This window comes from Mixophyes fleayi, chromosome 1 (genome assembly GCF_038048845.1).
Source record: "Mixophyes fleayi isolate aMixFle1 chromosome 1, aMixFle1.hap1, whole genome shotgun sequence".
NCBI classification, from domain to species: Eukaryota; Metazoa; Chordata; class Amphibia; order Anura; family Limnodynastidae; genus Mixophyes; species Mixophyes fleayi.
In genome coordinates, this window is record NC_134402.1 from 67,157,175 (window position 1) to 67,445,532 (window position 288,358).

General features: G+C 41.1%; 6 protein-coding genes across 14 annotated transcripts; 3 read left to right on the forward strand and 3 right to left on the reverse strand.

Moving 5' to 3' along the window:
- The first annotated feature begins 28,933 nt into the window (after positions 1–28,933).
- Positions 28,934–115,772, forward strand: CRACD (capping protein inhibiting regulator of actin dynamics). Of its 2 annotated transcripts, XR_012688123.1 has the most exons (11): positions 28,934–29,139; positions 59,172–59,349; positions 86,559–86,694; positions 86,898–87,059; positions 91,717–91,785; positions 94,500–94,673; positions 94,869–97,827; positions 112,827–113,017; positions 113,613–113,766; positions 114,719–115,717; positions 115,749–115,772. XR_012688123.1 is itself a non-coding variant. In XM_075196002.1 (10 exons), the coding sequence occupies exons 1-10, from the start codon at positions 29,037–29,039 to the stop codon at positions 114,874–114,876; spliced, it is 4,284 nt and encodes a 1,427-aa protein (XP_075052103.1). In that variant the 5' UTR covers positions 28,934–29,036; the 3' UTR covers positions 114,877–115,734. The 2 variants fall into 2 exon arrangements, 1 of the variants encoding a protein (XP_075052103.1); XM_075196002.1 differs by lacking the exon at positions 115,749–115,772 and having other exon boundaries at positions 114,719–115,734.
- Positions 115,773–121,462: 5,690 nt separating this feature from the next.
- Positions 121,463–144,002, reverse strand: AASDH (aminoadipate-semialdehyde dehydrogenase). 2 transcript variants are annotated; one of them, XM_075196020.1, is made up of 15 exons: positions 143,897–144,002; positions 142,186–142,431; positions 140,190–140,310; positions 139,080–139,414; positions 137,533–137,725; positions 136,079–136,320; positions 134,349–134,452; positions 133,777–133,949; positions 132,045–132,237; positions 130,994–131,112; positions 130,156–130,906; positions 128,203–128,366; positions 126,312–126,440; positions 125,380–125,511; positions 121,463–124,805 (listed from the first exon to the last, which is right to left on the reverse strand). In XM_075196020.1, coding segments are annotated over exons 1-15 (3,327 nt in total). In that variant the 5' UTR covers positions 143,899–144,002; the 3' UTR covers positions 121,463–124,382. The 2 variants fall into 2 exon arrangements, with proteins under 2 accessions (XP_075052121.1, XP_075052130.1); XM_075196029.1 differs by having other exon boundaries at positions 143,804–143,982.
- Positions 144,003–144,064: 62 nt separating this feature from the next.
- On the forward strand, positions 144,065–169,091 carry LOC142138923 (multifunctional protein ADE2-like). 5 transcript variants are annotated; one of them, XM_075196065.1, is made up of 19 exons: positions 144,066–144,189; positions 147,616–147,691; positions 148,213–148,284; positions 149,810–149,959; positions 150,210–150,284; positions 151,550–151,722; positions 151,822–151,858; positions 151,943–152,139; positions 155,998–156,135; positions 156,828–156,906; positions 157,431–157,558; positions 158,072–158,108; positions 158,661–158,846; positions 159,934–160,112; positions 162,972–163,151; positions 165,373–165,486; positions 165,964–166,144; positions 166,339–166,497; positions 168,194–169,091. In XM_075196065.1, exons 2-19 carry the CDS (start codon positions 147,658–147,660, stop codon positions 168,358–168,360), a joined length of 2,286 nt encoding a protein of 761 aa, XP_075052166.1. In that variant the 5' UTR covers positions 144,066–144,189; positions 147,616–147,657; the 3' UTR covers positions 168,361–169,091. The 5 variants fall into 5 exon arrangements, with proteins under 5 accessions (XP_075052149.1, XP_075052166.1, XP_075052140.1 ...); XM_075196048.1 differs by having other exon boundaries at positions 144,065–144,189; positions 148,219–148,284; positions 151,822–152,139; XM_075196039.1 differs by having other exon boundaries at positions 151,822–152,139.
- A 1,871-nt stretch (positions 169,092–170,962) lies between these two features.
- LOC142138941 (multifunctional protein ADE2-like) lies at positions 170,963–201,400 on the forward strand. Of its 3 annotated transcripts, XM_075196088.1 has the most exons (21): positions 170,963–171,425; positions 174,499–174,945; positions 178,178–178,249; positions 179,298–179,363; positions 179,473–179,874; positions 180,925–180,990; positions 183,268–183,333; positions 184,921–185,010; positions 188,240–188,305; positions 188,402–188,854; positions 189,510–189,584; positions 192,366–192,562; positions 194,242–194,278; positions 194,894–195,091; positions 196,206–196,384; positions 197,872–198,051; positions 198,133–198,246; positions 198,719–198,802; positions 199,582–199,762; positions 200,893–201,051; positions 201,176–201,400. In XM_075196088.1, the coding sequence occupies exons 1-21, from the start codon at positions 171,041–171,043 to the stop codon at positions 201,340–201,342; spliced, it is 3,684 nt and encodes a 1,227-aa protein (XP_075052189.1). In that variant the 5' UTR covers positions 170,963–171,040; the 3' UTR covers positions 201,343–201,400. The 3 variants fall into 3 exon arrangements, with proteins under 3 accessions (XP_075052189.1, XP_075052199.1, XP_075052209.1); XM_075196098.1 differs by lacking the exons at positions 170,963–171,425; positions 174,499–174,945; positions 178,178–178,249; ... (7 more) ...; positions 189,510–189,584; positions 192,366–192,562 and adding exons at positions 194,040–194,126; positions 194,704–194,757; XM_075196108.1 differs by lacking the exons at positions 170,963–171,425; positions 174,499–174,945; positions 178,178–178,249; ... (7 more) ...; positions 189,510–189,584; positions 192,366–192,562 and adding an exon at positions 194,040–194,126.
- Positions 201,401–221,760: 20,360 nt separating this feature from the next.
- Positions 221,761–238,819, reverse strand: PPAT (phosphoribosyl pyrophosphate amidotransferase). Its single transcript, XM_075196122.1, has 11 exons — positions 238,464–238,819; positions 234,701–234,767; positions 233,056–233,262; positions 230,955–231,067; positions 227,611–227,753; positions 225,302–225,374; positions 224,889–225,043; positions 224,062–224,189; positions 223,752–223,973; positions 222,948–223,068; positions 221,761–222,800 (listed from the first exon to the last, which is right to left on the reverse strand). The coding sequence occupies exons 1-11, from the start codon at positions 238,589–238,591 to the stop codon at positions 222,625–222,627; spliced, it is 1,533 nt and encodes a 510-aa protein (XP_075052223.1). The 5' UTR covers positions 238,592–238,819; the 3' UTR covers positions 221,761–222,624.
- Positions 238,820–264,272: 25,453 nt separating this feature from the next.
- On the reverse strand, positions 264,273–278,196 carry LONRF1 (LON peptidase N-terminal domain and ring finger 1). The gene is made up of 12 exons (XM_075196136.1): positions 277,683–278,196; positions 273,803–273,921; positions 272,016–272,138; positions 271,398–271,553; positions 270,652–270,895; positions 269,236–269,323; positions 268,837–268,951; positions 268,448–268,569; positions 267,347–267,505; positions 266,768–266,930; positions 266,395–266,544; positions 264,273–265,398 (listed from the first exon to the last, which is right to left on the reverse strand). Exons 1-12 carry the CDS (start codon positions 278,119–278,121, stop codon positions 265,240–265,242), a joined length of 2,037 nt encoding a protein of 678 aa, XP_075052237.1. The 5' UTR covers positions 278,122–278,196; the 3' UTR covers positions 264,273–265,239.
- Between the last annotated feature and the right edge of the window lie 10,162 nt (positions 278,197–288,358).

Below are 288,358 nucleotides of genomic sequence, written 5' to 3' on the forward strand. Positions count from 1 at the left end.
CGGCTGGATACGCCCTTCCACGCCGTAGCGTGCTCTACGCATATTTTCAGACAAAGACAACCAAGTTTGCTCGATATTAATTGAAATGACTTTATCCAATTTGCTGACTTTGACACATTCTACAGAGTTATAGCTCACACATAAACAGGAGAGGTGGCAGTTTTCAGTGCTGAAGCATAAATTCAAATAATAGGGCTGGCAGTATTATTAAAAGTGTCCAGTGACATTCTACTGTGCCATAGCTCACCCACAAACAGAAGAGGTGGCAGTGTTCAGTGCTGAAACAGAAATTCAAATAATAGGGCTGACAGTGTTTTTAAAAGTCTACCGTGACATTTTACTGTGCCATAGCTCACACATAAACAGGAGAGGTGGCAGTTTTCAGTGCTGAAGCATAAATTCAAATAATAGGGCTGACAGTGTTCTTCAATTTCTCCAGTGACATTCTACTGTGCCATAGCTCACCCAGAAACAGGAGAGTTGGCAGGGTTCACTGCTGAAACAGAAATTCTAATAGGGCTGGCAGTGTTCCTAAAAGTCTTCAGTGACATTCTACTGTGCCATAGCTCATAAAAAACAGGAGGGGTGACAGTGTCCGTGTCACTCTCCAGTCTCCAGTCACATTGTTCTTGTCACTCTCCAGTCTTCAGTAACATTGTACTTGTCACTCTCCAGTCTCAGTGCCATTGGTCACACAGAAACAGGGGTAGCAGTGTTCTTGTCACTCTCCAGTCTCAGTCATGATGATACTAATCCCTTTGTTTCATGTGCGAAAGCCTGTGTTCAGGTGCATAGTAGTTTTAAGACAGGGAAACAAAAATGTAAAAAAAAGAGTGTGTACCTTTTTAAAGAAAAAAACACCTCTCTAGTAAAGGTGAAAGTTTACTGCAAAAAAACAAAATTGCCAACATGCCATTCTACCCAAAATATTAACAAGCATATCAGCATCAGCTAGCTCCCTTCTCTCAGCTAGATCCCAGCACCTGCAATCTATAGTGTCATCACCCTCACCCTCATCAGTGTGTACATCATCCTCACACAATACTAATTCATCCCCGCTGGAATCCACCATTACAGATGTCTCTGTACTTTGATGTAATTGCCTCTAAGGCCTTCCCCATGGAATCAGTAGTTCATTTTACGTCAGAGCTATCATGATTTTTGGCCAATTCTTTTACACCAGACCAAATTTCAAAATCTTGTGCTGACTCATCTGCATGACCACTGGGTGTCTTGGGAAAGCTAAGTTTTTTTCCTAGCAGCAGTTGCCAGAGAAACTGAAGGAGGATGAGTCGTCATGTCATGTACCACTTGAGCTGTCAGCTTGCTGACCAGGAGCTCATTGCATCTCTTGAGATTTGGGTTAGTTGAAAAGAAAGAGAAGACGTAGCTCTTAAACCTAGGATCATGCACAGTTGCCAAATGTAGTGATCCGATTTCAAGATGTTCATAACTCTCGGATCCTGGCGAAGCGAATAAAGTAAAAACTTGATCTACAAGTCCTACATAGTTAGCAGAGTTGCTTAGTTTCATCTCCTCCTTCAATTTCTCTAGCTGCTTTTCCAAAACTCTCATTAGAGGAATTACTTGACTCAAGCTAACAGTGTCTGAACTCACTTCATAGGTGACTGCTTAGATTGGTTTCTGACCTTGCACAACACAGAAAGTATTCTCCACTGCACTGGACAAAAGTACATTCCCCCTCAAATTCGATTTTCCTTGCAGCAGCTGCAATCTCCTACATGCTGTTGCAGAATGCCGAAAATGACCCAAATTATTTCAGGACATAGACAGCACATCCTGCATGTCACTGTCATTTTTTAAAAAGCTCAGTCCCACCGAGTTGATTGTGTGAGCAAAACAGGGAATGTGATGGAATTCTCCCCGCTGTAATACTCTCACAATAATGGTGGCGTTATCACAAATTATATATTCTCAGGAGAGTCCAAGTGGGATAAGCCATACTGCAATGACATCCCTTAGTTTTTCAAACAGGTTGTCAGCGATATGCCTCTTAGTGTAGCCGGTGATACACAAATGTAGGATACCACTTTGTGTTTGCAACAGGATGAGGTGGATATTTGTGTAGCTGACAATGGCGCTAATGTGGTTGTAGATAAGGATGATGATGAGGATGATGTTTGTGTAAGTCCTGCACCAATGGAAGTAGTTCTTGCCAGTGATAAGAAGAAGGGTAATTGTCATGCCTGGGCATAAGAGCAAAAAATACACCTCTTATGTGTGGAATTATTTTTACCCAATCCTGACAACAGTTGTCTACTCATTTGTAGCGTTTGTAAAGCCACACTGACAACACCTTCATCATCAATATCCTCAGTAGTGATCGGAGTTAGTCCTGCATCCAAGTTGCTAAGGCTAGATGACTTCTCCCCTATCCAGGACTCCTCTAAAGAATTGTTGAGCGTTAGTTCCGCTGCTTTGCTGTGGGTGATTCTTTAACCCAGAAGTAGACCAAGAAGAAGACTACTAGTAGTTTACAACAATTGACAATTAAGCAATCCTTTGCAAGAAAAACAGCTGTCACCCAGTTGCAAAGCGGATCACAGAGGCCAAGGCGACTATGCTAACATTAGATCTGCGTCCAATATCCACAATTAATGCAACTGGTTTTATACAGTTAATTGAGGTCCTGTGTACCGGTTACCAAATTCCATCACAACACCATTTTACTAGAAAAGCAATTCCTCACCTCTAACAGAAGATTCCATAAAATGTAATTATTGGGATACAAAATGCCATTCTACCCACTGTACACTTAACCACAGATATGTGGACAAGTGCAACTGACAGCCCACTGGGTTGGTGAATTGCCTTCAGCAGCAGGAACAGCAGCAGCATGTACCTGACAACGCCAGATTTTTCAGAGGCAGACAACCCTGTGTATCAGCGGCTTCACTAACAGGCATACCGCTGACAACCTGTTTGAAAAACTAAGAGGTGTCAATGCAGCAAAAAAATACAGATCCAAAACCAAAACTCGAACCTAATCCAGATCCGTAACCTTAACCAAAACCAAAACATGGGGGTCAGTGAACATTTCTAGTTTTCAATACAGTGAAGTCCAAAAAGTCTGCTAACTCAGGGCTACTCTGAGAGTGTTTTTTAATTTTATTTACATTGATTTACCAGAAGTTACTTATAAAGATTGAATTCGGCAAAATAAAGTTGGTAGTTTTTAGTTGTCTAAACCGCATGTAAGATTGAAAATACAAATCAAACTCTTTTGATCCCTCATGATGACTTCACATCTCCAATAACGTACACATAGTATTAGCGCACTTGCCGGGGCACACCGCACAGTACACTCGGCTTCCAGCCATCCCGGCCGTCTCCATGACGACCGGGACATTTGTAGTGAGGGGAAGTGAGTCGCGGCGGTGCCCGTGGCCGCCGCGGCTCCTGACAAGAAGTAGAAGAGGACATGCACAAGATGTGGGCTTTCACTTTCATTTGTTTAAAAACATCCTGAGATGCCATTAACAGAACTGGTATCACTGTAAGTAGGCTTCCCCATGGTAAGGTCGGCTGGGTTGTCGCTGGTGATAACAATGTTATTGCCATCTGTTACCCCTTTTCATGTACAAGGCGATGCAATAGTGATAACAAGCTCTTTGTCCTTTCATAAATAGACCCCTAAATGTATAAGTGGACGTGCTGGTATTAGAAGACCTTTGAGGATCAGTCATCTGTACCTATCACTTTTAGGTTACAATCTATTTTGATCTCCATACAAGTGATTATTTAAGGAACATAATAATTAAGTAACTGCAGCATTAACATAACATTGCTATATATAACAATGAATGCAGCGGGGTACAAAGCATGCTCAATGATCACATATTGAATATTTCTCTAGAACTGCAGCATGTGACCTGCAGTCAATTATTTCCCTTGTTAGGTGGAACTATACATAGTCCAGCTATTCTTTAATTTGATGGATAGCTTGTTCTCTTGACATAAAAGACAGAACTATTTCAGGATGTAGAAATCCATAACTCCTACAATAATGATAATAATAGAACTATAATTTCAGCTTCTACCCACAGCTGGGAGAAAAGTCTGATTCTGCATCTCCAGAATTATTGCTTTTACATTTCTGTATTTCAAAATGTCACCAGTTGGACGTCTTCTGGGACTTATTATTTGATTTCTATAAAGAGTATTTCACAGTTATTTACTGTAGTGAAAATGATTGTAGCAGTAATCCACTACAGAAGGTATCTGTCATTAATTTTAGGTTATTTAAAAGCCTATTTGTTTAATTGGGTTACATTAAGACATTAAGTGATCTGTGCATGGCAATCTGCTAGTTTTTATGTCACATATCTTTGAATATGTTTTTGTCTAGAAGTTGTACTGAAATGCCAAATGGTTGACATTCTCCCTCTTCACAGTCACCCTCTTCCCCTTAGAATAAACATGACTACTTAAATACCTGAAATAAAAAACGGACACAGATTTAAATTTTGGCGCACTAAGGTCACAGATTTAATTGTATAAATGATGATGGAAAAGAAAGCAATACAAGTTCACCTAACCTGCTAATATTATGCAACCAAACATAGGGATGGCCAACCAGCCCAGAATCCCAGGCGCTAACTTACCAGCGTCAGAGACACTTCACCTCTTTTGACCTCAATGCATTCACTGAAACAATACCCAGAGCATTTGCAGAAATTACCCCTAAAATGACATAGGTGGAAGGGGTATGAACCTTACGGCCAAACATAAACTCTTGTGTCATGTATTAGCCTCTGACTGCACTGTTTTCCTGCCAATAGCTGTGTTCCTTTAACGGATACATAGCCCGTCACCAACTGACCCTAGAGACTCTGCCAAAGAGCAAAGATTTGGGCTATAAAAATACCTAAACCTTCATCTATAAAGATGAGGGCGATCGAATTTCATCAAAGGGTGTTGAATAACTTTTCCCCTGAGCTCCTCACAAAATTGGAAACTGGTTATCTTGTTGTCTAGCTTTGTCGAAGACTAATCCTCCATGGGCGCCCCTCCACGTTAGTCTAGGAATAACATTGGACCAGCAGGTATTGAATGGCTCAGTTAATGGAACAGGACAACTGAGCTAAATAGAAAATCAAATAATATATCTGCTATTAAAGCTGATGTGAAATAGATAATATAATTTGAAATACTTTAGATATATAAAAGGTCTTGCTGAGCTTCAGTAAAACATTTACAGGATTTAGTTTTTGAAAGACCCACCAGCATATCATGGAAATGTTCCAAAGAGTGGGTACTTATTCCTGTTACCTGCAGAAAACAAAGCCAAACAGGCCCAATCAATAATTCAAGTATGATATTTATGATCTGTTAGAAAAATATATAAGCATCATATATCAGCCATGAGTCTATATAGTAGGTTCTGTAATGGAAAGGGTTCCTTTCTCCTTATAGTTACAACACAAGCAAAGGTGGCAGCTTACATTATATTTGAAAAGTGAGAGGGGTTGTCATGGTTATTACCAGAATAAAAGCCAAAATACTCAACATGGAAAGTAATAGTGCAGAGAGCAGAGCGGACCTAGACCCGCAGTCACCAAAGCATCCTCAGATCCGTTCTCTGAACCAGGCCCTGAATGTTGACACTCACTAAGTGATTAAAGAGGTGTCATGGTGTATTTTGGTTGCATACAGGACTGCAAAAAGTAATTGCACACTGAAACTTAAGGCCTAAGAACAATGGCACACTGACACTCACGGGCCCCAGAACAATGGCATAATGACACACGGGGTCCCAGAACAATGGCACACTGACACTTAAAACCCCAGAACAGTGGCACACTGACACTCGGTGCCCAGAACAATGGCACACTGACACTCGAGGTCCTAGAACAATGGCACACTGACACTCGAGGTCCTAGAACAATGGCACACTGACACTGGAGTCTCAGAACAATGGCACACTGACATTCGGGATCCCAGAACATTGGCACACTGACACTTAAGGCCCCAGAACAATGGCACACTGACAATTAAGGCCCCGGGAACAATGGCGGACTTATACTCGGTGCCCAGAACAAGGGCATACTGACACTCGAGGTCCTAGAACAATGGCACACTGACACTCGAGGTCCTAGAACAATGGCACACTGACACTGGGGTCTCAGAACAATGGCACACTGACACTTGGGATCTCAGAACAATGGCACACTGACACTCAGTGCCCCAGAACAATTTCACACTGACTGTCACTCACCAGATCGTTAGTGCCTCTGGTTTGGGACATGGGTCTCTCTCTCTCTTGCCGGTGCCTGTTCGGCGCCGCGGCCGTCCGCCATCTTGACCAAGGATTGCGCATGTGCAGAAACCACGAACTGTTAAAACCTTGCTCATTGGTCAATCAATCACCTCTTACTACTTAAGGCACCTGTTACTCTATTACCGTTGCCTGTTCTTTGGTTCTCATTCCCTTGTGACTCTGAGGTGTTTCCGGTTTCTACTCGTGCTCTCTGTTTGCTGTGGAACATACCTGGACAAGCCTCTCCATATCGTGGTACAACTTGCCAGCCGCAGACCACTCCACGCTACCTTGTTACATACCTGCACCTGGACAAGCCTTCTCTCCATATCGTGGTACAACTTGCCAGCCGCAGACCATTCCACGCTACCTTGTTACATATCTGCACCTGGACAAGCCTTCTCTCCATATCAGTGGTACAACTTGCTGCTCGCAGACCACTCTACGCTATCTGGTAACATACCTGGACAAGTCGTCTCTCCATATCAGTGGTACAACTTGCTACTCGCAGACCACTCTACGCTACCTAGTATTATACCAGCATCTGCACAAGTCTTTACATCTACCAACGGGAACATATGTCAGGAGCAGCTTACCCTACCTACTATGTCGCATGGTACCTGTTATTAGGACTAAAGCCTATAGTGCCTCTGAAGTATAGCTGTGAGTCGCTGACTCTCCTGCTGCATTATTAATTGGTCCTTCCATAGACTTTATCCAGTTGTCTTATGTTGGTCTGCTGTATGCTACCTGTGTGCTAATGCACTTTGGAACTTTCTCCTCCTTTTGTTACTGCTCATCAGTCTACAGTGTTACTATTGTTTCCATTGTTCAAGACTCTGCATTTATATCATTGACATTCCCTTTTCTACTCAATTGTACAGTTCCGTATATTCACCACACTTCCCAGAGGGCCGCGACTTGCACAGTGGCAGCCGCTAAAACCATACTCCCTTGCCGGAGTTCCTGGAGAAGACCAGCCACTGTGTTAGACTCCGCGCCTCTGGTAAAGTGAAATTCCACCTGGTGAATTCTGGGTAAAACTCCTAGTGCCCGTGACAATGACACTCGAGGTCCCATAATAATGACACACTGACACTCGGAGTCCCTGAATAATGAAACACTGACACTCGGGGTCCCAGAACAATGGCATACGGACAATCGTTGGTACCAGAACAATGGCACACTGACACTCGGGGTCGCAGAACAATGGCACACTGACACTCGGGGTCTCTGAATAATGACACACTGACACTTGTAGTCCCAGAACAATGGCACACTGACACTCGGGGTCCCAAAACAATGGCACACTGACACTTGGGGTCCCAGAACAATGGCACACTAACACTCTGGGTCCTAGAACAATGGCATACTGACACTTGTAGTCCCAGAACAATGGCACACTGACACTCGGGGTCCCAGAACAATGGCACACTAAGATTTGGGTATACATTTGAAATAAAATGAGCCCACTGATTTAGTTAACACAATAAACTTCACTTTTATAGAATATGTGTAATTTAGTGGCTTTCATATGTGTTGTTCCAACTGAATCACAAATACAAATGACCAAAAGTAATATGGTTGGCAGCAGGCGGCCCACCGAGCCTTCACCTGTGGTACCCCAAGCCGACTGCTCCCAATCTTATTCACTACTTTGTTAAAAGCATGGTGATATCTCACATTAAAGAATCACTTGGCTGGGGTAGCTATTAGAGATACACCCAAGGCCTGATTAAGAGACTGGAGGCCCCTGGGCTAAAGGTACTGTGAGGTTCCCCCGCCCCACTCCGTGAGGCCCCCCCCAGCGCTTACCTCCTTCACTGTAGTGCTTCCACGGCGCGCAGTAAGCTCCTTGCTGAGAAGGTCTCGTGAGAGTGAGACTATGACAACATACACAACATACAGTGTATGGGTCTGATTCATTAGGGCACGTATCTGCTAATTTTGAGCGTATGGTGCGCAAAATTACTCTGTGCATGCTCAGAATCGGCAGATACTGCCAGTAAATCAGCCCTTTTCCGTGCGACACTTTATAGACCGGCCGGCTATCTTAGATTAGTCCCATAGCTGGAGCAAGAGATACAGCAGAAATGGCCATAGAGCTTACTACGACCATGGCTGCGTACACTCGAGTGTGGCACTCCCCCACTGTAAATTGACTACCCGAGAACACCCCTTCTCTGCCCAGAACACCCCCCTAAATCGTAAGCTGTAGTATGTACCCTTTCCGTGTGAATTTGTTTTTTTTTTGAACAGTTACAGGACCTGTGGAATGTTATGGGTTTTTTTATGGTTGGTTTAAGCACAATGGATTAAAAGCTTACAAGATTGAATCATTTACAGATGAAGACATCAGATGGTAAGAATATGGGGTTTTATTAATTTTAATAAATATATGTGGTTTAAAAGAGGTGACTGGTTTATTTTAGGGGTTTTATTATTTTTATTAAAGTAATGTGGTTTTAATGAGGGTTGTGTGTGATATTTAAATTTTACTTTATGAGACTACATGGCTCAGCAAGCCCTGGGTGTCAGGGCATGCTGGCATTTGTGGCTTTGCAAGTGCCAGAATGCCCTGGCTGCCATGGGTATGCTAGTGCTTGTAGTTCTACAAGCACCAGTATGCCTAGACTGTTACTGGTAGTCCAGGCTTGTTATGACTTGTAGTTCTACAAGCACCAGTATGCCTAGACTGTTACTGGTAGTCCAGGCTTGTTATGACTTGTAGTTCTACAAGCACCAGTATGCCTAGACTGTTACTGGTAGTCCAGGCTTGTTATGACTTGTAGTTCTACAAGCACCAGTATGCCTAGACTGTTACTGGTAGTCCAGGCTTGTTATGACTTGTAGTTCTACAAGCACCAGTATGCCTAGACTGTTACTGGTAGTCCAGGCTTGTTATGACTTGTAGTTCTACAAGCACCAGTATGCCTAGACTGTTACTGGTAGTCCAGGCTTGTTATGACTTGTAGTTCCACAAAGTAAAATGGTGCTTTTCACTTTCTCTTTACTTTTTAACTTATTACCCTACACCCACCACCCTAGGGAGAGCCCTAGTGCTTTCAGCATGTGGCTGGGTCTTCCTAGAGAGGGGGGAGGCACAAATTTTTTTTGCAGACCCCACTCCCTAGGGAAATTAGCCCTGTGCTGAACAGCCTTGGGTTGGCCTGTCATTATGGCAAGGGGACCTCCTGCTGCGAGTCCCTCTGCTATAGTACCACCAACCCCAGCTGGCAGGACTAGGACAGGAATCGGGGGGATAAAATGCGTAGGGTCCCACCGATTTCACGAAAACAAGGATTAGGCTGGCAGGACCAAGGTTAATAGCATTAGTAGGGGGGACCCAACGCATTTGTTTTAATTCTATTTTTATACTGTATTAGAGCTTGCGGGGTAATGCCTCCCGATTCACCGGCTCAGCAGGCGCTGACAGGTACATACGTATATAAAACAAAAAGACAGTTGTCAGCGCTTATCCTTAACACTGCATATCTTTCTAGCAAAATGAAAGCATGACGTATTGGTTCATATTTTGATCAAAACATTTAAGCCTGCACCCAGCGTCATAGGCACCTCATTGTATGCAGGTCTGACACTGACCTATATGCTTTACACCATGAAAATACAGCTAAAATCAGATGCACTCACCTCCCAGGTATAGGGGCTTACATCTAGCAGGGCCTTGGTAGTGAGCCTTACCCATACATACTGCAGTGCCCTGTGTAGTAGAGAACAGTACCCTGCTTCCAAATTCAACAGGGTATAGATCTTGAGATCTGTGATTTGATGAATTCGGGTGCACACAAAGCCTAAATACGGGAGTGAAATTCTGAGCGTGGGTTGCTCTCAGAATGCGTGCCCGAATGAATCTGGCCCTATGTGTTGGCAATCCTTCCTTATTAACTGCAGTAGACATGCATTTAGTCTCCATCTGGCGCCTCTCTTGTCTTCACCTCAGGCATTCAAATTAGACGCTCATAGGCCCCTCACTTAACACGCTGCACTTGTCATATGAAGTACAATGTGTTCATTTCATAGTCAGTCAGAAGTATTCATTGTAACTTGTCACTTTATATTACTTGACTCTTTGTGCCAGACAAAGAGAAACAGTGGACACAAGATGTTTTATAGCATGAAATGTTCATCAGCATTTACAGATATAAACTGTATTGTGTTAATAAATATTGTTTAAGGGGAGTCTCACATTCTTGCTCTTTCAGTAACTACACATGAAGCTGATAGGCAAGCCAGCAGCAATTTGATAACAGATTGCCGTGATGAGATTTGCTCTGATATTATATTTGCCAACTTTTAAAACCTGTCCTCTGGGAGATCCCCGGAAGGACAGGTCATTTGACACGTGTAGGGGGGCATGATGACGCCATTGTGTCACAAGAGCCACGCCCCCTACTATTTAAAAACCTGAATTTTCTGAAATTAAATAGCGGTCGGCGGGGCTTAATGACGCGATCACATCATTAACCTCCGACTCCACAAGTATCCAGGAGGTTGCCTACTCTTCTGGGAGTCTGGGAGGACTGACAGAAATTCAGGAGCCTCGCGGAAATTCCGGGAGAGTAGCGAAGTATGTTTAATATTAGCCACAAGGTTAGCAACACACAATACAATTTTGTCAGCAATGTCTTAAAATTGCCCAAATGTCACTACATGTGGCCCCAAAACAAGACGGATACCCGAGAATGATCTGAATAGGCAGTTGGTGGATGACCACCTGTGTGTGTGTGTGTGTGTGTGTGTGTGTGTGTGTGTGTGTGTGTGTGTGTGTGTGTGTGTGTGTGTGGAGACCACCTGTGTGTGTGTGTGGACCACCTGTGTGTGTGTGGACCACCTGTGTGTATGTGTGGACCACCTGTGTGTGTGTGAACCACCTGTGTGTGTGTGGTTATGTGCCAACATCTGTTGACTACACAAACATGTCTTCATGAGAACCAACTTCTTGACTGTGTGTCCCTCAATACACTACTCGTATGTGCTTAACTGAATGACCATTGCAGGTTCAATAGTATAGTGGCAATAGGGGCTCTCCAGAAAGTGACAAAGTGACATCATTTAATTTATAGCCAGCTCTGATCATGTGAACAGCTTTCCAGTAGTTGGTGTGGGCAAGCTCTGATGTCTGCAGCGAGTACATCTTCATTAAAGAGGTGGATATGAAAATATATATTAAAATATTCAGACAGTAAATGTATGTATATATATATATATATATATGCACCCCGATCACATGACCGTGACATCACGCTTCCTACAACGCGCTCCATTCTAACATTTACCAGTGCGCTTACTTCCTGGTTTACACGTGTTATCTGGACAGTGACCTATTTCCTTTATATGAGCGTTCACTTTATTATTTCTCGGATAAGTTTGGTGTCACGGTTGTTTTAGAACATACATTTTATCCGTCGTTAAGGAGAATTGGTTGCAGATCATACTCCGGGATTTCTAAGGAGCTACTATACAGATAAGCGGTTTGATTTTATATATCTGGTACGCACACCACTTCTATTATTCTGCACGATCAACTATAGAGTATCTTTATCCTGTACTACAGTGTTTTTGAGTCACCTGCGGTGCATTTATTCAGACACCGTCCTGTTTTAACTCCTCTGGACTACTTTGTGTACATCTGTGCTTATATGTTTATATACATTGTATACACCTGAAGGCGCCGCCCTTTACCATTTATATCTTACTATATATATATATATATATATATATATATATATATATATATATATATATATATATATATTTGTGTTGGTAATAGGTGTACATTGTTAAGTGTTATCGAAATTGTGTTTCTGTCTTTTTTTGGAGATTCTGATTACACTAATTTGGATTTTTTTCAATTGATTACAAGAAATGACTAATGCTGCTCGTCTTTTTTAATATTTTTACTGTACTGTACGAATCATACAGGAACAGGATTGGTGACTAATCAGCCTGTATATTTATCTAGCTCCTTTATTAAGGGGTGTGATGTGGATTTCTGGATGCTACCATCAGCCAGTATGTGCCCCGCAGTGTAACAGCACCCTGGCCAGTGGTGAGATTTCTCAGACCCAGCAAGTGGCTGATTGCAGACAAGATACCAAGACCTTCATTTTGTGGTGAGTAAATAATGAATCTGATACCACAACTAGCAGGGTGTAGAATGGTGAATCAGATATTGTGATTATTTTCTCTTGTCCATGGTACTGAAACTCACTTTCTCTTGTTCATGGTTTGGTAAACCCCCCATTCTTGGTCCATGGTACTAAATTTGTTTTCTCTTGTCCGTGGTTCTGAAATATCCTGTCTCTTATCATGGTTTTGAAATGACTCCTCCATAGCCCATGGTCAGCACACTATAAATCTATGTTTAAGGACATTGGGTATATGCTTCATTAATCAATCTGTTTCACTCAATGTACGTATGGGTTTAATATAAAGATCCTCAGTGTTTAACGGTTACAAACAGAAACTCAAACCTTTAATATCTTATGTGTGCAGTTGGACAGGAGTATTCTGTTTTTGTTTTCTTCGAATTGCTATTAACACTTTTAATAAACAAAACAAACTGACTCATAGAAGAGCATACAGGGCTTGCAGCTGAACGTATGAAGCAATAATAGAAAACTGAATAAATAATCAGCGCTGAGATACATTAAATTATCCAAACAAAGAGTAATCTTTTCATGGTGTTGTGAGAGATTAATAGCATTAAGGTATATGCACCAAAGCTGACCTAGAAAATCTTCTAGCTGCCAACTCTGACCAAGCCACATGATATTGATCAGTATTACTTAATAAAGTAGTCGACATTATCTCTAAAACTGTATATTTGTTGATCTTACAAAACCAACAGAAATGCTGACTGTTCATTTTGCTTAATGAGGTTGCCGCAGGTCTCTTCTGTGATGTGCCTCAGGGAGTAATGTGTCGGAGTAGGGTACGCTGGGTACTGTTAGTTTCACAGAAGCATGAAGTGATTCTTACACCACATAATATATTCTGTCATTGTAATGGCTTTGGGAAACCAAGACAAGTAATGTGCTTGTCTTCAGCTTTATGTGTCATACTGCCCTTGGTATCTTTCTTCCCCATCCTATGCACCCTCCATTGTTGTAGCTTTCCATGTCCCACAAAATCCCAAATCTAAAAAAGAAAGTAACTGGAAATAGTTCAGAACTTACTCTGCTGAATCGAAATGACAATAGGCAAACAGTAGATGTTTAATGTACAAAATAAAAATGTACAAATAATGACAAGATAAGTAAACAGAGTGTCGACCTTGCGCCGTGCTGGTCGGGCCTATATGACCTTTCCACAAATCGAAGCCTGCTTGTGTTACTAAATGTGACATAGCACTGACCTACAGAGCAAATGCATTGTTACAGGACACATGCCAACAATAAGTTATTGTGGACTCTATTAAGAGAAATATTTTCATGGGGTTTTTTTGTTTTGTTTTTTTTTTTTAAATTAAAACAAGAACAAATTAATTCAAATTATAATGCAACATAGAACTCAGTGTAATGTCATTGGGGCGTTGGGTGTGTAAAATAATAGGGATGGGGCAGGGGTTCTTCACTACTATGTTGTGGTGCTCAAGGTGTGAGGTGTGGAAGGAAATACAGCAAGTTCAGTTGGTAACTAGAGAAGCCACATTAGTGTTATTACTGAACAAAATGCTCTTGTTCAATAAATCAAATATTTGCTCGTCACATGTCCTAGTTTGTGGCAGAACAATGTCATTTTATTGCTGATTGTTTTGTCTTACATCATTGATCTACCCATATAAGATATATTGCTTACATGCTGAGGACTCACATAATGAAATAATCTATAAACATATATGAATACCATTCACAGCTGGTGTTCTCCAGAATGAGAAGCTGTGTGTTTAAGTTTCTGTGTACAGCTGGTCTGGTTGGACATGAAGATTGTGGTTCTTGTAATTCCCATAATATCTATATTTCTAACCTAGCCTCATTTGCTTATATTTATCACCCAGTGTTTTTGTATAGCTGGGACTACATCAAGCATTGTCTGATTACAACAAAAATAGTGGTTGGATGATAATTTTATTTTGATGTGGAACTCAACTAAAAGAGTCTTTTATCTGTTTATACATTTGTAATAAGTTAGTGTTTTACCCCAATTCGCATCAGTTTTGTGATCTCAGCCTCACCTGACCGTGAACTCTTACCAATCATTTTTCAGAAAGTGGGTGGTGCTTCTCGTTATATACTCACAGCAGATACAATTGTATATTGATGGAAATGCATTGCCATGGCTGTCTATGTTTCTGCAGCATATATTATTGACAACAATGCCCAGATAATTCCTTAACAATGTTTGATTAGCACCTATTTTGTGTAGGTACTAAGCAATGATACAGCGGGGTGGGGGGACTGCAGTAGACAGAGGACTCACTATGACAAGTTCTCATGGTAGAGCTGCCAACTATTGGGCAGGTGGCAAACATGAGCAAGTGGCCCAGGCTCTGCTTCCAGGGTGCCGCTACTGAAAAATGGATGCATCAAAACTGTGTTGTGTGGTTTATCTAATGTGGGTGTGGTTTTATACAGCTACTGAAATATAAAAATGATTATATTAATTTATCAACAACAAATAAACCCATCCTAAGTTGCAAAAGATTGTGTAGGATGCAAAAATGTGGAGTAAAAAATAAACCTGAACTGCAGTGATACTACCTAGGTCAGTGGTTCCCAAACTGTGTGCCTAGGCTCCCTGGGGTGCCTTGGGGATCTCACAGGGGTGCTTCAGCCAGGGCCAGTGGTAAGCAAGGCAGGGGACCACTTGGTAATTATTTTGGCTTAGGGGTGCCTTGAAAATTTTCTGGAGACCCTAAGGGTGCCTTGAACTGTAAAAGTTTGGAATCCACTGACCTAGGTGTAAAGAATATGTAGACAGTAACAGTCTTGCATGGCTATCCTTCATGGCCAATGATTTTCAACCAATGAAGCATTATTGGCTTTCAATTGGTTGAGACCCCAGATTTATAGTGGCTTTATAATGCAGACCTCCCCACTCCCCTCAGTAATATGGTGAAAAAATGGTCCTGAGTTTTAAACAGGTAACTGCTATATAAAGTTTATTGGAGAGCTTATAAAAAAAATGTTTGCATATAGGTAAACCTTACGTATAGGTAGATACACAGGGGTCTGTTTTAAAAATGTATGATTTAGGATATGAAACACAATAAAAGTCTAGTTTTCCTTTAATTCATATCTAGGTTTGGACATTAAACTGTTTTTAATGGTTATTTAAAAGGCAAGAAAAAAGATATATATATATATATATATATATATATATATATATATATATATATATATATATATAAAAGACATTGTAGCTAATTGCTTCCATTAACAACAGGTAATTTCCAATGATTGGAGTTTTGTAGATAAAATCACAGTGACAGGCATTCTCTATATCGCTGACCTGAATAATATACCTGATACAATTGAAGTCTTGATAGTTAGCTTAATATGTCCACATTGGAAGCAAATTTCTGCTATTTGTACCGTGATATAAAATAAGTGTTAGTTATTGTCTTTTAATATTTATATTGAGTAATGGGATGCTATAAAACATTAATCTAACTATATAAATGAGAAGGTCCCTGAAGACACCATTGTAACTTCATACATGATTGTAGCGAGAAGCTGCCTGTTAATGCTGAGTTTTTACATACGGTATTCAGTGATGGAATGTACACTGAAACATGGTTTCTACAAGTATCATCTAAAGGCTTGGTAAATGACTCTAGTAACATGAGAACGGCATGCTTTGAATATAATAAAATAGCTGTATGATTGAAAACCTCTCTCCATAGAAAGCTTTCGGTATTCACTTTCCATTTGATGGTCGAGTGAGATGTCTTAAAAGACAGCTCTGAATAAGAGTAATCTGAGTATTTGTATGTGGGAAGCAGATGGCTTTTCTGTCAGTGTTTAACCAGGTGGAAGCAGAATATTCTACAAAGGTGCATTAGAATACATCCACTAATTTGTGCTACAAATAGCAAATATACATTTAATAACAAGAATACAGCAAACTTCTATAGCAAAAAGGTCCAGTTAATGTTTAAAGAGTTCAAGAATATGTTCTAATAAAATATAGTGGAAACTGGATGCTGTGTAATTTGTTTATAAATGATAGCGATGGTGTTAAAAGTACTCTCTGGGGGTTGAAGTGCGCCTGCACATCAACGTAAAACATCACTGATTTTTGGCTCACACCTCAATGACATATGAGCAAAAATTGTCAATGTTTGACTGACCCAACATCCTGCAAAGTCTCATCATGCCAGGCTCTGACTGGACTTCCCTGGTGATTGAATTCACCCCTATGTGCTTCAGATGACACAAATAACTTAAAATGATGTCGTGTAATAGAGTCCATACAAGTTGTCTTATCCTTGTAAAGGGATCTGGATACATTTGGAGGTTGGGCAGCAATATAGCAGATGAGGTTCAAGTGGTAAAAGTGTGAGGCTGTCTGTGCATTTGGGGACAAAAATATGCATGCAGCGTACACACTATTTGGTGAATCTATAATGGGAAGGAATATAGATATACTTATACATCATAGACTATATAACAATACTCTGCTGCATCCAGAGAAAACAGGATGTTATCATGTATTTAAAAGGGGCATTGACTTATAACTTAAAACATATTTGCCGACTTTTCAAAACTCTCGTCCGGGATCACCGTCATTTGACAGGGAGTAGGAGGGGGCGTGGTGACGCTATTACGTGGCCCCGCCTCCTGCTAAGAAATGCCTAATTCAGCATTTCATAGCAAGGGGTGGGGCTTAATGATGCAAAATTGCGGAATATGATCATGTTACTCATGTTATACAAATATATTAACAACCCATAATAAAACCTATGGTAACCTGTTCAGTTTAAGGTCCTCGTGGACACTTGGGCACTACTTGGTAATAAAGGGGGGGGGGGAAACATTCTCCAGCTGTGAAAAAAAGGGTTCTTTACTGTTAGAGCTGAGAAACAATGCAATACACTCCCTGTAGATAAATTCAAGAAAGGATTGGACATCTTCCTAAAAAAAACAGAACATACAAGGCTACTGTCATTATCACACATCATAGTATGTTAGTTCAGGGAATTGTCCAATTGCCAGTATGGTGACATGAATAGGGTTTCCCCCTTTGGACTATTATAGGGTTTTGTCATCATCTGGATCAACTGGGTGTTTTTAAAGAGAAAAGGTTGAACTCGTGGGACATATTTTTTTTTCCAGTCTAATCAACTATGTAAATATATAAATAACACTTCAAAAATATTCATGTCAGTATAAAATATCCCCAGCAAAAAAACAATACCAGAACTTTTAGATTGGATTTGCTGTTTTATTATATAAACTATTTACCGTAGCTGAAAACTCCATCTAGTGCAGTACCAGCGAGGGAGACACAGGTATGGGACCCGCAAAATATTATAAGGCAGGAGGAGGGAAACCGGCACAAGCCAACGAACCATGCCAGTGCCGGCCATAGCAGTGTTATTGCCAGCAGTAACCAAAAGAAAGCCCTGTTGTGGGTGAAAACTAGGGATGAGCGCACTCGGATTTATGAAATCCGAGCCCACCCGAACGTTGCCGATCCGAGTCGGATCCGAGACAGATCCGGGTATTGGCGCCAAATTCAAATCTGAAACTGAGGTTCTGACTCATAATCCCGTTGTCGGATCTCGCGATACTCGGATCCTATAAATTCCCCGCTAGTCGCCGCCATCTTCACTCGGGCATTGATCAGGGTAGAGGGAGGGTGTGTTAGGTGGTCCTCTGTCCTGGTAGATCTCGTGCTGTGCTGTTTAGTTCTGTGCTGTGCTGTTTAGTTCTGTGCTGTGCTGTGCTGTGCTGTGCTGTGCTGTGTGCTGTGCTGTTTAGTTCTGTGCTGTGCTGTTTAGTTCTGTGCTGTGCTGTGCTGTGCTGTGCTGTGCTGTGTGCTGTGCTCTGCCCTTCTGAGGTCAGTGGTGCTGCTGGGTCCTGTGCTGTCCTGTTCAGTCCAGTGGTGCTGTGTCCTGTGCTCTGTGCTTTTAAGGGCATAGTTATTTCCCCAATATTCCCCTGTGTTTAAAAAAATAAAAAAAAGTTATTTAAAAAAATACCAAAAACTAATTTAATTTTTTTTAATTACCACAAAATTTGCACAACCAATCCTGCAGTATAAGCCCATTGGTACTGCAATATTACCAAGTTCACACATTCAGCAGTAAAAGTCCAGTGGTACTGCAATATTACAAAGTTTACACATTCTGCAGTATCAGTCCAGTGGTGCTGTGTCCTGTGCTCTGTCCTGCTGAGTTCCGTAGTGCTGCTGGGTCCTGTGCCGTGTCCTGTTCAGTCCAGTGGTGCTGTGTCCTGTGCTCTGTGCTTCTAAGGGCATAGTTATTTCCCCATTATTCCCAAGTTTTTAAAAAATAAAAAAAAAGTAAAAAAAAAATTACAATTAAAAATTAAAAAAAATATATATAATTATAACCAAATTTGCAAAACCAATCCAGCAGTATAAGTCCATTGGTACTGCAATATTACAAAGTTCACACATTCTGCAGTATCAGTCCAGTGGTGCTGTGTCCTGTGCTCTGTCCTGCTGAGTTCCGTAGTGCTGCTGGGTCCTGTGCCGTGTCCTGTTCAGTCCAGTGGTGCTGTGTCCTGTGCTCTGTGCTTCTAAGGGCATAGTTATTTCCCCATTATTCCCAAGTTTTTAAAAAATAAAAAAAAAGTAAAAAAAAAATTACAATTAAAAATTAAAAAAAATATATATAATTATAACCAAATTTGCAAAACCAATCCAGCAGTATAAGTCAATTGGTACTGCAATATTACAAAGTTCACACATTCTGCAGTATCAGTCCAGTGGTGCTGTGTCCTGTGCTCTGTCCTGCTGAGTTCCGTAGTGCTGCTGGGTCCTGTGCCGTGTCCTGTTCAGTCCAGTGGTGCTGTGTCCTGTGCTCTGTGCTTCTAAGGGCATAGTTATTTCCCCATTATTCCCAAGTTTTTAAAAAATAAAAAAAAAGTAAAAAAAAAAAAAAAATTAAAAAAAAAAAAAAAAATATATAATAATTATAACCAAATTTGCAAAACCAATCCAGCAGTATAAGTCCATTGGTACTGCAATATTACCAAGTTCACACATTCTGCAGTATCTTGTGCTACATATAATGGAGACCAAAAATTTGGAGGATAAAGTAGGGAAAGATCAAGACCCACTTCCTCCTAATGCTGAAGCTGCTGCCACTAGTCATGACATAGACGATGAAATGCCATCAACGTCGTCTTCCAAGCCCGATGCCCAATCTCGTAGTACCGGGCATGTAAAATCCAAAAAGCCCAAGTTAAGAAAAAGTAGCAAAAAGAGAAACTTAAAATCATCTGAGGAGAAACGTAAAGTTGCCAATATGCCATTTACGACACGGAGTGGCAAGGAACGGCTTAGGCCCTGGCCCGTGTTCATGACTAGTGGTTCAGCTTCACCCACGGATCTTAGCCCTCCTCCTCCTTCCCCCCACCCTACAAAAAATTGAAGAGAGTTATGCTGTCAGCAACAAAACAGCAAACAACTCTGCCTTCTAAAGAGAAATTATCACAAATCCACAAGGCGAGTCCAAGGATGTTGGTGGTTGTCAAGCCTGACCTTCCCATCACTACGGAAAGAGGTGGCTCGGGAGGAGGCTATTGATGATGTAGCTGGCGCTGTGGAGGAACTTGATGATGAGGATGGTGATGTGGTTATTGTAAATGAGGCACCAGGGGGGGAAACAGCTGATGTCCATGGGATGAAAAAGCCCATCGTCATGCCTGGTCAGAAGACCAAAAAATGCACCTCTTCGGTCTGGAGTTATTTTTATCCAAATCCAGACAACCAATGTATGGCCATATGTAGCTTATGTAAAGCTCAAATAAGCAGGGGTAAGGATCTTGCCCACCTAGGAACATCCTCCCTTATACGTCACCTGAATAACCTTCATAGTTCAGTGGTTAGTTCAGGAACTGGGGCTAGGACCCTCATCGGTACAGGGACACCTAAATCCCGTGGTCCAGTTGGATACACACCAGCAACACCCTCCTCCTCAACTTCCTCCACAATCTCCATCAGATTCAGTCCTGCAGCCCAAGTCAGCAGCCAGACTGAGTCCTCCTCAATACGGGATTCATCCGAGGAATCCTGCAGCGGTACGCCTACTACTGCCACTGCTGCTGTTGCTGCTGTTAGTCGGTCATCTTCCCAGAGGGGAAGTCGTAAGACCGCTAAGTCTTTCACAAAACAATTGACCGTCCAACAGTCGTTTGCCATGACCACAAAATACGATAGTAGTCACCCTATTGCAAAGCGTATAACTGCGGCTGTAACTGCAATGTTGGTGTTAGACGTGCGCCCGGTGTCCGCCATCAGTGGAGTGGGATTTAGAGGGTTGATGGAGGTATTGTGTCCCCGGTACCAAATCCCGTCGAGATTCCACTTCACTAGGCAGGCGATACCAAAAATGTACAGAGAAGTACTATCAAGTGTCCTCAGTGCTCTAAAAAATGCGGTTGTACCCACTGTCCACTTAACCACGGACATGTGGACAAGTGGTTCTGGGCAAACGAAGGACTATATGACTGTGACAGCCCACTGGGTAGATGCATCCCCTTCCGCAGCAACAGCAACAGCTGCATCAGTAGCAGCAACTACAAAATGGCGGCTCGTGCAAAGGCAGGCAACATTGTGTATTACAGGCTTTAATAAGAGGCACAACGCTGACAACATATTAGAGAAAATGAGGGAAATTATCTCCCAGTGGCTTACCCCACTTAGACTCTCATGGGGATTTGTGGTGTCAGACAATGCCAGTAACATTGTGCGGGCATTAAATATGGGCAATTTCCAGCACGTCCCATGTTTTGCCCACACCATTAATTTGGTGGTGCAGCATTACCTCAAGAGTGACAGGGGTGTGCAGGAGATGCTTGCGGTGGCGCGCAAAATTGCTGGACACTTTCGGCATTCAGCCAGTGCCTACCGCAGACTAGAGGCACATCAAAAAAGCATGAACCTGCCCTGCCATCACCTCAAACAAGAGGTTGTGACGCGCTGGAACTCCACCCTCTATATGCTGCAGAGGATGGAGGAGCAGCAAAAGGCCATTCAGGCCTACACAGCCACCTACGACATAGGCAAAGGAGTGGGGATGCGCCTCAGTCAAGCGCAGTGGAGACTGATTTCCGTGTTGTGCAAGGTTCTGCAGCCATTTGAACTTGCCACACGAGAAGTCAGTTCCGACACTGCCAGCTTGAGTCAGGTCATTCCCCTGATCAGGCTGTTGCAGAAGCAGCTGGAGAAAGTGAGGGAGGAGCTGGTAAGCCATTGCGATTACACCAAGCATGTAGCTCTTGTGGATGTAGCCCTTCGTACGCTTTGCCAGGATCCGAGGGTGGTCACTCTTTTAAAGTCAGAGGAATACATTCTGGCCACCGTGCTCGATCCTCGGTTTAAAGCGTATGTTGTGTCTCTGTTTCCGGCGGACACAAGTCTACAGCGGTGCAAAGACCTGCTGGTCAGGAGATTGTCCTCTGAAGAGGACCGTGACATGCCAACAGCTCCACCCTCATTTTCTTCCACATCTATGGCTGCGAGGAAAAAGCTCAGTTTTCCCAAAAGAGGCACTGGCGGGGATGCTGATAACATCTGGTCCGGACTGAAGGACCTGCCAACCATTGCAGACATGTCTACTCTCGCTGCATTGGATGCTGTCACAATAGAAAAAATTGTGGATGATTACTTTGCTGACACCATCCAAGTAGACATGTCAGACAGTCCATATTGTTACTGGCAGGAAAAAAAGGCAGTTTGGAAGCCCCTGTACAAACTGGCTCTATTTTACCTGAGTTGTCCCCCCTCCAGTGTGTACTCGGAAAGAGTTTTTAGTGCAGCGGGGAACCTGGTCAGTGAGCGGCGAAGGAGGTTGCTTCCTCAGAACGTTGAAAAAATGATGTTTATAAAAATGAATAATCAATTCCTCAATGAAGTACAGCACTGCCCTCCAGATACTACAGAGGGACCTGTGGTTGTGGAGTCCAGCGGGGACGAATTGATAATGTGTGATGAGGAGGAAGTACACACTGTAGGGGGAGAGGAATCAGAGGTTGAGGATGAGGACGACATCTTGCCTCAGTAGAGCCTGTTTAGTCTGTACAGGGAGAGATGAATAGCTTTTTTGGTGTGGGGGCCCAAACAAACCAATCATTTCAGCCAAAGTTGTTTGGTAGGCCCTGTCGCTGAAATGATTGGTTTGTTAAAGTGTGCATGTCCTATTTCAACAACATAAGGGTGGATGTGAGGGCCCAAGGACAATTCCATCTTGGACCTTTTTTTTTTGCATTATATGACCAATCAACAGTCGTTTGCCATGTTCAAAAAGTAAAACCAAATTTAAAAAAATTCAAGAAATTAAACCAAAAGTAAAATGCCCTGTCATAATTTAAAACAAGAGGTATTGACGTGCTCTAAAACTACTGTATTGTTGTTTATATTTTATAAACACTACACTTGAAAGCTTGAGTCTTTCAATAAAAAAGTAACTGTCCATTGCACGAATATTTGCAACAGGGACAATTTTAGGGTTAAGAAAGTCAACTAATAACACTTCGACGCTGTCTGTCTTTATAAACACTACACTTGGAAGTTGGAGGAGGTATTGTGGCCCCGGCACCAAATTTACTACCGGGACCACTCCACTGTGCAGTCCATATTTAGGTGTATCAGATATTAAACAACGGTGACAGTTGATGCCCAATTTTTTAATTATATTGTGGCCTCGGTACCAAATTGTGTACCGGGGCCACCACACTACGCAGTCCATACCCTTTTTTGGTGGAATTCTGACACGTGGAGGGTTTTTTAATTATATTGTGGCCTCGGTACCAAATTGTGTACCGGGGCCACCACACTACGCAGTCAAGATAGATAGATGCGTATCATAGATAAAGTACATTCAGTGGTGTGGGGCAAATTGAAAAATATTCAAAATGCACTGACATTATCAAAAACAAGAGGTTGTCACACGCTAAAACTCCAACATGTATATGATGGAGAGGATGGAGGAGCAGCCGTATGTGTAGTGTAATGCAGACCTGTTGAAGGTTTTTTATATATTTTATTGTGGTGCCCAGTGCCCACTCCTCTACGCAGTCCAGATACATTTATTGGTGCGAATCATAAAAGTTCAGGGTTTTTAATATATATTGTGGTGACCCACTCCTCTACGCAGTCCAGGTACATTTATTGGTGCGAATCATAAAAGTTCAGGGTTTTTAATATATATTGTGGTGACCCACTCCTCTACGCAGTCCAGATACATTTATTGGTGCGAATCATAAAAGTTCAGGGTTTTTAATATATATTGTGGTGACCCACTCCTCTACGCAGTCCAGGTACATTTATTGGTGCGAATCATAAAAGTTCAGGGTTTTTAATATATATTGTGGTGACCCACTCCTCTACGCAGTCCAGGTACATTTATTGGTGCGAATCATAAAAGTTCAGGGTTTTTAATATATATTGTGGTGACCCACTCCTCTACGCAGTCCAGGTACATTTATTGGTGCGAATCATAAAAGTTCAGGGTTTTTAATATATATTGTGGTGACCCACTCCTCTACGCAGTCCAGGTACATTTATTGGTGCGAATCATAAAAGTTCAGGGTTTTTAATATATATTGTGGTGACCCACTCCTCTACGCAGTCCAGGTACATTTATTGGTGCGATTCATAAAAGTTCAGGGTTTTTAATATATATTGTGGTGACCCACTCCTCTACGCAGTCCAGGTACATTTATTGGTGCGATTCATAAAAGTTCAGGGTTTTTAATATATTGTGGTGACCCACTCCTCTACGCAGTCCAGGTACATTTATTGGTGCGATTCATAAAAGTTCAGGGATTTTAATATATTGTGGTGACCCACTCCTCTACGCAGTCCAGGTACATTTATTGGTGCGATTCATAAAAGTTCAGGGTTTTTAATATATTGTGGTGACCCACTCCTCTACGCAGTCCAGGTACATTTATTGGTGCGATTCATAAAAGTTCAGGGTTTTTAATATATTGTGGTGACCCACTCCTCTACGCAGTCCAGGTACATTTATTGGTGCGATTCATAAAAGTTCAGGGTTTTTAATATATATTGTGGTGACCCACTCCTCTACGCAGTCCAGGTACATTTATTGGTGCGAATCATAAAAGTTCAGGGTTTTTAATATATATTGTGGTGACCCACTCCTCTACGCAGTCCAGAAAGATACCTTGTTGCAACGTTTTGGACTAATAACTATATTGTGAGGTGTTCAGAATACACTGTAAATTAGTGGAAATGCTTGTTATTGAATGTTATTGAGGTTAATAATAGCGTAGGAGTGAAAATAAGCCCAAAAACTTGATTTTTAAACTTTTTATGTTTTTTTCAAAAAAAATCCGAATCCAAAACCTTAAATCCGAACCGAGACCTTTCGTCAAGTGTTTTGCGAGACAAATCCGAACCCCAAAAATAACGAAAATCCGGATCCAAAACACAAAACACGAGACCTCAAAAGTCGCCGGTGCACATCCCTAGTGAAAACCCCAATTTTCCCCAACAATACAGCTTTCCGTCCATTGATAAAACAGTCCCATAGTCACCAAACACACATTATGTATATTGCTAGCCAGGGTAATACCCACAGTAAATTACTTATAATTATCAAAACACATACATGAGTAACAAGAGTTGAATCATATATGATCAATGAATTTGATTTAAATTAACAAATTATTATATAACAATTGTTAATGTTAGTATTGTTACTTATTACCACTAATCGTCTATAAGTCTTGCTGTATTTGTTATAAAATTATAACTTGTTTCATGTTAAAAAAAAAAATAATAAAAGGTTGAAATTAATTTATATATTCAGTTTTCTAAATTTCACAGAGAGCCCTCTACTGGCCATGTTCACAACTACAGGGGTCTTTTCATATGTCATTATCTTAGGTTTGGGCCAAAATATGTAAATATGATCATAAGTATATGAATTCATATGCAAACTTTCAAATTATTTATCTGATAATCCAAGATGCAATTATAATGTTCTTTGGTGAGCTCAGAACCTTGGTGATGCTTGATAATGCTGATTATCATGGTTAGAAAATTGTAAGTCAATACCATAAACTCCAAAATAATGTAAAAATGAACAACTGGAGATCTGTGCACTAGGTGCAGGTTACAGTATGTCATAATTGTTCATAAGAGGATTTGGCCTGCAAGCATCACAGGACCAGCATCATCCACCTACTTCCATGCTTTGGTTTTTAAACTCTTTATTTTGAAAGGACATGTGTGTTAAATACAAACAATACATGAAATCCAAAAAGTAACATACACGAAGTGCAAATTTTGTTACTAATATATAAAACAGTTTGAAATAACCAATAACATTGCACAAATGGTGTATAGGGGGAGGGAAGGAAGGCGGGGAAAGAGGAGAATGAGGGGTAAAGCATGGGAGAATCACGGAATAGGCATAAAGTATAGTTTTAGGTGCCGATAGACAGGGGAGGGCTGGCAGATTTTAGCCCAGGGGGCAAAACTCGACTTAGTCGCTTTCCTGACTACCACCAAACCGACATTAGTTTCCCCTACAGCGTCATGACAAAACTATCATTCCCAACATCTTCAACAGGCAGACTGTTGGAAAAGCTGACTTGCAAGAAAATAGAGAGATGGCGTGTCCGGCGGCCAGGAATGACGTCACTGGTAAAAGCGACAGTATTGTTAGTGCTGTTAAAGGGACAATGCCCTTTAACAGCACTAACGTTCTGAAGAGCAGGTGCAACAATATGTGGTGATGATGATGATGATGAAGTAGTTATAGCTGCCTCTGATTCACTGATTGACCCCTCCAGACGATAGTACTTATATCATTAGTGTGGCTGCTATATTATATGAAGTTGCAGCCATCTATTTGTATTATTTAAGTATTATTTCCATTTGGACTACAGCAGGAAAAAAAATTCTCGTTTGATTTTGAATGGGGGGGATTTTTGTGTATAATTTAATTTAGTTTGTATTTTGTTTTTTTGTGTTTATATTTAATTATATTTCAAATGAAATATGCGACTTTCACATTTATTAGTCGCAGTATCAATACACTATTCTCTGTTGTGCACAGCATATTACATTCATTACATTATTATATTGTGTGCAACATGACTTTACTATTCACTGCCAACACTATCAAACGTCTTCTCTATGGTATTGTGGGATGTAAGTATACAAACTGATCATGACATACAACTGGGGAAAATGCCAGAGACATGCACCTCACTAAACATATGCACATTGATGAGATTTTTCATGAGTGCTTATTTACCTGCTTATGTTCGGGTGCTAAGTGTACATGAACCGCTTAGAGGGTAAATCTATTGGTTGTTAATAACCTTGTACCTGCTATACTTGATGATATGATCAATCCACATATCTTTATAAACAGGCACAGCTACAATTATATAAGCATAATAAACACATAATCAGCCCGAGTATGTAGCAACAGCAAATCACAGTACTTGGGGAATATTGTATCAACTGTGTAAAAACTCTGGACACCCAGAAACTGCCCAGTTTGAAAGTTATACTGTGGAAAATGAAATGTAAAGGTAAAAGTTTCTGTTGCAACATACTCTGTCTGATTATATGTTTATTATGCTTATATAATTATAGCTGTGCCTGTTTATCAGGTAGAGCAGGTGCAAGGTAGTCAACATCCAATAGACTTATTTGAATATTTGTGGCCATGCATACTAATCATCTCACAGAGCTTCTTGTGTGTAATCTCCAGACCGTGATATATATATAAATATATATATATAAATATATATATATATATATATATAAATATATATATATATATATATATATATATATATATATATATATAGATGCTAGATATAGATATATATATATATATATATATATATATATATATATATATATATATATATATATATATATAGAGAGAGAGAGAGAGAGAGATAGATATATATATATATATATAGAGAGAGAGAGAGAGAGAGAGATAGATATATATATATATATAGACATAGATATAGAAATAAATATATATATATATATATATATATATATATATATATATATATATATATATATATAATCTTTATTTATTACTATTCTTTGAAAGGACCATTAGTGCTGTTTTTAAAAAAAATATATATATTGGTTTTTAAAAGGTAATGCACCAGGTTTGGTCTTTCTTTCTGTATAGTGAGGATTGACAGACATCTTAAATGAATTAAGCCGGTGACATGAAACTAATAATTAATAGCGCTTCTTTATTTAATAGGAGCCAAAATCACTCAAATTTAGTAAGTGAAAGTACAGTTGGTGGCAACTATGACTATGAATTGAGATTTTCTCTCATGAGTGTTAGGAATAGAAGACTATACTAACACTATCACTTCATTTAATGGTAAGAACACTAGAATATGGAATGTGCAATCACAAGAGGGTGTCTGATATAGTCATGGTATAATATATGGTGGATTTGTGTGATAACAAGACTAGTGATCACTGGTTGGCATTGTTAGGATCTCTATGATTATTTCACATTGGTGATGATATAAATAGTAATACATGTTGAACGTATTATACTCTTTTTTTATTTTTTATTGCTATTTGTTTGGTTGAATCTTACGCCTATGAAGAATAGGTTGGATACCAAATATGAATGAATAAAGAGACGTTCTATAAACCAAAGAAAGGAGTGTGTGTAAAATTGAGATATACATCAATTTTGGTGATGTGGCTTTTTAGTTATTTTGTATGGTACCACACTACGTATTGAAAGGTTTTTGAATTTTAGAGATATTTATGTTTTCGGTTTTATCATCAGGCGTGTCATTACATGTATCTGTATTTATTCAGTTTATGCAAGTTGGAGGGGCCTGATAGCAAATTTAGCAAAGAGGATCTGAAAGACGTAGTGACAATAAGGTTTGATAATTACAGACATCACTATTGAGGGGCTGAGTGGTGGACAATTGTATGAGATACCTCTAGGGCCTGGCACCCACCTGGAATAACTGGATAACTGAAAGGAATGTATGGAAAACTGTTATATGGTTCTTCCTCAGTAGTTGTGGAGTCATTGGGGGGAGCGGAATCAATTGCCTATAGAGGTACGAGGAAAAGAGAACAGAGATTTCTGACAAAATCTCCGCCGCAAAGTGTTTTGGAACGTCCATGAGACAATTGAATTTGCCCCCATTGAGTCATTATTTCCTCCTCACAAGTAAAGCCAATGACTGGTAGTATTACAGAACTAAGAAGGGAAAACTGTTTACCTCAGACATCAGCCCTCAGCTCCCAATATTAAAAATAAAATATGCTTCCCTTCATTTAGCTGCATCTTCCGTCCTGCACATGACTGATGACAGACATGTTACCCCACTGTTCCCTGTCCCTTCAGTGGAAGATGCCAGTTCCTAGACCTGCCATAAATATGACAGATACACTGTGTTATTCTTAACATCATTTTTCTTTGTGGCCAGTGCGTAAAGATGTAGAGCAGGTTTTCTTTATAAATGCCAATTGATGAGTTAATTGTGATGTTTACTGTGTGTATTTGGGTCAAGTCTTGTCGTTCATTATTCATAATATATGCATGTGTAACATTTATATTTCAGTAATCCGTAGGAACAGTATGGCAGATGAAAGAGAAGCAAGGCAGGCTGCTCAGGAGGAATTGCTGAGTGCTAAGGTTTCAGGTAAACACAAACCAGGCCTTTGGATTGCATATTAGAGACAGAATCCATGTTAATTAGACTGTGTGCCGTTTTATTGTTCATGCTTTGTACCTTTGCCCAAGGTCCTACAGTGAGCTTCTTTCATATATACCTCAAGCTTTATTGCTCTGACATACTTAAATAGGAAAGAACTCAATAACACTATCCACTATATAACTGCTTGCCAATATTATAGTATAGCTTGTAAAGGTGGCCGGCTGTTTAGTTTTATAGCAATAATACTGATGACCAAACAGTTTGACGTTTGCATTTGCAGCTCAGTTAAAAAATGCTAAAATAAACTATAAAATGTTACCTTTTGAGCTGAAATGGCTACATTTTATATTATTTATTTTACTGTGTTTGAGTTTATGTTTGTCTCTTACATTGCAAAATGTTAAACATACTATACAATTTAAACCGGCTGAAACATGGGCAGTCTTGTTCACTTACTCAATTTATCTTGCATTTTTTAGTTTGTCTAACTAAAGTTTGAGGATTTATAACAAATGTTTAACTTTAGAACCAGTTTGAGAGACACTTTAAACCATTTGTATTAGTAATAAAAGACCTGTGCACATGAAATCACTATCAAACTTCACTAATAAACTAAGCTTTATAGAAGAAGTAAAGATTGTATAAGGGGTTCATGGGGGCATATTCAATTGTTGGCGTTACAGCCAAATTTAACGCGCCCCGCGCTCTATGACCGTCATTACGTCATAGTGCGCGTAAATACCGGTATTATGGTACTTTTCTCGCTGGATTGCAGCTCGCGGCTCAGGGACCCGCGAGCTGAAATCCATCTTACTATTACCGTAATACCGGTAATAGTTTTTCCGCGGCGGAAACCGCAGAGAATTGAATATGTCTGCATAATTGAACTTGCGGGAAGATCATTAACGGTTCTGTTCATGAAAGATCCACAACAGGACCATGGCAGAAATATATAAATAGCAGTGTTTCTGTAGATTTTATATCAGGACCATGATTGTGACCTTTTATATGGAGTTTATTTTCTAATAACTCTTTTCCCATTATACAGTGATAGCCATGAAACACTCAATTATAATTGCCAATTTTTCCCAGAGCTCACCTGCAGATGCTTATGAAAAGTAACCTGTGCCATTTTGCCATACTCTCACATAGTTAGTGTAAGAATTAAGTCTCATAACAAGTACAGAAGATAAGCAAGCTATAGAATATCACTTAGTATGAGCCATGCACTCCCCTAGTGATTGTTCTATGTAGAGATGTGTGAAGTTGCAATTGTTGGAATTTCACACTAATTGAATATCGTGGTGGTCTGAGCCTTTTCACAGCGGTGCAAATTTTCAGTCATTCAATCTATGGGGGAGAATTCAATTAGCGATGTTCCTGAGAACATTGTGGCTACGCATTTTTACAGTCAGTGCGGTAAAAATATACGCTCATTTTTGCTGTCACCTCTATGGGGTGCAAATGTCTCCGTGGGCGTTCCGGTGATACATTGCTTGTACTTTTTGCTAATTAAATCTCCCTCTACGAGTTCAACTTTTGCTTCACCATTCTGGAGACTGGTCATTCCATACTGTATTTGTAAATTTCTCATTCTGCAGAAATTCAGGTTTCACTGAAATTGGCTCCAATATAATGTATTTTAATTGGAGAGTGTTTTTATTGAGCACTTTGGACACTTGTCCAAAACGCTGCTGTTAGCATTTTCACTAATAGAATTTGTTAGCTCAATTTGGAGAAATTGGACACTGTTCTTTGATCATGGAGTGAAAAGTATAACATATTACTCTCACCTCTATACTTTACTTGCTGAACAGTGGACCCCCAAAGACTTGCCTTCACTTTGGTCATTCATGCATCAATTTGATTGGAGCATTTGCAGACAGTGGACCTCATTTAGAGTCGGACGCAAAATCAATTTTAGGCGCATCCAACAAAAAAACACTATCACGCATGTGCAGAAAGCACCATATCTGCCTGCATCTTGGACGCAATTAACACTTGCGACAGCTTGCGGCTTACTACAAGAGAATGGGCGGAACACGTAATTGTGAAGGCGTCACCTAGTCCCAGTGAGGCGAAGGCGCAACACACGTCAAAAAAGGGCTAAAGCTGTGCGGCAGGAATTAGGTGGCGCAAGTGGTTAGCTAGCTGCAGGAAATGCTCGCAGCTCGGTAGGGTGTTACGAGTGGGACGCAACTGGGGTTGCATGCCACTCGTAATACCCTACCAAGCTGCGGCACACTCCCACTCCTACACTTCTAAAACGGACTTTGCGTCCGACTCTAACTTGACCTAATTTTTTTGTTAAGGGTTCTGTATTAAAATCAAAAAAATGATATCACAGTGTTTCTCTTACACTAAGCAGAATGTAGCTTCATCTTCAGTATGGAGGGTTATGGTGTATTAAATAAGGATCAACAATTGTTTTAGCAACCCTGTGTTAATTAAATTAAAAGAGCAGAAAATGAACACTGTTTCCTGGCTAAAATAGGTCATGATATAACACATTCATTATTTGTTATATAAGTATTACATGAATAATGGGATCTGCTATGCGGTACAGAATAGACCTGCCATTTAAAAACCTGAAACCAAGGATCCTCTTAGCCGTATCAAACAACATTCCTGAATGCAAAATAAGAGCAGATTAGGCCACGCCCTTGGTCCAACAATACCCATGACACATTCATTTGGTGTGAGCCAATAGGCCACATCTCTTTTGACGTCTATAAGTCAGGACTTTCTTCTGAAAATCTGGACTGTTGAAAATTGAAGCAGGTATGAGGCACAAATTCTTATGAATATTGGTTTAGTTCACATGGCTGCCTCCTGTGTGTGTGTGGTGGGGGGGGGGGCAGATAACAATGGTTTTATGTATGCAAAGACCTCTCTCTTATTGAAACCACAAGTACAGGACATTACCTATCATTTCCATTTAATATTGTTATCTGATTAAAATGGATTCTGTCTCTTGCCTGAGATTTGTGTGCTGTGATTCATGTAACGGTTAATAGACATGAATTATTCAAATGAGCTGAATAATTTCATGGTATTTTGAGGTGTGCTGTGACCTTATTCCTACTGAGGGCCCTGGTATTATTCCACAATATTGCACTGGGTTTCTCAATTAATACTGAGGTTTCAAGCATGGGGTGGTGTTTCCTGAATTCCTAATAAGCAATGCACCCTAGGTTAATGAAACAATTTTCCCTGCATGCTGTGACACATAATGTGGGTTTAATACATCATTTTGCCTTGGTAGAAGATGACATTTGCACTTTGCTTTGTACTGAATCATAGGGATAACTGTGGGGGAGGTGTTACAGCGGAACTGGAGGAATTACACTGCATTGTCTGAGAAAATAGAGCGAAATGATTGTCACCTGTTAATTCTCTAGTCTTGTGTCTTATTTCAGCACCCTGCTCCTCTAGTCTCTATAGCAGTGTCAACAGACATTCCCAAATTTGAAAATTTTATCTTTTTGTTCCTTTCAATCTTGTTCCTGGATATTGACCAACACGTGTTCATTGCTAACACGCGTTTTAGTTGCAGGATGCAGTTCTCACTAACTATTCACATACAGTATACATTAAAATGCCTTGCACTTTTGGGCAACCATTTCTCTTTATGTTCACCTCCCTCCCCAGTGTAGCAAATAGGGACTGATATCTGTACAAAAAGAGCAAGTGACACCACTATTTGACATTAGTAAGTTTTACGGTGCTGAATAATGTACACAAATTAACTTAGGTGCTTATACTTAACTGAATATGATTTTTAATACTCCTCCCGTCCCCGAAAGCCCAGAGATGTTCCTTTTTTCCTGTGTGGTTCATCCAGGGGCAGATTGGTAATAGGCCTTACTGGGAATTTTCTCGGTAGGCCGGTGCCTAATGTGGCCATCTGATGTTTAAAAAACAAAAAGTGATTTTTGCCTCCAGTGGTGCAGGCAGGGTGTCTGGCATGGAGACAGGATGGTGTCTGGCCCCTCCTCTGGGATCAGCTTCCTAACCTGATTTGCCCGCAGTTCTCTCTCCTTCCTCCTGTTTGGCCTCCTCCAATCTCTGTACATCCACACATCACATGGGATGCGCACTACATGACAGGTGCCGTCCCCATACGTGAGAGGTGCGACACAGAGAGGAGTCTCCAATACCGCTGGAACAAGGTAAGTATGAGGGGATCTGCTATATTCCTATACTATGTGATGGAATGGGGGGCTGCTATATTCCTATACTATGTGATGAAATGGGGGGCTGCTATATTCCTATACTATGTGAGGGAATGGGAGGGCTGCTATATTCCTATACTATGTGAGGTACTGGGGGGCTGCTATATTTCTATACTATTTGAGGGAATGGGCAGCGCTATATTCCTATACTATGTAAGGGAATGTGGGAGCTTCTATATTCTTATACTATGGGGCATATTCAATTCTTTTTATTCCGCGCCGCGGAAAAACTAACGTTAATACGGTAATAGCTGGATTTCAGCTCGCGGCTCAGGGAGCTGCGAGCTGAAATCCAGCGAGTAAATTACCGTATTAACTGTTTTTCCGCGCACGATTACCGTAATAATGGTAATCGTGCGCGGACCGCGAGATTTTCGGCGTTTCCGCCGAGAATTGAATATGCCCCTATGTGAGGGAATGGGAAATTCTATATTCCTATACTAGAACACCCTGTTTTTTGGCCTCTTACTGAAGCTGTCAGTAGTACTGCCCTTCACACAATTGCAATCAGATTGAGACACTTGGGATTTTTAAAGAAATACATTTATTTGTTTTTTGGGGTACACTGCTCCAAGTTAAAGAACACCCGGGGCCTGATTCATTAAGTAAAGTAAGGCAAAAAAATAAGCAAAACCATCTTACAATGCAAGGGGTGCGAATTAGTTTATTATTTTGTACATAAGTTAAATACTCTCTGTTTTTTCATGTAGCACACAAATACTTGATAGCTTTATTTGTACACAGAAATTTAAAGGTGATCTAGGACATTCCCTACCCGAACTATAAATCTGGCATCACATTTTAAATTTACATCCTCCTCCAATGCAACATGGTTTTATAGATGCAAAATTACAAAAAAAAAAATATTTGCTCTCCTTAATGAATCAGGCCCCCTGTGTTTTCACCACTTACTAAAGATGTCACTGATACCGCCCCTCATATAATTGCATTCAGATTGAAACACTTTTGATATTAAAGGAAAGACATATACGTTTTATTTTGGTGGTAGTGCTGCTCCGAGTCAAAGAACACCTTGTTTTTCGGACGCTTACTAAAGATGTCACTGATACTGCCCTTCACACAATTGCAATCAATTAGAAACACATGAGATTTTTTAAAGAGATAAATATATTTATTTTTTTGGGGTGTGCTGCTCTGAGTTAAAGAACAATCTTTTTTTCTCTTTCATCCAATCTGGGGGACACTGCTACCATGGGGTTGTATGAGGGCACATGGAGTTGGCACTTAAATAGTTAAACTGTCAATGTTACTGTTGACAGAAGCTCCTCCCCTCTGCAACCCCTGAAGCTCCTCAGTGTTATTTAAGTGCCCAAGGAGTTGGGCTGATCTCAGTACTGCTTTTCAGTACTTGCTGTTAGTTAAAATAGATTTTTTCTTATTTATTCTTATTATTGTTTATTTTTACTTAGGACGGGGTAAGTGCTGTAAGCAGCACTTACACCCACAGGACTAAATGGAGCACCGTTCCATTCATTTCAGTTACGCTGGAAGATTTCTTTGTTTAGAGGCAGTGACAGCCGCGCGTTGACGAGGCTGACACTGATTTCTCCTGACAGGTCCGCGCTGCCTCAGGCATAGAGCGCTGTGCCCTGATCAGTGAGCGGCCATTACAGGGAGATACCAAGTCCCCCACTGAAGTGGAGGGGGGAACTTGGATCTCACTGGCCAGAAAAATGAGAGAGCAAACAATGGGGGGAGTGAGAGCAGAGAGGCTCCCCCCACAACACCTAAATGAGAGGTGCCCAGTTTACTGCTCCCCTCACAGAAGACGGGGATGTCAGCTATTAAATTACAGCGGCTAGCTCCTTCCCTCTTCATCCTCATACAGACCTTGGGTCCTCAGCAGCTAAGTACCCACTGGGAAATAACTAACTAACGAGGTTCCTTGTTGTATTAGAGAGAAAACTATATAACATATATATATATATATATATATATATATATATATATATATATATATAAAACTACAGTTTAGAGTTTTATTATAGAAGGCTCTAGAGTTATTGCAGACAGTATGTTACATGAGTGTTCAGTTAAATTTTTCTGAGACGTTCAATTTATTATCCAGATATTAATTTCCATACTGTTTTGAGGCATTAGCCAGGGTCAGAACAAAAGTGGTTCTACTATCTATTATCTCTGTGATGTGATTGTTTATGGCCTGTCTGTTTTCCTTTTCAATAATAACAGATACATTTTACTTGACAGATACAAGTATTATTACACACATGTAGTGGTTAAACCTGAGGAGGAGTGAGTCATGTTCATATAGGACTGCTCCCCCCTACACAGATTGGTATGTTCCATTGGAGCCAGTGCAGGAGAAGTGACAGTTGGAGACAGTTGAAGAACCTCCTGAGCAGTTTTACCTCAGACACTGCCCTAGACCTGGTTCTGGAGGGATGAGGACCTTACATCAGTTATATCTTACACACATCTGTACAAATAGATATCTGTAGAATATTTACATACTTTTACTAATTCCTTCACATAGAGGGGCATATTCAATTAGGGTTCCGGTTCGCGGGATCGCGCCGGAACGGGCCGCGAACTTAATCCACGTTACTGCAATAATACGCGTTACCGCGAACCGGAACCCTAATTGAAAATACCCCAGATAGTCTTACTGTTGAGATTCTCTCTATTGTGAAGATTTTTCCATTATGTTTATTAACACAAATTGTGTTGGGGAGTACAGCTCTGGGTTTATCCCTGTATGATTAGGAGATATGTATGTGTGTGTATATAAACACATAAATATATATATATATATATATATATATATATATATATATATATATATATAGTTCAAAATAAATAAATAAATGTAGTGTAACTGGGACTATTGATATAGAGTTGCAGGTTACTTATTTCTGTTGCATCATAAATATTGCGAAACATGTCTGACAAAAGTAAAACAAACAAGGTGGAATATTTTACCACTGCAAAATGTAAAACCAAACTAACCCAGTGGATGGTAGGATCTTGAGTCCGTTTGTGTGGACTGTGATGCAGATGGCTAGGGCAGGTGCGCACAAGGGCATCCCTCAGATGGGGATCCAGCATAGGCGACTACATTGGGACAGTCAGTGGCGACACTATTTCAGTTGCGCGCCCATCCTGCAGAGATACTCCCAGTGGATGCGATTATCACTCTGGTTCAAAATGTATCAGTGCAACCTTCTAAGACAGCTGCCCTTACGACATCTTCAAAGGTTGCAGAGGAAGTCTGTCCTATCAACTGTCCTTGATTCCCAGGGTCAAATCCAGGTGGAAGTTTCTTGGTCTACTTCATTAGTACAGAAACTTGAAAAATTAAATACATTTCTTGAGTCCACGAGAACTCAGACTTCCTGTAAAAGGCATAAGTCTGCTCATCCTCTCATCCTCTCTTAGTGGTCTCTGATTCAGACCAAAGTGGGAAAGAGGCTGAAGAGGTGTGTAGTCTGCCTTCCTCCTTCTGAAGAGCTGACGAATCTCATTGAGTCAGCATGGAAACAGCTAGACAGAAAATTGATTGTAAGGCATAGGTTACCTAGCCTCTTTTCATTTCGGCCAAGTGAGATGATCCAATGGGAACAGATACCATAAGGTGGATACACCTTTAGCGCTTGGCATGCCTTACCAATCTTTCTGTACCTGGCTCGGCTACTTGTAAAAATAGCACTCACCGTAAAATAGAAAGTTCTTTTGAAGACCATGCTTTCTTCCACACAAGTGGCTAGAGAGATAGAGACCTGTGCAGATCAGATTGTTGATGGTCTACAGAATTCTGATTTGCTCCCTCTGCATTACATCTGAACGAAGCCTTAGGATATATGAGGCAGCTCGGAATTCATCCGTAGTATCTTCTTCCATCTCCGCATCACTAGTTACAGATCGAAAAATTTTGTGGTTGTGTTCATGGAACGCAGGTAAAAAAATCTAAAAAGTCCTTGGAATCTCTTCCTTATGTCAACTCTGTTCTTTTAGGTGCAGAGCTATACAACATCATCAGTCAGGCTACAGGAGAAAAAAGTTTCTTCCTCCCTATTAATGTCTAGAAGCCACGAGGACCCTATTTTGATTCCTTTCGTCTACCCTGTCAGGACTGGCTTTTTAAACTGTGTGGGCAGTCTTACAGAGGTAGGCCAATCAAGTCCAGGGATCAGTCACAGAAGGGCAGACTGTCCTATTCCAACAAGTGTCCAGGGCCTAAGAACCCTGAAAAGCCTGCAACCTTGCGGCTGTTGTGGGTGGATGGCTCTTTTTGTTCCTGAACCAATGGACGGTTTCCACTCAGGATCGGTGGATTACGGAATTCATGCAATGTGGCTTCATGATAGTTCTCCATAATCAGCCACCTCATCGTTTCTTTTCCACCACTCCACGAGACAAAGTAAAGAGATAGTTACTGACATCTCTTATTAATGTGGGAGTTATCTGCCAGGTCCCAGAGGGACAAAGGGGCAGAAGTTTCTATTCAAACCTCTTCCTGGTTCACAAGCCAGATGGCTCCTTTTGTCCCATCGCAGATTGCAGTGGGGGACTCCCACTTTCAATTCTGTTAGGCCTTCCCAAGGCTCCTTAAGTGCCTTGTAGAGACCATAAATCTTTACAAAGTATTTACAAATATCATGGCAGTCATGGCAGCACGGTTGTGTCCCCTAGACTTTGCATCAACCTGTACTTGGATAATTTGCTAGTAAAGGCTAACTCGGATCAGACCCTCCAGCTCCATCTTTCGATGTTCAAACAAGTGCTGGAACCAAAATTTACAAAATTTACAGTTGGTCCCCTGTCAGAGGATGTTTTTCATTGGCTTTATACTGGACACCAGACTGTAGAGGGTGTTTTTACCAATCAACAAGGTGCATTTTCTTCAGATCTACATCCTGCTATGTATGAAACTAATAGGTGAGATGGTCTCCACCTTCGAAATGTTTCCGTACGGTTCCACTCTCGTATAGTTCAGTGGGACCTCTTGTTCAACTAGTTAGGATCCCATCTTCGGCTGCCCTCTCCAGGGCCGCCATCAGGGAGGTACGGGGGTACTGTTGTACCGGGCCCGGGCTCACCAGGGGGCCCGGTACAACAGCTCAGCAAAGACTTACCTGGGGCCCGCCGCTGGTCTCCGCTATTCTGTCTTCAGCCTGGCTGTCACCGTGACAGCCAGGCACCAGGATCCGATCGCAGGGGGAATGATTCCTCCACCCCTGCGTTTGGATCCTGGTGCCTGGCTGTCACGGTGACAGAATAGACAGAATAGCGGAGACCAGCGGCGGGCCCCAGGTAAGTATGTGTTGCTCATGGGGGGGGCGCTCATGGGGGGGGGGCACTCATGGGGGGGGGGGGGCCCGGGTGGCACGGGGGCAAGTATGGGCCCAATTTTTTCTAAAGGCGGTCCTGGGCCTCTCGGACGCTCCAGTTGTCTCCCAGAATGCGCCTTTCCCTTGGTTGGAGGCAGGTCACCTGACAGTGGGCAGGTCCTTTGTCCCTTTGTCCTGGATAATAGTCACAGGAATGTTGGAGCCGGATCAAGGAGACTCTCCAGATATTATTCTGGGTGGAAATGAATTCTGCAATATATATTTATCCTGGGTGTAGATAATTGGGAGGCCGATTACCCAAGCAGATGCACCGTGTTGCTAGGGGAGTGGTCTCTACTCACAGAGGTGTTTCAATGGTTGGTCCAGAAGTGGGAACCTTCGGATGTGGCCCTCATGGCATCTCCACGAAATCGCTAGGTGCCCAGGTTCTGCTCAGGACCAGAGACCCCTTGGCGTGCACGGTGGATTTCATGAACATGACATGACATAAGACACTGCGCAATTTCAGTGATCCTGATTGCACCCGATTGGCCATGTCGAGCCTGTTATGCGGACTTACTGCGCATGACAGTTGGTAAATGGTGACGACTTCTACACCGCCTCTGCAGTGAGAGTTTCTGGACTTTGGGCTCCATACTGACGGCTGTATTTTGCAAGATACCTTCCTTCCAACCAAAAGTGGTTGGAAGGCACTTTCCTGCATTTAATACTGACTTCCATGGGTTATTACAGGCAAAGTAACGTGCTGGGTCCAGGGTGAGCAGTTCTTATGGGCTCATGATCCAGGGGGCACAAGCCCCTTGACACATGAGCCCACCCTGCGCCCATGGGTAATGATGGGGGGGTTCGCTCTTAAAGGAATGTCAGTGGAAGTGTGTGGGCTATTAATTTAATGCTGAGAGTGGGGATAAATCAGTTGATACACATTAGCTGATCTATTGTTTAAATTACACACCATCAGCCTGTAAAAAGGAAAGTTATATCCTGCAGATTACAAATCTGTACCATGACTTTATAATCTACTACAACATAGCATGGTTAAATACTCACCCGCCCATGGTAATCTGGATTTCCATCTCGCTCGGGAGCTGTACCTCTATGTCCACAACAGGATCATTGTTGTTGCTGGATTTCTGGAGGTATCGTATCACCAAGAGACTAAATCCAATTATACAAGATACAGCTCCTATTATATCCAGGGCCAGGCAGCTATTAGGTTTTTTCTCTGAGTCACTGATTTCTTGACTGGTGGTTCTGCATCCAGCTCCCCAGAATCGAAATAAGCAAAGGATAACTCCTAAAATCAGAATCAGCATCCCCAAACCAAAAAAATGTAGACATTGACGCTTTTGTCCACATATTAGGTAGTCTTCTGGGTTGTTTTCTTCACGTTGAGCCTCCAGCTTAGCTCTACATTGTGCAATAAAGATTACACCAATGCCAATCGCGGCCAGAGCAGGGCCTAACACTTCCTCCGTTCTACTGCAGTCGTTGTTATTGTTACTGCAGGACTTGAAGGTGTAGATGGCGAGCAGTGTCCCCAGGCATAATAGTATCTCTCGGAATAGATAAAGTCCACATGTAAGTCCACTTCTTGTCTGAGGAGTCCAGCGCACAGATGGGAAGCAGAAAGATGGCATTCTCTCAGACAACTGCTTCACCTTTAATTCACTGACTTCACCTATACTGAGCAGGTGATGCTGTGACAGTTACATTTATACTTACCAGGGTTCTGTGAGGTACCATTGGTATTGTGACATCACGTGAGGTAATCTCTAGGTCATGTGACAAACCTAGTACTGAGCTGAAAAAATTAAGTTGACAGCTATTAAGTGTAAAATATAGACAAATTCATAATACCTTGGTACAGTTTTGATAAAGACGCCTTGTCTGTAGGAGCAAAATAATTATTATATAATATATAAGAATATATCATGTAGGGATATATGTAAAAATAAACACATGAAACGCTTACTAAATTGACATATGGAAGGAAATGTCTGCAGAATTATTAGAGTACAAATAACAATTGTTGTTACTAAAAATGTCAAACACAGATATTAGTCATAGTCAGTTAGAAAAGAGAAGTAAGGTACCAAATTCACAATCAATGTGATGTGTCAGTCCAATGTCCAAGGCCCCCTGTGTTTTCACCACTTACTAAAGATGTCACTGATACCGCCCCTCATATAATTGCATTCAGATTGAAAAACTTTTGATAGTAAAGGCAAGAAATATACGTTTTATTTTGGTGGTAGTGCTGCACCGAGTCAAAGAACACCTTGTTTTTTGGCCACTTACTGTAGATGTCACGGATACTGCCCTTCACACAATTGCAGTCAATTGGAAACACATGAGATTTTTAAAGAGATAAATATATTTATTTTTTTTGGGTGTGCTCCTCCGAGTTAGAGAACATTGGTTTTTTTCCTCACCGGCAAAAAAACAGTAAAAAAGACAAATGAGTGTATTACTCTTGGTATTCGCATTAAGAAAGCTGTAAAAATCATTGATACTTTCAATAATACTTTTTCAATATTCAAAATTAAGAAATAAAAATAAAAACGACTTACCTGCATTTTATACTGACTTCCATGGGTTTTTACAGGCAAAGTAACATGCTGGGTCCAGGGTGAGCAGTTCTAATGGGCTCATGATCCAGGGGGCACAAGACCCTTGACACATGAGCCCACCCTGCACCCATGGGTAATGATGGGGGGGTTCGCTCTTAAAGGAATGTCAGTGGAAGTGTGTGGGCTATTAATTTAATGCTGAGAGTGGGGATAAATCAGTTGATATACATTAGCTGATCTATTGTTTAAATTACACACCATCAGCCTGTAAAAAGGAAAGTTATATCCTGCAGATTACAAATCTGTACCACTTTATAATCTATTACAACATAGCATGGTTAAATACTCACCCGCCCATGGTAATCTGGATTTCCATCTCGCTCGGGAGCTGTACCTCTATGTCCACAACAGGATCATTGTTGTTGCTGGTTTTCTGGAGGTATCGTATCACCAAGAGACTAAATCCAATTATACAAGATACAGCTCCTATTATATCCAGGGCCAGGCAGCTATTAGGTTTTTTCTCTGAGCCACTGATTTCTTGACTGGTGGTTCTGCATCCAGCTCCCCAGAATCGAAATAAGCAAAGGATAACTCCAAAAATCAGAATCAGCATCCCCAAACCAAAAAAATTTATACATTGACGCTTCTGTCCACATATTAGGTAGTCTTCTGGGTTGTTTTCTTCACGTTGAGCCTCCAGCTTAGCGCTACATTGTGCAATAAAGATTACACCAATGCCAATCGTGGCCAGAGCAGGGCCTAATACCTCCTCCGTTCTACTGCAGTTGTTGTTATTGTTACTGCAGGACTTGAAGGTGTAGATGGCGAGCAGTGTCCCCAGGCATAATAACATCTCTCCGAATAGATAAAGTCCACATATAAGTCTACTTCTTGTCTGAGGAGTCCAGCGCACAGATGGGAAGCAGAAAGATGCCATTCTCTCAGACAACTGCTTCACCTATACTTCACTGATTACTGCTTCACCTATACTGAGCAGGTGATGCTGTGACAGTTACGTTTATACTTACCAGGGTTCTGTGAGGTACCATTGGTATTGTGACATCACGTGAGGTAATCTGTAGGTCATGTGACAAACCTAGTACTGAGCTGAAACATTAAGTTGACAGCTATTAAGTGTAAAATATAGACAAATTCAAAATATCTTGGTACAGTTTTGAAAAAGACGCCTTGTCTGTAGGAGCAAAATAATTATTATATAATATATAAGAATATATCATGTAGGGATATATGTAAAAATAAACACATGAAACGCTTACTAAATTGACATATGGAAGGAAATGTCTGCAGAATTATTAGAGTACAAATAACAATTGTTACTAAAAATGTCGAACACAGATATTAGTCATAGTCAGTTACAAAAGAGAAGTAAGGTACCAAATTCACAATCAATGTGATGTGTCAGTCCAATGTAAAGGTCAATAATAGGATGAATAAGTACAAATTCATGATCCAACAGACTAATTAAAGTTCAAGCCAAGGTTCACGACAGGCAGTAAACATTCAGAGTCAGAACCAGGCAAGGCCAAATTATAGAAATCCAAAAGTTTCATGGGAATTTTTTTCCGGTGGAGTGGGCAGGAGTTCCCCCTTCCTCCTGTTTGGTCTCCTCCAATCCCTGTAAAGCAACACGGCACATGGGACTTGCACCACATGACAGGTGCCACCCCCATGTGTGAGAGGTGCGACACAGAGAAGAGTCTCCAATACCGGTGAAACAAGGTAAGTATGAGGGGGGCTGCTATATTCCTATACTATGTGATGTAATAGGGGCACTGCTATATTCCTATACTATGTGATGAAATGGGGAGCTGCTATATTCCAGTACTATGTGAGGGAATGGGGAGGCTGCTATATTCCTATACTATGTGATGTAATAGGGGCACTGCTATATTCCTGTACTATGTGATGTAATAGGGGCATTGCTATATTCCTATACTATGTGATGTAATAGGGGCACTGCTATATTCCTGTACTATGTGATATAATAGGGGCACTGCTATATTCCTATACTATGTGATATAATAGGGGCACTGCTATATTCCTATACTATGTGATGAAATGGGGAGCTGCTATATTCCAGTACTATGTGAGGGAATGGGGAGGCTGCTATATTCCTATACTATGTGATGTAATAGGGGCACTGCTATATTCCTGTACTATGTGATGTAATAGGGGCACTGCTATATTCCTATACTATGTGATGTAATAGGGGCACTGCTATATTCCTGTACTATGTGATATAATAGGGGCACTGCTATATTCCTATACTATGTGATATAATAGGGGCACTGCTATATTCCTATACTATGTGATGAAATGGGGAGCTGCTATATTCCAGTACTATGTGAGGGAATGGGGAGGCTGCTATATTCCTATACTATGTATGGGAATGGGGGGGGGGGCTTCTATATTCCTGTAATATGTGAGGGAATGGGGGGGGGCAGATATATTCCTATACTATGTGATGGAATGATGAGGGCTTCTATATTCCTATACTATATGATGGAATGGGGGCGCTTCTATATTCCAATACTATGTGAGGGAATGGGAGAAGCTGCTATATTCCTATACTATGTGAGGGAATGGGGGGAGGCTACTATATTCCTATACTATGTGAAAGAATGGGAGAGGCTGCTATATTCCTATACTATGTGATGGAATGGGAGAGGCTGCTATATTCCTATACTATGTGATGGAATGGGAGAGGCTGCTATATTCCTATACTATGTGAAAGAATGGGGGGAGGCTGCTATATTCCTATACTATGTGAAAGAATGGGGGGAGGCTGCTATATTCCTATACTATGTGAAAGAATGGGGGGAGGCTGCTATATTCCTATACTATGTGAGGGAATGGGGGGAGGCTGCTATATTCCTATACTATGTGAAAGAATGGGGGGAGGCTGCTATATTCCTATACTATGTGAAAGAATGTGAGAGGCTGCTATATTCCTATACTATGTGATGGAATGGGAGAGGCTGCTATATTCCTATACTATGTGATGGAATGGGAGAGGCTGCTATATTCCTATACTATGTGAAAGAATGGGGGGAGGCTGCTATATTCCTATACTATGTGAAAGAATGGGGGGAGGCTGCTATATTCCTATACTATGTGAAAGAATGGGGGGAGGCTGCTATATTCCTATACTATGTGAGGGAATGGGGGGAGGCTGCTATATTCCTATACTATGTGAAAGAATGGGGGGAGGCTGCTATATTCCTATACTATGTGAAAGAATGGGAGAGGCTGCTATATTCCTATACTATGTGATGGAATAGGAGAGGCTGCTATATTCCTATACTATGTGAGGGAATGGGGGGCTGCTATATTCCTATACTATGTGAAGGAATGGGCTGCTATTTTCCTATATTATGTGAGAGAATGGGGGGCTGTTATATTCATATACTATTTGAGGGATTTCGGGGCTGCTATATAACTATGCTATGTGAGGGAATGTGGGGGTGGCTATATTTCTATACTCTCTGAAGGAATGGGGCGACTGCTATATTACTACAATGTGCGAGGGAATGGAGGGCTATGTTACTAAAATGTGTAAGGGAAAGGAGGGAGGTTTTAATATAATATCTACACTGACAATATCACCAATCCTTTGCACTTACTGTATCACCAGCAATCCCTTGGAATAGCTCTCCCCTTCACTTATGCCATTCTCAGCCCCCATTGTACTGATCTCATTGACAACCCTCCCTGCACTGTTATTAATTCAAACCATCCAAAATCACTGGGCAACCTTAGAGTTCATAGACAGTTGTTTCAAAAGAAGTGTTTTGTTGCAGATACTTAAAGCATTTCACCTTGATCGAACCTGGAAAGACATTTATTATAAGAATTACTTTAAATGCATTTTTTTGAAACACACGGTACACACACACACACACGGTACACACACACACACACACACACACACACACACACACACACATATATAAAATATTATAGAGAGAGAGATTTGACTGGTGGTTTGCATCTCATAATGTCAGGGAAAGATGCAACAGTGCGGTAAGCTGTTCATATGCTGCTCTGGTAGACTGATCAAATACAATTGAGGCAACATGTTTCATAATAGTTAAACTTATTACACAAAATCAGATATGTTTCTATCAAGGGAATTTTGGAAGGATGTGTTAGTAGGCAACTAAACAAGTTGGAGCACAGAGGCATTAGCCAGTTGCAGACAATGCAAAAGCATTCATGTATTTATATATCACAGGACCGGTAGCCTTCCCCTGCATTACTTTAGAAATGAACCACTGTGTCTTAAGTCATCACATCTAGGTTTTCCTAAATGTTACTACAATCAAATTCCAATAGTTCTAAATACAGTTGATTTGGTCTCGCCCATATTAAGCCACTTTAATATTTTTTTCCAGGGCCACTTTAAGTTCCCAATCCACCCCTGGGTTCATCTCGTAGTCCTGGCTGAAAACCAGAGCTGCATGGCACAGGTTGCGGTTTCTGAAGGGTTTGTAATTTCCCCTGCAAACTTTTTTAAAGAGGTGAAAGTAATGTTCTGCCACTTAAATGGTAATGATGCGTCACATGGTTACTAAAAACAGCAAAAAAAAAACAGTATTTTATCTACATCAAAGGCTGTATATGACTAAGCTGAATAATTTACCTGAAATAACTGATGTTTGTCCTTAGCTAAATATGTCCATCATGCTCTCTTTCTGCCCTCTGCTACAATTGCAATGTTAACAGCATGTTTCCTTCTCTAAGACATAGGGGTGTATTTATTAAACTGCGGGTTTGAAAAAGTGGAGATGTTGTCTATAGCAACCAATCAGATTCTAGATGTCATTTTGTAGAATGTACTAAATAAATAACTAGAATCTGATTGGTTGCTATAGGCAGCATCTCCACATTTTGAAACTCGCAGCTTGATATATTTATCCCGACTGGACAGGTTTGGAATAACTAGAACAGGCTTGGTAGCAGGTCCATTTTAAGTACTACAATTCTGCTCCAGCAGGACATGATCAGTTTCTGCCACCTGAACAGATCCACTTTTATGGACTTCTCAATTAACACATGTTCATAGAGAAGTACTATTATACACTATGGGCTATGGTATTTAGTAAACTGCGGGTTTGAAAAAGTAGAGATATTGCCTATAGCAACCAATCAGATTCTAGCTGTCATTTTGTAGAATGTACTAAATAAATGATAGCTAGAATCTGATTGGTTGCTACAGGCAACATCTCCACTTTTTCAAACCTGCAGTTTAGTAAATATACCCCAAAGAGTGATTGACAATGTGGAAGACCTGATTATCAGAAATGCACTGTTTAAATTGGTTGAATTCAAATACCAGTGATGTCACAGTAGCACACATGACTGCAGTCTCCGCTTTGACTTGTATCAAGTTCCACTGTCCTAAAAAGGTGGGAGGACCATCTGTTGTCTGTTATGAAATTGGGAGATAATATTATTTAAATATTTTTAACAGAGCAGCAGTGGAATTTCAGGTTAATAACAATTGTTATTAACAATGTTTATGAAAACTAGTTCACAGGCAAACTGTGGTGTTGTTCATTGCAACCAATCAGACTCTAGCTTTTATTTTTGTAGTGCAGTTTCGAAAATGAAACCAAGTATCTAATTGGTTGCTATGGACAACTTCACAGTATTTCTGTGCAGTAGTTTTCATAAATGTCTCCAATGTATTTTATCTTCATGATTCATATATAATAGATTGCAAGCTTGTGAACAGGCCCTCTTACCGCTCTGTATGTATTACCAAGTATTGTTTTATTACTGTTTCTTCCCAATTGTAAAGTGCTACGGAATCTGCTGACGCTATATAAATAAATATTGATGATAATTTATACACATTCTCTGCCAGAAGAAGTCTGAAATTCAGGGAACTGAATGTTTGCAGTTGACTGTGCAGCTTCTATGATCCGTCTATTCAGTTTTATTGACAATCTTTCCATACCCTACGTTTACTTTGAAAGTACGTTATGATCATTGGGAGAAGAGAAGTTTATTGGTGAGAAATAAAACCATTTTGAGTGGAGTTCTCTTCTAATCATGCTTGGGATAATAGGGAAATAAATATAGGACTCAAATAAATGGATGTGAAGAGTTTCTTCTCTATTTGGAAAGGAAAGGACAAAAGCCCAAGTACTTGTATTTCGGACCCTCTGCCAGATGACCAGGGTAACAGCCAATGGCTGTCAAAGCCCCATGGGTGCATGTGAGTTTTTAACATTTGGACATGTGGGCCTTTAAAAAATTTGTTATGGGTCTCACAATTGACGCCCCATGTTCCAGTGTAATAGGTTTTGTTTTTTTCACTGGAGTTGGCTAAATATAATCTCTATTATGCAAAAATAATGGTGATAGTTTGACTTTAAAATTCCAGGATAATGGTCAACCTGACACAGATATCAGCACTGCATGAAAAACACAGTAAAATAATATATCTTTAGTACTGAGCTAAAGTTTACTAGAAAATGATTGAGACCTTATGCAATAGTCTTATCATAAGAGAAATTCATCTGTAGTGTCATTCTCTGGCACATAAAATACGTGCAGCATGGCTAACTGTAACACCGCTGATATATTCATTGCTCCCTGTAAAATATATGCTGTGTAACTGATCCAGCCGAATAGCTCTGAGACACATCCTAAGTGATTTATAAATTAGGTGGCTGTTCTGTGAGTCTGCACAATATTTTGCCACATTTGAAAAACGAGCCTTGGACAGGAGAGTTCACAGAATTGGTATAATAGTTTATAATTAGTGCATTAATATGTAAGCAATTTCTAGCATGGCTGTATTTTATATTATAATTCTTTGTTTTTATATTGTTTTATAAAAGGGCTTTATTGATCTATGAGTCGGCAAGACATTTACAGGGGTTCCCCAAGATCTGGGGGTATATTTACTAAACTGCGGGTTTGAAGTGGAGATGTTGCCTATAGCAACCAATCAGATTCTAGCTGTCATTTATTTAGTGCAGGGGTGTCCAACCTTTTAGCTTCCCTGGGCCACATTGGAAGACGACGAGTTGGTTTGGGACGGACATAAGATACACTAACAATAACAATAGCTGATCATCCAAAAAACCATAGAAAACATAGTTAACATATATATATATATATATATATATATATATATATATATATATATATAAATATATATATGAGAAAAAAAGTGATATATATATATATATATATATAAATATAATATCACTTTTTTTTCAAATCCCCCTATACTTACCTTTCACTTGCCTTTCACTTGCCCTGTTCAAAAAATCCTCTCTAGTTATTATACTATAATCACTTTTTGTATTGTTTCGATGCAATATCAATAAAGTGCATTTAAGCCAGGCATTGTATATCAGGGTGCCCTGACCAGGCCTGCGGTACCTGACATATACATCACTATGACCCCAAATTGTGACCTGTTTTGCTAATTACACCTCTATGTTAGTTAAGGGATAACAACTTATAATGGACCAAAGAGAATAATATATAATGCCCCATTAGTATTACAAGTAGAAGTATGTAGCAGGGAGATAAGGTCCATGATGCTCCAGGACCAGGTGACTTTTATTCACTGGTCAGCATCCCTTGAAATAATAAAAAAAAATCCCCCTTAACTTACCTTTTAATCGGCTTGTTCTCCTGTCCTCTTCTCTTCTTTTCTCCAATTCTGTGGTGCTGATTGTTCTTCTCGGGCGGGTGTCTCCTCTGTGCTGCGCTCCGCAATGGATGTTGGGCGTGATGACATCACGCCCGACATTCACTGCGAGCACCGCACGGAGGAGGAGACAAGGGAGGGAGCCGGAGTACCAGCTGACGTGACCGCAAGGTAAGTATTTTCTTTTCTTTTTTTTGCATGATTTGTTTTTCCATTAACAGTGCTGCCCCCTTGCCACAACCAAAACTCCTTCTGGGCCACATTTACAGGCGTGCTGGGCCGCGGGTTGGACAACCCTGATTTAGTGCATTCTACAAAATGACAGCTAGAATCTGATTGGTTGCTATAGGCAACATCTCCAATTTTTCAAACCCGCAGTTTAATAAATATAAACCCTGATCTTCTAAAATCACAAGTGAAAGTTTAGTAGATTTTTACGGCTGCATTAAATGTGTGAAATTTTGGGAAGAATTATGAAAACATGTGACTTCTTCTAATTTTGCACATTTTCTGTAAATAATTTGCATTAAATAAAAATATATTTATCCAATTAACTAACACAGAAAAGCCCAGCATCTGTCAATTAAAAAATAAAAAAGGTATTCTGGGCTGAACTGACACATCACAACATGATAGATTAGATTGTCCTGAAGCTGTAAAATACCCCCCCTCCCCCGCATATGAAGGTGTTAATGTAAATATGTGGAGAGGCTGCATTATTGATTCTTCTCTCTACATTGAGTGCGTGTACATTAAGTACAATGTATTGCAGAACCCATGTAACGGTCTAGTTGATATTACCCAATCAGAGAGGCTTATCCACACTGTGCCCAATCAGAACAAAGTCACTCTGCATTGGTTATATAGTGACAATCCTCCCAGCCTGTCATGTACAACAGGGCTCCGTATACGGCATCTAGATGTTTTTTTATTTTTATTTGCTTATGAGTTAAAAACAGGAAGAAAGAGGCTCCTCACTGTGGATTTAGGTGATTAATATATTGGTAAAAGAGATTTAGGGGGAGTCTTTATTTAAATAAGATATTTTCTCATGCTCTGGCAGCCATGCACCCGCATACCCTAGCAATTTAGGACTACCATGGCTTGCTGAGGTCAGTTGTGCCACATACAAAAATGATTGTCATACATATAACTGTTTATTACCCCAATGCCCATTTGGCACTGGTGTTGGACAGAGACTTGCTGCTTTCAGCACTGGACAGTTTCGCTCCAGGGATGAGGGGGGATGGGACCTTTTTTCCTTCCCTGATTTCCCTAGGATATTCAGCCTCATGCTGAGCAGGCTGGGGCTGTGTCACATTATAATGTCATGCTCTGGGTTTCCTTGTTATAGTGTCACCAGCCCAATCGCGACCTACCATAGCCTGGTGCTGGTTGCAGCTTTTGCAGGGTGACCCTTGCTGTTTGTTCCCCTGATATTGCTGCAGCCAGCCCAGAGTATGTGCTCTGGTGCTTGGATTGCTTTTTTAATGTATTTATTTTTATTTACTGCATTGGTCCTTGCTGATGATTTTTGCTCCAGGAGTAGACAACAGACATACCTCCTGACAGGCCTATCTACGTCTGTCTACATCTCTAACTATAGAGGTGCATCTCCGGCATACGGAGAAAATGTAAAATCGATGAGGGGATTCAAATTTGTGTGCACATCCACAGTACAAATACACATATTTTACTTTTAAAACTGGGCTTGTAGACAACTCTTAATGACCCCCCATAATAACTAATTATTAGTAACTCTTTCTAAAAACCAGTCTATCTCTTCCCAAGGAAGCCACAAGGTTGTCACAGGTCATCTGACATTGTAACTTACTGATAAATACTCCATTTAGTATTTGTGGCATGGCCGCAGTACAAATACCAACACACAGCTGCTTTAGAAAGTGAGTTGCACCACAGAATAGTCAGTAGCATGTTGTTAGGTGTGAGTATAGTACTTCAGGTTACTTCCTTGAAGCACAGTTCATCAGTGAGGAGATAAGACCAGGATAAACACTTCATTTACATTGTTATCATTCTCTGGCTTCTTATTAACAGTGTTATTGGCTCAGTGCCCATTGAATGGACAGCAGCTAAAGCTAAGGGTGCACCTTTTCGCACCCAGATCAATACTCAGACCCAATCCTTACTTTGACATCATAAGTCACGGGTTGGGCAGAGGAGAAAAGGTCATCAAACTAAGATTCTTGCACTCAACACTCCTGCAAGTCCATATGTACCCAGTTTTCAAGTGGCTGAGAATAGAACATCCTGTAGCCAATCAGGTAATTGAAATGCTCGTGGCTTAGTGGCTAGCATTTCTGCCTCACAGCACTGGGGTCATGAGTTTGATTCCCAACCATGGACTTAACTGTGTGGAGTTTGTATGTTCTCCCCGTGTTTGTGTGGCTTTCCTCCGAGTACTCTGGTTTCCTCCCACATTCCAAACAAACATACTACTAGGTTAAGTGGCTGCTATAAAATTGACCCTAGTCTGAGTGTGTGTGTGTGTGTGTGTGTGTGGGTGTGTGTGTGTGTGTGTGTGTGTGTGTGTTGGGGAATTTATTGCGGAATTAGTAGCGCTATATAAATAGCTGCTGCTGATGATGATGAAATGCTCACATCAGCACAAAGTATTTCAGGAGGTGTGACGTGTGTGATGGAGTAAGAAAGAGCAGCACTACATGTAACAGTTGTGGAGCTACAGGGGAAGCGGCTGCTACGGGCCCCAGAAGTGAGGTATGCCCAAACATGCTGGATTACCCCCTCAGACTGGAGGCCTCTGTTCCCAGTCTGATGCATGTGCCGGACCGTGCATGCTCAGACGAGATCCACACTCTGCTCTTTTTTGACAGCAGAGTGGGTGCCAGAGGCTGGAGTGGCATCGTTAGGTCCCTGTACAAATTTTGCGGGGGGGCCCAGCAATGTACTGTTCCGCCCTGATGACATGGCCAATATCATAATGTAAGGATGGGAATGGAGGCTAGCAAGAATCCACAGACTAATAGTAAACTGACAGCACTTAATGATGTGAGGCTCTTGACAATTTAATGTGCGAAGAATGTGACTTTAAACATGCACCAAGTTAAGTTCTCCTTGTATTATGAGAATTGTACATTTGCTATTCAGTAACACGGTATGAATTTTAAATGGACAATTATCTTAGAATTATATGACATTTTGCAATCTGTAATTATTTTTGATCCTTACGAATAGATAATTATTTCATTTCTCTCTTTGCTTTTATGTCTCAGATTGGCATATTACAAAACAGATTAAAAACAAATATAATTGAGAACATTAATCACTGTGCTCACAACAGGAGATACAATGATGCTCTGATTAGATTTTTTTTTTTCTCTTATTCACTTGCATATGAATGTTGCCAATATGTTGAATTTTATATGAGAGAAAAATACACATTGCAGTTGCTTTGGCCCAAATATTTGCTGTGTAGATTTTCCAAAATGTCATTTTTTGTCACCTGAGGTTAATGCTCCTATTTCTACAGAACCCACACGAATATGCAGAGATCAATTCTGCTCAGGGCAATGGGACCATTGTAGGTGTTATAATGTGTCTTACTGGACCTCATTTAGAGTTGAGAGCAAAGAAAAAAGGGAGCAACTTTGCTCCCGGACAAACCATGTTGCAATGCAAGGGGTGAAAATGTATTTATGTTTTTAGCATACAGGAAAATCACTGACTGCTTTTGCATGTTGCACACAAATACTGGACGGCTTTATTTTTGCACTGCAATTTAGAGTTCAACCAGGTCCATCTCTGAACTCTAAATATGTCTGCACATTTTAAACTCTAAATGAAGCCCACTCTGTACAAAATCTGTAAGAATGTAACTTTAATTCCCGAAATAAGATTTTAGACGAGCCAGATGGACTACAGGTTGCACATATATGAAATCATGCCAGATTTTACCTGGTGCCACAGGACTTTTAAGCCACACAAAATTACTTTGATTTACACCACCTCGGAGCAATCCTTTTCATGAATTTTTACCTAAGATCCTTGTGCTGTAAATAATATGCAGTCAATAATATAATTAATATGTGCCACTTGAAGTAAAGTCAAACACAAATATCCCACGCTTAGGAGTTATCTTGTGATCCCCACAATTTCTTTGGTCAGATGTTGGTCTGTGGAACACTCTGGCTCAATCTTTAGAGAGGAAATGCCATGGACACCAATTCAGAGAGAGGCAAGACCGATACAAGACCCTAAATAAACTAGAATTTTAAAAGGGGTGATTTTTATTATGGGGAAGAAGAACATTGATAGGGACAGTTTGGGGGGAAGGGCACAAAGGCTTCTTGGGTTGCAGAAGGGCGAATTAAAAAAAATAAGGTCTTAGCCATTACCACTATACAATAAGTTAAAATCTTAATTTATTATTAATTAATTCATTCAATAATAAAATTGATCCTTACCTTCCCCAGTTAATCATTTTTGGATAATCTCTCTGTCATGTTACTTGACTAGCTCTCCTTAAATGTCAGTACCTTTCTGTGCGTCACCTGGGAAGGACCTAGGTGAGTGCACATTTTCCTCTCCACCATTGTAGGAGCCAGCTTCTTCACCATTAGTTGTATCTCTGACTAAAGGCAGCTAGGGACAAACCTGAGGTCTAAATCCCTCCAAAATCATTGTGTTTTGGAACAGCACTAAACAGGGTGAAATACTAAATGACAAACTCTTTCACCAAACACGTTTAGCACTTTCATGGGAGGCTATGATTAATTATATGAAGCCTAAATGGAGTAAAATAAATTCTAAGAAGTTATTTCCACTGGGTATATAGGCTACAATAGACTCTTTTCCTACTTTTCCACAGACACGCCTGGCATATCTGCCTCCCACCTGCGTTGACAGGGTAAAGGATGTTCTACTAATTAATTTATGAGTAATTGATGTAAATGGGTAAGGTTTTCTGTTTAGAGATTTTCTAGTCATGACTGTTAACCAAATTGAGCAATTTCAGCATATTGTATTTGATTTTTACAGGTATTCCAAATTGGAATTTTGAGTCTAGAAAGGAAGCCACCATTGAATCATTATAAGTTTGATTCCCTGGAGCAGGGGAGGGCTGGCAGATTTTAGCCCAGGGGGCAAGACTTGACTCAGTAGCCTATTTTAATGGGAAAAAATGCAGGGGGCCCACTGACCCAGCCCAAGGTAACCCACTATGGGACCGGCCTGGGAGGCAGATGCCCCCCAGCCCAGCCTGCCCCTGCCCTGGAGCTTCATTATTAAACTTGAATTGAAGATAAATGTGGAAGTGCTGGTTAATCCTTAGGGTAGGTGCAGGGACCAAATATCATAGTTTGGCAACAATTTGGCCCAAGCCTTAATTGTTGTACGCATAGGGATTGTGATGCTGCTTATATATGTCAGATTGCTGAGCTCTTTGGGCTCAGTGGCAGAACTACCATTGGTGCACCAGGTACAGTGCACCAGGGCCCATGGACATAATGGGGTCCGCTGCATGGCAGCTGCAGAGGGTCGGGGGCTAGGTTCCCTCCTCCCCACTTCCCTGCACCGGGGTCCACAGCTCGCTAGTTCTGCCCCTGGTTGGGCTTCTATAAAATATCTCTGCGCATTTGGTATGGCCAGGACTATGGACAATCTAGGATGCTGGAGATTTGGCAGCCTGAATCTAGAAGTGCTTATGTCCCACAAAAAATGTACTAATATTCTTTATTTTTGAATAGTCTCAGTATAAAAATATAATGTTAAATAAATGAAACAACGTTTTAATGTGTATTGTTTGAGGAGACTTATTAAAGTAATTACATTTTCCTTCAAAAACGCATAAAAATGGGTTCTTATTTGTATGCCCACACAGAGATAATCTGAAATGGGCTGCTCCAAGCAGTCCTCTGGGATAGTCTAGTAAGAGTGGCCAAGGGTTTTATTGCAACTGAAGAGAGAAGTGGAGAAGGGGGACAAGCTTGCCGCATAGAGGGATAGAGACTGCATCCAATGTATAGATTTCTCTCCCAGGCTTTATTTACTAATCCCACAGTACGGGCAACTCCAACAACTCAAATACATTCTCATTATTTAAGGAAACTTAATAAAATCCTCTGTCATTAATCTGGAAGTACTCCAATGCAAAATACCTCATTATACAGGGTGGGCAGTTTGAAAGTGAAGAATTTTGGGAAAGACATGTACCACTCAATTACCAATCCATCTAAACCTTACATCTGTCCATTTGTTAAAGTAGAGATAGCTACCTTAATTTCCACATGGCAAAAGGGGACACAGAACCAGGCCACTTCCACCTCAGACATAGTTTAAAATGTTTCATAGGCTCTGCCTAACACTGTCAGGGCCTGCTTATTAGATGCAATGTAATCTTCCTGAACAAATAAATATGTATATAAGCATATTCTAACTTTTGCTGCCTTGATTTGTTTTTTACCAACATTTCCACTTTAAGAAATGTCCTTTAAAATGGCATCATCCTCTACCCATAGTTGTGCAGTGGGAGTCCCTTGCTTGGTACAGCTTCTTTCACACAGGGGGACCCCGGAATAAACTGGGTCTCCACAAAATGTTTGAAATGCAGAAGAGAACACAGTGGACTGAGGTCACTTTGTCAGCTGACACTCTATTTCAGCTTCATAAGGAGAACAGAGAGTCCTGGAGGCAATAGTTGCCATAATGACTTGGGAAATTGAGCACCACATCTGCTGCGCTTTGTGGATGACCAATATTTTCATGTCCTTCCAGGGTTTGCCAGGGGGCAGCCACTATTACACATATACGAGAAGCATTTTCAAAACGACATTTCTTAAAGTGGAAGTGCCCTGTCATATTTTCACTTACTGATTCCCACAAACCAAACAAAGCACATGAAATAATTAAGAGCAAATATCTAATACTATAAAAGTTGTTTCAGTGAGTACAGAGATGTAGGAACAAGATATTTGGCACGCAAACATTTATTCAATAAACTGTACAAAATGATCCATAAAAACGATCCTTATTACATTAGCTGACTTATTCATGTGTATGATTGTAAAGTGCACTTTGTGTTTGGTTTGGCAGAGTATGATCTGTAAATGGGAGGTTTAACCCACAGTGTTAAATATTACATTATATGAGCCTAACAGGATTCTTCCGTCATGAACAAATATTTGGAAATATTAATGAGTAAAATTATTTTTTTTAATTTTTTCCTAATTAACTGTTTTTTAAACATCAATATTCACTAATAATATAAATGTCATTCATCCGAAAAATATAAGGTGCACCCTGGAAGTTACAGTGGAGTAGTATAGAAATGACATAATTAGCAATGATAATTACTTTTCAGGTGCAATCCCAGGTTTTCAAGACTCACCGGGTCAGAATTGCCCCGGTTTTCCCATTTTGGGCACCTATGCTGTACTATTCCTCTTCGGCATGTTAGATGCAATTCTTACCATCTAATCTTATTCTCTACAGTTTGTAGGTTAATATTTGTACCTGTGTTTACATGTTTTACCCTGGGTGCTTTTTCCTAGACATATTGCTTACATAGTTTTCAACATATTTTCCATGAATACTTGGGGGGGCATTCAGTTCTTTGTCATTATCCGTCGGACATCACATGTCCAGTTCCATTCATTTTCAGGTACTACGATACCTAAGCATCACTCTTTTTTCATGCGGACATCACTGCGATGTCCAGCTGTGCACATTGCCAGTCATTAAGGTAGGAATCTTCACTCATTTTTCTGCGCACCTCCATTGGATGCGAGGAGACATGAGCTGAGATTCCTGCCATAACATCGGAGTGATGTGTCTCTGTGGACGTTCCGGAGATACATTGCGCTGCACTGAATCTCCCCCATGACGTTACATAGCCGTGGGTTGTCTTCACCACCATTCTAGAGGCACTCCATGGCACATCATGGGGTTGGGGTCTGAACATCCACGCAGGCTATGCACAGTACTGTCACGGCAGACGTTAGTCATGTTATATTTACTGATTTTGTTAATATTTTGCATTTAAAATACTCCTTTGCTATAAATATTAACTTCTAAAGCCTAGAAAAGAAGAATAGATTTGGAAAATTGCAGAATGCAATTGATCAGATACTTAAAAATGGGGAGATTTCCAGGGACCATCATTTCCAGATACAAATCTTTACCACCTTGCATGTTATGTAGGCCATATAATAGGTTTATAGGATAAAATAGTCCCTAGTGTGAGACCATTACTTCTTGCGGGATACAAAGGCTATAAATGTGGTATGGTCAAAGTGTCTCTTGAGAGAGAAATGCAGTAAAAAGTTACACATTGATCAACAGATCACTCTTTGGAAAAAAAATTGCACTTATTGGGTCTGGTTCATTAAGGAAAGTAAGGCAAAAAAAGTTTTCTCCTGGACAAAACCATGTTACAATGCAAGGGGTGAAAATTAGTTTATTATCTTGCACATAAGTTAAATACTGGCTATTGTTTCATGTAGCACACAAATACTTGATAGCTTGTTTGTACACTGAAATTTAAAATTGATCTAGGACATATCCTTCCCCAACTATAAATCTGCAATCACATTTTAAATTTACCTCCCCCCAATGCAACATGGTATAGCCAAGGTGCAAAGTTACTTTCCTTAATGAATCAGGCTCTTTGAGTCTTGACAGTGTGGGGCAAGGACCAAGAGAACAGCATTGGATTGCCTGCCACTGACTTGAGTGAAAATTCAAATTTGCTCAAATAACTTAGATATACATTCACAGAGAGTCCTCTATCCACCTGCTGCAAAAACCTCATGCAGCCCACAGACCAGAGGTTCTTTGAGGATAAGAAAAATACACTGCAAATTGGTTATTAGCGGTATTAGCGACCGACAATTTTCATTTATAATCCAGTAAATGGGATGGAAAAACACTACAATGCACAATATATAAATTAAAACTTTTGTAAAGAACTGGCACTGTGCCAAGATAGTTCATATATCATTTACATGTGATTTTCTGTATTAACCTGTATTATATTCCACTGAAAGACCAATAAACCATTCTCTGAACAATTGTAGCTATAATTGCATCTTGTTCACATTCTGCTTGTTTCCTAGATTGTGTTAGATATTGGATTATGTTCTCATATTATTGGCATCTGTGTAGGCAAATCTAAGGATAAATGTGTACAGTAAATACTGAGCAGTTTGATGGCTGTAACTGGAATACAAATAAAATTACTGTATAAGAGTGGAAATATTTTTTTTAGCTAAAAGGAAAATAATGACCAATAACCAGATAAACAAACTGGGTATAAAACTGTCTGCCCTGCGTGCTGCCATGCAGATAATTGTTGCATTGAGAACTGAGGATGTTTAACAAGAGCAGAGAATCTCAGCGATAACACAGGCTGGATTATAACATTATTGCTTTGATGAAGGTAAATTGCAATCTACAAACAGACAACAGAGGTTCTTTATTAAGTCTAAAGAGCAAACCATGAACAGCAGCCAGCACAAAAGATTTAGGATGGCCAGTTGTTCAGATCTGTGCATTTAGGAAAACTAATGAAAACATTGGTCGCTTCGAATTCACAATTTGTTTACAACATTTGAAGGGCTAGATTTACTAAGCTACGGGTTTGAAAAAGTGGGGATGTTGCCTATAGCAACCAATCAGATTCTAGCTGTCATTTTGTAGAAAGCACTAAATAAATGAAAGCTAGAATCTGATTGGTTGCTATAGGCAACATCCCCACTTTTTCAAACCCGCAGCTTATTAAATCTAGCCTGAAATGTTTGCCTTCTGTTGCTCCAGTTTTGCTTTAGACTTTATATCAGGTTGCAACAAGAAGCCCTAGCAATTTTATTCACATATTTATCATCATTGAAATTCAATTTCAGAAAGAAACGTCCATTATTACTATAATACAACAACTCACAAATTACAATGGTGTAAATGCATTCGGGACTGACAGTGATGTGATATGTAAATCTGCGTGTTTCAATGCATGACTTATTAATCTAGGTCCAGCTTCAGTGGGAAAATCTAGGCATTCATATTATTCATACCGAACACTTGTTTGCTTATATGCCTACTAATTGTACTTTGACTTTGTGCTATCTTAGGCTTGGTGAGTTTGTGATCATAACTTAGTGCAGGTAATCCTGATAAGAGTGTGTATGTTCTCACTTGTGTTCTGCAGAAAAGAAAAGAACAGGGAAGTTTCAGCCACTAAGGAAGTTTTTTGGCAAGAAGAAAAAGAAAAGTTCCTCGCTTGGCTTTCAGGAGGGCAAACTAAAACCTAGTGGGTCTATCGGAAGTGTCTGCAGTAACCCAGCGTCAGCGCTTTCCTCCGACGAAGAGGCATGCGATGATTTAAGGTTAGCAACAGATCTTTTACGATATTTACATTGCATTCAATCAGGACATGTGTGCTGGAGTGATTTTGAGGCGTGGAATGCAGGCTGGGTGGCAGGGATTGCTGAAACAAGGACCTGTGAAATATATTTCACTGGAATGGATAAAACTTTTTACAGTCTAATAATTAAAGGTGTAATTTGCATCACTACAATTTCTATTGGGAATAGGGTTAACCCTACTGTAACATAGACATCAGTGATGTGCTTTGTGGCCATATAAAGGCACAAGGCTGTAGAACTTCCAGGTAGCTTCTAATATGTTTTATAGTTTACAGTACTTGGTGCATTACTTATAATACATTGATTTCTGTTTGGGACAAAACAAGTTATTTATGTGAGGTGATGGTCACAGGTAGGCGTGTTTTACTCTGGTTGTTAGTGACAGACATAACATAATGGAAGTAACGTGACATCATGAATCACGCTGAAAGTGAGTAATGTGACAAGTGAGGGAAGTTTTACTGGAATTCCTACATGTAAACTTGTGAGCTCATCACAGTGATATTAAGAACTTCTCAGAAGTATTATTTACCAGTACAGTAATGGCTATCAACAAGGTACAGTATGATCATTTGACTGAAACCCACTTTATCTTCTAATCATTTCCCACTTCTTCTGCAAACTCACAGATAAGTTAAGTTAAAGATGCACAAAGTGAGGTTCTCATCCATCTGGTACAGGAATAGCTTGTGGCTTTTCTAATCCCATAAATTAAATGAGAGGTAGGCAACCCTCTGCTTCTGGCTCAGATCATTTACCTAAATGTTCCTGCTTGCCTATGAGGCATTGTATTTTGAGCATGTATTTGATAAGCCAATGAAAAAGTTCCTGTGAGGTGACAGGTAGATTCTGTGATAAATGTTTGAAAACATCTTGATGTAGATACTTGCTGGCGAGAGCCTAAGGGAGTCTGTCAGAGAATGCGCGAGTTCACAAAGAGAATAGGGATGTTCTCGAACCATTGTGCTACTTCAGTTGCGTTAAAAGTTTTAGTGAAGTGAGACGTCTTTATGGTTCCATTAATAATTGGATGTTAAAGAGAATCTTGTGACCAGATTCAGAGACTACCGTCAACTTCACTGATATAGATTTGGGCGTGAAGAAAAGCCAGGATAATATCATCTTATATTTGGCTACAGCTTGAGCATAGATATTTTTTCTATTAATCAAGCAATTAATTGAGTTAATGACTGCTTTAATCCGCATTGTAAAGGAGTGGGTTAAAAAGCTGTTCTGAAATGCAGTGTTGAATGGTGGAGATAAATGTATTGAACAGCACTTAACTTATATTTGTGTCTTAAAATGCACCATAATTTGCATGTAAACATGAGAAGTGAATTGTTTTATATGCTGGGAGATTTCCTGGGCATGTCGATGTACAGATAATACTAGGCTGGCATCTGTAAGAAAATTATTTTCAAGAGATGTATCAGCATGTCTTGGCAATGTAACCCACATCTTAGGTATTAGGGCAGCTTGATTATAATAAGCTTTATTGAGGAATTTGACTCTAGCTTTATATGTAATTTAAGTCAACTTATCCTGGATTTCTGGTGCTACCAAAATCAAATTGTGAAATACCCCCATGTGATGAGAAGTGGTTGGACTAGAATCAGGTACATTAGAACTAAGTCATGTGATTGAAGTGGCTCTGCATACGTATGTTGGGGATGGCTCCAGCTTTTCAGTTCTTATGCGTTTATTACCAGAGTGATGATGAGATTGTAAAAGGTGGCTTGTTTCCCCCCCCCCCAAATAAGTAATAGCATTTTGACCTATTAATTGTGAATCTCCCTGACCCCATGAGGGCATGTGGCTTTCTATATATATAAAGGTGGCTGTTGTTTTATCCCGATTGATTGAGAAACCTGAGAATTTCTCAAATTCTTTGATTATGGCAACTAATAGTAGTAATTATAATTTCGGATTGTAAGTTTATAGGAAGTATTGTCCAAAAAAGCAGATTTTTATGGATATATCTTATTTATATGCCTTCCAGAGTAGACTAATTCTGAAGGATGTATAGGATAGGATGTAATGAGAGGTTGGAGTGATGGTGACATGGGATAGACCTGGAGTCTGCCCCTGGTCGTTCTTTCAATTTATCAGGAAAGAAGTAGTGAGGTTATTGTAAAAGTATCTCATGAGATGGATAAAGTCCGGACCAAAGGTTTAGTTGGCATCTATGTTGGGCAGGATATTTGGGGAGAGGTGTTGTAGTAAAGAGGGGACAATTGCTGCCATAGCTTTGTGGATACATTTTATAGAGTGTTAACCCCCAATAAATCTAGTTGATGGTCAGTGAGTAAGATAGGGAGAATAGGCTGAAGACCATTTCAGCGAGAATTTGGAAGTTTAAGTTTGAGTGTTATTGAGTGGTGGGAAGGAACTAGTTGGATGTCTTAGTTGGGTTTGGGAAGAAACCTTTTGTGGACCTTTTTGCAGTGTAGTTAAACATTACGTTGAAATTGCATCACTTGCAAGTCATTGAAAAGTATTTTTTATTGCAAAATATTATGTGCTAAATGATCAATTTTTATAAAATCTGTATATTATAATAGTACAAATTTGCAACATATTTGAGCAGCATTTGTTATGTTGCAAAATCATTTCAGTATGGTGAAATCGCAAGATCCTTAATATCAGCATCGTTGGAGCCCCAAGAGTAACTATTTTTCATAGTTCAGCAACATTGTTTCAACAAAGTGAACAAAATATGATAGTTGTGACCACCTGCCAAGAAAATGGAAGGAACAGCATAGACTTCTATCTTCTCTAATTCACTTTATACGGCAGCTGAAAACTCTAGATCACAAATAAATAGGCTTGCAGCACATTTTATATAAATATATAATTTCAATTATGATTTTTTTTAAATTCATGTGGACCCTTTGTTTAGGTAGATAAGAAGTTATTCAATGATGCATGTGTTAAAGGACTGTAAGCCTGTAGTTGGACATTACTATGTGCTATGGTAGTTGTAGTTTGCAAGTTGCCTAGAACAACCTATAATACAAGGACTAAATTCATATGTTTTGAAGCACATAACTTACATTGCCATGTATTCATCAGTCATACTTGTGTTTTGTGTACAATTCTTTCGGTCCACTGACTGTAAATACTTTTTCCTTGTAAAATTTGCAACACAAATTATATTGAAAATAGCTCTAGCAATCACTCATTGGATTCAACAGAACCTCTGGGATACTCAAATTTATGTTTAGCTAAAATGTGCTTAAATCTATGAATTGTCACGCAAATGTATTCACCTGTTCTTGAGTGCTGAGATAGCAGTGGAGATAAGTATAAAATAAACCTTCTTTTTCTCTTAGGTGCCCTATAATTAGACAGATGGGCCTCAGTCATTAAGAAGAGCAAAGCATTAAAAAGGAGTAACTTTGCACCTGGGCAAAACCATGTAGCATTGTAGGGGGAGGTAAATGTAAAATGTGAGGGCAGATTTATAGTTGGGGTAGGGCATGTCCTAGATCAACTTTAGTTTTCAGTGTAAAATTAAAGCTGTCAAGTATTTGTGTGCTACATGAAAAAACAGACAGTATTTAACTTACGTGCAAAATAATAAATTAATTTGCACCCCTTGCATTGTAACATGGTTTGTCCTGGAGAAAACTTACTCCTTTGTTTGCTTTGCTCTCCTTAATGACTCAGGCCCAATATGTCAGCACAGTTTCTAAATGTTCCTAATTTTCTGTTACAGATTTGCTTTTTTAAATGTTTTGTTTTAGTTGACTGAGAATTAAGTATGATGTATTTATATTCTGATTGCTATGGATTTAGACATGTAAAATGTATTTATTGTGTTTATATATGCAGTGCTTATTGGAATATTGTTGGCTGTTTCTGTGACTGTTTTATGTAGGTAGCACAGTAGCTGATGGTTAGCATTGCTGTCTCACAGAAATGGGGTCAGTTGTTGTAGCCAGGGCACTATCTGTGTGGAGTTTGTATGTTCTGCCCATGTTTGCTCTGGTTTCCTCCCACAGTCCAATAACATACTGGTAGGTTAATTTGCTTCTGACAAAATTAACCCTAATGTGCATGTGTGTGTGTGGTAGAGAATTGCTTGTAAGTGCCACTGGGACAATGAATGATTACATAGTCTTTGTAAGGAGTTGTATAATATGTAGGTGCTATATAAATAGACAAATAACTTGCATCCTGATTAAGGGTCAGGCAGGTCTAGGCTAATAAGTTCATAGCGGCGCGCTTGCTTTTCACACCAGGCTAATAATCAGTAGGTAGAAACCAACTTGTCATTAATTTAAATCCAGCCCACCCCCCAGCCATCACCAATGTTCTTGATTTTGATTTTTCAAAACACAGGTCCACTTGGCTTTTTAAACGGGTCACGGTAATCTTTGTGCCACGCCTGCACCAGTCGCCATCCGTGTCTCTCCTACTCGCTTATCCTCAAGGCTGAGTCATTGTCTTCAGCGTTTACCACGGGAATACATTATTTACATTTTACATTTACATTATTCTATTATGTTTTCTTTTTACTTTGGAAAACAACTGCTCTTCATATTTTAAAATTAATTTCAGTTTATACCTATCCTTTCCACAATTTATCAAACCCAAAATTCTTGTGCCCACAAAAATCCTGCTCCCTAGGCTGCAGCCTAGTCAATCTAATGGATAATAGGACCATGCCTATTATCCACTTAGCCACTGGGCAGCACGGTGGCTAAGTGGTTAGCACTTCTGCCTCGCAGCACTGACGTCATGAGTTCAATTCCCGACCATGCACTTATCTGTAAGGAGTTTGTATGTTCTCCTCGTGTTTGTGTGGGTTTCCTCCGGGTGCTCCGGTTTCCTCCCACACTCCAAAAGCATACTAGTAGGCTAATTGGCTACTAACAAATTGACCATAGTCTGTGTGTGTGTTTGGGAATTTAGACTGTAAGCTCCAATCGGGCAGGGACTGATGTGAGTAAGTTCTCTGTACAGCGCTGCGGAATTAGTGGCGCTATATAAATAAATGATGATGATGATGATGATGCCTACATTAGTTTGTGTTTTACAAATAGAGTTTGCATTGTTTGTCGCAATATCTTATTAGGTTATTATAGCTGCAAATGTACAAAATCAACAGCTACTTTTGACAAGAATATTTAAGAAATTCATGATCCTGTATTAGAAACCACCTTTGGTGCATATTGCTAATTAAAGCAATTACATGCATTGTCATAGAAACAGGACTGCAGTAAACATAATTATGTATGCATGATTTTCAGAACAAGTCAATCTGCTATCATTAGTTGATTACTCACCCTGTATTAGTTTAGCTGTTTAGAAAGAGATTGCATGGCAAGCAACCAAGAGTGGAAGTAGATAATTAATTACTGCCGCTCTTTTCCTGGGCAATGTATTTACCTGTTTGATTACTTTTCAGCATTTTACGCCAACTGACGGCATCTGCAGCTTACAAATATACTTTGTATATGTGTGGGTGCACCCCCCTCCCATTATCAATCATGAGGAACTCAATAAATTGATTGTGAAAGAGATAATGGATGAAGGTTTTTTTTACCTTACTCGGTACGGTATATAATCCTTGGCATCTGCAGCTTACCTGTGAAACCTCTCTTGTGGTATTATATATGAGGCACTTGATATTTATTTCACAGATCTTAGAATTTGGTGTATTCTGTGCACTGATAGAGAAACCAGCGAGAAATATCATAGTGAGGGGAAACAACACATTTAGCACATCAATGAAATTACTCTGTCTCACTGTTACCCTACTGTAATAGGAATGTACATGCTTGCAAAGAACTAAAATCTGGGAAATGTTAAGTAAATAGATATCCATTTTGATCATATACAGGCCTATCTTTATTGTTTTTGTCCTCCTTTAGACACCCATCACCTTCCATTGCCCAATCTCAACAATGTCCTATTTGTAAAAAAAATAAATGACATGATGCTACCAGAACAGACATCACAGCATAACTTATTATTATTTATTTATAGGGCATCACAGATTCTGTAGCACCGGAGGAGCACAAATGAGTTAAACACTGTAGGGACTCGCACAAAGCGGGAGATTCAACACAGCGCAAGGTGTCTCCGGAATGTCCACCGAGACATATCGAGCCAATGTTATGGCAGGAATTAGCTCTCATTTTTTCTTGCACCACATAGAGCTGCACAGAACAATGAGAGGAGATTCCTACCGTAATAGATGGCAATGTGTGCGCAGCCAGACTCCAGCAATTGAATCTGAATTGAATTGACAACCTATATGCAGCCTGTGTGGTAGTACTTACTTCACTCGTCTCTTGTGGTCTGGTGAGTCTTCCCGGATGGGAGTTCATGTGACAGGAGTATTAGGGGGTGTGGTGACACCATTGCATCACTGTGGTCTCGCCCCTGCAAAGAAATGCCAAAATTAACGTCTTTACATAGCGGGGGCAGGGCTAAATGATGCAAAATTGCAACGTTAAGCTCCGCCTCCATCCGGTCCGAGAGGATATCTACTCTGCCGGGAGGACTCCCCAAAATTAAATTCGGGAGCCTCCCGGAAATTCATGGAGAGTAGGCAAGTATGTGTATTACAGTCCTTTTATAACTTGGTACTGATATCTCACCTTTTCTGAAAGCAGCTTGGACTGTATTATTGAAGCCACATTCAGAGAGGACATTACATCAGCTCAGTAAATGTTGCATGTAGCTTCTGGAGACTGTAATACAATATGACATGAGAGGAGCACTCACCCTTCATTTCAACATGTCACCATGTCAGTCATCGCTCTTATGAACGCTGTGTGTTTTCTAACAGGAAAAGTGCTGTATTCAAGTGGTCCTGTGTGACACCATCAACCACATCATCATCAACAGTGCTCTATAAAATTCTCTGAAAGATGTTACCTTGACCCATGTTAGTCTAGTTATAACTGGGAATGTAACACAGCTCTGTGGCATCAGAGGGAATGATCTGGGATATACTGATATGTCACATAGGAATAACTCATATCATAGCTGTTTCTAGGCAAATAGTGTGAGTATTGTTTCATGTCAGTGCTGCTTTGATGAGAGTAGCAGAATAGCTGTGTTCTTTTGTCTATAAATACATAAATTCATGGCTAAGTCTTCTAGTTGTACTTTTGGCTTGTTCTGCCAATGCAATATTTATTAGCCTATTCCCTTTACTACTCTAGAACTGTATAACATTGTGATGCCATTAAAACTTTCTGCTTCATGACACTGACATATTAAAGACCACAGTGTGTGTCTATGTGACTGTTTGACAGTATGCTCTACCTATACTTACCAAAGATGCTTATAGTTTAATGTTAGAGTTTAATGTTTAACGTAGACATGGCAGCACCGACCTAATAGTGACCAATGATAGTGATTAGTGTGTCAGTGTCCACCAACAAGATACGGCAACACCGACCTGATAGTGACCAATGATAGTGATTAGTGTGTCAGTGTCCACCACCAGGACACCGCACCGCTGACCTGATAGTGACCAATGATAGTGATAAGTGTGTCAGTGTCCACCACCAGGACACCGCACCGCTGACCTGATAGTGACCAATGATAGTGATTAGTGTGTCAGTGTCCACCACCAGGACACCGCACCGCTGACCTGATAGTGACCAATGATAGTGATTAGTGTGTCAGTATCCACCAACAAGATACGGCAGTGCAGACCTGATAGTGACCAATGATAGTGACCAATTATAGTGATTAGTGTATCAGTGACCAATGATAATGATTAGTGTATCAGTGACCAATGATAATGATTAGTGTATCAGTGTCCACCACCAGGACACAGCAGCGCTGACCTGATAGTGATTAGTGTGTCAGTGTCCACCAACAAGATACGGCAGCGCAGACCTGATAGTGATTAATGATAGTGATTAGTGTGTCAGTGTCCACCACCAGGACACGGCAGCGCTGACCTCATAGTGTCCAATGAGAGTGATTAGAGCGGCGGTTCCCAAACTGTGCGCCGTGCCACCCCTGGAATGACATCAGTGACAGCTGTGGGAGAGAGGAGGCTGCTGGGTCCGGGCAACCGGCGGATTGGTAAGTTCCTGTGTTCTTTCTTTTTTCTATGACAGATGGCAGAGGAGGAGGACAGATGGCAGAGGAGGAGGACAGATGGCAGAGGAGGGGGACAGATGGCAGAGGAGGGGGACAGATGGCAGAGGAGGAGGACAGATGGCAGAGGAGGAGGACAGAGAGCAGAGGAGGGGGACAGAGAGCAGAGGAGGGGGACAGAGAGCAGAGGAGGGGGACAGAGGGCAGAGGAGGGGGACAGAGGGCAGAGGAGGAGGACAGAGAGCAGAGGAGGGGGACAGATGGCAGAGGAGGAGGACAGAGAGCAGAGGAGGGGGGCAGAGGAGGAGGACAGATGGCAGAGGAGGAGGACAGATGGCAGAGGAGGAGGACAGAGGGCAGAGGAGGGGGACAGAGGGCAGAGGAGGAGGACAGAGGGCAGAGGAGGGGGACAGAGAGCAGAGGAGGGGGAAAGAGAGCAGAGGAGGGGGACAGAGAGCAGAGGAGGGGGACAGAGGGCAGAGGAGGAGGACAGATGGCAGAGGAGGAGGGCAGAGGAGGGGGACAGAGGGCAGAGGAGGGGGACAGAGGGCAGAGGAGGGGGACAGATGGCAGAGGAGGGGGACAGATGGCAGAGGAGGGTGACAGAGAACAGAGGAGGGTGACAGAGGGCAGAGGAGGGTGACAGAAGGCAGAGGAGGGGGACAGAGGGCAGAGGATGGAGACAGCGTGAGAGAGGGCAGAGGAGGGGGACAGCGTGAGAGAGGGCAGAGGAGGGGGGCAGCGTGAGAGAGGGCAGAGGAGGGGGGCAGCGTGAGAGAGGGCAGAGGAGGGGGACAGCGTGAGAGAGGGCAGAGGAGGGGGGCAGTGTGAGAGAGGGCAGAGGAGGGGGCAGCGTGAGAGAGGGCAGAGGAGGGGGGCAGCGTGAGAGAAGGCAGAGGAGGGGACATCGTGACAGAGGGCAGAGGAGGGGGCCAGCGTGACAGAGGGCAGAGGAGGGGACAGCGTAACAGAGGGCAGAGGAGGGGACAGCGTAACAGAGGGCAGAGGAGGGGGCCAGCGTGACACAGGGCAGAGCAGGGGACAGCGTGACAGAGGGCAGTGTGCCTGGATGCAGAGGGGGCAGAGTGTCTGGATGCAGAGGGGCATTTTTGCACACAACTAAATAAGTATTTCTGTCGTGACCTAAATAACTATTACAATTTTTTGACCCAACTACTTCTAAAACAGGACTGCTCAGTAATTATTTTGGAGGGGTGCCTTGAAAAAATTTGGAGACTCTAAGGGTGCCGCGAACTGAAAAAGTTTGGGAACCACTGGATTAGTGTGTCAGTGAATGTCAGTCTTCCTGCATCACTGTCATCGTGTAAATGCTGATGTCAGTCTATCTATGTCAATATTAGTGTGACAGTCTGAATGTCAGAAGGCCTCATTTACTAAATTTGCATTTAGGAGCAACATTTGCATTAAACCATAGAAACCAATAAGACACTCGCTCTCATGATCTAACGTCCTCTAGACAAATAAAGACTAATTTGCAGTTGATTTTTGTGGTTCAGCACAAGTTTTTCACCTAAATGCATGTAAGTAAATAAGCTCAATGTTTCAATATCAGTCTGTTTGTGTCAATCCTACTAGGTCATTGTTAATGTCTATTTGAACTTAATGTCAGTGAGTCACTGTCAAGTCTATGTCAGTCCATCAGTGTGAATTACAATGTTATTATGTCTGTCAGTCTGTATTAATGTCACTCTATGTTAGTATCATTTTGTATCAATGCGTGTGTGTTGCCACCCCCAGAAAAGGAAATGAGTGTATTATAAGGGATAATACATCCACTACTGTGAAGTATACAGACATGGGAAGTCACCTTGTTGTTCCGCGACATGTATAAAAGTAAGAAGTGCATTATCCCATAGAGAAAGAATTATATACAGTATACTGTATTAGAAATGATGGGGTCTGTTTAACAAGGTTGGGTGATATGGAAGATGTTCTTAGCACTTCATCAGTCAGTACAGGGTTCTTCTGTACATGCACAGTGTAGCTGGAAGCCACATGGGCTTTCACCAAAATTAAAGTAATAAGGGGGAATTCAAGTCATTTCCTCAGAACATTTCGGCCGCATGATTATTACAGAAATCTCCGCTGAGCGGGGATTTTACTGTAGTAACGATAAAAATGCGTAGCTGCAATGTTCTGAGGAACATCACGGCTAACTGAATCCCCCCCCCCCATAAAGTTGAAGGAAAAGAAAAAAATAGAAAAATAAATAAGGATTAGTTTTACTAAATAAAAACTGCTTTATTTAAATATTAGGCAACACCTTTTCTTTTTCAGAAAGTGTGATAAAGCTTTCCCTTAAGGAGGTAAAGTTTGCAAGAGGAGGATGTGTGGCAGGACAAATAAAATGATAAGGGTCTCAGTTATATTTAAGGGGGGCATGTTTAAATTGCAATATGTTCTTTAAAACAACTTACAGTGGTTCAGACATTTTTCTTAAGTGTAATTATACGTGGGCATGTAGCCACTTTATAGGTTACATGTGATCTTGGGTGAATATTGCGTGGGATTACCTGCACGTATCATGCTGTCCTGTGACTGATGGAAGGAATAATTTTGATCCACATTTCAGTGTGACTGGTGTTGGATCTACACTGACCCGAGCAAATTTGTGTGCACTTTTCACTTCAGTTTCATTTCCCAGTTTCATACTCATTTGCTAAAATAGCATTTCCAGCTTTTTTATTATATAACGTTTAAGCCATAGAAATTGTATTTGACTTTTTCTTCTTCTAAGGGAAGTAATTTAACGTAATACCCCTTTTTATAGTCCTATCTTTTTACACAAGACTGCATCACCATTATCTTAAATAACAATTGTTCGGCTATTGTAATTCCTTTTTAAGTCTGCAGATTTACTGAAAAAATAATGCGCAGTACATTTATAGTTACAGGAAAGACTGTAATCAAGAGCTTTTGTCAGAATACTTTAATAAATACCTGCTGAATGTTAATTACTTCTCATTATGAAAATGCTTTACAGCAAATGTTGCAGTATCTCTGTTGTATTATCAAAGTATTTTTATACAGTGGCATCTCTTGGCTTGGATCTTGACAGGCTGACAGTACCTCACTTGCCTACACAGTTTATGTAGCCGTTATAGAGCCGATCAATTGCACGATTTTAAAGATATGCCAGAATTACTGGAAGATCTTATAACATTGACATAATAGAACATTGGAAAAAAAACATTGCAATGACCTGTACAGAAAGATGGAATAGTGATTGTTTAGTCCGCCAGAAAGGAACAGATCAGCAGAAAGACGCAGGAAATCAATAGTCCGACAACAATTCTGACACTGAGAAAGACAGTAAGGCTCTTTTCCTAACTGCAGAATATGTGGATGCACAAAGGCAGGAGAGGGCTGGCAAATTTTAGCCAGGGGGGCAAGACTTGATCCAGCAGCCTATTAGGAACATTTTAAAGGAAAAAAAATGAAGATGGCCCAGTGACTCAGTCCAAGATAGTCCACTATCTGCCCCTGTACAGAGGCTTTACTTCATACTTGCGGGGCTGAAATGACGAGATGCGCAGTGAATTGTGTCATTTTGGCCCCACCGCCCTCGACAAAACGGCATATTTGTTTTGAGGCGTGGCCAAAATTACGCGATTGGCCGCTCCCCGCCCCCTCCCGTCCTCTAGACACGCCCCTCTCCCAGATACAACTTTCCAAAAGTAGGCAAGTATGATTTACTTATATGCAAGTTGAAGATTTGTCTAGCACATAGGTGCTCATCCACTTCCCCATCAGGGCCCTCTTAACAACATTTGGGGCCCCCGGGCAAAGCAGTGCACCGGGGCCCCTATATATATATATATAAAAAAAAAAAAAAAGAATATATTTTGGGCCCTGCAGCCCAGGGGGCCCGTCAGAGGCAGCGAGAGAAAAAAGTTCCTGAAAAGAAGAAGAAGAAAATACTTACCTTGCTCTCAGCTTCCGATCCGGCTCCCTCCCTGGTCTCCTCCTCCGTGCTGCACTCCGCAATGGATGTCGGGCGGGCGTGATGACGTCACGCCCGACATGCACTGCGAGCTTAGCATGGAGGAGGAGACCAGGGAGGGAGCCGGATCGCCAGCTGAGAGCAAGGTAAGTATTTTCTTCTTCTTCTTTTCAGGAACTTTTTTTTAGCTGACTCTGACGGGCCCCTTGGGCTGCAGGGCCCCCGGGCACCTGCCCACTGTGCCCTATGGAAGAGACGGCCCTGTTCCCCATTTAGGAAGATTCCCAGTGGACACACTTTGCACAGCTACTTGAGGGATTGTGGACCTAGATGAAAATGTGTGTGGTAGAAAAACAAAAATTGACACTTTTGTACAACCCCCATTGTTAATTTTAACATTTCCATTTTTCCTTCCGTTTTTTTTTTTTTCATTGTATTTATGCATCTAATGAATGATAAAGCACTCTTGGCTAGTTGATAATGTGATCCGGGGTAGTATAGGCCAATTCCCAGACATTTGAATTAGGAGAATTCATTAAAATAAAGTTGTTTTGTTGGGGGAAAAGGATCTGCAGCCAGCTGATAACATCAGGACATTACCCAACAAGGGGGATGTTCTGGGATTAGCCTGCATTTAAAAGGAACATTTGGTTCTCATCAGAAAGAGTAAAATTTTGCAGCACCGCAGTCAACATCTATCATGAGCTACAAAACTATGTGGAAATCTGTAATAATGCACTTATTTACATATAACTAGACGTGAGATACCACAAAGACACATTCTCATAGCTTCATAAATCAGCCTCAGTGTGCACTACAGGCTTTACAGGAAATTAAATATGGTGGGCCCATAGGGCTATACCCCAACAAACTAGATTAACGCAATAAACTTCAAATCAACCAGGATAGTAATAAATAAGGTGTACAAGCTCCATCTTTGGACAGCAACAATCTAATTTATGGGTCTATTTATCAAAGGGCAAAATCCCTATGGCTGGCAAAAATGGGTGTTACGCTGCAGGTAAGCCTATTTATTTAACAAGGATTGGGGTGGTAGAAGTACTGCCATAATCCTTGTTGTGTTATCAGCAGAATGGCGGCAACAGAAAAAAAAGAAAAAATGCTTCGTGGTTTGAATAAAGCATTTTTTTCAGTTGTCAATAGTTTTAAATTATTTAGAAAAATAAGTATTTTTTTTTTGTTATTTTATTTTTATTATAATAGTAAAACTGAAAGCCCAAGTCTGGACTTTCAGTTCTGCTGCGCACATGCAAATCGGCTAGCGATGTCATGTATGCCTATATACCCTTAGACTGACCAGGCAAAGAGGTAACTTTACCCTCCCTTAGGATGTAAGCTCGTATGAGCAGGGCCCCCTCCCCTCCTGTCTCCATACCTGTTCTTCCGCTCCGTCTTTACTGCATATGACTAGCCGGAGTTTCTGAAGTATTGGTACTTTTTGTTCATTGTTCTGTATGGTTTCACCCTGTATAGTCTACTGTTAGTACTGTGTGCGGCGCTGCGGATACCTTGTGGCGCCTAACAAATAAATGATAATAATAATAACTTAAGCCTTAGTGCTCTGGGCCAGTATCAATGAGTATCGCTCAGGTACTCATGCAATATTGTGTTGGTAAATCGCGTAGATTACAGATTTTATATCGACACATGTATTCAGGCATCCCCTAAACCATGGCGCCCGCCCCATCTGTAGCACCGGCCCTGATCTGACTGTCATACAGTGTTTAGGAAGCATTGTGTCTTGACTGTGCTCTCCAAGACATGTAATCATGCGTACCAATCATTCTAGGGATCAGGGGTAATAGGCTCTCCCACCCATTAACTGTTGTGCATGTTCTTTAATTAAAATATATGTATATGTATGTATGTATGTATATATCTAATATATAAATGCTTAGTGGCGTCTGTATGTGTGTGGAAAAAAAAAACAAGTTGCAGCACCACCTGCTGGGCAGAGTTATACACTGACCTACTAAATTCTTAATGTGTGTGGGAAAAAAAATTCAAAAAGGGCTGAAATTTGGTAGGGCTCAAACTCATTTTGGTGAGGTAATTTTACCTCATGAACACACATGTGTAGAGGCGTGTGTTAGTGTGTGTGTGTGTGTGTGTGTGGTAAAAACTATTTTCTCAGAAAGGGCTCATCCAATTGACCTGAAATTTGGTATACTGACATTATTTGACAAAAAAATTAGAATAGTCAAGTCAGTTAACTTCCATCATCCCCCCTTCCCCCTGTGGGAGGGGTAGTAAAGGCTAAATTTACGAGTTGAGGGGTCAAACTCATTTTCGTGAGGTAATTTTACCTCATGAACACACATTAAAAAGGCCGCTTGCGTCGGGAAGTAACGCTCTTCCCCTGAGGAGGCCTGGGCTAGGTCCAAATGCATGACAAGAACCTTTTTAAGACCTTAAGTAGCTTGATTTGACTAGAATGCATGAGTATCATGCACGGGTTAACTTGTATATATATATATATATATATAATCAAAGAACATGCACAATGTAAGAAATATTACCTGTGTCTGTCCTTCACAAATCTATATCTTAGTAGTTTAATGATTTTCTTCAAATGCAATAACTTGAATGCATTGATATTGTGTAGATAGCATTATAAAAAATGTCATTTATAATGTGTATATAATAAAACTAAGATTATCTAACAGCAATTGTGGGCAGTGGTTTAAAGTGTAATATATGAATATATATATGAATTATGATGAATTATATGTCATTACAAATTTGTCATTTACATCTCAGTAAAGTAGATTTTTAATAAAACATGACTAATTTAGATGTTATGCCCAATGCTATGTATGACAGTTATATGTTCACATACTACTAGTTGAAAGGCGATGACTTTTCAGTATTACACCTAAACACACTATAGTACTAAATCGGCCCTACCACACACTTCAAATGATTAATTATCAACTTATATATGCCTACATTTATTGAAATTGCCTTTGGATTTTGCACAGTCCACAACTGGCATACACCAGAGCATAGATGGAAGTACATACAAGAAATAACAGCAGTTTCCTTCCTCCTGGGAACGATAACTAGTTACTCTATTTTTACTTATTAATAATTGATTTGGTTGTTAATATGGACATGTGATGCTGGTCTGAAAATGTAACACTAATAATAAAGCCTAATTAAAGCCTAGCTGCTGTGTAGTTATAACCACATATTTTTAGAGTAAACAAGCAGCACAGTCTTAGCAATTAGGCATCGAGCGGCAGCAAGAATATGTGAGGCCAATTTGCAGAATACTTATGAGCATCTGGAAGTGGATAGCAGAGGAGAATGATCCAGGGATCCTTGCAAACAGGAGACAGGATGAGCAAGGAGAGAAGGGACCTGACCCCATCCCAGAAGGAGGAGATTTCCTGGCATGACCACCAGATGTGTATGGACAAAACGAATTGTCCACAACCACGCCAGCAAGTTAAAGAGCTAGAAGGATACAATTTGGCAAGTTTAACAGGGGTGAAAAACCACCTATAATACATTTTACTAGCGTTCTCCTTAATCAGTGTAGAGTTGAAGCCGGTGGCAGCCTGTTCTCTTATAATATCCCAACAATCCTCCCACTGGGAGAAGGACCCAGGTCTCTCTGACACTCATACCTGTTTGCAGGAGACTAAATAGCATAAAAAATTGTACCTTATAGAGAGGAGATCAAAAAGGGGTGAGGAGATAGAACTCCTACAAAGATGACATAGGTGGGAAGGGGAGGGGGGCACCCGCAGTGACCCTTCAAAATGTCTAAGCTGAAAATACTAAAAAAACTAAGGACAGAGGAATTTGGCTTGTAGTTCATCCAGAGTTAGAAAAGCTCCTTGGTGGAGATCACCCGAGAACCAAATGCTAGAAGCAAGCCATCTAGGGAGGTAGAGAGGGCCGGGGTAAGTCAGGGTTTACCCAGAGAGGTAAGACGTGAAGGGAGAATGGCTGGATGCTCTTGTGGGGTGTGCTGGTGTCCCAGATCTTGGTTGAAAAACTCAGGGTAGGGGATGACTTGAAGAGAGTGGATCTAGTTTGTTTATGCAGGCCCCCATGTGCAGGAGAACACTCGCAGAGAGGCAGGAGAACACCCGCAGAGCGGCAGGAGAACACCCACAGAGAGACAGAAGAACACCCACAGAGAGAGGCAGAGAAGCAGGAGAACACCCAGAGAGAGGCAGGAGAACACCCGGAGAGAGGCAGGAGAACACCCACAGAGAGGTAGGAGAGCACCCACAGAGAGGCAGGAGAGCACCCGCAGAGAGACAGGAGAACACCCGCAGAGAGAGGCAGGAGAGCACCCACAGAGAGGCAGGAGAGCACCCACAGAGAGGCAGGAGAACACCCACAGAGAGGCAGGAGAACACCCACAGAGAGACAGGAGAACACCCACAGAGAGGCAGGAGAACACCCACAGAGAGAGGCAGAGAAGCAGGAGAACAGCCGGAGAGAGGCAGGAGAACAGCCGGAGAGAGGCAGGAGAACACCCGCAGAGAGGCAGGAGAACACCCACAGAGAGGTAGGAGAGCACCCGCAGAGAGAGATATGAGAACACCCGCTGAGAGGCAGGAGAACACCCGCAGAGAGGCAGGAGAACACCCACAGAGAGGCAGGAGAACACCCGCAGAGAGAGGCAGAGAGACAGGAGAACACCCACAGAGAGGCAGGAGAACACCTGCAGAGAGGCAGGGGAACACCCGCAGAGGGAGGCAGAGAGGCAGGAGAACACCCGCAGAGAGTGGCAGTAGAACACCCACAGAGAGAGGCAGAGAGGCAGGAGAACACCCACAGAGAGGCAGGAGAACACCCACAGAGAGGTAGAAGTACACCCACAGAGAGGCAGGAGAACACCCGTAGCGAGGCAGGAGAACACCCGCAGAGAGGCAGGAGAACACCCGCAGAGAGGCAGGAGAACACCCGCAGAAAGGCAGGAGAACACCCGCAGAGAGAGGCAGTAGAACACTCGCAGAGAGAGGCAGAGAGGCAGGAGAACACCCACAGAGAGGCAGGAGAACACCCACAGAGAGGCAGAAGTACACCCACAGAGAGGCAGGAGAACACCCATAGAGAGGCAGGAGAACACCCGCAGAGAGAGGCAGAGAGGCAGGAGAACACCCACAGAGAGGCAGGAGAACACCCGCAGAGAGGCAGGAGAACACCCACAGAGAGGTAGGAGAGCACCCGCAGAGAGAGATATGAGAACACCCGCTGAGAGGCAGGAGAACACCCGCAGAGAGGCAGGAGAACACCCACAGATAGGCAGGAGAACACCCGCAGAGAGAGGCAGAGAGACAGGAGAACACCCACAGCGAGGCAGGAGAACACCTGCAGAGAGTGGCAGTAGAACACCCACAGAGAGAGGCAGAGAGGCAGGAGAACACCCACAGAGAGGCAGGAGAACACCCACAGAGAGGCAGAAGTACACCCACAGAGAGGCAGGAGAACACCCATAGAGAGGCAGGAGAACACCCGCAGAGAGAGGCAGAGAGGCAGGAGAACACCCACAGAGAGGCAGGAGAACACCCGCAGAGAGGCAAGAGAACACCCGCAGAGAGAGGCAGGAGAACACCCGCAGAGAGGCAGGAGAACACCCGCAGAGAGGCAGGAGAACACCCACAGAGAGGCAGGAGAACACCCGCAGAGAGAGGCAGGAGAACACCCGCTGAGAGGCAGGAGAACACCCGCAGAGAGGCAGGAGAACACCCGCAGAGAGGCAGGAGAACACCCGCAGAGAGAGGCAGAGAGGCAGGAGAACACCTGCAGAGAGGCAGGAGAACACCCGCAGAGAGGCAGGAGAACAGCCGCCAAGAGGCAGGAGAACAGCCGCCGAGAGGCAGGAGAACAACCGCAGAGAGAGGCAGGAGAACACCCGCAGAGAGGCAAGAGAACACCCGCAGAGAGAGGCAGAGAGACAGGAGAACACCCACAGAGAGGCAGGAGAACACCCGCAGTGAGGCAAGAGAACACCCGCAGAGAGAGGCAAGAGAACACCCGCAGAGAGAGGCAGGAGAACACCCGCAGAGAGGCAGGAGAACACCCGCAGAGAGGCAGGAGAACACCCACAGAGAGAGGCAGGAGAACACCCGCAGAGAGGCAGGAGATCACCTGCAGAGAGAGGCAGAGAGGCAGGAGAACACCCGCAGAGAGAGGCAGGAGAACACCTGCAGAGAGGCAGGAGAACACCCGCAGAGAGGCAGGAGAACACCCGCAGAGAGGCAGGAGAACACCCGCAGAGAGAGGCAGAGAGGCAGGAGAACACCCGCAGAGAGGCAGGAGAACACCCGCAGAGAGGCAGGAGAACACCCGCAGAGAGGCAAGAGAACACCAGCAGAGAGGCAGGAGAACACCCGCAGAGAGAGGCAGGAGAACACCCTCAGAGAGAGGCAGGAGAACACCCACAGAGAGAGGCAGGAGAACACCCGCAGAGAGAGGCAGGAGAACACCCGCAGAGAGAGGCAGGAGAACACCCGCAGAGAGGCAGGAGAACACTCGCAGAGAGGCAGGAGAACACTCGCAGAGAGAGGCAGAGGGGCAGGAGAACATCCACAGAGAGGCAGGAGAACACCCAATGAGAGGCAGGAGTACACCCACAGAGAGGCAAGAGAACACTCACAGAGAGGCAGGAGAACACTCGCAGAGAGGTAGAAGAGAACCCGCAAAGAGAGGCAGGAGAACACTCGCAGAGAGGCAGGAGAACACCCGCAGAGAGAGGCAGGAGAACACCCGCAGAAAGGCAGGAGAACACCCGCAGAGAGAGGCAGGTGAACACCCGTAGAGAGGCAGGAGAACACTCGCAGAGAGGTAGGAGAGCACCCACAGAGAGAGGCAGGAGAACACTCGCAGAAAGGCAGAACACCCGCAGAGAGGCAGGAGAACACCCACAGAGAGAGGCAGGAGAACACCCGTAGAGAGGCAGGAGAACACCCGTAGAGAGGCAGGGGTACACCCGCAGAGAGAGGCAGGAGAACACCCGTAGAGAGGCAGGAGAACACTCGCAGAGAGGCAGGAGAACACCCGCAGAGAGAGGCAGGAGAACACCCGCAGAGAGAGGCAGGAGAACACCCGCAGAGAGAGGCAGGAGAACACTCGCAGAGAGGCAGGAAAACACTCGCAGAGAGAGGCAGAGAGGCAGGAGAACACTCGCAGAGAGAGGCAGGAGAACACCCACAGAGCTGCCATAGGAAATTGCAGAAGAAAATATATTTATAATATAGAAGTTTGAACATCTCAGCAGGACCAGTATTATTAATACTTAAAAAAAAAAACACATTCAATAATGCAAGGTGGTATTTGATCACAACACTCACAGTATCTTCAACCACTTAGTTGGAATAAAACAACCTCTGAGGAATAATAACCTATTGATCAGTAATAATGTATCAATACTCCTTGCACACCCATATATATAATACATATTAATCTGTACAGATAAGATATGCAATATTTAAAAAGTTATGTCATAGTTAGAAAAAAATACATAACAGCTTTTTGCTACTAAGGAGTCTATTAATTAAAAAAAACCCTGGCAAAGTGGTAGCCCCAGCTGGCAGTAAGGTTTGCTGGGTGTCTCACTGGCGATAGCTATCCCATGCACAGAACGGGGAAGCCTTTGTAACAAGGTTCATGGTGGCAAAAGTACACCTGAAATCCTTGTTCTGACAGAAGAAAATGTATGAAAAAATTGCTTTATTTATAAAAAAAAAAAGTCTTAATTCGGAAATAATTTGAAATATATATTTATTTGTTTAAATATTTTTTACCATTTTTTCATTTATTAAAATTTACTAAGACTTAAAAGCCAAAAGTCTACGTGGACTCAGCAGCGAATCCAGGGGGGAGGGGTGTGCTGGTGAGTGCTCCGCCCTCTTTTTTGTGGCAGCCGCACAATACATTCATGTGCCTGTCAGCAAAGACCAGGCAGAGATCCTGCCCAGCATTCTGATTGTGTTTTAAACACGATCAGAGCGGCCGGACAGCATACTCTGCCTGGTCTCTGCCAACAGGCACATGAATGTATTGTGCGGCTGTAAAAAAAAAGAAAAGAAAAAAGGGTAAAACAATCTAGATCCGCCCCTGCGTGGACTTACAAGCTGAGCGCAGACCCCCCTGTAAGTTAACACTTACCCCTCAGCTGAGTATTAATGAGCTGCCCCAGTAAGATATTCATGATAGATTGAGGCGAAAGGTTATTTTCTATTGCCGCACTAGGCGGTGATAGCAGATCAACCTTATCATTTTAATAAACACCCCCCCCCTCCCCCCCCAAGTCTCTGAAATAAAAAAAGTACTTGGCCAGGCTCACTTGTTAAATGATTGGCTAGCAAGTTGGTACTCATATGATTGTCTCAATTAAATTATTATTTAGTAGCTCTCCTTGGGAGAAGTTATGGTGAAATCACAGATCATTACTCACTTTATTACTCACTTTCAATTAGGGATGAGCGCGCTCGGATTTCTGAAATCCGAGCCCACCCGAACGTTGCGGATCCGAGTCGGATCCGAGACAGATCCGGGTATTGGCGCCAAATTCAAAAGTGAAACTGAGGCTCTGACTCATAATCCCGTTGTCGGATCTCGCGATACTCGGATCCTATAAATTCCCCGCTAGTCGCCGCCATCTTCACTCGGGCATTGATCAGGGTAGAGGGAGGGTGTGTTAGGTGGTCCTCTGTGCTGTTTAGTTCTGTGCTGTTTAGTTCTGTGCTGTTTAGTTCTGTGCTGTTTAGTTCTGTGCTGTTTAGTTCTGTGCTGTTTAGTTCTGTGCTGTTTAGTGCTGTGCTGTGCTGTGCTGTGCTGTGCTGTGCTGTGTTCTGCAGTATCAGTCCAGTGGTGCTGTGTGCTGTGCTCTGTCCTTCTGAGGTCAGTGGTGCTGCTGGGTCCTGTGCTGTGTCCTGTTCAGTCCAGTGGTGCTGTGTCCTGTGCTCTGTGCTTCTAAGGGCATAGTTATTTCCCCAATATTCCCCTGTGTTTAAAAAAATAAAAAAAATTTTTTTTTATAAAATACCAAAAACTACTTTAATATTTTTTAATTACCACAAAATTTTCACAACCAATCCTGCAGTATAAGCCCATTGGTACTGCAATATTACCAAGTTCACACATTCAGCAGTAAAAGTCCAGTGGTACTGCAATATTACAAAGTTTACACATTCTGCAGTATCAGTCCAGTGGTGCTGTGTCCTGTGCTCTGTCCTGCTGAGTTCCGTAGTGCTGCTGGGTCCTGTGCCGTGTCCTGTTCAGTCCAGTGGTGCTGTGTCCTGTGCTCTGTGCTTCTAAGGGCATAGTTATTTCCCCATTATTCCCAAGTTTGTAAAAAATAAAAAAAAAGTAAAAAAAAATAAAAAATTAAAAAAAAAAAAAAAAATATAATAATTATAACCAAATTTGCAAAACCAATCCAGCATTATAAGTCCATTGGTACTGCAATATTACCAAGTTCACACATTCAGCAGTAAAAGTCCAGTGGTACTGCAATATTACAAAGTTTACACATTCTGCAGTATCAGTCCAGTGGTGCTGTGTCCTGTGCTCTGTCCTGCTGAGTTCCGTAGTGCTGCTGGGTCCTGTGCCGTGTCCTGTTCAGTCCAGTGGTGCTGTGTCCTGTGCTCTGTGCTTCTAAGGGCATAGTTATTTCCCCATTATTCCCAAGTTTGTAAAAAATAAAAAAAAAGTAAAAAAAAATAAAAAATTAAAAAAAAAAAAAAATATATAATAATTATAACCAAATTTGCAAAACCAATCCAGCATTATAAGTCCATTGGTACTGCAATATTACCAAGTTCACACATTCTGCAGTATCTTGTGCTACATATAATGGAGAGCAAAAATTTGGAGGATAAAGTAGGGAAAGATCAAGACCCACTTCCTCCTAATGCTGAAGCTGCTGCCACTAGTCATGACATAGACGATGAAATGCCATCAACGTCGTCTGGCAAGCACGATGCCCAATCTCCTAGTACAGGGCATGTAAAATCCAAAAAGCCCAAGTTCTCAAAAAACAGCAAAAAAAGAAACTTAAAATCATCTGAGGAGAAACGTAAAGTTGGCAATATGCCAATTACGACAAGTAGTGGCAAGGAACGGCTTAGGCCCTGTCCCGTGTTCATGACTAGTGGTCCAACTTCACCCAAGGATCAAAGCCCTCCTCCCCCCCCCTACAAAAAATTTAAGAGAGTTATGCTGTCAGCAACAACAACAAAACAGCAAAGAACTCTGCCTTCTAAACAGATGACATCACAAATCCCCAAGGCGAGTCCAAGGGTGTTGTTGGTTGTGAACCCTGACCTTCCCATCACTGTACGGGAAGAGGTGACTCCATCCAGCATTTGCAGCACGCCCTCTGCATATGCTGGAAGGATCACCCACAGTCCAGTTACAGATTTGGCTAATGAAGGTGTGAATGTTGTGCACTGGGAGGAGGATATTGATGTAGCTGGCGCTGAGGAGGATGTTGATGATTATGATGCAGACAGATACCAAATTGCATTTCTCAATTTCTATTTATATTCTAGATTATATAACGGCTGAAAAGTTTTCTGTTTTACTCCTAGTGGAGAGGGGATCTGATGCAGACAGATACCAAACTGCCTTTGTCCATTTCTTTGTATATTTGAATTGCTAGTTCTACAGTCTATGCAGGCTGCTTTATTTATATTCAACTACAAGTGTAGGGCGGGGGGGGGGCATAGATAGCCACCAAAGTAACGTGGTCCATTTAATTTCACTTTCTAGCTCCACAGTCTGTGCAGCCTGCTTTTTTTTATCTTCAAAGTATTTATATTTACAAGCCTTGCAATCTAAATTAACTAGAGGTAGTGACGTGGTAAAACTCCAAAAGGCAGTTTGGAAGCCCCTGTACAAACTGGCTCTATTTTTTAACTGAGTTGTCCCCCCTCCAGTGTGTACTCGGAAAGAGTTTTTAGTGCAGCGGGGAACCTGGTCAGTGAGCGGCGAAGGAGGTTGCTTCCTCACAACGTTGAAAAAATGATGTTTATAAAAATGAATAATCAATTCCTCAATGAAGTACAGCACTGCCCTCCAGACAGTACAGAGGGACTGTGGTTGTGGAGTCCAGCGGGGACGAATTGATAATGTGTGAGGAGGAGGAAGTACACACTGTAGGGGGAGAGGAATCAGAGGTTGAGGATAAGGACGACATCTTTCCTCAGTAGAGCCTGTTTAGTTTGTACAGGGAGAGATGAATTGTTTTATTGGTGTGGGGGCCCAAACAAACCAATCATTTCAGCCACAGTTGTTTGGTAGGCCCTGTCGCTGAAATGATTGGTTTGTTAAAGTGTGCATGTCCTATTTCAACAACATAAGGGTGGGTGGGAGGGCCCAAGGACAATTCCATCTTGCACCTTTTTTTTTGGCATTATGTGACCATTCAACAGTCGTTTGCCATGTTCAAAAAGTAAAAGAAAATGCCAACAAATTCAATAAATTAAATCAAAAGTTAAATGCCCTGTCATTATTTAAAACAAGAGGTTTTGACGTGCTAGAATTAGTGTAGTGTTAAGATGTTATAAACACTACACTTGGAAATTGGAGGAGGTAATGTGGCCCCGGTATCAAATTGGGTACCGGGGCCACCCCACTATGCAGTCCAGATACTTGTTTGGTGGAATTCCGACACGTGGAGGGTTTTTTAATTATATTGTGGCCTCGGTACCAAATTGTGTACCGGGGCCACCACACTACGCAGTCAAGATACTTGTTTGGTGGAATTCAGACCAGTTGAGGGTTTTATTATTATATTGTGTGGACCACTCTATCTATACCACACTACAACTCTATACCACTCTATTTCCTACTTTAATTCTATTTAATTCTATTTCCTACTTTAATTCTATTACTAATTAATTAACATAAAGAGGAACCAAAAAAACCAATTTTACCAAAAGTATAATATGACTTAGACTTACAAACACTACACTTGAAAGATCGTGCCTTTAAATGAAAAAGTAAGTCTTCATTGCACGACTATGTGCAACAGGGACAGTTTTTTTCTTTACAAAGTCAACTAATAACACTTGGACCCTGTCTGTCTTTAACATACTTAATGGGATCTCAATGACGAATTGTCTGTAGCATGTTTGGAGGAGGTATTGTGGCCCCGGTATCAAGTTGGGTACCGGGGCCACCCCACTACGCAGTCCAGATACTTGTTTGGTGGAATTCTGACACGTGGAGGGTGTATTTATTTTATTGTGGCCCCGGTATCAAGTTGGGTACCGGGGCCACCCCACTACGCAGTCCAGATACTTGTTTGGTGGAATTCTGACACGTGGAGGGTGTATTTATTTTATTGTGGCCCCGGTATCAAGTTGGGTACCGGGGCCACCCCACTACGCAGTCCAGATACTTGTTTGGTGGAATTCTGACACGTGGAGGGTGTATTTATTTTATTGTGGCCCCGGTATCAAGTTGGGTACCGGGGCCACCCCACTACGCAGTCCAGATACTTGTTTGGTGGAATTCTGACACGTGGAGGGTGTATTTATTTTATTGTGGCCCCGGTATCAAGTTGGGTACCGGGGCCACCCCACTACGCAGTCCAGATACTTGTTTGGTGGAATTCTGACACGTGGAGGGTGTATTTATTTTATTGTGGCCCCGGTATCAAGTTGGGTACCGGGGCCACCCCACTACGCAGTCCAGATACTTGTTTGGTGGAATTCTGACACGTGGAGGGTGTATTTATTTTATTGTGGCCCCGGTACCAAATTGTGTACCGGGGCCACCACACTACGCAGTCAAGATAGATAGATGCGTATCATAGATAAAGTACATTCAGTGGTGTGGGGCAAATTGAAAAATATTCAAAATGCACTGACATTATCAAAAACAAGAGGTTGTCACACGCTAAAACTCCAACATGTATATGATGGAGAGGATGGAGGAGCAGCCGTATGTGTAGTGTAATGCAGACCTGTTGAAGGTTTTTTATATATTTTATTGTGGTGCCCAGTGCCCACTCCTCTACGCAGTCCAGGTACATTTATTGGTGCGAATCAAACAAGTTGATGGTTTTCTTATTATATATATTGTGGTGACCCACTCCTCTACGCAGTCCAGGTACATTTATTGGTGCGAATCAAACAAGTTGATGGTTTTCTTATTATATATATTGTGGTGACCCACTCCTCTACGCAGTCCAGGTACATTTATTGGTGCGATTCATAAAAGTTCAGGGTTTTTAAGATATTGTGGTGACCCACTCCTCTACGCAGTCCAGGTACATTTATTGGTGCGATTCATAAAAGTTCAGGGTTTTTAATATATTGTGGTGACCCACTCCTCTACGCAGTCCAGGTACATTTATTGGTGCGAATCAAACAAGTTGATGGTTTTCTTATTATATATATTGTGGTGACCCACTCCTCTACGCAGTCCAGGTACATTTATTGGTGCGATTCATAAAAGTTCAGGGTTTTTAAGATATTGTGGTGACCCACTCCTCTACGCAGTCCAGGTACATTTATTGGTGCGATTCATAAAAGTTCAGGGTTTTTAATATATTGTGGTGACCCACTCCTCTACGCAGTCCAGGTACATTTATTGGTGCGAATCAAACAAGTTGATGGTTTTCTTATTATATATATTGTGGTGACCCACTCCTCTACGCAGTCCAGGTACATTTATTGGTGCGATTCATAAAAGTTCAGGGTTTTTAAGATATTGTGGTGACCCACTCCTCTACGCAGTCCAGGTACATTTATTGGTGCGAATCAAACAAGTTGATGGTTTTCTTATTATATATATTGTGGTGACCCACTCCTCTACGCAGTCCAGGTACATTTATTGGTGCGATTCATAAAAGTTCAGGGTTTTTAAGATATTGTGGTGACCCACTCCTCTACGCAGTCCAGGTACATTTATTGGTGCGAATCAAACAAGTTGATGGTTTTCTTATTATATATATTGTGGTGACCCACTCCTCTACGCAGTCCAGGTACATTTATTGGTGCGATTCATAAAAGTTCAGGGTTTTTAAGATATTGTGGTGACCCACTCCTCTACGCAGTCCAGGTACATTTATTGGTGCGAATCAAACCAGTTGATGGTTTTCTTATTATATATATTGTGGTGACCCACTCCTCTACGCAGTCCAGGTACATTTATTGGTGCGATTCATAAAAGTTCAGGGTTTTTAAGATATTGTGGTGACCCACTCCTCTACGCAGTCCAGGTACATTTATTGGTGCGATTCATAAAAGTTCAGGGTTTTTAATATATTGTGGTGACCCACTCCTCTACGCAGTCCAGGTACAATTATTGGTGCGAATCATAAAAGTTCAGGGTTTTTAATATATATTGTGGTGACCCACTCCTCTACGCAGTCCAGAAAGATACCTTGTTGCAACGTTTTGGACTAATAACTATATTGTGAGGTGTTCAGAATACACTGTAAATTAGTGGAAATGCTTGTTATTGAATGTTATTGAGGTTAATAATAGCCTAGGAGTGAAAATAAGCCCAAAAACTTGATTTTTAAACTTTTTATGTTTTTTTCAAAAAAAATCCGAATCCAATACCTTAAATCCGAACCGAGACCTTTCGTCAAGTGTTTTGCGAGACAAATCCGAACCTCAAAAATAACGAAAATCCGGATCCAAAACACAAAACACGAGACCTCAAAAGTCGCCGGTGCACATCCCTACTTTCAATCTAGAAAAGGATTTAGGATGAATGGCGTTTGCTACAATTAATGCCATCGTCACCTTTTCTATGTTGAATATTTACCCCAAGTCCTAACAATGTTGCTACTGAATCATACCGTTTATCCTATCGATGCATCAAAATTTCAAACCGGTTTGATGACGGCGAACATATTGCGGAACAATTACAAATTGACCTCTAATGTGAAATTTTGGGCTAGTGCTTGCAGTCCATGTTCGAGGTTCTCTCTTTGCATTTGAGGTTTGTTGTTTGCCATGCCGTGTTCCACCATTAAAACAGTTCAATTGCATTAATTTAAGCTCGGTCATGTTTGAGTCTGTTCACACTGGTCTTTCAAGCTGTCAAATAATAATTCAACTTGGATTACATTTATTTTGTATGTGTTTGTACCTTATGTCAATGACGTATATATTTGTTGTAGATTCCTCACCAATAGCATGGGAACAAGGGCCTTCTCCCATGACAGCATTTTCATACCCGATGGTCAAGCTGAAGATGAGCAGGGAATTCAGACAATATCACAAGAGTACATTGTAGGAAAAGTGAAATCTCTACAGGTACGGACAGAAATCTAAAATAATGTGATGGGTGTCAACTAGTTTTATTTCCAGGGGGTGTACTGCAACCATTTATAGTGTTTTTATTATTGTTTTATCATTTTTCAGTCTGTTTGGCAACTTCTGCAGAAATATGTACACACACTTGTACTTAAAACTGCATATACTGTGTGCATTCATATATTTTGTTTTGTGTATTTTAGCAACAATTAGGCAAAAATATTAGGTTTGGACAACCACCACCAGCCAATGTTCCCGTAAAGAGGGTGCAAGATATGGATGTGAGCACCGAGGAAATGGAGAGAACACACAACAGTCCCATGGAGATTTTAGGGGAACTTGACATGGGAAGTGATGGCAATAGGGTAAGACTGTGGTTAAACTATAAAACTAAGACAAGTGAAAAGATAAGTTTCACAATGAGATGTGCTACGTTACAACTAAGAGATAGACGTCTATGACATCTAAGATTAAGGTGTGGAGATTGTTGTATGTTAAGAGTGAGATGTGGGTCATCTAAAACAGTGATTCCCAACCTTTTTTACACTGGGAACCCCCTACAGATTTTTTTTCCCCCTGGGAAACCCCAAATGTTTCGCAGCGCTTCACCACAAACAACAGGAACAACCAATGTTGATTTAATCATCATATTTTCTTTTCTTGCATTATGAGAGATTATCTTTTTGTTGTTCATAGAGCTGTTTTGGAGGGAGAGGTGGCCATTCAGCACATGGCTGATCAGATTCAGAAGTTGATTCTACTGTATTCTGTGTGTGTGCTTCAAGGCCAACATTTTTGCCTCCTTTGTTTAACCTAGTATTCATTGTCGATTGGGTGGTATATAGCTTAGTGGTTAGCACTTCTGCCTCACAGCACTGGGGTTAAGAGTTCAATTCCTGACCATGGCCTTATCTGTGTGGAGTTTCTATGTTCTCCCCGTGCTTGCGTGGGTTTCCTCCCACATTCCAAAAACATACTAGTAGATTAATTGGCTGCTATCAGATTGACCCTAGTTTGTGTGTTTTAGGGAATTTAGACTGTAAGCTCCAATGGGGCAGAGACTGATGTGAGTGAGTTCTCTGTACAGTGCTGCGGAATTTGTGGTGCTATATAAATGATGATGATGATTCTAGTCAGAAAGAAGTGATTAGCTCTCTTTATTTATATTTATTATTAACTAGGTAGGGAATCATGGTTTTATTGTTGTTGAAATGTGTGCCTTTTTCTGGTTAGTGAAAGCACACACTTCAGGTGGAGGCAGTGATCTGCAGCCCTCCAGCCAGGGACATTTTAAGAAATGAGTGAGCCAGAGTGCAACATTAGTCCTTGGGCCTCCCCATCCCTGAACAAAATGCAAATAAAAGTGCACATAGATTCAAGCTAAGCAAAAAGCTATCTAGCCCACTGAAATTGCTGCAAAGAAGAATATACTCCATTGTTACTACAGTAAAGTTTCATATCTCCAGATACTGTAGAACTACAAGTACCTTTCTACTTCCAGAAAACCTGTGACAGCCTGCAGATGGTGACAGGCCATTCTGATCTTTTTAACTCCTTCCTGGTTCCCTGGCCGGACTTGATATGTCACTTGACAGGAGACACATCACAAGTAGATCCATCCACGTGACAATAAGGACAATAGTGCAGTCATTTTTGATTATTTATTTTTTCTAAGAACCCCCTTCAAGGTCCCCTAGTGGTTCCCGAACCCCTGGTTGGAAATCATTGATTTAAAAGACTTCCATGTGGTAAAGTTAAAATGTAAATCTTGGCCAGCTAGTGACATCTTCATCCTCCTGCCCTTCCATGCCCTCCACTTCTAATTGACCCAGCTCCGTAGTTGCATAGATATCTCTTTTATATATGACTGAAATGTCCATACAGCTATGGAGCTGACAAAGAGGGAGTAGGCGCGACAGCTTATGACGTTACTAAATGACATTGTAGCCCACTTTTATTGCAGCTGTGGGACAGCATATTTTACTATACTGCAAAGTATTTCAGGTCAGCCAACTCCCGCATGTCCATGTCAGATTCACTCTACATGAATCAAAGTTCTTATACCCAACTTATATTAAACAAATAGTCAATACATTTCAGGAGAATATAATCATAGCACATTTATAAAAGATCAGTATGAACATGCACAGTGGAAACTAGCACATTATTTATCAAGCATTGGTTTCTTGTGATTTTTCAGGTGGGAATTAAACCTGCAATCTTATTATAGGCAAAACCCGGCATGTTGGGTTGCAAAATATATATTTACCACCACCACACTCCGGATTACGCCTTTAGTAAAATTGTCGTTTTAAATCTCACCAGCAAAATTGCAGAAAATCTCGGAATGTAAAAAAATGATGCTTGATAAATAATGCCCTTACTGTAGTAATGTATATTTGGCAATAATGTATTTCACGTACACGCTCCCAACTGCAGTGAATTTGGGGTGATTGCTGTATGAGGTCACACACGATTCCAGCACGCAGTCTCTCTCTACCTATCACACAGGTTATAGACCTACTGAATCGCCCCCAAACAGCGCTCACACCCCCACACTTCAGGTTTTCCACCACCTATTGAATATAGGCATAAGGACCCGCAATATACTGTCCCACATTGGCACACAAGGCTTCTAGCTGCTCGCAAACTAGCAAGACCCACACCAGCAAATAAAGGGTTAACTCTTCACACCTCCAGACTCTTACACAAATGTAAATGCAAGCACACCCTAAGATGGACAGCTTATCAATGTGAATTGATTTCCCAAAAAGTCTGACCATTTGTTGTAAGTGGTCTCAGTTTTTTAAAGACACTTCCACACCTGTCCCCGCCCCCAGGGGTTGTGTCTGTGATACTTTTTTCAATCACCATTTGCATGTTGCCTGATTTACTACCCAATTCTACTATGTGACCTATATTTTCTGTGGATTGTCACACAGACCCAATTTTATTATTAATAAATCCTTTATGACTTTGTCCATCTTTTGATACCAAACATGATGACATTTTCACAATGTGACATACCTTTTCCAAATATATGTGATTTTAGCTGTTCCCAGATGCCACCCGTACCTGTCATTCACAACCCTGGTGTGATTTCTGCTCCTCAGTATGGAGTAGCGCCCGGATTTCCCAAAATGTGAACTATGAAGATATTTTCCTTGGAAGATCATACTTCTATATACCTGTATAGGCCTTCAAAATGCTGCCTTGGGTTGCAAGGATGTCCAGCTGTGACCGGCCCCACAAAGTTTATTCAGGAGTCCAAAAACTAACTTGTGTCAGGATATATCTCACAGCAAGAGTTCTTTGAAGCTGCCATAGGTGACACTCCTATCTTCTCACACTGGAATGTGCAAATATATGCATACAACAGACTTTCTGTCTTCACATTTCACACTTTATTATTTGAACTTATCAGTGGATTTGTTTGATATAACATATTTACACTGCAGTTAAAATTTATCCCTTATAAATAACTGTAAGTTCTCTATGTTCACGACAATGTACCTAAAGATATTTATGCAAAATGACTTCATAATCACTAAGTTCTATAGTCAGAACTCACTGTGATCTTCATCTCTCATAACCATCTCATGCCAGATATCTGCCCACACTGCTGTTTTATGAGCAGCTCTCACCTGCAATCATCCTCAGAGCTGGATAAAAATTGTCCATCCCAGGTGCAACACGCTCACAGCTCTGAATGGAGTATCCTCAGTATGCTCCCACTAGTTATGATATTGCCAGCAAGATATGTCAGTACAGTGTAGCTTCCATTCACTTACTTGTCAAGCGATAGATGTAAGCTGTGCCTGCTTATAGTCCGCAATGAATATAAGGCCAGCAGATACGTGTATACATCTGAAAAATATGTTAACACACACGCACACACACACACACACACACACATTTTATTAGTCAGAAACACCAGCTGAATATATAAATAAAAAGTATTATATACAGAATAAATAAAAATACTCTTAGTAATGTAAATAAACCTGAATAACTAGGTATTTTAACTGATTATAAAAATATTAATAATGAGCCATAAATAGCAAACAAATTTAGGATTAGGCCTGCTGCCAGCTGGTACAAAATTCAAGTCCTGTTGCAGAGTGGAAATGACTGCACCCCTGCGACACTGCAAACAGAATGTGACCTTCCCATCCCTTTATATCATTTCGATAATCTTGCTCTGTAAAAACAACTCTTGTATTTGCCCTGCTCTGTAAAGCATGGCTCACTGGCGCTCCTACTCTGTACATTGCAAGCAGCACGCTCAGCTCATTGGTCTGTGCATATTTCTGCTCCTCTGCCGAACTCCGCCATCTTGCTCTGCTAACACATGCACTTGGGTGGAAATCAAGGCAGGTAACATCACAAAGATAATTCTGCACCTCGCTTCAGCATATGGTGTGCTTGTAAATAAGGTACACTGACAACTGATTACTGTAAAAGACAACACAACATTGCAAAAAAACTAATACCAATAATACAGAATAGAATTTCAATCATGGAATACATTCAGCATAATAATTTATTAGCAATAAACAAGTAGCGCTTTTTCTTAAAAAAAAAAAGTAGCAATCACAAGAGCTGCTTTCTGTTTTCACAAAAATGATGAAGATTACTCTAAGCTAGTTTCCCACACTAGTCCCTCCACCTTACCTCAACTTGCTCTTGCTTTTAAATGATACTCCCCCCCCCAACAATATTGTTGTATTATATTTACTTGACTTAGTGTATCAAGCGTTGTAAAATCACCAGTCAGTAATATAATAGATAATGTTTAAATTATAAGAACATTAGAAGTCATCTTGTATATTGGCTGTCAGTCTGTTGCCTCCGTGGAGACTTATAACATCCTTATAATCTACAATGCAGGATAATTCTCTATTATATATGGGTTTGTTTTTACCCTTCAAAATATACAAATTTACAGCTGAAGTGTTAAAATAGTACTACCTATTATATTCGTACTGTAATATTTGTGATGTTGTCTTTGTATTTATACAGAACACAGGATCACCAAGTTCCCACAGGCCATTGAATGTTTCTGGGCCAGAACACAAAGCAGATGAGAAGGTCATTATTGTTTTTATTACTATTAATTATAAAGTTAAACAGTAGAATAATTATTAGTCATGTATCAGTTACATTAGTTGTCAACATTTAAAAATAGGTTCAGGGGCTTAAAAATAGCCTTAGCAGCCCATGCAGCTGCTATAGGACCCTGAGCTACAATAGGCCCACAGAGATTCAGACCACTAAGTATAGTGGCACATGGGAACTTTGTGTGCCCATGTGTATTAGCCTAGGGAACTCTGCACCTTGCACTGTGCTCTACGTACAGGACTTTAGAAGTTAGTTAAGAAATGTCAAGGTTACAAAAAACTGGTCCTATCTTGGAAGATATAAGAAGCCCATATATATATATATATATATATATATATATATATATATATATATATATGAAAAATAATATGTAGAATTTCTCTGCATGCTTATGTCAGTTCAGCCAACAAGTGACACATACTGATAACGTGTTGCCAAAAAGCTCCAACACTGGGTGTGATTTGTACTTACATTTTTTGCTTACCCTATATTTTATTAATGTATTTGTTAGTTACACAGGTGCTCATTTACGATGCACACATATTGTTCAGAGCAAAATACCTTGATCTTGCCCTTCCGTGCCGAGGTTTTCCTCCGTGTCCACATCTACACACCTACTCTCCTCTCTCGGGAGGCACCTTCATGTACTTGAATTCTGCCTAAGTGTGCAGAGAAATCTCCAGTGACTCACTGTGCAAATGTAGAAAAGCTGCATCAAACAGGCCAAACTCCTGTGCCTCAACCATTGTGCGCTTCATACTTGAGCTCCATAGAAAGATGTTTTCTAAGCTTGAGACACATTTGTTTCTAGAAAAGAGGGAACTGAGTAGTGCTAAAACCTAGAAAATAAGGACTGACAATGTTCCTCTCTTGCCGTACAACAGTGTTTCCCAAATCCAGTCCTCAGCACCCGTAACAGTGCATAATTTCCAGGTCACAAGTGAAATAATTAGTACAACCTGTAGATCTTTCAAAATGTGTCAGTCAGTAATGAATACACCTGTGCTCCAGCAAAGAGATATGGAAAACATGCACTGTTAGGGGTACTTGAGGACTGGCTTTGGGAAATACTGCCGTACAACACTGTGTTCCTTCTCTACAGTGTGACAGCCACTGAGCTCCACGCTCCACCTTATTGGTAGGCTAGAAGCAATAGGTATATCTACTATAGTATTACAGCACACCTCCTAATTGTCCCTCTATTTGGACCAAATACCATCTACCTTGTCTCTATTGCCCTTCAAATTATATTTCTTTCTGGTCTGTTGTAGAGCTCTGTTGGATAATTACTCCACTGGCCACCAAATGTGTCTTTTTGGCTCCTAAAATTATAATAAAATAATGATGTGCTCTACAGTGCTTTATAGTTGTGTACAGTACATTGTGTTTTACATTAACTGAGTCTTTGAACACATATAAAGTGAGTATTTTTAGTATCGGAAATGTTGGCAGCAGTGCGGAGAAGAGTTTTTAGTCATCTAATGCTTTTCTGTGGACTTACATCTATTGCTCTAGCAACATTTATGATTTAAGAAACAAATATTGTCCTTACTGTTAAAGGAACACTGAACCCCAATATAGAACATTGCCCAATGTTACCCTGACACTCCATGCTGTTATTACCTCCCCAATCCACTACATACAGCTAAAGCCCCTCCTATATATAATGGGATCTAATGCCTGTCTAAACATCGAGACTGCAATCATTTCAGCTGTGAGGACATGACTAGCCCCTGCCATTGTGTATGAACCCACCAATCTACAAAATGCAGTTTTGCACAGCAAGTGTGCCAGCTTGTCAGTCACTGTCTCTCTCTATAGTTAGAAAAACACCTCCCTCCTAACATAGCAATGTGCTGCAGAGGAGTGAGAGAGCTTTGTGTCTATATATCTTTAAGTAAAAACACTTCAGTTATTTCAGGTATATCATTACACTCAGTAATTCATTGCCTGTGATATATATTAATGCCAAATAATGGTTTATTTGCTCTTAAAGCATATGTTTTATATAAATAACAAATAAGTATTTAACTAAAAGTTAAAAGGGAACTCCTGAGAAAAGTTTCTTTAATCGTGTCCCCAATTAATAATAAGAGTATTTGCAAATGAATGTTAATTAACTTGATGTTCATTAATAGAATGTTACTGAACTCTGCAAAAGTTAACCCGTACTGCTGCATGGAAGCCAATGAGCTTAAAAAATATTTATTTAAACTACCAAGCAGCAGAGTAATATCTAACAATGTTCTAAATAATATTAGTTTATGTAATTTATTGGTATTAATGACATACACGATACTAAATCATACCTACAGTGTGAAGAATTGATTTGGAATTCTACAAACAAGTCATGGGTGACATAGTGGTTAGCATTATACTAAGACCAATGATTTAACTCCAGCCAGCGACATCTGTGCGTTGTTTATATGTTTCCTTCCACAGTCCCAAAATATATTAACTGGTAGCTTAATTGGCGTTTGAACATTGATGTTAATTAAAGAGAGCAATAATATAATTAGCAATTGCCTGAATGCAAATAATTTGAGAAAAAGACAGAAGTAGAACTACAGATTACTAGAATAATTTATCTGATGTGTATAAATATTAATATTCTTGTAAATGTAAGATTAAATAAAATAATTTATGTTCCTGTGAATTCTCATCTCCTGTTTTCTGCATTACAGGTCAGTCCAGTGAAATCATCTCGGCCAAAAAGGCCGTCTGGCACAATTGACTCTATAAACCTGGACGCTGTTCCTCGGTCTATCGCTCGTTTAGATAATAGTGCCGCTAAATACAAACTTTCCGTCAAGCCAAAAAACCAGAGAGTGTCAAAGAAACACAGGGCACTGTCCCAGGTAATGTATTTTGATACACCAGAAGTGTTATAAGTCCAGAAGGTTAGATAGTAGGATAGACCTGAGATTGAGGAGAGCAAGACAGCCATCATTTGAGCGTCCTTTATGATGAGCTGAGGTGATCCCAGGTTAGAAGTGTTGAGGTATTGGTTCTGACTTCCATTCCTATTTTCAACACTTTTATTTTTTTTACAGGAATACAGCAGTGTAGAAGACAGTGAACACAACACTGCTTTAAAATTGCAGCGATCTTCTGACAAAGCCATGTTCCACTCAATGGAAATGTCTACTCAAGATGTAATTATATTTGATCATTCTGAACATAAAGCCTTTGAATTACACATTTCCAAGCACGTTCAAACTTCAACGCCCAAAGGAGAATATGAAGGAAATGGTAATGTGGAAGAGAAACACCAGGAGACAATTATTTTCAAATATGAAGACGAAAGTAGACAACTAGATGAAAAAAATAAGTTAGAAGCGGATAAACGTAAAGAAGAAGAGGAACAAAAGATAAAGGAAGTAATTAAAAAGATAGACCTAGAAAGGCTCCAACAGAAACAGAAGGAAATTGAGTTGAAGGAGCCATGCAGACGCAAGGAGGAGAGAAAGCTGCAAGCTGGCCAAATTCTGAAAGAACAAACAAGACAGGATGAGCAGAGACACCGTGAACACGAGGATCAGAAAGCTCTACAACTAGTAGAACAAAGGAAAAATCTAGAGCAGCAGAAAGTCCTTCAGATTGCAGAGCAGCAGAGATCTCTCCAGGCAGCAGATGAACAGAAACGATCTGAACTAGAGCTGCAGAAAGCCCTTCAAGTAACAGAGGAGCAGAAGAGACATGAACTGGAGAAACAGAAAGCTCTTCAGATAGCTGAGGAGCAGAAGAGACATGAACTGGTGGAACAGAAAGCTCTTCAGATAGCTGAAGAGCAGAAGAGACATGAACTGGTGGAACAGAAAGCTCTTCAGATAGCTGAGGAGCGGAAGAGACATGAACTGGTGGAACAGAAAGCTCTTCAGAAAGCTGAGGAGCGGAAGAGACATGAACTGGTGGAACAGAAAGCTCTTCAGAAAGCTCTTCAGAAAGCTGAGGAGCGGAAGAGACATGAACTGGTGGAACAGAAAGCTCTTCAGAAAGCTCTTCAGAAAGTTGAGGAGCGGAAGAGACATGAACTGGTAGAACAGAAAGCTCTTCAGATAGTTGAGGAGCAGAAACAGCGCACACCAAAAGGTCAGGATAGTTATGAATTAGGAGAAAACAGATCCCTGCACCATAAAGAAGAGAAATTCAGAAATGAGGACCTAATAAGAACAGAGGGACAGAAACAACCAGAGTTACAAATGCAAGAACTTTTACAGAAAATAGAGCAAATGAATGAGCGTGTCCACAAGGATGCACTACCGGCACAGCTTTCCTCTTTAGATCCAGGAGGTGGTTTGATAGACCTACCTGAAAAACAAACAATGAAGGAAGAAGTAAAAGAAGATGAAGGGGAACTAAAGCAGAGACAACAAAGGCAGGATGAATTTCAAAAGCAGGAAAGGATTAATGAAGAGACACGATGGCAGGAGCTTGACCAGAGGCAAAGGCCATTTACATTTACAGTCACATCACGCGAAAAGCAAATTATATTTGAGAAAGTTAATTTATCTCCAGTCACTCCACTGAAAGAGCCAGCAACATGTATTGAAACGCAGGACGCAAAAGAAAGTAAAGTCAATATTAGTTCACATGCTTTTCCATCTTCTCAGAGCATACCCCACACTGCAATTTTAGTTACAGGAGCACAACTTTGTGGTACCGATGTAAACCTTAATCAAATTAAGGATACAGCTTGTAAGTCTTTGCTTGGGCTTACAGAAGAAAGAAAGATAGATATCACGGAAATTAAAACTGAAAGAGAAAAAGACAATACTAAACATATCAGCATTAAAACAAAATACACATCGGAATCACTGGACAGTGAGTCAGTCCTGGCAGAATTTGCTTCTATCAGGTCAAAAATACTAAGCAAATCTGAAAATACCAGTATCCCTGAAAATATCAGAAGAGGCCCTCGTGTATCTAGTGATGACTGGACAGCCAAGGGCAGAGGCGAGTCCCATAGCAAAATACGAAAGACGGTGTCAGCAAATGCTAAATTTTCTATAACACCTGCATGGCAGAAATTCCCAGAAACCATAAAATATGCAGAAATTAGCAGTGACGCCCAAATAAAACAATCAAGTAAGGAAAATATAGCAACAGTGTTATCAGACAATGCAACTCAGGGCAAGCCTACAGAGAGGATAGTAAGTGTCCAAGAAATTGTGACAAGTAAAATTAAAAAGCAAGTTACAATTGAGGACAATACAGAAGGCTGGATATTTTCCAAAGATCTTCCATCCTTCTTGGTCCCTTCCCCACCTCAGTCTCCTCGACGTGGTCAGTTAGATAGACAATCTACCCTGGAAACACAAATGAGTAATGGCATTCGAAAATCTGAGAAATTATTACAAAACACAGAGGACAAAATCAGTCCATTTGGAATAAAATTAAGAAGAACAAATTTCTCTTTGAGGTTCACTTCTGATACCCAACTTGATCAAAAGCGGAAAAAGCGTTATAGCGCTGGGGACAGCTTTGATGGTATTCCTGCTTCATTTATTGCAGCAGAAGAAACAGAAGTGAGGACTATATCCAGAAAAGAACTGTCAGTATCTCCTCATAAGATGACGAAAGATAGTGTTGTTAAAGTCTTGTTAGATACCTCAAACAATCCATCTGATAATGTACATTTTACAGTAGTTTCCCCAGTGATCCCAGCTATAAGTTGCCATGTGTCATCACCTAATAAAGACAGACTGGTTCCCAAGTCACCAATCATACAGAAACCATCACTTGCACCTAAACCACCCAGCCCAACTCCACCATCCTCCCCACTTTCTAAACCGAGTCGAACAAACATGACTGACTTACATGGTCAGAAGTTGGACATAGGTGAACAAGATAAAGAAACGTTTGAAGTGGATATCAAAACGAATGCTGTGTTGTCTACTCTAAATCAGAGTGGAAATGAAAGTCTGGAACATGATATAAAAGATAAAACGTGTTTCTCATCTATTGCTTTGAGAGAGAAGGCGGAGAAAAGGCCCGAAAACATTGGAATAGGTAACTTGCTTATCTTTGAGCTCCATTTCAGTTACATGGTGAATATAGTAGATGTCTGCTTTAACCTGTATGCATTTTCTTTCATTGATCTAACTTTCCCTAGACTGATTTAAGCCAATATTTACATATACCATATTATTATATCTGTATCATTAAGAAGAATCAGGGGAGGGCTGGCAAATTTTAGCCCGGGGGCAAGACTCAACCCAGTGACCCAGCCCAATGTATCCCAGTATGGGACTGGCCAGGGGGACAGATGCCCCCCTGCCCCCCCAGCCCAGCCTGCCCCTGAGAAGAATCACACGACTGAGGGGTCAACAGTTTTGCACTTGGAGTGTATCTGGAAATGTGAAGTACAACATATAGGCGCAAAAAATAGGTCCCATTAAAATTTATGGTGCCAAATTCACTCCGCTCATCTCCTCCCTCTGCCTGTGGAAACAACTTCTCTGCAGATGCGCCCATCTTGTTCCACAAACCTATACGCCAAACAGAAATGTAGGCACACTTGTACAAATTGAGACATGGAGCAAGTCTAAAACTGCACTTACACTGAGGGGAGACCGTTTTGTGCTTTGTATAGTACCTACTGCACCCAAAAATAAATTGTAAGTTTTGGGTGGATTTATTTCCTATGCAACATTTCAGAGTTTAGGGCATAAAAGAGAGAGAGAAAATGTCATTTAGAGGGGCTGTGGCGATACACTTTTGAACAAACCTCTCTTAATATATACACAATTATTTTTGGTGCGTCTGCTTGTTTTGCGCACCCAGCTGTCCCCACGTCCTCTGCAAAAGCCAGTGCTGTGCAGTCAGTCTAGGGCACTGTGTTGTGCAGCCACGGGTTTGTGACCATGGGAAATAATAAGAAGCTATTGATTCGAGTAGTAACTCTCCCCACTCAGAATCCGGATCTGATGGACTCTCTGACCCCACCTAATCCGCACTGCTGAAACCCAGGTATTTTGTACATGCCTCCACTCTCGGCGCCCCTTCATTGGGGTGAAGGGGCAATGTAGTGATATTTAGGAGGGCTTGGCCATAAGTGGACAACCAGTTAAATACATATCTAACAGAAAGGAATGTGTAGTATAAAATTATTTAGAAAGACTATGGTCTGAGTTTTGGTAAAATATATAATAATGCTCCATGGGTATATAGGAGACATAAGCCTGAATAGAATTGTGCACTAGTGAAAACATTTTATTGTTAATAATGTTTAATTTGGTTGATTTGAGCTTGCACACAAAATTAAATCCAAAATCATATTTTGGCCAGTTGCTGCAGCACTAGCGACTTAGCAACAACAACTAATGGTGTCCAATCTTATGTGACAAATGTACCAGATGGAATATATTACCAGCATTTAAAGGAACTCCTCCATCACCTTTTATAAAGTCTGGGCTTCCTAGTTCATAATCAACCTTTTCTCAACATGTAATTCAGATCTCCCTCTAGGGTAGCTTTGGTCCTTGCATCATTCCATACTAACTTTAACATTTTTTATTAGAAACCACCAGAGTGGAATTATCCCCTCCACATGCCTCCCTCCTTTCCCAGTACTCCCACCTCCCTCCTCTTTCAGTCCTCCCATGTCCCTCCTTTCCCAGTACTCCCTCCTCTCACATTTCTCTACCTCCCTCCTCTCACACCCCTCCCACCTCCCTCCTTTCCCAGTACTCCCACCTCCCTCCTCTCACATTCCTCTACCTCCCTCCTCTCACACCCCTCCCACCTCCCTCCTCTTTCACTCCTCCCATGTCCCTCCTTTCCCACTCCTCCCACCTCCCTCCTTTCCCACTACTCCCACCTCTCTCTTCTCACATTCCTCATACCTACCTCCTCTCACACTCCTCCCACCTCCCTCCTTTCCCATTCCTCCCATCACCTTCCTCACATAGCCCTCCCACCTCCCTCCATTCCCACCTTACTCCTCTCCCAATTCTCCCACCTCACTCCTCTCACCTCCCACTCCTCCCACCTCTCTCCTCTCACATTCCTCTACCTCCTTCCTCTCACACTCCTCCCACCTCCCTCCTTTCCCATTCCATCACCTTCCTCACATACATACCCCTCCCACCTCCCTCCATTCCCACCTCACTCCTCTCCCATTCCTCCCACCACACTCCTCTCCTACTCCTCCCACCTCTCTCCTCTCCTACTCCTCCCACCACACTCCACTCCTACTCCTCCCACCTCTCTCCTCTCTTACTCCTCCCACCTTGCTCTTCTCCCACTCCTTCCCCCTAACATTCCTCCCACCTCTCTCCTCTCCTACTCCTCCCACCTCTCACACTCTCCCCACCTCCCACTCCTCCCACCTCCCTCCTCTCCTACTCCTCCACCTTGCTCTTCTCCCAATCCTTCCACCCAACATTCCTCCCACCTCTCTCCTCTCCTACTCCTCCCACCGCCCTCCTCTCCTATTCCACCCACCTTGCTCCTGTCCCACTCCTCCCATCTCCCTCCTCTCTCACTCCTCCCACCTCACTACATTTACACTCCTCCCACCTCCCTCTATCATTAGTAACCCCTCCATTATTAACTCCTCCATTCTGCATCATCATTAACCCCTCCACATGCCTCCCTCCTTTCCCAGTACTCCCACCTCCCTCCTCTCACATTCCTCTACCTCCCTCCTCTCACACCCCTCCCACCTCCCTCCTTTCCCAGTACTCCCACCTCCCTCCTCTCACATTCCTCTACCTCCCTCCTCTCACACCCCTCCCACCTCCCTCCTCTTTCACTCCTCCCATGTCCCTCCTTTCCCACTCCTCCCACCTCATTCCTTTCCCACTACTCCCACCTCTCTCCTCTCACATTCCTCATACCTACCTCCTCTCACACTCCTCCCACCTCCCTCCTTTCCCATTCCTCCCATCACCTTCCTCACATAGCCCTCCCACCTCCCTCCATTCCCACCTTACTCCTCTCCCATTCCTCCCACCTCACTCCTCTCACCTCCCACTCCTCCCACCTCTCTCCTCTCACATTCCTCTACCTCCTTCCTCTCACACTCCTCCCACCACCCTCCTTTCCCACTCCTCCCACCTCCCTCCTTTCCCACTACTCCCACCTCCCTCCTCTCACATTCCTCTACCTCCCTCCTCTCACACCCCTCCCACCTCCCTCCTTTCCCAGTACTCCCACCTCCCTCCTCTCACATTCCTCTACCTCCCCCCTCTCACACCCCTCCCACCTCCCTCCTCTTTCACTCCTCCCATGTCCCTCCTTTCCCACTCCTCCCAACTCCCTCCTTTCCCACTACTCCCACCTCTCTCCTCTCACATTCCTCCCACCACACTCCTCTCCTACTCCTCCCACCTCTCTCCTCTCCTACTCCTCCCACCACACTCCACTCCTACTCCTCCCACCTCTCTCCTCTCTTACTCCTCCCACCTTGCTCTTCTCCCACTCCTTCCCCCTAACATTCCTCCCACCTCTCTCCTCTCCTACTCCTCCCACCTCTCACACTCTCCCCACCTCCCACTCCTCCCACCTCCCTCCTCTCCTACTCCTCCACCTTGCTCTTCTCCCAATCCTTCCACCCAACATTCCTCCCACCTCTCTCCTCTCCTACTCCTCCCACCTCCCTCCTCTCCTATTCCACCCACCTTGCTCCTGTCCCACTCCTCCCATCTCCCTCCTCTCCCACTCCTCCCACCTCACTACATTTACACTCCTCCCACCTCCCTCTATCATTAGTAACCCCTCCATTATTAACTCCTCCATTCTGCATCATCATTAACCCCTCCACATGCCTCCCTCCTTTCCCAGTACTCCCACCTCCCTCCTCTCACATTCCTCTACCTCCCTTCTCTCACACCCCTCCCACCTCCCTCCTCTTTCACTCCTCCCACCTCCCTCCTTTACCACTACTCCCACCTCTCTCCTCTCACATTCCTCATACCTACCTCCTCTCACACTCCTCCCACCTCCCTCCTTTCCCATTCCTCCCATCACCTTCCTCGCATACCCCTCCCACCTCCCTCCATTCCCACCTCACTCCTCTCCCATTCCTCCCATCTCCCTCCTCTCATCTCCCACTCCTCCCCTCTCACATTCCTCTACCTCCTTCCTCTCACACTCCTCCCACCACCCTCCTTTCCCACTACTCCCACCTCCCTCCTCTTACATTCCTCATGCCTACCATCTCACACTCCTCCCACCTCCCTCATTTCCCATTCCTCCCATCACCTTCCTCACATACATACCCCTCCCACCTCCCTCCATTCCCACCTCACTCCTCTCCCATTCCTCCCACCACACTCCTCTCCTACTCCTCCCACCTCTCTCCTCTCCTACTCCTCCAACCACACTCCTCTCCTACTCCTCCCACCTCCCACCTCTCTCCTCTCCTACTCCTCCCACCACACTCCTCTCCTACTCCTCCCACCTCCCACTCATCCCACCTCTCTCCTCTATTACTCCTCCTACCTTGCTCTTCTCCCACTCCTTCCACCTAACATTCCTCCCACCTCTCTCCTCTCCTACTCCTCCCACCTTGCTCTTCTCCCACTCCTTCCACCTAACATTCCTCCCACCTCTCTCCTCTCCTACTCCTCCCACCTCCCTCCTCCCACTCCTCCCACCTCTCTCCTCTCCTACTCCTCCCACCTCCCTCCTCTCACACTCTCCGCACCTCCCACTCCTCCCACCTCTCTCCGCTCCTATTCCACCCACCTTGCTCCTCTCCCACTCTTCTCATTCCCACTCCTCCCACCTCTCTCCTCTCTTACTCCTCCCACCTTGCTCTTCTCCCACTCCTTCCACCTAACATTCCTCCCACCTCTTTCCTCTACTACTCCTCCCACCTCTCACACTCTCCCCACCTCCCACTCCTCCCACCTCCCTCCTCTCCTACTCCTCCACCTTGCTCTTCTCCCAATCCTTCCACCTAACATTCCTCCCACCTCTCTCCTCTCCTACTCCCCCCACCTCCCTCCTCTCACACTCCCCACTCCTCCCACCTCTTTCCTCTCCTATTCCACCCACCTTGCTCCTGTCCCACTCTTCTCATTCCCACTCCTCCCATCTCCCTCCTCTCCCACTCCTCCCACCTCACTACATTTCCACTCCTCCCACCTCCCTCTATCATTAGTAACCCCTCCATCATTAACTCCTCCATTCTGCATCATCATTAACCCCTCCACATGCCTCCCTCCTTTCCCAGTACTCCCACCTCCCTCCTCTCACATTCTTCTACCTCCCTCCTCTCACACCCCTCCCACCTCCCTCCTTTCCCAGTACTCCCACCTCCCTCCTCTCACATTCCTCTACCTCCCTCCTCTCACACCCCTCCTACCTCCCTCCTCTTTCACTCCTCCCATGTCCCTCCTTTCCCACTCCTCCCACCTCCCTCCTTTCCCACTACTCCCACCTCTCTCCTCTCACATTCCTCATACCTACCTCCTCTCACACTCCTCCCACCTCCCTCCTTTCCCATTCCTCCCATCACTTTCCTCACATAGCCCTCCCACCTCCCTCCATTCCCACCTTACTCCTCTCCCATTCCTCCCACCTCACTCCTCTCACCTCCCACTCCTCCCACCTCTCTCCTATCACATTCCTCTACCTCCTTCCTCTCACACTCCTCCCACCACCCTCCTTTCCCACTCCTCCCACCTCCCTCCTTTCCCACTACTCCCACCTCCCTCCTCTCACATTCCTCTACCTCCCTCCTCTCACACCCCTCCCACCTCCCTCCTTTCCCAGTACTCCCACCTCCCTCCTCTCACATTCCTCTACCTCCCTCCTCTCACACCCCTCCCACCTCCCTCCTCTTTCACTCCTCCCATGTCCCTCCTTTCCCACTCCTCCCACCTCCCTCCTTTCCCACTACTCCCACCTCTCTCCTCTCACATTCCTCATACCTACCTCCTCTCACACTCCTCCCACCTCCCTCTTTTCCCATTCCTCCCATCACCTTCCTCACATAGCCCTCCCACCTCCCTCCATTCCCACCTTACTCCTCTCCCAATTCTCCCACCTCACTCCTCTCACCTCCCACTCCTCCCACCTCTCTCCTCTCACATTCCTCTACCTCCTTCCTCTCACACTCCTCCCACCTCCCTCCTTTCCCATTCCATCACCTTCCTCACATACATACCCCTCCCACCTCCCTCCATTCCCACCTCACTCCTCTCCCATTCCTCCCACCACACTCCTCTCCTACTCCTCCCACCTCTCTCCTCTCCTACTCCTCCCACCACACTCCACTCCTACTCCTCCCACCTCTCTCCTCTCTTACTCCTCCCACCTTGCTCTTCTCCCACTCCTTCCCCCTAACATTCCTCCCACCTCTCTCCTCTCCTACTCCTCCCACCTCTCACACTCTCCCCACCTCCCACTCCTCCCACCTCCCTCCTCTCCTACTCCTCCACCTTGCTCTTCTCCCAATCCTTCCACCCAACATTCCTCCCACCTCTCTCCTCTCCTACTCCTCCCACCTCCCTCCTCTCCTATTCCACCCACCTTGCTCCTGTCCCACTCCTCCCATCTCCCTCCTCTCTCACTCCTCCCACCTCACTACATTTACACTCCTCCCACCTACCTCTATCATTAGTAACCCCTCCATCATTAACTCCTCCATTCTGCATCATCATTAACCCCTCCACATGCCTCCCTCCTTTCCCAGTACTCCCACCTCCCTCCTCTCACATTCCTCTACCTCCCTCCTCTCACACCCCTCCCACCTCCCTCCTCTTTCACTCCTCCCACCTCCCTCCTTTACCACTACTCCCACCTCTCTCCTCTCACATTCCTCATACCTACCTCCTCTCACACTCCTCCCACCTCCCTCCTTTCCCATTCCTCCCATCACCTTCCTCGCATACCCCTCCCACCTCCCTCCATTCCCACCTCACTCCTCTCCCATTCCTCCCATCTCCCTCCTCTCATCTCCCACTCCTCCCCTCTCACATTCCTCTACCTCCTTCCTCTCACACTCCTCCCACCACCCTCCTTTCCCACTACTCCCACCTCCCTCCTCTTACATTCCTCATGCCTACCATCTCACACTCCTCCCACCTCCCTCATTTCCCATTCCTCCCATCACCTTCCTCACATACATACCCCTCCCACCTCCCTCCATTCCCACCTCACTCCTCTCCCATTCCTCCCACCACACTCCTCTCCTACTCCTCCCACCTCTCTCCTCTCCTACTCCTCCAACCACACTCCTCTCCTACTCCTCCCACCTCCCACCTCTCTCCTCTCCTACTCCTCCCACCTCCCACTCATCCCACCTCTCTCCTCTCTTACTCCTCCTACCTTGCTCTTCTCCCACTCCTTCCACCTAACATTCCTCCCACCTCTCTCCTCTCCTACTCCTCCCACCTTGCTCTTCTCCCACTCCTTCCACCTAACATTCCTCCCACCTCTCTCCTCTCCTACTCCTCCCACCTCCCTCCTCTCACACTCTCCCCTCCTCCCACTCCTCCTACCTCTCTCCTCTCCTACTCCTCCCACCTCCCTCCTCTCACACTCTCCGCACCTCCCACTCCTCCCACCTCTCTCCGCTCCTATTCCACCCACCTTGCTCCTCTCCCACTCTTCTCATTCCCACTCCTCCCACCTCTCTCCTCTCTTACTCCTCCCACCTTGCTCTTCTCCCACTCCTTCCACCTAACATTCCTCCCACCTTTCTCCTCTCCTACTCCTCCCACCTCCCTCCTCTCACACTCCCCACTCCTCCCACCTCTTTCCTCTCCTATTCCACCCACCTTGCTCCTCTCACACTCTCCCCACCTCCCACTCCTCCCACCTCCCTCCTCTCCTACTCCTCCACCTTGCTCTTCTCCCAATCCTTCCACCTAACATTCCTCCCACCTCTCTCCTCTCCTACTCCCCCCACCTCCCTCCTCTCACACTCCCCACTCCTCCCACCTCTTTCCTCTCCTATTCCACCCACCTTGCTCCTGTCCCACTCTTCTCATTCCCACTCCTCCCATCTCCCTCCTCTCCCACTCCTCCCACCTCACTACATTTCCACTCCTCCCACCTCCCTCTATCATTAGTAACCCCTCCATCATTAACTCCTCCATTCTGCATCATCATTAACCCCTCCACATGCCTCCCTCCTTTCCCAGTACTCCCACCTCCCTCCTCTCACATTCTTCTACCTCCCTCCTCTCACACCCCTCCCACCTCCCTCCTTTCCCAGTACTCCCACCTCCCTCCTCTCACATTCCTCTACCTCCCTCCTCTCACACCCCTCCTACCTCCCTCCTCTTTCACTCCTCCCATGTCCCTCCTTTCCCACTCCTCCCACCTCCCTCCTTTCCCACTACTCCCACCTCTCTCCTCTCACATTCCTCATACCTACCTCCTCTCACACTCCTCCCACCTCCCTCCTTTCCCATTCCTCCCATCACCTTCCTCGCATACCCCTCCCACCTCCCTCCATTCCCACCTCACTCCTCTCCCATTCCTCCCACCTCCCTCCTCTCACCTCCCACTCCTCCCCTCTCACATTCCTCTACCTCCTTCCTCTCACACTCCTCCCACCACCCTCCTTTCCCACTACTCCCACCTCCCTCCTCTTACATTTCTCATGCCTACCATCTCACACTCCTCCCACCTCCCTCCTTTCCCATTCCTCCCATCACCTTCCTCACATACATACCCCTCCCACCTCCCTCCATTCCCACCTCACTCCTCTCCCATTCCTCCCACCACACTCCTCTCCTACTCCTCCCACCCCTCTCCTCTCCTACTCCTCCAACCACACTCCTCTCCTACTCCTCCCACCTCCCACCTTTCTCCTCTCCTACTCCTCCCACCACACTCCTACTCCTCCCACCTCCCACTCATCCCACCTCTCTCCTCTCCTACTCCTCCTACCTTGCTCTTCTCCCACTCCTTCCACCTAACATTCCTCCCACCTCTCTCCTCTCCTACTCCTCCCACTTTGCTCTTCTCCCACTCCTTCCACCTAACATTCCTCCCACCTCTCTCCTCTCCTACTCCTCCCACCTCCCTCCTCTCACACTCTCCCCACCTCCCACTCCTCCCACCTCTCTCCTCTCCTACTCCTCCCACCTCCCTCCTCTCACACTCTCCCCACCTCCCACTCCTCCCACCTCTCTCCTCTCCTATTCCACCCACCTTGCTCCTCTCCCACTCTTCTCATTCCCACCTCACTCCTCTCCCATTCCTCCCACCTCCAACCTCCTATTCCTCCCACCTTGCTCTTCTCCCAATCCTTCCACCTTGCTCTTCTCCCAATCCTTCCACCTAACATTCCTCCCACCTCTCTCCTCTCCTACTCCTCCCTCCTCTCACACTCCCCACTCCTCCCACCTCTTTCCTCTCCTATTCCACCCAACTTGCTCCTATCCCACTCTTCTCATTCCCACTCCTCCCATCTCCCTCCTCTCCCACTCCTCCCACCTCACTACATTTCCACTCCTCCCACCTCCATTCTGCATCATCATTAACCCTTCATCATTAACATGTCATCTTCTGCCATCAACTGCCTCCATCATTAGCCCACGCAATTATTAACCCCTCCTCTCCCTGAGGCAAAGTGTTTATACAAATAATAGTATACAATATAAATGCATTGTGTTTAAAACATACAGTACACATTATAATACACAGCAGGAATAATATGTCTGTTAGTATGCTCTGCATTAGTAAAAATCCCACTATTCACTTATGCTTTGGAGCATTACAAATATAAATAAACAAAAAGAAAGAAAGAAAAATTCTTATCAGCAACATGGAGGCTACAAAACATTACTTTTATGAGACATTTCCTTTGAGTTAAACCATTTACCTGGTTTTGTGAATATTCTGCATATTTTTATTATGCTCTGTGTTTGAGCCAGTTGACATAGATAAATATTGAGCTGAAGTACATGCACATTGCTGTTTTACAACATTTTCATGAACTATTATATAATTAGTTAACTGAAAACATAGTGCTTGCCAGATGCTTATGTCAGTAGAGATACAATGAAAGCTTTTATCAGAGCATTAAAGTAATTAAATCAATATGAAATTGGAAGGTATTGAGGTTAGAAATGACTCATTGTCTCTAGAATTGTTTTGTCTGCAACTGAGATAACTAATGCAAACCAGTTATTCTCATAAAAAACCTACTAGTGTCTGTAAAACATGAAAAAGGCATTTCCTAGATGACTGTGTACAGGGGCGGATTGGCCATAGACCTTACAGGGAAGTTTCCCGGTAGGCCGATGGCCTAACGAGGCCACTTGGAGGCCACCTCAGATTTTCCCGGGGGGGGCACGATTGGATGCGGCGGGGGGAGGCACGTACAGGAAAGCAATCTAAAATATTGGTGTTCAGTGGGCAGCAACAGGCAGCCAATTGCTAGGCTCTCACGGTGCTGTTCGGCAGACAGGAAGTCTGACTTCACTTCCTGTCTGCCTGATGTGAGAAGAGACGCTGCTCAGAGCAACTGAAGGTAAGTGAGGGGGGCTTAGTATACTATACTATACTAAGGGGGGGTCCTATACTATACTAAGGGGGACTACCAATACTATGCTATACTAAGGGGGGCTGCCTATACTATACTAAGGGGTGGTTGCCTATACTATACTAAGGGGAGCTACCTATACTATACTAAGGTGGGTTACCTATACTATACTATACTAACGGGGGCTACCTATACTATACTATACTAAGGGGAGCTACCTATACTATACTATTGGGGGGCTACCTATACTATACTATACTAAGAGGGGGCTGCCTATAGTATACTCTACATTTGCCCTGCATGGCTTTAGAGATGACCCACTGTGTGTAAAGTCATCACATCTAGGTTTTCCTAAATGTTACTACAACCAATTTCCTGTAGTTCTAAATCCCGCCTACTTTTGTGTTGGCCCCACCTACAGTTATTTTGCTCCCGTCGACATGAGGCCACTTCAATAATTTTTTCCAGGGCCACTTTAAGTTCCCAATCCGCCCCTGACTGTGTATCTAACTGTATGATGGCCACTAATTGTTTAATTTTGTCAGGCATCTGCATTGCCCAGACAGGACCTAGGTAAATGGCCTGACAAAATGGCGGTCATGCAGCAGGTGTAAATATTAACACCCCCTGGTTCCAGTGCTATTTGTCTATTTTTTATGTTGTAGAGTAGGTTGATCTGTATTTCCTCACTTTTCTTCAACAGCTCTGGTCACTTATAATTATAATTAATCAGTGAGGTTGCTCACTGATTGCTACTTGGTGTTGGCATGTTTCTTCCACATCCTTTGTCACTGATTTTAAACAATGAATATACCTCTATTTTACAAGAAATGTAAACTGAAACAAGTCTCTTTTCACTTCCTTTGTCCTGCTCACATATCACACAAAAATAGACAATTAGAGCAACTATTCCCATTATTTTACTATTTTCTTGACACATTATTACAGCCCCCAGTCATATGAACATCATTAATTTACTTATATAGCGACACTAATTCCGCAGCACTGTACAGAGAACTCACTCACATCAGTCTCTGCCCCAACAGAGCTTACAGTCTAAATTCCCTCACATACAGACAGACTAGGGTCAATTTGATAGCAGCCATTTAACCTACTAGTATGTTTTTGGATTGTGGGAGGAAATGAAAGTGCCCGGAGGAAACCCACACAAACACAGGGAGAACATAAAACCTCCACACAGATAAGGCCATGGTCGGGAATCGAACTCATGACACCAGTGCTGTGAGGAAGAAATGCTAACTACTAAGCCACCGTGCTGCCCACAATATAATGCTGCAACAGTGCAGCAAAACTGATTAAAGTATAAATCACAAATTTAGGGCATTCAAATGCATGAATAGATGCCTCACATAAGGAGTTTTAAAATAAGTGATTTCATTTTTTACTTATTATGTTTGATTTATAAGGAGCCACAAGGGTTTTGTAGCTCTGTACATAGGGGGTACAACTAAAAAAGCGATATGGAACATATTGGCGTTAAATAAATGATTATGATGATTATGAGTATAAACATGACAAAATTATATAAATACAAACAACACATTTACATCATTACAACCCGCTAAAGCAAAGATGGGGGATGCGGAGGCAGGACAGTTAGGAGGAGGGCTGGTAGGCTTGAACAAAATCATGAGTTTTAAGGGTACGTTTCAAGGCTTGGAGATTGGTTGATAGTCTAAATGTGCATGGGAGTGTATTCCAGAGGTTGGAGCAACGCAGAAGAAATCCTGAAGGTGGGAATGGGGAGAAGCAGTCAGGAAGGAGGTGAGGCAGCAGTCATTAGCCAAGAGGAGTGGGCGGGAGGGGGTCAGGTTGGAAATATAGTGGGGGGAGAGGAATGAGAGCTTTGTAGTTAAGAGTAAAAAGTTTGAATTGGATTCTGAAGTGGACAGGGAGCCAGTGTAGCGACTGATAGAGAGGGGTGGCAGAGGTAGAGCAACAAGAGAGGAAAAAGAGTCGGCAGCAGTGTTGAGGATAGATGGAAGTGGTTAGAGATGTGAAAAAGGAAGGCCAGAGAGGAGAAGGTGAAAGTAATCAATGCGACAGACAAGTGAGTCGATGAAAGTGGCAGGATTGAGACAGGGACTAAATTTGAGGGGGTGAAGGAGATAGAGGAGTCAAGGGTGAAACTCAGGCAGCAGACTTGAGGGACAGGGGAGGTGGTGGTATTGTCAATGGAGAGGGAGAGGAGGGCAGGTGAGAGGACCTCGGAGGGGGAAAAACAATAATTCCATTTTGGACATGATCAGCTTAAAAAAAGAACTGGGACTCTTCTCTACCCCTGTGTGTCCCTCCAGCGATTCTCGCCGACTTATGAAAAAAGTAATAAGGCAGACTCTTTACTAGCTCATAGCTTACGCTTACGCAGTAAGAGAACACGCAACAGAATTATCTCAATACAAGATGCATCCTCTAACAAGCTATATAACCCACAAAAAATAGCCGACTGTTTCTGTGAATTTTATTCCAAATTGTACAATTTGCATGCTGACAATCCACCTCCCAAAGACCTTCGAGCTAGAGTCAAATGGCTCTTGGAGTCATGTCAACTTCCTGCACTGTCTGATTCACAACTAACTTTTCTAAACAAGGAGATAACATTCAAGGAATTGAAACTCGCTATCAAATCTCTTAAAACTGCATCTGCCCAGGCCTGATGGCTTCACAGCCGTATACTATACTTAAATGCTTCAAGCCCTCTGCCCCATGCTCTTAGATTTGTTTAATTCTGTACTCCTGGGCATGAAGTTCGACAGGGCTACCACCAGAGCAAACATGGTTGTAATTCCTAAAGGTAGGATTCATCCCTAACCGTCAAGTGGCTGATACTAGAAAAGTCATTGACTTAATCTATGCTGCTAACAAATTAAAGACCCCTGACCTGGTGGTGGCCCTTGATGCTGAAAAAGCATTTTATCGTGTATTGTGGTCCTTCATGCGCAAAGTTCTTTGTTCTGCTGTTATCCAAGGTCCTTTCCTTAGGGGCTTTGCTTCACTATATTTTAACCCCTCAGCTATAGTCTTAGCTAACGGCTGTTCCTCCCCCGTTCTCAATATGTAACGGTAATAGAATTAGAAGCCACATCAGATTAAATACTTAGGAATAAATTTAACTAGACGTTATGATAAATTATTTGCAGCTAATTTTCCCCCATTAATAGCCTCTTTAATACGGTATCTCCTTTCCTGGAACTCTCATTTTATCTCCTGGATTGGCAGGGTTGCCGCTGTAAAAATGAACATCCTCCCCAGATGCTCTATTTATTCCAAACTCGACTAATTTAGGTCCCATCGATTGTTCTTAAAGATGTTCAATCCATTAGTTTTCAGTTTGTCTGGTCAAGTAGACATCCATGAGTCCGTCTTAAAATCTTATATTGAAACGCTAAGAATGATGGTCTAGGTCTTACCTGCCTTCACAAATATTATTTATCGTCTCATATCGCCCCAAACCATTCTAGCTCATGCACATCCTCATACTAGATTGTGGGTGGATACGGAGGCTGATTTTTGGATGTTCTCTCCCTGAATTCTAAACTGGTTAGATCCTGAGGATCAAACTACCCTTCACACCCTCCCCCCACAGTGCGCTTTTCTCTCTCAATCTGGAAATACTGCACTTACACTTTCAAACTGGTAAATAATACAAAACGAATGTTCTTCCTGTGGAATAATCCTTCATTTCCTCCTGTTCTTAACCCCCAAGCCCTTTTATCATAGAACAAAGCATAACTTTATATTTGTAACTGCTGTGGTTCCAATGGGATTCTTACCAACCTTCCCTGAGCTCCGTGATTGTCTTAATGTTCCGTCTTCTGCTTTCTATCAATACTTACAAATTTGGCACCTCTTTAATGATAAGATTGACCCACACTTTTCTTGCTGTCCAGCCCCCCCTACAAACTTTTTGTCTCAAGAGATCATCCTGGGAGGAACATGGGCGGATTGAGATGTTCCAGGCTGACTGCAGCGACTACTGACAGTATGCAAGTACATGCACTAGTGAGACGTAACTTTCCTGGGTGATATTATTTAAATAACATTCAAGGTAAAGAAGGCACATTTATTAGCTGTTTACTGTTTAGAATGGAAACATTCAGAGAAAAACTGTTGAATATGTTGAAATGAATAAAGGGGTGGTTCCAATGTGGTAGTTGGCTGGACTTTGAAGCAACATTTTCACTCTTTCCATGTGCATTTCAGGCCAGGCCCACAAACCTGCTAAAAGTCATGCACCGTGATTTAAAGGGAGGCAGTGGGCATGCTCCAAGTTTTGCGCAAGGTGACTATTTAAGCGCAGATGTGCAAATACAAATGAATTACACCCCCGAGTCCATGTGGCTGCAAATGATCTTTATTGATTTAAACTTGCGCCCACTCCAGGATTCTGTACATGAGACCATGTCTACAAGTTCTAAGACACCAGAACTCCTGGCCAGCTCTTGCATATAAACAGAGATGCCAACATCTTGGGGATGGCATAGAGCATTAGTAGGTAAATATGTACCTCACACAGTGTTCTTTGTTCTTACAGACAGACCCATCCTCCAGAGTCGACATTCCTTTGACGGCACTAGACTCATGGAGAAAGTTGAGTCAGCTCAGCCTCTCTGGATCACAATGGCTCTACAGAAACAGAAAGAATTTCGGGAGAAGCATGCGACCAGGGAGGAGAGACAACAAGCCAGAGAGGCCAAAAAAGAAGACAAATTAGCGAAAAAAAATGTAATTTGATATAATATAATAATCCACAGACATAATAGCCTGAGATAAGCATGCTTAGATGATAAGGACGTAAATGTATAGTGCTTTCTTCTAGTCACTAGATATTCCTAGTCTGTAACTGTTGCTGGTAAAACAGTTTAGAAACCTGCCCTCACTAAACTTTTCAAATTAAATATTTTCAGTGGTAAATGCCAGGACAGATCAGCAAAAACAAGCGTACATGGTAGCCCTGTTCATGAATAGCATACTTAGGACTCCAAGAATTGTGAAAGAGAACATCTGGACTCTGTGATAGACAAACGTTGTTAGGCTCACATATATCACACCTTGCTTTCTAGTGGATGACAATATAGACATCCATTCTCGCTATATAATGCTAATCTCAACAGAACAGGTGACTTGTAGGAAAATAAGTATTATGAGTTAAAGCCTTCCAATAGAACATAAACATGTTCAGCCTGTCAATTGACTAGGATCTAGTGCCTCGTCTATAAGCTGCATTCTCATGAATAGTGGTTCAGCACACAAAAAGACTGGCCCCACTGCGTATAGGTTACAGGTTTGCTTTAACGACACTTGTAAATAATTTCGTTAGGCATCCAGTATCCAGACTGGAGAATACCGGAGCAGATCTGGCTCACTGCAGAAACCAGTTCCCCAGGAAGAGAAGAAATGTGACTCGCCGGTGACCAGACTACAGCGCAGGGAACAGCTGCAGAAATCCAACACTCTTCCAACGTCTGTCACAGGTACAACTTCTGTGGAAGGGGAGGGGGTGTTCTGGGCAAAACACAATCCCATTCATTTGAATTGTAATCAGTTGTTATATGAATATGTTATCTGTGTATTTAACTTTCCCCATCACTGAACCATTTACCCACAGGGTAAAAATATGCCCATAGGTCAAGAGCCAATGAGTTTCTTACAGGTTGCTGATTTTGGTAGACAAGGAAGACTTGCCCTATGATCCCCTCTTCAAAACTGACTATTGTCGAACACTTAGCAACAAGTTCTCAAATATGCAGAGTGCATCAGTCAGCAGCCTGATATTTGTTAGAACTTTCTCCCCACTACTGATTGAGCCCTTTAGTTTCCATTTAACTATCTGTTCATCTTCGTCACTAAATATTTTTATAGGGAACTAATAGTTGTAGCTTAATGTACATAAAATACGAATGGTAACATTCACACATTTGTAAAGCTCTATATATAGTAATTGCAGGAGAAGAAATTTCAAACTCACACAAATTTGGTGCTGGCGTTAAAGCGGTTTATGGAAAGAATACATCATTTTTTTTTATTCTAATGAGACTTTTCTTAATTCCTGAAAAAGTTATTACCATCAACACAACACAAGCGTATCTCCCTGAATATCATTTCTAGTTTATGAGAAGGAACTGACCATATGACAATGACACCTAGAAATTTGCTAAAGATCCTAATTTGAATATTTTACAGTTCACTTTGGATTTTTTTTTGTGTATTCCAGAAAAAAACTAGATTGTAAGCTCCCTACTTAATTGTGTGTATAGCGCTGTATAAAAATTATATGTGCTATGTAAAGCATAGTAAATAGATAAAATAAGAAATTCCAAAAATGGCTATGACTCAACATTTTTAACTTTAAATGTATGTATGTGCCAGGCTTGAAGGGAATGACATTAATGCAAACTTGTGTTATCATCCCTCTCTCTCAAACAGTGGAAATTACAGAGACTGTACCAGTAACTCTCGCAAAGGATCTTCCAAAGAGATTCTCTACTCCAGACGCCATACCCGTCTCCTCAGAACCAGCATGGCTGGCGCTGGCCAAGAGGAAATCGAAAGCCTGGAGTGACTGTCCACAATTCATTAAGTAGATCTCTTATCCTGGATGGTTAGAACCCCATTAGTCCTTAACTCTTCTCTGTGTCCCACTATATGGTTGTTACAATAGACGTATACAGTGATAAGTTATTTGTTTGAGGGCTTATTCAAGAAGCATTAGTATAATCATATTTGTTAGTCTGGTCAAATGTGAACAAGTAAATTACTTTCCTTAAGACATTTTCAGAGCCTGAAGTCACAGAATTCCTATAACAGGTTGTGGCGAAATGTGACTTCAGTAGGGCTAGGAGTTAAAAATGGTCTTCAGCCAATTGCTTAGCAACGCCTCTGCAACCAATTACGGAACTCACCGTTCCTCTGGCACAACAGATTACAATGTACTTTATTCAGGTACTGATTGGGTTTGTGTATATTGTTGGAGGAATATGAAAATGACACAAGTCAGATTTATTCTTGAAAGATGGGTGTCATAATCTGTACAAGATGTCTTCTCTGGAGCATTACGGCCACCAGTTTTGCACTTTTTACTTTTTAAACCGTTCATATTTTGCACACTATGGTATTATGTGCCTCTACTGCAGTGCTATTAACGCTCTGATGGATTAATGACATTGTTTCTGATAGTGTTGAAGCGCCCCAGGATTTGGGAACAAAGTTAAACTAGAGCCTTAGCCAGTAAACCTTACCACATGGCAAACCGCATTATCTTATAGCTAATGCTGAGTTTGCAATAATAACACAGTCCTTGTGAATGGCCAGCAGCCAGGGCTGGATTTAGTACAGCAGCCCTGTCTCTAGTGGAGGTACAGGCTTACAGGCCACTTTTACCCTGCTAATAATAAATGAAATAGGAAAAAAATCAGCTTCTCCGAGGTGATAGGGTCACTGTATTCTGTTCTGTGAGGAGGTGGGCTAATGTGAGGAGGAAAGGGGTGTGGCTAATGTGAGGGGGGAAGGGGTGTGGCTAATGTGAGGAGGAAAGGGGTGTGGCTAATGTGAGGGGGGGGGGGTGTGGCTAATGTGAGGGGGGAAAGGGTGTGGCTAATGTGAGGAGAAAAGGGGTGTGGCTAATTCATTAAGACATGCAAAACGAACGTATTGTGCATTTTTTCTAAAAGCGCAAATAAATCTGTCATACGCACATCGTATTCAACAAGGAGCGGATGTAAAGATATATCTGTTGATGAACACGGATCTAGGTGCGCTCTGCTGTAACAGACAATACTCTGCAGGATTTATCCAATACATATATGGGATATATTTTTTAATTTCTTTTCCATAAAACACATTTATTAGAATGCTATGAGTGTCTATTGTACATAAAAGACATTTTTACTGATTGCAAACACAAATGTTCTAGCATGTATACACTACTGTCATCACTATCCCTCGACACTTATACCCGACCTGTAGCTGGGGCGATACGAAAGAAAAACACGTACCTTTGAGATGCCCAAAGCTTGAATCGGATGCTGTTGCGTGCACTCAAGTTGGCACGCCCTTACTGTACATAGACTGCATGCATACGCCAAGTCACCTCCCCTCCCCTATGGTTTGTTTCTGGGCATGCACAGAGCAATGTTATGCAAAATAATACGCGCATCAGCATTTACATGTCTTCATGAATCTGGCCCAAGGTGTATAAGGTACAACACTTTGTGTTCCTGCAGGCTCCAAATATGTAAATCCAGCTTTGCCCTCAGTGCATTGCTCGCAAAAGGGAAGGAGTCCATAGTTTCATAATGCAGATATACAACAGCCATTCCTATTACCATTTGTTTTCTACATTATTTGCACAGAAATAAATTTACCATGTTAAATATTGTCTTGTAACATGTGTAACAGAATTACAGAGAGGGACAAGAAACGGTCAGTAGCCAGGTGAAGAATATTTAGGTGTGTGTGTGTAGGCATAGGTATAGGTGTGTGTGTGTGTGTTGGCATAGGTGTGTGCCTTTATTCTGGAACAAATTCTGTTTAGGGCAAACATAGAGCAGGGCTACCGTTACACTCTCAGGACCTGACCCTTAAAGGTGTCTGAACAGTCCCAGTGAAGAACATAAACATTGTTTGTTAGTAGTTTGAGAAAACATTTTTCTGTATGCGATACAAGGCCTTTAATATAAATAAAAATAGGAGGTGGGAACACAACATTTCTGAAAAGCATGTGTGATGGTGGATATGCACAACCATAAAATAAATCAATCCATATAATTTGACCATATAATAAAACCAGAAATTATCAAAAATTCAAGTCAATCAAATGTGCAAGTTTCCTGTAAACTTCCAGACCCTCACTTTGATTGGACTGGGAAGAAACTTACCAGGGTCAGAGTTTCATTTCTTTCAAATCAGTCCAGGGTACTGTTTTACATTTTCCAGGTTTAGTAGAAAAACCAAATTGTTTCTATAGTGAGTATAAGCCAGGGTTTTCTAAGATCCAATTAGATTTTATTTACACAACGGATTCACTTATAGCCAGTGTCTCAAATAATTCAGGTTTTAAATCTACCCCCATTCAAACCATATAAAGGCACTCTAACCTAAGATGTTTATTTGTTTAGCGGTGTTTAATGCAGGGGAAACAATATACATAGTTTTATGCTATCCTTCTAAATTGTGTCTGCCTCCAGTGTGCCTGCTCTCTCATATATTCAGATCTCAGAGACCTGCTCATACCCACACTGATATCATATCATCCCAGTAATGACATAGCCAACTCTTACCCTTAGAGTAAATACGTAGCTATTGTTACCCACATACATAAGACTGACAAGAGGATATATATGGGATAATGAACACCCTACTGTAAGTTATAAGGACACTAAATCACTGAAGAGCTCAAAGACCATACTGTGCATAATGAAATGAGCTGCATGATTTCTGGCAAAACTTTGTATAAATTGAGTTTTAGAGTGAAGAGGCTGTTTCGCAGATTTGCGAAGTTCCGTTGATATAATATTTGAGTTCTGCTTTTACATCGGTATTCCGCTCTGTATTTGGACATTCTCAAATTGTGGAAAGTGTACTATATTATTTTTAAATCACAATTTCTCCTCTATGCATAATCCCCTCATATAATACACATGATGGTAATATATGTGAACTCATGTAAATAATATCTGTAGAAATAGTGAGCTCCAATGTGTTTACTGCAGTGTTCATTAGGAAAACTTGTATTTCATAAGAGACAACTACGTTCATAAAGATATTTAAAATTGTTAGACGGTAAGTGAAAGATCCTCTGTGAGTTATATCTTGATAACTAAAGGTAGGGGGTTCATTATCCCATACACTGGGCAGATAGAACAAATATATATATTAGCGTATATATTATGTGACTATGGGGTATATTTACTAAACTGCGGGTTTAAAAAAGTTGACATGTTGCCAATAGCAAACCAATCACATTTTAGCTTATATATCCCCTTGTCCTACAGAATCATTTTCAAACTCCTTACCACCACTTACAAGGCTCTCTCCCAGTCTACTGCCCCTTATATCTCTAACCTCTTCTCCATTCACACTCCTGCCCTCTCCCTGTGCTCGGCCAATGACCGCCGCCTCTCCTCCACTCTGATCACCTCTTCCTACTCCAGAATCCAAGACTTCTCCCGTGCGCCCCCCTTCACTGGAATGACCTCCCTCGCTCCATCCGTCTCTCTCCTAATCTGTGCTCCGTCAAACGGGCACTTAAAACTCACCTGTTCCTCAAATCCTACCAACCATACACTTAACCCCGTCATCTCCTCCACTCATTCTCCCGGCCCCCCTTTTCTTGTTTTGTTTTCCCTCCCTTAGGATGTAAGCTCGTATGAGCAGAGCCCTCTTCCCTCCTGTCTCCATACCTGTTCTTATGCTACATCTTTACTGCATTAGCCTGCCTGGAGTTTCTGAAGTATTGGTATCTTTTGTTTATTGTTCTGTACTGTTTCACCCTGTATAGTCTACTGTTTATACTGTGTACGACGCCATGGAAATCTTGTGGCACCTAACAAATAAACGATAATAATAATATCATTTATTTAGTACATTCTACAAAATGACAGCTAACTAGAATCTGATTGGTTGCTATAGGCAACATCTCCACTTTTTCAAACCTGCAGTTTAGTAAATATACCCCTATGTCTTTTAGGCAGAAATGTCCATTAATGATACATACACTAACGTGGTTCTATAACGGTGACCCCAGACTCAATGACTGCTTCCAGCTTGAAAGAATACATTTTTTTTTCTGCCTCATTAAAATGATGATAGAGCCACAATCATACGTCACAGAGCACAGTTATGGTTTTTAATCTACATTGCATAGGAACCCAATACACATTGGCTGTTATCGCACTAGGATATTGCCCATTCTCCTTCTAGAGTGCTTCATCTCTGTAGGCATATTTGATGCTGGAAAATATGTGGTAAAATAATTATTATCCTACATTTATAAATCATGCAGGACTGGGCCATGTATGAGTGACTTTAATGTATTGGGTCAAATACACTTGATAGTTGTTTATTCATACATACTAGTAATAAAGCCTGTAGTATACAAAGTGTGTGTAAATTGCGCAAACTGCAGCGATCAATCATTCAGGCATTGGACAGAAAAACAGCACTGCAGTCCTCAATTTCAATCTCTGTAACCTGGCACATAATAAGAAATAAATAAAATGCTCATAGATGCTCTGATCATTTAGTTTATTTTAAGAAAACCATTCAAACACATGGAGGGCAGTTTTAAGAGCTTATATGAGAAGTCAACCTTCAAATATGTCTCTCTCTACTGTCATTAGCAGATATAATTACTGTACATTCTGTTTACACATAGCGAGTTCCTTTATACCAGGTAATTACATATGGGAAATATTTTCACTGTTTTGTGTACTCTAATAAGAGAAATCGATAAGATTACTTAAGCAACTAATGTCCTTCGTTAAAAGCACACAGGTTAAATATATCCAACTTATAATAATTAATATTGTTCCTATAGTCTTTAGGGTACATGTGCAGTGTTTTGTTTTTATTTATTTCTCAAAATATTTGAAAAGATTTTTAAATTAAAGTGTCTTTGACCAGTGTTTTCGTTTGAAGTATAAAATGTCAAACAAAAGTTTGTAAGTTTAGTAACTGTAATTTATAGTGTATTCTATAAAAGTACACACTGAATATGAATATTTCTCACTGTACTAGAAACCGTGGGACATAATTATTAAAGAAAGGTGTAGGAACAATTATCGTCATGTAGGAGTCTAACATTGGTGCAGATATGTCATTTTATTAATAAAAAAAACACTTACGACCTAGAGCAGATTTATGTAAGTCGTAGAGCATGCTGGTACTTGCAGTTCAATAATATTGTGCCTACATCTGATCGAAGGAGCAACTGCTCAACTCTAGACTTCCAAGTACTCCCCAACTGACCATGGATAAACATAGGAAATTACTGACCCAGTAAAACAGATTACTTAATGGTGGTAGATTAAGCATACCTTACAACATTCCCAATTATAAAACAGAGACACACTTGGCTATCCCCCAATCTGCCTTAATAAAGCAATGATCTTCCTTCAATACACTTTGGCCTCTCTTCCAACAAGTAAACAGTCTCTCTTTTTGTCTACTGTAAAAAAATAAAAATAAAAATAAAAGTGGGAAGATCCTATGAAAAATGGGACTATTAGTGATCAAAGATAAAAGAAATGTTTAAAACATGAACTTTTGGTCTACCCCCAATGTTTCCCAAACTCCGTCCTCAGTGACCCCTAACAGTGCATGTTTTCATATCTCCCTGCTTTAGCACAGGTGTATTCATTACTGACCGACACATTGTAACAGATCCACAGATGGTATAATTATTCCACTTGTCACCTGGAAAACCTGCAGTTAGGGGTCTGGGTCCTGAGGACGGGTGTGGGAAGTAATGGTCTACCACAAGCGTCACCAAATCATGTGTATTTATACATGCTGGTTTGATGCGGAATAGAGAGGAAATAATTGCATTTATAGATTCTACTTGTTTCACCTTTTGAGTACAATAAGAAACTGGCGCTTTTGTTCAACACCAGTAAATATGGTCAGGTACCTCAAGTTTGCACTCTTTATCAGGAAGTGTTATTTTCACATTTATGGTTCCGTTTGCAGTGCTGCGATGGCCACACAGATGTCCACAAAATAAATTAAACCACAATCTTAAAAATATATGTTCTGACACTATCAATTGTGTATAGTTTATAACAAGTTAATGGTCTTTGATAGCAATGCTTATGGTATTCTTTTACAATGACCAGCTCTTACTATAATTTATGCTGCTGGTCTGCCTCTATGTGATATATACCTTTATGAACCCTTGTATTTTTTTCCCACTTCATTTTTTACAATAACTTACTGCACCAGCTAATTTGTCTATACAAGTCTTAGACAACCTGTGACCAGAATTCTGAACATGCCAACATGGCTAACAGAGCTGCTGAATATAGGGTCAGACTGGCGTATGCAGTGCCCACCAATAAGACTAATCTAGAACAAGCGGGGTCATCGTATATCTGGTTACAAAGGTTCATGCAGCAGACATATTGTATACCAGAAATACACAACAATCTACAACCTGAACCTACTTGGTTGATGCTTCAGAGTGAAATAAAGCGACGCCCCCCCCCCCCCCCTTGTTATTCTTCTACCAAACATGCTTTAAGTAGCGCTTAGTTTGGCGGCCACTCAAGACTTCTCTAGTAAGTTTAATGGCTAGTCCAAGCCTGGCTGGGACTTGTGGTTCCACCACAGCTGTATTCGCATCAGTTCCCCATCATCTATGATCTGTAGTCACTAAACACGTTTTCATCCAATTATCGCGTTGATTACACAATAAACAACCGTGAGGTAAGATATTGCATTAGTCTGTGCGCTCCCACGATCACGTTTTATCATATCAAAGAACAACGTATTGTTTGATTTGGTTTTATAAACTTTTTAAAAATCACTATCAACATAAAACGGGCAAATGTGGAAGTGTGTATGCGCTCATGACCAGCCGTGTAGGCAGATCTCCATACAGTTTACAGAGTCACGATCTCTTCAGCAGATGGTTATGACAGATGAAGAGCACAGAGCTGATGGTATATCGTGTAGGTGTGTACACATGAATCTGCATGCTCATTGGGACTTTCAGAAATTGTTATTTATATTTACAGAATATGACGGGTTGGTTAAAAAAATACCTTTGGGGCAAACCTACAGGATATTGTGAAAGCTCTGTTGTCAGAGAAAGATTGATTTCAAACCATTTGTAGGATTTCACCAGGCCTATGACAGAAATGATATGGCTGAATGTTGGGGTCTTTCTCTCACCATAACGTTTGCACAAGTTATAACCCTAGAAGACTCTTGCACTGGTTCCCATTGATATAGTTATAACTCTGCTATAAAACGTAAGATAAACTATAACCTATTTTTAACTAAATATATATTTTATTGGTATCCTTCATTGAAACCAAGGTGACTATATTTCTTGGATATGCACAAAGTTGTCATATATATATGCAAAATGTTTTCTCTTTTCTTGATTGCAATACCCACTCACAGCTTCAGACTGGTCACCAAGTGTATATAGACCTGTCTGTCACCATGGGAGGGGGGGCAGTTACCAAGTAACCCATAGCAACTAAACAATTACTTTCATCATCTTTCACTAGATAAGAGGAGCAAATGGCCAATTGGTTTCTAGGGTTTACTGCATTTGTTTGCCATTTGCCAACAGACTGCAATTACATTCTCCATAGTTCCTTAGTTATCAATGTTGGTACAGACTCTGCCAGTGCAGCTTCTGAACAGGGACTGGGGGGGGGGAATCTGCCCCACTTTCCCCCAACAGGGTGGATCACTACAAGCTTTTCTTTAAATGTTCTCTTTAAATTTCTATTTATTAATTCCAGCCCCTCAGCAGCCCATACCACACAGGCTGGATGGTAGTACAGCATAGCATCAGCAGTGGATGTCTATTACCACACAATCAGTGTTGAATATTACGTAAACTAGCATTATAATGTTAGGTGTCACACAATGGGGGCAGCCATTTTTTTTATGACCAATATTTATGAGAACAAGCCAGGTACAAAGAACCTAACCCCTCAAATGACAGAATTTGTTCCTAGTGAGTTGATGGTGGGGTGGGGGGAGGAGAGGGAGCTAAATTGGAATAGCCCTCAAATGTCTGATGCACTGTGCATAGGCAAACTGAACACTGTAATTACAATATATTAAAAAAAAACTATTTCTATGTCATCCAAATCCTTTATTGGTCAATGCTAACGGTGGCTCGGGCTTAAGAACGGATGTTAAAAATGTGACTGGATTTAGGAATTAGTGTACTGTACAATAACATTCCTCTCATTTGCTGTGGACAATACTGTTTGTGTGAGGACATGCAATTAATTATCTTTTATGTTATTAATACGATTGTGTATAAATCTATTAACATGTAAAATTGTGGAGTTTTTGTTTACTGTACTTTTTTTTATTTTTTCGAGTACAATGGTTTCTTATACTAATATATATTAGTTTTAACTAAATTATTAGCTAGTAAACATAAAGTATGTATTCAGTATCATCTGCTCATTGAACTCAAATTCAGGTTTACTTTCTGATGAAATTTTTGTGCTACAGATGTTTTGGAAAAGGTTTAAAGAACAAAAAGATATAAATTCGTATCTGTGTAATTTCTATTTCAGTTTTGTCTGACTGTTATGGAGCGGTCCATTGCAAAAAAACAAACAAACAAAAAATCTTCAATAAAAAGTATGTACTTTTTAAATGTTTCTTTGCATATTTCATCAATACATGTAAACAGATTATTACACTCCCCTTCTATTGTTTTCATCACCCACTTATGTAATAAGTAGGCATTTCCTTTACAAAACTGTCATTATTGCAAGTGTCACATAATGGAATGAACACATTTCAGTGCATTAAGATTGGTGACATTCAAAGCCCCAGCACCTATAGTTACCTGTCTGGGACTTTGCCATACAGTCATGGGGTCCTACCAAAGCCCTAAAGATGGGAATGGAAAGTGATGGTCAGATATGTTGCCCACACACCAAGAGATTTTATTAATTTGAATTGAACAATGTAATTCTCCAGATTGTATGTCGCATAAACGTACGGATATGATGGCATATGTATTCTATATAAAATCGTTGTGTGCAAGACCACAGGAGCAAATACATTCAAAGTATTAAGATGACGTGGTCGTATTACATATCTAGACAAAGAATCATCTTCCATGCCTGGCTAAAAGCTAAATTAAATAAAAAGATAAAAGATGTGTAAGGACAGACATCAGCAAGGTGGGTGGGGGGAGCTGTTAGAGGTGGACATGGATGAATCTTCTCATTAGTCAAGTCTGTATCCCTCAGAGGCTTAAGAGAAAATAAAAAACAAAAACAAAAGGAACATACTAAGGTTGTCAGGGATGGTGGGAGTCACATAGATGAATGGAGGTAAACTTTGGCCACAAGGCCTCATACAGTAATCTCACTAAAACACCTTTCTAATAATCACCGCTGCTGCCTTCTAGATCTGCATGTTGCTTTAGGCAGCTAATCAGATCAAAACAGTAAACAAAGTTGTTCCGACAGCCTACAACAAGTCTATCTCCATACACCACAGGAGAAGAAAAGATCTCCCCTTCTAGTGTATGCTGAGCGATCAGGAGTCCTGAGTGAGAATCCAGTACCCACAAATTGCCATCTGTAGAAGCTGCTGCCAGCAGCTCCGTGTTCCCAGTGTGTGGGTGCGGAAACACAAACGGCGTTGCATATACACGAGAGCTGGTTTTGAATTTCCATAATAAATCGCCCTCAGTATTGAGGGAGTAGATGAGGCCGTCGTGTGAGCTGAAAATGACTTGCTTGGAGAGAGTGGACATACACGGAGAGGAAAATATAGGGCCGTCCGTAGCAAAATGCCACAGCTGAAGAAAAGAAGAAATGGAAGATCACACTATGACTGTCAGTTTGTTTCATACACAAGGTGGACCACAGACAATAAATTGCATTACATTTACATTCAGTAATTATCTTACAATGAGGTATCACTGCCCACAAATATGTCAATTAAATATATATTTTCGTAATACCACGCCTTTTAAATTAGTAACACATATGGAATATCTGTTGCAGCTCAATTTCACTTAAAGTGTATACTGCGCCCACCCACAGTATCAATTAATTAGGAACAAGTGACATCACTGAGACGTAAGATTTTGTGACTCAATGAAATCTTCCTTTGTGGACTTTTCTCAGGGGTTAAAAAAAGAAAACAATCCCTATGTCAAGTGTAATAATTTTTTAGATATATTCTCTAGCGAAGGATTGCAAAATGGTTCATTGTCTGTCACATGCTGTAACTGTAATCAATACAGGTAATTCTATTTGTATGTAAATATTTACAGGGTCAAAGATTATACCTAAAGACCATTTATAGCACTTTCATATTTTTCCCGGTAAGATAACAAATATTATAAAACCTAGTCCTGCATTTCTCACCTTTTCTCCCAAATGACTGAGACAATAGAAATTTGCATCCACACAGCCAACATAAACATGAATCTGGCTGCATTGCGGTGAAGAAAACACAGGTTTGTCAACGTCAACCTTCCATACGGTTTTCCCTGTGGCCTATAAGGATATAAAAAGTATGAAATAAAATAGAACTACATTGTTTACGTCATGATATAAACAAGTCATTACAAAAACACATGGAGTTTCCTCCAATCAAAGTTCATTCAGGTACCTGGCCTTGCTTTGTGTCACAGATAAGCGATAGTGTAACTATCGGTTTGAGACACAAAGGTTGTTTTAACCTGTCTAATATATCTCTCTTATGACACCCAGCTGGCTGATACTGTGTAGTTCCTATATCAGCATTGTATAGAGTTATCTATCTCATACCCAGTGACCTTTTATTTGCATATTTAATACAAGTATAATAGTCAATAAAAATACTAGAAAAATCACATATAAAATACATTTGACATGCACCCATGTAGGCTCCATGATGCTTTTACCTCTAATGTTTGCACTAGTGAACGCTAATGTACACATGTATCATCTGCTATCTAATATAAACAATATATTATATCGGACTACGTTATAGCAGTTACCCTGCATCATTTTCCTTCCATCATTACTTTTTTTATTTGACGTATCCAAATTGTGGATCTACAGATAATATGGAACTACATTTCCCAGCATGCTAGGAAATGCCCAGCATGCTTTAGCTGTTCCACAACAGCTAAAGAACAGGTTAAATCAACCTCTACATAACCAAACATAGTCTCTACGTCTACGGCCATTATGTCTTTACAGCTAAAAGCACAACCAAAGCTATTATTTTTATTCAGCTAAAGCATCACTTATAAATCAGCAGTTATGACCATACTTAGCAGACACAAGATAATGTCTATTTATTCACTTACTGGGTTTAGCGCCAGCACACCTCCTCCTAGAGTGGCTATGTAGACCCGATGATGTGGTTTTGTGCTTATACAAGGAGAAGAAAACACAGCTCCCCCTTCACAGTCAGACTTCCAGACACACCGCTTCCCCTGCAGCACAGATACAGAGATATCCTCAATTACTACTATATGCCTAAATCCTGGACGCTGAAATGACACGGAGTTCTCAGTGTACAATACTGCCCCCATGCTTTGTTTTCACTTCAGTGCAGTTAAGGGATCTACTCCCACCAACCCTATTACTGCAAATGCTGCATGAGCATGAACTGTAGGAAAATAACCACTGTGAATTAAAGATTTCCAGTGGCAAAGAATGAAAGCATATGCACGTGGGAACCCTAGTTAATGTAGCCAGTGGCAGTGACACTTGTGGTTTCATAAGGATATTTGATATGGACGGCATGAATGTACAGAAAAAAATTCTATGTCAGATACAAAGGACAACTAAAATGAACATAACTGGTCTACAGAAATCTTTTAAAAGTCTGCATATATCTAATACAAACAAATGGACATTGTCCTTGGATGTAAATAATATCTCTACAATCGGCACACGTTACTGTACTCATTATAGCCTGGTAGCTCCGCTATCTTCGCCATTTCTTCTGCACTCTCTAGGGAACGGGACAGTGTGATATAATATCCTGCTCAGAGTGGATTGTGTACAGAGAAAACGGCGGTGGTCACATGACAGAGAGCAACAGCTACTGGTCCAAGGAAAGTGCAGCTGGGAGCTGTACATTTAAATTAATCCAGATGGGTATGATAAAATGTGTGTATGTATATATGGTATCTTGACCGATGAGATATATATATATATATATATATATATAGATATATATATATATATATATATATATATATATACACACACACACACACACACACACACACAAGTTAACCCGTGCATAATACTCATGCATTCTAGTCAAATCAAGCTACTTAAGGTGTTAAAAAGGTTCTTGTCATGCATTTGGGCCTAGCCCAGGCCTCCTCAGGGGTAGAGTGTTACTTCCCAATGCAAGCGCCTTTTTTTAACGCGGTTTTGTCCACATGTCATCACCTCATCATTTTTCTCCATCACCTCATCCTTCATCTTCATCGCCACATCCTTCATCAAGCTACTTAAGGTGTTAAAAACTCCCCACTGTCAACCCCGGCAACCACCAACCACTCCCAACTGTCACTTCTCCTTCAAGAAATATATAGGTCAGTGTATAACTCTGCCCAGCAGGTGGCGCTGCAGCTTGGTTTTTTTTTTCCCACACACGCCACTAGGCATTTATATAGTAGATAGATATATATATATATATATATATATATATATATATATATATATAATAATAATTGCATTGACCTAGTCTGTCACGATTACTTTTCTTGATTTTGAGACTATAGCAACACACATAGATTTATCCTTTGTTTGTGCAGTAACTATTACTGTATTTTTCTATATTAAAGTGTATGCAACAGATTATGTACCTCTTACAGTAAATTATTATATAAGCACAGCAGACATCTGTAACCCCTCTGAATGGAATTGTCTAAACTGAACAGAGAATGTTAAACATCTCTTTTTTATAGTTTATATATTTCTGTATGTCGTTAGTAGCTCTTTAATATAGAACAGCTTGTATTTGAAGTTTAGTAGTCCTTTATACGGCAGTGGAATGCCTCACTTTCGTAATGTCTAAAGATTAGCCCACACATATCGATCATAATTATGTGTAAAAAGATGGATATAAGTATTGGAAATGCAGATCTATTTGCCATAAACATAATGAAAAATAGATTTAAAAACAAGTCTATGCAGTAAATTATGTAAAAGGGAGTCTAAGACTCAAATAGGTACCTCAATGTCTACAGCATATAAATATTGATCGTGTGACCCAAAAATTGCCAGACCGGACACAGGATCAACAGCAGGAGAACTCTTCACAGCATTCCCAGTAGTGAAAATCCAGTGCGTTTCCCCATTACTTCTCCTCAGTGCATAAACAGAGCCGTCATAGCAGCCTGTCAAGGAAACCATTGAAATTTACAATGAGCCATCATCATGTCACCCCCAAAGTGTCTGTAACCTTCCCAGAATGTCTGTAACCTTCCCAGAATGTCTACCAGGATCATGCCACCCCTACCCAGAATGGCTATCAGGATCATGTCACCCCTACCCAGAATGTCTATCAGGATCATGTCACCCCTACCCAGAATGTCTACCAGGATCATGTCACCCCTACCCAGAATGGCTATCAGGATCATGTCACAGTTACCCAGAATGTCTATCAGGATCATGTCACCCCTACCCAGAATGTCTATCAGGATCATGTCACCCCTACCCAGAATGTCTATCAGGATCATGTCACCCCTACCCAGAATGTCTATCAGGATCATGTCACCCTTACCCAGAATGTCTATCAGGATCATGTCACCCCTACCCAGAATGTCTATCAGGATCATGTCACCCTTACACAGACTGTCTATCAGGATCATGTCACCCCTACCCAGAATGTCTATCAGGATCATGTCACCCTTACACAGACTGTCTATCAGGATCATGTCACCCCTACCCAGAATGTCTATCAGGATCATGTCGCCCCTACCCAGAATGTCTATCAGGATCATGTCACCCTTACCCAGAATGTCTATCAGGATCATGTCACCCCTACCCAGAATGTCTATCAGGATCATGTCACCCCTACCCAGAATGTCTATCAGGATCATGTCACCCTTACCCAGAATGTCTATCAGGATCATGTCACCCCTACCCAGAATGTCTATCAGGATCATGTCACCCTTACCCAGAATGTCTATCAGGATCATGTCACCCTTACCCAGAATGTCTATCAGGATCATGTCACCCCTACCCAGAATGTCTATCAGGATCATGTCACCCCTTCCCAGAATGTCTATCAGGATCATGTCACCCCTACCCAGAATGTCTATCAGGATCATGTCACCCCTTCCCAGAATGTCTATCAGGATCATGTCACCCCTTCCCAGAATGTCTATCAGGATCATGTCACAGTTACCCAGAATGTCTATCAGGATCATGTCACCCCTTCCCAGAATGTCTATCAGGATCATGTCACAGTTACCCAGAATGTCTATCAGGATCATGTCGCCCCTACCCAGAATGTCTATCAGGATCATGTCACAGTTACCCAGACTGTCTATCAGGATCATGTCACCCCTTCCCAGAATGTCTATCAGGATCATGTCACCCCTACCCAGAATGTCTATCAGGATCATGTCACCCTTACCCAGAATGTCTATCAGGATCATGTCACCCTTACCCAGAATGTCTATCAGGATCATGTCACCCTTACCCAGAATGTCTATCAGGATTCAGTCTGAATTTACATTACTAATATTAGCAAGAGTTTGTCAGAACTGTGCACATTTTAGTGACAGTTCCCAATATTGATACTGTGACAATTCTGTCAAGTAACCTGCCACACAATTATTATTGTGTGAACATGGCAAATATTCTGTAATAAATAAGTGTGATGCAAACCTTCCCTAAACCTTACTGCCATTCTTTTTCAAATTCTTTTAAGACATTTCCTCCATCACCACAAAAATCTTTTTGCATATCCAATCTGGTAATGTAACACGCAGATTTGGCCACAAACAATGTTGTGCATCACCATTTAGTTTAGTCTCTCTCAGAGAATACCCGTGTCAAGAAAGTAAAAAAAAACAAACAAAATAAATCAACTTGTCCTCTATGCCCACATGCAACTCCCCACATACGAGTTAAATAATGGAGTTAATCAAGCGATGGGATGAACGATGTAATGCTTACCTACAAGGATAAAGTTTCCACATTTAGACACTGCAGCAGAAGATTCAATACGATCTGCAAGGATTCTTTCCCACACAACTGTCCCAGTGTGAAGATCAAGAGCTTGCACTCTGTGGGAATGGGACCCAATGTACACAGTCACCGAGGAGTCTTTGATGGTTGGCATGACGAGTAGTGGTGAAGCATCAACACACTTGCCTGTATCAGATGCCCACCGTTCCCGAAGAGACACTGCCTGATCGTGAGACTTGGTGGATTTTGCACGTTTCTGGCCTGTACTAGAACAGTCTAACAAGCACGCTAGGTCTGGACTTGAACCATGCATAACCTGACACTGCTGCCCAATTACTTCAGCTTGTGAGCACAGATTTATGAACAGGCGGCTGCCTCTGCTCAGAGATATGAATGAACTCCCATCTGTTTCTGAACTTCCCAGTATGTCAGATTTTCTTTTACATGGACACTTTGCATTTACATCTACAACGCTGCTATAAGGATTCTTTTCCATTGTCTTTACATTGATTTTGTCCTGTATTTGTTCCTCCATCGGGTACGTATATTTAATAATGTGTCTATGAACATCAAGTAATGTATCGCTGAGGATAATTTCTAAAAGTCCTGGTACAGGTTTACCAACTAGAATCTCTACTTCTTCATGAAGCCGGATTGCCTTTAGAGAGTCACCGCCACTGAGCAGGAATACCGAATCTCCAGCAACGGCGGGACAGTCTTCAGGTAATGCCAGAATAGACTAGATGGACGAAAGGAAGATAATAATTACTGCAGCATTGTGGAGGAGATAGGACATAATGTGCGGAGTACTGACATAGACGGATACCTTCCATAGGTCTTGCAGGCTATACCACAAATCATCTTCAGTTTGTGTTAAGTGCGTATGCATCTTTTTTCTTAAGTGATTGCTATAAATCAGAGATAACCTGGAGAAGTCTATTTTACCTTTATAAAAAACAAAAAGGTTTGTAAGTGACAAAACGGTTTGTTTGTTGAACACAAATACACATTACATATACTTATTCATTGTCCATGTTATATACTTATATATTAATGATATTAATGTACTTTAGGACTACAGGCCACAGTAATGTGAACATCATTAGATGCGAGTACACCAACTCGTACATGAGACAAATGGAACAAAATGATAACCACTTTAGGCATTTAAAGGTCATCTTAGAATCACATTTAATATAGGGAGGGAATACTACATAGGACGGGGTTTAATCAAATTTAATATGGTGTTTTCTTCCATAAAGTAAAGTGGTCCCAGCAAATACCTGCTATTACTAACAGTTTTTTGTATTTTCCAGCACAATGTATAATTTTATTTAGAAATAATTAACAGCTTTGATACATTAACAAAGTTAACCTGAACAAAGTTAACCTGTTAAGTGCCAACTCCACCTCCACTCTCACAATCCATAGTAGCAGTGCCCCCAGATAGGATGAAAGAGAAATAGTAATTGTAAGGAGGTTTACAAGACGCCACAGATTCCATAGTGCCAGATACAGAAGCGTGTAACAAATAGATGAGGTAATACACAATAGTAGCACAGGTGAGTGTGAGTAATGCTATGGGGACTCACAAAGAGTGCAGCAGAAGACAAGACAGGATGTACGAGAGAGTCAGACAGCAGACAGACATGGGACAATAGGTAGAGAGGACCCTGCCCCTGAGAGCTTACATTCTAGAGGGAGGGGTGGCTGCAATGAAAATAGAAGAGGTAGCTGTTTAGTATGTTTATAAGAAAAAGTATTTGGGCAGTATTAAGGTATCTTTTCTGGAAAAGCTGCTGAATGATTGCTATAAAAGTCGATTGCGAACACCAAATTATAATATATATAGAGCAATGATTAGTACCATGTCTTACCATGCTTTGTAAGAAGTAAGGAGTCTACAAGTAGTAGGTCATCAGGTACTGCATAACTCTGCAGATGTGTCTGCAACTCCCTCCACAGAGATCGCTTTTCCAGAGGCCTTTTGGGCACAACAAATAAGACTAATTTTTTGGCCTCAAACCACATCACCGCACACGTTTCCACTGGTTCAAGTCCGTCAACTACCTGAAACATACAGTGTAAAGCATCAGTCACTTGTATTTCTTATGTGGCATTGTTTAGATGAGACTTGGGCGATCTGTGGCTCTCTTAAAGTTGTGGAACTACAAGAGCCAGCATATCATGAGCCTGAAGTTGGCAGGGATTGCAGAGATGTTTACTTTCACAACAGTTCCAGAGCCACATGTTGCTCACTTCTAAGTGAACTGAAAATGTTTGACATGTGTTTGAGCAGTAAGGCAGATGCCAGAAGTACCATTGATACAAATAGCCAATACTAAAAAGTTGGCTGTATGAACTTCCTTTCATACAGAGGTTTGTTTCCAAGCAATCTTCCTTTATCAGTTTGACTGGGAGCCACATCAGTAATCTGTGCTGTTATGGGACCATATGTTTTCCATGTCTAACTCTCAGTTTGTGGACTTCCAGTTGCCTCCATTCTCCTGCTCACATTCTAACACTGCACCTTTCAGCCCTGTCCTCATTAACATCACACAAGTGGACAGGTCACTGCCTCACACATCATCAGCACACTCATTCCCGGGAAAGCTCTGTGCTGCTGTGAGCATTCCGATAATATGATTAGCTAATAAGCTGAGGACACCCAGGATGAGCAGGAAATAAAGACTGAATGTAATCAGATACTTAGACCCTAATCAAAAGAACCTTAAAAAACTAATCAATTTTGTTAGAGCTAGAGCCCCAGGAGACAAGGACTACACTGGATCCCTGAGGGCTTCAGAAGCAGCAGCTGGGGTACCACATCTGTGGAACAAATCTCAGCCTAGAGGGGGCACTAGGGCGCTGAGCATGTATCCTGGAAGGCACTTAAATAAATCAAGTTAAATAAATCAATCTGGACTGGGTAAAGGGAGAGGCTGACACTTACAGTCAGTGAGTGTCTGGTGATTAAGTAGCACCAACAAGAGTGGCTGGCAACAGTGGATTACTGACAGTAAGAGCAACCCCCAAGATGCATTTTTTAAAACCCCTAACAGAGTAATCCCTGTCACAAGGGGTGGCAATTAAATAAGTGGACCATATTGGGTATCTAGTATATATGAGCCATATCTGGTGTCCAGTACTGAAAAGACAAACTATATCTGGTGACACTAACAAAACGGAGCCATTTCTGATGCCAGGTACATAAGGTTATACCATTTCAGGTGCCAGGTATACAAAGCTGAGCTATATATAAAATTGATTTCCCCCACCTGGTCCTAGAGCAGATATAGGGGTAAATGTATCAAGTTGAGAAGTGGAGATGTTGCCTATAGCAACCAAATTGTAGTTATCATTTATTTAGTACATTCTACAAAAGGATAACCCGCCGAAAACTATCAATTTGATACATTTACCCCATGATCTTGTTTCATCACAGGTTGCTAAAGCTCAACTTTCAACCCAGCAGTGAACTCTGAGTCAATTGGAGTCCATGGTAGGGCAGTAAGCTAAGTGCTATGAGCCAGTAAAGAATATATATGCTCTGGGAACCAGTGAGATTATTTTACTGGAAATATATTAGCAGCTATGGGGTTCACATACCTGCTGTATATATTCAGTATTTAGCCTCTTGCCGTGACGTTTGATCTGGTTATCTTTGCGTCCCAAGTAAAACATGTCCCCATCTTGTAATCTCACCCAGTCCCCGGTTTGTCTCATGGTCCCATAAGGCAGGATCAGATCATCATCCAAGAAACAGACCCGTTGTCTCCCACCTGCAGGGTAGAGAAGCAACCGATTATCATCAAAAATGTTAAAATGGTGGTAACACCAAAATAGGATTTTCACAGGGCATCTACAAAAAGGCAGCTATTTTGGGTTCTATTAATATTAATGAGAAAGCAGCCTATCAATTCACTAAGCGTCACACTGGTGCTCGGGGGAGTTGGTAACCCACCGCCTTGAGACGATTTGGGCTCGGAGGGGGAAGCTACACTCCGGAGCTGGTCTCTCGGAAGTAATTAAAATTACATTTTACAGCCAAGGTATATACCCTAAGGAAAATTGAAAGCAGACTTCCTTCCCGAGATGCGATGGATTATATGCACAGTGACAGGAGCCATAGACGTACATAGCACATGCCAGACAAAAAAAAAAAAGAAAATATTCAGGACCTATAAAAACTTGTCCTTCTCCTTCTTCAATCTTGATGCCATCGTCATTTCGGACTTCAACTGTTGTCCCATGCAGAGGACTGCCAAGTGTTACAATATCACTCCTATGGATGAATAAAAAAACAACAGATATAAAAGCAAGGAAGAAATATGTGAATACACAGCTATCCCATCATATTTCAGTTCAAGGGTCTTTTTGTGATATATAAACGCCTGACCTGACTAAGCTCAACAAGTACGATACAGAGTGTTTTCTGACATTATAGAACTGCACATTCAAGAGGATACATCCTACATCCACCCAATACCAGAAATGCCTATAGTTGTAATGCTTGAGTCTGCTCATTTCTTTATCTCAAGCACAAAGGTCCAGCAATTCATACAACAGACTCCAAAGTGGTAATTTAACTTATTATTTCCAAAAGAACAGAAACATGGAAAACGGCTATTAATGCTGATGTTGTTTTAATGTGTTTGAATTTCTTAGGCTAGTCTACCTAAAAAAGAAGGAGGTTTAATAGTTAATAAAGATTTACCCCATATACTAGGATTTCATTTAGTTGTTTAATTATAAACAATTCTATAATTACATACAAGTATCAATTTAATATGTTCAAATAGGTTGTGTCTTTAAATTATGACTAATACTATTGTTTTTTTCATCACCTAATAGTTTCAGTTAGAGCAGTGTAGCGATAATAGGGTATATACTCTAGTCTACACATGGTAGATAGAATATATCCTCTTTGAATACTTGGGGAGAAGTCTTTTTTTGCAATAATTATTTTAGATATATTTTTACAGTCATTTCCCCCTCCTCTAAATAAACTGGGCAAGCAAAGCCGGTGGCACACGGTAAGCGCTGCAGGCTTACCAGGACGCCAGGCCAGCATCGCAAACTGTGGTTTTTCTTCTTCTTCAGCGCAGGCGATGTGTTCAATTGTCCCAAGTCCCTGCTCTAACTAGAGCTGGTATCGGAACAAGCGCAGGGGTAAAGAGAATTGGCACATGCACTGTAAAGGGTTTCACGGAAACTGACATTAAACATGGTCATTTTATATATCAAGTTGTATTTTATGTTTGTTTTTTATTTGGAATTGTAAATTTGTTTTATTGGGTTAGTTAATATGCGGATCATGAGTGATCTATTTTCTGGACCAATTCTGCATCATAGGTGGTGTTTTTAGAACCAATATAAATGTAAACACTAGTGGTATGTTACAGGAGGCTTTACAAAGGGGGCCCTGCCCTGAAATGCTGCTTTGGAAATAAAGTGAGGCAAATTACAGTTTTGGAGAGTTGCAGTTGTATTTCTGTACAGACTTCCTATACAAAGCCCATTCTGGTGGCTACTATACAAAACCAAGTCAATTCTGTTGGTTAGGATACAAGAGAGAGTCCATCCCGGTGCACAATATAGAAAGCAGAGTCCATCCTGGTGCAATGGAGGACCATGCCTGCGACTAGTGTATAATGTACACCTCCAATATGCTGGCTAGTACACAAATCTGGAGGCTAGTATCTAATGCAGACTTTCAACATGGTGGCTAAAGTACAGTAGTCACAGCCAGTCTACAGGCTAATGTAAAGACTAAGGGCGCATCAGGGCATACAAGAAGAACATACCAACTTCATGCAGACAGCAGTGTGGACATTGAACCCAGAGTCAGAACTGCAATGCCAACCCCTTACATTGTCACACATTATAAATAGAAAAGACTTTAATTTACCCTGTGTGAGAGTTAAGAATGGTTTCTGGAACCTCATAGTAAGTCGCCCAGCTTGACACTTCTGTTATACCATAGAGATTGAAGACACGCGTCTTGTTGCCAGGCTCCCTCCAACTTCGCAAGATACTTACAGGTGGAAATTGTTCCCCTCCAAGAGCTAAAACTTTAAGGGATGTTTCTCTGGACAGCACAGATGACTGAATGGAATGTGAACCAAATCTTCTCAAGAAGGTGGGAGTCACCTAAACAGAAATAAAAATACTGTACTGTAAAACACATATATCTAAATGAGTTAGGACACACTGGTACTTTCCACACCCGTGTGTATCAATCCTGGCACGTATCTGCTCTCTATGCCTGCACAGGGCAGAAAATGTAAATGGCACATTCCTACCACATCCATGCTGATAAGCTCTATGAATGCATATCAGTGCTAGCGAGACCATAACTTGGTGTTTACATTGTCTGCTATCTACAGGCAAAAGGAACAGATAAATGCCAGGTTCCGGAAGCGGATGTAAGACAGAGCACAAAGCGCTAGTGTGCCAGAAACTGCAACAAAATATTTAAATGGTCCATTTATTCTACCCATTTACCGATACATCAGATTTACAAAAATAAATCCATTGTTTTCTTAACGCCAATTAAAGGTCATCAAACATCTAGAACCAGTGCAGGAAATCCCTGATACAAGTGGTCTCATGGCAATGCATCAAAATGTTGGAGGCAAGTTTCAGTTAAAGGGTACCAGGTACCAGAGCACTTCGCTCTACAGTCCACTGTAAGGACTTACATGTATGTGATTCATGGTTATGGCAACCTGGTCCTTGCCACCTTCCAGCAACAAAATTAGAACAAATGTGTGTAGATATTAGCCTGAGACGCACTTTTGTGTATCAATGTATAAAGATTAAGAAACATCAAACCAAATCAAACAAGTACCTAGAAAGCTGGAAAATGCCTGGCAACATATTGCATATTAAATGGGCCTAATTCATTAAGGAAAATAAAGAAAATAAAGAGAGAAAAAAAGAGTAACTTTGCCCCTTGACAAAACAATGTTGCATTTGAAGGGCAGGTAAATATAAAATGTGATGGCAAATTTATAGTTGGGGTAGGGCATGTCCTAGATCAACTTTAAATTTCAGTGCACAAATAAAGCTATCAAGTATTTGTGTACTACATGAAAAAGACAGACAGTATTTAACTTGTGAACAAAATAATAAACTAATTTGCACCCCTTGCATTGTAACATAGTTTTCTCCTTTTTTGCTTTCCTTTAATTAATGAATCGGGTCCAATGTGTTTAGTTTATATAATGACAACGCAACTTGACCTGAATTATTAACTCTTACAATATCCAGCTTTCAAAGAGAGAGGATTTTAAAAACGATGACACAAAATATTTTCTGTCCTTTGTCAGTTATGTACTGGAAGGAAACCCTGCACCATACCTGGAGAACAGTCACCCTGTGCTGGTGAAACAGTAGTTTGCACAGCTTATCGGGCATCATTTTAAGAGGGTCTGGGACAATTAGAAGACAAGCTCCAGCAGATAGAGTGAGGAACATCTCTATAACAGATGGGTCAAAGGTCATAGGTGATGCAAGGAACACAAGGTCATCTGGTGAGACATCAAAGATAGATCTGTGAAATAAATTGTTCATGTTACATGTGAGATTATGGACTTCTCAAACATTTTGTAATGAAAAAAAATGTTGTTTAAATACTACATTATGTTGCCCTACTAATTATACATACATATGAAAATATATTCAATAAGAGGCAGAAATATATTTTAAAAAAGGACAGTAAAACAATACACCGCCTGTACTTTGATGACACATACTATTTTGGCAAGAAATGACAATCTTGTTGCTAGGATACCAGCTGTCAAATGTGCTAAATATTATAATCACTACTTTAGGTATGAGTGTTCCTTTTAAAGGAACACAACAAATAGGGCTTACATTTTACAAATGATCAGTTGTTAAATACACAGTACATGACAGCATGTGTCACAATGACTGAGGCTGCACTGCAGAATTCAACCCAAATAAAATCTAAATGCAATTTAAACCAATTATCTTAGATGTATCCTTCTAGTGTGATGCACCTGAAACACTCAATCACCCTCTGTGTTGATCCTATGTCCCCGAGCTTCAGGCTGGAGCATGCAAAATAAATGCATGAGGTTGGCATTGCCAGAGTATTTCCTTATGTGTCCTTACTACAGAGAGTATTCCAACTAGGCAATCACATGTGATTTCTCTGGCTAACTGGAAGTCTTTATGTTTAAATAATAGTACGATACTCCATGTTAAAAAAAGAATCGGAAAATAAAATTTAAAAAAACTAAAAGAAACAAAAACAAAACTTGCATAGATGTGCCGATATGCAATCCAGCAACAGCCATCTCTATGGTACTCTAAACGGGCTGCAGGTCTTACCATGACCTTCAGATTATGGTAGAGGGGGGGGGGGCCTCACATTACTGCTACTGCTGGAGAGGATGTTCTGTGGGTGGACTCCACCTTTAACATAAGACTTAAATCATAGAAAGTCCTATTAAAACAGTAACAAACAGAAGAGAATTCTTTGCAATTTATTTTTTGTTGGGGCAAAACAAAGCAAATTATCATGAAAGACTGGAAATTCTTTTTGATTCCCACCATAACCCCCTTACAATATGGAACCACTGGATCTAATATTCTATCAGTGACGGAGTATGACAATATTACACTTGTGGGCTCCTCTCCATTTTGCTGCTCAAATTTTCTCACAATTCTCTTATCTTTTGAGTGTTGCCCTATTTACCACATTTTCTGAAATAGATTAAAAATAGGTAAATAATCAAGATTTATAAATAAGTCTTTATAGACAGATCCGAGCAGAGGCGCCATCAATGACAGCAATAATACCCTCTCAGAAATTCACCTTGGGCAGTAGCATTTAGAGTTAATGCGATTCACATATTAATCGGTATCCAAGAAAGGCTTACCGGAGATGATGAATGTTTGGTACAATGCAGCAATGAGGTACACTGACTATTTTGGGGACTCCTGTAGTCCCGGACGTGTGTAGGACATACGCTAAGCATTGTCTGTCTTGAATGTCAATGTACTCTGTGCTTAGCAACCTCTCTGTAAAGTCCTGGCCACCGGCAATGCGGTCAACATCATTTTTAGCATTGGAGTTTGTGTCTTTATCAAGACAATTTATCATTGAAGAGTCGATTGCTTTTTCACTTCTCACATCCTCGAACAGCGTGACATCAAGATGCTGCAGTGTGGACGAATCTCTCTCAATCCAACCTGTGAGCAGCAGCTTGAACATCTGGGACAAAACAGGTCACAGGAAAACAAAATGTTAAAACAATTCAAAATGATTGCATACATTTAATTTCCCTTAAAAAAAATAAAAAAAATAATAATAATTCCATGTAAAAGTTTGTGGGCCCAGAGAACTGTAGGCTCTGTATGACTATGGTTACATTGTATGATTTTAACAAACTTGCTAAATCTGTCCAACATTTCAACTAGTCTATTTCTTTGCTGAAAGTGAACAACTTTAAATAAATTAAACCGCTCTGTAAGATGGATTTCATCAATTTTTCATGATTCTTGAATCAAACTCAAAAGGACAATAGCAGCAGCCTAAATCTTTCTACGTATGAGTGAGGGCCTGCAGTCTCCTATATCGTCATTGTTATATTGAAGGAACATACTATGTTTTCCTATTAAAATGTTTTCACCCATCGATGGGCCTGTGGTGCTTGTGGATTGTGATGAAGAAATATTCAGTCACATCACAGACTAGTGTCAGGCGAGCCAAGAGATGTGTTTTGTAGATACAAGGCAGAATTTAATTTCTGCATATTACCCTAATACAGTGTAGATACCTGAAGCACTAATGTGACAGGAACCTGGAAAATACAAACTATAAGGGAACTCCAGAATTATTAATAACTGCATATTTCAGCTTCAAAACACAGCATTTTGAAGCTCATCTGACGCAGCTTAATTTTTTTTAAAGGATTATAGTAAGGTTGAACAAAACATTTTACCCCCATGAGGGGGGAATGGGGGGTTAATATATATTTCTTGCTCACCTCCACTTTGTTATTTTCCACCAGCATGTACCGCATCTTAGAGCGCTCTATGAGCAAAGATATGAAGTGAGATGGAGCAGTGGGATCTATAGGAGAATATGCAGCAGGCACCTGGAGAATCCTATCAAGGGAAAAACAAAGTTAAAATAATTACTTTTCCTGTGCCTGTTCCTGCAATATATTATTATTTAATATCCTAGAGTTTAAGGCCTGGAGACGCCATCGCGCATTTATCTTAAACATAGCCCTATTTTTGCAAAGAAGTCTACTGCCGAATGTCCGCATCCTCACCGACTATTAAAGCCTGGTAAGAAACTAATTAATGCCATCCTTGCCGTTAAGAACGGCATTGACAAAACACAGAAATGCCTGGAAAAATTGTGTTCCATTTGGGAGGATTGGTGCAATTCTACTATCGACAATCACTATTACTATCAGTATGCATCAAATGTATCAGGCATTGTAAATGTACACAAATGGGTGGTCTGCATTGACTTGGGGATAAAGGACCAAATGGTACAGTGATCCTTTTATTCCCTTTATTAAAAGAGATACTCTTACCATCCATTGTGTAGAACATGGGTGCAAAGATTCTCTAGGGGGCTGAAAGTAACGCGGTCTGCGCTCCATTACCATTAATATAGTAACTTTAGCCGGGATTTCTGCTTGCGTCAAGAAATGGTAATAGTGCAAAAGTCGTGTTACTTTCTGCAGTAATGTGGCCAATTGAGTTCCCCACTTAGAGTCTGAACTACCAGAATGCTATATAAAAAAAAAAGGTACAATATAGCAATCAAAATTGTTAATTATTATGTTATGGATAATAAATGTTATAAGCTATCATAAATCAATTTATTAAAACAAAAATGCTACAGTCTAAACATATAATAGCTGTAGACTCACAATAAAACATACAAACTGTGCCCAAACTAAGAGAATGTCAATCCTTACATGTAATTAATATTCTAGACCAGATGATGGGTTTCCTCCGGGTGCTCCGGTTTACTCCCACACTCCAAAAACATACTGGTAGGTGAATTGGCTGCTATCAAAAATTGACCCTAGTCTCTCCCTGTCTGTCTGTGTCTGTGTGTGAGTGTGTATCTATATTAGGGAATTTAGATTGTAAGCTCCAATGGGGCAGGGACTGATGTGAATGAGTTCTCTGTACAGCGCTGCGGAATCAGTGGCGCTATATAAATAAATGATGATGATGATCATGTGTCATTTATAGCTGGTTAAATGTGGTAAATAGAACAGTGGTTTAGTTTACAAATATTGTCTAATTTATCACATGATTATCAGCCTAGCTGTAACATATAAATAACCACAAACTAAGATGATTTAAATATTTTATGTAGTTTCATTTGTTTGTAGAAATCCAATATTTCTACATGTTCATGCAAAACCTTTAATACATTAGATTTTATTTGTGCTTTAACATATTTATTTATGCATTTTCAAACTATACAATACAAACACCCTCCACAGTCCTGCACACAGGCTGCATTGTTGTGTTTATTTATTAGATACACTTCTTTGTGGATTCCATAACTATTTGCTTGTTGATAAACTAAACCCTGTGTATTATTGTGAGATTCGCTACTACAAGGCATAGTAACTTTGTAACGTTACTTGTGCTTTGGGTTGCTTTGAGCCTGAAAGGACACGTGTGTTCAGAGTTGCAACACACAGGTGAAACTGCATTTGTTGACAATAATTTTAAGGGGGAGATTCAATTCGATGTGAGCTCCCAAGATGCGTCTCCAGAACAGTCCATGGACACACATCGCCTCGATGTTCTGACTGAAATCTGTGCTCATTTTCCTTTGCATCCCATAAAGGTGCTCGAAAAAATGAGCAGATTCCTTGATTCTTTACCGTGATAGACAGTAATATACACAACCAAACATCAAAGGAATGTTCAACGGCACCTCGTACTACATGTCATTATTTATACCGAAATATATGGACATATCAAACGCTATTTGGTTACCCCATGATCCATGAGGGCAGGTGAATCCCTGGATGGCAGTAGAGACCAATTAATTTGTTTTCCAAATGATAAACATGGGATTTCAGAAAAACTGTAAGCTCTTCAGCCCTCCACATCATTTCCTGGTACGTGCAGAAAACTGGAGTACCATCGTATGTTTGAAAACATACTGCTTTCCTATCTCCGTGAACTGCTGCAGCGTGTACAACCATCCCATGCAGAGAACACTCCATTTGGATGTCAGACCTAGAAGTAGATAGGAAAATGTAAAATATTATTGTGATTGGCTGTCAGAATAGCAATGATCTAACTGGATTTTAGCATTTAAAATGGCAGGTCTACGACTACAATCTTTATCATGTGCGTGCTCACCTTGGCCCAATATAAACCAATCCTTTGGTCTGACTGCAAAACCACTGGATCAATCTAATAGGGCTGTCCATGTGTTGTAAAGTTTGACAACTTCACACGGATCCGGCGGTTTGCTAATCAAACAAACTATTAAAACTGTATTGCAAATGGATCAATTGCACTACAACAAACATGTCCCTCTTCACTATACTACAATAGCATAACCCACTCTTTCTATCTGAAAGACCACTCTCCAGAGAAAAATAATTGCTTTTCCTCACAAAAGAATTCATTACATTTTTCATTAAAAAAATATTGAAATCTTGGCATCATGCTATTTACAGTTAGAACACAAAGACTTTTAAAACAAGTATTCCCCTTAAGGATTTGTTCTCAGTTTACACTACCCTAACAGCTAATAGATTTGGATATATAATTATGACAAAGTTGAAATTTTTAAGTGCACACTACTATAAATCCTGTCTGCAAACTCTCCCTAATTTCCAGGGACACCAAGTTTGCAAGATTTGTCTCTGGTACTAATTTTACTTGGTATAACTGCCCAACACAAGAGGGGTCATTATTGAAAGCAATATTCAATATCTATTTTTATTCGCTGGATTTCAAATGTTATTATGTCTTGCAAGTGAGGAATTAAAATGCAAAAAGTATAGTAAGGACTAAAAAAATGTATTATGGTTGAGAATTATAGTGCAAGAATGTCTGCCAAGTCTGTACCTGCATGTAATGTATGGGGAGTAAAAACGTGTAGCTAAAGTTTGTCCCAGTAGTTAGGACAGTGATAGGCAACCTAATACACTTCAGGGGACACATGGGCGGTCCCCTACCATAAATATCAGTAATCATTTGAAATAATACATTTAATCAAAAAGACACCAATCTGCAATATCATATCAGCTGGCATTTTAAACAAATTTTAAAAGCAATAACAAATCTGACAATTAAGCAGGAAGGGGCTGAGGGCTGCATGTGAAGATTGGGGGGAGGCAGCATATTTGCCATAGCTGAGTTAGGGGCACAGAGATTAAAGGCTTCCTCCCTCTTTACACCTAAGGTGATCCTCTATAACGCCCCTACTGGAAGCAGGCGCTGCAACCATGGACGTTCCGGAACTATTCCGGTTCCATATATATATATATATATATATATATATATATATATATATATATATGGTCGTATTTACATACAATAATCGCTCTACAGTAAATTAACCACAAAAATAATTTTAAAACATTGGCAACTCTACCTGACAGCCACCTTCACCCGCGTTTAGTAGACGCCCGCTCACTATGTGCATTGCAGTAAGTCATCCTGCAGTATATTTATCTATGGTCCTTACATATCATGCTGATCGCAGTAACGTGGACGGCTCAGTCACAGACCCACTCGCACCATGTGTAGCTCCATGGTAAACACACCACTGCGCCTGCGCAGACCATCCTGTTCCTGCCTCTGACACGCACATGACCCGGGAGAGATCTGACACGTCCTAGATGCGGGACAGTTACTATGGTAACCAGGCGGCTGCTGTCAGTCACCGGGCTGCTGTGGGTGAACCCGGTGACATCATGTGCAGCAATGGCAGCCCTCGTCTTGTAGAGAGATCTGGGGCAGCAGTGATCGCTGAGAGAGGTTAGTACAGGAGACAGGCTGAGCGTCCAGTCCCTGCAATGTAATATAGGGAGATAGGCTGCACTGATGGAGTGGCGACTTAGTGGCTTCCTTTATGGGTACAGTGTCATTGTATGTATGTCTACTGTCATTGTGTACACTAATGTGGCCCGTTGGCATCCTGCTCTCACATACTACCACGTCCAGATTATTTGCAAAGAAAACAATTTTTAAATAATTTATACATTTGAAAGGGTTGTAAATGCACCCCCCCTCCCTCACCCCCCTCACACACATCCCCCCATCACACACTCACCCCCCCCTCACACACACACACACCCCCCTCTCCCCTCACACACACCCCTCCCCCCCTCACAATCCCCCCTCCCTCACACACATACCCCCCTCCCTCACACACACCCTTTTCCCCCTTACACACACACACACACACCCCCCCTCCCTCACACACCCCCCTCCCCTCCCTCACACACCCCCTCCCTCACACACACACACCCCCATCACACACCACCCCCCCTCACACACCACCCCCTCCCTCACACACACACACCTTCCCTCACACACACACACACACACCACCCCTCACACAGACTATAGGACGCTCTGTTCTCTGGATATCGATGTAAGCATAGATGCTGTGTTTATTGCTACCCCCCAATCTATCTCTTCGTTCCCTGATAGGATAGCCACTGAAGCCAAACGACCCCTAGGAAAATTGCTCATGTTTTCTTTGGAATTATATTTTTTTTTATGGTTCATTTGTGCATATTGTCTATTATATAAAGTTACACAAGTTGTTACTACAGGTCATTAATTGTTATTTCTAGTCCAGTTTTTTTTATTGCCCATTCATTTCAATTAAGCTTGTAAAATTGTGTTGGAAAAAGACATAAATAACCATACATGTCAGCTGTTTGCACCATGATATTAAATAATCATCATCATCATCAACATTTATTTATATAGCGCCAGCAAATTTAGATTATCCTACACAGAGGGCCAGTACATTTCTGACTGCACACAATCAGTTTTACTATATAACCAAACTTCCTATCTTAGTTTGGTTTCTGAAACATTGTAAGACATAGTGACTTGTCCAAAATGACAATGACAATAAGGAATTTGTAAACTTTAGCATTCCAAATAAGCTCACATCATGGGATTTGTGGAAGAATTAGTTTTTCTATGGTGCTGAAATCATTTGGCTCACTAAACTTTTTGAGTTCTGCTTTGTGAAGGACTGGATAGTCCAAATAAAGCCAAGCATGTCCCTAATTGTTTATAATACTGTTCCCCACCTTTTTAGGCACTATATTACTTTAAGTCTAAAGTTTGCAACAGATGCTGCATTCCCAGTCAGCCAATGTGGTTGTTTTTATAATTAGTTATTTTCTGGTCTGAAAATTTGGTTAGCCAGTGATCATGTGTTTGAAGTCTTAGGCAGGATACACACTACAAAAAATTTCTCCTGATGCGATATCATTGACCTTTTACCAACAACTGAAGAAAAAAGAAAGTCCCAATCAGCATGCTAATTCATGTGTACACACTAAACACGTTTTACAAGATTTACCTTCAGATCTGTGCTCTTCATCTGTCATAACCATCGACTGAAAAGATTGTGACTCTGCACACTCCATAGAGATCTATGGACACTGCCGGTCCTGAGTGCATACACATTGCAGAATTGAAACGGCATTATTTCATCGTTGAACGAGATTTTTAGTACAGTTTAAAAATCAAATCAAACTTTGGAACAGCTGGATACAATCTTGGTTTACCTCTGTGTTATCTCTGTGTGGTGATAGGGATCACTGATCTGGTCTTTTAGTGACCATGCCACATAAACCATTACACAGTTTGGTTTATTATTATACAACTTGGGAGATTGGCTTAGTGGTTAGCACTTCTGCCTCACAGCTCTGAGGTCATAAGTTCGATTCCTGACCATGGCCTTATCTGTGTGGAGTTTGTATGTTCTCCCTGTGTTTGCGTGGGTTTCCTCCAGGTGCTCCGGTTTTCTCCCACACTCCAAAAACATACTAGTAGGTTAATCGGCTGCTATTATATTGCCCTTAGTCTCTCCCGGTCTGTGTGTGTGTGTATGTTAGGGGATTTACATTGTAAGCTCTAATGGGGCAGGAACTGATGTGAATGAGTTCTCTGTACAGTGCTGTGGAATTAGTGGCGCTATATAATAAATAGATGATGATGATTGGCAGGCAAATAAAAGTGATTTTCTTTGGTCAAATATTATGTGGCTCTTAGTTTAGCTGGCTATATTGTCATTGTGACACTGGTACTCCATTAAAAAAATTACCTCCACCTGACGCAGGCAGTAAATTGGGATGTTTAGCATCTTTCCAAACACTGTTGTGTTGTACAAAACTTAAGACGCCGACGGTGTTACATACACATTGTAATAGCTGTGCTTGAGTGTTATACTTGTGCTCATATTTCAGCAATAATTAGACTGCATCCTATGCCACACTTCTCTAGTGATCTTACTAATGTTTAGGAAAGGTATTTAATTCAGAATCCTGGGAGAAAGTAATCTCTTTTCTGCAATATTTGATGGGTGAGCAGATCCCATTAAACCAGTGCAAATGTCAGAAGGCTCAACTCATATGTTTCTCCAGGAAACACTAGGTGGTTATTAATACATAAAAGTAGTGTCTTCTGCAATGCCATACAATTGCAATATGGCCATAAATATTTGTGCTTTTCATAGCACAGTCAAGTGAAATATTGGGGATCTCCAGCCTAGTATATAAATCTCATTGTATGACCAGTGAGATCGCTACAATATGAGTATGTATTTTATCAGCATTGTGTACACAATCTTATATTGATTATCCTTTCCTTCATGATTTCTAATATCACCCACTTGACAATCATGTGGAAAAGCATTGCTTTAGTTTCTAACAATACAGATGGATGAATTAGTGAGACCTATATACAAGATCAAGCAGCTGTCAAGTAAATTTATTTGTAATCTTTTATAAAGATGAGTAGAATGTAACTTATTATTTCCACACCTTTTAGCTGATCTTTGGATGCAGTAGCGTCCTCTTCTAATATGCAGGTGGTGATGCTTTGCATGAGGAATTTTTATAAGTGACTAAACACCTTGTTATCGCGTACTTTACATGGCATGTTTCAGTGTCACTCGGCATACTGTACAACATAGGAATGACTCCATTACAAAAAATGAACATTTTTCAAAATAATATTCTAAATGATATACTATACCTGTGTTTCACTAATATTGAGTTGCGAGGTAATGCAATATCAGAAGGCATCTTATGTTCATGTAAATATGTCTGTACCATTTCAGATGTTTGTGTTTTATGTACACTGTTACCTAGTAAGGTCATATATGTGCTAGTTCTCTGAAGTTGAGGCAGTCCTCTGTGTTTCTTCCTGCAGATTACATTTCTGAAAGAGATGACTACGGAATATTTGTAAACAATGCAGAATATAAAGGAAGAGCCTGTTGATATGGGTGAGTGTTTCTCACATTGAAACAGAATGCGGAAGTGACTTTAATGTTCATAAGATCTATTAATACTATTTTTTGTTGTGAAGCAGATTACATATTTCACAGCACTGGAGAGAGATACAGATATTGTAATCCATGTACAAACGTACGTAGAGACATCCCTATTTCACAATCAAGAAGCCTAAGGGAACACAAGACATGAATTGTTAAGGCAGTTTGACAACAGCAATGGGAAAATTTGTCATTGAAAACATGGTCCTATTGAGATGGTGCAAAGTAGGTGGAGAGCAGGAGAGACAACATGGTGGCTGATGGGAAGGGATGATAACATGAGGGAAAATTCAAGTGGGTTACAATATAATGACAATATAAGGAGAAGGGTTAATACAAATGTGTGTCGGTTAGTTACAGTATGAATTTTGAGTGAGGCTAGGAATTTTGGAAAGAAATATATGATGTCCCAGTATAATGGTTCAGTTATTCCAAACAATTACTTGATTTCTTATTTCTCTATTTCCTGTCAGGTGCAGATTCCATAAGCAGCTCATCCCAAGAACAGTATTATTCACATCTAGGGGACACGGCTTTCAAAGAAGGTATGTCACATGACACATCACCTGCTACAATAGTATATCTACAGGAGATGATGTTTTTTACACACATAAATGTCCTGCAAAGAAGGCTGCCATCTTGATTGACAGTTTTGCTTACAGTGACATAGGCTCCTTTCAGTTTGTTCACAATATCTCAATTGCACCATGTATATTTTCATATTATTTCATTAGCAAGGTTGAAAAATATCCATTGAGTGTTTTTACCATTAACACTCTCCATATACTTTGACCTGCTCGGCACGACCACTGAACACCTGCATCAGTTTCTAATATGGATTGCACAAATCCAGTTGTTTAATGGGCAGGCACAAGAAATAGCTCAGCCTTCCCTGTCACCCCTATTACACTGGTTCCCAACCAGTATTATACAACAAATTTGTGTCACATTACCAGGCTCGATGTGTCAAAGGAATTTTGATTAATTGGTATAACTGGTTTTCTGAAAACCGAGCCCACCCAAACTTAGGGGATCCGAGTAGGCTCGCAAGCCAGCTCGTTACTTTTGCGCATCCCTGGATCTGAATCGAGGCAAAACGTCATCGTTGCACTGTCGGATCTCGCGGGTTTTCAATTTCATACGTACCTCCCTCCCCAGGAGATCCAGCGCCATTGCTCAAACAGAAACAGGGGTAGCAGTGTTCTTGTCACTCTCCATTCTCCAGTGCCATTGCTCATACAGAAACAGGAGGGGTAGCAATGTTCTTGTCACTCTCCATTCTCCAGTGACATTGCTCAGTGACATTGCTCATACAGAAACAGGAGGGGTAGCAATGTTCTTGTCACTTGACAAAAATTGACTGGAAATTAATGTTATTGAGGTTAATAATAATGTAGGGATAAAAAAAGAGCCAAATTATGTTATTTTAGCAAAAAAAATAGGGATTTTAGAAAAAATCGGGAATCAAAACCAAAACACGTGAGGGCGCTTTTGCCAAAACCAAAACACGAAATTGATCCAAAACCAAAACACGGGGGTCATTGAACATCTCTAGTGAAAACTCTTAAACAGTTGAAGATATGCCTCTGGAATTACATGCTAACATACTGATTTAACATTCATAGGTATAACACTTACAAGTAATTTGAATCAAGCTTACAAATGACCAAACCATAATGGAAAATGAGAAAGACGTATAAGAGTTGTCTTTCAATGACATGGTAAAAAAGACTTCCCTATCACATTCACTTTCTACATTTGTGCAATAATGTGTGACAGTTGCCCAGAAAGTAGGTAACCTCAAAGGTTCAAAACCAGATCCAATCCCACACCTTGTGACAACCCAAATGTTGGAAGTATTGCGCTTTACCACAAGTATCTAATGAAGTGGAAATAAAATGAAAACTGAGGTGTGATAGGGGTTTGACACATGTTCTAAATAAAAAGAGATTAATCATCTGCACTAACTAAAGCATTAATGCTACTTCAGGCTGTATTCTGTATTATAGCAGGGAATGTTAATTTCACCTATTGCAGTATATGTTAAGCTGACCTTATTTTTACCCCTAGAGGATGACCCAGAGCTGGAGGATGAGGCTGACAAGGACTTCAGGATAATGACTATAAATGGTGCCAGAGGAGGCAGGAACTGGAGTGATCATGACGTTAGATCTCTGCTGCAAGTGTGGTCAGATGAGAAGATCTCCCATCAGCGGAAGGGTACGTTCAGGAGCAATGAGCTCTATGAAAGTTATCTCTCACAGGTTAATGGAGTTAGGGACCAGTTATAGACATTGGAAACATGATTACATTGTACTCTTATAAGATGAAACTCAACATGGACTACCGGGAAATGTCATAACGTTATAGAAGGGATTGATCATATATGAGAGGTAACCTCACATAATAATCTCTATTAATATATAAAAACCACAAGGCAAGGCTGGTAAATTTTACATTTTTTCACCAGTTGAAGAGAAGATCGTGGATGGTAATGAAGTCCAAGCATTTCCTTTAGGAATGAAGAGGAAGGTTTCTCAGAATGGTGGGTGTATGTATGTATTATGCTATTGTTTGCACAGTATCTACAGCGCAGTGATCTGTTTTATGAGTGGGCTAATGATTTGCTCCTTAGGCTACGGTTACAAGGGCTTTATTTTTGTGCCATGCTTGTTAAATTGCAATCCATTGCATGCTATGTATGACTACAGAATGTGGCTCCTTTTAATAGGACTGACCATGAATTGTTGCAGGCAACATGTGAGCACAATAATAAAATTGCAGCATGCTCCAACATGGTTTAATTGTTACATGACAAGTGTACAGGCAGGGCACCATCAGGGGGGTGTGGGAGGTACTAGTAAACAGGTTCCTGACTTATCAATGGGCTCCACGGGACCAGCCACCAATGAGCTGCCTTTCCTTCTGGTCCTGTCCCTCCCCTCTGTTTCCTGTGCTCCACCTCTCTTCTCTGTCCCAGTCATTCCTACCTCTAGACTGTCTGCTGCACCCCCCCCTTCCCTCTACATGTTGCTGTCTTCCTGCCTCCATCATCTTTGGAGATAGATAAGTGACCTGAGGTGATTAATGTCATGTGTGGGGGGGTGTTTCTTTATAATATGTGGGGTAGGTATTAGTGATATTTGAAAATGTCCACTGTAGAAAAACTCTGGTTCACCAGGATACTTCCCCTGTACAAAGACAGTTTCTGGGCTGGTGCTAATACTGGTAACACCTTTCCCATAGTGCAATATACAGGATATCTCTCTCTCCCTCTGTTCATCAGAGGACCAGCCTCTCTCTCTCTCCCTGGTAAATGGCAGGTGGTGAGGTCTGATGGGCATGTAAGGGGCATATTGGAGGGTCTGGGTATATACACAGTCAGGTGTACCTGAGGTCTGAGTGGCAATAGGGGTGTTTTGGAGGACACAGGGATCTGAAGACATGTGGGGCGCATTTTGTTGTTGTAAGTGGGGGGGTCAGATTGGCATGTGGTAAAGATATGGAGCAAGTGAGGGGCATGTGGGGGCATTTTATGGCTACCTTTTAATTTTTTAAGTTAAGAGTAATCTTTGTGAATGTTGGAGTATGTCAGGTTTCCCATCGCACTATTGCTTCCCCACTATATTGTATACGTCAAATTCTAGGCCATCATTGCTTAGTAGTATTGGTTCTAGGAGCACTAGTTCTCTGGTGCTATTATCCCTGGAAAACAGCGCTTGTGAGCGCTCCCACATTCATTTCTATATGGCTGCGATATATAAAGATGTCATTAGAATATTCTCATAAGTGTTTTTGCTGTATTCACAGAATCTCAAGTTCCAGATAAAATTCACATTTCTGATCACAAAAGGCCATATGTACCTGATAAACCCTCGCCTGAGCTCGCTGTCAATGAGAACATGGGAAGGATTCAGGAAGCAGGAAGGTTTATTGATCAGCACGGTGACTATCAGGCAGAACATCAAAGCTTCCATTCTCAGGTGTGTGGTACTGTGTGCGCTATAATGGGAAAACATCTATAATAGGCATCATTTTATTTATTTAGTTTTTTATTTTACTTTGTTGTTTTAACTTTACAGATGATACAGCTGCAGACAAGGTGTAAGAGAAACAACAGTATGTTTAGTCGCACAACCAAACGTTGCCGATCATCCTCTGGAAAATTTAGGAAAGTCTCTAAAGATATAATTTGTTTGCCAGCGGAATACCCAGAAGAAAATTGCACGTACCGAGTTCCGCGAGGGAAAGAGAGAGAACAGCTCGCCATACAAGGACTGGTGGGCAAGATCCTCATACAGTCTTCATGGAGCTTTGACAATTTCAGGACCGAGGTCGTCTCCCTTTTCCGGAAGCATTTTTCATGTTCCGATAATGAGTTCTCATTCAATTTCCTTCAGGTAGGTGTAGTGTTGAGTAATTACTATATTTGTTCTACTAGATCTCTCATTCTATGTGCAATATTTTTCACTTTTTAAACATTTCGATCATACTAATAATAAAGTCAGTAAAGTTTCTTTCTGAATTACCTGCTTACTAGGTATTAAACAGCAAGTAAAGTCACTATTTGACATTAATAGATAGCAAAGTCTGTGTTTTATTGACCTGAATAACACATTTGAAATAACTGGAGGGTTTATACTTACCGAAATATGTCCATCGTGCTCTTTTTACGCTTCTGCAGCAGGTTGGCATGTCAGGAGTGTGGTGCTTCTTTAACTGAGCAGACAGAGATTGAGTGACAGCTTTTCTGGACTTGCTGTGCAGAAATGCCTTGTGCGGATTGGTGGATGCATACACAGGCGCAGGGCCAGTGGTGTCACAACAACTCTTATGCTTGCAGATTTAGCTTTTTGACCGGGGTCTGATTAAGGTTTCCAGCCACCCTAGCCCCTCCACCACCACCACCACCAATGTTTACGTTCATATTCATAATTATACAATTATAATTATGTGTCTAATAATCAAATTATATAATATTTATTAATACATAAAACAACCTTCATTCTCAAAACACATAAAAATATCATACTGCACTTAGGGAGCTACATGTTGATAGAACTCATTGCACTCAAATTCAGAATTAACATGTTGACAAATTGTGGCGTTCTCTCTTACTTGACCTTGTTGTCAGTTGGCTGGCTTCTGGAAACTTGGAGTCCTGTATTGATAATGTGCAAAAATTATATGATAAAGCAAAATGTTAACTAACCCTAAATTATTAGGTTGTTCAACTACAGCATTCCATTATGGCCAAATAAAACTACCCTCTAGCACAGGCATATATAGGCAATAAAATGTATGAACATTTGTTGTCAAAGAGATATAATCATATACTATGTGGCGTTTGTATGTTCTCCCCGTGTTTACGTGGGTTTCATCCGGGTGCTCTGGTTTCCTCCCACACTCCAAAAAACATACTGGTAGGTTAATTGGCTGCTATCAAAATTGACCCTAGTCTCTCACTCTGTCTGTCTCTGTCTGTCTGTCTGTCTGTGTGTGTATGTTAGGGAATTTAGACTGTAAGCTCCAATGGGGCAGGGACTGATGTAAATGAGTTCTCTGTACAGTGCTGCGGAATCAGTGGCGCTATATAAATCAATGGTGATGATGATGATGGTATACTAACATCTATTGTTCAGGACGGTGGCTTAGTGGTTGGCACCTTATCTGTGTGGAGTTTGTATGTTCTCCCCGTGTTTGCGTGGGTTTCATCCGGGTGCTCTGGTTTCCTCCTACACTCCAAAAACATACTGCTAGGTTAATTGGCTGATATTAAATTGCACTTAGTCTCTCTCGGTCTGTGTGTGTGTGTCTGTGTGTGTGTCAGGAGATTTAGACTGTAAGCTCTAATGGGGCAGGGACTGATGTGAATGAGTTCTCTGTACAGCGCTGCGGAATCAGTGGCGCTATGTAAATAAATAGATGATGATATTGATCTATCAGCACCATCATTTAGCCTTTTAGTGAGATCCCATTAGGACATGACCTTAAAGATGTAGTAGGAGTTACAGTTGTCTGTGATGAAGTAGGAGGTAATACATTATTGTCTAGAAGAGCCACAGTAGGATGTCACACCGAGCAATGTATTTTACCTTCATGGTCCATAGCTGAAGATTTACATGTTGCGGTTCACTGGTCGTTTAAGCAAATATATTGTCAACAAGTTAACCCATGCATGATACTCATTGCATTCTAGTCAAATCAAGCTACTTAAGGTGTTAAAAAGGTTCTTGTCATGCATTTGGGCCATAGCCCAGGCCTCAACCACCAACCACTCCCCACTGTCACCCCCGGCAACCACCAACCACTCCCAACTGTCACCCCTGGCAACCACCAACCACTCCCCACTGTCACCCCCGGCAACCACCAACCACTCCCCACTGTCACTTCTCCTTCAAGAAATATATATATATTTTTTTAAAATCTTTATAAACACTTTTAACAATTAACAAATTAAATTAACAAATTAAAAACATCTTAGTATACCAAATTTCAGCCCTTTCTGAAATTTTTTTCCACACACACTAAGAATTTAGTAGGTCAGTGTATAACTCCGCCCAGCAGGTGGCGCTGCAGCTTGGTTTTATTTTTTACACACACAGACAGACTAACACACGCCACTAGACATTTATATTATAGATAATCTAAATATAGTTATATGTTGTGAATATTATATGGCTTGTAGATGGCAGAACATGCTTAGTATGGAAACATGAAAGTAAGTTACACCGAAGTTTTGAGGTTGAACTGGTGAAATTATTGAGAAGTTAATTGCAGTCTGCTGAAAAGTGATTGTTAATTGGTGCATGATAAATAAGGGAAATATATTGTGTCTGTGCTTCCATACATATCCACCATGTAGTTTACTGTACACAGTAGGAATAATTTGTACATATTTTAAAGAAAACCCTTTCTATGAGCACAGACGCATATGTAGATCATTCAGACCAAAGACCCCAGAGATTGAGACATCGCCTTGTGTTAATGTGAGGGGTCTTGGCTGACCTGACCTCCATTTATATCTGGACTCTTCTGAATATGCTGCAAGGGTTATTTATGTAACAAGACTACAGTATGTCTTGATAAGCTTCCACTGGTAAATTGAAAGTTGTCTCTTAACAGAGAAGTACAGTATAACTTGTCCAAACACAGTAAAGATTGCACATTTGTAGGCTTGTGAGCAGAAGAAAAGTCCATCTAGGCACAAATAACGCACAATTTGCCAAATTATATATATGTATTTATAAAGGTCACTTGAAATAAAGATAACCAGGGTGTCTACTTGCTTAAATGAGTTATAAGAAACATGAATAAATGTCAAATAAGCAGTATTTTGGAAAAGAAAGGGAGACATTTTTTAATAACGGTGTTTGGCTGGCTAGGGATAGTAGACTGTGGTTTGTGGTGATGCTTTCACTTCTTGAAGACTATTTTTGGTCCCAACCAGTGATCAAAGTGGGCCAGTATACGGTGTATGCCATACCGCCACTTCTACTGCATTCATTGTAAAACCATCCAATTCCATTCAATTACATTTTCCATACCGCCACTTCTAAATTTACATACCGCCACTTCTAAATTTGTACTTCAACCACTGGTCCCAACTATCTTGCACATTGGGGACCTCATTTAGAGTCGGACGCAAAGTCTGTGTAAGAAGTGTAGGAGTGGGAGTGTGCCTCAGCTTGGTAGGATATTACGAGTGGCAAGCAACCCCAGTTGCGTCCCACTGTTAATACCCTATGGAGCTGTGAGCAGTTCCTGCAGCTAGCTAACTACTTGCGCAAATTAATTCCTGCCGCACAGTTTTAGCCCTGTTTTGACGTGTGTTGCACCTGCGTCTCACTGCGACTAGGGTGTACTTACATGGTCACCCCTTCACAGTTCCGTGTTCCTCCAATTCTCTCGTAGTGAGTCGCAAGCTGTCGCAAGTGTTAATTGCGTCCAAGATGCAGGCGGATTTGGTGCTTTCTGCACATGTGTGATAGTGGTTTTTTGTTTGATGCGCCTAAAACGGACTTTGCGTCCGACTCTAAATGAGGTCCGGGATGCGCAGATGGATCATGAACTTATGCAGCTGAAGCATTCCTCCATTCATAAACGTTTCAGAAAAGCGCTATTACACATATATTAATGTGCTGTGTCTTTTTATGTTTTTCACAAATAACCTTTATGGAAACTTATAGGCATCTCTAAGGGTCACGTGTAATCTGTCAGCTTGCTAATACAACCTCAATATATCAATATCCTTGCAGTGTTTACCAGGGAATCGGAAACTGATTAAGCCAAATGTATCTGCAAGTTTTAAATGGAGTGGTATTGCAATTATAAGCCTGGCAGCTCAAGGCTCATTGTATATAAAAACACAACACACGCTTGCTGCACCCGCAAAGGTAAGTCATCTATGCTTTATACATATTTTAATTTGCAAATACCATATGATTTATTAGAGCTATCAGATTCAATATGAAGGCCAGAGATGAACGCCCTCTTACAGCCAGTATGTTAGACTCATTGGGGGGTATTCAATTGTTTCTTTTAACGCGCTAAAACAAAAAAAAACGAGCGCTCTAAAAATATTACCGTTAATACGGTAATTACTCGCTAAATTTCATCTCGCAGTTCCCTGAGCAGCGAGCTGAAATTCAGCCCGCTGGCAGCGAGTAAGTACCGTATTAACTGTTTACGAGCGCAAAATTACCGTATAATATGAAGTTTTTTTCGAGCGCTCGTTTTTTTTTGTTTTAGCGCGTTAAAAGAAACAATTGAATACCCCCCATTGTATTTATTAATACAATAATATTGTGTGAACTATAAAATTGAAAGTAAACTGGTAAGTTATTCAATTATAAATCAATTACATGAAAAGTACAGTTATTAGTAAAATAAAATGAGTGTACTCTTTTCTTAATTGAAAGGCTCCATTTTTATGCATTTTGGGTTTTGTGGGGACCTCTGGTGGTCATCCTCTGTAATGATCTCTGAATGCCAATGGGTTTTGTTGTAATACCTTTGTGTGTACTTTAGCTGTGTTAATGTTTGTATTATGAATTGTTACTTTGTGTTTTTTTTAATATGTTTCTAGAATCTTTTCTTCAATAGTAAGCAGCGCCTTCCTGATGCAGATAGTGATGGAGAACATATGAATGTAAATGACCCACCAGGTAAACGCTGTTGTGCGAATTCTTCTTATGTGTACACAACCTTTCATTCCCTCTCCTACTGGCAGAATACCTGTAGCTGTAAACCCTGTTTCCCATACAGTTATGACTTGGAACAGTGCTTAAACCGGGCAGATGTCCGTGCTCTGCCCGGAGACATAGCACAGCTATATTGCAGGGTTTCTCAGCCCAGAGTTCCTTACTCCATATTATCCCCTGACTTTCATTAGTAAATGTCACTTATGCTAAATTGTAAACGAATGTGTTGTTTTCCTACACTTATACATTGTATTCTCAAGCTCATTCTATATTGTGGTTAGTAGCTTTATTTTGTAACACATCTTGGGAGTCAGTTTGTTTAGAAAGTTAATAGCAAGGAAATTCTTACTAACCAATATGTATGTAATGTTGCAAATATCCCATTAAAATAAGATAACCTACTATAATTGCGGTCTGGACAAAACCTAGTTGCCATGGCAAGTAAAAATGCAGTGATGTGGACATAAGTAGTTTTACTGTCCCCATAGACACCCAGAACGTAGACGTCAACCAACGAGCAGCTGCCCATCTTGCAAGCAGTTTGTGCCCGCTGGACATGGACAATTCGCAGTTTTTCACACTAAAAAACCTTAAGGGTCCCTTGCACAGCGCCGGGGTGAGTAAAAGCACAACTTACATATGCTACGTTTCATGTTTTGGGATTTTTTTTTTTTCGTTTAGTCATCAAACTTATTAACTGTGGCACCATCCCTTCACCTTATGCAGAGTTTTGATGGGGGACCCCTACAGGCAACCCCGACTGTTAGCTGAGAAGAGCTGCTAGATCATATGTGTCAGATATATGGGAACAGAGAGCTGTCAGCACTGGAAACTGCATTGTATGGTGAATTCATTTCTACCAGGCTGGGGGGGTGTGATGAGTACGATACCGAATCAGAGAGATGCTTCAGCTGCTGTCCAATTAGTTCCACATTCGTACAGATAACTATCAGTTTGAGGGCCCAGGTTGGCTCCAGTTCTCCAGCAGTAATGGGGACTCTTCTCAGGTAACGGTGCGAGTTCCAGGGGTGGATCTCCAACCAAAGCGCTATTTATGAAAGGATGGGGCAGACAATCAGTTTTACAGCGGAACTCACAAATACTTTGTTTCATTTTTAAATGACTTTAGATTCCAGGCTGCTGTAATGAAACAGAATCAATCACAGGTTAGTGTCATTAGTTTTCACTTGATATAAAATTTCTGTCAGTACAATGTTCTTTTTGTGATGTGTATTGAAAGATACAGTATATTGATTGATAGAATATACAATAATGTCTCTAAATTCCTGTTGTATTTAACATTACGGCTATCAACATAAATTGTAATGTCCTGTAACAATCCAATATTAAAATCTAAATTTCTTCATTGAAAAGCAGCATAAAAAACTAAGATTTTATTTTTTTCTGATTTAAATAAGTCAAACTTCAGTTATGTTTAAATTTTATACAACACAATCAACCTCGTATGCTCTTTATACATTGCTATGCCCCATGTAGTACTGTCATGGTTAATTCCATTTATTGGTTCGTGTGACCTTTTAACCTATTTTTTTCCATAAATCAAATAATAAATATTATCATACATGATTGCTACCTATCATGTCAGAATTATTTTCTATCTTTTGAACTCCAACCACCTAAAACGACTAATGAAGACTCATTAAGTAGATTTCTTATGTATCATTTTTATTATCTGACCTCTTGATATTTAATGCAAGGCATAAGACTTGGTGAGAAGAGAAGTCAGGGGAAATCTTTGCATGAACACACAGAGCATTCTGGCAATTTACTGATGCCGTCCAAGGACCAAATTGCTACCGGACACGAAGCCCGAATGGACCACCTAACAGGCAAAGCCTCCAATATGACAACCAGCTGTGTAATAAAACTACTGCAAGAAGCAGGTATTAGCCGCATCCTCCTCTAAGACAAGAGGCGTCACTGCATTTGGTGTGTGCCATGATTGAATGGTTAATATATTTAGTGGTTGTCCACCATTTGCACTGTTGGTTAATTTTTCTGATGAATCCTGCTTTTTTAACAGCAATTTCCATAAATATCAGTGATTCCTATAACCATCCAGAAAAATAATCTAAAAGTATGTAAACTAACACTAAACATAAGAACCACTTGATATAAATAATGTGTACATATAACAATCACTACTGGCCTCTGTCTAAGCATTAAACACTTCAGCATATTCGGTTTGTTCTCTGACTGTGGACTGTGGGCCTGGTTCATTAAGGAATTTAGGCAAGAAATTTCTTACTTAAGTCTCCTGGACAAAACCATGTTAAAATGAAAGGGGTGAAAACCAGTTTTCTATGTTGCACATAAGTTAAATACTGTCTGTTTTTCATGTACTACACAAATATCAACTTTAAATGTCAGTGTACAAATAAGCTATCAAGTGTTTGTGTGCTGCATGAAATAACAGTCAGTATTTAACTTATGTGCAAAATAGAAAACTAAGTGTCACACCTTGCATTTTAACATGATTATGTCCAGGAGACTTAAGTAAGAAATTTCTTGTCTACGTTCCTTAATGAATCCGGCCCTTTGACCCTATTTGAATACTAATTACTCCTTTGGTCAGTTTTAGGGATTGCTCTTTCCTAACCCCTATAAGTACTTCAGACATCACTAGCTGTCTTCCACACATATTTATCCTGCTGTCTGTAATTAATACTGCTATCTACCCTATATAGAAGGAGTTTGGGGACCCAGGCACAATCTAATAACCTGTCACTTTGTACAATTATTCATGTGCCACGTCTGTATGTTATTGCAAAATACGATATTTGGTGTTGTTACTGTGTTTTCTATGATAATGTGGAATGTAACATTCTTTGGAACTCTGTTATGTATTTCTTTTTCTTGTACTGTTATTATCAAAATCTTAATAACAATATTTGATTTAAAAAAAAAAAAAAAACACACACAGCATATTACTGTGAAAGAGATATTTATTTAGTTCTAAACTTTTCTCAGGTATCAAGACAGCAGTTGTCAGAAAGTACAGTGAGAAGGGATTTATCACCTCCAGTTGTGAAATAATTCCCATTGAGTGGGTGTGCTGGAGAGTGGCCACTGGCTCGTACCTCAAGAGACATCCAGATGTTGAAGAAGGACATCGGCTTTCTCCACCACAAGTAGAGATGTTTTCTAAGGTAACCTTCAAAACACACTTTGAGACACAAACATGTTAGAGCTTCCACTGCTTATGTAGTCAGGCTCTGCATGTCCAATGATGAGCCCTGGAGGGACCTATACTGTACATCAGTGTTGTGGCTGAGTCTGGTGCACCTACGAGGTGGTCTGTGCAATGGGAAGAACATGAACAAATGTTAAAGTGTCGGATGTATGACCACAGATATGAGTGTGACCAGCTAAACTGTGTAAATCAGAGATTGTTCCACACACAATCAGTTACATTTATGGTGATAGAAAATATTAATTTGGGGGACAGCTGCATTGTATAGTGCCAAATGTCAGACCTTTAAAACAACATAATTAGTGATTAAAGGAAAGTTCCACTTTTAAAGAAATGGCTTCTGTTAAATATTTAGTCATAATATACTCATTTGTCAATAAAGCAGTGACCTTTAGTTTAGAGTAATACAAACAATGGCAAGAGGTAAATTTATCTAGCTGCAGGTTTGACAAAGTGGTGATGTTGCCTGTAGCAACCAATCAGATTCTAGCTGTCATTTTGTAGAATGTGCTAAATAAATCATAACTAGAAACTGATTGGTTGCTATAGGCAACATCTCCACTTTTTCAAACCTGCAGCTTGATAAATTTACCCCCTGGTCTCCTATATTTTAGTTAGGTTGCTTTGATTAATGAACTTTGGGACTGTCCACTCGACCCTCTCCCACTCCAGATTGCATTTTGTGTTACCATCTCTTTTCATGAGCCAATCACTAAATCACAAAAGGTCACAATAATGAAGCAAACATACTCTGTGACAGATATTATTTAAAGATGGAATTATCCTTTAAGCATATAACTGTCTAAGACCAAATAAGAACAATTTTAGTGCTCAATTCACCAAACTCTGCAAGCAGCATCTGCCCCCACAAGCAGTTTCCCCACATTGATTGCTGCACCATACATGTTATACACTAAGGCAGTGGTTCCCAAACTGTGCGCCTAGGCTCCCTGGGGTGCCACGGCGATCTCACAGGGGTGCCTCAGCCAGGGCCAGTGGTAAGCAAGACGAGGGACTAATTGGTAATTAGTTTGGCTTAGGGGTGCCTTCAAAAAATTATGGAGACCCTAAAAGTGCCTTGAACTGACAAAGTTTGGGATCCATTGCACTAAGGTACTGATTTAGAGTTGGACACAATTGCATTTGCATGTGCACAACTTACCTGCACATATCTTGCTGCTCCTTGTGCTTTGAGAGGTGGATCAGGGGTCCTCACTTGCAAGTAGAGTAAGAGTGCAGCAATTTAGCTACACCCTTTCAGCTCTCCATATATTGGTTTCCACTTAATGTTTTCAAACATTACCTATGAAGCAGAAATAATGCACCTTTACAAGCCTGGTGCAAAGTCTGTAACACCACAGTATATATGTGCTAAGGTTACACGTGTCATAACATGCGTCTTACTCACAATACAGATGTACAAACACAAGTGTGCAGACACACATTTGTATATACTCAAAAGGGAATCTTTTACATCCAACTCTAAACCTGCCCTTAAGTATCCAAGTATTATACCAGCACTGACAACATAGTGATTATAGCAGCATTGCCAAAACAATCATTATACAAGTATCCCCCACATAATGATTAAACCATTCATATCTCCCATAGCAGTTATACCAGAATTATACCAACAGTGCCCACATAGTGATTATACGTGGTTTGACAACTTTTTGATTATACACGCTGTACCACATTGTGAGTACACTAGTATTGCCACCAGCAGTGTCCGGTGGTCTGGACCAATCCTGTGGAGGCTGCAGCAATGGCTTGGATTGAGTGGCTGCTACAAAGCAGGATTGAGTGGCTGCTACAAAGCAGGATTGAGTGGCTGGTACAAAGCAGGATTGAGTGGCTGCTACAAAGCAGGATTGAGTGGCTGCTACAAAGCAGGATTGAGTGGCTGCTACAAAGCAGGATTGAGTGGCTGCTATAAAGCAGGATTGAGTGGCTGCTACAAAGCAGGATTGAGTGGCTGCTACAAAGCAGGATTGAGTGGCTGCTACAAAGCAGGATTGAGTGGCTGCTACAAAGCAGGATTGAGTGGCTGCTACAAAGCAGGATTGAGTGGCTGCTACAAAGCAGGATTGAGTGGCTGCTACAAAGCAGGATTGAGTGGCTGGTACAAAGCAGGATTGAGTGGCTGCTACAAAGCAGGATTGAGTGGCTGCTACAAAGCAGGATTGAGTGGCTGCTACAAAGCAGGATTGAGTGGCTGCTACAAAGCAGGATTGAGTGGCTGCTACAAAGCAGGATTGAGTGGCTGCTACAAAGCAGGATTGAGTGGCTGCTACAAAGCAGGATTGAGTGGCTGCTACAAAGCAGGATTGAGTGGCTGCTACAAAGCAGGATTGAGTGGCTGCTACAAAGCAGGATTGAGTGGCTGGTACAAAGCAGGATTGAGTGGCTGGTACAAAGCAGGATTGAGTGGCTGCTACAAAGCAGGATTGAGTGGCTGCTACAAAGCAGGATTGAGTGGCTGCTACAAAGCAGGATTGAGTGGCTGCTACAAAGCAGGATTGAGTGGCTGCTACAAAGCAGGATTGAGTGGCTGCTACAAAGCAGGATTGAGAAGACCGGACATAATCATTTCTGTCAGCCTATGACACTAGTGCCAATGTGTGTCTATCTGTCCTGCGGCTTATTGAAGTGGGATGCAGGTAGCAGTGCCACATTCTACTCAGTACCCTCATATCTGCACAGCTTAGGTTGCATTGTGGGTAATCTGGATATGTCTGGTGACGTCAGTATTAGTGTGTAACTTTTATTCATGGTATTGGTACTTTCATTGTGTATGTATACTTGTTTCCTACAGGATAATGCCAGTAACGATCTTCAGTGTTCAAAGGAGAGATTGCTGGCTGCAAAGGTCACTTGTGCTGGACTTGTAATTGGTCAGGCTGAAATTAATATCATGAATCGCAGCACGGTAGCCATCTTTGAAATCCTGGAAAAAGCCTGTTTGGCTGAAGACTTCACCCTTGTAAACATAAAGGTATACAAATTGTTACTCTACTGTAATATATATTATATAACGAAAACTAATTAGAAATGTGATTACTTCCCTATATATAAGGAATTTAAAAAAATATTGTGACAGGATGGACCGCCTATGCCACCCTGTCTGTAGTTGCTGGGAACTGGCTGGGCTTACTTTGCCACCGTTCCCTTTTGTTATCCCAAATGCGCCCTCTTGCCGCAGTAGGAGGGGCTTATAATGCTGCCACCACTGAGCTCCTTTATGGCACTCAGAACCACGTTCCTTCTGGATAACTGTCACTACTAGTGTAGTCCTGTGCTGGTACACTTGGGCTGGTAACTCCAGACCTCTTACTATGGATCCGAGTTGCTGTGGATGTATCCCCCCCGGCCTATCACACTGACTAGAGCTGCATGGGTAGTAGGCAGAGCGGTGGTACTGGAAAAGCTGGGTCCAAACCTCAGACAGCCGGAGAATGGATTCGACTTTAGGGTCTAATCTGCAGGTCACAGGATTCATCATCATCACCATCACCATTTATTTATATAGCGCCACTGATTCCACAGCGCTGTACAGAGAACTCATTCACATCACTCCCTGCCCCATTGGAGCTTACAGTCTAAATTCCCTAACACACACACAGAGACAGACAGACACACAGACAGACAGAGAGAGAGAGACTAGGGTCAATTTTGATAGCAGCCAATTAACCTACTAGTATGTTTTGGAGTGTGGGAAGAAACCGGAGCACCCGGAGGAAACCCACACAAACACGGGGAGAAGATACAAACTCCACACAGATAAGGCCATGGTCGGGAAGTATTGAAGAATATATTGAATATTGAAGAAGTTGTCAAGCAGGTCTTTAAAGCAGAGTGATGTTTATTGCTCAAGTGTCCTGACAAGGACAGTTCCACTGATTAAAGGTATCAGTGGTCAGGTCAGATGGAACATCAGAATGATACATTACATGCTCACACAGCTCACCTTTTATACAGTTCTGACATAACTCCTAGCAGAGGTAAGCCAGTCACTGGCTCCAACCCATCTAGAATATTCCCTCAGATCTCAGGGTGTAATCTAATTTTGCATCTAATAATTGAACTAACATATCAACTTGATTTCCATCAGATCTCAGGATGTAATCTAGTTTTGTATCTAACACAATTTAACTTCCACATCCCCCCTTCAGATGTTCTGTCTCCATTGTTTAGATTTGCAGTCTGTCTAACAGGACCTGCACTCAGGTAACAGCCCCCTTGGTGTGCATTCATGTGTTGGTCACTCACATTGAATAGACTTAATTAGCCTTAATGAGGACACATCCTCTACACTACGCAACAGACTTACAAATGCTTATCAGAAATCAAACATATACCTTCGACATGAATGCATTTCCTCGCACTAAGATATGCAAAAGGCTTTCAAAACAAAGAATTATTGTATCAGGTATACATCAGAAATAAGGTATTTCCTTTAGCAAGGGTAAACAGAAAACCAACTTGTCTACCCTGGTCTCAGAGATAACGATTTCCTATCTCACAATATACACAATATAAAAAATAAGTGCACGTGCAGTTACATAAATAAGTGCCCTGCACTATTTGCTTTAAATAAATTTTTACCAAAAGTTAATTAATAGTGATCCAGTCACAAATATGTATCTCACTTTCTTTACCAATATGCTATTAATAAATGAATTTTTATTTTTTAGGTATGTTTTATAGTGAGAAATGGGACAAATTACATAAAAAAAATAACATTTTGTAAATATTTAGCTTTTTTGTAACTTTAACAGTAAGTGCGAGCCCAATAATTTAAATAAATTTTAATCTGCTGCCAGAGTATAGCAATGCTTGGAAGTAGTGATAACGGTTGTTAATATAAGTTGTGTCTATTTATTCCTATTTTTAATATATTTCATTTATTATATATTTTTTTAATTTGTGGAGACCAGGGTTTGTTTGATGAGTCTATTATATACTTTCTGCAGTGCAAAGTAGCCACAGTGGGTGACTGCAAGTGGCTGAATGAGAAATGACAACATAAAAACATGTCACATGCTGCCTGTAGACAGTGTGGACGGTGTAGACAGACGTTTCGTTGGTTTTACCAATATTCATATGAATACAATCTATCAATTCAACTGTGTGCAATGAACAGTTGCCCTTTAATAGTTGTAATTGCGCACATGGGTGTTACTAATACATTCCTCTGACTTCATTCCAATCGTCAGATTAAGTTTGGTGTGGATATTGACAAAAATGAAATTGTCCTTGCGGATGTAATGGACTATGATTCCTGGCACCGAAGCCAATTAGAAGACAAAACTCAGCAGAATGATAAGCAAGTAAGTCTGTTATGATCTGACCTGTGTGTGATAATTTCTACCAAAATATTAAAATATTAACCACAGAGGAAACGAAGCAATTCAGATAATATAGAGATTATAAATAAACATGACTGTCTGGAACTACTTGGGGGGTATATTTACTAAACGGCGGGTATGAAAAAGTGTCAACCAATCGTATTCTAGCTGTCATTGTTTTAGTGCATTCTACAAAATGACAGCTAGAATCTGATTGGTTGCTATAGGCAACATCTCCACTTCTCCAAACCCACAGTTTAGTAAATCTAGCCCTTGGAGTCTCACTGCTGTAAAAAGTGTCTTGTACAAAAATACATATACACAAGCTGCCCAGCTTTTTAAAGTGGATATTTTGGTAGTGGGTATATTTATGTGTAACTTAAAGGTGGTGGAGATTTTGACGCACATGTTTTGTATGAAGTTGTATAAAATATTCTCCTTTCTCTATTCTATACTCAGCACTGGTTAAGCCCTAAGACACAAGGAAGGGTAGTGGTGCTGGCGGAGTCCGTGTCATATCTTGTGCACTGTGAAAAAATCAAGGTGGCGTGCGCCAGCCACAGTGTGCCATGTGAGCTGAGGGTGACATCTGCATACACGGGACCAGAGGAGACTCTGGATATAAAATCACAATATGAAGGTATATCCTTAGTACTGCATGTTCCTAGCTCATTCAACTAAAAACGGGTCAGCTGTGAGGAGGTTGATTGGTTTTCATATGTTTGCAAGCAGGGAGATCATGTTGAACAAAAATATACTTTATGTGACCTCTTTTTACTTTTTTATATTGTACAAATAAATTCCATGTCTGACTGGTGTTCTGTGCTCACCCAGGAGATGGCATCCCCACTGTCTTCATCACAGTAGCAAGTAGAAGCTATGGTTTGGCATCCATACTGTCTGCAAATACTGCCTGTCCTGTCATTAACTGCCCCATGGTCACAGCAGATTGGAGCGCTCAAGATGTCTGGTCGGCCGTCAGGACACCAGACAGTATGTATATCATAGTGATCAGATTTATGTTCTCTTGTGAAGAAGTTAAGGTTTTCAAGAATCGTGATAAACTCTGCTCTGTCGTTTGGAAGTTGTACTTGTGAAATCAGTGTGACTTCCCACAGGGACCTCACAAGCAGCGCCGGATTAAGGGAATAGAGGCCCCTGGGCTAAGGGGGACCTCCATTGCCCCGTGAGCCGAGGAGCTACTACTGCAGTGAAAGTGCTCAGCAGCACTGATTGGGCTGGGGGCCCCCGCCCCCGACCGATCAATACTGCTGCTGAGCACTTTCAAGGGCCCCCTGGATGCCCGAGGCCCCTGGGCTGTAGCCCAGTTAGCCCAATGGTTAATCCGGCCCTGCTTACAAGTGGGTCTTGAACCCCTTAAGGTGGATGCAGAATACCAATTTGCACAAGATTACATTGTGAAGTCTTAATGCAGCCCAACCCTATGGCTGGATAGTGAAGGTGGTAAAAAGACCTCACCATCTAATCAAAGGCTAACCCACTTCATAAATCGTATTAATACAGTATACTTTGTGACATCAACATAAGTCACTCGGAAAAATGTCATTAGTCAGACCCTACTAAAGACACATGCAGTCCCTGGGCCATCTGCAAGCTGCGACTACATCCAGGGTACACTGGATCTGACAGCATTAGTGACAGGAGAGATCAGATTTGGAGCTCCTCTGCACTCTCCTATACCTTTCCACAAGTGACATAATACTTGACATTATCATCATGACCTCACCTGATCTCCCAGCCCTGATAATGAATGAGGTTTAGCACACAGCGCTCACTCACGCTTTGAGTCTGCATTTGGTGAGTCAGGAGCTGAATCGATTGCTACCTCCCCCCCCCCCCCCCCCCTTCACTGGATTTAACAATGGGAAGCTTGTGGGCGCCATTGGCAACCACCCTATATATAAGGTGGCTCAGAGCTATGTGTATACTATTATGTGGGTAAAATAAATGTTCCCTTATTGATCATAAGATAAGAAATCCATTTAGCAGCATTCTATAATTATATATACCAGTCTGATTAATAGCTTGATTTTACTTTGTGCATGTTATATGACTCAAGCCAGAAGATCAGTTCTATCCATCATTGCCAACCACCAGCCCTGACTGAAGAATAAGCCAAGTATGGCAATTGTCTTAGGTCCCAGACTATGGAAAGTTCAATATTCTGAAATAAGAACAATCTTAGCACAATTTGATATCCCCAATGTAAAAATCTATTTGAGCAGTAATTTCAAATCTGCTGCCATTGAGATGATTGGTCCCATTACAGAGTGTATCTAACCAACTAATCAAGCCAAGTATGGATGCTGATTTGCAAACTTCACCCTTAGGGGTATATTTACTAAACGGCGGGTTTGAAACTGGTGATGTTGCCTATAGCAACCAATCAGATTCTAGTTATCTTTTTTTAGCACATTCTACAAAATGACAGCTAGAGTCTGATTGGTTGCTATAGGCAACATCTCCACTTTATCAAACCCACAGTTTAGTAAATCTAGGCCTTTGGGTCTATTTACCTCCTAATTTAGCAAAAAAAAAATGGACATTTCCTTTAGTCTATATGACTGTCTGTACAAGGCATATATTGTCATTCAGTAACTATATTTGTGTCCAGTTTATAAATGCCTATGGCCATTTCTATAATACATGCTTTGTTTTTTTCTTTCAGATATTGGATTTTGCACCGTGTTGTCTCCTCAAGCAGCGGCTCAGTTTGCCGCTCACATTTTAGGATTAAGTAACCACCTGCTATGGTCCAAGCTGCGCTCCTGCACACTAAACAATTGGGTCTCTCTGAAGCAGGCGGATGTGAAACTCAGAGAATGTGCCATGTGACCTCCTCACACTGTCTGCTCTGTGTTCTGTTACATGCAGCACAGGTCATTCCTGCTAAAGCAGTTTGTATTTGCTTCACGATTTATGCGGTTTGACATGTTGCAATTGATTCCCTAACTAATCAGACTGACAGGCAGCAGCATCATATATAGTCACATCTCGCTCTTAGAGGGGTGCTGTGGCACAATTACAGGGAAGTATTCCATCACCATCACTTGTAGTGCTCATTCCATATGTCCCTACTCATTTATCCACCTGTACATACAGCAAGCATCTCTTTCTATATGTTTTAACTTTCACAGCCAATCTTGTAGTCTGAAGTATTATGCAATAGACATATCTCTGTCTTTGCACCACTGAATTTAAATGGGGTCTGGCCTGAACCCCAGGCTTCATCCCCAAATATCCATAATATAATCAACCACTGCCTCACAGAATTTACACAATCAAGAGAAAGCAAAAATTGTTCTGCTCCTGAAATACAAGTAAGCGCTCCAATATAAGCCAGACTTATCGGCGGTCGGCCTGTCACCTCTAGACATGAATACAGAACTCATATCATCCCTGCTAACGTGGAGGAGCTAATGACACAGAGAGTAACAGAAAGAAATGAAAAGCAATGTATTCTCACAGATCATATTAAAAACACCATTGGTTTAGTTCATTTGAGCATGGTCACGAAAAACGGTCTATTCAGTGTTATCTACCTCAATAAAAGATGGTTAAATAAACACATTTGTCTCTAATTTCTCTTTCTGTGGTGTTAATAGCATGTGGTAGAAAGATGTGGAACTCATAGAACTTAAAATACTTAAAGGTCTATTTATTAAGCAGAGATGAACCAGCAACACAGAATGATATTTACTGACGCCCACTATCCATCAATGATAAATAGGCCCCTAAGTTTTAAATGACACATATTTAGGAATTGGAGTACAATATATATAATTATTTACAATAATTGAACGTGGGTCTTCCTGTTACAGTTGTCCCAGCGTAACCCAAATGATTGTAAGTGTCATAGCATGCAGGAAAGAGTCTTACTGAGGATCAGACTACTCTCCCAAAGGTAAGGTAAGGTCACCAGTAAACACTAAACTAGACTTTAAGGAGCATATTCAATTGTTTACTTTTTCTGTAAACAATTACCGTTATTACGATAATAATAAGCCGGATTTCAGCTTGCAGCTCCCTGAGCCGCAAGCTGAAATCCAGCGAGAAATGTACCGTAATAACGGTATTTACGCGCACTATTACCGTAATGACGGTAACAGTGCTCGGGGGGGGGGGGGGGGGGCGCATTAGTTTTGGCTGTAACACCAACAATTGAATATGCCCCTATGACTATGGAGGGTTACATCTGGTCACCATCGCCTGCACATCTTCACAAGAAGGAAAATGTCAAACACTCGGGCTTATTTAATAAAATGCAGAAAAGTAGAAGACACTGTATGGCAGTCAGTAAGATGTTGGCTTAATGCTGATCACACACTTCAATATTGCATGGCCTGATATCCGCTATGATTCCCGATCACAATCCAATCAAAGTGATAAGATGATCATCCTGTATATGGCGATCGTCTGACTGAAAGTAATCTAGCTGTTGTTTGCCTTAGGAGTCAAATGTTTGAATCCCATCTATCAACCCAATGTGCAGCCAATTTGAACCCTAAACCCGTTGCTCTGCTCCTGCCCTTAGCTGCTGGACGAGCCCATGTGTCACCAGCTTTAGCTTCAGCGAACTGCTGATAGTTGATATGTAATTGGTTACAGCACAACATTGCTCCCTGCATCATGTTGTTAAATAGGCAACTACTCTTTACTACTACTAATATTTCTACATATACAATGAGTAATATAAAATGTTATTATGTATATGTGGGGTTTTTTTGTGGGCTTACTCCCCAGTAACAATATGGTGTAGATAAAATTTGTGACACACTGTTCTTGCAGAATAGGGATACAACATGCAACATTTTTCTCTCCTGCTGTATATTTAGTAGTTATGCAGCTTTGTAAGTACCACCCTGCAGTCACTGCTTGGTTGTGGAGCAGAGTCTACTGTAACTATATTAAAGTATGTATATAGTATATTAAAGTATGTGTTTGTGTGTGTGTGTGAAAAAAAATAAATATATATATATATATATATATATATATATAATTTATTTATTTATTTACTTGTGTTGAATATTACTACAGAGACAGTGCTTGCCAATGATTTTGACTGCAGACACCTGCCATAACTCATCAGCCTATCAAAGGCTTTGATACTTATTATAACTGCTTATCTATATTCATGCACATTGTCTACACTTTTTATGTACCATTTTATATCTGTATTTTCTACAGCTGTGTGCCTATTGAAATAAATGTATACATGTGTGTATAAAAAGGCACCTTTTACCAAAAGTAAGCAATGTGTACAGTCTAACCCAGCATGTAACCCATTTCCTTCCCCTGGAGACACAATGATCACGTGACAGCTGTGAGCTGCTTTATTCCTGCAGAACATGCGTGGTTGGCTGTGCTTCAAGTCACTCCCTGCAGGCAGCTTGAGCCAGTAGACCTTATGCTTATTTGTCTGCTTGTAAGGACTTAGTGACAGCCAGTCGTCTAGTTTCCCTGGAAACCGAGTCCTAGCTCTGAAATAGTGATTCATTTCCAGGTCACTTTCATCATGGAGAGAGGGGCAGGTAGATACTGGACGGAGGATGAGATCCGTGCCCTGATAAGCGTTTGGTCAGAAAAGAGTATTAGAAAACAACTGCAGGGCACTCTGAGGAATAAGGGGTTATTCATGTACATAGCTAAAAGGATGCAGCAGCTAGGTGTGTTCCGAGATTGGAAACAATGTCGGGCAAAGTATAAAAACCTTAAGTATGAATACAGAGCAATGAACTGCGGTCACAGCACTGGAGATATAAATAAACTACGATTTTATGACGAGCTGCATGCCATACTGGGGTCAGAGACAGCAGCAGATCAAGCAGAAGTTGAGGCCAGCGTTAATCTAGAAAACGGGACATATGTGGACCCGAGTGATGTCACAGCGATGGAGGAAGGTAAAATAAGCTGTATTTCCTCATTCTAAAGAAGAGGTAATGAGCTTAGTCTGTGAGCAGCACAAACAGCACGGTTTGAAGCTGGAACTGACTTAATTGAGTTAGTGTGAGCACTGCTAGTGTTGGAATGTGGTACTGCAGCCGAATATTGTTATTCTACAGCACACACAAAAATATATTTATTTCTGTGATCACAGGTTTTTTGCTCGGTCGAGGAGAAGCTTGTTACTGTTTTGCATAGAGTGTGAAATATAACCTGAGACATGTATATAGTGCACGCACATTTCCATACGACTGATTCATTTAGCACCTATTCCAGCATCCATCAGATGTATAATAAACCAAGAACAAAATGTGCCAAAGGTGTACCTTTTTTTTTTTTGTCAAAGATTACAGACAAACAGTGGAACTCACATGATTTTGTCCTTTGCAAGACAATTCACATCAAAGTAAGCTACAGTAGGCAAGTGCAATTGAGTATGCATGTGGAATCTCTCATGCATACTTCCCAATGGTATTATTATCAAGCACTACTAACATATACTGACTGAGAGAGACTAAGGTCAATTTTTATTACCTACAAATACATGGGGAGAACATACAAATGCCACACAGATAAGGCCATAGTCAAGAATCAAACTCATGAGCCCAGTGCTGTGAGGCAGAAGCGCTAACCACTAAGCTACCGCACATCTGTTTATAATATGTGCAGAATTGAAGTTGTTGCACAATAATTACTATTAATGGAATCAAAAGCATCAGGTATCCTGTCCAAGCACCATTTGCATTACCTTTAACAGAGGGTTGGAAGTAAATCTGTGTCATTGTCAGCTTTTCACTTTCATCTTTATCTCACATTATCATCACCATTTATTTATATAGCTCCACCAATTCCACAGCGCTGTACAGAGAATATTTGTCATTCACATCAGTCCCTGCCCCACTGGAGCTTACAGTCTAAATTCCTTAACATACGCAAACACATACTATGGTCAATTTGTTAGCAACCAGTTAACCTACCAGTATGTTTTGGAGTGTGGGAGGAAACCCACACAAACCCCACGCAGATAAGGCCATGATAATTACTAAACAATTCTCATAGAAAACAGTCAAACATTGAAAGAAGTTAATTCACAGAATATTGGAAATATTGACAAACACTACTGTAACTCATCTGCACGAGAAGCGCCCACTTCATTATTGCCCTAAATACAAACAACATAACCTAAGTAAAAAAACATTAATTCAGTCACCTGCCATATGTGCAAAGGCTGAAGATAAAGATCCAGTTGATCCCCAATCAAATGACAGAAGTATATGTGAATTAAAAATCCACTTGGGTTGCAATACATTAAAATTCAGAATAGGAACAATGGAAAAAAGCTTCAGCTGCCGCCATTCTCAAGTCTGCATTCATAAAAACATAGCCCTGAGAACAGCAGCAACTGAGACACACTACCAGTACAATGTATTTTTAGTTTCATTTTTTCACTTTGGTGCTGATCCATTTGACATTCCTATTAAGTATGTAATAGGGAAGATGGATGAATTCAATGTAATTATATTAATATTTGTTGTATATTAATATGCTTTTTATTCTTTAAAACGGGTTTGATAGTCTGCAGAGCAAGCTTCTGCAGATATGGAATCTGCTGTGTGTTTTAAAGCTTGTTTGTGACAATTTCTGTTCTGTTAGCAGATACTCCACCCTAACAGGTGTAACAAGCGATAAGCTACATGTGAGGATACCGGGTTTAACGTAACCTTCTGCGCCGCACAGCTGGCCTACCCCGTACCTACCCAAGATTCCAAAACACCCAGGCAAATATCCGAAATAAAACAAATAAGTTTATTTAACAAAATGGTAGCACAAAACAGCAATAAAAATATTTAAATAATAACTTGCAACAAATAACACTACAGTTTGGCACAGACAACATACAGGGTGTAATGAAAACACCTCACCAGTATCCTTGTTGCTTTCGGGGACTGCTGTCTATCAATCCAAGCTTACCCCCCTCTCTCCTTTAAGGCTACCAGCAAAGGTAGCGGCCTTGGGTCACTGTCACTCCGCTTTCAGTTGACAAACAGCTCCCCAGGACTTGGAGAGGTAGATCAGGGCAACGGCAGTACTCCAGGGACCACTTGTCCCTTTCCTGTCAGGGGCAGAGCTCTATATCTCAATGCCAGCCTGACTTCAGCTATCACTTGGAAGTGAATGCCAATTTGCTGTCCTCTGTAGCTCTCTTTTAAGCCCAAAAATGACCTCATCAGCAATTTCAGGACCTGCCTGATTGGTCCTTTTCTGTGTTTACCTTTCCACAGGTAAACATACAGACAAAGGGATAGCAGATGAACCACTCCTGATTTAATTAGGGACAGGTATTGTTCTGTGGCTATACAGCAGAGTTTGTTTAAACAGGAGAGATCACAATCCAGACACATTTACATTTCAATACACAATGCAGTCCTCTGTAATTAAACATAGAGTTCTGTCTGTGGACCTTTTCCCTATGCTAGCACACACTGACCCACAGCTAAACAAAAACAAGAGACCCCTGGTGTGATGTACATTCATACAGGACTGGTGGACAATAATCCTTTTTCCTAGGCTGATACAATGGACTAGTCTGCAAGATAACAAACTATGGCGGAAGACATTTTAACTACTTTCAAAATAGAATATATGCAAGCTTAAATATGACTGACAAATATGGGGAACCAGAGGGCTAGAAAAATTATATGTTTTTATAGTCCGCAGTTTGTGAGAAACGAGATGCAGACAGGTTGAGGTGATATTAATACCTCGTTTCCCCACATTACACTTAAGGAATAATTGTCTATATAAACTGTGTGATTTGGATGGGGATTGTGTCAGCCTCTATTGACCCCCGTGCTGCACAATTTGCTGACTTCTGACATACAATGAAAAGTAAATCTTCAGCAAGCTCCGTCACAAATAATAATTTAAGAACATCTACTTATCCAGAAAAGTAAATTATTCTTGAAACATGAAATACATGCTGCACTTTGCTACATATGAGATTACAGAAATATCATTGTTCTCTTCTAGCAATGTTAGGTCATCAGAGACAAGAAGGTGCCAATGACCCACTTGTTATCCCACCTGTGTGTAACGAGGGGGGCAAACACTGGACCGACATGGAAACCCGAGCGCTGATAAACATCTGGTCTGATAAGAACATCAGAGGGCAGCTGAAAGGAACCATTAGGAACCAGAAGATATTTGAACATATTGCCAGGCTGCTGCAGCAAGCTGGTATAGACAGAGACTGGAGGCAATGCAGGACTAAGTATAAGAACCTCAAGCACGAGTATGTTGTTGTGAAGAAAGCTCATGAGTATGGGAACAAGAGTAAGACCATGAGGTATTTCCATGAACTGGATACTATTCTATCCATCAAAGCGACTGGGAACAGAAAGAATCACATCGATAAACAGCTACCGATGTCATGTATAAGGTCCACTTCTTCTGAGGTCCCTGCAAACTGTGCAGCAGGTGAGTAAAGGATGTGATTGTTTGGTGTTAGCCTGTTAGTGACCATAATGTAACGATGTTATACCACATATGGGCAAGTTTTAGTTTTCCAAAATCCTTACCTATATAAAAACAAGTTGTCTAACGCTGACAAGAGCACAACAGCACTTGTAACAACAGTGTGTTTTATAAATATAATTATTATTTTAAATACAATTCTTCATGCAATGTGACATGAAATGTAAGTACATACACAGATAGATATATATTAATCCACACAGATCAGCTACATCATTAAAACCATCTACCTAATATTGTATAGGTCCCCCTGTGCCGTCACAACAGCTCTGACCCGTCGGGGCATGGACTTCACAAGACCCCTGAAGGTGTCCTGTGGTATCTGGCACCAAAGCTTTCCCAGCAGATCATTTAAGTCCTGTAAGTTGCGAGGTGGGGCCTCCATGGCTCGGACTTGTTTTTCCAGCACATCCCACAGATGCTCGATCGGATTAAGATCTGGGGAATTTGGAGGCCCGTCAACACCTTGAATTCTTTGTCATGTTCCTTAAACCATTGCTGAACATTTTTTGCAGTGTGGCAAGGCATGTTATCCTGGTGAAGCAGCTCAATGCCATCAGGGAATAACTTTGCCATGAAGGGGTGTACATGGTCTGCCACAATGTTTATATAGGTGGTGCGTGTCAAAGTAACATCCACATGAATGCCAGGACCCAAGGTTTCCCAGCAGACCACTGCCCAGAGCATCACACACTGCCTCTACAGTCTTGTCTTCTTCACATAGTGCATCTTGGTGCCATCTCTTCCTCAGGTAAACGATGCACACACACCAGGAATACACATGATGTAAAAGAAAACGTGATTCATCAGACCAGGCCACCGTCTTTCATTGCTCCAGGATCCAGTTCTGGCACTTGAGTGGCTATAGACCGGTTTGCTGCTACACAGCCCCATACACAGCAAGCTGCAATACACTGTGTGTTCTGACGCCTTTAAATGATAGCCTGCATTAGCTTTTTCAGCAATTTGTGTTACAGTAGCTCTTCTATGGGATTGTACCAGACGGGCTAGCCTTCACTCTCCACCCGCATCAATGAGCAGTTGGGGCCCATGGCCCTGTCACTGGTTCATCGGTTGTCCTTACTTGGACCACTTTTGGAAGATACTACCACTGCATACTGGCAACACTCCACAAGACCTGCAGTTATTGAGATGCTCTGACCCAGTCATCTAACCATCACAATTTGTCCTTGTCAAAGTCACTCAGATCCTTACACTTCCCCATTTTTCCTGTTTCCAACATATCAACTTCAAGAACTGACTGTTCACTTTCTGCCTATTATATCCCACCCCTCAACAGGTGCCATTGCAGCGAGATATTCAATGTTATTCACTTCACTTGTCAGTGGTTTTAATGTTGTGGCTGATCAGTGTACATATAATAGAAAGCAATGGGCACTCACCCTATAATAATGATAAATCCAGTGCCCGAGACAAACAAAAATATTAAAAAGTAAAAAAGCAGATGGCATTTGTGAAAGGCACAAAAACTTAAAGGTTACTTATTCCATGATGGTAGCGACATTTCGAGACCACTAAATATCCTTTAAATTTTATGTGCATTACATCACATGTGCCGTCTGTGCCTTTATCTGTAGATACCCAGACTTGTTTTATTACTGTGCGTGTTCCCGCTTGCAGGGCTATGGAATATGCTGGCGCTATTTATATAGTATATAAATGTTAATAAATACATGTTAATACATTTTAGAAAAGCAGTTTAAGCAGGTTCTGGTTGATGTCCCAACTAGTGCATAATGCTGAATTTTAGGAGGTTTTGCTATAATTCACATCAGTGAATTTCCAAGGACCATAGAGAACAATGTGAACTTTATAATGCTCTGTACATACTGCATATTGCTGGATACATACACCAGGGTAGAGCAGTGATATCACAGCATGATTAACGGAAATGCTCTGCTTTACATTATAACGTTTTTATTTTGCGCCATACTTACTTAAGGCAGCATTCCCAGTTACTGCCCAAAAATATCCCCTTTAGTGGGATCCCGGGACCTGCATGCTGAAAAGGTTTTCCATTTCCACAATTTCCAATAATATAGCAATAGCATATTTTATTTTTTGTTCACCACTTTAAAATGGTGGTGGAGCGGGTGTGTGAGTTGGAGGTCCAATAAGAAGCTATAATCTTTGTGACAGTGGCTTCTTATTGGACCACGCAATCACAAACCACTCCGCAGCTTCACACAGCTCCCAAATTTCGTCCAGGACCTCGAGCCCTGGGAAAAATGGCTCCCAGGGTAGGTTTAAGACTGATGTAGGATGTGGCTTTGACTGTCAGTAATTGGGGAGTGTAGTGTCTCAATCCTTCATTTCAATGAAGCTGAGGTGGAAAGTAGAGTCAGTGGGCCTAATTAATAAAGGAATAGGAAAGGGGGAAAAAAAATAGTAATTTTGAAACTTGGAAAAACCATGTTGTATTAGAGGGGGGTGTAAATTTAAAATGTGAGGACAGATTTATAATTGGGGTAGAGCATGTCCTAGATCAACTTTTAATGCCAGTGTAAAAATAAAGCTATCAAGTATTTACATCCTACATGAAAAAACAGCCAGTATTTTCCTCATGTGCAAAATAATATACTCATTTGCACCTCTTGCATTGTAACATGATTTTGCTAAGGTTCAAAGTTACTCATTTCTTTGATTTACTTTCCTTAATGAATCAGGCTCAGTATCTGCATTTTATCTTCATGTTTAAATATAAAAGAAGATTTGCGTTTGGAGTTTAGTTGATAAAAATGTAAGGCAGAGCATTTGTTGCATATTTATCTTAAAGGGTATTCTGGGGATAGACAGATTCAATTCTACATATCCCATACTTACCTACTCCTGAATTTCAGGGAGTCCTCCTGGACTCCCGAAAGAGTAGACAAACCTCCCGGATTCAGCGAAATTCATGGCATTGAATGGCAGGGGCGGGGCTTAGTTGCGTAATTAAGCCCCACGCCCCTCTACACTATGCCGTGAATTTCAGCATTTTATATTGGGGGCAGGGCTATGGTGACGCGACGACGTCACCTTGCCCCCTCCTGCCCCCTGTCACATGACTTCTCCCCCAGGATCTCCCAGGAGAGAAGTTTTGAATGTTGGCATGTATGACATATCCCAGTAAACCTGTCACTTTGTACATATTTAGTTTTTATTTTACTTACAGCTAACAGAACTACGGGATCAGAACCAGTCACACAAATCCCTCCACCTGTTAGACAATGGGTCGCCTTGCCAGGTAATCATTTATGAAACTGTTCCACTAATTGCAAAAAGGTAGTATTGCTCATAACAAGCAATCAACTTCTAGATATCCTAGGACAATTAAGAAAATGAAAGATAACGTCTAATTGGTTCATCTAGATTTTTTTTACACAAGCCAAGTAAAAGCCATAAAGGCTAAAATAGTTGACTACGTACAAGTCAGACAGAAAATGTAACAACCAGAAATGATACGAATATGAAATTTAAGGTTATACATTCAGGTAACTGGCCAACTGAAGGCATCGATAAACCAATACCACTATGAGATGTGCAGGAGGGTGACATTTTTATACTTTAGGGAGGGCAGGGAAGAAAAGGGAAGGGTGGGAGATGAATAACTGACCTAGCATGGGACCCCCAGCGACCAATGGGCTATGTATAGGGGGGCCAAAATTGATATTAGCTAATAATCAAATCAATCTTCTGGGTGAATTTATAAGAAGAGAGTCGAGACATCCTGGGAATGCGCAGAACATCTAGTGGAGAACCCAGGAGAAAGGACCAGGGACATGTAGAGAGCTGAACCTGAGTAATATCACTGATAAGAGAGGCCGCAACATCCCAAAACAGAACAATTTTTGGGCAGGAACACCAGATATGAAGGAAGGACCTCTGCTCCCCACAGCCTATCCAACACAGCATATGTTCCCTGTTTAATCAGGAATATATAATTTGCTGTTGCAGAGTTTAATATTAAAGTAATAATTCAATAACTCCTAAATCAACCAATAAATTGTATAGAGAAGGTTTATGAAAGCCGTGGATAGATAGATGGAGAGCTTTATCCTTTAAACGCTGCAATTTTCTAGCTAGTCCCTTCCACTGTCACCATGACAACAGTTGGCATCAGGTCGAAAATATCAGGAATAAACATCAGGCATTTAGGGGTGAGCCTAAAAATGAGGCAGTTAGGGGGGCACTGCAATTTGGTAAAGCACCAGTGACAGCGTTTAATGAGCCCGGGATTGAGTACACAATGATAGGTGACCAAACTGACATTTTGTTGATGTTTTATTTGTCAGATAAATTAACAAGAGTATCACAAGGAGAGAACCTCCAAGTGGAACAAAAGCAATGTCTTGTTTCAGGTAAACATTACTCCTCACAGTAATTAAATAATCTTCATTTAACAAAACAAAACAAATTACCTACACATGTAAAATGTAATAAAATGCTGAATTATATTTCTTAATGTAGCTCCACAAAGTGTGCCCAACGTTACAGAAGGAGGAAAACACTGGACAACTCTGGAGATCAAGGCATTGCTAACAGTTTGGTCAGACAGGAACATCAGAAAATCTCTGGCAAGGACTGTGAGAAATCGGAAAATATTTGAACATATCGCAGGTCTGCTACAAAAATTTGGGGTAGACCGAGATTGGAGGCAGTGCAGGACCAAGTACAAAAACCTGAAACATGAGTACATTGTCACTAAGAAGGCCTTGGAGTCCGGCTACACAAATAGGACCATGAAGTTCTTCAATGTGTTGGATGAGATTTTACAAAACAAGGCCTCTGAGCAGCCAATCCAACCAGATACTGTGGAGACGGAGGCTTCAGTACCCAGAGCACACCTCAGAAACGGTTCACATGTGACAGGTACTAAACATTAACATTTTAAGCTTTTAGAAACATTATAAGCGCTTATTATATTACCACAAAAATATGGTCGCATTTCCTTTATTTTATTTTATCTTTTTTCATTTTATATGATTATTTTAGTTTAGCTCATTTTATGTTACTTTATTTTCATTTAATAGATCTGAATTTACATACACTCTCTCAAATATGTTTCCTGTTACGAAACTAACATATGTACACACTCACTTCAACACGTTAACTTTCACACCTTGCCCCTTCCAGCCCCAACCTCCCCAGTCCTGGTTTGTATACATTAAAATATTATTGCTTCTGTGTGAATAGAAACTCTCACTTCCATAAGTACTACAAACGAGACAAGCAGACTTTGTAGATTAAATCATAAACACGTATGTTTGTGTGTGTGCTTATGTTTCTGTGTGGCATAGTGTGTATGTGCGCTCATGTTTCTGTGTAGCATAATATGTTGGTGTGTGCTCATGTTTCTGTGTAGCATAATATGTTGGTGTGTGCTCATGTTTCTGTGTAGCATAATATGTTGGTGTGTGCTCATGTTTCTGTGTGTCATAGTGTGTGTGTGTGCGTGTGCTTATGTTTCTGTGTGGCATAGTGTGTATGTGCGCTCATGTTTCTGTGTGGCATAGTGTGTATGTGCGCTCATGTTTCTGTGTGGCATAGTGTGTATGTTCGCTCATGTTTCTGTGTGGCATAGTGTGTATGTGCGCTCATGTTTCTGTGTGGCATAGTGTGTATGTGCGCTCATGTTTCAATGTGGCATGGTGTGTATGTGTGCGCTTATGTTTCTATGTGGCATGATGTGTGTGTGCGTGTGCTCATGTATCTGTGTGGCATATTGTCAAAGTATGTATTTTAATATAGTTAATACTGAGGTAATGAAGAGAGGACTGATCATTAGTATTTGCACTTCACAAATATTCAGGTTTATTATCACAGTAATATGTCATTGTTTTCTTGTCTTTCTCAGTTTGGAGCAAGTCTTCTGTTATAGCATTAAACAATGAATTGTCCCATAATTCTTGTTTGTTTCAGACTGTTGTGCTGCTCCACCTGAAGAGTCTCTTGTGAGTAATGAAGACAGCAGAGCTCAGTCTGCAGGTAAGGCTTATATTGGTGAGAGGTGTATTGCAGTGGGGCTTAGTCTGATAGCAGGCAGAAAAGGCAGCAGCCTTTGGCACACAGGCTTGTGGACCTGTGTCTTAAACACAATGGAGGCTGCTTTTTGTGGGCTGAATTCATGTGAATGCAGCAATTCAGATGACTAGGGACCAGTGATCTCAGTTGTGCCTTTGTGTTTTATAGTAAGTCTATAGACTAAATTCCAAAAATGGCTGCCTACATTGTGTGTAGATGACAGGTGTACTTTAACACACTTTATTTGGAAAGGACTCATGCAATATATACAAACACTATGGAAAATGAGAAAGGTAACATATGCAAGCTCCATATTTTGTTAGAAGTATAAAAACATTTATGAATAAACAATAAAATCATTCTAACAAAATTTTGGGGGGCAAGGGAGGGAGGAAAGGTAGTGAAGGGAAAAGAAGAAGAAAAGAGGGTGTAGCATGGAGTAGGCATTAAGTAGATTGTTTGGTTATGGGTATACTCGCTAATCTGTGTTTGAAATTGAGGAACGAGGATCGAATTGAAGAACGGGGAAACAACTAAGTTTGTGGTGGGCAAGGTCTGTGTGGTTAGGTCATTGCCGACTTTCTCTAAACAACCAGGGGAACCAAACTTGGATAAAGAGGTCCGGCCTATCATGGAGGTAGTAAGTGATCTTTTCCATGCATGCCCCATGCCAGATGTATCCACCTGCTTCCAGTAGGACGTGGCAACCACTAGCACCTGTGAAACAAGATTTTTTGATTTTCTAGATAAGTTCTGAGGGGAATTGGAAAGGAGAAAGACCTACAGAACTTTAGGGGTCCAAGCTCCATCATAGAATTGAGGATCCTGTGTATTTTTTACCCAAAACAATGATATCTTAGGGCAGGTCCACCATAGATGATAGAAGGTTTCCCTGTGACCACAATCCCTGCAGCAAGTTGGGTCCGCTGTAGGAAATATTGTATTCAACTTATCGGGGGTACCGATAGTATACTTTGTAAGCCGTTTCCTTGATAAGAGTAGGTATTGAGGTACGGGATATTGTCTCCCTGATCTCCTGCCAGGTCTTGTCGTCAGCGGATGGCCAAGATCCGCCTATCGTACATGCTCATGTCTGCGATGAGGCTCTGAGGACGAGCCTAGGAGTATATTATAGATTGATGAGATCAAGCCCAGTGAAAGAGGGTTTCATAGTCAGATTAACTGGAATGGGGTGTGTGGAAGACAAAGTTGAGGGGGGAGAAGTTAGGCAAAATGTCGGATTTGAAAATATTCAAAGAATGTCAGATTTAGCAGGGGGCACTTTTGTCTAATAACATCTAGCGAGGCCAGGAGTGAGTTGTCAGTGAGGTTTGCAATACATTTAATACCTGCGTTGGACCAGTGCCCAAAGTATACAGGAGTGCATCCTGGTGGAAATAGGGGATTGTCCCATGTTGGGGTAATAGGGGAAACATCAATAGAGAGATTGAAATTATGATCACAGGTGTCCCACACATTTAGTGCTAATTTAAGGGATGGTAAGAGATATCCTTATGTGATTTGGAAAATCTGTGTATTACGTAAGTAGTAGTTTTGTCTGCTGTCTTTTTGCATGCAATCTGTCATATTTTTAGTCTGTTCCGGACCAATGATGTCACATGCATCCGTTGATACTAGGCCATGCATTTTATTATAAGCTGATTATAACGCCTCAATTGGATTGGCATGAGAGCTTTTTTGAAAAGCTATATGGATTATTGTGAAGCGAAGGAAAATAATGGCACTTTACTAAATGGTGATCTCTGCAAGCAGACGTAATAGTACCATCATGGGTATTGGGTAACTTTCTGTAACAAGAATAATTTAATGCATTCATCCCTTAATATTTACTTTTGAGAAATACAAAGCGAAAATAAATTGCAAAGTTAGAGTCCCTTTAAGTGAATATTTGCTAAATTGAAAAGGTGTAATGGTTTATTATTTGTGCTTCATTTTCTCTAGGCAATTCAAATAAAGAAATATTTATACCAAAAAAATAGCAACGACAATATAAATTTTCTACACTCAGAAATACTAGTTATACCTATAATAAATGTTGTACTTGGACAGGTCATTATGGTGTGGAACATCTGTGGTAACTAGCAAATTGACTTTTTGTTTTCTTTAAACCTAGGAAACAGTTTAGATACAAACTGAACCTGAGCACAAATATTCCATTACATAAGTGATGTATTTGTATTTAATAAACAAAGTAATGTAATTTTTTGGTTATCCACTAAGATCATCCTGAAGAAAACTCTTTAGATCAGAGAAGTCCAAACATAAAACAAGAACCTACTTCCAGTGGTAAGAAATTAAACTTATCATCTACATTTGAAATTGTAAAATGTATCAATCATTATGATGGCCACAGGCTATGATTTTGCAGCCAATATTGGGCAAATGGTTCAGTATATGACATATGGGCTCCAAACACAACTGTGGTGTCTAAGAATAATCCGGGGAAAATGTAACACTTTTGTAAAGGCTGCCAGGATATGATCACCACGTGTTACTGCTACCAACCCGTGCATGCTATAATCTTCAACCACACTCATGCCACAAGTCATATGGTCTGATCTTATTTGGTCATCCATGCGTGTGTCCATATTGGCCACTAATTATTTTGAGCAATGTGGTGAAGGGGTGAGAATTGTCTTATCTATGGTCAAGAGGTTTTTTTTTTGTTGTTTCCAGAGTATTTTTTTTTTTGTTTAGTAATTTATTATACTGTGAAGGATTATTGAGTGACTTTCCAAAGAAAACTTTGTTCTGTCCTCATTGTTTGCCCAGAAGTGTCCCAGTGTGTTGAGAAAATGTGCCACCTTGTGCCACGACGGAACCGCCTCTTCTGCTATACGTCATGTTTTTGTGGCTCGAGGCCAGTAAGGAGATCTGTAATGAGTAATGTGCACCAGAGGCGGCGCTGTAGAGACACAGCTCTGCCCAAAACGACTCACGTATGTTATTCACTTTTTAGTAGTGTGGAGCAGAGCTGTTTTCTGTCCTGCTGGACACTAGCTTATTTTACTGATCTTGTGGAAGCAGTAATTGCAAAACATGATTATGGTGGCCACCCTAAGGGGGAATTAAATTGACTGCGTTACTCGTGAGAGTAATGCAGCCAGCACACTATTACCGTTAGTACGGTAATTTTAACGCGGATTTCTGCTCGCGGCTCTCAGAGCTGAAAGAAAAAATGAGCATTGAAAGTACCGTACCAACGGTAATAATGCGCACTATTATCGTACCGATGGTAATAATGCGCACTATTATCGTACCAATGGTAATAATGTGCACTAGTATCGTACCAATGGTAATAATGCGCACTATTATCGTACCAAAGGTAATAGTGCACGGGCCACATTGCGAGTAACGCAGTCATTTTAATTCCCCCCTCAATGTCTTGCAAGTCTCTTTGTTAGGAAGCCCTGTGCTTGATAGTCAACAACATGGCGGCACCATGGTTAGCATGATTGCCTCACAGCGCTGGGGCCATGGGTTGGATTCCGACCAGGGCACTATCTGTGTAGAGTTTGTATGTTGTCCCCGTGTTTTGCATGGGTTTCCTCAGGGTTCTCCAGTTTCCTCCCATACTCTAAAAGCATACTGGTTTTTTAATTGGCTTTGAACAAAATTAACCCTAATGTGTGTGTTTGTGTGGTAGAGATTTTACACTGTAAGCTTCAGTGGGCTACATTCTCTGTACAGTGCTGCGTCACATGTAGGCACTATATAAGGGTAATAAATAAATACAATGCTATGATTTACAAGTCTAAAGTTCCTCACATTTTATGCATAGGATGAGTGAAGTTTCGTTCTTTATTATTGTGCTAATACAGTTATAACAAACTTGCATAGCTTATTACTGACTGGACATGTATTTATATGTAGACCGAACTTCTGATTCTGAGGGAACTGAACAGGACTTTTCCAGAAAAAACCTGACTGTAACAATTATAAAAGAGGAAACTTCACATGAAGGTAAGTGCCATTTCCACACATAGATTACAGTGACCATTAAGCTGCAGAAGAAACTACCAGGCCATTGACTGTTATGATATATGATGCCTAATGGAACAAGGTTAGAATTACACTCAGACCAGTGTCACTGGGAGAATGAACTGTTATCATGTGACAGGAAATCACTGCTTCTGAGACATGAAAAGGAAGTATGCTCCCTGATTTAGTAAAATACCACTACATATTCTTATGATGGAAGCATGACACAGAAAGGTCTATCATATAACAATGTCATTTTGTGAAGTAATAGGCATGTAATTGGATTTTGGAAATACGCTACTAATAACTAGCACACAATGCATGGAGTGACTTCTAGGGCTGGAGCAATGTCATAGTCAAGTGATGTCTTCAAGCCAGCAAAATGCAGATCTTATATTCATTGTAAAAAAAAAATAGTTAATCATCACCATTTATTTATATAGCGCCAGTAATTCTGCAGCGCTGTACAGAAGACTCACATCAGTCCCATTGGAGCTTACAGTCTAAATTCCCTAACATAGACACACACACACACAGACTAGGGTCAATTTGTTAGCAGCCATGTATCCTACCAGTATGTTTTGGAGTGTGGGAGGAAACCGGAGCACCCGGAGGAAACCCACGCAAAAACGGGGAGAACATACAAACTCCTCACAGATAAGGCCATGGTCGGGAATTGAACTCATGACCCCAGTGCTGTAAGGCAGAAGTGGTAACCACTACGCCACCGTGCTGCCCTATTATATATATATAGTAATACTATACATGGCAATGCAAATAAATAAATGAAATTGATGCTGCTTATAGGGATCATCAGAATGTAGCTGTAGCAAAACAACACATGATATGACAGAGTATATGTCCTCATTAAGTGATGGGGAATTAGTGGGTGATGGGTTATTAACGTATCTAAGGTTAACCAACAGAGTGACCTATTTTTTTTTTGTTTGGCTGTTTATTATTCTGTGAAAAATTGTTGATTTTCTTTCCAAAGAAAACTTTCTTCTGCCTCCATTGGTCACCCAGAAGAGTGCTGCGTAGCGAGCACACCATATGCTGATCATCTGGGCCAGCCGAGCCCCTGCACAGCCCCTACTCTGATGCACATCATGGGTTTAGGCTCTAGGCCACTTAGGAAAGCTTCAGTCGGTGATGTGCAGGAGAGAGGTGGACTTGTATAGACACAGCTCTGCCTAGAACAATACACATATGTTATTCACTTTTAGTGGTCCCGGGCAGAGCAGTGTCCCTCTGGTCACTAATCAACGCTCAATTTTCTGACCTGGCATCAAAGCATGAGTAAGATTGCCCACCCTTAATGTGTAGGTAAATCCCTGAACTAGATAGTCAATAACTGCAAAACTATAATTTACATGTCTAAAGATCCTCACTTTTCATACAATGAATGAGTGATGTTTCTTTCTTTATTGTTGTGCTTTTACCATACCTCCCAAGACTTGAGTACCCGGCATCGGGTTAGGGGGCCATTGGGTGTGGCGACTCCCCAGAGGGCTGCCTGATGCTGTCTAGCACTAGGCTGCCCCTTAGACACTCCTTTCCCTTCCAAACACTGCAGCACGCACCAGTAACGGGCGCACGGCCCTCCTTCACCAGAGAAGTGAACGGAAGATACCTCGTTCCCATCTGCAGGACAAACATTCCCAATGGTGGGACATTGGTACAGAGTCCTAAAATCAGGACTGTAACGCCGAAATCGGGAGAATAGGGAGGTGTGTTACATTTTTGGATTATTGTAAGTTAATATATAAACGGCATAGGGGTAGATTTATCAAACCTCATAAAAAGAAAAGTGGACATGTTGTCCGTAGCAACCTGGTTGCTATGGACAACGGATTCTAGATATCAAATTCTAGAATGTACTAGATAAATGATAGCGAGAATCTGGTTGCTATGGGCAATGCCTCCACTGTTCCTTTTTAGGTTTGATAAATGTACCACCTAGACTCATCTGTCACAACTTAACCAGCTAGATAAGGCTGGATTTACATTATTTGAGCCTGTATGCACAGCCTTGGATGCCAACATTCCATCCATTACTCATATATTGTATACACAGACATTCTCTGGCTTTGCCAGTTGTGTTCTGTTGCATCAAAACAACACATGTCCACTTCAGTTAAATGTAAATAAGTTGATTTTACTCATTCCTTAGTATATTTTTATTTGCTGATGGGAGAAATCATGTTTGACATGAGCACCACACAGAAAACCTCTGCCATCCCTAATACACCCTGTGTTAAGAATTGTGTAGCAACAAGCTGAAAATGACAACAAATATACTTACTCGAAAAAAATGGAATTGTTTAAAATTTATTGTCACCAGATACATTTTTTTATACATAAATCTTTATACCCATATGCAAGTATTAATATGAACACAGGCTATTGTCCAATTATTTGATTGATTCTCTGAGCAAGTGTTTTTTGTATTGTTTATATTAAGGGACATTCTGAGATAATGGCCAGTTTAGGACCAGTCTTGTATGTGTTATAATACGTTATGCCATAGACCAATGAATCACAAACTTTTTCAGTTCAAGGCACCCTTAGGGTTTCCATATTTTTTTCAAGGCACCCCTAAGCCAAAATAATTACAAAGTAGTGCCCCACCTTACTTACCACTTGCCCTGGCCGAGGCACCCGAGTGAGCCCAGGCGCACAGTTTGGAAACCACTGCCCTAGACTCATGTCTGCTGACAATAAAGCGTCTCCTTTTTGTCACCATCTCTCTTCCAACCATCAGCCTCTGCTCTCTCTATCTCATCTTTGGGTTACAATTTGTAGGAATGCATTACCCAGATATGTGACCGCATAATTTTAATGGAATCATCATCATCATTTATTTTTATAGCGCCACTAATTCCGCAGCTCTGTACAGAGAACTCATTCACATCGGTCTCTGCCCCATTACATACACACACACAGACAGACAGAGACTAGGGTCAATTTTGATAGCAGCCGATTAACCTACTAGTATGTTTTTGGAATGTTGGATTTACTTTTGCAGTGTTGTTGGTTTCTTTTATGATTTTAAATATTCTTGAACCAGCAGAGTTGGGATCTTTGACTATTTTGCAATGCATTAGTGGCATTTTGTTTTCAAACAACATCAAGCTTTGGGTAAAGCCAAGGATCTAGATATGACACTGACAGTGATGGTAACTGTGGCTTGTTGTCTTACATCATACAGATTCCATGAACAGTACTCTGGACCCTCAAGGCTACTTAAATGTAGGGAACATGTCAACCCAAACAGGTATTGTAAGTTTCCTGCCATCGAGATCCATGTTTCTGTATTTTCTTTACCTAATGAGTTGGCTGTCTGCTCTCTGTGTTCCTTACATATGTCCAGGTACAGAACTGGAAGATGAGCCGGACAAGGACTTCAGGATAGTGACAATTAATGATGCCGGAGGGGGCAGGAACTGGAGTGATCATGAAGTTAGATCTCTGCTACACGTGTGGTCAGAGGAGAGGATCTCCCGGCAGCTGGAGGGGACGTTCAGGAACAAAGAACTCTTTGAGGAGATCTCTCACAAGTTGATGGAATGTGGGATTAATAGAGACTGGAAGCAGTGCAGGACAAAGTACAAAAACCTCAAATATGAATATTACAGTATTAAGAAAGATGAGAATCTACAACCTGCACTGAGAAAGAGCATGAAATTCTATGAGGAGATTGATAACTTAATACGTCTACCAAAGGTTTCTGAGCTTGCAGAGAATGATCAACATGACGCAGTTCCAACAAGAGGAACGTGTATAGAAGAACCCACAACAATTACTATACAGCAGGACTTTATAGGTAAACTTGTTAGCTTTTCTGTATCTATTGTATTATTTTTCTGTTCTATATATATGCAAAGGGCTAACTTTTTCACCTCATACTATTATGTAGACTACACAAAAAAAGCTATTTCAGTACAGATACATGAAACAATGTAGAGATGTCACCATGAATGCAGTTGTAAGGTTTGGAAAGACCTTAGACGGGTCATCTACTGAGGCAATGGTGAAATTGAAAGTGATTAATAGAGCAAGGCGCTTTGTAGGTCACAAAGGCATTCTATGGTTCTAGTTAGCACAAGGAATTCTGGGTAGGAACGTGAAACGGTCCACATTCATGCTTTCGGTTGGCTACACACAATCACAGTGTTATCAGATCACTTCCAGCACAGCTGAGGTCGAAAGATGATCGCAAACATTGCACAGTGTTCCCCTGTGGTCATCTTCTGATCGCATCTACCTGATGTTCAGCTGATCAATTTCCATCAGTTTTTTATTAGGCTTCACCGTCGCTTTTGCACTACACTACAATATCGCAACACATGTGACCAGCATTAGTACTAAGCAGACTGATAATACACAGCAGTCATATTAGAGTGTGTCTACCCACAACTCCTTGTAGATCACTGAACTGTACTTGGGTTTCTGATATATTTTATTTATAATTTAAACAGCTGAAGAAAGCAGGACTGAGATGAACAAAAGTCAAGCACTTGTCACTGGAATAAAGAGAAAAGCTTCCCCAAATGGTGGGTTATGTCGTGTTAAGCATTGTACATTGATAACTACCACTTGTTTCATGCAGCTGCCCTACTGCTGCTCACGGGTTTCAGTGGAAGGCCCATGTGTTTGTTATAGAGCCCAGGTCATATCATACAACACAATCTATGGATATTCTCAGGTATGCAAAAAGAATATCACATATACTGCACTGACACAGTACAAAGTGTCCACACGTGTATGCAGGAGAAAGCAGATACATGCACTTATCCGTATTATGGACCATGACATTAATCTGCATACCTCCCAATGACTCTCTTTTACCAAATCTCTCCGCCTTTTCTACTTCTCTATTGTTAATGGATTGCATTGACTTACTAGTTCTGTATTAATAAAGTGGTAGTAGATGAAAGATGACTGTATTTAGCAGCCCCAGGAAGGGGCATGTTAGTAAAATAATGTATGTAGGTGGTAGTGTAGCTTTGAGTTTTGCGGCATTGTTTAGTATGTAGATTGTGATGTGTGGCAGCAGAAAGCCACAAGTACAGTACAAGCTGACTGTTCTAAAAAAGCTATTAATAACATTCACAAATACATATTTGTGACTATACATATATATCATTTACAATGACATGAAAGAAGAGAGCTATTTGGTGTTACATTTGCTATACAGCTGGATGCAAGCTTTTATTCTCATTTATCATCCATTCCGCAAAAGATGGCTGAAAGAGGTTGTCTTTCATTGTATTACTGCTGGAAGCCTGCAGTGCGTGGTCTCTACAACCTTATCTCCAACATCTGCCATTCATGATGATGATCATCATCATCATTTATTTATATAGCACCCTCAAATTCCGTAGAGCTTTACAATTGGGAACAAACACAGTAATAAAATAATATTAGGACAAAATAGCACAGTGGCCTAGTGGTTAGCACTTCTGCCTCACAGCACTGGGGTCATGAGTTCAATTCCCGACCATGGCCTTATCTGTGTGGAGTTTGTATGTTCTCCCTGTGTTTGCGTGGGTTTCCTCCGGGTGCTCCGGTTTCCTCCCACACTCCAAAAAACATACTGGTAGGTTAATTGGCTGCTATCAAAATTGACCCTAGTCTCTCCCTCTCTGTCTGTCTGTGTCTGTGTGTGAGTGTGTGTCTATATTAGGGGATTTAGACTGTAAGCTCCAGTGGGGCAGGGACTGATGTGAATGAATTCTCTGTACAGCGCTGCGGAATTAGTGGCGCTATATAAATAAATGATGATGAAGATGATGATTCTGACAAGCTCCTGATTCTTTGTAGCACTTTTATAGATGGCAACTTGTTTTTTGGTTTAGAAAACCTTTAAACTAATCCTTTTTTTTTTCCTTTATCTTTTTGCCCATGTGGGATGTATAGTATATATTGTACAGAAGGTCCTTGCTTTTTGATGAACATAGCACTTTGAACTTTATCATCATCTTCTTTTTTCTTTTCTTTTTCTTTTCTTTAACAATTTTTTTATTGGTTTTCAACAGTTTTATAAAACAGATAAATAAACAAGGTAGGGTACAGAAATAAGAAAAAGGGGTTAGGGGGGTAGAGGTGTGTTAAATGCTGCTCAGTACTAGTCTCCTAAGTAAAACCATGTGTTACATTGGAGGAATGTTTGGTGATTGTGTCTCCCTTAGAACTAACCAGGAGCTCAGACGCCCAGAGTGTAGATGATGTCTTAAGATGCCACTCGCCTATTTTAGTACAAAGGCACCAGGTCCTGTGCACGTATCTGCGGTTTCTGCGCGCAGAGTAAAATTGATCATTTTGGAATGGGAGGACCATGGTAGGTCAGGGAACTCCTTGGTGAATGCTGGCTATGCACACTTATGCCCCTTGTATTGAACTGACATGCAAAAGTCTAATGCTCTGCGGAATAAGATATTTCAGTGAGATCCAGTTTATGGAGAGAATACATTTTTAGGAACACTCTCTAGTTAATTGGGTCTACAAGCATTTTTCTCCGCAAAATGACTTGATTTAGCTTCGACCTATACATTTACTGGAGTGCCTTCTTGTACCTTCGAGGTGCTATTGATCTGGACAAGCCCATGTATAGCTGCATTTCTACCAATGTATCATGGTGACATGTTGTATAGACCTGATGTCTTCTCTTGCTTAATTTAAAGCATAAAAGGCCAAACCAAGCAGTATTTAGAGAAATAACGAACCCATTGGTTTCATGGGCAGTGTGTGGAGATCATGAACTGATGGTAAGCCTAATGTAGGCATCTACCTTTATATGCTCGAGCTGGATAATTTGCACAACATGAAATACACTAGAACTAGGCTAAGGAGAACCCAACACCGTTTTCTCTGCCTGAATGCAGCTAGTAGCTATCAATAGGACATCCGTGATCTACACAATAAATAAAAGATGTAACATATCAATAGAAACTCCATAATGTCACATTATTATAGAGAACATATTTAGGCTACAGATACACTACTGATTTTAGTCCCATGATTGTTATGGAGCATGATAATCTCATGACACAAATCACATTATCTGTAACCAATGAATCTCTATGGGACTAGCTACATAGATGAACTACTGCTTGTCCCATACGTATCCGAGGCTACAGATGCAATTTTTCTCATGTAAATAATTATGTACATTTGTACGGCTAAAATCACAGTCTAACCTTCTCCACTGATTGTAGAACCTTGAATCACTATAATGCAAAGTTTTGATTTGCTTATTTATACTAATATTCAAATATCGACCATATCTGATATGGGACTGTCTGTGGAATGTAAATAGACAATTTTCTTCCTAGATCCTAATACGCCAGATAAAAGGAAACATACAAGGGTGCATACTCCTGGTAAAGATCCATCATATCAGGTGTCCAGTATTAATATGGGTGACATTCAAGCAGCAGGAAGGCTTGCCAGTCCACACCATGGTTATCGGAGCGCTGGTGTAGAGGAACCATTGGATGTTCTATTAGGAGAACCAAGTTTAAATGACCAGGTGAGACTATGTCAAAAAATATAAAAATGTAACTGATTATGAGATATTACTATATATGCTGTTGTGCTGTACAATTTGCTACAATTACATGTAGTGATGTATATCAACTGAGTAATATTCTCCTAACCTTAAACACATATGCTGGATCTTACATCCAATCAAAGACTACTCAGGGGAACGAAAGACACAAAGTACTCTCTGCACACTTTGCCCATCTCATTGAATCATACAATCCATGTATCTGCATCCACACTGAGCACAGCTGCCTGCCGGAAATAAAACATATTAGTGTAAGAGCATGTGCTGACTGCCCAAGGGAGCACAACTGTGGGTCCCAGGAAATAATCCATAAAACACTGAATGGTATGAAAGGCAAATCCTGCGCACACTGTCCTTGAATTCGTGTTCCAAGGCATCCAACTGTGCAGTGGGCAGTCCAAAAAATATGCTGAGCTGTTTCCCTGCTGGTGATACAGAAAGGACAGTGAACATATCTGCACAGGTTCTGTTCCGGGAGTGCATGAATATCCTGAGAGGCAACCTCATCTCCCTCTCCCTCTCCTCACCCCACCCAGGATCCATGCCAAGGTTTAATATCTATTATTCAGGCTTTTAGAGACCACTTTCTCCCACTAATGTTTTACTGTCGCAGCAGGGAGCCCTGGAACCAGAGCCGTAACTTAAAATTCTAGCGCCTGGGGCGAGAAAGTCAAATGCCGCCCCCCTAGCCCTCAATAAGCAAATGAACCTAAAATATACCTAAACTGCGCCCCCCTTCAGCGTTGCGCCCTGGGCGGTCGCCCCTATCGCACAGCCCTAGTTACGGCCCTGCCTGTAACAGACTCTATACCTACTCAGCTCTGATGAGCTTGTTGATAATGATGATTGAGTGCTTCCTCCATGTTTGATATTTTAATAAATATCTGATGCATAGTTGCCAACTGTCGATAATTTCTACGCAAATATTGACCAATATTTATCAACTACCCATTAAAGATTTTCTGATTGTGTATAGATGAGTGTAATTCTCACTTCCTATTTTTACTCTCAGGCCCTACAAGTTATAATTTATTGAAGAGTATTTGAAATTCGAAAGATATAATCCATTCAGCAGTTGCAGTGTTCCAAAGTTCTCTTAGATAGAACCGGGCATAGATTTCTTTGCTTAGTGTCAGAGTCCCTGAAAATGATTTTAAAACATACATAACTATGATCTAATGCCATTTTATAGTTAAATATATTTTAATCTGGTGCAGAAATCTGTAATTACTTATCAAATGCAAACCACTAAATACAACAATCCATACAATATGCTCAATAGCTGCCATCACCTGCCCCAGTTTTACTAGACATATCTCCCAGTATCCTCTATCACAGTATGTAGACTCTCAGCAGTGACAGTGTTAACACTTCATGACGGTATGCAAATAATCATGGTGAGAAGAGCCGTGATTGGTCAGTTTGAGGGGCGGGCACATGGTTTCTCCTTATTGGAATCTTTCCCCGGCGTGTCGCATCTCGTCCAGTTGTGCAGAACCTGCTGCAACGCTGATTTGGAGCATCGGTAATATCACCGCGCCTGCTGAGACTTGTAGTTATACTTTGCACTTAGAGCAGTCTGTTAAAAATAGGTTACCGTTTTGTTGCACTTGCGGCATCTAACTCTGTTTTCTTTTCAGAGAGACTGCTGCGTTAATAACATGGAATCGAGCGCAGGTGAGTTTCCAGGTCTCCCGGTGCGTATGGCTGGTTGTATCATCTATAGTGCTGGGGGGGTCGGTGTAAGCTGTGTGTAAGCACGTGGGGAGAGGCTGCACATTGTCGTCTCATGTGATTTGGTGCCATGCTGCCGCCGCCTAGGTCTTGTAGCTGCCATCAGTCCCTGGTTATGTAGGCCTAGATCATCTCATTCACTGTCAGAAAATCGGAAGTAAACTTTAAATATCATGTAAATCCCGAACTTACGTAAAAGATTGCTTTCCAGGGTAGAACCTTTATTTTGCTATATGCGAACAAGTGTAGTCTCTTTGTTGATGTATTGCTTCTTTGTTGGCTTGTATGCAAGTGTAAGAAGCTGGTTATATATATATATATATATATATATATATATATATATATATATATATATATATATATTTCAGGATTTAATTATCCAAGAAATACTACAGTGATGCACATTTTCCTGCTATGCCTTGGTTTGTACACACACACACACACACACACACACACACACACACACACACACACACACACACACTTTACAATCAAATGTTTTTCGCAGTAAGACTGTGTTTTACTATTCATTAATGTTGGTATTTATTTTGTATACAGAACCAAGACTTGGCAAAAAGCTGAATGAAGGTAAAACTAAGGAGGTGTATGAGCTGCCAGAGCACCCAGGCTGTGTCCTCATGCAGTCCAAAGACCAGATCACAGCAGGGAATGCAGCCAGGAAAGATCACATGGAGGGGAAGGCCTCCATCTCCAACAAGACCACCAGCTGTGTCTTTAAACTGCTGCAAGAGGCTGGTAAGAACCCCTTAAATAAATCTAAATGTTAACAGCGATAAGATCGATTATGTGAATTGCTGCTATAGATATTAGAATATACAGAGTCTCCTTTATGGCACTCCAAACATATACTAGTATGTTAATTTGCCCTTAGTCTCTCTTGTTCTGTGTGTTGGTGAATTTAGACTGTAAGCTCCAATGGGTTAGGGACTGAGTTCTCTACAGCGCTGTGAAATTAGTGGTGCTATATAAATAGCTCATGTTACAATATTCTGAGGATTTTCTGTGGCTGTTTGCTTTGCAGAGAATCTGTGCTGTCATAAGGGAGTTGTTGTCTGACAGGCAAAAAGATGTAATAAAGTGCTTTTAGGGCAAGTTTGTTGTAAACTGCAAAGGATAACTCTTGAAAAGTAGAATATTGCTTCCCAGCTCCATTATAGACACCTGTTCAGTAAAGCAAGGCAAGTTGTGGTGTCCCTGCGTTGGGTATACACTAGGGATGTGCACCGGCCACTTTTGGTGTCTCGTGTTTTGGGTTCGGATTTGTTTCGCAAAACACCTGACGAAAGGTTTTGGTTCGGATTTAAAGTTTTGGATTTATTTTGCACAGCGCAGCGGACCACCTAACACAACCTCCCTCTACCCTGATCAATGCCCGATTGAAGATGGCGGCGGCTAGCGGGGAATTTATAGAATACAAGTATCGCGAGATCCGACAGCGGGATTATGACTCAGAGCCTCGGTTTCAGTTTTGCAATTGGCGGGAATACCCGGATCTGTCTCTGATCCGGCTCGGATCGGCAACGTTCGGGTGGGCTCGGATTTCAGATATCCGAGCCCGCTCATCTCTAGTATACACAACCACTACTTTAAATATGCTTTTAAAATGCCAATCTCTAACATTGGGCTCCACACTACTGCACACTGCGTCAATGGGTCATCTAATGGCCTGTCTGTACCTATCCCAGTCTTCCTACATCTATTGCTTAGTTATGGAGGCTACTTCCTCACAGAACTTTTTCTCTTTGCTGTGATGGCTGCATATTTCACTCTTCTCTACATTTGCTCACAGCTAATATGCCAATGTCTGTGTGGTCCATGTCTTGCTTCATCTGTTTTCACTCTGTCTCAGGCATTAAGACAGCGTTTGTGAAGAAGTGCAGTGAGACGGGATTTATTGCCACCCACTGTGAAATGATTCCCATTGAATGGGTGTGCAGGAGAATAGCCACCGGCTCCTTCCTGAAGAGAAATCCTGGGGTCAAGGAAGGATACAAGTTTTATCCCCCCAAAGTGGAGATATTTTTCAAGGTTGAGTTTCTTTGGTTTTGTCTGGTGTGGATGCTGTTTATGTTTGAATCGGAACTATTATATCAGTATTACAGGGTTGGAAAAAAGCCTGAATGCTTAAAATTGGGGGTTCCAGTCCCGATCTCCTTTATCTAGTGTTTAGTGCAGACATCGGGTGTGCACACCCATGTATGTGGGCTGGGATATCACCAGTTGGAGGGAGGTCTGTTGCTCCTTAAGTTATCATTACTGGGCCTCTGTCTATTCATTTCTAGTGGGCACTACCGGGCACTGTCATTGACTAACAGCTCCTGGCATATGTTTCAGGTGGACAGTGACTGAGCAGTATAGAAGTGCAGCTGTTCAACCCAGTCACCAATAGAATATAGCGCTGCAGTGAGACAATAACTAGGAGACTGCAGATGCCCACTGCCCAATGAGACTAGCTCTGTCCTCAACCTGATATCATTGGCTGAGCGTCTACAGAAACTCGTTGGTCTCATGCCCTACAATTGCTCTGTATACTTTGTGCAGATACTCCAACTGGTCGAGATACCTGCTCGTCTCACTTGGCAGAGCAATGGTGAAGACACCTTCCACCCCCCGCTTCTCATTACCATCCTGCTGTAAGGTGACAAGTGGGTGAATCTGAGCAGGGGGGTGCAAGAGCTTGGTATGAAGAGGGCGAGGGAGACCAAACAAAGACCTCGGGAGTAAAAGGATAGCTATGGGCAGCACATCTATTTGGTTGGGGATAGATTACAAATAAAGTGTAGTGGTGAAGAGCCTACATCAGATGGAGACATCTTGCAGAAGAAAGGACACTGACTGAGAAAGCCCCGGATGTTACAAATGAGCAATCTCTTCTCTAGTCAAAATCCATTCATATCTATAGAACCACATTTTTTAAAATGTCAATGGAGGAAAGATAAATCCTAAAAACGCAGGGTACACTGTCAAACACTTGCTGGTACAGTGTCTGTTAATTATTGGGGTCTGGTCATATAGAAGGGGCTCTGCAGCTGCTGACAGACTAAGCTTTGTATATTCGTCATCATAGTGGGTGTCTGGTTTGTAGGTTGGCCAACAAAACTCTTGTCTTTTATACTATCTGCAATACTGAGAGTAGAGACCAGGAAGGTAGAGGGGGGGGGGGGGTGTAGGAGTGTTACAGGATTTTAGTGGTCACGGGATCATTCATTGGAGAAACAAATCTGCAGTGAAGCACTGTCCTGCTCCATGCAAAGATAGTTTGGTTGGACTCTTGTCTGAGTTACAGGGTGGTAGCTGATCTGCGGAGGAAGTAGGAACTGGATCTGTGGGCACATTTGCAGTTGACAGCCTTGAGCCATAGATGTGTTGAACACAGCAAATTGCTGAGGGGGGGGGATAATGACACCTTTGCCAGTCATTTGTGAATATTTAATTTATTTTAAATGTGTTCATTTGTTACATTTTTATATATTAATCTAATGAGTTGTAACTGAATCTTTCTATAACCATTGCAGGATGATGCCAATAATGACCCTCAGTGGTCAGAAGAACAACTGATTGCTACAAAACTCACTTGTGCTGGACTTCTGATTGGTCAGGCAGAGGTGGACATCATGAACCATTCCACAGTGGCCATCTTTGAGATTCTGGAGAAAGCATGGTCGACACAGGATTGCACACTAGTAGACATGAAGGTAAAATAGTCATTATGACCGTTACCTTAAATTGTAAGTTTGTGTTTGTTTTGCCATTAATAAAAATGTCATGTAAATTAGATTGAATTTGGAGTGGATGTGACCAAAAAAGAAATTGTCCTTGCTGATGTGATTGATAATGACTCGTGGCGCCTGTGGCCGTCGGGAGACAAGAGCCAGCAGAAAGATAAGCAGGTATGTAGGTGTGACCGCTTCTTTCCTATAGGCAGAAACAATGCTAGACACTGCATAATTCTGTGTTAAGACTGCAGGGCTCATTCTTGAGCTACTTTTTTGGGAGGAGGGGCATTGATATATAATGTGGTGTAGAGGTTTTAAATGCATAAATCTATTTACTAACAGTATTTATAATTGTCCTCCTGCACATTGTAGTGATTATGAAACGTGTTGGCCGCTAGACCCTGTACCTGATGTTGCCATAAACCTACTCGCTGTTGGTGGGATTTGCTGTACATACCAATGCATGGCATATGGTTAACTTGTTCATCAGTGTCTCAGCTGCCAAATGCACTTTGTAGAAACTAATGTTGTGATTGACGGCTATGAAGCAGTTTGGCAATCGGGGAAACTCCTCATTGTGCTGCATTTATCGTTAATGTGTATTTGCAAGAAATTTTTAAACATTCCTTTCCCCCCTCCCCCTCAGACATACAGAGATCTAAAGGAGATTACGCCAGAAGCTATGCAGATGGTGAAAAGAAATTTTGAATGGGTTGCTGACAGAGTGGAGGTAAAACACATCTACGGTATCAGTGGCTTAGACTTGAGAGGAAAGCTTGCCATATCCTGTGTATAATGGTATCCGATGGGAATTATATGGTTAGTGATGGAAATGGCAGATGCTGTAGTTCCATTCTTGGCAGAATTAGTGTGACCCATGTTATTCAGGAGAGTGAGCAGCAGGAATCTGTTCTTAAAGGAGACCTGACTTGTGTACTGTACATTAATCATTCAGATACTCAACGTATTCAATTCTGTATTAATAAAGTTACTGTCTAATGGAAATTTACATAATTATGTTGAAAATTTGGTGTGCTGTGAATTGTCTAAAACAATGTTTGGCTGCTCAGAGGAAATGCTTTAATATATCAACTGCCACGTTCTCCATATTGGGATATAATCCAGTGACATTGTAGCAAATCCTGGCTGTGAATGGAGGTACTGACTAATCTTGTCACTTTAGTTGATGTGCTACAGCTTCACAACTAGTTTATTTTTTAAGTGTTGCTATAAGGCTGACATTGGATAGGGCTGTAACATTACAATTTCACACATCAAACTTGTCGTTCTGCTTTTTCCTCCCTATTATATTATATGGACAACTGAAACATCCTTGTGATATAATGGAAGGGAGATGCAGAGATTGGATATGCTCCATGTGTTTCTGTAGGAAACGCTGAGCTTCTGTAGCTCTGTGACCTCAGAATAACTTGTATGTATTTAGATGACGGACTAATAAGTTGCACAAATAAAATAAGTTTCTTGTGTTTTTTTTTATCTTGTCGTCAGCTCTTGCTGACCAGTGACAGCCAAGGACGGGTTGTTGTGCTGATGGGGTCCATTTCTGACCTGGTGCACTGTGAAAAAATCAAAAAGTCCTGTGCAAACTATGGCCTACCATGTGACCTGAGGGTGACGTCTGCTCACAAAGGCCCAGATGAAACCCTGAGAATTAAGTCTGAGTATGAAGGTAAGAACTGCGTTAGACTTGGACCTTTCAGCTCTGGTCAGTTGGAAGCCTCTTCTCTAAACATTGTATCTCTTCACACCACACTATGTAACTGGTATACAAGGACAGAAAAGCTGCTATATGACTTGCCCTTTATTTGCTACATGAAATCATGAGCATCACATACAAGTAATGCAAACATATTGGTCTTTATTTAATGGTCAGATGACGGGTTCAATCCTATTGCTGTAAACTTATTGGATGAAATACAGCAGGACAAGTTTTTCTCTGTTTCAAATGAACACACGTGTCCAGCTATAGGCAGCCTGCCATGTGCGGGTAGTGTTTAGATTGAGACCAATGAAATGCGTTGTGTGGGTAAGAACATAAGACAGCTACATTTTGCTGTAGCTCGTTGTATGACAAGAGAAACTTGTTTGAATGAGGCTTAAAAACCCACTTGATTTAACCCTTAGTAGATCAGCTAGATGGCTATTTGGGGCCTGTGTGAAACAATCTGACTTTTTGCCACCTTGACTATTAAGGAGTGTAGACTTCATCTGCACCTCAGTGGTTTTGTTTTGTTTTTGGTTTAAATGTAGGTATGACTAGTTGAGAGCTTACATGTTGTCCATTTCTATCTGCATTGCTGTACTGCTAGCCACTTCTAAATGTAGCTGGTCAAAGGGCTGTTTAGGGAGTAGTAATCTTTGACATTTGCACCTTGTTGACTGATGGAGAGTTTAACACTGAGGCAAAACGTCATTATCATCCCTTCCCCAGCTTTGTTTAGGGATCGGTACCAAAGGTGTTTTTTTTACATAGACAACCTTTACACTGTTAAGTTTTACAGCACAATTTAGTCAAAGACTAATTGTATGTGTCCATAATACATAACTCTTGCTTTATAGATTCTTTTATAGATGCTTTTCAAATGGCAAACTCAAGGGAAAGAATTTTGCCTGCATGAGACCTAAATATTGCCCCTTGTAGTTGCTGTGACTTCTGCATTTGTCAGACTTGCATTTCTATGCTTTTGTCTATTCTTGAAGGCTTGAGACTATTTAGTGTTGATATTAAGTTACAACTGTTATAATGCCCTAACCACTTTTTTTTTTTTTTTTTTTTTTTTTTTTCCCCATGCCCCTCAGGAGATGGCATTCCCACAGTGTTTGTTGCAGTCGCTGGTAGAAGCAATGGCTTGGGACCTGTGCTTTCTGGAAATACTGCTTATCCAGTTATTAATTGCCCTCCCCTTACGGCTGACTGGGGGGCGCAAGACGTCTGGTCTTCCCTAAGGATGCCCAGCGGTAAGGGAATAACGTGCTGAGTTACTGTAACAATAATTGCAGTTCTGTATGTATGCATTGTGTTCATACAAAGAGATAAATAAACGGGTCACAATGCCTAAAACCTCCTGTCTTCTGTATGCAGGTCTTGGTTGTTCTACTGTGCTGTCTCCAGAAGCAGCCGCTCAGTTTGCTGCTCAGATATTTGGATTGAACAATCACCTGGTGTGGTCCAAGCTGCGCTCCTGCACATTGAATACCTGGATTTCTCTTAAGCAAGCTGATGTGAAGCTGCGAGAGTGCAGCATGTAATACTGTTTATCTTACACCACTTGTCGTTCATAACTATTAAAGCACTTGATTTTCTAAACCTGTGTTTTAAATGTGGAATTTTTTTTCTTTTCCTTTTTTTTTTTTTGTTTTGTTTTTGTTTTTTTTTGTGTTGGTTTGTGCTGTAACCAGTAATCTAGCTGAGATTTGTATGGTGGATTTCTCTTTTTTTTTATCTAGTTTCAAATTGATTACTGTAATGTGAGCTTGTTCAGTCAGAACAGATTTGAAGGCTCTGTTGGCTCTTGTCAAAGTGTGGTGGATCTATGACTAAATTATTCCTCCTCCTCATAATACCGGCTATAGATGAGATGGCTGTAATGCTTGTTTGTGTCTAGCAACACTCTGAATATAACTGGTGACGCAACATTGGTTTGAGCTGTTTCAGCGCAATGTGGTGATTTAAAATGCTTCTCTCTGGGTCTATTGCTGTCCAAGGTCTCGGGGTATTGTAGTAATTCTTCTTTAGCCTTTGTTATTGGGTTAGGGTTTTATTATAGTAGTGTGTGCACTGTACATGAGTGGGATATAGATGGATCGAACACAGACAGGTTCTGTAAATGGGATCATGCAGACCACTCCTCTCCCACATGTGCAGCTAATGCACGTTCAGCTTCTATAACCCAGTCCCCTAATATACGGTACTAACAATACTCCGTTGCCCAATATACAATGGCAGGGGATAAAGGCTGGTAACATACTCCTGTCTTAAGCTTGTGCATATGACCATGTAATATTTCCTCTCAGAGCACTGGCACTGCAGTTGGCAAGAGAAAGAGTTAGTTTTATGCCTTGACATTGAGTAACAGTGGTGCTAGAAAGCTTGTAACACTCTGAATTTTTCCCAAAAAAATGTGGTCTGAAATGGGTTCATATTACCACATGTAAGAAAATAAAAATAAAATGGAGAAATCCCTATAAATCAAAGTGCACAAAAGGGCATACTTCTTTCCTAAAAAGTTTTGACCAAATCAGGTGTGTTTGGGTGGCCCTGTACCATTTTAAAATAGATTTTATATATTTTTTCCATCCATAGTTGTTCAACCAACGAACAGACCAGCAATAGGAAAAAAAGATACCAAATTGAATATAAAAAAAATAGAAAGATACAGTAGTATGTATGCCCTGCCTCTGCTGTGATGTATCTTTCTATTTTCTTAAGTTTTGTTATTTTTCTTATTGCTGGTCTGTTCATTGAACAACTATGGATCCTGTTTTGTTTTTAATTATGGACTATGCACAGCTTTTCAAGCTATGATTTACTTATTGTGAACTGTATGTATTCCGTCTACAAAAGCTTGACTGAAGCAGAAGACATTTTTGAGGTTTGAATCAGCAAGTCCAATGACCTTCACCCAATTGAAATGCTGTGCCAGGACCTGAAGTGTGGTGTTCATGCAAGAAAGCAGTTCTGTAAAGAGGAATGGGGTAAAATTCCTCCAAAGCTACTGGGTGGGATTGATCAACAATTACTATAATTGTTTAATGGAGGTCATTGATGCTCGAGGGCACACCAGTGACTGCCAGTAAAAGGTATGTGAACCTAGGCTTTCAAAGTAATTTTTGATCAATACACGAGTAAAAAAAAAAGTATATCCTCCTTGTGTCTTATCTTGTGTTCTCTTTTTATATTTATGTTCTACATCTGGTCACATTAATGCCAAAATTCTAAAGAGTTCACAAACTTTCAAGCACCACTGTACATGAGGACTTTTTATTAAAATTGAAATACAAAAGAAAAAAAAAAAGTTCTCTGCACCACATATTAAACTGAAACTTGTAGCAGAGTCTTCACACGTCAGCCCTGTCTAGCTTTAGGCAGCAGGCTATTTGGGACGAGAAACACCTTCCAGAGTTAGTGGTCAAAAAATGGTGCATACAAAGCAATGTCTGTCTTATGAAATTTGCAGACCACGTTCATAAAGGTCTCAAACTGAATGGGCAATTTATTAGGTTACACCCTTCCCCTTTCATGTAATTGTGCAGAAAATGGCAGCATGATGTGTAGACCACTATTTCAAGCAGACTGGGTGAGATGAAAAAAAAATTATCATTGAAGACAACATGGTAGTGTACACCAGCTGTGCTATATTAAGTGTACAGCTGCAACATTGGATAGTTTCCCACACATGACTCACAGGTGTACAAAAATAGGTCCTTACTCAAAATCAGCCAGTGTCTGCTGTTTGATGAATGGAACTGGCACAGGATTACATGACTTGTGCATAGTTAGGAAATGTATTGATTTAAATATTACACTTTGTTGGCTGCAAAGTTCAGGCAGTTTGTAGGTCTACGTGACGTTCCTGTGAGATTGTCATTTGGCTGATTACACTGGTGGTGTTGAGAGAGCTATATTATAATGCACAACTCAAATTGCCTCATATAGGAGATGGATAGAGACATCACATAATACTGAGGGGGCAGGATATAGTGAAACCTGTTTCAGTCCATGGATCCATCCTCTGAGGTCGGGAACGTAGACTGTTGGTGGTCAAGGTGTAATGTACATGGTAGAGGCTCAATGTCAGTGTATGGTTGCACTGAACATAGACACAATTGCCAGGGTGGAGGCCCTGAAACCTTATGAGAATCATAAATTAAAATTTTAAGGAAATCTTCAGAAAATAAACAAAATTGTCTAAATGACAAAATGAAGTAACAAACTGCAAGAAGGAAAGACTGGTGAGAGCTTAAAGGTATTTTTGAAGAGTAATCTAGATTTCATTTTAAATTCAAAAGTAGAAGCAAGGGCTAGTACTACAGGTGCGGTACAGGGTAGAGAATGTGGCAAGCAGCACAAAAGAACTAGAAAAACATTTAAAGGAGTTAAAATGTAAAACCAATATATCTTTTTAGGGATTGTTCAGACAATGATCCCAATGTCAGCACCCCGTTCTCCAAGCAATTTGCTCACATCTTGTTCCTTCTGAGACAATCCGGTAACTATAAGAAAGATTTGTCTCAGTTTTCATTATGATGAATTTCATATACTAAAGAGGTAAACCTTTTGTACATGCAAACATGTTTAAAGAGATACCTGATGGAAAAAGTACTTTGTGTGTTTGTAGAGAACCAAGCTCTAGAAGATTTGGAAAGGCTTCTTTTAGAGCAGAATCAGTCCATCATTTCATATACCCTTGTTTGATTCTGGCCATTCTAATCTTTCAGAAGACAGGATTAAGTGAAGACCAATTAAATTACGAGAAAGTTTGGAGCCAAAGTAAGTGTGTGGGTTCACTTCCAGAAGTACCATGCTAAAAACGAAATCCCCCCCCCCCCCACCTCCTGCCAAGATGACACCATATATGGCAGACTTGAGCATTTCTGCTTTTTTATGAGACTACAGTATGCCAAACCATTTGCTTCACCTATGGTTTCCTTCAAGCTTTTTCATAATATGGCTGATGTACCAAGTCCTATGGTAGCAACAAACGCTATTTTATCCATTTATTCTTTGTAAGCATATCCTTATGTCGGTACTTGTGTAAATTACGGACTCATTACCTTATTATATAGAACTTTCGGTCACGTCTGCTGCTATTTGCGACTCTTCGGTTGTTGATTCTTCAGTTGTTTTTTTTTCTGGCCAAAAACTGGAAATATCTTCTAAAATCTCTTCACAAGGATCACGGTTATTTAGGTTAGTCCTCCACATAAACTCAGCCATGTACGACTTGAGGAAATTCCTATTTGTTTCTCTTCTTTTGATTGTTTCCCCACTTAGCAGCAGATCCCCACATCCTTTCAATCTTCTGTGTATTTGCTAGCATTTCGGGATCCACGAAGTGGAAGGTGTGATTCACGCTTAGATGCTGGAAACCACTGTTACCGATATCCGCATAAGCTCGCCAACAATCCGATATGATTGTAGTGCCAGGTCTGATCCGTTCTCTAATAATGGGGAGGAGAGTAGATGGTGAACGGTTTGAGACGAGGACGACAAAACATACGTTGCTTTCTCTGCAATGAGTCCGCAAAGTACACAAGTACCCTTATGTCTATCCTAGGCATGTTTAAATTGCGATGAAACGCGTCAGTCACTTTTATTTGTGACACGTGTTGACTTTGGACTTTCATGCAGATCCACAGCGGTCTTTCTCATTTTGGATTTTTCATCTTAATCTGTGTTAATACGTATAGCAAGTTTGTTATCTGTTTGGAGCGCGATACACAAGAAGAGCCAGGAACCCGTCTGGATGTTACAGTTCGCTGGAGCAGTTCATTATCTATTACACCTCATAAGTTGACGGAGTTTAACTACAAAAGTGAATTTTATCACGCTACGGATTCCAGTAAGAAGCCAGTCAGGATACTGGTAAGGTCAAAACTGCCTCAGGCTCCCAACAGTAAACTTTATTACTTGCATATTATCCCTATCAGGCTATGTATTCACAGCAAACATCAGTACACAGCTATTGGCTCCATTGAAAAGAGTTGTTCACATTTGAAAGGACCATTGCTGCAGTGTGTCGGGCTGGAAATTGGATATAACTCTTTTTCTGCAGTGAATACGTTACTGTGATTGTTATTATCTGAGAACAATTTAAGACGTTTTTGGAGATATATATACTCATTTATTTTTATTGGTATAGCTATACCTTAGTGAGTACAGCAGCCCTATTGGGTTATACTTTGGAATTCCATTAGTTATTAAGTGTTTATTGCTGTTCTCATATGTGCAATATTAGCGTATTTAAAAGTTTGGTCGACCACTACTTCTTTAATTGGAGAACTGTTTGTATTTCAGTAAAAGCATGTACTCTCTGTTGTCATACATGGGTATGAAATTATGATTATTTTATGTGTATAGTAGTATTTTAATGATTTGATTAATCTATATAATTATTCATTTATTTTATATACGGCTTGTGGTCACAGGCTCACGGTTGTATACATTTTTTATTTCATTTTATTTGGAGGCGGCAGACCTCTTGCGAATTGTGAGCAGTGTTCATAGCCATATCTAGCACCATAACGAACCTCTTGTTGATTTTTTTTATGTCTAATTAGCCTCAACCACCTCTGATTGGAGGTTATTCCACCTATCCACTACCCTTTTTGTGAAGCAATTTTTCCTCAAATTTCCTCTGAACCTACATCCATCCAGTGTCCGTGCATGTCCTGGTGGTCTAATATTTCTCTTCCTTTGAAGAATGTGTCCCTCCTGTACATTGTTAAAACTAGAGATGTTCACTGACCCCCGTGTTCTGGTTTTGGATTTGGTTTTGGCAAAACCGCTCTTGTGTGTTTTGGTTTTGGATCCCTATTTTTTTTTCTAATATCCCCTTTTTTCTTTTTTTTATAAGCTAAAATCACATAATTTTCCTTCCCCCCCCCCTACATTATTATTACCCTCACTAACACTAATTACAAATCATTTGCAGTCAATTTTGACCATCTCACAGGTCACTATTTTCATACACTTTCAAACCAGCATCAAGCCAGCGACCTGGCTTGATGCTAAGCGACAGAGCAATGACACAAACACACAGCAGTTCATAGCACATCTAGGAAACATTGCCACACAGCAGTGGCAGAAAAGAAAAATGGGGCAAGATGGAATTGTCCTTGGTCCCTCCCCCCCCCCCCACCCTTATGTAAGATATTGAAAAGAACATGTATAGTTTAACAAGCCAAGCACTCCAACGACAAGCAGTGCCACTTTTGTGGCTAAAATGCTTGGCTTGTTTTGTGGGGGCCGAAACAATCAAACAATGGGCTTAAGGCAACTAGGCAAACAGTGATGTTAATGAACTCTACTTGGCAAATCATGCACCAGTGGACGCAGTTTTTGCCAGTAATAAGAAGAAGGCCATTGTCATGCCTGGGCATAAGACCAAAAAAATCCACCTCTTATGTGTGGAATTATTTTTACACAAATCCTGACAACAGTTGTCTAGCCATTTGTAACATTGTAAAGCCAGAGTCAGTAGAGGTAGAGACATTAACCATCTAGGAACCTCATCCATGTTACGCCATTTGCAGCGAGTTCATGGAAAGTTTTTGTGAAAATCAGAGACTTATGCTAAAAAATAACAAGCAGTCCAGCATCAGCTACCTCCCTTCTCTCAGCTAGATCCCAGCACCTGTAATCTACAACCCCAACACCTTCATCATCAATATCCTCACAAGTGATCAGAGTTAGTCCTGCATCCAAGTTGCTAAGGCGAGATGACTCCTCCCCTATCCAGGACTCCTCAGAAGAATCCTTGAGCATTAGGCCCACTGCTGCTGCTCCTGCTGCTGGGGGTGGATCTTTAACCCAGAAGCAGACCAACAAGAAGACTACTAGTAGTTTACAACAATTGACTGTTAAACAATCATTTGCAAGAGGAAGCAAGTATGAAAGCTGTCACCCAGTCGCAAAGCGGATCACAGACGCCATGGCGACTATACTAGTATTAGATCTGCGTCCAATATCCACTAGTAATGCAGCTGGTTTTAGATAGTTACTTGAGGTCTTGTGTCCCCGTTACCAAATTCCACAATGACACCATTTTACTAGAAAAGTTATTCCTCACCTCTACCAGAAGGTTCATAAAATTGTAATTATTGGGCTACAAAATGCCATTCTACCCACTGTACTCTTAACCACAGATGTGTGGACAAGCGGAACTGGGCAAACTAAAGATATGATTGTAACAGCCCACTGGGTTGGTGATTCGCCTTCACCAGCAGGGACAGCAGCAGTATGTACCAAAGAATGTTGCATATTTCAGAGGCAGGCTACTCTGTGTATCATCTTCACCAAGAGACATTATTATTATTATTATTATTATTATTGTAGATTTGTAAGGCTCCACAGCGCCGTACAGTAGGGAAGACAAAGACATACATAAAACAAGAACAGACCAGGCAGGCAAAATTAATGGAAACATGAAAATAAAGGGTATGGAGGACCCTGCTCATTAGAGAGCTTACATTCTAAAGGGAAGAGGGCACAGATGAAACAAGAGGGTGTGTGGCTCAGAGTGGAGATTGGGATAGTTGTGAGGGTGCATTAGTGTGAATAGTGTTATCGAGGATAAGGTCACCTCTACAAAAAAGATAGGTTTTCAAAGAGCATCTAAAGATTTGAAGGCTGTGGGAAAGTACTTCTTTCTTTCTGCTACTGATTCCTCTCCCCATGCAACCAAGCATCTGACTTGCCTTCCTCATTGCTTTGTTACATTGCTTATCTGCCTTTAAATCACCTGAAATAGTGACTCCAAGATCCCTTTCCTCCTCAGTAGTTTCCATTATAGTGCCATTAATACTATATTTAGCCTTTGTGTTTTTGAGACCCAAGTGCATTATTTTGCATTTTTTTTGTCATTAAACTGTAGTTGCCACTCTCTTTGACCATTCCTTTAGTTTACCTAGATTATAGGTCATTTCTTCTACCCCTCTTGGTGTGTCTACCCTGTTGCATTTCTTTGTGCATGTTTCACTATGGGCCTGAGTCATTAAGGAGAGCAAAGCATAAAAAAGGAGTAACTTTACACCTGGGCAAAATCATGTTGTATGGGAGGGGGAAGGTAAATTTAAAATGTGGGAATTTAGGTTTATAGTTGGGATAAGGTATGTCCTAGACCAACCTTTAATTTCAGTTTAAAAAATAAGCTATCAAGTATTTGTGTGCTGAATGAAAAAACAGCCAGTATTTATCTTATGTCAAAATAATAAACTAATCTGCACCCCTTACATTGTAACATGGATTGTCCTGGAGAACATTTGCTACTTACTGGAGTCTCAACCACTGTCAATCCTCCACTGGTTCTAAATTCTCCTTAGCAGTTAAAAATAAAAAAAAACCTCACATTGCCTTCGCCTACCTGCACCCAAGATTTCAGGGTGATTGGAGGAGACTATTTTGTTGAAACTACAACTGCAAGAGCATGCATAGACATGCAGTAACACAAGCTTCCACACCAGTGATGGTGATTTACAAATTACCCCTCACTGCAAATTATTGTCCTTTTTTTCTATATATTTTTTACCTTTTATATCACTAATTTTACCTTACATGTCATAACCATAAAAAACAGTCTCTGTCTTTTCTTAAATGTGTCATAAATTAGAGGGCTTCCTTTAGACAAGATCACTGATCCTACAGTACATTAGAAGCACAGCGTCAATGAGGGATCAAAGGGTTTAATTACAAAATAGCATTGCTTAACACTAATGGTTGCTTAACCTTGTGCTATTGTGTAAGAAGTGCACACAAACTTCCCTTTAGGAATGCCAGCAAAAGCTTTGTGCCATTTGGATATATACCGGAAAGCAACAGACGGATGTAATAGCGTTGATCCCGATGTGACATGTTGTTGGGTACCAATGTACCACAGCTGGGTGTGAGGCACTGAGGATGCACACAAAAGCTAAAGCAATATACAGCAATGTGCAACTTCAATTACGGCGACTGATTTGAGCTAATTGAAGAAAATTAGAGCCCTGTATAGGATTTGTTTAAAGTCTATTTGTATGTATAGCTAGTGGTAGATCTCCCATTCTTCCTGTTATTGTGTCTGCACTAGATGCCTCACCTAGGTGTCAAATCACTGATATACTAACTACTTCAGTTTGAAATGTGTGTACATGGAATATAGTACAGTGTTCTAAGTCGTCATTTTTTTTTAAGTAGAAAGGATGTCTACTTCCTGCTGTCAGTTTTAGTGCTGACCATGGGAAGTGGTTTGGGTTGGAGTGGTGGCCACTCAGCACTCTCAGCAGTGCGGGAGGTAGGCTGGTGGACTAGTGTGTATTAAGGAGGCATACATGCAAAAATTAATAACAATTCAGGGTGGGTCATAAAAGTTGCGCTTTATGCAAATAAGAGCTCTGCTTTTTATATTTTGTAAATTAATGTTTTAATGTAGGTTGTTTTTTTTTGCTGTGCAGCAATTTAACGCAATTTTCTAATATCCTGCCCCTTTTACTGGTTAAACAGATTAAGCAGCTTTTCTATTTTTATTTTTTTTCTATTGCTTTTTTTTGCTAAGCAGATTTAGGTGGTTTGGGGAAGATAGTGGATGGCCTCTGACCTCCAAGAGAATGGACTACCATTATGGAGGTCTTGGGGTTAATACCTGGTCCATTTTACCATACTTTCCTCACTTGTATACATATTTAGAAAGGGACATTGGTAAGAGGCACAATGTAAGGGGTACATGATTTTTTGTGCTACACATCTTGCAAAGGATGCAACTAAGATCACTATGTAGGTCTTATTTTGGGTCTTTTTTCTTATGAAAACTGGAGGGAATTTGTTATTTTATCCATGTCATTTCTCTCATGCCAGAATAATCCATCAACCAAGGAAGTAGGACAATACAAATTATAATTTTCATATATGTATTGGCCAGGGGCGGATCTAGATTTATTTTTTTTGGGGGCAATTTAGTTCCGCCCCCTTTTTGATAACTAAGGCTGCCGGCGGCTACACACTATGTGCAGGTCCGTTCGGCAGAGTCAGTCAGGGAGAGTGTGCTGCCCGGCTGCTCTGATTGTGTTTTAAACACAATCGGAGCAGCCGGCCAGCGCACACTCCCTGACTGACTCTGCTGAACGGACCTGCACATAGTGTGCAGCCGCTGGCAGCAAGCCCCTGCTATGATGGTGTTCCCATCATTAAATAATACATGTTACCCCTGTTATCATTAACCTAGTATTGCCTCCATAAAATAATTATATATTACCATTGCCCCCTTGATATAATGATGAATATATATTGCTCCCCTTAATATATTACTAAATTAATATTGTCCCCTTAATGTAATAATACATTAATATTGTCCACATTAGTTCTCATCTCCTCCTTCGGTCTTCAGTATCACCTTTATGCTGACGACATTCAACTCTATATCTCCTCTCCTGATCTTTCCTCCACCCTCCTCGCTCGGGTATCCGACTGCCTCTCCGCCATCTCCTCCTGGATGTCCGAACGCTTTCTCAAAATCAATATCTCTAAAACTGAACTCATTGTCTTTCCTCCGCCCAGACTCCCATCCTACCATGACCTCTCTATTGTTGTCAATAACACCACCATCTCCTCTGTCACCCAACTTTGCTGCCTGGGTGTCACCCTCGACTCCTCTCTCTCTTTTGCCCCCCACATTCATTCCCTTGCCCAAGCCTGTCGCTTCCAACTACGCAACATCGCCCACATCCGTCCTTTTCTCTCAGGATGCCACCAAAACTGTGATCCACTCACTCATCATCTCCCGACTCGATTATTGTAACCTCCTCACTGGCCTCCCCCACTCCCGCCTCTCCCCCCTCCACTCTATACTCAATGCGGCCGCAAGACTCCTCTTCCTCTCACGCCGCTCCTCCTCTGCCTCCCCTCTCTGCCTTGCCTTACACTGGCTCCCCTTCCCCTACAGAATCCTTTTCAAACTCCTCACCACCACTTACAAGGCTCTCTCCAACTCTATTGCCCCTTATATCTCTAACCTCCTCTCCATTCACACTCCTGCGCTCGGCCAACGACCGCCGCCTCTCCTCTACTCATCACCTCTTCCCACTCCAGAATCCAAGACTTTTCCCGTGCAGCCCCCCTTCTCTGGAACGACCTCCCTCGTTCCATCCGTCTCTCTCCTACTCTGTGCTCCTTCAAACGTGCACTCAAAACTCACCTCTTCCTCAAAGCCTACCAACCATCTACTTAACCACCATCTCCTCCCTTTAGCTCGTCCTCCCTTCTCTCCTTTTGCCTCAACTGGCTCCTCTTGTGCCTGGTCTGTTTACCCTCCCTTAGGATGTAAGCTCGTATGAGCAGGGCCCCCTCCCCTCCTGTCTCCATACCTGTTCTTCCGCTCCGTCATTACTGCATATGACTGCCCGGAGTTTCTGAAGTATTGGTACTTTTTGTTCATTGTTCTGTATGGTTTCACCCTGTATAGTCTGCTGTTAGTACTGTGTGCGGCGCTGCGGATACCTTGTGGCGCCTAACAAATAAATGATAATAATAATAATAATTAGTTAATAATAACGCTCCTATGATCATATTTTATTGTGCCAAAGCACATCGTATTGTTTGCTTTGGTTTTCTAAGCTTCCTAAAAATCGCGAGTAACAATGGAATGATGTCAGGTAGATGTGGCAATGTGTATGCACTCACAGCACTCAGTGTAGGCAGATATATTTTATATAGAGTACAGAGTCACAATCTTTTCAGCAGATGGTTATGAGAGATGAAGAACACAGATCTGAAGGTAAATCGTGTAGATATTTACACATAAATCTGCATGGTCACTGGGACTTTGGTAAAATCATTTAATGGTTGCCCTAATAATTTATATGTCTATTGTCATTTGAAAAAATAAGGATTAGGTTTGACACCACTTGGTTTTATGTGTGGTTTGGGGTTTTCAAAATCACACATAAAACTGCCAAATAACATGAGGGTTTTGCAAAATTGCACTTTAGTAAACTTACACCTTTGTAGCCTTTGGTTTGGCTGTTTGTCCAGAACAAAAGCAACATTACTGCACTAATAAGCTAAAAAGTCTCACTAACAGGCTAAAGCTACTAGGCTTTGAGTTTCTGGGTGTTCTTGCCTCCTGACTTTTGCTCTGTCATTTTCAACATAGACTGCTGCTTCTGTTCTCTGTGTGCACAAAACCTCTGGCTTTTTTCTTACTTTTAATTTTTTATTAAACTCTACAACATATACAAGAAAAAAATGGTAACATTGACATTCAAATATAAATATTAAACAGTCACAATATTTCCGAGAGGAGGTAAGGGTGGAGAACCCACTAAGAGGAGTTGTCATAGTCATGCAAGTAAGTTGGTTGTATTTAGTAACATCCTCCAGATTATTAAAGCTGAGTGTTTTTTATTATTTTTTCCTGGGGTAATTGAATGGGGAAGGGAAGGGGTTAAGGGGAGGAAGAGCAGGGATGGTAAAAAATGTGTGTGTGGGGGAACGCTCATCGTATAGACTTAAGTCATGCCTGGAGATGGGGACTTGTGATAGTGGATCCATGGGTTGCACGTCTTGTGGTATTAGGTAAAATGTTATTGAGTAGGAAAACCCTGTTGCTTTTATTCTTGTTACTTGGCACGGAGCCTGTTGCTTTGCCATTTGTACAGGTCCTGAGGTTATTGCTCTTTGCCTGTTTCCCCACAGCACGGAACGTTCACTTCTTATTACTGACCCTGTAGATTGGTTGGTCACTGAGGGCTTGTTACTTTTACCTATCATGTTGTGCAGAGCCTGTTGCTTTTACTGTCTTGTTTTGTAGTGGAACCTGGAAATTGTTGTTTTGTTCCTGGGCACACAGCCTGCATTTTCTTGCCTCTGACACAGCCTTTATATCTGCTCTGCAGGTAGATACAGAATTGTACTGTTTGTAAAGCCTATTTTTGATCTTTATGGCTGTGTTGGTTCTGGCTGGTGTTATTGTGCAGAGAATTGTACCTTGCACAGGACATTTAGATCTGTCATGGCCATACTGGTGTCCAGGACCTTTTGACACAAATGTTTTTATAATTGTCTTGATGTGGCCAATACTAATACTTATAACATACTTATTTATGCACCTTCTGCGTGGCAGCATTTTTTTGATAGGTAAAGTGCAATTCATACTACTCCACTTTATGTAGTTAGGTGGTGTTCTGCTGTATTAGATCTAGTTGATTAAACTGGCAGAAGAAAATTGAAAATATACTTACCCAATATTTAATATTCCTTAAATTAGTTTTACTTCCCCCTTTTATATATTACTGCTTAATAACATAGCTGCTGTCAGGAAACAGGTCCAGGTAAAAACTCACTTTTTAGACCATGTGATACTTCCCAGATGGATGTGGCTCTGCTTTTATTGCTTATACTTACAAAGGGATATTCTCTTTATAAATAAATCCTCTTAGAGGATGTTTTGGTACCATTCTTTATTCATGGCTGTGTTCTCTTTATTTATGGCTATTGAGCCCACTCCCTTGACTGAGAAGCAGCCCCATACATTAATGGTCTCAGGATGCTTTACTGTTGGCATGACACCGGACAATCTGAAAGGGAATTCATCAGAGAAAATGACTTTACCCCAGTCCTCAGCAGTCCAATCCCTGTACCTTTTGCAGAATATCAGTCTGTCCCTGATGTTTTTCCCTGGAGAGAAGTGTCTTTTTTGCTGGTCTTCTTGACACCAGGCCATCCTCCAAAAGTCTTCGCCTCACTGTGCATGCAGATGCACTCACACCTGCCTGCTGCCATTCCTGAGCAAGCTCAGCACTGGTGGTGTCCCGATTCCACAGTTCAATCAACTTTAGAAGACGGTCCTGGTGCTTGCTGGACGTTCTTGGGCGCCCTGAAGCCTTCTTCACAAATATTGAACCTCTCTCTCCGTGAAGATCTGATAAATGGTCGATTTAGGTGCAATCTTACTAGCAACAATATCCTTGCTGTGAAGCCCTTTTTGTGCAAAGCACGTGTTTCTTTGCAGATAACGATGGTTAACAGAGGAAGAACAATGATTTCAAGCACCAACCTCCTTTTAAAGCTTCCAGTCTTTTATTCTTAATCAGAATGACAGAGTGATCTCCAGCCTTGTCCTCGTCAACACTCTCACCTGTTTTAACGAGAGAATCACTGACCTATGTCAGCTGGTCCTTTTGTGGCAGAGCTAAAATGCAGTGGAAATGTTGTTTTTGGGATAAAGTTCATTGTCATGGCAAAGAGGGCCTGAAAAATAATAATTGTGTCATTCTCAAAACTTTTGGCCAAGACTGTAAAAGATCCTTGGTCCAGCTGATGAACTCTCTCCACAATCGGCATTGTTGCTGGAGGGGTATACCTCTTACATAGCAGCGCCAGAGAATAAGCTTCCACACAGCTGATACAAGCCCGGGTCAGATACCCCAGTCACCTAACTGAATACCTGTATAGTGTTCCATTTTTATCCCTTGAGTGATGTATATTGTATCTGCTGTAGTATGACTTTGTTTACCATTTCTTGAAAGTCCTATAATTGCTGTGGGTGTTTTCTATAAACATAATGTATATTTTTATCTGGATATTTGCATGGGTGTGAAAGTATGTTCCCACGTCCACGCTTTTGAGGGTAAATAGCCTGTGTGTCCCTCTTTTGTGAGAACTTGGTACCTGATTAGTGGTGCTCTTATTTCTCTGACTGAGCAGTGACTGAAGGAAACAATTTTTTTCCATTTTGTTTTTGCATTATTTTGTAACATTAATAAGGATAAGGTCTTAAATGGACAAGACATAAAACAAAATCAGATGAGGACAAGCACACGCCCGTTCTCTTGGCATTGATATTCCACAAAATGGGAATCATGATGTTCTCAATAAAATGCCAAATACCAATTACTTAAAACTTACTTTGTATTACAGTAGGTTGTGTGTCTTCTACACCAGATCACCAAATATTGACTTTCCTTTAAAAAAAAGTAAATAAAATGGATTACATCTCATATTATAAGTAAGAATAGGATGTGCAAACCATTTTTTTATGTTTTCATCTAAAAGAGTTACAAAGGCTTGTGTCTGCTCATCCTTAATTGGTTACAATTGTGATGTAATTAAATCTGTTTCTCAGCTGACTCCAAGTGTGTTGCACAGGAAGCTCTTTCATAACAAGTAGTGGGAGATGTCTGCAGATATTTACACACAGATAGGATACAAATGTTGCTCTGATTGATCAGAGTAGGTGTAGCTTTTATAATGTCATTGTAGTTTTAGTAGATAGATAACAGTACATTACAAACATATAAGATATATATATATATAAAACTTAAAAGTCATAAAAAATAATAATACAGAATATACATGTGCTGTAATGATGTATAATGTACTGCATGACGGACACATCCTACCAATGCTACCCACCCCAACCTAATAATCTGCAGGACTAACCATGTGATCAACTACAGCACAGTAGCTTAGTGGATAGCACTTCTGCCTCACAGCACTGCGGTCATGAGTTCGATTCCCCACCATGGTCTTATCTGTGTGGTTTGTATGTTCTCCTCGTGTTTGCGTGGATTTCCTACGAGTACTCCGGTTTCCTACCACAATCCAAAAAACATATTAGTAGGTTAATTGGCCCTAGTCTCCCTCTGTGTGTATGTTAGGGAATTTAGACTGTAAGCTCCAATGGGGCAGGGACTGATGTGGGTGACTTCTCTGTACAGTGCTGCGGAAATAGTGGCGCTATATAAATAACTGATGATGATCAACGTCAATCCATGGTCCCCAAACTTTGCAAATTGTTCATGATAACCGCCTAATGAAAACTGCAAAACAGGTAATTTTTCAACTTTCCGCTTAAGGAAAAGAGTATTTCTAGCAGAGAACAAAAAGAGAAGGCAAAGTGTAAGTAAATAATCCCCTTCTACATCTGCTGCATCACTTTGCAAATCAATCCACTGGCTATCTGTGTCTTTCAGCATCCAGTTATATTACCCAGGCCCATTCTGTGTAGTCTGGCCAGAATATAAATAAATGTGGTTAAAATTTGGTGACAGATTAATTTGTCATAGGGTGAAATTTAACCTAGTGGAGCTAGAACCTACCTAAGCGCCAAAATTTCCTCCCTACCTTCTTTGTCACTTTGTACCAAATCCATTACTGAAGCCAAACAGCCAGTGAAGTGAGAAGAATAGGTTGGTAAATAGTAGAGTAGATTGTTATGGGACTTAAGCAAGTCCTCCAAGCTGGAGGCTTCTAATTATACGGTACATGGTCAAAAGTATGTGGACACCCGAACATCTCATTCCAAAACTATTGAACTTGGGAAACCATTTTTGATGGATCTCACTTTGTTCACAGGGACACTGTTATACAGAAATAGAAAAGGGCGGCTCCCCAACCTGTTGTGATAAAGGTGGAAGCTCACAATTCTCTTGAATATCAGTGTATGCTGTAGCATTCATTTTCCCTACACTGGAACTTAGGTCAAACTATGAAGAACAGTCCCAGACCATTAGTCCTCCTCCACCAAACGCTACAGCTGGCATTATGCATTCAGGTAGGAATTATTTTGGCATCTGCCAAAATCCAGATTCATCCAGAGTGCCCAATGGTGAAGCCTGATTTGTCACCCCAAAGGACACGTTTCCACTGCCGCAGAAGTCACTGCTTGGCATTGTGACCTGAGCCTTGTGTAGACCAGGTTGTTGTTTTTCCCGACCAACCATAGGAGACAAGAGTCTATCCACATGAATTTGTTAGTCATCAACAGACGGACACTGACTGGCATGTGAAAAAAATAAAACAAAACCAATATTTGTGGGAGATCCAATCCACCAGTGGTGCTCGGGAACTGCACTATATTATATGCTTATTTTAATATATTTTAAGTCATTTATAGCAATCTACCTGAAGGAATTATAGTACAAATACAGATAATTGGGCAGTACCGAGCAACGTCAGGGAGTGTGTCATACGGCAGTTAAACATCTAGGGCCTGATTCATTAAGGAACTTAAATTGTGGGATAAAAAATACAGATCCATAACCACAACACAAACCTAATCCAGATCCAAAACCAAAACCACTTCACGGGGGTCAGTGAGCATTTTTTTTTTTTTAAGTTTATCCTTCTTTCGACTCCTCTTACATATTTGCTGGGGCTCCTATTTCAGTGATCTCTATGGTTGACAACATTGTCCCCCCCTGAACTAGGGGCCTGATTCATTAAGGAACTTAAATTAACAAGTTTCTTATTTAAGTCTCCTGGACAAAACCATGTTACAATGCAAGGGGTGAAAATTAGTTTTCTGTTTTGCACATAAGTTAAATACTGACTGTTTTTTCATGTAGCACACAAATATTAACTTTAAATTTCAGTGTACAAATAAGCTATCAAGTATATGTGTGCTACATGAAAAAACAGCCAATATTTAACTTATGTGCAAAACAGAAAACTAATTTTCACCCCTTGCATTGTAACATGGTTTTGTCCAGGAGACTTAAATAAGAAACTTCTTAATAGGTTTTCAAAGAGCATCTACAGATTTGAAGGCTGTGGGAAAGTCTGATTGAGCATGGTAGGGAATTCCATAAGTGGGGAACAGCACGGGAGAAGTCTTGAAGTCAGGAGTGAGAGGTGGTCATCAGAGACGAGACAAGGTGCAGGTCAGAGGTAATACCGCTGTCAACCTCTTTTAAAAACTAAGGGATGTCACAGCAACATGGCTCATCCTGCTTGGACTCTCCTGAGGATATGTAATTTCTGATAATGCCACCAACATTGTTAGACCATTAGCAGGGGGAATTCCATCACATTTCTGTTTTGCTCACACAATCAACTTGGTGGTACAGAACTTTTTTTAAAAAAAATGTCAATGACATGCAGGAGATGCTGTCTGTGTCCCGAAATATTTAGGGTCATATACGGGATTGTGCAACAGCATGTAGGAGAATGCAGCAGCTGCAAGAATAGAATTTGAGGGGCAATGTACTTTAGTCCAGCAAAGTACTCACGTGTGAAGAGAATGCAGACATGGTTAGCTTAAGTCAAGTGATTGCCCTAATTAGACTTTTTGAGAAGCAGCTAAAGAAATTGAAGGAGTAAATTAAACAAAGCAAATCCGCTAACTCTAATGTAATTGTAGATCAAGTACTTACCGTATATACTCGAGTATAAGCCGAGTTTTTCAGCACATTTTTTGTGCTGAAAAAAGCCCCCCTCGGCTTATACTCGAGTCCCACTTACCTGGTCTCCGTTCTCCAGTCTCCCCCGCTCATCTGCAGCCTCTGTGGATCACTGTCAGCCACCATTTTATTGTAGCCCGTTTTTGTGTGTTCATTGCACAAGGAACAATAAAGTTAAATGAAAAGGAGCCTGTCAGTCAAAGCTAAAGACCGGGACATTTCCATCTAGCCCCGCTGGTCAGAGACACATGTGAGTACCCTGACTTGTCCACTGCAATTATTTGCATCAGTTTTATAAAGTCCAATATTTTCATTTTGTGTCACCTATTAATAAGTGTCTGAAGATTCCTTTGCATAACTGTGAAATCATTGAAAAGTCTAAAAACATCCCAAACTTCCAAGTATAATAAGGGTTAAATCACACAAAGCAAATTGTGTTGTTCTGTTAAATTGTTTCTTCCAGCAAACAAAATCAAACTTATCTTTATCTGAGCTTTATCAGCAGCATCTTTTGCATTACTAAAGCCTAAATTACTGTACTGTTCTGAACACTTAGGGGTAACTGCTCATCACCTTGTAAAGGAGAATAAATGGAACTGGCACATGTATTTAGTATCCACAGACTGTCTCATTGATTTCTATATTAATGATATAAATTGTCTTTAGTGAATGTTATTTATATCTGTGTTCACCTATTAGGCTTGATACCAAGTGCAAAGGATTTAGTTTAACCATCTGTGTACAATTTATTAGGATATGGGTATATATTATGTATTTATATAATTTTATTGATGTTTAATAACAATAAATTTTGATATATTTATTTACAACCTCACGTTTGTATTATTGGGAGCTCAGTGTTAACGATATCCAGCACTGTTTTTATTTTTGAAATTTACCAGTAGCTGCTGCATTTCCCACCCTAGGCTTATACTCGAGTCAATAAGTTTTCCCAGTTTTTTGTGGTAAAATTAAGTGCCTCGGCTTATATTCGGGTCGACTTATACTCGAGTATATACGGTAATTCGCTTCGCCAGGATCCAAGAGTTATCAACATCTTGTATTGACGTCTCCTCCTTCAGTTTCTCTGGCAACAGCTTCTAGAAAAAAAACTAAGCTTTCCCAAGACACCCAGTGGTGATGCAGAGGAGTCTGCACATTTTGAAATTTGGGCTGGTCTAAAAGAATTACCCAAAAATCGTGACAGCTCTGCCATAGAATGAACTACAAATTCCAGGAAGAAGGACATTATTGGCAATTACGTCAAAGTACACAGAGTTCTGTGATGGTGGATTCCAGCAGGGATGAATTAGTATTGTTTGAGGAAGATGTACACAAAGATGAGGGTGAATATGATGACAATGAAGATTGCAGGTTCTGAAATCTAACTAAGAGGAGGGAGCTACCTGATGCTGGTATGCTAGTAATATTTTGGGTAGAATGGCATCTTGGCAATTTTCTGTTTTTCTACAGTAAACGTTAACTTTTTTAGAGAGGTGTTTTTTTTTTTTTAAAGAAGATACAAGATTTTTATTAACATTTTTGTTTCCCTGACTTAAAACCACTAGACAGCACTAGTATTTGTATTTTTCTGCAATGAAAATAAGGAATGGAGCGGTCCTGAATGTCACTGTAGACTTTGTTGAACACTGCTACCGCATTCTCTTTCAATTCTATTTGGCTGCCTAACTGCTCTACACACTGCGCTACGTCTTCTGTGTCCCTCTTTCAAAAGGCACTAGATCGCAGTGGAGAGCGGTATTTATAGATTTCAAAACTTGCGAGATCCGACAATGTAACAATGACATTTTGCCTCATTTTCGATTCCGAAAAAGCGCGAAAGTACAGAGCCTCAGGTCCCCTAAGTTCGGGTGTGTTTGGTTCTCAAGGAACCGAGCCAGAGCATCTCTACAAAAAAACAAACAAACACCTTTCTCCATGTGATCTGGACCCTGAGAACACACTGGACCTCTCAAATATAACTAGGACCCAGTCAGAGTGCCCCATATCACCCAAGTAACACACACCTGAAGCCCCTACCACCATGTGAACACATAGTAATACAGATATGCCTCATATTTCACCCCTTTCTCACCACGGAAGCTACAAAAACCCTCGTTCCCTCGCTTGTAAGCTCTCACCTTGACTACTGTAACCTCCTTCTCTCTGGCCTACCTGATTCTCACCTTGATCCTCTTATATCTCTCCTCAATGCTGCTGCCCACCTCATTTATCTCTCCTGCCGCTCTCTCTTCTCTCTCCCTCCAACAGTCACTACATTGGCTCCCCATGGCCTACAGAATTACATTTAAACTCCTCACCCTCACCTTTAAAGCTCTTAATCAATCCTCCCCTCCCTACATCTCCAATCTCATCTCTACCTACACTCCTAGCCACCCCCTCCGCTCGGCCTCTGACCGCCGCCTCACTGATCACCTCTTCTCATTCCCGTCTCCAGGACTTTGCCCGGGCTGCTCCCCAGCTGTGGAACGATCTTCCACGTTCCAACGGGTTAGCATCTACTCTCAAAGGCTTCAAGCGTGCCCTTAAGACTTATTTCTTTATTCAAGTCTATCAGTCCTCCTCCTAACTCCCTTGTCCCGGCTCTCTCCCCCAGTTAGTACCATCTGTGAACGACATTTGGTAGAGAAGCAACATTGGTCCACAGATGTCAAAAGTAGAAGAGATCAGTTTCAGTGATGTCTGACCACTCACAGAATTGGCTGCAGGTGAAAGACAGATTTGTAAAAACACAAAGAAAAAAAAAAAAGAATTTGATTTTTTTTTTAAAGCAAGTAAATTAAATGTATTTTAATAAGGGAAAAATAGGTGTTCAGATCACCACCAAGAACCAAGTCATTTTTATAAAAACAGGCATAAGAAAATGATCTACACCAAATGCAATACGCCATAATGTTAGTGGTGTTCATATTTGAAAGTAATAACAAATTTGTTTTTTTGTAGTAGGGAAAAGTTATATTTACAGAATAGCCATTCACAGTAACAACACTGGCTCTTAAGACTTCCTACAGGTCATGTACTTCAAAGAACAAAGTCACAGCAAGACATTTTAAACTTGCCGAGTCGCAGATTAATTTGTCTGCGCTCTTTAAACCAATCAGAGCTACTGAGAAGCATAGGCAGGTGGTTCTTCTTCCTTAGCAGAAAGGTCTGATCTACAAATGTCATCAGGTATTGGATAAGAACTTGTGAGCTTGAGACCATCTCCTCAGGTTACAGAATTAAGAAAAAAAAGTTAAGAATTTAAATGTAGCACAAGAAAAAAACCAGATAAAAACAATGAAAATAAAAAATGTGCTTTATGGTCAGAACTCCAGGTACTACAGAAGACAAAACTTGACCCTATGACCTAAGCTAATATGAAAAGGGAAGAAGACAACATACTGTACAAGTGATTTTTTTTTTTTTTTTTTTTTTTTTTAAGTCTCTGGTAAAGATAATTGTTGCGCGTTCAAATGTTTCCGTGGTAATCATTTGCTGTCCATTTTCCAGCACGAATAGGAAGTTTGTATAGGCAATGCTTTTGGTAGCAGCTGTGAATCAGTTAAAACAAATAAATACAAAAAAAAAAAAGTCAAGTATCCAGCGGGCGTCTGAGATGGTAGGTGCCGCAGGAGCTTTATAACACGAAGGTAGAAATCACCACTCCAGATCCACGGGGTAGTCCCCTGTGAGACACGCTGTACAGTGACCGAGGGAAGAGGCATGAGACTTTTTGACATTTAACCCATTTTGTTGTTCTTTCAAGGAGTTAATGCCCTCGCGAACTGCAGAAGTCAATCCTTCCACTGAGAGATAGACCACACTGTCTGCACCTGCAATGCAAGGAAAAAAAAAAAAAGTTGCCAGTTATAATTCTCTCCACCAAAAACACAATAAAATATCATACAATAAATGCAGAAAGTCGGCCCAATCATAATACAACATACTCCATGCAGTTTAATAGTGCACAGCTTACTTACCGATGTAACCAGCCAGGTCGCTGAATTCAGGGCGGTTTGCAATCAGTTCTTCTTTTGTAGGAATATTAATCCCCATGTAACAGGGGTATTTTATTGGTGGGGAAGCCACACGTATGTGGACCTAACAAAGAACAAACCAATGAGTAGAATACATAGACCTTACAATGAGGTTTATAACAGGATTAAGCTTAGAAATGCCACAGATAGTAAACAAAGATCTTATTTATACAGACATCACTATGTAGAATTGTTTTTGGGTTCAGTGTGTGTGCATAATATATACCTATATATTTATGTAATGAAAGATAATATAAATATATACACACACACACAAACACACACATATACATGCACACATACATACACTCTTGCATTGCAAATATATATACAGGAAAAAGACCACTTTGAAGGCATCTTTGGAACTACAAATAAATACAATCCCTGATCATACATTTCAGTGTTTGGTGGAACAGATCAAATATGTGGATATTACGCAAACCATTAGAAACATTTTGGTGGGGGGAGATTTAGAGAGGGTGCGTTTTAGAAAGGTTAATCATTACACCCATTTTTTAAACTTTGTAAGCTTATTTTTAAACAGTTGTAAATGCCCCCCTCCCCTCCACCTGAAAAACACCAGAGATAAGCCTATGTGCAAGAATGTAATTTCATTGAATTCAAAGTTGAGTTACTATCCTCTACCAGTAATGATATTTATATATATTTTTAGACATCGAGAAAGATAAAACTTTACCAACATACATTGTGTATTTTCTCTCCCACAGTATTCCAACAAGTGCTCACCTCTTTGGCTCCAGAATCCCTCAGCAGTTTAATGATTGGGGAGATGGTGTTTCCTCTCACAATGGAGTCGTCTACCAGAACTACTCTTTTTCCAACAAAGTTATCTGAAAGGACTCCAAACTTTTTCGCAACGCCGAGCTGCCTTAACCGCATGTTTGGCTGAATAAAGGTACGTCCCACGTAACGGTTTTTGCAGAGTACTTCTACATATTTAATACCACACTGTGAATTGTGAGAACGAGTCGTTCAGTTAGTTATATGCATAGTCCAATCGAAGAAAGCGGAGGAAAATTTTGAAGACAAAGATTACCTTCTCGGCATAGCCCAAAGCTGCAGGCGTTGCAGATTCTGGTACAGTGCTAACCAGGTCAGCCTCTACCGGGGCTTCAATAGCCAACTGCTGACCGCACCTCCGTCTGACCGAATACACCATCTGTCCTGTAGCGGAATGCAGAGGAAGCGTGAACGCCAAGGACAATACACTAAAAGTCACTATGAATGGTTTAGTTCTGTACTCTCCGAACCAAAGGTTTTTTTAATGGAAGGATTCTGTCTGGATCATTGGTGAGGTTTCTTGGGTCTACAATATTGAAATTGATTATAGCAACAGTCTTTTTAGCCACTTGGAGAACCTCACCCCAGACCACAGGTTAATGAACTAAAACTGAAAATGACAGATGTGTTCTGGATTCATTTTTATGCAAGACAAATTTATTTGAGGTTTAGCGGACTTTTAATCTTCTAGCTATGGTCCTGATTTAGTCTTGAAGTATGCTCAACAAACAATGGCCAAGTTGTAAACCTTAGTTCTTTTATGAAGTACGCACCCCCTTAAAAAGTAAGCTACAATCAGTGTATTGATATCTACTAGCAAGCAATTATAAACTGAGAATCCAACCTTAAATTGCCCAAGTACCTGTAATAACAGAGATGTCTAACCAGTCCATCACAAAACATGGACACTATAAAAGTAGACATTTCTTTGTCAATATGGTTTAACATAGGTTGAGCGCCCCCCACCCTCCCCCCTCCTCTCCTCAGTCTAATAAAAACAAACCCTGATCCGGAAGTAAAATCCATGTAATTTATGACTCAATTTATTAAGAGGCACAAATACAAGAGAAAAATAAATCATACCTTCAAAGAGAGAGTCTGGTCGTGCAAAATAAACATATTCAAAAATACAAAATGCAGATGTGTCTTTTTCTCTAGGTCTGGGGACAATGTCCAGGGTCTGCACTCCATCCCGAGAGATTTTCACTATTTCTCCTGGCAGGACTTCCCGATAATACCTACAGATGGAAGCAGTTTGTCACACAACTGGTACAATTCCAGACGATCGTTATACCACATCACATGGTTCGTTCTGTACAGTTTACATAAATAGACAACACATTAGAACTGTTTTATAACGTGCTTTTATAACTAGTTACATTTAAGCCACTGAAGCAGCAGACACAGATTTCTATGCCCCCATTTACTTCTTTTATCTACAGTTCTGTATTGTTAACCACCAGGCAAAATAATACGTAGTATACATCAATACTTACTCTGCACCAATTGACAAATAACTGCAAGATTCAGAGGAGACCACCCAGCCCTCCGTCTCAGATCGCTTGTTTTCTTAAAAAGTTAAAAATTACATCATTAGTCTCCTAAATTACCAGGGAACAGAACATTTAATTAACATTGTTCTGACCGACCAGAAGCTTTGTGAAAATTTTAAGACACCAGCTACAATAAAAACATTTCTTGGACATGAAAGCACCCACATTTTTATTATAAAAAAGGAGAATTGTACAAGAAAAGTTTGATATATAAAGATCTGGGGCTATATTTTCAAACCCGCAGTTTAGTAAAAGTGGAGATGTTACCTATAGTAACAAAATCAGATTCTAGCTGTCATTTTGTAGAATGTACTAAATAAATGACAGCTAGAATCTGATTGGTTGCTATAGGCAACATCTACACTTTCTCAAACCCGCAGTTTAGTAAATATACCCCCTGACCTTTTCAATTACCGTCAGGAGCAACAAAATGTCCAGTGTCTGACCAACCATATAGGGTGTTGAAGATCGCAACTATTACTTGAAGCATGGACCAGAACTCCCAAGACTTTGGGTGTCAAGTTTTTAACCAAACGACACATTGTAAAGAGTGTGCAGTCATGTAACGTCATCTGCTTTAACATACAGCACAAATCTGTACATACCCCGTAGAGCAAGAACAGCACAAATGCACCAGAGCACATGCAAGCACTACAGTAATTGCAGCGATACAAGCATATGGGTAACAGAAGACTGAGGGTTAAATCTCACGGTACAGTTGTGGAAACTGGAAAAAAAATTTAATTGATTAAGGGAAATATTCAGCTATTCTAACTAGGCAAAGTAACGGCACTCTGAGCCAGTCTTTATTTCAGGTGCCATTTTTAGATCAGTGACATTTAAACACATTGTTTACGTAGGTAGAATGATGCGCTTGATTTCTTTTACGAGCCACAACTGAGTAATCTGGGTTTCAATTAAACTAATCTGAGTTTCCTCACACAGTAAGACTCTCCTCTAGTCTCTAAAATACCACCTTAGACAAGCTTATAAAATTCCACAACCACCCTAGGTTACCTTATTACGACCGGTCACACAAGACTACAACCCTTTGACTAACATTGCTGTGTGACAGGATTGTATAGCCCACCAAGCACTATTTAACTTTGCAGTCTGGCTGGGCCAATAAGCAATATGTAGCACTTACCCTTATGTATCAAACTCTGATTGTCAGCAGGGCCCTCTCACCTCTGACTGTATTACCCAGTATTGTAAAGCTCTGGTGTGTGTGCACACAATTATATATTTTAAGCCAATGGATTCTACAATCTTCTAATAAACTCCCCACTTACACTGAATATTTAGACTGCATTATTCATCGGAGATGAATTCCAGTCCATAAACGGACAATGAGAAGTGTGCACAGCTGATTAAAACCATTTTCATGGTCACAATTACAATGTTACACAAACAAACCTGAAACTGTGGACTTTGTTATTGGTACATGGTGTTTATGTTTTCAGAAATGTCTACACAAAATGTTTCTCATCTTGCGGGAGATAAGATTATACTGTGGGAATGGAGAAACTGGAGGTCACTAAATTGCCGTTTATATTGGTTTAGAATATGTAGATATTCATCTGGTAGTAAAAGTATAAAAAAAAAAAAAAAAAAAAAAGAAGAAGGGAACATCTTTCCTATAGAAACAGTTTAGAGAAGGAGCAAATATTGTTGTTTCTCTATCCTGTCTGCTGGAACTACAGCTAACACCGGCCATGATCTAGGGGCCAATAATTAGGATACTGGAAAACACTTTTATAAAAGGAATCACAATATACTCTTTCCCCTCTATAAAGTATACATACATTTATCATTTTAAATTAACGTGGCATAGAAAGAGAAGGCGATACTAAAGGACATTTAGAAATTTAGCTTCATTTGAGTCAGGCCTATACAAATACCAACTGTGCTCTGTTGGGATTGCTAGCTTCTATGTCAACTAGTCCCCAAATACAAAGTGAACCCAATATGAGAAAGGCATCATTTAATAGTCACAAGGGCAGACTCAGTTCTCCATGATGTGCAACGTAAGATATATCCCTCAAATTCACCCTCCGCGCTGAAGTCTGCTTGTCTACATCAGAGCTCTCTCTAGCTTTGCGGTTTTTCTTGCAGCAGAGAAAACCAGCGAGGTTCTACGTACGGCCGGAGGCAAATTCTTTAAAGACAGTAATTCTATACAACACAGCTTGTATTTTAGGTATAATTGTGCCATTTAATGAGGTGCCAAACGCTATTTTTTTTAAAAGTACCTCTTTCTTCACTGTTCACTGGTATAAGCCGCCCGATGCAGAGAGGCCGATTCCCATAAGGATCTCGTACAGCGTAGATGACATCACTGTGCATGACGAGCAGGGAGTACGATGTTGGAGTCTCATTCATCAGGTTTCTAATTCTGTAAAGGTAAGATCAATGGCACTGTGTAAGGCTTTCTGCTGTTTACACCTTAAATTATGCACCAGAAAAAAAAAAAACACCCCACCCTGATGTACACATTTTAAAGTAACCGCAAAGTGAGAAAATCATGTTCAGTCATGGAACATTTGTGTCATCAATATAGCAAAATGATCAGGACATGTACAAGACATGGTACGGAGTAGAACACTGTTCAACTAAAGGATTTTTATTTTTTTATTATTGTTTTTTAAATCCCCAACTTCAGTTCAGTGGGGCATCTCCCCTGGCACCCTGTTGCTTGGCAAATCCATCATGGCTCAAACCATTATATCAGTAGGGACTTCTGTACATGTCTGAGTACACAGCAATGCACGGGCCAAAATGGATTGCCTGAAGTCCAACCACAAAAGCTCCTGAATGTTTGAACGCCAGCCATATATTTCATGCTGCGCGCTTGTATACACTTTGTACAATGACTGAAGGTCAGTTGGGGTGTAACAGTGCAGGGAACTTACATTGAAAAAGAATACAATATTCCGGCAACACTAGGACCATAGAAAGTGATGATGATATTTGTGACCAAAGTAGTTTAACCCCTTCATAACTATATTTTATCATGGTTTAAAGCTTAGTAACAAATCATCAATTACACTCTATCAAACAATCATTTATTGACAATATATAAGGAAGCACATCAGATGCTTCACTCATACTACATCCCCTGAAGAAATCTGCTCCTGCAGATGAAACGCGTTGGGACACGCCCACTTTCGTGACGTCACAGGATATCCGGTCCATGCGTTCCACTGTGGAACGCACGCCAGGCTCTCCATCATCATACTGCAGCATCGCTAGGGACACAGTCAATATCTGTTCCTGTAAGCTCCACCGCTAGCCTTCCTGTTTTCATCCTGTCTACCATAGTGATATTTGCCGGATGACCGCAGCACACATCAGGTATCTGGACAGTTTTTGTATCCCCATTTGGGATTATTGCTGTTTGCTTTATTAGGTCATTTTTTTAGTCATTTTTCACCAGGACTTTCATGAGTGCTTCTATTTGGACTGCATTTTTGCATTTTCCGGATTTTTTCACTTTTATTTTAATTTATTTTATTTTTTATATATTTTTTTATTTTTTATTTTATTTTAATCTTATTGTTATTTCTATTTTCATTTCATGTATGTACTCATGTATCAAAATCCAATTATCGTTGGAAATATTCATTCCCCCTTTTTTTCTGGAGTTGTTTATTTATGCTAATTAAATTCACTGTTTTTTACCATTCTGCACTATTTCATGTTAACTATCTAATTCTACAAATAGTTTCCATTTATATTATAGGTATGTTCTAGGCAATTTGAGCGCATTAATTTATTATACATTGCTTGGTTTAAAGCAGGCCTGTCCAACCTGCGGCCCTCCAGCTGTTGTGAAACTACAAGTCCCAGCATGCCCTTCCAGCTATCAACTGGTTGTCTACTGGCAAAGCAAGCTGGGGCTTGTAGTTTCACAACACCTGGAGGGCCACAGGTTGGACAGGCCTGGTTTAAAGGTAGATATAGAGCCAGTAGGCACAAGGGTATGTTAAGTCTGTGGATATCTTATGTTACGTGAGCTCCAATAGGTCCCCACTATCTTATATGCGCACACAGAAGTCAGGTGTGTACATGCCAAAGATATTTTCTAGTTGAAATAACTAAAAACTAGGGAGATCATGCTAGATAAAACAAGCCTGTGGTCTGTCGTCATTATGTTAGAAATGATACTAAATCTAGGGGAAGGTAATCTGCTTGGAGTGGAACATGCCTCATATAGAACAGAAATTGTTCTTCAAAGTGCATCTCCTTAATCTGTGACTGATCATAACACAGAATCACAGGTCACATATATTAGTTCTCACAGCTCATGGAACCACCATTCAATATACAAATAAAAACAAAACAAAAAAAAAAAAAAAAGCACCTCAACGTATGAACTAGCTTAGTGTGCGTTGTGGTACATGGCCTTATCTGTGAGGAGTTTGTATGTTCTCCCCGTGTTCGTGTGGGTTTTTGTCCCACACTCCAAAAACATACTGGTAGGTTAATTGGCTGCTAACAAATTGACGTGTGTGTGTGTGTGTGTGTGTGTGTGTGTGTGTGTGTGTGTGTGTGTGTGTGTGTGTGTGTGTGTGTGTGTGTGTGTGTGTGTGTGTGTGTGTGTGTGTGTGTTAGGGAATTTAGACTAAGCCTCAATGGGGCAGGGACTGATGTGAGCGAGTTCTCTGTACAGCACTGCGGAATTAGTGGTGATATATATAAATAAATGGTGATTGATGATATATCCAGCAGCAATGCTAACCACTGTGCTAGTAAACATGCATGTCTATTTGACAGTTGCATATATTGCACAAACTGGGTAAGAAGCTGGCATGAGAGTCAACAATTTAAATAAAAAAAAAAGATTATACACATCGTGGTGTGCAGTGGTATATATTATATACACATCGTGGTGTGCAGTGGTATATATTATATACACATCGTGGTGTGCAGTGGTATATATTATATACACATCGTGGTGTGCAGTGGTATATATTATATACACATCGTGGTGTGCAGTGGTATATATTATATACACATCGTGGTGTGCAGTGGTATATATTATATACACATCGTGGTGTGCAGTGGTATATATTATATACACATCGTGGTGTGCAGTGGTATATATTATATACATCGTGGTGTGCAGTGGTATATATTATATACATCATGGTGTGCAGTGGTATATATTATATACATCGTGGTGTGCAGTGGTATATATTATATACATCTTGGTGTGCAGTGGTATATATTATATACACATCGTGGTGTACAATGGTATATATTATATACACATCATGGTGTGCAGTGGTATATATTATATACATCGTGGTGTGCAGTGGTATATATTATATACATCGTGGTGTGCAGTGGTATATATTATATACATCGTGGTGTGCAGTGGTATATATTATATACATCGTGGTGTGCAGTGGTATATATTATATACATCGTGGTGTACAATGGTATATATTATATACACATCATGGTGTACAATGGTATATATTATATACACATCATGGTGTACAATGGTATATATTATATACACATCATGGTGTACAATGGTATATATTATATACATTATGGTGTGCACTGGAAGAACAGAACAATTCCTTACCGCGCTATCCAGTCTGCGGTGTGATCTTTTTCATCCGGAGGTGTGAACGCCAGGAGCTGTGTGATCAGCTCACTATCCGAACTTGTAGACAGACCAATACCGTGACGCATCAACTGTTTAAATACACAAATCATTATATATTAACTCCACATGATTCCACAAGACACTAACTTCGAGAAGAGATTTCCCTATTCTCCACACAATAGCGAACAATTTAGAAGAAGCCTGTAAAAATATAAGGTACATAATACCAAACATTAGGGTGAAGTTTGCATTAAGATAACAGATGGTCGCGCCAGTTTCATAACACAAATAACCACAGCCACATACAGCACTCAACAGGAGGAGAATACATCATATATAATGTGGCCTTGTTTGGGTGGCGCACACTAGGTGAGGTGCTGTCTAAATGTTGTATGCTATTAAAAGACATTGTATTGGGGTGACAAGTGCAATGAATTCTGTTTTTCAATAAAACGCAACATAGTACCTAATCAATAATGTGGTGTATTGATGTCAATGGACAAAGTGAAGAGGTTTTTTTTTTTTTATTATAAACAAATCAGTGTAATTTTCTGTCATTCACTTTTACAACCCACTAATGTTAAATACAGCCATAAAGAACTACAACAACATAACATATGTTTTAAGAGAAGACATTCTAAAAGCTGAACCAGACTATTGCCCAGCACTCACCTTTCCTTTGAAGTTCACATAATTTATATATATATATATATATATATATATATATATATATATATATATATATATATATATATATATATGCAAAGTTAAAAATACCACACAAGACAGATGCCCTGGACATATAAAAATGGTCTTGTATATACAGTTAACATTTGAGGTGACTGCGTAGATTTACATGAACACATACAAGAGACTGTTGGCAAGATATAAGAATCAGCACCCACATGACTGGCTGTAAGCAGGGGGATATCACATACAGATCACTAACCATTACCTCTTAACAAGCATATATCAAACCATGCTCAACCAATTAAGTCTCATGCAAGTCATAGGACAGGAGAATTACTAAGCAATTTTCCATATTCCCAGCAGGAAGTGCCCTGTATAGTTTTATAACAGAAGGGAGCTAGAATCAGGCAAAACTCCACACTTCATACAGCCGAGTTCATATACAGAAAATCCACACTATTTTAGTGTCAGCCTTTTATTCATGTTTACACTTATAAAAGATATACCTTAATACCATCTTACATTTGATTACTAAAATCACCCCCCCCCACCCCTGCTGCCATCCAAACTAACAAACAAAACAAAGATTTAATAGAACTGTGAAAGTGACAAAGGTTGTGCTATAATAGTGTAATAATACCAATATGACAGCACCTGGCACTTAAGTCAATTGGCCTTTGTCAATTACAAAGCTTGATCTTTGTTTCTAATAAGGAATGTTGGCAGATAAGTTAGATGTTCATACTGCAGTTTGATAAAATAACCACAGCTTTGTCTAGCTCTTATCAAATTGGAACAGAAGAATTGTTGGTTGGAGAGAAAGTTAATTATTTTCAAGGACCACAAAGCCACATTTCCATGACTTATGTACAATGAGTTTATACACACACACAGGATCAGCCAGTACTCATACTGAACCGTGCACTTTGGAAATTACAGCCTAAACATCTGAGCGTTCCATAAAAATGTGATTTAACGTGTGCCACTCTTCTATATACACTGTAATGACATTTAAATATGTATAAACCAATGCATTTACTTTACTGAATGATGCCATGTTTTGAGGATTACATTAATTACACAGAGTCCAAGATGAGACAAAATTAAATTAATATGATGGGGGAAATAAAGATTTAAATAAATAATGTGCAACAGTCTTCATTAGATTGTAAATACTAACAATATTTGGAAGTACTAAGCCACAGTCCTTCATGCCAACAGCTTAGCCATTGGCTTGAACCAGCTCCACCGCTTGGCGTGCAAGTCCCTCATGTACCAACCAGATGGCACACTGGTGGATTTAAGGACAAGCACTTTACTAGTGATGACACAGAAATCATAACCAGTGTTCCGTGTCCGATTACAAAACACAGATTTATGAATTTACCTTTCGTCTGAGTCGTGCTGCATTTATGAGTTCTCCATTATGTGCCACAGCAATCTTTCCATGCAGAGTTTCAACCACAAACGGCTGGCAGTTTTCTAAAGCTGAATTTCCCGATGTAGAATACCTTGTGTGGCCAATTCCCAGATTGCTCCTATTCAGCTTCTTCAGGCTCTCCTCGCTAAACACATGATTCACCAGACCCATTCCCTTCAGGAAAAGAAAACAAAATTAATAAATTGAATCAGTAATTAAAAATAAAAAGTATGCGTGTGGTTATGAGTAGAGAAAGTTTGGCATTTTCAAGGGACATTAGACTGGAAAAAATTAATTTGAAAAACATTTCTGTAATACTCCCCAAGCTGAAAGATACAGAAGCACAGTCATCTCTTAGAGAAGGAGAAGAAAAGAGAAAGCCGTGTTCATATTTCATGATAAGCCACATTAGGTGAACTGTTCTATTGTTCAATGGGGTGATATTTACCTTCTGGAACCCTTTGGAAGTCTAGTCTTTATTTTAAGAGGGAGCCATTTTGTCAGCCAAAACAAAGGGTCATAAAACTACAGCACATTAGCTTACTAGGAATAAAGCAACAATAGTTGATTTCTAATAAATTGACTTGTTCTCATAAATACTGTCTCAGTTCATAAAATCCACTGTGTGTCCCTAGGGATCAGGTACACCAGGGGTCAGGGAACTTTTTTACCTTTTACCCCCAAATATATTTAGATACGCCGACGTTACCCCCTTAATTTGAAAGGAAGGAAATCATATATTATTAATTATTGGAATCCAAAATGTTATTAAATCTATTCAAAATTTCTCTGAAAGCTTCAACTTAGAAACTTCAGGTTTTGGAGAAATGATGTTGCTTCATTTTTGATACGAGAGCATCAATATTGGGGCATTTTGATGTCAGAGTAATTTGGATACAGTCTTCAGCGTCCAATCGATTTCTCTGCTTTGTTTTTATGTTCGTTACAGTGGAAAATCCTTGTTCGCAAAGGTAGGTTGTTGCAAAAGGCAGCAACTTTTTGACTACCTTCTCATGTGCAATTTTGAATGTCTTTGCAGCTGTTGACATCCAAAAATATGACAAATCCGCTTTGTTTTCAAATGCAATATGTGCTTCATTATTGCATCGAAGCTCAAGAAGTGCCTCTGCCAATCCCTGAGGCTCTTCTGGTACAACAACAATTTCACATTTAAAGGGGTCTACAATCCAACGGACAGCATGTGAATCGGCAGCATTACCCCCAGGAATTTCATTTTTACCCCACTTGGGGTAATTTACCCCTGTTCCCTGACCACTGAGGTACACCAACGCCATCTGATATGTTTTACAGAAAATAAGAATTATGGTTCAACTACAACATAAACATTAGTCATAAAGGGAGCACTTACAAATATTGTATACACTTTAAGCAATTAGTAATTTCACTGCATTCTACTAATCCTACAGAATAAACTGTTCCGTGTTTCAATAACCTATTTTTTTTACATTTCAAATGAAAATATCTTCATATTTTCAGTGATTATAATAAATAGCCGTCCTATGTCCATTCGGTTTAACATACTACAGGAGTTTAGTTATTATTGAAATCTTCAGAATATGCTTTTTTTCTAAGCACAAAAATGAATAATTACCTTGTGCATTCTGTATGTTGGCACGTCATCTCCATCGCTAGTCACAATGCCGGCACTTTCCTGTCCCCTGTTAAAAAACAATTGGATATTAACAAATTAGGCACCTGGATAAACAGATTACATGTTTATGGCCTATGTGAAATCAAATCACACAAAATAAGATTTCCACTGGAAAAGGGAAGGTGTTATACAAGTGTCCTTTTCTGCATCTCGTCCCCACAATTCCCAAAAATTTAAAAAATGGTCAAACAAGAGAGTTAGACAACTTGAAAATGCTACAGTCATTCAAATATGTATTTAGAACAAAAAAGGTATAAAATGCAGTGTTAACTAGGCCCTTTTCCAAGAGCTGTTGTAGAGATGGTATTTTCTTGCCACAGCCAGTCTTAGGCTAGGTACATACTGAAGGCTTCTCATCCAACCAATCCCTGTGCTAATCAGCCGACATACGTTCGGTCAGAAATCGCTTTAGTGTGTATACTTGCACGATGAACGAAAGTCGTCCCAGAGTGCCGATCGTCATTTCATTTGGTTGGTCGTACTGTTTGATAATCTAGTTCCAATCACCTTCCGATCATGTAGTGTGTATGAATTCACGACCAACTGTCGATAGTTCCTCAAACTGTGGCTTCTTACGGGACGTGTGTGTATGTAAATTTCTGATGTATTCACTGGTCCACTATAATTTTATAAACACAGGGTGTTAGTTTGTGATATGGACCAATCAGGGGTGTTTTTTGCCCGAGCTGTTCTGCCTTTTATTTAAATTTCTTCAGCATATCGCATGGACCACATATGTCGGTTCAGTGTGTACAAATGCAAAATATTTTAAGACGACAACATGGCTGTCAAAAGTCGCTGCACGGATGGTTGGTCTTCCACAAAAAGTTTAAAAATGTGTCTAGTGTGTACGCATGAATTGCCCGAACGATGGGACCTTCAGTCGCAGGTACAATCGTTGTAGAGAACACATCGGTCAGAAAATACTCTAATGTGAACCTAGCCTTAGGAAACACTTTTGTAAAAGTTTAGAAGTTTAATAATCATCTTTTATTTATAAAGTGCCAACACTCCCTATTGAGGATTAACACAACGCAAGTTATACACAACATGAAACAGAAGGTAACAGGTGGTCCTGCACAAATAATCTTACAATCTAAAATGGTGTGGGCAAGACTTTGTGCATAAAAATAATCGTTGCTTCTTGTGGGAAGTGTAAGGGGCTTGCTTGGGAACACCGACAAGGGAGGAGACGATGACTATAGGGACCTTATAAATATTTCACGGTTCCATTAAAGGATGCTAGTTCCAACCCTCAGCATCTGCCGTGCAGCGGGCCCCATTATCTCCTTGGGCCCCAGTGCACCACACCTGCTGCACCAATGGTAGTTCCGCCACTGCTCATGACCTATGTCTGGGGAACTCCAACAGAGAGAGGGGTGTATGTGAACTATCAGTTAAAACATTAGAGTGAGACAAGGGGAGGGCAGTATCCGGGATGCCTGTGTCAAATGCAGAAAAGAGATTGAGGAATGATTTAGACATTTCAATTTAGCTGAAGGAGGTATTTACAGTTTCTGTAGAAAATTCTGTTTTGAGAAAGTCACATTGAAGCTAGAGGTCAGGGAATAGGTCAAGAAGGTTTCTTGAGTTGGAATATTTATGGTGTGCTTAAAGGCAGAGGGAAAAGGGACGCACTGAGAGGGAAATGTTTAATAATTTGATTAGGGCAAGGACCAGTGTGCTACCAGTCAATAAATAATACATAAGTATTGCTAAGATAGTTATAAACTCCTGTACGTAAAATTATATATATATATATATATATATATATATATATATATATATATAATTATATATAAATAACTGTTTGCTCTGGTTTCATGAGCATTAGGAACACTGGAGTATAATACTACAAGTTACTAAGGAGTTAGTAACTTATAGCATTTGGCCTGCAGCCTGGTTCCTTTAGATGTCCGCAGGACTATTCTGCAACTTTCTCAAGAGTAGGAGTTACATGATACAATATATAAGGCCAATGGTGCTTTAGTTTCACTTTATCTAAAGTGTAACTGACCATCTAGAGACCCAAAAATTAAGATTCTGGGACCCTATTGCGATCCTGACCCATACTTTGAGCATTCATTGTCTAGGCTGCTGCATTGTTAAGGATTTCTGCTTATATGTTCTTTTATCTGCTACTTAAATAATTCTGCACACATCTGGAAATTGACTGTTGGCTGGAGAAGCGCAGATCATACACGAACCAGGATGTCTGTCGCACTGGCCTCTCCTGTTGACCAACCACCCTCCCCACAAACATTGTGCTATGCACCAATAACATACCAGTGGGAGCCAGTAAAGCACCAGCAGGTGCAGGATGCCCGAGCCTTGGTGAAATATGTGAAGCTCGACCCCAGATAAACTTTCAACATATGATATTTCACCCAACACGGACCAGAAGACATACAAGCAACCTCATAACAACTTTTTCATGGCTCATGCATCATGGTAGATAATGAACAATAAAATACACAATTCCCTCTTAACATTTATTTATATAGCTCCATCCATTATACATCCAGCATTTTACTACTGGGAACAAACAATCACAAAAAATTCTGGGTATCAAACAGACTAAGAGGTAAGAGCATTTTATTTAATTATGCTTATAATATTTTTACTAAAGACATAATTTGAGTGGCTAATGCACTGTACATGTATTACATTTTTTCATATCCTGTCTGTCATTCTACTTGGCATTTAGTGAATTCTCTACATTATATGCGTTTGCTAATTTGTATAATAAAATATAAAAATCCCAAATGTAGGTCTTTAAATAAAAGCTTGAATAGTCACGGTGACCCCTGAGGTCATTAAAAACCACATGCTTGGGCTGAAAAAGCACTTTGAGAGGACCTGACCCTCTGACTTAGACTAATTCTGACCATGTGATCTGCACAGTCAGCACCATTTTGTTTGTCACGTGAAGAAAGAGATATCCATCAACATCTTGGAGGAACCATACATGGAACCTGATCCATTGCAAATAAGCCTGAAATGTGTTGTATTTTGTAACAAACAGTATAACATCCCTACTTTGATAACTAAAACAGGGAATGGAGGGAAAATATCCAATGGCCTGGTATGAACGCGAGCAGATCCTAGAACTTCTTGAATAAACGATATCTGGTCACTAAGCAACCAATCATCAGAGTTCCATCACCGAACCCTGCAGATCTGAGAGTGGGGTTTGCTAGAAACCCTAAGCCAAACACATAATATGGGACAGTACAATGTGGATTCAGGTTAGGTCAGTTAATGTGTAACAAAATAGACATAATTGACAACTAAACATACAAAACGAATATAGCCCATGACTAAGTACAGACATTCATGCAACATATAAGATTTATATTCTGTCATTTCTGCAAGAAGCAGTAAAACATAAGACCCTGGTAACTGACACCGAGTCTATTAATACAAGTAACTCAGTAATCTCATGGCCATCAGGGCAGCATGACCGCTGCAACAGGTCTGCGAATAAGACACGAATATGATGGTGTTTATACAGGATCGTCACCTACATCAACCATCAGAACATGAATTAATGTATATACAGACTGGCTACAGAGCAGGATTATTATACACATCAGTTGCACTAGACCGATCATGAGGTCCTGCAGCAGCTGAGTCTTATATACCCAGAACATATGAAGTTATCGCCTCTAGAGGACACATGCATGTGACTGGTATACATCACCTGTGCTGCAAGCCCACCAGCCCCAGGGTAATAACATGGGGCACATCCAGCTGCGTGGGCCAGGTCCCCGATGCGATGCAGCCGAACACCCCGCATTCCTCCCGGATCCCCAGTTCCTCCAGCTCCATGGTGCAGACACGTGGGTCTCTAGCGGCTCAGCGGCACTTCCTGGGCAAGAGGATAACAAGGCCTGGTCCGGGGGATCTAGAGCTCAGGGGGGGAGGCTCCGAGTCCACCCTGCAGCAGGGGTAGAAGGTGGGGGGTGAATGGAAGTGGGAGATTCAGCAGCAAGTAAGGGCGATAAAGTTAGAGAAGGGGGAATGTAAATCCATGTGAGCAGACTGGAAGGAGGAGCTGTAGGGTAGGGGAGGACCTGACCACCCGGAGAGAGCAGCGTGCACGATGCATGAAGGGAAATAAGACTTATAATGAAGATATTGGAGCCAGTAAACCCATCAGCTCCTCGTAGTGACAGGAGGAGTGAACACAGCTATCAGGTTACATCCACCGGGACTTGATGTGTTTAATATACATATAGTGATGCACAGATCAGCTCCCTACACATGTGGGAAGTTACTATCACTACTAGTGATGATGGCAGTGCCGTAACTAGACATTTTAGTGCCCTGGGCGAGACAAGGCACCGGCGCCCCCCCCTCTAAGTGGGAGTGGCCAACCTAATGTGGGGGTGTGGCTAGCACCTTACTGAAAGAATTCTGTTACACATATTTGCAAATGCATGAGATATATATATATATATATATATATATATATATATATATATATATATATATATATATATACCAATGGGACACCACAGTCCCCATTGAGTATTATGGGGATTACTGGATTGTGCGATAATTTGCTTAATGAGGAAGATATCTCCGATATCTCCTGTTAGACTTTTGTTAAATGGCCACATTACTTAAAAATGTCTAAGCCATTCAGAAAAATCCATTTCGCATAGTTTAGGATTCTGTGATTGTACAATTCATTATCCTTTATTGGATATTAATTACATATTACTTCAAATGTTTAGTTAAATTCAACTTACATAATGTCCAGAAAAAAAACATACATAAAACACAATTGCCCTTCTGCTCCACGGGAGGTTTCTGTCCATTTAGAAGTCTCTGTAATATTATGCACCACATGAAATGAAAGTTATTTCTTATCAGTGTTCAGCACTGAGATAAACATGTGAAATGGTTAAAAGATGACAACCAGTTAAAATTCACAAAGCTTCTATTTATAAACAATGTCCTGAATGAACATTCCTCCTAATGTTTGTAAATCCTGAATATTGGCATAGGTGTCCAGGAATAGTGGAAACGTTCACTTACAGTTAGTGGCAGTATATCCCTTTCCGTGTCCGGTTTCTATCTGCAGAGCTTGTTACCTCTCCTATATAAATTGGAGGGTGATTAACTCCTGGATCTGGCGTGACTGCAGCATTCCATCCAGCTTTTGAAAGGGACTAATACACACGGACGTCATGAGAGAGAGAGAGATTAACTTTCCGCAGTGGAACGCATGTGCGTTCCACCGACGAACTTCGTGACGGTGGAACGCACATGCGTTCCAATGCGGAAAGTTAATCTCTCTCTCTAATGACGTCCGTGTGTGGACGGTAAAAAGGCAGAAAATAGGGCTAGGTAGCGGGCGGCTGCTGCGCCCCCTTGGGCTTGCGCCCGGGGCGACGGCACCGTCCGCACCACCCTAGTTACGGCTCTGGATGATGGGCACTAGTCTAGTGCCCATCATCTACAGAGCATAATGCATACTTCACAATATATGTCCTATGGACACCCCCCTCCTCTGTTCCTAGTGCCCATCATCTACAGAGCATAATACATACTTCACAATATATGTCCTATGGACACCCCTCCTCTGTTCCTGACAGACATATGGTTATACCTATATCGGTAGTTAAGTATTGAGAAAAGGTGCAGGAATTCTAATTTTATTATATTCTCTCTGCAGGAAGCTGTGGGCGGGTCCTGGATGGACAGACCTCGCCCACAGCTTGAGAGCTCCGTCCAAACGTGCAAATAATCCATATGCCTTGCAGCTCAAGTACAGTTTTGGACCTGCTGTGCACTTCTAATGCCACATATACACTTCAGTTTCCGCCAGAGCAAAGAAGTAGAAATTTCAATAGACAGAGGGGAGAGTGTCCCCGTACAGAGGAGATGCATTTTGTAGAGTGAACCAGAAAATAGATTTTATTTTGTACTTTGTAGAGTGAAATTACTATGAGATAAATGGTTTCTATCACAACAGGGAGACCATGAGTGTGTGTTCCTCCTGCTATAGTGAAAACCAGGGTCAGTAAGTTTCTGCTGGTTTACACTATATAAGGGGCATATTCAATTGTCGGTGTAAACGCCGGAAATCTCGTGTTTTCTCACTGGATTTCAGCTCGCAGCTCCCTGAGCCGCGAGCTGAAATCCAGCTAACTAGTACCGTAATAACGGTAGTAGTTTTAACGCCGCGGAAACCCGTGACAATTGAATATGCCCTTAAGGGGGGGGGTATTCAATTGTTGCTCCGGACCGTAAAAAAATGAGCGCGTTAAAACTATTACCGTTTATACGGTAAACTTGCGCGTAAAAACCGTTAATACCAGTAGTTTACTCGCTGAATTTCAGGGAGCTGCGAGATGAAATTCAGCGAGTAATTACCGTATAAACGGTAATAGTTTTAACGCGCTCGTTCTTCCGGCGGCCGGAGCAACAATTGAATACCCCCCTAAGAGGGAGACAAGAAGTGTGTGGTCTCCCTGTTATAGTGGACTTAGATGTGATGTGAAATATTTTTCTGCTTCTTTGCACATCGAGGTGCTATTACCAAGTGTAGAGAGGAGTGGTGGACGATGATGTACACTGGGCGAACCAAGACTTATGAGTGAAAAACAAAGGTGTTTTTTGGTGCAAATCAGGGTGCTTTGTAAATGAGGATGACTATTTACACGCTCAAACTCTTAATTTTAATATTACAAATTACTGACAATAATAAATCAGAATGATATATACAAATTTTAAAGTTAGAAGTGTATCATTTTTTATTACAGCAGCATCTACAGCATTACCGCACGGTGGCTAAGTGGTTAGCACTTCTGCCTCACAGCACCTGGGTCATGAGTTCAATTCCCGACCATGACCTTATCTGTGAGGAGTTTGTATGTTCTCCCCAAGTTTTCGTGGGTTTCCTCCGGGTGCTCTGGTTTCCTCCCACACTCCAAAAACATACTGTTAGGTTAAGTGGCTGCTAACAAATTGACCCTAGTCTGTGTTTGTCTGTCTGTCTGTGTGTGTTAGGGAATTTAGACTGTAAGCTCCAATGGGGCAGGGACTGATGTGAGTGAGTTCTCTGTACAGCGCTGCTAAATTAGTGGCGCTGTATAAATGAATGATGATGATGATGAATTTGATTTCTCCAGTATTACTATATAGCCTATATATTGCCCATTCAGAACTCTATATGTTACCTACCTCTCCTGCTCAATTTCTTGCATGCACCCCACAAGCTGCCAACAGCACCTGCTCATACTCCACATGCTCCCGTCCGCACCTGCTTGTACCCAGCATTTTCCCGTCCACACCTGCACATACCCCGCATGCTCCCGTCTGCACCTGCTCGTACCCAGCATGTTCCCATCCACACCTGCACATACCCCGCATGCTCCCGTCTGCACCTGCTCGTACCCCGCATGCTCCCGTCTGCACCTGCACATACCCCGCATGCTCCCGTCTGCACCTGCTCGTACCCCGCATGCTCCCTCACATCTGCACCTGCTCGTATCTCGCATGTTCCCGCCCGCTCCTGCTCGTACTCCACATGCTTCCTTTTACACCTGCTTGTATCCCACATGCTCCCATCCGCATCTCGAAATCTTGTCACAATTATTTTTTTTATAGTTTTTATTCATACATGACAAGTTAGAGCCAAGATCCCATGTCATAATATCAATTAGGAACTGCATGACAGGAATATTCCTTTAGGCATCAACAGATTATTTGTCTATATCATCATGGATGTCATTTTGATTTGAGTTTAATGTGATGGATCTTACCTCTTATTTATTGTACATGTGGTATATATAAACAGTGCACTGTTTTTAATAATTTTATTTGTTAATAAACATTGTGGTTTATATATTACACTATTGTGGATTCAGTAAATAGTAGGTTAGTTATAGTATTCCAGCGCTAATATTTCTGTTTTTTGGTTGATTCTTAGTGAGAACCCACAGGTTCTATTCAGCTATAAGATATTTGGATACTTATCTACTTTTATATTAAAAACCTAGTGTTACAGCGCCTAGAATATAAAAATGTAATTCATTTATTGATTATCTCCCACATTGACTATTGTAATTCCCTCCTTACTGGTATTCCCAAAATCAGACTTGAGCTCCTACAATCTATTTTGTACGCAGCGGATAGATTGATTTTCCTTGCAAATCGTTTTACATCTGCTGAGTCACTCTGTCAGTCTCTACATTGGTTGCCTGTTTTTCAACGAATCCAATATAATATTTTTCTACTAGCATACAAGGCCATCAACAACATTGCACCAACATACATCTCCTCACTTGTCTCATAATATCTCCCAACTCGACACCTCCGTTCTGCACAAGATCTGCGTCTCTCTTCCACTCTCATCACTTCCTCCCATTCTCGGTTACAGGACTTTTATCAGGCTGCATCCACTTTATGGAAATCCCTCCCTCGCACCACAAGACTTTCCTCTAGTCTTCAAACCTTCAAGCGTTCTCTGAAAACCCACCTCTTCAGACAAGCTTATAATATTCTTCTACCACCCTGTTAATCTTCCTAGGTTACCCTACTACACTGCTAACTAGAGATGGTCACTGACCCCCGTGTTTTGGTTTTGGATTCGGTTTTGGATCTGGATTACCGTCGTGTTTTGGTTTTGGTTTTGAAAAACCGCCATTGCGTGTTTTGGTTTTGGTTTTGGTTTTGTTTTGCTATTTTTTTTGGAAAATCCATGTTTTTGGGCCTAAATTAACCCAATTTAGTGCTCCAACTGTTTTAGAGACAAGTAATCTAATTGTTGAGGTAATAAATCATCCAAAAAAACAGTTTAATTCTTCATTGGTAGGCCTATTCTACACACAAAACAGATTGTCTTCCTCTCCATCTATGCATATTGGCAATGCAGCCATCGTCTTTGAATGTATATTACACCCTACACTTATAGTTAAATATGTAAAGAAATGGAAAAAGCCAGTTTGGTTTCTGTCTCTCAAGGCCCCCCTCCACTTGTATAAAATACCAAAAAATTCAGCCATTATAGACTGTACAATATTAATTGACATGGAGAAAGCCAGTTTGGTTTCTGTCTCTCTAGGCCCCCCTCCACTTGTATAAAATACTAAAAAATTCAGCCATTATAGACTGTACAATATTAATTGACATGGAGAAAGACAGTTTGGGGTCACTCTGTCTCTCTAGGCCCCCCTCCACTTGTATAAAATACCAAAAAATTCAGCCATTATAGACTGTACAATATTAATTGACATGGAAAAAGCCAGTTTGGTTTCTGTCTCTCTAGGCCCCCCTCCACTTGTATAAAATACCCAAAAATTCAGCCATTATAGACTGTACAATATTATGAAAAATGGACAAAGCCAGTTTAGGGTCACTCTGTCTATGACACCCTACCCTTAAGGATAAATTGCCCTAACAGCAGCCTTTCAAGATGGTATGTGATATGGAAATGCCACAAGTCACTTTCCTCTTTGGGGGTAGATTGCACCCTACACTTACATAGAAAGTTTTAAAAAGATGTTATCGGCATCATCTTCAGCTTAATCCTCACCCTCATCAGTGTGTACGTCATCATCACAGACTATCAATTCATCGCCGCTTGAATCCGCCATTAGAGAACAGTCAGTGCTTGGATGTCTTGGATGGTGAAGGCCTTCCTCGTGGAAGATGTAGTTCATTTTTATAAACATCATTTTCTCCACATTTTTGGGAAGTAACCTTCTATGGCGATCACTGACTAAGTTCCCTGCTGTGCTGAACACTCGTTCAGAGTACACACTGGAGGGTGGGCAGCTTAGGTATTGCAAAGCAAGTTTGTACATGGGTTTCCAAATGGCCTGCTTTTCTTCCCAGTAAGGAAAGGGACTGTCTGACATTTCCATATCAACTACCTCTTGAAAGTAATCCTCCACCATCCTTTGCATGTTTATACTCATATTGGATGGAGTTATGGGCAAAGTGACACATTTTTTTGAAAAATCCTTCAAACCAGCCCAGATGTTAAATTGTTCTGGTCTGCCCCCTGTGTCTTCCCTGCTTCTTTTTTGGAAATTTAATTTTTTACGAGCAACAGCTTGAGAAAGTGAAGGAGGACACGTCGTCAAGCCGAGGCCCAGTTCAGCGGCCAACTTGCTGAGCAATAGCTCCTTGCAAAAGTTCACATCTCGCTCATTTACAAGTAAAGACTCAATGTAGGTTTTAAACCTTGGATCAAGCACAGTGGCCAAAACGTACTGATCCGAGTTCAAGATCTTAATAACTCGAGGATCATTGTGAAGCGAATTAAGTACTTGATCGACAAGGCCAACATACTTTGCTGAATTGCTTGCTTTCAGCTCCTCCTTCATTTTCTCAAGCTGCTTTTCCAATAGTCTAATTAAAGGAATGACTTGGCTCAAACTAGCAGAGTCTGCACTGACCTCACATGTCACAACTTCAAATGGTTTCAGCACCTTGCACAGCACTAAAAAGATTCCCCACTGTGCAAGAGTGAAATACATCCCCCCTCCTTTCCCAATGTCATGACTTGTGCAATATGCTTGGATGGCTTTGCGCTGTTCCTCCATCCTCTGAAGCATGTACAGGGTGGAATTCCACCGAGTTACCACCTCTTGCTTAAGTTGGTGGCAGGGCAAGTTAAACTGGTCTTGGAGCTGCTGTAATCTCCTACATGCTGTGGCTGAATGCCTGAAATGGCCTGAAATTTTACGGGCCACCGAAAGCATCTCCTGCACCTCACGGTTATTTCGTAGGAAGCTCTGCACCACCAAGTTGATGGTGTGAGCAAAACAGGGAATATGTTGGAAATCACCCAGCTGTAATGCTCGCACTATATTGTTGACGTTATCTGAAATGACATACCCTGGGGAGAGTCCGAGTGGTATAAGCCATGCATCAATCACATCTCTCAGTTTGCGTAACAAATTGTCAGCCGTATGCCTGTTAGTGAAGCCGGTGATACAAAGAGTGGCCTGCCTGTGACAAATGTTACGTAGTGGTGTACATGCTGCTGCTGTTCCTGCTGGTGAAGGTGAATGACCAACCCAGTGGGCTGTCACAGTCATATAGTCTTTGGTTTGGCCACTTCCACTTGTCCACATATCTATGGTTAAGTGAACAGTGGGCAGAATGGCATATTTCAGCGCAATCTCTACATTTTTACTAGAGATGGTCACTGACCCCCGTGTTTTGGTTTTGGATTCGGTTTTGGATCTGGATTACCGTCGTGTTTTGGTTTTGGTTTTGGTTTTGCAAAACCGCCATTGCGTGTTTTGGTTTTGGTTTTGGTTTTGTTTGGTTTTGTTTTGCTATTTTTTGGGAAAATCCATGTTTTTGGGCCTAAATTAACCCAATTTAGTGCTCCAACTGTTTTAGAGACAAGTAATCTAATTGTTGAGGTAATAAATCATCCAAAAAAACAGTTTAATTCTTCGTTGGTAGGCCTATTCTACACACAAAACAGATTGTCTTCCTCTCCATCTATGCATATTGGCAATGCAGCCATCGTCTTTGAATGTATATTACACCCTACACTTATAGTTAAATATGTAAAGAAATGGAAAAAGCCAGTTTGGTTTCTGTCTCTCAAGGCCCCCCTCCACTTGTATAAAATACCAAAATATTCAGCCATTATAGACTGTACAATATTAATTGACATGGAGAAAGCCAGTTTGGTTTCTGTCTCTCTAGGCCCCCCTCCACTTGTATAAAATACTAAAAAATTCAGCCATTATAGACTGTACAATATTAATTGACATGGAGAAAGACAGTTTGGGGTCACTCTGTCTCTCTAGGCCCCCCTCCACTTGTATAAAATACCAAAAAATTCAGCCATTATAGACTGTACAATATTAATTGACATGGAGAAAGACAGTTTGGGGTCACTCTGTCTCTCTAGCCCCCCCTCCACTTGTATAAAATACTAAAAAATTCAGCCATTATAGACTGTACAATATTAATTGACATGGAGAAAGACAGTTTGGGGTCACTCTGTCTCTCTAGGCCCCCCTCCACTTGTATAAAATACCAAAAAATTCAGCCATTATAGACTGTACAATATTAATTGACATGGAGAAAGCCAGTTTGGTTTCTGTCTCTCTAGGCCCCCCTCCACTTGTATAAAATACTAAAAAATTCAGCCATTATAGACTGTACAATATTATGAAAAATGGACAAAGCCAGTTTAGGGTCACTCTGTCTATGACACCCTACCCTTAAGGATAAATTGCCCTAACAGCAGCCTTTCAAGATGGTATGTGATATGGAAATGCCACAAGTCCCTTTCCTCTTTGGGGGTAGATTGCACCCTACACTTACATAGAAAGTTTTAAAAAGATGTTATCGGCATCATCTTCAGCTTCATCCTCACCCTCATCAGTGTGTACGTCATCATCACAGACTATCAATTCATCGCCGCTTGAATCCGCCATTAGAGAACAGTCAGTGCTTGGATGTCTTGGATGGTGAAGGCCTTCCTCGTGGAAGATGTAGTTCATTTTTATAAACATCATTTTCTCCACATTTTTGGGAAGTAACCTTCTACGGCGATCACTGACTAAGTTCCCTGCTGTGCTGAACACTCGTTCAGAGTACACACTGGAGGGTGGGCAGCTTAGGTATTGCAAAGCAAGTTTGTACATGGGTTTCCAAATGGCTTGCTTTTCTTCCCAGTAAGGAAAGGGACTGTCTGACATTTCCATATCAACTACCTCTTGAAAGTAATCCTCCACCATCCTTTGCATGTTTATACTCATATTGGATGGACTTATGGGCAAAGTGACACTTTTTTTTGAAAAATCCTTCAAACCAGCCCAGATGTTAAATTGTTCTCGTCTGCCCCCTGTGTCTTCCCTGCTTCTTTTTTGGAAATTTAATTTTTTACGAGCAACAGCTTGAGAAAGTGAAGGAGGACACGTCGTCAAGCCGAGGCCCAGTTCAGCGGCCAACTTGCTGAGCAATAGCTCCTTGCAAAAGTTCACATCTCGCTCATTTACAAGTAAAGACTCAATGTAGGTTTTAAACCTTGGATCAAGCACAGTGGCCAAAACGTACTGATCCGAGTTCAAGATCTTAATAACTCGAGGATCATTGTGAAGCGAATTAAGTACTTGATCGACAAGGCCAACATACTTTGCTGAATTGCTTGCTTTCAGCTCCTCCTTCATTTTCTCAAGCTGCTTTTCCAATAGTCTAATTAAAGGAATGACTTGGCTCAAACTAGCAGAGTCTGCACTGACCTCACATGTCACAACTTCAAATGGTTTCAGCACCTTGCACAGCACTGAAAGGATTCCCCACTGTGCAAGAGTGAAATACATCCCCCCTCCTTTCCCAATGTCATGACTTGTGCAATATGCTTGGATGGCTTTGCGCTGTTCCTCCATCCTCTGAAGCATGTACAGGGTGGAATTCCACCGAGTTACCACCTCTTGCTTAAGTTGGTGGCAGGGCAAGTTAAACTGCTCTTGGAGCTGCTGTAATCTCCTACATGCTGTGGCTGAATGCCTGAAATGGCCTGAAATTTTACGGGCCACCGAAAGCATCTCCTGCACCTCACGGTTATTTCGTAGGAAGCTCTGCACCACCAAGTTGATGGTGTGAGCAAAACAGGGAATATGTTGGAAATCACCCAGCTGTAATGCTCGCACTATATTGTTGGCGTTATCTGAAATGACATACCCTGGGGAGAGTCCGAGTGGTATAAGCCATGCATCAATCACATCTCTCAGTTTGCGTAACAAATTGTCAGCCGTATGCCTGTTAGTGAAGCCGGTGATACAAAGAGTGGCCTGCCTGTGACAAATGTTACGTAGTGGTGTACATGCTGCTGCTGTTCCTGCTGGTGAAGGTGAATGACCAACCCAGTGGGCTGTCACAGTCATATAGTCTTTGGTTTGGCCACTTCCACTTGTCCACATATCTGTGGTTAAGTGAACAGTGGGCAGAATGGCATTTTTCAGCGCAATCTCTACATTTTTACACACTTTTTGGTATAGTTGTGGAATAGCTTTACGGGAGAAATGGTGTCGCGATGGAATTCTGTAACGCGGACACAAAACCTCAATTAACTGTGAAAAACCAGCTGCGTTTATTGTGGAGATTGGACGCAGATCTAACACTAACATTGCAGCCATGGCGTCTGTGATTCGCTTGGCGACTGGGTGACTGCTGTCATATTTGCTTCCCCTCGCAAATGATTGTTTCACAGTTAATTGCTGAAATGTAGGACTGCTCATTTTATTCACCTGCCTCTGGGATGACGATTCACCCCCAGCAGCAGCAACAGCAGCAGCAGGACTAACGCTTTCTTCAGAGGAATCAATAATAGTGCCGGAGTCATCCAGCCTTAAGTGGGATGCCGGGCTAACTCCGAGCGCTACTGAGGATATTGATGAGGATGGTGTGGTGGGTGTATTTTGTAGCCGTCGGTATGTCGGTGAGCGGAGGGTCTTAGCTGATGAGGGAGTGCTTGTATTCTTTTGGGAAGAACTTTCAGCTTTTCCCAACACTTTGCCATGAACTCTCGTTAAATGGCGTAACATAGACGAGGTTCCAAGATGGTTAAGGTCCCTCCCTCGACTGACTGTGGCTTCACATACACTACAAATGGCTATACAATTGTTGTCTGGATTTGGGTAGAAATAATTCCACACATAAGAAGTGGATTTTTTTGTTTTATGCCCAGGCATGACAATGGCCTTTTTCTTGTCACGTGCCAGAACTGCTGCCACTGGTGCAGGACTTACACAAACAACCTCATCCTCATCAACATCCTCATTAGCGCCCTCGTCGCCTACACAAATCTCCCCCTCATCCTCTTCTAATTCCAAAGTGGCATCCTCAATTTGGGTATCACCGGCTACACTCGGGCTATTAAGGCACACATCAGCAGAATGCTCACGATTAGACATCCCACTGTTGGATGGACTCTCCACAGGGATTGTTGTCATTTGTGAATCAGAGCAAATATTCTCCTGTAATGCCTCACTGGTATCTTGCAGCTCAGCTTTGACGCGTAACAGTAGTTGTGCACCAATTGTAGGCTGGGTAACTTTTTGGGATCTGCCACTAATAGCCAAAGGTGAAGGCCTCATTCTCTCTTTGCCACTGCGTGTGTAGAATGGCATGCTTGCAATTTTTTTTTTATCGTCACTTAACTTTTGCTCAGTTACACTTCTTTTTCGCTTCAATACAGTAAATTTTTTTTTGGTTTTTGTTTTTTGCACTAATTTGAAAACACTCTGTTGTTTGACATCGCCTTGGCCAGATGACGTACTGGGAACACTAACATCAGGACTGGTGACAGAACCTGGTTGCTCATTTAGATCATATGTGGACTGCTTTGAATCCATTCTGAGCGCAAACCACTGAGGAGTGCTAAAAATTATTGAGTAGATACTGCTGACAGATATGACTTTTGACAGCCAGAAATATTAATGCACAATTAGGGAGGACACCCCAAAAACACTGAGGAGTGCTAAAAATTATTGAGTAGATACTGCTGACAGATATGACTTTTGACAGCCAGAAATATTAATGCACAATTAGGGAGGACACCCCAAAAACACTGAGGAGTGCTACAAATTATTGAGTAGATACTGCTGACAGATATGACTTTTGACAGCCAGAAATATTAATGCACAATTAGGGAGGACACCCCAAAAACACTGAGGAGTGCTAAAAATTATTGAGTAGATACTGCTGACAGATATGACTTTTGACAGCCAGAAATATTAATGCACAATTAGGGAGGACACCCCAAAAACACTGAGGAGTGCTAAAAATTATTGAGTAGATACTGCTGACAGATATGACTTTTGACAGCCAGAAATATTAATGCACAATTAGGGAGGACACCCCAAAAACACTGAGGAGTGCTACAAATTATTGAGTAGATACTGCTGACAGATATGACTTTTGACAGCCAGAAATATTAATGCACAATTAGGGAGGACACCCCAAAAACACTGAGGAGTGCTAAAAATTATTGAGTAGATACTGCTGACAGATATGACTTTTGACAGCCAGAAATATTAATGCACAATTAGGGAGGACACCCCAAAAACACTGAGGAGTGCTACAAATTATTGAGTAGATACTGCTGACAGATATGACTTTTGACAGCCAGAAATATTAATGCACAATTAGGGAGGACACCCCAAAAACACTGAGGAGTGCTAAAAATTATTGAGTAGATACTGCTGACAGATATGACTTTTGACAGCCAGAAATATTAATGCACAATTAGGGAGGACACCCCAAAAACACTGAGGAGTGCTACAAATTATTGAGTAGATACTGCTGACAGATATGACTTTTGACAGCCAGAAATATTAATGCACAATTAGGGAGGACACCCCAAAAACACTGAGGAGTGCTAAAAATTATTGAGTAGATACTGCTGACAGATATGACTTTTGACAGCCAGAAATATTAATGCACAATTAGGGAGGACACCCCAAAAACACTGAGGAGTGCTACAAATTATTGAGTAGATACTGCTGACAGATATGACTTTTGACAGCCAGAAATATTAATGCACAATTAGGGAGGACACCCCAAAAACACTGAGGAGTGCTAAAAATTATTGAGTAGATACTGCTGACAGATATGACTTTTGACAGCCAGAAATATTAATGCACAATTAGGGAGGACACCCCAAAAACACTGAGGAGTGCTACAAATTATTGAGTAGATACTGCTGACAGATATGACTTTTGACAGCCAGAAATATTAATGCACAATTAGGGAGGACACCCCAAAAACACTGAGGAGTGCTAAAAATTATTGAGTAGATACTGCTGACAGATATGACTTTTGACAGCCAGAAATATTAATGCACAATTAGGGAGGACACCCCAAAAACACTGAGGTGTGCTACAAATTATTTAGTAGATACTGCTGACAGATATGACTTTTGACAGCCAGAAATATTAATGCACAATTATGGGGGACACCCCAAAAGCGCTGGGGAGTGCCAAATATGAAGAAAAAATAATAAACCTCTATCCTCCTCTCTGCACTAGCGATTTTGGTTAGAGCAATTGCAAGAACAATATGGTATTCTCTGTCCCTGCTCTAATTAGCCTATGACTACACCCTGCTCTCTCCCTCTGTCAAATGGCGATGGATTGCTGTGGAGGCGTGTATTTATAAAGTTGAAGTATCGCGAGAACCGAGTCCCGAGATCCGACGACGTCACAATGACGTTCGGCCTCGATTTGGATTCGGAATGGGCGGGAGAGTACCGAGCTGCTCAGCTCGGTACTCGGATACCCAAAGTTCGGGTGGGTTCGGTTCTCGGAGAACCGGACCCGCCCATCTCTAATTTTTACACAATTTTTGGTATAGTTGTGGAATAGCTTTACGGGAGAAATGGTGTCGCGATGGAATTCTGTAACGCGGACACAAAACCTCAATTAACTGTGAAAAACCAGCTGCGTTTATTGTGGAGATTGGACGCAGATCTAACACTAACATTGCAGCCATGGCGTCTGTGATTCGCTTGGCGACTGGGTGACTGCTGTCATATTTGCTTCCCCTCGCAAATGATTGTTTCACAGTTAATTGCTGAAATGTAGGACTGCTCATTTTATTAACCTGCCTCTGGGATGACGATTCACCCCCAGCAGCAGCAACAGCAGCAGCAGGACTAACGCTTTCTTCAGAGGAATCAATAATAGTGCCGGAGTCATCCAGCCTTAAGTGGGATGCCGGGCTAACTCCGAGCGCTACTGAGGATATTGATGAGGATGGTGTGGTGGGTGTATTTTGTAGCCGTCGGTATGTCGGTGAGCGGAGGGTCTTAGCTGATGAGGGAGTGCTTGTATTCTTTTGGGAAGAACTTTCAGCTTTTCCCAACACTTTGCCATGAACTCTCGTTAAATGGCGTAACATAGACGAGGTTCCAAGATGGTTAAGGTCCCCCCCTCGACTGACTGTGGCTTGACATACACTACAAATGGCTATACAATTGTTGTCTGGATTTGGGTAAAAATAATTCCACACATAAGAAGTGGATTTTTTTGTTTTATGCCCAGGCATGACAATGGCCTTTTTCTTGTCACGTGCCAGAACTGCTGCCACTGGTGCAGGACTTACACAAACAACCTCATCCTCATCAACATCCTCATTAGCGCCCTCGTCGCCTACACAAATCTCCCCCTCATCCTCTTCTAATTCCAAAGTGGCATCCTCAATTTGGGTATCACCGGCTACACTCGGGCTATTAAGGCACACATCAGCAGAATGCTCACGATTAGACACCCCACTGTTGGATAGACTCTCCACAGGGATTGTTGTCATTTGTGAATCAGAGCAAATATTCTCCTGTAATGCCTCACTGTTATCTTGCAGCTCGGCTTTGACGCGTAACAGTAGTTGTGCACCAATTGTAGGCTGGGTAACTTTTTGGGATCTGCCACTAATAGCCAAAGGTGAAGGCCTCATTCTCTCTTTGCCACTGCGTGTGTAGAATGGCATGCTTGCAATTTTTTTTTTATATTCACTTAACTTGTTCTCAGTTACACTTCTTTTTCGCTTCAATACAGTAAATTCTTTTTTGGTTTTTGTTTTTTGCACTAATTTGAAAACACTCTGTTGTTTGACATCGCCTTGGCCAGATGACGTACTGGGAACACTAACATCAGGACTGGTGACAGAACCTGGTTGCTCATTCAGATCATATGTGGACTGCTTTGAATCCATTCTGAGCGCAAACCACTGGGGAGTGCTAAAAATTATTTAGTAGATACTGCTGACAGATATGACTTTTGACAGCCAGAAATATTAATGCACAATTAGGGAGGACACCCCAAAAGCACTGAGGTGTGCTAAAAATTATTTAGTAGATACTGCTGACAGAAATGACTTTTGACAGCCAGAAATATTAATGCACAATTAGGGAGGACACCCCAAAAGCACTGAGGAGTGCTAAAAATTATTTGGTAGATACTGCTGACAGATATGACTTTTGACAGCCAGAAATATTAATGCACAATTAGGGAGGACACCCCCAAAAGCACTGAGGAGTGCTAAAAATTATTTAGTAGATACTGCTGACAGATATGACTTTTGACAGGCAGAAATATTAATGCACAATTAGGGAGGACACCCCAAAAGCACTGAGGAGTGCTAAAAATTATTTAGTAGATACTGCTGACAGATATGACTTTTGACAGCCAGAAATATTAATGCACAATTAGGGAGGACACCCCAAAAGCACTGAGGAGTGCTAAAAATTATTTAGTAGATACTGCTGACAGATATGACTTTTGACAGCCAGAAATATTAATGCACAATTAGGGAGGACACCCCAAAAGCACTGAGGTGTGCTAAAAATTATTTAGTAGATACTGCTGACAGAAATGACTTTTGACAGCCAGAAATATTAATGCACAATTAGGGAGGACACCCCAAAAGCACTGAGGAGTGCTAAAAATTATTTGGTAGATACTGCTGACAGATATGACTTTTGACAGCCAGAAATATTAATGCACAATTAGGGAGGACACCCCAAAAGCACTGAGGAGTGCTAAAAATTATTTGGTAGATACTGCTGACAGATATGACTTTTGACAGCCAGAAATATTAATGCACAATTAGGGAGGACACCCCAAAAGCACTGAGGAGTGCTAAAAATTATTTAGTAGATACTGCTGACAGATATGACTTTTGACAGGCAGAAATATAAATGCACAATTAGGGAGGACACCCCAAAAGCACTGAGGAGTGCTAAAAATTATTTAGTAGATACTGCTGACAGATATGACTTTTGACAGCCAGAAATATTAATGCACAATTAGGGAGGACACCCCAAAAGCACTGAGGAGTGCTAAAAATTATTTGGTAGATACTGCTGACAGATATGACTTTTGACAGCCAGAAATATTAATGCACAATTAGGGAGGACACCCCAAAAGCACTGAGGAGTGCTAAAAATTATTTAGTAGATACTGCTGACAGATATGACTTTTGACAGGCAGAAATATAAATGCACAATTAGGGAGGACACCCCAAAAGCACTGAGGAGTGCTAAAAATTATTTAGTAGATACTGCTGACAGATATGACTTTTGACAGGCAGAAATATAAATGCACAATTAGGGAGGACACCCCAAAAGCACTGAGGAGTGCTAAAAATTATTTAGTAGATACTGCTGACAGATATGACTTTTGACAGCCAGAAATATTAATGCACAATTAGGGAGGACACCCCAAAAGCACTGAGGAGTGCTAAAAATTATTTAGTAGATACTGCTGACAGATATGACTTTTGACAGCCAGAAATATTTATGCACAATTATGGGGGACACCCCAAAAGCGCTGGGGAGTGCCAAATATGAAGAAAAAATAATAAACCTCTATCCTCCTCTCTGCACTAGCGATTTTGGTTAGAGCAATTGCAAGAACAATATTGTATTCTCTGTCCCTGCTCTAATTAGCCTATGACTACACCCTGCTCTCTCCCTCTGTCAAATGGCGATGGATTGCTGTGGAGGCGTGTATTTATAAAGTTGAAGTATCGCGAGAACCGAGCCCCGAGATCCGACGACGTCACAATGACGTTCGGCCTCGATTTGGATTCGGAATGGGCGGGAGAGTACCGAGCTGCTCAGCTCGGTACTCGGATACCCAAAGTTCGGGTGGGTTCGGTTCTCGGAGAACCGGACCCGCCCATCTCTACTGCTAACACAAGACAAGAAGCCTCTGAACAATATAGTTGTGTGACTGAACATACAGCCTACTAAATACTTTGTAACCTTTGCATTCTAGCTGGACAAATATTCAATATGATGTAGCACTTACCGTTGTGTATCAAACCATTGTCCCATAGATTGTAGGCTTGCGAGCAGGGCCTTTTTACCTCTAAGTATGAATATATTACCCAGTATTGTTTTATTACTGTTTGTTCCCAATTGTAAAGCACTATGGAATCTGCTGACGCTATATTAAATAAATGATTATGAGGGTGATAGACTTTATCTGGACTTTTCCTGGTTGGCATGTGGTCTCATCATAACACATCCTGCAAGATCTCGTGAGGCTAAAAGTGAGATCAGACCTGTAGGAACTTCCTCCCTGGTGGTGCATAGCACTGGAAGCAGCATAGAGGTAAGGGTAAAGGGTGAATTAACTTGGGTGGGGGCATGTCAGCACATCTAATATGAAAAGCATGGTATGGAGAGATTAAATACAAAGGGGGGGGTGATATTTTGGAGCTATAAAACGGGAGGGGGGCATAATATGAGCAGAATCAATAATAGGCTGCCATGATATGAGGTTAATAAATACAGGCATGGCATGATATGGGGGAGAATAAATACAGGAATGGCATGATAGAGGGGAGAATGAATATAGGAATGATATAGGGGAGAATGAATATAGGAATGGCATAATATAGGGGAGAATGAATACAGGGATGATATAGGGGAGAATGAATACAGGGATGGCACAATATAGGGGAGAATGAATACAGGGATGATATAGGGGGGAATGAATACAGGAATGGCATTATAGAGAGGGAGAATGAATACAGGGATGGCATGATATAGGGGAGAATGAATACAGGGATGGCATTATAGAGAGGGAGAATGAATACAGGGATGGCATAATATAGGGGAGAATGAATACAGGGATGATATAGGGGGGAATGAATACAGGAGTGGCATTATAGAGAGGGAGAATGAATACAGGAATGGCATGATATAGGGGAGAATGAATACAGGGATGGCATTATAGAGAGGGAGAATGAATACAGGGATGGCATTATAGAGAGGGAGAATGAATACAGGGATGGCATGATATGGGGAAGAATGAATACAAGGATGGCATGTTAAAGGGGAGAATGAATATAGGGACAATATAGGGGAGAATGAATACAGGGATGATATAGGGGAGAATGAATACAGGGATGATATAGGGGAGAATGAATACAGGGATGGCATTATAGAGAGGGAGAATGAATACAGGGATGGCATTATAGAGAGGGAGAATGAATACAGGGATGGCATTATAGAGAGGGAGAATGAATACAGGGATGGCATGATATAGGGGAGAATGAATACAGGGATGGCATGATATAGGGGAGAATGAATACAGGGATGGCATGTTAAAGGGGAGAATGAATATAGGGACAATATAGGGGAGAATGAATACAGGGATGATATAGGGGAGAATGAATACAGGGATGATATAGGGGAGAATGAATACAGGGATGGCATTATAGAGAGGGAGAATGAATACAGGGATGGCATTATAGAGAGGGAGAATGAATACAGGGATGGCATTATAGAGAGGGAGAATGAATACAGGGATGGCATTATAGAGAGGGAGAATGAATACAGGGATGGCATGATATAGGGGAGAATGAATACAGGGATGGCATGATATAGGGGAGAATGAATACAGGGATGGCATGTTAAAGGGGAGAATGAATATAGGGACAATATAGGGGAGAATGAATACAGGGATGATATAGGGGAGAATGAATACAGGGATGATATAGGGGGGAATGAATACAGGGATGGCATAATATGTAGGAGAATGAATACAAGAATGGCATAATATGGGGGAGAATGAACAGAGGAGTGACATGATATGGGGAGAATAGATACAAGAATATCATGATATTGCGGAGAACCAATACAGAGTCGGACAAGATATGAGCAGAATCAATGTGGAGGGGTTATAATTTGGTGAGAATCAATATGGGACATATTATATATGGTAAGAAATACTTCAGGTCCGGTATGATATGATGAAAATCAATCAAAGTGGCCATAATATGGGGAGAATCAGTCCAGGGAGGACAAAATATGGGGAGACATCACTACAGTGGGTCTCAGGCAAAAAAGTGTGACAAGAGTAAACCTGCTCCTGTACAATCCCTGTTGCAATGCAAGGGGCAGTTTTACCATGAAGGGAAATACTGGCTGCTTTTTCATATATCACACAATTACCAGAGAGCTTTATTTTTACACTGCAATTTGGAGCTCATCTCCCACTCGTTCCCTGCGATACAACATGGTTTTGGCAACATTCAAAGTTGCTCCTTTTTTGCTGGACTCCTAACTCAGGATCAGGTCCACAATGTCTAACAAGGAGAGGGTTCTTCTTCTCTATATTGTGTAGAGGTCATTATAATGATCTCTGTATTGTATACTTGTTAACTAAAATGCCCTGTGTATTATACGTTGGACACAAGTATGTGCTCTGTATTGTATTGCAATCACAAGAATGCCCTCTGTATTGTGTGGCGGTCACTAGGATGCTAATGTTTACAAGTGATCACAATTACATTTAAAATAAAGTGGGTTTTTTTATTTGAAAGCCACCCCTGCTGCAAGAAAAGGTACAGATGGTATTGGGACGGTGGGACCTCTTCTTGCGGGTATTTACCCTCCACCATGAGGCAATGATGTGGCTAGGGCTATGTTTTAACCACACCTACTTGTGTGATGGCCCTACCTACAGTTTATTTGGTCCCACCTACATGAGGCCACACCCAGATTTTTTCCAGGGCCACTTTAAGTTCCCAATCCAGCACTGTGATATTGGCTTTGACTATGGCTACAGATGTCTCCTTGGTGTTTCATCGCAAGAGATACTTCTGAGTTGCTGTATTTCATCCTCATATACCCACCAGCCAAGAACATTACCAAGAACTTAAACTGCAAACTATGGGCAGCACAGTGGCCTAATGGTTAGCATTTCTGCCTCACAGCACTGGGGTCATGAGTTTGATTCCCGACCATGGCCTTATCTGTGTGGAGTTTGTATGTTCTCCCTGTGTTTGCGTGGGTTTCCTCCAGGTGCTCCAGTTTCCTCCCACACTCCAAAAACATACTGGTAGGTTAATTGGCTGCTATCAAAATTGACCCTAGTCTCTCCCTGTCTGTCTGTGTCTGTGTGTGAGCATGTGTCTGTATTAGGGAATTTAGACTGTAAGCTCCAATGGGGCAGGGACTGATGTGAATGAGTTCTCTGTACAGCGCTGCGGAATTAGTGGCACTATATAAATAAATGATGATGATGATGATGAAAGTTCATTACACCCCCATGTCAAGTCACTATGCCCCCTAATCAAATGCTTGTGCTCCACGTTTCTCCTCACCAGTATGTGCTCCACATCCCTTCTCTTCAGCTGTTTGTGCCCCACATGTACCCTCCTCCCCAGTGCCACCCACACCTCTCTTTTCTCCTGCTTGCTGTCTTCTCGCTTTGCTGTTAAACCTGCTGCCCATAAGATTTCTGTACCATGCGGCTGGTGTAGTCATATGACATGTTCCTGAACACAAAGAGAAAACTAACTGCTACACTAAGGGTGATTGACAACAGGTGAGTACAGGTATATGATGGAATGCAGTTCCTGCACTGCAAATAAGTGGTGGAACAGCATTCCAACACTTTCCTGGTCCACTTTATACCTGACTGATATATTCCATTGTCTTTCAAGAGTGCTCTAGGGGTTCCTAAATGTGCCATAGTCATCTTGTATTTTATTACTTGTTATAGTATTTTGTGCTATAGTACAGCTGTGTACAGTAAGCTGTTTATACTGTTTGTAGTTATAAAATTGTGTAGGGGTGCAACTGAGGATAACAAAAAATATTCAGTTTTGTAACATCTTTGCCCGTGTGAAATGTTACCATTCTTATGTTATTTTTTTCAGGGTTAGAGGGTGTAGAATGCCTTAGTTTGTTGTCTGCAATCACCTGTGATGTGTAAAAACTTGTGGAAAGTTATATAAATACAATAAATACTGGTCAACTTATAAAAAGTAAAGTGATCCTTAACAGTGGCTTGTGCAATGCAACAATAACAAATGTGCTGCAAAAACTGTGGAATAAAATATAGCAGGAAATTAAATTAAGTTATTTCTTGAGCTGCCAACACAAGTAATGACAATGCCACTAGTGCTCTGAGCAAGGATTAATGTCCAATGTAGGCACATGTGACCGTTTTATGATCATGTATAGTGTCCAGATCACTTTGAGGGGTCGGAGAAGGCTTCTACTCTGGACTCCCTCTTACAGCATTTTCTAAAAAAACCAGATACTATAAATTTCCTTAGAATCTTAATTGAAGACTGGTAAAATTGTCCAATATTGCAGTAAGTCAGTCTAGCCTTAAGTGCCTTGTGTTTTAATTAAATAATAGACAACCCAAAATAAGTAATGTATGTGGCCTGTTTTTTTGGGCAAATTGCTCATTTTACAACATGCAAACTGGTATACTGTAAATCCATTTCAGCATCACTAAATGCATCCCATTAAATGTGTAAGAGAAGACCCAATGTCCCCTAACTCACAAACATTCACCAGATTAGAAGTGACCATGCGCTCCTCTGCACAGCAAGAAATGCCCCTAAAAATGCACCCCCTTCACACCTTTATTTCATTTCAATAATCCCCCTCCCCACTTGCCCGTCTTCTCTGAAATTTGCAAGCAAAGCCCTCTTTCCACCCAACTGCTTCCTTCAGCTGCTGCTTTTGTTTCCCCACCACCTTGCTCTGTTATGCTAGGTACACACTACAGAAATTTCGACCAACTTTTTATGCCGAGCGATTTTACATGCGATCGATGGTCGGATCGCTCGGTCCATGGACTGCATACACACTAGTCTTGTTTAGGACGAGAAAGGGAAGAGCGGACGTCCCTTTAGCGACTTTTTACAACCATGTTGTTGTGAGCAATGACTCACTGTTGTGGATCGGTCGGCAGTTTATACACACTACACAGCGGAAACGAGATTGGAACAAAAATATTAAACGGTATGACCAACCAAATGAGGCGACAATCGTCCATTTGGGCAGACTTTCGACCATCGTGTCACTACACACACTGACCCGACTTTTGAACGAGCGGTCGTATGTCGGCTGATTTAGACGATTATTGGTTGAAAACTGTGTAGTGTGTACTTAGCTTAAACCTGTGTGCTTTGGCAGAAATCTAGCTGCATTTATGCAGGTAAGAGGAAAGGAGCTGGTTGGTAAGACTCTTAAGAAAGCTAAAACAGATACTTGGGATGGTGTTCCACAGGGATAGCCATCTTTGTTCGTGGCCAAAGCAAGCCCCCCAGGGTCACCTATATATTCTGCAGTCATTTAAATGTCTTTTCATGTGGTTTATTTATTATTGTACGTTACTAATCTGACTTTGCATGCTGTCTAGTTTAGCTTGGCTTTAATGCAGATTATTTACAAAAGCACCTTTTTTTTTTTTTGAGAAGGCGCTCATTGTGACAGGACATCACATGGGTTTGAGAGCCAGGATGGCAGCATTGGTAGGAGTAAAACATTTGGCATCTACTGATGGGAGGAGTGGCTGCATTTTCTCTCATCACCCCTCCCTTTAGAGTGTAAGCTCCTATGGGCAGTGTTCTGTACCCTGTCTCATGTCTGTCTAATCTATGTCTTTGTTTGTCCAAATCACAGTATGTATGCAATTTGTTCTGTTTCATGCTTATATTCTTCCTCTTACCTGTATCCATAGACCCGCTACTGTGCCTGCTATGTATTATGCTGAATTGTTTCTGCATGCCATGTGATTGTTCTATTAATTGTATCCATGCATGTATTATTCTGCTTATCTGTGCCTACCCTTCTCATGTATGTCTTTATGCATCATCATGGCACTGTGGAGTCTATTGTGATGATGAACTCATGATGCCAGTATTGTGTTGCAGCAATGCTAACCCATGCTGCAAGATTAGCAATAATTGGCATATGTTAAGGTTGTAGGTCATTAATAGGGCCCCAATAAAGTGTAACAGGAGCTGCTTGCACAGAGTAATGTTTCGTTTGGTCAATTCAAACTATCTGAGTATTTGTGAGCTCACAATAGACCAAAATCTGATTACAATGGATAAGATGGGGTGTGGTGGAAACGCATGGGGACCATGATGACCATTGCAGTGTGTGGTTTCATTGTTATGGCTAGTCATTGCCACACCTGAACCAGACAATAGGCAGTAGGGTGTGTGGTTTATTCTCTCATAATCTGAGTAGTTGGTGGACCCTGGTGGTTTTTATTCAACTAATGCAGATGTGTGCAACTTATAGGTGTGGACACCAAGTCAGCTTCCCAAATCTGTTTCTGGTCTCCCAGGATCATCAGATTTGAAATATATCCTATAGGACACAACAATTTTTGGTGACAGACAATGGTGTACTGATTAGAGGCTGATGTGGAGGCTCTTGGTAAGTTAGATCTCTGTTTAAAACTACATGAACAGGAACCTAGAATTTACCTGCTCATTGCACTGGGCTCCTTGTGGCACTAGCATGGATACACAATGGAGGTACCAGTAATTAGAAGAACATGGACACTCCCCAAAAAATAAATAAATAAAATATATATATATATATATATATATGTATGTGTTAACCCGTGCATGATACTCATGCATTCTAGTCAAATCAAGCTACTTAAGGTGTTAAAAAGGTTCTTGTCATGCATTTGGGCCATAGCCCAGGCCTCAACCACCAACCACTCCCAACTGTCACTTCTCCTTCAAGAAATTATATATATATATATATATATATATATATATATATATATATATATATATATATATATATATATATATATATATATATATATATATAATTTATTTATTTTTTAAATCTTTATAAACACTTAACAATTAACAAATTAAAACCATCTTAGTATACCAAATTTCAGCCCTTTCTGAATTTTTTTTTTCCACACACACTAAGAATTTAGTAGGTCAGTGTATAACTCTGCCCAGCAGGTGGCGCTGCAGCTTGGTTTTATTTTTGACAGACAGACACCACTAGACATTTATATTATAGATATTTGGTACTATAAAATTGATACCATCTCTATATTGCACGGCATGAAGACACATATATAATTCTATTTACATAAAAAGTGTAAGTTTTTAAGCAGAAAATCTATTTCTGCAGTTGTTTTTTCTTCTTTAGAGTAAGACTGAATAAGAGTTTACTTCTAACCCCTCCCCAACAAATAAAGATTAACATTTGCAAATTGCCAGATTTATGTAAAGTAACAACATTTAACATAAAAACAAACACTGAATTTGTTTTAAATTATTTTACATCATATAAAAAAAAAAATTAGGAACACAGCAGCATCATATACATGCTTTTTTTTGCAACAGTTACAATAATCATTTTATCACACAAAAAAAAAAAACCCACATGTAAAACAGACACACAATAAAAACACACAAGCCATGCTTTTATATTAGAGATGGACATTTCCATTTGTTGTGGACGCTCGGATATTGGAAGTCCTTGGAAGCACGGTTGTGATATTCTCCAATATCCATTAAGAAAGGTCTAGGGACATAGTTGTAGAAGTGACAATCACCTTCAGTGTATACAAAGCAGCTCTAACCAGGTGCTCCAGGAGCTTATGCAGATTCATGCGTTAATGAATGGAATCAGGCTTAATTCAGAGAAATGGTTCAAGTGTCCTTTGTTCTGTTTTGTATAGAAACAGAACATGTGGACAGAGAAGAATAAGGGTCATTCTACATTGGCAGAATTCCAAGATTGGAAGTAGTAAGATCATTATGCACAGAGATTCCAATATATAACCCATAGTGGTTATACTGCTCAGAGCTTTATATGGGTTTGGCTATAAGGTCAATGAACAGCAGGCGCTCCCGAGATACTGCTAGGAATCGTTTCATTTGGTTCATAGCAACCAGATCACAGTACACACTGTGAACACCATGTACGTCATATCTCTGTAAATTGAGCTTGGTCTAAATGGTCACATTTTGTCCATTCTCACAAATGTAAAATATTTACGACTGCAGATTAAATGGAAGCCACTCAAAACGTTGCTTGGTCATGAAGGGGAGAAACATTTGTGTTGTGCAAATTACCAGACAGAACTCCCACCCCAACCCCCACCAGAACATGCTCCTTCATTATGGTATCTCCTTAAACTAGGACAGTGTTGGCTAACCTTTGACACGCCAGGTGTTGTGAAACTACAAGTCCCAGCATGCTTTGCCAATATATAGCAGCTTATTGCTGGAAGGGTATGCTGGGACTTGTAGTTTCACAACACCTGGAGTGTCACAGGTTAGCCAACACTGAACTAGGACATGGTCAGTGCTAAACAGCTGTACAGAGGACAAACCATAAATGGAAAATAAATATTGTATTTCCTTTTTCACTTTATCCACACACTGTGTAAGAAGAGTAAAACGGATGATAAATTATGTTCAGTCTGTCTCTGCCAACAGATAGATGTACATGGGCTATGCAGCCATCTAAACCCCTTACACAAAAGTTTAATTTAACAAAGTAAAAAAATAAATTAAAAAAAAAAAAATCAAAATCTAACAGCATGAAGAGGAGGTTCCCTGTTCTCCCCATCATTTAAGGATGTATCTGGAAGAAAAGCCAATGCGGTCACAAAGTAAAATCCATCTCTGCATATCAAAGTGCAACAATAATGGTATACTCACATTAAAGTATGCTTGGGGAACACCCAAATAAAAACATCCCATGACTTGTTAAATAAACCTTTAATACATATTTAGTGCCAAAAATTGGATTGCAAACACATTACTTTTAGTATGGGTAGCAGCCTTCATCTCTACAGATTGTCTCCCTCTGTCAACAGCTTGACACTGTGCTGCAAAGTGTAGAGAATATGCACGTTACAGATCACACAGCAGAATGGGCCACGGGCCTGTGGGCAAGATATAGCCCCAAGTGAGCGCTAGCGGCTATTCATGGCCCTAACAGAGATACACACTAATGTAATTATTAACTATGTATTATTAAAAGCCTGTATGATGGTTAAAACATAAAAATAAGACATGTTTTGCCCAGAAGAGTGACAGACAGAAAATACAGCTAGCATGATAATAGCATACCAAACAGCTCTGCCCCATGCCAGCCATGATTAACAGCTCGATGGATCAAGTAACATGCCCAAAAGCCTAATTAGCATGGTACATCATGGAAGCCACTGACCGTCTACCAGGCAAATAGAGGCTGGGGGCTTACATATCCTGGAAGATTCTTATTTCTTGTGAACACCTGGACATTAGAACAAAAATACTGCATAGATAAATAACAACCAGGTATAGGAGAGAGGTGTCAGGATCCATTTTCTATTACATGGACTGAAAGCAAACAAAAATCCCTGAAATTACCACCCCCGCTCACAAGTTTTTTTATTCAAAATAAACTAAATAAATTTAGTGTATTTACAATACAAACAATAAAACAACTTTATACATAGTGCAATACATTTGTTGTAACAAAAAAAATAATAAAAATAGACTAAAAGGGCTAAATGTATTATTTCACACTTCTTTCCTACAGTTGGAAGCAGTTCCACCTTGTGGAAATACACGTTAGTCCAGAAACGTCTTCAAACATACGTCATATGTGCAAAGACAGCAAAGACTCCAGCAGTGATCAGAGTCAGTAGTGGATGGCTGGTGAGGAAGCTCCAGGCGGTTAGTCATTTGGGCTGGTCTCTAGAGAAATAGGTCAGTATGTGTTGGAGTTTCAGGAGACGTTCTTTTAGGGATCTCACAGAAAGGACAGACAGCTGATACCTGGGATCCACAGGTAACACAGCTAGGAGCCACCAGCACCATGCTGGCCCACCTGGGGCAACCTGAAATATTAAGAATAGATCAGATTTGTTTTAGAAACATTTGCACCCTTTAGCACTTTAGCCGAGTATATTGGAAAGGTTGTCCGTAATGTTTTACTTTCAATAAAATGAGTGTGTTTTTCTGTTTGCTGATATTTGTGGAGGATTCCATTAGGCTGTAACTCAATTGTGCAAGCAGGAATATTGGTAAACTGGATTGTGCAAGAGCTCAAAGATCTGGAGCGCCATCTAGTGGACAAGTCACAACAGACCAGCTATAGACTTGCCTGCCGACCTTCTGTATTCAAACAGACAGAATACAAACTAAAGCAGAGTGTCTAGATAGTGTGCTTCATTAATGGAACAAGATGGTCATACAAGGTCAACATCAATAGGTGTAATTTACTTAAGCTATTTCATTGCATACTTCTTTCACACACAGTAACTAGGCACGTCTTTATTCCTTGTATGTGGAAAGTGTTCTGTACTCTACATAGTTGACACTCTCTCTGCCCTCCCTCCCAATATACCATTAACATCTATTAATCAACTGCACGTTGACTGGGCTTTTAAAAGAACGACCAGAAGTTATGCGGACACAGAACGGCCACCTTTGTTAGGACTCCTGTAGAGGCAGCTTCTTGAAAGTTATAAGAAGAATTAGGGCAAATTACTAGCTACAATTCCTTAGGAATTTAAGGAATATGCCTACACACCAAGAAAGGGGAACAGACTTTTGGGTAGTTTCACTGCCTTAAATCTGGGAAATGTCAGAGGGAGCAAGGGGTTTCACGCTGGTAGTAATACGGTGTCATTGCACAGATATAAGTAATTCCCGGCATATTGCAAATTCCCACCAAAGGATATGAACACAGTGAAGAGCACAGAACAAAATATTTCATTCCAATGCTAGAGTTACAATCTAGCCCCCGTTAATTGTTTTATGCTTATTAGCTCAGTCTCCTTTGCAGAACATTACAATGAGGAAAGTCATCTTGAATATTGCTAGAAACACACCTGTATGTTATCCTCTCTCTCTGGCATGGAACCAAAATGATAAAGAATCTGACTGCGAAATTTGTGCCTGAGGTGCTGGAACCAGCGACAGGCCAGAGCGTACACAGCATCATGGAGTTCTCGGAGCTGTTGAAGTTCTTCCTCCTCAACCTATGTATAGAGTGATAGAGAGAGTGTTACTATTCAATGCAATATTTCCACATCTACTAACTGATGTTTTACTGGATAGAGATACCAGCACATACTAGTGCAGTTGAGTCATCAGTCAAAGCTCTGACCAACCCAGGTAGAAAGGGGTTCTCTAGCCTCATATAGAACAGGTTTTTTTGTAAAAATTTTTTTTTTGCAATACTGAAGAATAAAGGAAGATTACCTGAGTATCCGTCAAGTACTCGATGTCCGCAGTGCAATAACCATCTCTCATTCCTCTATTTAAAACAGAAAACCTCTTCCCTCCAATTGTATCGACCACAGAACGTCCATCGGGCAGGAAATGAACATTTCGGATTTCCAGCATGCAGCCGTAATCTGCAAAACTAAAGAGGGATAGATACAGCATTACACAAACTGTACTGGTAGCAAATGGCTCTAGAGGTTACAGACATAGTATGTGATTTTGCTGTGCACATATAGTAAATAGTTAGGTGGCCTGAAGACCTGAAAGCAGTGGATCCCAAACTTTCTCCGTTCAAAGCACACTTGGGGTCCCCCCGCCTTGCTTACCACTGGCCCTGGCCAAGGCACCCCAGGCGCACAGTGTGGGAACCACTGTCTTAAAGCAATAGTGATACATTAACATATTTATTACTCTACCAGGCAAGAAGAGAACCATCATTTCGTAAGCATAAGACCTAAAATAAATTGGTCATTCTTTGGGTATGCATTGGCACACTACATGGTTTACCATTTCTTTATGACTAGTAGTTCTGTTTATTGCAGATAAGTACTGTACCTATTATCAGGGTCACTGATGCACATTCCGAATTGCTTTGTACCAGTTTCCATGCATCTTCTAATCATCAGTCGATATCGTGGCTCGAAGACATGAAGAGGACAAGGCACGGTGGGATATGCCATTGTGCATACAAATATAGGCACATTTTTTGTTAAACTAGTGAGAGGGAGAGAAGATAAGAGTAAGAAATTTTTACATCACAAGAAGCTGCATGATTTAAGATAGAGAAACAAATGCATTTGACACTAGAATCTTTCTAGTTTGATTGGAAAAACACATATGGAAGAAGTTTTTCCTTCTCTCAGTCTGTCTCCATTCTCCTCTTCCTCACATCATAACATACAGCCTTGTCCTGACAATCACACTAGTGGGTAGGTCATTACCTCCAACTTCACCTCTTCATGCTGTGAACAGTCTAATCCAGGCCTGTCCAACCTGCGGCCCTCCAGGTGTTGTAGTTTCACAAGTCCCAGCATGCCCTTCCAGCTATCAACTGGTTGTCTACTGGCAAAGCATGCTGGGGCTTGTAGTTTCACAACACCTGGAGGGCCGCAGGTTGGACAGGCCTAGTCTAATCATCTATATGAAGGCATACAAAATATGCTCAGATTATTACTGAAAACAGATTAACATTAGAGCACTGAAGAGTACACAGCTCATTGAAACAAAACAGAGGGGACAGTGTTCCCTGATAAGCTTAGATAAAGACATCTAAACAACCAAAACACATATTCCACAAGTTCTATCAAATGGATTCCTCTTAGAGTTCTCACAATCACTAAGTGACACTGCATTAGGTAAGCCAACATTAGTCAGACACGGAGCATGTCTGTGATGGCAGATGGGGAAGAAGAATAAGGGCACCAGTGCAGACAAAGCTCATTGGAGTATTCCAAAGCCTCTCTGCTCACTAAGTCATGTGATGTGACTGTGGTTGCCATGGTAGCCCAGTCATAACTATAGTCTGAACACAAAAAACACTCTCCCCCCCCCACCAAAAAAAACACTATGAAGTATGGTAAATTCAAACATTCTTCTGCCAGTGTTTAAGTTACAAAAAATATATATATAAAATTTGAAGTTAAATCTGATAATTACTTGGACAGCTCAAACGTTTCCTCTTCATGAATCTTTTTCCTCTCAGACAGCTCTTGACTGAGATACTGGTTAATGATCTCTTCCAACAAGAAGGTTACATTGTAGCTTCTGTGTGCTAGGTACTAAAACAGATATGACCGATTAATAAAGCAACATAGGATGGGACATTGCAGTTATTATAGTGGTCTAGGTCAGTGAATTCTAAACTCACATTATATTCTAAAGCAAATACTATGTTACATTGTAACAGGGGCTGGAGTTTATAAATGGCTGCAGCCATTACAACCAGCCACTGTTTGAAGCACAAAAGGTCACATAAAATGCAAAATTGAAAGGATATCTTACAGTAGAGAATAGTTTCATTTTTTTTTTTTTTTTAAAACACTCACCTCTGTTAAGCTTTGTTTACATAAGGGACACTGAGGCGTGTGATCCAGGCAGCGTTCCAAGCACTTCTTGCAGAAGGTATGCCCACAAGGTGTGGTTACTGGCTCGTAGAATAACCTGGAAACACCAGTTTTAATACATTAACTGTATGCTCTATAACATATAGAACCCAGTACACCCAGCTGTCAATCATTACAGATAACCACAAGTGAATAACATGGAGCGATAACTGCTATCAGATAGAAGTAGTCTTTAGTAAAAGTCTCAAATAGCATAATATAAAAAAAAAACAAACAAAAAAAAAAACAGGTCTATTTCTTTAAAAATAAAAATGAAGTTATAATCTTGTTCACTAATCTGTTAGGACAGGGTTTTCTTTAGCCTGTGAAATGGTTACTGACCTCATACAAAGGGAGCACTCAAAGTCACTTGCATCAATCAGGGTGTCCAGGATGGATTTATCCGATAGTAAAAAGACTTCAGCAGCTTCTACAACAAAACAGAATAATAGTTGTTTATTGCATTTTACACGTTCATCAATTCACACAAGTGGTGTAGGTGGTAGATCTTAAATTCAAAGTTATATTTCATATAGTGCTGGAGACTCTTAATTCTATATATCAGTTATATTTCATAATCATGCTATTCCAAATTTAACACATGCATATATATGTTTTCTTATACATTAGAACAGGCGTTGTAAGACTACAAGTACCAGTATACCTTGTCAGCTGTTGGCTGGCAGAGCATGCTTGGGCTTATAGTTCCACAACATGAGAGCCACAGGTTGGCCAGGTCTGCATTAGAATACAGGCATCAAAAACCTATTAATACAATCTAGATCAGTGTATAAATCTCTTTTCTCCAAGAGTAATAAACATGGCTGTAATATAGCATATTGTGTAGCACTTTACAATAGGCAACAAATTTAATAAAACAAGACTGGGTATTAACAGACAGAGGCAAGAGGGCCCCGCTCACAAGCTTACAATCTATATGATAACAGTTAGATACATGAGGTTAATGCCACAGACTGCATATTGGCCAAGCAGCTTATACAGTGAAAAAGTGCTTTGTGGGACTATGTGATCCACTCATAGGAGAGGTCAGAGTTTTCCGTATCAAAAGGAAAATAAATGTTAGTTCGGGTGAACTGTGCAGAGGCTTAGTAATTGGGTAGAGTTGTCTGGCTGGGTTAAGAAGCTAATCTGGGAATTTGATAAGCTTGCTTGAAGAGGTCGGTTTTCAAGGAACACTAGAAGGTTTGGAGACTAGAGGAAAGTCTTGTTGGAGGGAGTGAATTGCAGAGAGTGGGCGCAGCACCGTGTGGGGAAGGGGGGGGGGGGGGGTATAACCAGCAACAGGAGCAGGTCATGAGCATGGGTGACACATGCAGATCTTGCATCGACTTGAGATATTTTGAAACAAACTAAGGTGTATATTGCAGCGTTGTTTATGGCCTTCTAGGTTACTAGAAATATTTTAAATTGGTTCTGTTACATAGGCGACCCACGTAGGGACAGAGAGCGAGGCAGCAGTAGTATAAACAAAGTTACGATAAAAAATAAATTTAGCTGCTGCATTCAAAATATATTGTAGGTTTTAAAGTCCAGTTAAGGGACAACCAGTAAGGAGGGAATTGCAATAGTCAATTCTTGAGGTAGTGAATGCATAGATTATGTTTCCAGCTCCAGTTAATAATTAAACCTATTAAAACATAAAATAATCCCTCTTTGATTACATCTATCCAACAAACAAAATATTGCCAGTAATGCATTAGACAAACAAGATGGAAGTGTAACAGGTAGAGTTCTTACCTCCCTGCCGTATATGCTTCTTTCTACCATCCTCACATATATTTGCATCTTGCTCAGAGAGGGAGAGTTTCCTTTTGAGTAAAACGCCAGTTTCCTGACTAGGTAAGAGAGGTTCGGAAGCAACTCTCTTCAAGCTCTCCTCTGTGTCCCTTCTCCCATCACAGTAGGGCAGCGCATGCACGGACTGTGCTCGGTGTAAGCCACTGCTGGCCAGGATATTCATTGGTTTTGGTATGTCCTCATCCTGTGAATGAGAAACATAGTCTGTTTCCTTTTCTTATCAATAAGGCAGCCTGTGTTTTGTGGTATACACAGGGCCGGATTAAGGGAATGGAGGCCCCTGGGCTAAGGGGGCCTCCATTCCCCCGTGAGGAGACTACAGCGCACCGGGGAAGTACCGCAGTGAAAGTGCTCAGCAGCACTGATCGCCCCCGACCGATCAATACTGCTGCTGAGCACTTTCAAGGGCCCCCCGGATGCCCGAGGCCCCTGGGCTGTAGCCCAGTTAGCCCTATGGTTAATCCGGCCCTGGGTATACATAATTGCATAGTGAGCTCCAAAAGTTAAATATTAATAAAAGAAAGTAATATTTACTGAGCAAAAATTGACAATTACAGCTATAGAAAACATAAAAACTGCATCTCTATGCAGGAGAGCTGTAAAAAGACATTAGTAGTCATAACACCAACAGGAGATGTTGCACATCAAGCAAAAATAATAAAGATTAGGTGCTCTCTGAAATTTACCTGCTCCAGACTCGTCTGCGTACAATAAGACGTTTCTTTCTTATCGGATCCCAACACAAAAGGTTTTAGTGGTAAATTTGGCAAAGGTGGCATTTCAAGATCTTTCAGTATACCTTCAACAGTCTCAGGGACAGGAGAGAGAAAGTCACGTAGGATCTACAAGGTAAAAGAACATATGACATCAGTACAACGCTCTCAAAACGATCCGTAAAGTGCAATGCCCAATTCACACAACAAGTATAATACATAAGCTACAAGACTATTGAACTGCACTGTTTCCACATTAAGTGCGCGGTTCTGTCCCCCATTGGACTGGTTACATCACACAGCAGCTTCCATCTAGGATATTCTGGAGGACATATATGAAAACTGGTGCATAGAAGACATAACCAAGGACTATGAAGGAAAAGGAACACAGATGGACCATCCATCTTGAAGGACAGTAAGCATTCACTGCAAAAATACAGAGGCATATACATCAAATCGTGCTATTAATAATGTCTGGCTGAACAAAGATCTAGGGTGGGGAACAAACGCCCAGATCTGTGAGGACAAAGGAGGGACAAACTAAAACCAGCTTTGGTGAATCTAAACACATATACGCGAATAGTCAGTTACCTCCTCTATCTCTGTAATGGCAGATGTAAACTCTTCATCAACAGCCAAGCACTGAAGATAAGTGGTTAGCGATTCGTACAGATTTCCTGTGCTCTGAAGTATTTTGGCTTTTCTGAAGTAGACCTGAAAAAAAGTAAACAAAGTGTTATAAATCAATCGGGTAGTCAGGCAGGATGTACATATTACAGATCAGGAGGTAAATGTATGAAAGTCCGTTTTTTTTTCAACTCGCTGGAAATTGGCGACTTTGCAGCTAAAATTTAAATCAGCCTTTACAAGCCATCGCCGCTTTAAATTTTACCTGCAAAGTTGCCGATTTCCGGCGAGTTGAAAAAAAAACGGACTTTCATACATTTACCCCCAGGAATGTGGAGAAAGACAAATCACTAGATTCCATGCAGTTTAAGATTAATACATATTACGATATGTTTAAAATAGTTAGCAGGACAAAGTTATGAAAATTATATATATTATTTGGATAAGTGTAGGATGCAATATTGCCTTTTCCTCTCCTATATAAAGACTAATTCATATGCATATATTTTATTAGACATTTGTGGATAGCAAAAGTAAATAAATTGGAAAGATCTTGTCTTCTGTTTTTTTTGGGCAAACACAGCAACAGACAAATGAAGAAGCAACAAAACTAACATGATAAAATGAAAAAAAAAGAGTCATAAACATAAACCCAGAACCTTTGAGGCTTGCTTTCAGGAGAAATGGAATTTGGCTGTAGGACATTGGACATCATTTACAGCTGCTGCCTCAGATCTCTCCTGCTCTAAAAAGGCCCAGGAATTGCTAAACAGGCAAGTGGCAGAGATTGTGGCTAAATGTAAGTGCCAATACAACAGACGAGGTGGTCCCAAGGTTAGGGACCCACACCAAAGTACTTTCCTAGGGAAGGGGTGCATTTAAAATATAGTATAATGGAAACCCATTTCACAATGCCCTCCTGTATAGGATCATCATTAACATTCATAGGAAATTAGGTAAAATTCTATACCAGGTCTGGCCGACCTGTGGCTCTCCTGGTGTTGTGAAACTACAAGCCCCAGCATGCTTTGTCAGTAGACAACCTGTTAATAGCTGGAAGGGCATGCTGGGACTTAATTTCTCAACAGGTGGAGAGCCACAGGTTGGCCAGGCCTGTTCCAGATCATCTAGAACAGGCCTGTCCAACCTGCGGCCCTCCAGATGTTGTGAAACTACAAGCCCCAGCATGCTTTGCCAGTAGACAACCTGTTAATAGCTGGAAGGGCATGCTGGGAATTGTAGTTTCACAACATCTGGAGGGCCGCAGGTTGGACAGGGCTGATCTAGAAGGCATGGCTTAATAATCCCAGACACTTTAATGCACAATTTCACAGCACTCAGACACAGGAAATTAGAGCTGTATGGTGACAATGGTCTTCACAGCCACACAATCATTACCCTGCAGGCTTGGAGCAGGTAGTTGAAAAGTAAACAGCAAAGGGCAAGTAAAATAACAAAAATATAGGACCATTATGCAAGATTGTGTCCTAAAGGGTTAGGGAGGAACATTTAATAATATTTGAACTCCTGTAAAAGATCTTGCTGAAGTGGTTCCTGATCCCAAAGGCAGTTTATTAAACATCCCTGACAGTACAAATTTATTTGGATTCATATAGTTTTAATGTTGTGCAATATCTTCTACAGATAAGGTTACTAAAATACAATGACCTCACTAGTAACGTCAAGCAGTAACATACCTCTGCTGAATGAAATAAGTGTAGCATAACATAGTAACATTACTGGATAATCACCTCTGGCCAGTTGCTTTGTTTTGAGAGGACAAAGTCCAGTTCTTTATGAGCTTTCCCAAATTCAAATAGTGCAGTATAGGACTCTGCTCTGTAAACACGCAGTATCAAATCATTAGGATCTGCAAGGGTAAAACACAAACACAAATAAATCAGAAGAGTCAACATTCCAGGCCAGTGATTAGTCAACTCATGCTAAAGCTGAGAGGTCTTAAACATTGGTATATAACAGGGGATGCAGCTAAAAGGTTTCTGAACATGAAGTACTGGAATGTAAACGGGTACTGCCCACGCTAGAAACTGCTCAAACCCTGGCAGCCAGAAGCCAATGCTAAAGGGCAGCACAGGCATTCACTGACATGAATGCCAAAGTATTTTCTTCTCAAAATCTACACTGTATCTACGTTGCACTAAGACACAGAATGCCTCTTGAACAGGGAGATGTTATATTTAACAGATACTACACTATCTTAGCTAAAAGCTTCATTAACCATGATTGTGGACTGTTGAAAATATAATCTGAATGTATAGCGTTTTAGAAACCCCCTAAGACATACACATGATGCTACAACCCCCTCCTCTACAGCTCTATATATGCAATGCTAGTTGTGTAAGACATGACATCAGAAGTGACTTGTGCCATAACCATTAGTCATGTGACCTGGGGGAGGAGCCTCCTTTCTAGGAGAGAGTCCACTTTTGCCAATCAGACACCTCAGAATCATAACACCACTTCCATATTTGCTACACTGAAGTCTCTTGAAACTGGATACAGAACTGTGTGTATTGTACGGTTATTTAGGAAAGTGATGTATATAGAGGATCTTCATCATTAAAATACTACTTCTGCACAACAAGTGTGTAAACTCTGAGGTCACATATGCGCAAAATAGGTGTGCTAGGTTTTACAAGTAACCCTCACCTGTGCAGACCTAGTAAACATAAAAACCCTAACCAAGCATTACGTACATGAACATTGTGCATGCCAGTATAATAGCAGCCCGTCTCCTCTAAAGGAAAATATCCTTTAATTAGTGTGTGTTTCTTTATACAAAAATATATGTTGGGAACTACTGTATTAAAACACCTTAAACACATTAAGGGCCCTATTTATTATAGTTAATTTACTTGTAAATTCCCAGAAAACAGCTGTTTTCAAGGACTGGACGCATATTTAAGTATTTTTCTAATCTATCAACACTGCATCGCAGCAGATATCAGATATCTGCTGCTTTGCATTTTTTGAAATACATAGTCCCCATAGAGGTCTATGGGGACTGCTATGTACCGCAATTTAACAACATTTCAAAATACTTTTACACCTATGGTAATGTATGCCAGCCAGGCGAAAATTACCGTTCTTGATAGTTTTCAACACTGTTCAGCTCTGCTCCGAAGAGCAGAGCTTCACAGCGCATGTGTGGAGGGATCACATGACATGATTGTGGGCAGCACGGTGGCTTAGTGGTTAGTATTTCTGCCTCTCAGCACCGGGGTCACGAGTTTGATTCCCAACCATGGCCTTATCTGTGTGGAGTTTGTATGTTCTCCCCATGTTTGCGTGGGTTTCCTTCAGGTGCTCTGGTTTCCTCCCACACTCCAAAAACATACTGGTAGGTTAATTGGCAGCTAACAAATTGACCCTAGTTTGTCTGTATGTGTGTGTTAGGGAATTTAGACTGTAAGCTTCAATGGGGCAGGGACTGATGTGAGAGTTCCCTGTACAGCGATGCAGAATTAGTGGCGCTATATAAATAAATGGTGATGATGTCACATCGCTCTCTCTGCAACTGTACAGATGCAGGGATATTTGTACGTGTGCCTGAGGTTTTCAGTTGGCTTACTGGAGTAAGAAGAGGACCTCCGTGGATCGCAAACTTCTTCGGAAGTGAAGAGGCAGTGGTTAGTTATGAACTTCACAGGAACAGTAGTTTTTCGGAACTGCTGTTCCTGTGTTTTATTTCATAAATATGAGAAATAGTTCAATCAATGTGATAAAGATTGAAAACTATTTTTCATTTCATGCGGTGGTTGATAATTGTGCCTCTAAAATAAGAAACAGATTCAGCAACCATGGAGGAGTGGGGTCGTGTGGGAAGTAGTGTGATTACCCACTACCGATTTACAATGGAATGGCTTAGAGCAGGAGAGACTGAGTAGTGCCTATGGTTTCAGGACCTTCTCAAGTGCCCCCAAAAACTCATGTTTTTACCCGTATCTGAGAACATGTGGGATCATTACAAATAGAATTAAACAGTTAACTGACATTTGCATGTTTAAATTTTAAAATAAAAAATGAAACCAAAAACACATGGCCTATGGGGAGTACTTTGCATGAGTCACTAGATCCCTTTGTTACTCTAAATCAGAAAATAAAGTGTCCTAAATCATTATAGAGCATTATGAAAAACTGTAGCTTTCAGTTCTAGCTCAACCTGCACGTAACATTGTAAATAAATAACTCAACATATTGTCTTAATATTTACAGTGTCTGAAGGACACAATGTAGACAAGAGTGAAACATCAATTTAATTAACACTGGTTCCAGTTTTCAGTAATACCACTTTCATACTGCCGCACCCGGGTCCGACCGGGGAATTACCCCTCGATAAATAACGGGTTGAAGACCCGGGATTTTTCACTTGTACCATTCATACTGCACCAACACCCGGGTCGTTTGAACTCGCCCCGGGAAAAAAACCAGGATTTTGGTGCAGTATGAATGGGGCTATTCAACGTGCTATTTCTTAAACAACACAACATGTGTTTAGTTGTTCAAAGAGTTGATTTTTGCATGTTTGGGACATTAATTCTTAGAGTCCATATAATGCCGGGTATGTCTTAGGCCAGGTACCATTTGTATTTAAATATGTAGGTTCAAACACATTGAAACCACCTCAAAGCCAGATGTGTTTGATATGGAGTTGTGTTGCTTATGTTAAGTGAGGTCACTCTACTGACCACAATGTATTTGACTTGGTTTAAACGCAATGAATTGCGCAGGCAACATTCAGAGAATTACAAAGCTGTTGCGTCACTCCCAAACACCAGTTTCAGTATGGGGTCTTTTTGAAACTGTGGCTTCAGTTTTCAGACCCATGTTTATGCATTGGGCTACTGGTAAAACATTTGTAACACACACAAATTTATGCTGGTGGGTATGACCATTATTACAACCAAGAGACATAATACCACAGTAAAAATGCTATGCTCTGTAGAAATGAAGTGTATTCCAAATACCCAACAAATATCTATGGATTAATTGTTTACCCTCTTATAACTCCATGACATACTGGTCAATAAATGTAATAGTAAGGAGCCCTAAAAACTCCCTTAATGCTATAATTTAAAACTCTACCACTGTCCCATTCAATTATCTAAAACTTATGTATAGCCTGTCTGACACAGAAGTTTACTGAATGAGATATCTGGAAAGCAGTATGCAAGCAAAACTTATGTCAACCCTATTGTAAAAGCATGATGGTATGTAAAGAAAGATGATCAATATAAAATCAGCATAGTATATACAACTCATCTCTCATCAAATCAAGCCACTAAAAGAGGCAATATAAACCCAGCACTGCTGGTCTCCCCAGTCCCTAATAATTGACATTTGATTGCTGTGGACAATCAGTACTGTGGCTGTAGGCAGTAATACCCAGGGTATAGCTATGGCTCAATCAGGGGAGGGCTGACAAATTTTATCCCAGGGTGCAAGACTGGACTCAGCAGCTTTTCAGGAACATTTTAAAGGACAAAAATGCAGGTGGCCCAGTGACCCAGCCCAAGGTAGCCAACTATAGGACTGGCACAGGGGGCAGATCCCCCCCTGACCCCCATCCCAACCTGCCACTGGGATCAATGATAGACGATGATGATCTACCTGTGTCCATGGCGAGGTGGATACTGTGCAGAGCCTCTCGGTGCTTCCCTGCCCCCAGCAGCTCCGCGATGTCCCGGTGCTGCCAGCTCCTCCTGGGGAAGCGCTTGTCCGCCAGCTGTTTAAGCAGCACGCAGGTTCTCCGAGGGTGGCAGCCCATGTCCCCTTGGCACACCCGGCAGCGCCTCCTCGGTTCCCCCCGCAGGCAGGGCCAGCAATACGTGTGCCCGCACTGGGCAGTCACCGGATCCCGCAGGAAGCCGCCACAGCCCGGGCACACCAGCCTTGCCTTGGTATCTACCTCTCCAGCCACCCCACCACCCGAGCCCCTGTACTGCCGCAACAAGCACTCCACCAGCCCCTCCAGCTGTAATGGCCGGGTGGAGGCCAAGGCTTCCCTCAGCACCGCCATCCCGCAGCGAGGTCCGGCAGCAGCAGACATGACAGCGGTGTCACCGAGCAGCGGCACAGACCATGATGTCAGCCTCCAGCAGGCTCACTGCCTGCTCTTACATAAAGACACGTCATGTGACCGCCCTGCGCACTTCTCATTGGCTGCGGCGCAAGAGAAGGTTACAAAACACGATGCGGTCTCTGCCCAGTTTCATAATAACACAGAGGCTGGGCTGGTTGTAATCTGGGATTACGTGACTAGGGTCACAGAACTGTATATATAATGCACCCTCCTCCCCAGGAAGTGACTCTCAATCAAAGTACACAGGGGTAATATCGGACACTAGTTGTCTTTGTATATGTTGTATGTAAATACCGTAGCGCCATGTTTTAAACAGAAATTAGAACCAGATATTAGTGCTGAATCCAAATCTAATAATCAATTGGTGCTGCTATCCTTAGAATACTCAAGTAAATTGAATCTTTAAGATAATAATGAATTATAAAGGGAGGGTTTATCATATATGTACACTACATGGCCAAAAGTATGTAGAGACCTGAACACAGAGGTGGAACTAGCAAGCTATGGGCCCCGCTGCAGGAGCTTTTCAGGAACATTTTAAAGGACAAAGATGCAGGTGGCCCAGTGACCCAGCCCAAGGTAGCCAACTATAGGACTGGCACAGGGGGCCGACAGCTTGCTTCTTCCGACCCTCTGCATCTGCCGTGCAGGGGGCCCCATTATCTCCAAGGGCCCAGTGCACCGCAGTGGCGTAACTACTGTAATGGTAGTTCCGCCACTGCCTGAACATTACATCATACTTGGCAGCTGTTCTTATCTTCCCTCCAGGATATCCCGGAAGGAGTGGTTAGATGGCAAGTGCAGGAAAATGCAATTGCGTCACCGTGTGAAGGGTCGATCTGGAGGCCATATTACAATTACAGTCAGTACTTTCTGCCCTGGCTAGCTGGTGAATACAGGCAACCAATACCAGAGGACCCGCCCCCCACATACACAGGTGTATAACACAACCACATGTGAGCAGACTCTAGTGCAGTGGTGTGGTGCAGTGCAAATAAAATATTGGGTACCAGACCATCTACACCTGTTCAGCCTAATCCGCTTCTAAGACCTGTGACTATAGTGCTTCACTCAGCATTCGTCCTGTTCCTGAATTATTACACTAGCGTATACCTCAGTCCTTCTGAGTCCTGCAGCTCATCACTTCACAGCATCATCGTTCAGCTTAATTTGCTGTTAAGACACTGGTCTGTCCCGGGCAACACTGTAGCAGTGGGTGCTAGGATAATTGTTTAAAATGGTCTAGTTAAAATGTAAATTCGCAGAACGACAAGTCCCAGCAAGCCCAGCAAGTTCCAGCATGGACTGCTTGGGCCTGCTGCCACATGTAAAATTACAAGCACCGGCTTGCCAATGGCTGCAAGCATGCTAGAGCTTGTTGAACTACAAGCACCAGCATGTCCTGGCAGTCAGGGCCCGCTGGGACAACTAGTTCCACAAACATACTTAGCAGTAAAATAAACAGATACCGATTGTTGTATTATTTTATGTGAAATAAAGACTCACCCAAGACATTCTAAGAGAGATGGCAATTATGCTTTAGCTTCATTTATGGATAAAATTAATTATGACAGTAAGGGAATATCAAGACTATATTACATGTGACATTTTTTTATTAGATGTTAATTGTTTTAGTATTAGAACTACAAGCACCAGCATACCCATGGCAGCAAGGGAATGCTGGCACTTGAACAATCACAAGTGCCAGCATGCCCTGACACCCAGGGCCCTCTGAGCCATGTAGTACCACAAACTAAAATTTAAATAAAACACACTCCTCTTTAATACAACATTATTGTAATAAAAATAAAAACAAAACAAAATAAAATGTAAATAACTCACACCTCATTCATACCACATCATTTTATTAAAAATAATCCTTTTAATCCTTAATGCTTAAGTGCATAATAAAAACCAAAACATTCTAAGGTACTGTAGGTGTCCAAAAAATACCATCCAAGGTCCTGTAGATGTCCAAACATATGAACTCCCCAAAAATATTCCACAAGTAGTTTTAAAAAAATATTATTTTCTTCCTTCTTGAAGAACCCCAAATAATACTCTGGGTACTGCTTAGCAAAATAAGAAACCATGAACAACAAGAAGACGACAAGAACTTCCTCTATGGGGAAACACACGCCACAGAATGAAATATTGAAATACGCAAGGTCTATTTATAAGCTAGGGAGCTTTCTCACGCAGTCAGTGAGAAGTATGGAAAAGCCCCCTAGCTTATATACAAACCTCACATCTTTCAATATTGAAACCTTCTAAATTTTTACACAGTATAGAGCCTGTGGTTCTGGCACCCGCTGCCTGAACTTGGATTAGCCCCATAGCTGGTGCAAGAGATTACGGCAGACAAACAGGCGTAGGGCTTCATATGGACGTGGCTTTGTGCTCTTGAGTTTGGCACATCCCTACTTTATATTCACTACAGCAAAACACTGATTCTTTATTGGGACAACTTTAGGGCGACGAATTACAAATTAATTGTCTGAATCTTTAAAGCTAGCCAAATTGATTTGTCAATCATTAATGAGAGCATGTACACAGGTGTATCTAGCCACTTAACTGCCTCTTGCGGCAACTGAAATGGCTCCCTTTCCATCCCTTGGACCAGGGCCGTTTCTAAATAATATAGCTCCAGTGTAAAGAGTTAGAATGCATCCCCACCAGATATATTTTAATATGTGGTCATTTTTGACTTGTGAAATGCAGTGTAAATAGTTTATAAAACATTTCATGGTAAATTAAACACGTTTTATTACAGTATGTTGTAAGAAAAATAAAACACAGTCTTCACTCACACTTAATGCACAAAAATACGTTTAGCAACAACATGCAGCCACTATAAAAGCATCATAGCCATCAAGACAGGAAGATGAGATTAGCAAGTTATTTAGACTTGCACATGCAGCTGTTCCCTTGTGAAACTGACATAGACAGTCTACAGTTCCTGAGTGCATAGATAGCATGTCCCAGCTACAGGCCCGGCGCTCCCATTAGGCAACCTTAGGCAGTTGCCTAGGGCGCCGGGACCTGCAGGGCGCCGCTGAAGCTAGATTTGAAAATCTAGTCAGCGGTGAGAGGTGGTGCAGCGGCGGCGGGGTGCCGCCGCTGTTTCTTCAATGTCCGCCCAGGCTGCCCGGCGCGTCGCTCCCACTGTCTGTCACACACCTGATCACTGACATCAGTGATCAGGTGACACTGGGTCACTCTTCCGCGGCGCCTGTGTAGTATATCACACTGTCTGTCAGTGACAGACAGTGTGAATAAAGTTTGCTACCCAGCGCCCCCCTCTCTTCCCAGCATGCCACGGCTGCTCCACCCCTCTCCTTTGGTGTAAAGAAGCTGAGGAGCGGTGGGCAGCCATTACAGAAGAGCCTCTCTGCATCTGAACAGCCTTCAGCATCAAAAACAGTAAGTATCTTTATCTTTTATTTTTTTTTGTATTATTAATTTCATTTTATAAAAAATGGGGTACCCAAAGGTGAAGTGTGGAGGCCCAAAAAATGTTGGGGGTGGGATTTTTTATTATTATGTCACACATTATGGTCTATATTTAATTTAAAAACTATAGTGGATAAAATAATTATTTTATTGCACCTCATGCTCTATATTTGACTTGCTTAAAGTCAATAATAGAGCATGACGTGCCAATAAAATAATTATTTTATCTACCATAGTTTTTAAATCAAAGATAGAGCATGAAGTTGCAAATAATATTAATTTTTCTCCCACATAGCTTGAAAATTATATATAGAGCATGAGGTGGAAAATAGTATTTTTTCAATAGTATAAAAATCACTATTTTCCACGTCATACTCTATATTTGATTTGCAAAATATGCGGTGGAAAAATGACTTTTTTGCACTTCATGCTCTATCTTTGATTTAAACACTATGGTGGATAAAATAATTATATTATTGGCACCTCATGCTCTATTATTAACTTGCTGCAAGTCAAATATAGAGCATGACGTGCCAATAAAATCATGGTGCTGCAGGGGGGGGGGGGGACAGAGGACATGGTGCTGCAGGGGGGGGGGGACAGAGGACATAGTGCTGCAGGGGGGGGGCAGAGGACATGGTGCTGCGGGGGGGGGGACAGAGGACATGGTGCTGCAGAGGGGGGGACAGAGGACATGGTGCTGCAGGGGGGGGGGCAGAGGACATGGTGCTGCAGGGGGGGGACAGAGGACATGGTGCTGCAGGGGGGGGGACAGAGGACATGGTGCTGCGGGGGGGGACAGAGGACATGGTGCTGCAGGGGCGGGGACAGAGGACATGGTGCTGCGGGGGGGGGGGGGGGGGGAAGAGAGCACATGGTCAAGCAGTGGGGTGGGGCAGTGTGCTGCAGGGGGAGCAGAGTGTGATGGGTCATTCTCACAAGTTTTTGTTCCCATATCTAATACTTGGATACTTCCCCTCTAGAAATCCTGTGATTGCCCCTGGACAGCAGTGGAGTCTGGACAACGTTCTCTATGAAACATCACGGCAGCCAGACCGCTATAGGAGGTAAGGCTTATTTTTTTATTTTTTTTACCGAAAGTGAAGTGTGTGAGTGTCTGGGAAGTGGGTATTTGACGTGTTCTGGGGTGGGTGGGGGGGGGGGGGGGGCGGTATTTTGAAATTTTGCCTAGGGCGCTGAGAACCCTAGCACTGGCCCTGCCCAGCTACCACCATAATAATCCATACCTCCCAACTGTCCAGATTTGGACAGGACAGCCCAAATTTGAGGGTCTGTCCTGTTATCCCAACAGTCAGCATGTGTGTCCAGACCGCTAGGACTATGAGGACCATAATATGGAGAGAATATAGCGGAATCGTGATATGGGATCATGTTGGACAAGGGTGGTTAGGGGTGGGGGGGGGGGGGTTCACTATCTGACAAGGTTAGGATTCTTGCTTTCTGTATTGTATATAAGCAGTCAGTCAGATGCTTTCTGCAGTCTATGACAGCCACTAGAATACTCTCTATATTGTATGGTGGTCAAATGGATGCTCCTTGTTCTGTATTGTGTTTTTGAGAATGTTGTCTGTATTGTTGTATATGAGTTACTACAAAGATATCTGTATTACATGGTGGTCACTAGGATGCTATCCATATTTTATGTTGGTCATCAAGATGCTTTCTGTATTGTACTACGGTCACTAGAATGATTTGCATATTGTGTATTGGATGCTATATCATGATGGGGTGGAATTCTTTGGGTACACACCCTAATGAAATGTGCCGCACCATCCTATAGGATGAGACCTGATCTCCGCAGGTCTTCGGCAGAAAAGTGCATTTGTACACACACTCCAAGCAATGCAATAAAAAGTTTTAAACACTCAAAAGTGACAAGACTTCATAAACCCGAACACCGAAGCTGGAGAGTGTGCATGAAAGATATAAATATACTCTGCTAAAGAGCGTATATAGCAAATGTGTTTCTTTTCTTGTTTTTATGCCATTGTATTATCTTATCTGCATTGACCCTTGTCCATTATACAGAGATCATACAGGGTGAACCATACCACTTAATGACCTTATTCACCACTGACACCAAGGCAGCTAGGAAGAGCCCCTGCATGGTTTAGTGCTAGGGCTGATTGGTCACTGTGATTAGGGGGATCCAATGGTGCAGGTCTCCATGATATTACATTAGCCATCCCACAATAGTTAGCGTAAGGACCCTTTTGGAGCACCTATCTAAAAGGCAGTGATCTTTCTGGCACTTTACCATTCTATAGGGACCTTTGGTTGTAGCATAGTTATCACCTCTATGTTTCCCTCACCTATATGGTTCACAGTTAGTTTACCCTACACATCACAAGAACAGAGTTGCCTGAACAAGGTTCTTTGGTTTTCAGTGCATTGACTGGTTGAGTTTAGTAGAGAGGGAACAATGTTCTGCCCAGTCTGGTCGCTTATTCAGTGCTCAGGGATATTATTGTCTCTACATTTTGGATCCAGTTTCATGAGCAAGCAGCCTTTCTGTGGACTTACTCTTTGATTTATATTAGCTATGTAATTAAGCTTCTGATTGTGTTTTTTATATTTTATCCCAGGAGTTTCTACTGTGTATACAAAAGCAATAACTAATAATGGACTCATTCAGAGTTGGCCGTACAGCAATTTTTGTGACATACATATAAACATTTCCATATTGGACATTTGTATAAAAAGTGCAACTGTATCTAGATTTGTGTGTATCTTAGACATGCGGCCACCTTACACCTAGAGAGATGGAAGCTGAGACGGACAGTCATAAGGTGAGTACAGTAAGGGAGTATTCAGTACGCCCCCTGGAGATACAAACTGATTAGACTCATCCTCCGTTTCTTTGGTGGTACTGGAGACGTGCTGTACAAATACACAGAGATGATGACACAAGCAGCTCTATTAAGCAGCTCCTGATTGGCTGTCTGCATATTGACCCTTCCAGCTAATGTTACTTAATTCATTAGGGTTGTGGTCAGATCATGTCAATTCGCGGGCATATATTTGGATTTCTTATTTGTCATGTCTGCAGAAGAAAAGCTTTCCATTGAATTTTTAAAACTGTAAATGATAGATTTGGGGTATTTATATTTCAGTACATTTTATTTGGAAAATATGACTTTCACATTTATTATTAACACTATAACTCTACACAATTGTGGAGCATAGGTATATATACATATATATGCATTTATAAGCCTGATGCAAAAATACTGCTGTTTTTCCTTTTTCCAAACTTTTTATTGACTCATATAAGGAAATTACAAATGTTATAGTGTTAATAATAAATATGTAATTTCCATATTTACGTCAATAAAAAGTTTGAAAAAAGCAAAAAAACACTGCTCTATACCTATGCTCCACAATAGCATAGAGACATGGCTTAACAGTATTAGTAGTAAATATGAATATTACAGTCTCAAAATTATAAGGAAGGAAATATCTGTGAGTAATAGACATATGCAGTGCTTTTTTCCCATTGAACGCTGGGTACGGCGTTCCGGCACCTTTTTTTTTAAACTTTTTTTTTACTTTTTTTTTTTCTCTGCGGTGCTGCTACAGTGCATCTGTGTGTGTGTGTGTGTGTGTGTGTGTGTGTGTGTGTTTCCTGCTTCCGAAGGCTACAGAATAGAGGGGGAGCAGAAAGAAGGCTGCAGAATAGAGGGGGAGCAGAAAGAAGGCTACAGAATAGAGGGGGAGCAGAAAGAAGGCTACAGAATAAAGGGGGAGCAGAAAGAAGGCTGCAGAATAGAGGGGGAGCAGAAAGAAGGCTGCAGAATAGAGGGGGAGCAGAAAGAGGGCTACAGAATAGAGGGGGAGCAGAAAGAGGGCTACAGAATAAAGGGGGAGCAGAAAGAAGGCTACAGAATAGAGGGGGAGCAGAAAGACGGCTACAGAATAGAGGGGGAGCAGAAAGAGGGCTACAGAATAGAGGGGGAGCAGAAAGAAGGCTGCAGAATAGAGGGGGAGCAGAAAGAAGGCTGCAGAATAGAGGGGGAGCAGAAAGAAGGCTGCAGAATAGAGGGGGAGCAGAAAGAAGGCTACAGAATAGAGGGGGAGCAAAAAGAAGGCTACAGAATAGAGGGGGAGCAGAAAGAAGGCTGCAGAATAGAGGGGGAGCAGAAAGAAGGCTACAGAATAGACGGGGAGCAGAAAGAGGGCTACAGAATAAAGGGGGAGCAGAAAGAAGGCTACAGAATAGAGGGGGAGCAGAAAGAGGGCTACAGAATAAAGGGGGAGTAGAAAGAAGGCTACAGAATAGAGGGGGAGCAGAAAGAGGGCTACAGAATAAAGGGGGAGTAGAAAGAAGGCTACAGAATAGAGGGGGAGCAGAAAGAAGGCTACAGAATAGAGGGGGAGCAGAAAGAAGGCTGCAGAATAGAGGGGGAGCAGAAAGAAGGCTGCAGAATAGAGGGGGAGCAGAAAGAAGGCTGCAGAATAGAGGGGGAGCAGAAAGAAGGCTGCAGAATAGAGGGGGAGCAGAAAGAAGGCTACAGAATAGAGGGGGAGCAAAAAGAAGGCTACAGAATAGAGGGGGAGCAGAAAGAAGGCTACAGAATAAAGGGGGAGCAGAAAGAGGGCTACAGAATAAAGGGGGAGCAGAAAAAAGGCTACAGAATAGAGGGGTAGCAGAAAGAGGGCTACAGAATAAAGGGGGAGTAGAAAGAAGGCTACAGAATAGAGGGGGAGCAGAAAGAAGGCTGCAGAATAGAGGGGGAGCAGAAAGAAGGCTGCAGAATAAAGGGGGAGCAGAAAGAAGGCTGCAGAATAAAGGGGTAGCAGAAAGAAGGCTACAGAATAGAGGGGTAGCAGAAAGAAGGCTACAGAATAGAGGGGGAGCAGAAAGAAGGCTACAGAATAGAGGGGGAGCAGAAAGAAGGCTACAGAATAGAGGGGGAGCAGAAAGAGGGCTACAGAATAGAGGGGTAGCAGAAAGAAGGCTACAGAATAGAGGGGGAGCAGAAAGAAGGCTACAGAATAGATGGGGAGCAGAAAGAAGGCTACAGAATAGAGGGGGAGCAGAAAGAAGGCTACAGAATAGAGGGGGAGCAGAAAGAGGGCTACAGAATAGAGGGGGAGCAGAAAGAAGGCTGCAGAATAGAGGGGGAGCAGAAAGAAGGCTGCAGAATAGAGGGGGAGCAGAAAGAAGGCTGCAGAATAGAGGGGGAGCAGAAAGAAGGCTACAGAATAGAGGGGGAGCAAAAAGAAGGCTACAGAATAGAGGGGGAGCAGAAAGAAGGCTACAGAATAGAGGGGGAGCAGAAAGAAGGCTACAGAATAGAGGGGGAGCAGAAAGAAGGCTACAGAATAGAGGGGGAGCAGAAAGAGGGCTACAGAATAAAGGGGGAGCAGAAAGAAGGCTACAGAATAGAGGGGGAGCAGAAAGAGGGCTACAGAATAAAGGGGGAGCAGAAAGAAGGCTACAGAATAGAGGTGGAGCAGAAAGAAGGCTACAGAATAAAGGGGGAGTAGAAAGAAGGCTACAGAAAAGAGGGGGAGCAGAAAGAAGGCTACAGAATAGAGGGGGAGCAGAAAGAAGGCTGCAGAATAGAGGGGGAGCAGAAAGAAGGCTGCAGAATAGAGGGGGAGCAGAAAGAAGGCTGCAGAATAGAGGGGGAGCAGAAAGAGGGCTGCAGAATAGAGGGGGAGCAGAAAGAAGGCTACAGAATAGAGGGGGAGCAAAAAGAAGGCTACAGAATAGAGGGGGAGCAAAAAGAAGGCTACAGAATAGAGGGGGAGCAGAAAGAGGGCTACAGAATAGAGGGGGGGCAGAAAGAAGGCTACAGAATAGAGGGGGAGCAGAAAGAGGGCTACAGAATAAAGGGGGAGCAGAAAGAAGGCTACAGAATAGAGGGGGAGCAGAAAGAGGGCTATAGAATAAAGGGGGAGCAGAAAGAAGGCTACAGAATAGAGGGGGAGCAGAAAGAAGGCTACAGAATAGAGGGGGAGCAGAAAGAAGGCTGCAGAATAGAGGGGGAGCAGAAAGAAGGCTGCAGAATAGAGGGGGAGCAGAAAGAAGGCTGCAGAATAGAGGGGGAGCAGAAAGAAGGCTACAGAATAGAGGGGGAGCAAAAAGAAGGCTACAGAATAGAGGGGGAGCAAAAAGAAGGCTACAGAATAGAGGGGGAGCAGAAAGAAGGCTACAGAATAGAGGGGGAGCAGAAAGAAGGCTACAGAATAGAGGGGGAGCAGAAAGAAGGCTACAGAATAGAGGGGGAGCAGAAAGAGGGCTACAGAATAAAGGGGGAGCAGAAAGAAGGCTACAGAATAGAGGGGGAGCAGAAAGAGGGCTACAGAATAAAGGGGGAGCAGAAAGAAGGCTACAGAATAAAGGGGGAGTAGAAAGAAGGCTACAGAAAAGAGGGGGAGCAGAAAGAAGGCTACAGAATAGAGGGGGAGCAGAAAGAAGGCTGCAGAATAGAGGGGGAGCAGAAAGAAGGCTGCAGAATAGAGGGGGAGCAGAAAGAAGGCTGCAGAATAGAGGGGGCGCAGAAAGAGGGCTGCAGAATAGAGGGGGAGCAGAAAGAAGGCTACAGAATAGAGGGGGAGCAAAAAGAAGGCTACAGAATAGAGGGGGAGCAAAAAGAAGGCTACAGAATAGAGGGGGAGCAGAAAGAGGGCTACAGAATAGAGGGGGAGCAGAAAGAAGGCTACAGAATAGAGGGGGAGCAGAAAGAGGGCTACAGAATAAAGGGGGAGCAGAAAGAAGGCT

Bases quoted from the DNA above. Each gene is read 5' to 3' on its own strand.
- CRACD (XM_075196002.1), top strand. From the start codon at position 29,037: ATGTGTAACATTTATATTTCAGTAATCCGTAGGAACAGTATGGCAGAT. The intron at 87,060-91,716 runs GTAAGACTGTGG...GTATTTATACAG, and splicing joins TGGGAAGTGATGGCAATAGG to AACACAGGATCACCAAGTTC. The intron at 91,786-94,499 runs GTCATTATTGTT...TCTGCATTACAG, and splicing joins AACACAAAGCAGATGAGAAG to GTCAGTCCAGTGAAATCATC.
- AASDH (XM_075196020.1), bottom strand. The intron at 133,950-134,348 runs GTCCTGAATATT...TCTACCCTGCAG, and splicing joins AGAAGGACAAGTTTTTATAG to GTGGGAGACAACGGGTCTGT. The intron at 128,367-130,155 runs GTAAGCATTACA...TTTCCTTGACAG, and splicing joins TGGAAACTTTATCCTTGTAG to GCTGCTATGACGGCTCTGTT.
- LOC142138923 (XM_075196039.1), top strand. From the start codon at position 147,658: ATGCAGAATATAAAGGAAGAGCCTGTTGATATGG. The intron at 147,692-148,212 runs GTGAGTGTTTCT...ATTTCCTGTCAG, and splicing joins GGAAGAGCCTGTTGATATGG to GTGCAGATTCCATAAGCAGC. The intron at 163,152-165,372 runs GTATACAAATTG...TCCAATCGTCAG, and splicing joins TCACCCTTGTAAACATAAAG to ATTAAGTTTGGTGTGGATAT.
- LOC142138941 (XM_075196088.1), top strand. From the start codon at position 171,041: ATGGAGAGAGGGGCAGGTAGATACTGGACGGAGGATGAGATCCGTGCC. The intron at 196,385-197,871 runs GTTGAGTTTCTT...TAACCATTGCAG, and splicing joins AAGTGGAGATATTTTTCAAG to GATGATGCCAATAATGACCC. The intron at 198,803-199,581 runs GTAAAACACATC...TCTTGTCGTCAG, and splicing joins GGGTTGCTGACAGAGTGGAG to CTCTTGCTGACCAGTGACAG.
- PPAT (XM_075196122.1), bottom strand. From the start codon at position 238,591: ATGGAGCTGGAGGAACTGGGGATCCGGGAGGAATGCGGGGTGTTCGGC. The intron at 234,768-238,463 runs GTGATGTATACC...GTTTTTTAACAG, and splicing joins CTGGTGGGCTTGCAGCACAG to GGGACAGGAAAGTGCCGGCA. The intron at 233,263-234,700 runs GTAATTATTCAT...CTTTTCCTGAAG, and splicing joins CAACATACAGAATGCACAAG to GGAATGGGTCTGGTGAATCA.
- LONRF1 (XM_075196136.1), bottom strand. From the start codon at position 278,121: ATGTCTGCTGCTGCCGGACCTCGCTGCGGGATGGCGGTGCTGAGGGAA. The intron at 266,931-267,346 runs GTACAGTACTTA...ATCCCTCTTTAG, and splicing joins ATCAGTGACCCTGATAATAG to TTTTGCAGATTACGGCTGCA. The intron at 265,399-266,394 runs GTGTGTTTCTAG...TTAATATTTCAG, and splicing joins AGAGAGAGGATAACATACAG to GTTGCCCCAGGTGGGCCAGC.